This window comes from Mixophyes fleayi, chromosome 12, assembly GCF_038048845.1.
Source record: "Mixophyes fleayi isolate aMixFle1 chromosome 12, aMixFle1.hap1, whole genome shotgun sequence".
Taxonomy (NCBI): Eukaryota; Metazoa; Chordata; class Amphibia; order Anura; family Limnodynastidae; genus Mixophyes; species Mixophyes fleayi.
In genome coordinates, this window is record NC_134413.1 from 43250502 (window position 1) to 43538859 (window position 288358).

General features: G+C 42.7%; 3 protein-coding genes across 6 annotated transcripts; 2 read left to right on the forward strand and 1 right to left on the reverse strand.

Annotated features, from left to right (window-relative positions):
- Window positions 1-66267: 66267 nt before the first annotated feature.
- On the reverse strand, window positions 66268-134754 carry GANC (glucosidase alpha, neutral C). 2 transcript variants are annotated; one of them, XM_075192589.1, is made up of 25 exons: window positions 134684-134754; window positions 131929-132055; window positions 129644-129700; window positions 129022-129130; window positions 107825-107952; window positions 105612-105794; window positions 104638-104683; window positions 102272-102329; window positions 102098-102191; window positions 98915-99095; window positions 96681-96834; window positions 96376-96611; window positions 95765-95891; window positions 95031-95110; window positions 92691-92834; window positions 89889-89985; window positions 79002-79103; window positions 78642-78885; window positions 78163-78227; window positions 72042-72118; window positions 71806-71880; window positions 71518-71631; window positions 69614-69726; window positions 68531-68634; window positions 66268-66511 (listed from the first exon to the last, which is right to left on the reverse strand). In XM_075192589.1, the coding sequence occupies exons 2-25, from the start codon at window positions 131985-131987 to the stop codon at window positions 66402-66404; spliced, it is 2757 nt and encodes a 918-aa protein (XP_075048690.1). In that variant the 5' UTR covers window positions 131988-132055; window positions 134684-134754; the 3' UTR covers window positions 66268-66401. The 2 variants fall into 2 exon arrangements, with proteins under 2 accessions (XP_075048690.1, XP_075048691.1); XM_075192590.1 differs by lacking the exon at window positions 134684-134754 and adding an exon at window positions 134595-134683.
- Window positions 134724-203498, forward strand: TMEM87A (transmembrane protein 87A). 3 transcript variants are annotated; one of them, XM_075192591.1, is made up of 20 exons: window positions 134724-134877; window positions 139636-139696; window positions 142522-142610; window positions 148382-148504; window positions 155143-155193; window positions 155317-155361; window positions 166195-166357; window positions 167181-167242; window positions 167643-167826; window positions 168053-168152; window positions 168409-168502; window positions 172072-172154; window positions 179543-179640; window positions 180786-180844; window positions 181152-181255; window positions 190093-190166; window positions 190325-190386; window positions 192178-192230; window positions 200237-200267; window positions 201863-203498. In XM_075192591.1, exons 1-20 carry the CDS (start codon window positions 134761-134763, stop codon window positions 201902-201904), a joined length of 1695 nt encoding a protein of 564 aa, XP_075048692.1. In that variant the 5' UTR covers window positions 134724-134760; the 3' UTR covers window positions 201905-203498. The 3 variants fall into 3 exon arrangements, with proteins under 3 accessions (XP_075048692.1, XP_075048693.1, XP_075048694.1); XM_075192592.1 differs by lacking the exon at window positions 172072-172154 and adding an exon at window positions 172771-172839 and having other exon boundaries at window positions 179532-179640; XM_075192593.1 differs by lacking the exon at window positions 134724-134877 and having other exon boundaries at window positions 139636-139718.
- A 20702-nt stretch (window positions 203499-224200) lies between these two features.
- On the forward strand, window positions 224201-275721 carry VPS39 (VPS39 subunit of HOPS complex). The gene is made up of 25 exons (XM_075192667.1): window positions 224201-224471; window positions 227631-227696; window positions 227867-227931; window positions 228025-228067; window positions 229271-229365; window positions 230106-230204; window positions 237613-237705; window positions 237895-238078; window positions 240632-240752; window positions 246807-246927; window positions 247037-247166; window positions 251708-251850; window positions 253165-253308; window positions 257804-257945; window positions 258295-258381; window positions 259401-259474; window positions 264473-264571; window positions 265673-265772; window positions 267093-267245; window positions 268008-268110; window positions 268520-268565; window positions 269185-269334; window positions 272193-272327; window positions 272665-272756; window positions 273788-275721. Exons 1-25 carry the CDS (start codon window positions 224399-224401, stop codon window positions 273861-273863), a joined length of 2634 nt encoding a protein of 877 aa, XP_075048768.1. The 5' UTR covers window positions 224201-224398; the 3' UTR covers window positions 273864-275721.
- The last annotated feature ends 12637 nt before the right edge of the window (window positions 275722-288358 follow it).

The window sequence follows — 288358 nt, forward strand, 5'->3', positions numbered from 1 at the left end:
TGTTAATTCACTGACAGGTTCTAACACTGGTGGGGAAGTCCGAAATTTTGGTGACTATCTCGTTTAGTAAGATTTGGTCCGACTACAAGGACAGCTGGGAGATATGTCCCACTTTACACTGTACTACTTGTGATGGCAGAGCTGCGTGCAAATAACAGTAGTGCACACAGTATTGCCTGTGTATTTGTCTAATATGATAACCATGTTATATAATAGGGGCCCCCTGTCTTAAATACCTCGTGCCCCCGAGCGTTAATCCAGCTCTGGTCATGCCCTTTTTGGCGGCTCTGCTGCGCGACAGCACACAGTTTCTTTCCTACTGGACCTGAGGTGGGCCTGTGTACTTTACATGCCAGGGCTGATTTTTAGTCCCAGTCCGGCCTACTTAACCACTTTTAAAGCCTGAGAAATCCCGGAGCGGAGCTCATGTGAGAAGAAACGTGGTGACATCATAACATCACCAAGACCCCGCCACTGTTATGAATTGCCAAAATTCACTGGGGCATTATATTTTCAAGCAGCTGATACCATGTATAATATGGGATTAACTAAGGACAGGCTTATTTCTTTTCAAATTCATACATTCAGTTTGTTCTTGAGTACAGACAGAAATGGCTAAACACAAAAGATTCTTAAAAAATTATATTGCCTACCTGCATTTTAAGCTGTGCTTTGGTTGATTATGGTAGCTGTACATTGCTGAAACATGTGCAGGCATTGAAAGTATTGCAGTTCACCAGTTTGGGACACAGAAGTTAAACTGCGAAAATATATATTTATCCATTCAATATGCAGGATATGTTTCATCAGTGAAAAACAATACTGCTTGAATGTTGATTTTTAGCAGACATTGATGTGCCTAATGGAGTGATGTGCCTGGCATGGTGGCGAGAGGCTTGGGGTTGTTATACAGGATGGTGCATATAACAACCTAACAATCCTTTTATAATCACCACTAGGGCACTTACACTTTTAACGTAGTATGCCCTGAAATTATGTTTAAAATGGCCTCAAATTGCTATTGCACAAGCACTGGCAGAAAGCTGCTTTTGATGCAAATAATGCCTGTTGTATAAGTGATTCATCCCCACTTCAGACTAACTTGCATATTCAGCAAATTTGAAACATAATGCAAACATTTATAGCTCTATTTAGGTTCACACAGGGCAATGGTCAGATCACTATTTGTAGTCTCTTGTTTAAAGTATACATGTGGCTTGTATCATATAATACCACGAGAGAATAAAGAATGAGAATCAGAGACCACATATATGGTATCATTAATTTTGATAACCTAATGAAAGCTCCAGTGAGAAAACACATTATAAATGAGTATAGAGTATAGGCCATAGTGAATGTATTGGGATAAACCTATAGGCCAAATTCTTGAATAGGTGTGACGGAATGTGAGGAGTTGAATCCACAAGATTATAAACATAACCAGAAATGTTAGTTTATTATAACATAATACAGTGAAGAAACTTCTGTAATGCAGGATATAAGCTATATGTACGTTGTAGTTGTAAACAGCAGTATACAGTAGATCTTGTGGATACAGACACAGCTTGTATTAGATATATAGTCTCAGTGAGCATTATATACTGCACAGCTGTGTTGTACATCTATTAGGTATAGAGCAGACACTTGGGCACTTTACACTGCACATCTGTGCAGGTTCCGTTATTGCCCCCTGTCAGATAGTTCTATGCAGCTTACCTTATTACCACCCAGCCGAGTCCGGCACCTCCATGCAGTTCTGTTGCCTATATAGCATATATCATCATCATTTATTTATATAGCGCCAACATATTCCGTAGCGCTTTACAATTGGGGACAAACATAGTAGACTAATAAACAAACTGGGTAAAACAGATAAAGAGGTGAGAAGGCCCTGCTCGCAAGCTTACAATCTATTGGACAATGGGAGTTTGACACATGAGGTTAAGTCTACATTTGTAGTCGGCCCAGCCAGACTGCAAAGGTAAAAGTGACTCATAAGCTAAATGATCCTGTCACACAACAATGTTGGTCAAGGGGTAGTTGTATAACAGGTGGTAATAGGGTAATGTAGTAAGGTTAAGAGGGTGGTTGAGGAATATTATAAGCTTGTCTGAAGAGGTGGGTTTTCAGAGAACGCTTGTAGACTAGAGGAGAGTCTTATTGTGCGAGGGATAGAATTCCATAGAGTGGGTGCAGCCCGGAAAAAGTCCTGTAATCGGGAATGGGAGGATGTAATGAGTGTGGATGAGAGACGCAGATCTTGTGCAGAACGGAGTTGCCGAGTTGGGAGATATTTTGTGACAAGAGAGGAGATGTATGTTGGTGCAGCTTTGTTGATGGCCTTGCATTCGGTAGAAAACAGGCAACCAGTGTAGAGACATACAGAGTGATTCAACAGAGGAATAACGATTTGCAAGGAAAATCAATCTTTCCGCAGCGTGCAAAATAGATTGTAGGGTTGGCTGAGTTCACACTAGCAGTAACAGCTCTGACCAGCTTTCAGACAACTATATGTAAGCAGTTACAAGTCCCTTTCAACTTGTAATGGCCACCTAGCCCATCTGGGTTGGCCCCCTGTTCATCTGTTAAATATTCAATATCGACGAACTGTTTGCAAGGAACCCACATTCAACATGAATAAATCAGCGAGCAGAGGTCGCAGGGGCGCAACTGGAGAGGTCACACAACATTTCTCCCGTCAGGACAAAGCATCTCCTCCCGTTCGCCACAGGGGGCTCATAGCGCTCAAGATTCTCCAAATACTACAACTCCTTCCACTAAGGCGGACTTTGCTGAATTACGTAACTTAATTGTGGATCGTACCAATGCTTTCTCCACCGATCTTCAAAAGGCCATTGGAGATCTTAAGGCAGAGATGGTCATAATCTCCAAAAGGACTTCGGTCCTCGAAAACAAGATTGAGTCATCTATCAAATTTCAAAACGACCGTCTCAAGACTTAGATTTCCTTTTAAAAGAAAACGACTTTTTCAGAGACAAGTTGGAGGACGTGGAGAACAGGAAACGTCGCAACAACCTGAGACTGCGCAACATCCCTGAATCAGTCGAGCCCCTTTGGATCCCACATTATCCAACCATCCAATGCAGATAGAACGGGTGCATAGAGCCTTGAGACCTCATCCGAAGGACACTGAACCCCCCCCCCCCGCCATGTGATTCTGCGTATTCTTTCCTTCAAGACTAAGGAACTTATATCTAACGCAGTTAGGAATTCTTCCTACACTCTCTCCGAGGGCTACCGTATCCAAGTGTTCCAAGATTTGGCCACATAAACGATAGCCAAAAGGCGGGACCTCAGAGAAACTACACGTATTCTCAGAGAAAACGGATACAAATATCGCTGGGGATTCCCTTTCCGCCTGATAATTGACGTGGAAGGCCGTCATGAGTCAATTCATACCCCAAGTGAAGGGAAGGACTTGATTCATAGGCTTAACCTGTTCGTCCTGACAGGATGGTTGGGGGAGATTCTCAGAGTTCATCAGGACGACAGCCCCCATGATCTGTATTCCTGATTATTCCATTTAGGAGGATCTAAATGTTCATAATTTTTTCGTTGCTTCTCTTCCCTCTCCAAATGTTTACATTTTACTTTGCTCTGTTTACAAATTGTTTAAATGTTGATTTCTTCGTGTTGATTTTTTCGACTGCACCATTATCAGGTGCAGCTGTTCCTGGGTGCCAGTTATGTTGATATTTATTTGCACTGTTTTATATACAGATTTACGGGGGACTCTTTATGTCCTCCTAGCCACGCACCCTCTCACATTGGGATTTATATATTTATTATATTGAGGTTCAAAAGTCATAAGCATTCCCACACTTTGTGCTGCGAGATAAATTATTGTGTAGGTGTACCTCGCCTAATTGTTTATTTTCTCTGGTTCTTAGGCACTGACCCAGTAGGTTTCCCCTCTTCCAGTGAGGTCCGAACCTACGTCTTTTCCCCTTCTTACTATATCTTCTCATTCTCCACTTCTTTGTCTTTCCTATCTTTTCTTTTTCAACTTTTCTCTCCCCTCACTTTTCTCTTCTGGGCATTACAGCCCGATAGCTTGCATACCTATACCAGGTGTTTTTCTTCAGAACATTAGATATGTCTCTCGCAACGCTCTCTCTTAATGTTAAAGGGTTAAACACTCCACAAAAATGTTCTATGTTACTTCACACAATGCATAAACTTAAAAGAGATGTAATCTTTTTGCAGGAAACTCATTTTAAAGCTGGTGGCCATCCCTCCTTGTCCTCAAGTAGATACTCCACGGCCTACTACTCCTCTCATCCTACAAAAAAAAATGGAGTCGCCATTCTTCTCCATAATTCTGTTCCATTTGTCACGTCAACAGTCAAGGACGTTCCTGAAGGCCGGTTTCTCATTCTGACGGGAAAGATTGGGCATTTCGATATAACCTTCGCCAACATATACACTCCTAATGCATGTCAGACAGCCTTTTTCAAACACTTTTTCTCGGAATTACACCACTTTCGAAAAGGTCTGCTCTTATTAGGAGGGGATTTTAACACTGTTATGTCCCCTCTTATAGACAGATCAATCTCCAGACACTCCTCCCCTCCTTCATCACACACAAAAAATTTGCAACAACTCGTGACTGAGGCCGGTCTCTTTGATATTTGGCGAGCGTTGTATCCTACTTCTAGGGACTATACGTTTTACTCATTTCCTCACCAATCCTATTCTCGGATAGATATGTTTATGGGGTGTTCAAACATATTTAAGCACATTAAAAAAGACTGATATTGTCCCTAACACCTGGTCTGATCACTCCATATTAACACTTTCGGTAGACCTTCTTCAGAACCCCCGGGGCAGAACTTCGTGGAAGTTAAATGAGACCCTCCTCAAACTCCCTGGTTTTAAAGATCTCATAGTCGACTCCATCACAAATTATATTGAGAATAATTCCAGTTTGAAGGTCCCGACCCCCACAATCTGGGAAGCCCATAAAGCGGTTATTCGAGGTTACATTATACAATTTGCTTCTTGTAAAAAAAAAAAAACGCAATGAGACCCTTAACAAACTATCTCTTCAACTTAATGAGTTAGAATTGGCACATAAGTAGTCTACCTCTCCTTTATTAATCCAAAAGATTAGAGGAGAAATCCAATCGATTCTTGTAGAAAAAACAACGTCAGCTAAGATGGCTTAACCAAACTTTTTATGAGAAGGGAAACAAGGCCGATACACTATTACCCAAAAGACTAAGGGCTAGATTTACTAAGCTGTGGGTTTGAAAAAGTGGGGATGTTGCCTATAGCAACCAATCAGATTCTAGCTGTCATTTTTTAGAAGGTACTAAATAAACGAAAGCTAGAATCTGATTGGTTGCTATAGGCAACATCCCCACTTTTTCAAACCCGCAGCTTAGTAAATCTAGCCCTCAGAGTTAAGCGAGCTTCCCAAATGATCACTACAATCAGAAATAAAAACGGGAATCTGTCCTACTACCCCAGGGTCATTAATGACACTTTTCACAGCTACTATGAAAAGTTGTATAACCTTCATAAGGATCAGACTACCCCGGTAGCTCCCTCTCAAGAGATTAATTCCTATTTAGACAAATGCTTCCTGCCCACACTAACGTCCCATCAGGCCTCAACCCTTAATGAAGACATTACAGTCGAGGAGGTGACTTATGCATTGAAAACTCAGAAAAAATCTAAAGCCCCTGGCCCTGACGGATTCATGATGTCATATTATAAAACGTTTTATAAAGAGTTGGTGCCTCACATAACTCCTCTATTCAACAGTATACAGTCGGGAGGTAAATTTCATGATTAATCCACTCGCTCTTCCATAGTGGTGATCCCCAAGCCAAAAAAGGACCCTACATGTTGTTCTAGCTATCGTCCTATTAGTGGGCAGCACAGTGGCCTAGTGGTTAGCACTTCTGCCTCATAGCACTGGGGTTCATGAGTTCAATTCCCAACCATGGCCTTATCTGTGTGGAGTTTGTATGTTCTCCCTGTGTTTGCATGGGTTTCCTCCAGGTGCTCCAGTTTCCTCCCACACTCCAAAAAACATACTGGTAGGTAAATTGGCTGCTACGAAAATTGACCCTAGTCTCTCCTTCTCTGTCTGTCTCCCTCTCTGTCTGTCTTTGTGTGAGTGTGTGTCTATAGTAGGGAATTTAGACTGTAAGCTCCAATGGGGCAGGGACTGATGTGAATGAGTTCTCTGTACAGCGCTGCGGAATTAGTGGCACTATATAAGTAAATGATGATGATGATGATTAATTAATGCTGACATCAAACTTTTCTCTAAAATATTGTCAAATCGTTTAGACGCATATATGCCAGCTTTAGTTTCTCTTTCCTACCACTGGGGGACACTGCGACACATTGGGGATATAGTAGTGGGTATGGGAGTTCAGGCACTAAAACTTTATGGTTTTTACTTCCCTCCTCTACTATGCCCCTCCTCTCCTGGAGAACTCAGTCTTTTTTTAGTGCCTTAGGAATCAGGTCATTAGGGTATAGGCTCCTGCCTTTACCCTGTTTAGTTAGATTTGTACATGGTTTTTATTTTTTCTTATCAGGGTGCCCGCGGGGATCGATCCCAAGACCCAGAGGGAGTGAACAGTCCTGGACTTCCTTCACTCTGATCCCCGCGCAAGGTAAGAAGTGGCTGTGCCCTATATCTTCCTTGCACCCTCTTGCCAGCAGTTCCACCCCCTAGACACGAGCTTAAAGATTTAGTATTTTTGGCAGCCATTAGGGCTTTAGGTGCCCATAGAGATATATACTTGAGGCACTGTATATTTAGGTCGCGCGGAGGAGATAAGGGATCCATCTCTCCCCGCCGACGGACTGGCCGGCAAGCACCCCTCCTCCTTCCCCCCCCTCCCCGGGGACAACGAGCAGCGGGGAATGTGAAGCGCTTCGCCCCTTTATATAGAGAGGCGCTGATGTGAGGAGGGGAAAGCGCACACGCTGCCTGGGCATTTAATTCTGCGTGGTGTGTGGTAGTCTCCGACATCCATACCTTTAGTATAGGCTGATCGGAGTAGCGCTGAGGAGAGGATATTTTTTTCTCTCTATCGGTGGGCGGACCCAGAGAAGGGATTCCCGCCTCCATCTTCAGTCCCTGCAGCGCGGAGGCGCCATTTTGGGCTCAGACACTGAGCTGCAGGCTAAAGTTTCTCTCCTCTGCTGTACCTCTCTGCTATGTGGTATCGTTTTTTGACAAAAAATATACCTGTATTTGATTATCACTAATGTTTATTAAGCATTCACTGGCAAACTGTTTATATTGGCAAAGAGGTTAATAGAGTATTATTACAAATTGTAACCTGGTATATAGATCTGGTGTACAAGTCTTGTAATACTGTCTGGGGTCTTCTGTTGGACATATTAGTGGTGTTATATATTCTGTAACACAGTATATATATATATATATATATATATATATATATATATATAAGTTTTTATTTTTTATTATTGCAATAATGTCTGACAAGGGACCCTCTGGAGCAGGGGTAGGCAACCTGCGGCTCTCCAGGTGTTGTGAAACTACAAGTCCCAGCATGCTTTGCCAGTAGATAACCAGCAGAGAGGTGGCAAGGCATGCTGGGATTTGTAGTTTCACAACACCTGGAGAGCCACAGGTTCCCTACCCCTGCTCTGGAGTGTCTGTGATGTATTTTATTTGTGCCAAATGTAGAGCTAAGCTTCCGGCTGGACAGCATGATAAAAATGCCCTTTGTCCAGCATGCGAGACCACAGCACTCGAGCGTCCTGCCCCGGTACAGACACCGGCAGTCATGGAAGAGCCGCTCTGGGTGAAATCCTTTGCCGCTACTATGGAAAGGTTTACCGATGTGATGTTGAAAGCCGCTGAGATACGTGAACACACTGCAGTGAACACACAGGTAGCCAGCATAGCTCATTCATCAGAGCAGCGGGCCGCACGTATAGAGGCCTCACAGGGCATCCCTATGGACAGTGCAGGCACATCATCCCAGGGTTCTGTAACTTAGAGTGAGGAACGTCTGCTTGCAGTCTCCCTCGGGTCCAAACGGGTCATAAGGGATGAGATTCGGGTGCGTTCTCTAGCCTCTGATCATTCCTCGGATGAGGAAGGGGATTTAGAGCTGGAGGAAGACTCATTTAGTATGGCTTCGGCCTCGGCCAGTAATGTGGACAGCCTTATCCTAGGTATTAGACATACCTTAGGGTTTCCAGAGCCTGAGCCTTTGGCTTCTTCAGGTTTTTCCATTTTTAAAAGGTCTAAGTCTCAGTTGGCATCCTTTCCTACCTCTCCTCAGATGGTGGGAATGGTAACGGCCGCCTGGGTAAGACCAGGTAAACAGTTTGTGATGACAGCTAGATTCAAGAGTCTTTATCCTCTTCCAGTGGAAGACTCAATTAAATGGGAGGCGTCTCTTAGGGTGGACCTACCTATTGCCCGTTTATCCTCATCCCCTCAACCATCCCTACACAAGAGCGGGTGTCTTTGAGAGATCCTACGCATAAAAAGTGCGACCACGTTCTGCATATTCAGCTTCGGGTAGCTTGTTTAGGCCTATGATGTCTATCGCTTGCGCAAATAAAGCAGTTCAGATGTGGGCGGAGCAGTTAGTTGAGGCCATTCAAAATAACACTCCGCGGGCAGACCTCCTTTCCCTAGCTCAGCATATTCAGGAGAGTTCGGATTATGTGGGTCAGGCCTCCATGGATGCACTAGCTGTGAATGCCAGAATGGGCGGTTTAATTATTGCATCACGACGTTCCTTATAGTTACGTTCGTGGACCATGGACGCTGAGTCCAAAAGGTCGTTAGAGGTTTTGCCTTTTCATGGATTCACTCTGTTCGGTGTGGAGTTGGAGAAGGTAATTGAGGCGGCCACCGGGGGAAAAAGTAATGTTCTCCCCATGGGTTCCCGCACACCTCGACAGGCTCAGTTTCGTTCCTTTTGCCCCTTCTCCCGAGCCCAGAGTGGAACTTCCAGGAGCCAGCATCCAGCCCCTAGAGGAGGGAGCAGTAGAGGCAGGGGTGTTGCCAGGAGAGGAGCTTCATGCCCTAGCAATAAGCCCTCGGCATGACTTCCACGCCCCCACTCAAGTATTGGGGGTGGGGGCACGACTGCTTCGCTTCTGGCGTCAGTGGTGGTCAGCCACGACGGACGCTTGGAAGCCGGGGGTTGTGTCAAGAGGATACATTATAGACCTACACCATCCTCCCCCACCCAGGTTCCTCTCATCTCCGGTGCCTGCTTGCCCTCTCAGACATCAGGCTCTTCTGCAGGCGGTAATAAAGCTTCAGGAGTCGGGCGTTATTGTTCTGATGCAGGAAAGAGGTCAGGGGTTTTACTCCACTCTTTTCCTGGTACCCAAACCAGACGGAACTTTTCGTCCTATATTGAACCTAAAGTCCCTAAACAAACAGGTAATTGCCCAGCGGTTCAAGATGGAGTCACTCAGGACAGTCATCGCGGGCATGGAACAGGGAGAATTCCTGGCTTCCATCGACATAAAGGATGCGTATCTCTATGTCCCGATATGGAGTCGCCATCATCACCTGCTTCGTTTTGCGTCAGCTCCTCGAGTATTCACCAAGATCATGGCGAGCATGTTAAGACAGAAGGGAATCACTGTAGTTCCCTATCTAGATGATCTCCTGCTGAAGGCTCCGTCAGCGGAAATATTGTCTCGTCAGGTGCAGACCACGATGGAGTTTTTGGAAGCCCATGGGTGGATCCTAAATGTTCCAAAATCCTCCCTCATCCCAGCTCAGCTCATGCGCTTTCTGGGGTTAATGTTCGACACAGTGTCACAGAGAGTATTTCTACCTCAGGACAAGATCAGCGCCCTCCAGCGCAAAACCAGGAATCTGTTGGCTCGTCCTCAGGTGTCCATGCTCAGCTGCATGAAGCTGCTGGGGACTATGGTGTCCGTGTACGAGGCGGTCCCATTCGTTCAGTTCCATTCCTGTTGTCTCCAGCTGGAGATCCTTCGGAAGTGGTCGGGGTCTCACGATCAGCTAGACAGGCAGATCATCCGCCTGTCGAGACCGACTCGTCTTTCTCTGACGTGTTGGTTGACCACGTAAAATCTGGACAAGGGTCATTCCCTCCAATCGAGCCTCTGGACCTTATTTACCACAGACGCAAGTCTGTTAGGCTGGGGGGGAGTCACGGGATCCTTAAGGTTTCAGGGTCTCGGTCTCTCCAGGAAGCTGTTCTGCCAATCAATGTATTGGAGCTCAGGGCAGTTCTCAGGACCTTGATGGAGGCTCAGAGGTTCCTTGTAGGGAAGCCTCTTTAGATTCAATCGACACGGCCGTGGCATACATAAACCATCAAGGAGGAACTCGCAGCTCGAGGGCCATGCAGGAAACAGCCAGGATCATGTTATGTGCAGAGAGCCATGTACCTCGGATTTCGGCGTATACATTCCAGGCGTAGAAAATTGGGAAGTCGATTTTCTCAGCAGACAAAAAGTTCATCCAGGCGAATGGTCCCTGTGCAAGGAGACCTTTGCTCTCCTGGTTCAATGCTGGGGAATGCCGGAAATAGACCTCGTGGCTTCCAGGCTGAATCATCAGGTTCCCCTGTACTGTGCCAGATCCCGCAACCCTCTGGCTCACACCTCTGACGCCATGGTCATTCCATGGCTGTTCAGACTCGTGTATCTGTTTCCACCAATTCCATTGCTGTCTCTGGTCCGGAAGAAACTAAAGATAGAGTGGGTTCCCGCCATCTTAGTAGCCCCTCATTGGCCTCGCAGGGCGTGGTACTCGGACATTCTAAAAATGTTCACGGGTCCGCCGTTTCGTCTGCCCTTGTGTCCAGACCTTCTGGTTCAGGGCCCCCATCTTTGCCACGATTTAAATCGGCTAGCTTTGACGGCGTGGCGATTGAATCGTTAGTCCTTAAGGCAAAGGGGTTCTCGTCTCGGGTCGTTAACACCATGATCAGAGCTAGAAAGTCATCTTCCTCCGCCATATATCACAGAGTCTGGAAATTATACAGTCTCTGGTGCGAGTCGCGGGGAGTCCATACGTCCAGGTTTAGCCTGCCCAGGTTGTTGGATTTCTTGCAGGAGGTTCTTGATAAAGGACTCTGTTTGGGTTCCCTTAAAGTACAGGTGTCAGCGCTCTCGATTTATTTTCAGAGAAAGCTGGCGTCTCTCAGTGAGGTCCAGATTTTCTTGCAGGGGGTTCTTCATATTCAGCCACCGTTTACTCATCCGGTGGAACCCTAGGACCTAAATTTGGTGCTCAGGGCTCTTTGCCTTCCGCCATTTTAGCCTCTTCAGACGGCAGAGTTACACTATCTAACTTGGAAGACGGTTTTTCTCTTAGCTATTTCATCTGCTAGGAGAGTGTCGGAGCTGGCAGCTCTTCTCCTTTCCATGTGTTCCACGAGGACAGGGCGGTGCTTCGCACAAAACCCTCCTTTGTTCCAAAGGTCGTCTCTAGGTTCCATTTGAATCCGGAGATTGTAGTTCCGGCATTCCAGCCTGGTTCGCCTTCCCCTTTCATGTTTTCTGAGTCCTTGGATTATGACTTACATTTGCTGGATGTAGTTCGGGCTCTCCGGTATTATGTAGACCGTATAGCTTCGGTTCGCAAGACAAAGGATTTTTTTGTCTTGTATAGTGCAAAAAGCGCGCCTGGCCAGCGTCTAAACAGGCTATTGCGCGGTGGATCACTTCTACCATCAGTCTGGCATATGTCCGAGCATCTAAGCCTATTCCTCATTTTCTGAGAGCGCACTCTACCAGGGCGGTTGGTGCTTCTTAGGCGGCGCGTCATGGTGGTTCAGCTGAACAGCTTTGCAAAGCGGCCACTTGGTCATCTGTTCATATCTTTGCTAAGTTCTACAGATTACAAGCGTTCGCGTCCTCAGATGCGAGTTGTGGCTGAAAAGTGTTTCGCGCAGCAGTTCCAGAGCATTCCCTCCCTTAGGGGCAGCTTTGGAATGTCCCCAATGTGTCAGTGTCCCCCAGTAGTAGGAAAGAGAAAGGAAGATTTTTACTCACCGTAAAATCAATTTCTCTTGCTCCACTGGGGGACACTGCGCTCCCTCCCTTGCTCTGTAAATAGTTTGTTATGTGAATGTTTATGCCTCTATCCTTTTCGCTTTTAGGGCTTCTTCTTATAGTACACTTGGTTAGTCAAAACTGAGTTCTCCAGGAGAGGAGGGGCATAGTAGAGGAGGGGAGTAAAAACCATAAAGTTTTAGTGCCTGAACTTCCATACCCACTACTATACCCCCAATGTGTCGCAGTGTCCCCTAGGGAACAAGAGAAATTGATTTTACAGTGAGTAAAAATCTTATTTTTTCCTGACCAGGTGGGTTTTGTCCCTTCTAGACAGGCCTTAGACAACACCAGATGCACAATAGACAATAACCCATGTCAACCAGAACAAGATTCCATCAGTTGTTCTGGCTTTAGACGCTGAAAAGGCCTTCGACAGGCTCTCATGGCCTTTCATGTTCTGAACTCTTAGTCACTTTGGATTGAATGGGGCTTTTTTATCGGCCATTCAGGCTTTATATCATCGTCCCTCCTCATCTGTATTGACAAATGGCTTACTGTCCCGGGCTTTCTCTTTAGGTAACGGCACAAGACAGGGTTGCCCTTTTTCTCCTTTACTATATGCCTTGAGCATCGAACCATTGGCGGCCGCCATCAGACAAAACCCAGATATCACAGGAATTCGAATTGGTCCCCGTCATTTTAAAATATCGTTGTTTGCTGACGACGATCTGTTAATGCTTTCCAACCCCCTAATCTCGCTTCCAAATTCGTTTAAGGAACTTAAAGAGTATGGTTCTATGTCAGGATATAAGATAAACAACTCTAAGTCGGAGGCTCTTTCACTACAAGTTTCCAGCGTAACTAAAACCGCACTTGAATCCTCGTTTAGATTCCAATGGCGCCCCAAGGCGTTATGTTACTTGGGAGTTCAGATCACAAAAGAATTTAGTCAGTTTCATGCCAACTATACGCCTCTTTTTGAATCCATAAAAAGAGATCTTATAAAGTGGGCTTTTTATCTCCTGGTTCGGTAGGATTAGTGTCATAAAAATGAATGTTTTAACTCAAATTTTGTACTTGTTTCAAACGCTGCCCATACCAGTCCCAGGCACTTTTCCAGTTAACCTGCAATCAATTTGTGGTAGATTAATTTGGCAAGAGAAAAAGTCGAGACTCAAGCGTTCATGTTTAGCTAAGGCTACTCACTCGGGAGGATATGGGCTTCCGCTTTTTGATCGCTATTATCATGCAGTTAACCTTAGTCATGTAATTTCCTGGCAGTCTGCCCCGGGGACCAAGAGGTGGGTTGACCTGGAGAACGCACTCCAGATCATATTTTGAATGCACTCCCTTGGCTCCCTCGAAGTCAGAGACCGGCCTCAGTCTATGCTCACCCCTCTATTCAGTTCACTCTTAACATATGGGACAAACTGCATAGAAAGTGGCAGCTTACCTCGTTCCCCTCCCCTCTCACCCCGCTGTGGCATCACCCAGACTTCCCGGCAGGGAACCACAAGGCGTTTGCGCGTCCTTGGCAGGAGGCGGGTATCACTCAGTTTACTCACATACTAGGAGAATACGCTCCCCAGACTTTCTCAGATTTGAGAGAAAAAAAGGGTCTTCCCTCGTCCTTGCACTTTGCGTATTTCCAAATACGAGGTTTTATACAATCTCTTTGTAGGACATCCAAATTACGTTCGCCCACACCATTTGAGAGGAGTTGTATGGTCCATACTGGAGCCCCCGGACTGATATCTCTGATATACCATGCCTTCCTGAATCCAGGGTCTGATCTCGTTGAACCGTTCGAGACTGCCTGGGAGCGAAACACTGGCAAAACCTTGGGACAGGAGAGATGGACCCAGCTCAGACTTAGGATCGCTAAGATATCCATCAACAAGGGAAAACACATTCAAAGTGTACACAAGATGGTACCTAGTGCCTACGACACTACACATAATCTACCCAGGCACCTCTGATCTTTGTTGGAGGGGATGTGGGGAAGTTGGATCATTCTTTCACATTTGGTGGACGTGTCCTAGCATCTCTAATGTTTGGTCCCAGGTTGCTGACCTTATCACAAAAGTACTAGAGATTGAGGTGTTGCCAGACCCTCTGGTTATGCTGCTGTGTTCTCGGGTCAGTTCCCTTAACAAACATGGAGATAAGCTTGTGCAGCATATTTGTGCAGCAACCTGCTTGCAAATAGCTAAGGAGCGGAAATCCCTTTCCCCTCCAAGTCTCCACAGCATAGTCTCCCAGGTCTGGTATATGGCCTCAATGAAATACATTACTAGTCTTCTCCATGACAAAATACCAAACTTTCATAAGGTGTGGGACTTCTGGTATTCTTTCCACCAGACATCAATGCCCGCCACTCAGTAAATTGCATTTTCTATTCATTTCTCAGTACAGGCTTTGTCTCCTCCCGAGGGGTTGATGGATTAGCTACATCCCCTTTGGAAGGCTCATGTCGAGTTGCCCCTCTTTTCCTTTCCCCTCTTAACTTTTTTCTCTCTTTTATCTTTCTTCCCCCCTATCTCTCCCCTCTCTCCTTTTTCTTTTCAATAAAAATTAGGAAAAACACAACAACATAGGGTTTCCTAATAACAGGATTCTCTAAGGCTTACAGATGGATCACATTTTTTTTTTAAGCTATTTCTTGGGTCTAATTTCAGTGAACATCAATATAATCAGCAATATTCTTTCAAGGTTAGATCTCTTCTATTCCCTCATAAGGTTGGCGGAAGGCCCACTAATCCAAATCTTACTTATAGGTAGGGCATATTGTTTGCTGTGTTAGACGACTTTTTGGGCCCCTACTCTGTATATTTTTTCTGATCTGTTTTGTATATAGTATCCCTGTATTCCCATTACGGATTGTTTGTAACTCATGTTGTTGCTGAAAATAAAGAGTTTAAAAAAAAAATAGATTGCAGGGGTTTGAGTCTGTTTTTGGGAAGGCCAGTAAGGAGGGAATTGCAATAGTCAATATGGGAGATAAGTGCATGAACTAAGTTTTTTGCCGTGTCTTGTGTGAGATATGTGCGAATTCTGGAAATGTTTTTTAGATGTATGTAACATGATTTAGATATAGAGTCACTGTGGGGAACAAAGGATAGGTGTGAGTCAAGGATTACACCTAGGCAGCGAGCTTGTGGGGTGGGATTTATGGTCATGTTATCAACAGAGATAGAAACGTCAGGTATGCCCTTGTTGGTGGGTGGGAATATTATTAACTTTGTTTTAGAAAGATTAAGTTTGAGTTGGTGGGAGGACATCCAAGATGAAATGGCAGAAAGACAGTCAGTTACACGGGACAACACAGATTTCGAGAGATCAGGAGAGGATAGATAAATTTGGGTATCTTCCGCATAGAAATGATACTGAAATCCAAAGGAATTATTAGATTTCCAAGAGAAGCGGTATAGATAGAGAACAGCAGAGGACCTAGCACTGAGCCTTGCGGTACTCCAACTGATAAAGGAAACAGAGCAGAGGTGGCCCCAGAGAAATTAACAGTGAAAGAGCGATTAGAAAGGTAGGATGAGAACCAGGATAGAACAGTATCTTGAAGCCCTAGGGATTGCAGCGCTTGTATGAGAAGAGAGTGGTCAACGGTGTCAAATGCAGCCGAGAGATCCAGGAGAATTAGGAGAGAGTAATGACGTTTAGTTTTAGCAGTTATCAGATCATTGACAACCTTAGTCAACGCAGTCTCTGTGGAGTGTTGAGAACAAAAGCCAGACTGAAGAGGATCCAACAGGTTGTTTGCGGAAAGGAAGCGTGTGAGGCAAGTGTAGGCAAGTCTCTCTAGAAGCTTGGAGGGGCACAGCAGCTGAGAGATGGGACGGTAATTTGAGAGAGAGTTTGGGTCTGGATCTTGTTTTTTTAGAATAGGAGTAATCACTGCATGCTTGTATAGTGATATAGATATATTCCCTGCAAGCACACACTAAGCTTGTTAATCAAATGTATTAACAAATCACACACTCATTCAAAGGGTAAACTTGATCGAGCTATATTCTTCTTAACAGGCTAATGGATTTGTTATAGCATCAAGGACGCAACTTACTAAATTTATAGATTTAATATACAAAGGTACACGACATTCAGATATAAAAAGAACAAATAAACAATTGATATAACATACACAAGCAAAACAGTTTAAATTAAGGTTACATTCAGAGTATAACTTACACGAGTTGTATAATCTGTGCCATGGGAAATTGGCTAGGAAGATGGACATCTTATCTATGTGGATTGATATTCCCAAAAGACTGACAATTTGCCACTTCCCTACACAGGTTTTTGAAACAAAATGAAATGAGACGGTCTTCACAGGGGCAGTGTTAAATGCTAATAGGGGGGAAGGGATGTCCCCTGGGTGTCACTATACAGTCAAGTCCGTAAATAGTGGGACATCGACACAATTCTCATATTTTGGGCTCTATACACCACCACAATGGATTTGAAATGAAACTAAGAAGATGTGCTTTAACTGCAGACTTTCAGCTTTAATTTGATATTTACATCCAAATCAGGTGAACGGTGTAGGAATTACAACGGTTTCTATATGTGCCTCCCACTTTTTAAGGGACCAAAAGTAATGGGACCATCAACTCAAAAGCTATTTCATGGACATGTGTGGGCTATTTCCTCATTATTTCGTCATCAATTAAGCAGGTAAAAGGTCTGGACTTGATTCTAGGTGTGATATTTGCATTTGGAAGCTGTTGCTGTCGACTCTCAAGATGAGATCCAAAGACCTGACACTATCAGTGAAGCAAGCCATCATTAGGCTTAAAAATCAAAACAAACCCATCAGAGAGATAGCAAAAACATTAGGTGTGGCCAAATCAACTGTTTGGAACATTCTTAAAAAGAAAGAACGCACCGGAGAGCTTAGCAACACCAAATGACCCGGAAGACCACGGAAAACAACTGTGGTGGATTACAGAAGAATTTTTTCCCTGGTGAAGAAAAACCCCTTCACAACAGTTGGCCAAATCAAGAACACTCTCCAGGAGGTAGGTGTATATGTGTCAAAGTCAACAATCAAGAAAAGACTTCACAAGAGTGAATATAGAGGGTTCACCACAAGATGTAAGTCATTTGTGAGCCACAAAAGCAGGAAGACCAGATTAGAGTTTGCCAAACAACCTCTGAAAAAACGCCATTACAGTTCTGGAACAACATCCTATGGTCAGATGAGACAAAGATCAACTTGTACCAGAGTGATGGGAAGAGAAGAGTATGGAGAAGGAAAGGAACTGCTCATGATCCAAAACATACCACCTCATCAGTGAAGCATGGTGCTGGTAGTGTCATGAGCATGTATGGCTGCCAATGGAACTGGTTCCCTTGTTGTCACGATTTGCACTCTGCAGCTGCTGTCTGCAGTGACTCTATTGGATTTGGTATGCTTTCCACTTGTAGTGCCACTGCCCACCAAAGGGGCCACTGTGCTACTTGATTATTCTCCTTGATCACTGGGAGTGGTTTCAGCTGCATGAGGCCTATTTATACCTGCCTGCTTCAAACAGTCTGGGCCAGATCATCAGGTCATTCTGAGGAGCATTCCCTGTGCTCAGCTTCTATCTGCTATCTGGACTCCTGATTATTTCTTCGTTGAAATCCACTATTTGCTGTTACCTGTGTCCTGGACTCCTGCATATTTCTACTGTCACGATTTGCACTCTGCAGCTGCTGTCTGCAGTGACTCTATTGGATTTGGTATGCTTTCCACTTGTAGTACCACTGCCCACCAAAGGGGCCACTGTGCTACTTGATTATTCTCCTTGATCACTGGGAGTGGTTTCAGCTGCATGAGGCCTATTTATACCTGCCTGCTTCAAACAGTCTGGGCCAGATCATCAGGTCATTCTGAGGAGCATTCCCTGTGCTCAGCTTCTATCTGCTCTCTGGGCTCCTGATTATTTCTTCGTTGAAATCCACTATTTGCTGTTACCTGTGTCCTGGACTCCTGCATCTTCAACCATTATACCTGGTACTTGTAGTTCTACGCTGCCTGTTGAAATCCACTATTTTCTGTTACCTGTGTCCTGGACTCCTGCATATTTCTTCGTTGAAATCTACTATTTGCTGTTACCTGTGTCCTGGACTCCTGCATCTTTAACCATTATACCTGGTACTTGTAGTTCTATGCTGCCTGTTGAAATCTACTATTGCAGTTACCTGTTTCTCATCTGCACTTTGAACTGTCTCATGAGTTACCTTGTCATCTCTGTTTATTAATAAACTCATTATAACCACTTATCTCCTCTCCATGGTCATACCTGGGAAATCCTGACAGTATGATCTGGCCATAAAACCAAGCCTGCTGCTGCACGGCTTTCATCTCTTTTGGAAAGGATTTCCAGGGAAGTGACCTACTCCGTTTTCAACAGGCAGCATAGAACTACAAGTACCAGGTATAATGGTTAAAGATGCAGGAGTCCAGGACACAGGTAACAGCAAATAGTGGATTTCAACAGGCAGCGTAGAACTACAAGTACCAGGTATAATGGTTGAAGATGCAGGAGTCCAGGACACAGGTAACAGCAAATAGTAGATTTCAACGAAGAAATATGCAGGAGTCCAGGACACAGGTAACAGCAAATAGTGGATTTCAACAGGCAGCGTAGAACTACAAGTACCAGGTATAATGGTTGAAGATGCAGGAGTCCAGGACACAGGTAACAGCAAATAGTAGATTTCAACGAAGAAATAATCAGGAGTCCAGATAGCAGATAGAAGCTGAGCACAGGGAATGCTCCTCAGAATGACCTGATGATCTGGCCCAGACTGTTTGAAGCAGGCAGGTATAAATAGGCCTCATGCAGCTGAAACCACTCCCAGTGATCAAGGAGAATAATCAAGTAGCACAGTGGCCCCTTTGGTGGGCAGTGGTACTACAAGTGGAAAGCATACCAAATCCAATAGAGTCACTGCAGACAGCAGCTGCAGAGTGCAAATCGTGACACTTGTATTTATTGATGATGTGACTGCTGACCAAAGCAGCAGGATGAATTCTGAAGTGTTTCGGGCAATATTATCTGCTCATATTCAGTCAAATGCTTCAAAACTCATTGGACGGCGCTTCACAGTGCAGATGGACAATGATCCGAAGCATACTGCAAAAGCAACCAAAGAGTTTTTTAAGGCTAACAAGTAGAATGTTATGCAATGGCCAAGTCAATCATCTGACCTGAATCCGATTGTGCATGCATTTCACTTGATGAAAACAAAACTGAAGGGAAAATGCCCCAAGAACAAGCAGGAACTGAAGACATTTGCAGTAGAGGCCTGGCAGAGCATCACCAAGGATGAAACCCAGCGTCTGGTGATGTCTATGCCTTCCAGACTTCAGGCTGTAATCGACTGCAAAGGATTTGCAACAAAGTATTAAAAAGTGAAAGTTTGATGTAGGATTGTTTAGTTTGTCCCATTACTTTTGGTCCTTAAAAAGTGGGAGGCACATATAGAAACCGTTGTAATTCCTATACTGTTCACCTGATTTGGATGTAAATTCCCTCAAATTAAAGCTGAAAGTCTGCAGTTAAAGCACATCTTGTTTGTTTCATTTCAAATCCATTGTGGTGGTATATAGAGTCCAAAATATGAGAATTGTGTCGATGTCCCAATATTTATCGACTTGACTGTAATATGCTCATAAATATTACAAAAAGTTTGACCTTTGGTAATTCTTCACAGCTATATCCCAGAGACATAACTCCTCCTTCAATAAACCAGTCATAATTTCCTGCACATTTAAGCCCAAACCTGAGGGAATTATGACAATATGACATACCTTTCCTACAGACATGTGATTATAGCTGTTCCCGGATACCGCCAGCACATGTCATTTACAACCCTGGTGTGATTTCTGCTGCTCAGTATGGAGTGCCACCCAGATTTCCCAAAATATGAACTATGAGGACATTTTCCTTTGAAGCTCATATTTTTAAATACCTGTACAGGCCTTCAAATGCTGTCTTTGGCTGCAAAGATGTCCAGCTGTGACCGGCCCCACAAAGTCTATTCAGGTGTCCAAAAAACTAACTTATGTCAGGATATAGCTCACAGCAGGGGCTCTTTGAAGCTGCTATGTTCTAACATGGGGATGTGCAGAGCCACTGAATACAACAGACTTTCTGACTTCACATTTTACACCTTAGTAGCTCAATTTATCAATGGATTCATTTGAGATAGCATATTTATACTACAGTTATGATTTAGGCCTTATTTCCCACAATTATGTGATGGGTTAACCCTCATAAATAACTGTAAGTTCTCTATGTTCACGACACAAGGTATCAGCTATTATGGGTCAGAATTTCTGATATGAGTGAGATGACTTCTATGTGCACTTCATACAAGCAGTCACCAGAGCTATGTTAAGGCTTTGGGGCCCGGGGCACATAGGACGAGGCAGTGGCGGATCCAGGGGGGAGGGAGGCGATCGGGCCATTCACCACCCCCCCAGCAGCAGTGGCAACTCACCATACTGATGTTCCCGGCGGCTGACAGACAGGCAAAGAATCCTGTCTGATTGTGTTTTAACACAATCAGTGCAGCCACGCTGCATTATCTGCTTACCTGTCAGCCGCCAGGAACATCAGTATGGTGAGCTGCCGCTGGAAGCCCCATGATTCTATTAGGATAAAAGGGGACAGGGCACAAATCATCCCCCCCCCCCCAAAAAAAAAATTCTAGGTCTGCCCCTAGATGGGGGGGACTATTGTGTAAAATTATGGTCACAGTGTCATCATTCAGAAGAGACTAAAACTATGTTATTGTTACCCTCATATTTCTCTCATTCCCATTACATGACTCTCTCATTGCAGCCTCCTCCGTATCGCTCTCATTGCAGCCCCCTCTGTGTTGCTTACATTGCATACCCCTCCATATCTCTCCCATTGCAGCCAACTCCATGTCTCTGACATTGCAGCTCCCCACCCCCGTGGGTCACTCATTGGCCCCTCTGTGTTTCTCTTGTTGCTGCCCCGTCCCTATAGCTGGGCGCAAATTCTCATCCTTGCAGCCACCCCCCCCATAGGTTTCATTGCACCGCCCCCATAGGTTTCATTGCAGCCCCCCCCATCCACCATAAGTCTAATACAGACCCCCTCCTCCCCCATAGGTCTCTTTAATGTTGTATCAGTTTCTTTCTTTCACCTTCCAGCATTAGGAAATGAAATTGTAAATCATTAACCATAGCTTTAAAATGTATAGATGTAGTACCTTTGCTTTAAATTAAGTAATGCAAAAAGATTGCTGTGATTTCTTATAATTAAGCCCCATGCTAATGAGTTAAGCAGTACACTCTAGCATGTAAGCTCTCACAAGCAAGACCTATCTCCTATTTCCTTGTGTTTTCCTTCCTTCCATTGCACTTCTAGGCGTGTCTCCCCAGCCCTATTTCTCGAGCCCATGCTCCTGTGCACAAACCTACTTCACGCGGAAGCTACTTATGATTTATGCTCACTGTCTTGTCAATTTATGGATATGCAATTCTATGTTTTCTGTTTATACTCTGTTAATTCATTATTGACTGGTCATTGTATAATTTTGTATTGTGTAATTAACTATTATTGAAAGCTGTCTGTGCATTGTGTAATACTTTTAAATGTGTACTCTCGTCACCCCCTATATATGGCCCTGCAGATCATTGCAAGCAGGCAGTTAGATAGTTATATTAATAGAATCTTTTAATGTTACAAATTACATAATCAAGCCACACCCACATCATTGAACAGTCAGTGTCCTATGCCTTGCTCCACCTACTTGATGATGAAAATGGTGTCATCAAGTGATGCTCACCACTTGATTTCATACCACACGTTCCATAGGACACGTATGTAAATTAGGCAAATATGTTATAAGGCAGACGTGTCTTGTGGCCCAGAAATAAACAAAAAATAAATAAATCTTGTCTGGTGCACTCCTCCCCTCCTCCCTTTGCACTGAATTTTGGGTGTGATGATGTCACCATTTGAAGTGAGGAGCAGTCAAAAAGGTGCCATGAGAAGAAGAAAAGAAAACAGAAGAGAAGAAAGAAGCCAATAAAAAGGTAAGTGAAGGGGAGAAAAAGCAGCATGGAGGGCGCAGTGTGAAATGGGAGAGAGGTAAAGAGTAGCAAAAGCAGCATGGAGGACACAGTGTGTGAGACAGGGAAAACATAAAGGGGAGCAAAAGCAGCATGGAGGGCACAGTGTAAAGCAGTAGAAACAGATGAAGGCAAGCAAAGGCAGCATGGAGGATGCAGTGTGAAGCAGTAGAAACAGGTGAAGGGAAGCAAAGGCAGCATGGAGGGTGCAGTGTGAAGCAGTAGAAACAGATGAAGGGAAGCAAAGGCAGCATGGAGGGTGCAGTGTGAAGCAGTAGAAACAGGTGAAGGGAAGCAAAGGCAGCATGGAGGGCACAGTGTGAAGCAGTAGAAACAGGTGAAGGGAAGCAAAGGCAGCATGGAGGGTGCAGTGTGAAGCAGTAGAAACAGGTGAAGGGAAGCAAAGGCAGCATGGAGGGTGCAGTGTGAAGCAGTAGAAACAGGTGAAGGGAAGCAAAGGCAGCATGGAGGGTGCAGTGTGAAGCAGTAGAAACAGGTGAAGGGAAGCAAAAGCAGCATGGGGGGTGCAGTGTCAAGCATCATGAAGAAAACATTAAACTTTATTTTTGCTTTTTCTTAATAATAAACCTTACAAAATTGTATATGAAACTTTTTCTTTTTCTTGCAGCCCACATAATCTTAGACTTTGATTATTTGGCCCAATTGGGGTTTTTAGTTTTACATGCCTGTTATAAGGTGACACATGTTCCAGTGGTTGTTTTCACTAACCTCTGTCATATTGTTAAATTATGTACTTTGGTATTGTGTACTGCACTTTCCAATATAATCATATAAAAGCTCAAAGTTAGAGATAACGGGTTATAAATCAAAACTTTTCTAATCAATTGGATATGAAATAAATGCTGGCAACAATGTAAGAAATCAATTAAGTGTTCTAATGGGAAGTATTACAACACATGTACTGTTGTATTTTTTTTCTGTGCATGTGCATTTAAACAAAAGCTTGAAATGACTACATATCCTTGGGATAGCACAGTGAATCAGGGGCTTCATCATTATCATGCAGAATCACACAGAAAATCTCACATAATCACTCTTTTAAAAATGATAATGGTTATAGAATCGTATCAGTGCTTATCCTTTACACTGCATATCTCTGTGTATCTAGCAAACTGAAAACATGAGATTAGTTCATATTTTGAACAAAACATTTAAGCCTGCATCCCAGGGTCAGCTGGTACCATATACAATATGGACATACCGAGCACAGGCTTATTGCCATGCAGCTGGTACCATATATAATATGGGATATACCGAGCGCAGGCTTGTTTTTTCTCTGGTTTTGTTTCAAAATATTGCTTTATTGTCATAGCAGCTGTCTATCAGGCCTATTTAAAGCAATTTGGGTGTGGCTCACAAGCCAACCCTTGCTAGATGTAAACCCCTATATCTGGGAAATGAGTACATCTAATTTGAACTGCATTTTAATGGTGTTTAAAGCATATAGGTCAGTGTAAGACCTGCATATAATGAAGTGCCCTTGATGCTGGGAGGCAGGCTTAAATGTTTTGATCAAAATATGAACTAATACCTCATATTTTTAATTTGCTAGATACACACAGGTATGCAGTTTAAAGGATAAGCGCTGACAACTGTCTTTTTGTTTTGTATACATATATGGGCATTTATATTGCCACGCAGCTGGTACCATATACAATATGGAACATACTGAGCGCGGGCTTATTGCCATGCAGCTGGTACCAAATACAATATGGAACATACCGAGCGCGGGCTTATTGCCATGCAGCTTGTACCATATATAATATGAGATATGTTGAGCGCGGGTTTGTTTATTCTATAGAATCTTATCACACTAAAGTAGCTCTGAAGGATTACTCAGAGAACTGCTAGGAGATAGTCCGAGTCCACAAATTAAGCTAATTCCAGTGCCAGCACTGTGAATACAGTAAATGAAATTACATGAATGGTAGTGGGGCTTACATTAACAGAGTGACGCTAAAAATTTAGTACTGATTATATTGTAACATAATGCCGCTCAGAGACTACACAGAATTGTGTCATAGAAGTGACATAGAAATCATATCAATCAGAGTAATCTTTCAATGAACAGCTAGACAGGTGACAGAAGGCAGTGTAGATTTATGAATTAAATGCTGCGAGTATCTGAGCTGTGACTAGATCAATCATTTATCACTGAACTGATTATATAAAATCATATTTCTAACAGTGTAGACATTATTATTACGCCATGATAAAACAAATGGCCAGTGAATCATAATGGTAACAAAATGTTCTATTTCAAGAACACTAATCAAAGCATCGAAGAATGCACAGACATGCTGAGGATCTAGTACTAATGTATGAATTAATAAATATAAACCAGCAGGCCAATTGGGCTAATACTACATTCTGTATCCATTTGCTGAACAGACAGCTAGATTAATGATGCAGTTTGCAAGCGCACACTTAGGCGGGGTTTTCAGTTGCTCGGAAATCCCCCCTTCCGTCCATTACTCATTTATTTGTTGCTGGCAACAAATTTGATGATGATGACTATTTCATTTAATAGTGGGTCATAGTAATGAGTAGTAATTTAAGGTAGTGTAGTGGCATTATTTTATTAATGCTAGGGTGTTTTTGGGACTATTTAATGTGGGGCTGAGTTTAGGGAGAAGTAGGGCTATTTATTAATTGTGAAGACCAATTATTTAATATTGGGACAATTTGGGGGTAAATATGTTTCATTATTGAATGGGAATACTAATTATTTAATATTGGGGCTTTTTTTGGGGGGGGGGGGGGTGTAGTTACTAAATGTGAGTACCATTCATTTAATCTCAGGGAATATTGGGTTAAGTAGGCCTCTTTATTTAATTTGAATGCTGTTCATTTAATGTTGGTGCTACTTATGGGGAATTAGGTCTAATTATTAAATGTGATTGCAATTCATTTAATGTCGGAGCTGGTAGGCAGCGGCGGATTGGGTCACCGGGGGACCGGGCTATCCCGTGGTAGGCCCTGACCCTGATCACTCCCCTTTTTGTTGGTGGGGGGAGCTGGAAACTTAAAAAAACTTAAAAAAAAGAATACTGACGTGACTGCGGCGCTCAGGGCCGCCATCAGGGGGGTACTGTTGTACCGGGCCTGGGCTCACCAGGGGGCCGGTATAACAGCTTAGCACAGACTTACCTGGGGCCCGCTGCTGGTCTCCGCTATTCTGTCTTCAGCCTGGCTGTCACCGTGACAGCCAGGCACCAGGATCCGATCGCAGGGGTGGAGGATTCATTCCCCCTGCGATTATGTGCTCTGCCTGTGACAGCCAGGCTGAAGACAGAATAGCAGAGACCAGCGGCGGGCCCCAGGTAAGTATGTGTTGCTCATGGGGGGGGGGCGCTCATGGGGGGGGGCCCGCTCATGGGGGAGGGCCAAGGTGGCACGGGGGCCCGTACTGGGCCCGATTTTTTCTGAAGGCGGCCCTGGCGGCGCTCACCGACTCCTCTCATTCATTTGCACTGAATGTCGGGCGTGATGTCATCACGCCCGACATTCAGGACTTAAAAAATGAGCATATAGCTTAAAATAAGCTCATCAATCCATTATAACATAGTTCACACAAGTTTATAAGACCCACAATTTGTCTATATCCGAGTCCCATGTCCCAGATCTGCCAGGTCACAACCTAGTCTGATCAGATCTGTCTCCTTTCAACAAGATCACAGCCATTTCTTGACAGGCTGCACTCTTTGATCACCATAAAAGGGGTTTTGGTGTGTGTGTGTGTTATGTGTTAGGAACCCCTCCAGCCGGCACAACACAACCCGGAGTCTACTCTGCCAGTCAGGTGTTCACTGGAGCCCCTGATGGTGGGGACAGACTGGGCTGCAGACTGACAGAGGGTCGTGAAGTGTGTACCGGCTGGGGAGAACCCAGGCAAGAAGAGTCAGGTCCACGCAGAGGTCAAAGGCCGGCAGCAGGTAACAGTGATGATGAACAAGCTGAGGTCAGAGGTCACAGGCAAAGTAGCAGAACGGGTAAACAAGCCAAGGATCAGGGTCACAGGAAACACAAGCGAAGTCCAATACGAAGCCAAGAGTCATACACGGGAAGTCAAACGTAGATACAGGATACAGGAACTGGAACAAGCAGGTCAGCAGACTGGAGCACAGAAGCTATAACCGGCAATGAGGCAGCAGACCTCATTGCCTTAAATACAACCCACAACCAATCAGAACCTGCCCCTAGACAAGGCCACACTTGTAGGCTAATTGCCAGCACCTAGCAAGACCAATCAGGGCTTAGCCCTGAAATCCACACCTGCAGGCTAATGCCTGCTAATTCAGCCACAGGCTAAATCTGCCTGATTGTCCCTAGAGCGCATGCGCGCCTGGCTGCCAGGACACGGCGCTGAGGAAGCGTCCGACCGTTGCCTTGGCAACGGTCGGGAGTTGGAAGGAAATGACGTCCCGGTTGTCATGGTGACGGCCGGGACGTTGGGACCGACAGGAAGCGAGCCGCGGCGGCTGTGAGTACCGCCGCGGCTCGTGACAGTACCCCCCCCTTGAGGAGGGGTTAAGGAACCCCGACATCCCGGTTTCCTTGGAAATTTTTTAAAGAACTCCTTCAACTGTTTAGGAGCTTAGAGTTGTCTCCGTGGGATCCAAGACCGTTCTTCTAACCCACGATTCCTCCACTGCACTAGGAAGTGCACCTGACCTTGCACTTTTTTGGAATCCAAGATCTTCTGAACAACGTATCTTGGTGATCTGTTTGATTTTCTCTCAGGCAAATTTGAAGACTGGATTTGAGTAGGATATAATACCGGCTTCAACAGAGAACAGTGAAATGTGTTGGGTATTCTCAACGAGCCCGGAATTCTTAACCTAAATGCAACAGAATTAACCTGCTTGATGATAAGGAACGGGCCGATGAACTTGGGACCCAACTTTTTGCAAGGCTGTCTGAGTTTAATGTTTTTTGTAGACAGCCACACTCTCTGGCCTACCTTGAAGGAGCAGATGGTACGGTGGCGATCCGAAAAATTTTTTGCGACAACTGAAGCCTGTTTCAGAGATGCCTGTACTTTCCTCCAGATAACTCTGAGATCTCTTGCAGTGGAACGGATCTCCTGGACACCAACTGGGTTAAGCGAATACAGGGAGTTAGATCTGGGGTGAAAACCATAATTGCAGAAAAACGGAGAAGTTTTAGTAGATGAATGACAGGAATTGTTACAGGCAAATTCCGCCCAGGGTAACAAGGAAGACCAATTATCATGGAACTCTGACGTGTAGCATCGCAAAAACTTTTCCAAGGACTGGTTAACTCTTTCGGTCTGCCCATTAGACTGAGGGTGATATGCGGATGATAAACTAACCTTGATTCCGAGAAGGGTACAGAAAGATCTCCAGAATTGCGCTATGAACTGAGAACCCCGATCGGAAACTATGTCAGTAGGGAGTCCATGGAGCCGGAAAATATGTTGAATGAATAAGACGGCCAAATCCCGAGCTATAGGCAGTCTGGGTAAGGGAACGAAATGGGACATCTTGCTGAACCGGTCTACCACGACCCAAATGGTATTGTGTCCTGCAGAAGGTGGTAGATCCACTATAAAGTCCATGGACAAGTGGGTCCATGGTTTTGCAGGTGGTGCCAAAGGAACTAACTGGCCTATTGGGCGGATCCTAGGAACTTTGTTTCTGGCACAAACCTCACATGAGAGGACATGACTCCTGACGTCAGCAGACATAGATGGCCACCAGACTGTATGGGAAAGGATTTCTAACGTCTTGAAAATTCCAGGATGCCCTGCAACCCTACTGTTATGCGCCTCTGCAATAACCGCCTTCCTTAGATGGACTGGAACAAAGAGACGTCGCTCCGGAGTAGTATCAGGGGCTAATTTCTGGAATCTCTGAAGTGTGATACTCAGATCTTGGGTCAACCCGGCATGGATTACAGAAGGAGGAATAATCGGCTCTGGGATAGTGACTGGAATGTGGTGTGCCGAGAAACTTCTGGAAAGGACATCTGCCCGGACATTTTTGGAGCCTGGTCGGTAGGTGATCAGGAAGTTAAACCGGGTAAAAAATAACGCCCACCGGGCCTGTCTGGGATTTAAACGTTTGGCTGACTGTATATATTGTAAATTCTTGTGATCGGTAATGACAGAGATCTGATGTGAAGCACCCTCCAACCAATGCCGCCACTCCTCGAAGGCCCATTTGATTGCCAATAGTTCTCTATTACCGACATCATAGTTGGCCTCCGCTGAAGAGAACTGACGGGAGAAATAAGCACATGGGTGCAGACGATTAGTATGAGGATCCTTCTGCGATAGGATGGCACCGGCACCGATGTCAGAGGCGTCGACCTCAAGAATAAATGTCCTAGCTGGATCCGGATGTCTAAGGACCTGAGCGGAGACAAAGGCCTTTTTCAGGCTTTCGAATGAGGCTGCTGCTTGGGACAACCAATTAGTTGGATCCATTCCTTTACGGGTCAGAGCGACAATGGGAGCCACAATGTCGGCAAAGTTGTGAATGAATCTCCTATAATAATTGGAGAAGCCCAGGAACCTCTGCACCGCCTTAAGATTGTTGGGTTGCACCCAATCCAAAATAGCCTGGACCTTAGCTGGATCCATGGAGAATCCCTCAGAAGAGATTACATAGCCTAAAAAGGATACCCTCTGTACCTCGAACTCACACTTTTCCAGCTTAGCGTACAGGTGGTTCTCTCGTAATTTCTGTAGAACTTGTTTGACGTGAGTCTGATGGGCGGGCAAAGATCTGGAATAGATGAGGATATCATCTAAATAGACGACCACGAAACAACCAAGGAATTCCCGAAGAACTTCATTGATCAAGTCCTGGAACACTGCAGGTGCATTGCTAAGGCCAAACGGCATGACCAGATACTCGTAGTGGCCAGAGTGCGAATTGAATGCCGTCTTCCACTCATCTCCTTCTTTGATACGGATGAGATTATATGCTCCGCGAAGGTCGATTTTAGTGAAGACAGTAGCCCCTCTTAGCTGATCAAACAATACCGAGATGAGCGGAAGGGGATAGGTGTTCTTGACTGTGATATGATTCAATCCCCGGTAGTCAATACAAGGTCTTAACCCTCCGTCTTTTTTTGATACAAAGAAGCATCCTGCTCCTACGGGAGACTTAGATGGCCTGATGAAGCCTCTCTCCAGGTTTTCGTCGATATACTCCTGCATGGATTTTGTTTCTGGAGCAGAAAGGGAATACAAACGCCCCTTAGGTAACTTGGAACCAGGAATAAGTTCGATGGCACAGTCAAAGTCACGATGTGGCGGTAAGGTATCAGCAGCCTTCTTGGAGAACACGTCCCAGAATTCATGATACTGTGAGGGAAGCCGCTCCGGAATAGGCTGAATCATACGCAGAGACAGTGACAAACAAGACTGTGTACAATAAGTACTCCACTTGACAATCTCTCCTTTTACCCAGTCTATGACAGGGTTATGACAGGAAAGCCATGGGTGGCCCAAGATCATAGGAACCGACGAACAATCGATCAGGAAGAAGGTGATTGACTCAGAATAGAGAGCTCCGATCTTGAACTGTAGTGGCGGGGTCTCCCAGGAAATCTTGCCACCAGGCAACGGACCTCCGTCTAAGCCACAGACAGTAATGGCAGAGTTGAGTTTTACCATCGGAATTCCGGCAGAGCGGGCAAACCCAATATCAAGGAAGTTGCCTGCAGCTCCGCTATCAATGAAGGCCGACAGGTCCACAGAGCGAGCCCGGAAGGTGAGCTGTGCAGGGATTATTACAGCATTTTTCGGGGAGATAATTTGCAGACCTAGGTGAACTTTCCCCTCATTCCCTAGGCATGGTCTTTTCCCGACTTATTTGGGCAAGAACGGGAGAAGTGGCCTTTTATGCCACAGTATAGACATAGACCTTGAGAACGTCTCCTGTCTCTCTCTTCAGAAGAGAGACGATATGCTCCTAATTGCATAGGCTCCTCACCATCCTGGGAAACAGGAACGAAGGCGGATGGAGGTGATGATGTTTCCTTTTCAGTTTTCCGCTCCTTATATCTCCTGTCAATTTTAATGGAGAGGTGCATCAGATCCTCCAGAGAACTAGGAGACGAGTATTGCACCAAAGAATCTTTAATCTGTTCAGATAGGCCGAGACGGAACTGACTTCGTAAAGGCAGGGTCGTTCCATCCACTATCAGATGACCATCTATGGAATTCAGCGCAGTATTCTTCTGCCGACCGTCGGCCTTGTTTCAAGGACCGTAGATGAGCTTCCGCGGAGGCCACTCGATCCGGGTCATCATACAGTAGACCCAGTGCCTCGAAGAAGGAGTCTACGGACTGCATGGCCGGACTGGTCTGCGGCAAAGAAAACGCCCAGGACTGGGGGTCACCCTGTAGAAGGGAAATAATAATCCCAACTCTTTGCTGCTCTGAACCGGAGGAGCGGGGTCTCATCCGAAAATAGAGCTTGCAGCTCTCCCTGAAGTTCCGAAACAGGGTTCTATTTCCGGAGAACCGATCTGGTAAGTTCATTTTGGGTTCACAGATGGGACCTGGAGTCGGTTATGAAGCTTTTGTGGCTTCTTGAACAGACATACGCTCAGCCAATCCCTGCATCATCTGATACAAGGACTCAACGTGGCCTGCTAGGGTTTGTGCCGGAGACGGTGTGGATCCACTTGTATCCATTCTAACCTTGTCTCCGTGAGTGGGCCGGTTATAATGTTAGGAACCCCTCCAGCCGGCACAACACAACCCGGAGTCTACTCTGCCAGTCAGGTGTTCACTGGAGCCCCTGATGGTGGGGACAGACTGGGCTGCAGACTGACAGAGGGTCGTGAAGTGTGTACCGGCTGGGGAGAACCCAGGCAAGAAGAGTCAGGTCCACGCAGAGGTCAAAGGCCGGCAGCAGGTAACAGTAATGATGAACAAGCTGAGGTCAGAGGTCACAGGCAAAGTAGCAGAACGGGTAAACAAGCCAAGGATCAGGGTCACAGGAAACACAAGCGAAGTCCAATACGAAGCCAAGAGTCATACACGGGAAGTCAAACGTAGATACAGGATACAGGAACTGGAACAAGCAGGTCAGCAGACTGGAGCACAGAAGCTATAACCGGCAATGAGGCAGCAGACCTCATTGCCTTAAATACAACCCACAACCAATCAGAACCTGCCCCTAGACAAGGCCACACTTGTAGGCTAATTGCCAGCACCTAGCAAGACCAATCAGGGCTTAGCCCTGAAATCCACACCTGCAGGCTAATGCCTGCTAATTCAGCCACAGGCTAAATCTGCCTGATTGTCCCTAGAGCGCATGCGCGCCTGGCTGCCAGGACATGGCGCTGAGGAAGCGTCTGACCGTTGCCTTGGCAACGGTCGGGAGTTGGAAGGAAATGACGTCCCGGTCGTCATGGTGACGGCCGGGACGTTGGGACCGACAGGAAGCGAGCCGCGGCGGCTGTGAGTACCGCCGCAGCTCGTGACATTATGAATGCACTATGTAATATGAATAGTTGCGCCTATTCTCCCACAAATCCCCTGGAGATTTCAGAATGTAAGAAGTTAAACAGCAGGCAAATCTTAATCTAGTTGGGTGGGGACGTACTGTGATGATTTAAATAGGGTCACCATTATATATAGATTATTATAAAATTGGCGTTTTAAATAATGATGACAAATCGCCGAGAAAAAGCAGTTTTAAATAACTGCTGATTGATATATTTACCCCCAGGGCTCTTTGGCAGGGCCATCTTAACAACATTATGGGCCCCCGTGCAAAGCAGTGCACCGGGGCCCCTAGATCTAGATATAGATATAGATATATAGATGTATACAGACACAGATATAGATATATAGAGATAGATAGATGTACTTGCTCAGTGACCCTTGTAGGTTTTTTTTTCAGGTTTTTTTACTTTTGCAGGATTATTTATTCTCATTAAGAGCCGTGCCTATGGGGCCCCCTTGCCCGTGGGGCCCCCGGGCAGCTGCCCATCGTGCCCAATGGAAAAGATGGCCCTGCTCTTTGGTAATGGCCACTTCTAGCATTGAGTTTAAGAACTCTATCCAAAAAGAGGTTGTTATGTGCATATTGTCGCTAACCAATAACGATTGTCGAACCTCGATTTGTGTTTCCAACGCACAAAGATTTATTCGCAAATAGTAGAATAATATGCTCAAGCGAAGTGATAATAAATACAGCCGTTATTTATCGCAGGCGCTCTGGATCCAGTGTGCAGCATTCAATCCTGAAGTCTGGGTACAAGATGTCTGAACACTAGATGTGAAGCTGCTGCTTATATACACACAAAAATACAGTAACACAATGAAGATGGTATAGCTTGCATCTATTGGTCCAGGTCTCAGGAAGGTCCAAGGGGTTGTCAATCATTGGCTAGTTCATCCTAAGGAATCCAAAGGAGGGGGTCACCTCTCCAGGGGGTATGCTCGGCTCTTCCCGCCAAGATTCCTTAGTCTTAAGTAGTTCATAATTCCCTATCATTCATAACTTGTGTATGCACTCTGCGATTCCCTCGCAGAGTGAACCAAACAGTAGGATATGTAAAGAGGTTTATTATGATACCACTCATGATATGATTCCTTCAACAAGTTCCGTGTATTTCACTAATATGCATGTAACTCTAATATAACATATAAATACTACTATATTTCGACATAACTGACTATGTGTTGCAACTACCATTAATGTGTACTATTTTATAAGTATGCGTGTTTGTGCGAATGTATGGTAAAAGACCAATTATTGTTGCTGCCACGTGTAGTGGATGCGTACGCCCTTTCACGCCGTAGCGTGCCCTTGTACGTCGATGCGTACTGTACGCATCTTTTCAGACAAAGACAACCAATTTTGCTCGACTTTAATTGAAGTGACTTTATCCAATTTGCTGACTTCGACAACTCCACCCTTTGATAGTGTAATAAACTATCACCCAATCACCGTTTCAAGTTCAGGATTATACAATACTTCTTCACAGACCATGATCTCGGTATCTGGTACCACCCTTTCAGTCTCTTTCTCAGTGTTACTCCTATGAGACCATTTTCCACACTTCAACACAGTAGGAACACATTTGACAACTAAACCAATTGCTAAGATGACACCCAGTATAAGGAGAAGGAGCTTACCTACATTAGCAACCATTTCCTGTACCCACTCCCCCAGACCGGAGAACCATTTCACAGGGTTCAACCACGAGAACCAACCCGCCACCTTTTCCCCGACCTCATATAACGAAGAATTATGGCTCTTTCGAAATTCCCATTTCAGCTGCAAAATTTCATCCATCTTCCGGTCTATAACCTCTTTAGGGTCATCCGTAATATTAGTAATGTACGTGCAACATTTGACAGCGAACTGGGTGGCCAGTGTCACACAGTACCCACCAGTAATAGAGGTGAGATAATTTAGTACCAGTCTATGTTGCACCAACTCCTTCTTGTACGCTTGTAGCTCCCTTCCAGTATACCTGAAAGTGTCATCATACATCTCGGTGATATTATCTATTAATTTAGCTAGGTCTTGGATATATTTAAAGTTTCATGTTCCCCGAGCAGTCCTGGTGAGGTCTAGAGCAACCATAACTTGAAAACCAGCAGTTTCACTAATCAATTTTGTAGCTATGGGTTCCTCACCAGGAATCATATTTCTCTTGCCACGGTGTTCATACTGTGTGTGTATGTATGGTGGTGATGTAGTCTTGTGAATACCAACCATTTCTTCATGAGTAATAGTCATGATTTCAGGAACCAGTTTAGCTAAGAAACACAAGCCCTTGGAACTTGGAGTCACGCAGGAATAAGCTTTCCTCCCACAAACAAAATACACATCATCAGGGAGAACATAAGGAACAGTATGCCCATATCACACAGAGTTTTGATAAAACTACCCATGCCTAGTGTCTCCATTTGCTCTAGACACGTGTCGGCATTAATGACATTTTTACATTTATCTGTAGAGACTTTTCCAATGGATACCTTCTTATGTTTGGTTATACGCCTTAATTTGTGACTTCCATCAACATTCCTGCCTAATAGTGACCTTGTGAGTCTCCCTCTAAAATGAGTGTGGCGAGCCATTGTCTGATCTGATAGGTCAGCCTCCCAATTCTCCAGGCGCTTTGCATGAGATATATTTAGGCACAGCAAAGATCTGCCTATGGAGTATTGTCGAAGCGTCAGACTAGGGGACCTAGTGTTATTGTACCTCCCATCTATGGGCCTCCCACCCCTCAATTCGAGTACTTCAGATATGTTTAGAGGGAATGGCACTAGTCCTATATTATGCTGCCCTTGCGGCACGTGAGAGCACACCCAACACTCGGTTTGGTTTAGTACCTTACCCACCAGGGAGCAATAATCCTCCAAAGGATGCCCGCCTATATTCATAGTACTGGGGGACTGGCATCGTTGGATGCATCTCTCTTCAACTAAAGAGTCGCAGAACTTGCAGATACAATACTCATCAGACAATAGCCCCTCACACTGCCTCCGAGTTCCTGAGCTAGCAGACCTTTTCATAACCCCCGGACCAAGTTTGATAATGGGCTGCTCTGAGTATCCTAATAACTTTTCTTCTGCCTCCATTTCATCCGTATCACTCCCAGAACTCTCCTCCGTCCTCCATCCTCCTTCACAAAAATAGAATGTCCTAAAAAAAATAAAAACAAGGAAAATCCTGGAACAAAAGAAAAAGAAAAACCGCCACTCCATAGCTGGAAAGATAGTTCTGGGGCAACGTCTCTGGTTCAGGTGTCTCGACTGCAGGCTTTAGGTCTCCCGGAACAGGCTCACAAGTGACAGATCTATGTCGTTGGTCTTAGCTTTATCTTGCACTTTCTCCGGATTATGGACTCTCCTGCAGTGGGTGGAATGGACCCAAGTGTCTCTCTCTGCAACCTTCAGTGATGTAGTACTGGTCAGCAGCACTTGGTACGGGCCTTCCCAACGGTCTGTTAAACAATCTGAACGTAAGAAATTGCGGATCATAACATAGTCTCCAGGTTCAACATCATGACAGTTCGTTTCTGGCATACCAGGTGACAGCATTTTTAGTTTTTGTTGTTGTTGTTTTAGCTGTCTACTCATTCTTATAAGATATTGTACAGTCACTTCATTATTACACTTCAAGTCGTCTTGTGGACTCACGATCAAATGAGGCTGTCGTCCGAACAGTATCTCAAAGGGGGACAGATTAAGAGGAGGTCTAGGAGTGGTTCGAATGCTATGGAGGACCAATGGCAAAGCCTCAGGCCATGCCAACCCAGTTTCAGCCATTATCTTACCAAGCTTGTTCTTTATAGTACCGTTTACTCTCTCCACCTTACCACTGGCTTGTGGTCGGTAAGGGGTGTGAAGTCTGCTACCGATTCCCATGAGTTTACACATGTTTTGGAAGATATCACCAGTAAAATGGGTACCCCTATCACTTTCAATGATTTTAGGGATACCGAACCTACACACAAAGTCTTTTTTCTTTGCAGTGAACACAGCAGTATTAGTGGCTGTCGGATATGCTTCTACCCAACCGGAAAACACATCAATACACACTAACACATACTTTAGATTCCTGCACGGTGGTAATTTGATATAGTCAATTTGTATTACCTGAAAAGGTCCGTCTGTAGGAGGGATGTGGGATGGCTCAGTTGGAATAGTTTTCCCAACATTTTTCCTCAAACAAGTAAGACATGACATTGCTTTCTTACTAGCCTGAGAGGAAAATCCGGGAGCACACCAGTATGCTCTCACCAGTTTGCACATACCTTCTTTACCCAGGTGAGTCAGGCCGTGTGCTGCTTCAGCCAAGCTTGGATAGTATGTTCGGGGAGCTACAGGCTTATCTTGTCCATCCCTCCAGAGTCCTGAGGACTCTTGACCACATCCCTTCGCCTTCCAGACCGCCTTTTCCTGCAGGGAACACAAATCTTGCATTTCAATTAATTTCTGCATGTCTAATGTCTGAAAAACCATCATAGTCTCGGTCGATACAGTCATAGGTTGCCCTGCTGCCCATTTAGCAGCTTCGTCTGCCCTGTTGTTGCCCAATGACACTGGGTCTTCTTCAAAGGTATGGGCTTTGCACTTTATGACGGCTACTGTTCTGGGTAACTGTATCGCTGTCAGAAGTCCTTTTATGTGTTGTGAGTGTGCCACTGGTGTACCTGCTGCTGTCGTAAAGTTTCTAAGACGCCAAAGAGCCCCAAAATTGTGCACTACCCCAAAGGCGTACCTAGAGTCAGTATATATATTGACTGATTTGCCCTCTGCCAATTCACACGCTCTCTTTAGTGCTACTAGTTCCGCCACCTGGGCTGAGTGAGGTGGACCAAGGGGTTCAGCTTCTACCACATCCTGATCGTCTACAACAGCGTAACCAGTACATAGCTCTACCGTCTCTGTCTGTCTATGACAACTTCCGTCTGTATAAAACGTAAAATCTACATTTTCTAAGGGGGTGTCACGTATGTCGGGCCTTGCAGTGAAGGTCTGATTCAGGTGTTCCATACAGTCATGCGTGTCAGTATTCTTGCCTAACTCATCATCAACCAGGGTCTCCTCACCTCCCACCCTTTGTGTCTCTAGAGACACATACGGAAGGTATGTAGCTGGATTTAAGGTGCTACATCGTTTGATTGTGATGTTTGAGGGTGCCATCAGGTCTAGTTCCCACTTTGTGAATCTAGCTGAAGAAACATGTCTGGTTTGGGCTGAATTTAACAGAGCTGATACAGCATGGGGTGTATAGATAGTTGAATTATGTCCTAATACTACGTCCTCGCTCTTACTTACCAGAAGAGCCGTTGCTGCTACACTTCTGAGACATGTTGGGAGTGATCTTGCCACATTGTCTAATTGTGCACTGTAGTATGCTACCGGTCTGCTAGCGTCACCATGTTTCTGTGCGAGGACACCTGCTGCACAACCATCAGCTTCTGTACAGAATAGCTCAAAAGGCTTTTCATAATCAGGTATTCCCAATGCAGGTGCTCTAGTCAGACTGTCTTTAAGATTAAAGAACGCTTGCTCTGACTCTTCTGTGTGTACAACACGTTCTGGTTTTGAGGAAGAGACTAGCTCCTACAATGGTAATGCCAGAATAGAAAAACATGGGATCCAGGATCTACAGTATCCACACATCCCCAAGAAAGTACGAATCTGCTTCTGGCTCTGCGGCAGAGTCATGTGTTGTATGGCCTCAATCCTGTCGGTTGTCAGGTGTCTTGGCCCCTTAGTGAGGCAGTGTCCTAAGTATTTGACCTTAGTCTGACATGGCTGTAATTTATCCTTTGCCACCTTGTGCCCTGTTTGTGAAAGATAAAGCAACAACAATTTAGTATCATGTAAACATGACATAAAAGAATCAGAGCACAACAACAAATCATCCAAATATTGAATTAGAACAGACCCATTGTGGGGTTGAAAGGATTGCAAACAGTCATGTAAGGCTTGGGAGAAAATACTGGGGCTGTCAATGAACCCCTGGGGTAGTCTGGTCCATGTGTATTGCACTCCCCTGTAGGAGAATGCAAAAAGGTATTGGCAGTCAGGGTGATGAGGGACTGAGAAGAAAGCAGAACATAGATCAATGACAGTAAAATGACTGGCAGACGGTGGAATCTGCATGAGGATGACAGCTGGATTCGGCACTACGGGGAATTGGCTCTCAACAACTTTATTAATTCCCCTTAAGTCCTGGACTAATCTATAGCCCCTCCCCCCACTCTTCTTCACAGGGAAAATGGGACTATTTGCTGTACTGGCTGTACGAATTAAAATCCCTTGTTGTAACAGCCTCTCAATAACAGGATATACCCCTAGTTCCACCTCCGGTTTTAATGGATACTGTGGGATTTTTGGAGCTATCCTACCACTTTTTAGATTGACCATGACAGGGGCTACATTTGCCATCAGTCCAGTGTCCTGTCCATCTCTGGTCCATAGTGAACCTGGTATTTCCAGCAACATCCCCTTTACTTGAGATGGACTTTGTTCTATAACAGGAGAGTGTAACATTAACCTTTGAGAAGTGTCCAATATATCCTGTACCTCATGTGCGACCTTCTCGAGTATATCTAGGAACACACCATCTGAAGTACAATATATGACACATCCCATTTTACATAGCAAGTCTCTCCCTAGCAAGTTAGTAGGAGCCGCTGCAGCCAAGAGAAACGAATGCTTAGTATGCAGAGGCCCGATAGTAACTTCAGCGGGTTTAGTTAGAGGATAATGTAACACTTTTCCCGTTACCCCCATAGCTGGAATAGTTTTACTGGTCACCTGTAGATTGAAAGGAGAGGTTATCACAGATCGGGCCGCCCCTGTATCTACAAGAAAAGTTTCTTTCCTACCAGCTATGTCAACTATCATTGTTGGTTCTTCACTCTGACTCTCAGTTAACCTCACTGGCTGTAGACTACAGGTATAACCTGACCCCTAGCGCTGACTATTGATTTCCTGCGCAGCATTTGCTGCTGTAATAAGCGCGGGTAGATGTGAGTCTTCTAGTCTATGTGAATCCCTCTTTGGAGGATATCTATGTGACCCACCCCTCTGTGTATTGAGTCTTTCCTTTTTACAATCTCTCATGTAATGTCCTTCCTCTTTACAGTTGAAACACCTGATCACTTTAGGTTTCTTGTTATATGGGTTGTATGCTGGTGGTCGTGTATGCATCCCCTCTAGAGCCTGTATACTCACCATCATTAACCTATCACTTTTCTCTTCCTTCTTCCTAAAAAGGTTTTGGTCATGCTCCACAGCAGACTCCCTGAGGGAATCTACTGTGATGCCTCTCCAATTAGGTAATGTGGTTTGTACTCTGGTTTTTAAATTTTCTCTAAGGCCATCCATTAATACTCCTACAGCTACTTCCCTATGATGTGGGTCCTCCCCTATGTTGGATATCCCAGTGAACCGTGTTATCGCTGCTATAGCTCTAATGAAGTAATCTGCTGCTGTTTCACTATCCTTTTGCTTAATGGTGAAAATCTTACTCCAATTTACTACTACTGGAAAATAGATGGCTAAGTGTTTGACAATTTGTTCTATATTCTTTTGGTTAATCTCATCAGTCAAGGTGTCATCTTCCTCCAACAAACAATCTTCAATAAATTTTTGTATGTTAGTATTGGGAGGAAGACACGCCCTCAACACTACACGCCAATCCTTATTGGTTGGTTCGTGGGCATTTCCTAAGTCTTTAACAAATTTCTGACATTTAGCTAACTCCTTTCTAGGATCTGGGAATTCAGTCATAATGGAACGTAATTCTGATCTAGTCCAGGGACAATGCATTGTAACATTTCTTAAAGGAACTACACCATCCTTGTCCGGTTTCCCATTGGGAACTGATATTGTGCAGACTGGGTACGCACCCTCTGGTTGACTGACTTCAGGGGACACTACAGGATTTGCTGGTTCAAGATTTAGAACGCTTTCACTCCTAGTGATCACGCTACTCTCACCTATCTCAGTCATTTTCTCATACTTGCGCTGAGTCCTTGCAGTCCTTCCCCGGCGCACTGTACGCTCTTTACTGAGTAAGGAGTCTACAGCGTAACGGGGGAGGATCGCATTTAAAGTGCTCAGCAGCATTGATCGCGGCGCGGGCGCCCCAGACCGATCAATACTGCTGCTGAGCACTTTCAAGGGCCCACTGGATGCCCAGGGCCCCTGGGCTGTAGCCCAGTTAGCCCTAGGGTTAATCCGGCCCTGGTCAAGTCCATAAATATTGGGACATCGTCACAATTCTAATATTTTGGGCTCTATACAACACCACAATGGATTTGAAATGAAACTAACAAGATGTGCTTTAACTGCAGACTTTCAGCTTTAATTTGAGGGTATTTACATCCAAATCAGGTGAACAGTGTAGGAAGTACAACGGTTTCTATATGTGCCTCCCACTTTTTAAGTGACCAAAAGTAATGGGACGATCGACTCAAAACCTATTTCATGGACATGTGTGGGCTATTCCCTCGTTACTTCATCATGAATTAAGCAGTTAAAAGGTCTGGTGTTGATTCTAGGTGTGACATTTGCATTTGGAATCTGTTGCTGTCGACTCTCAATATGAGATCCAAAGAGCTGTCACTATCAGTGAAGCAAGCCATCATTAGACTAAAAAATCTAGTTCTCTGACAGAGAGCCCGGCGAGTCATAACAGATAAGACAATGTGCAGGAAACAAACTAATGACCCCAGCACTGGAAAGCAGAGATGCTACACACTAAGCCACCGTGCAGAGCCAGTGTTGGTTGCAGTGCTTTTGTTTAGAAGATGGGGACATAATATACAAGCAGGAGATGATGAAAATAAGGTTGCAAGTTTCTAATTGCATTTCCAAAAACCAACTGGGGCCCTCAATCAACAAGACCCCCCCTACAAAAGGTAGTCCATACGTAGTAATATCATAGACATAAGGTGCCCTGGGAGCCTGAATCATTAAGGAAGGTATATGCCAAATGGCAAACCAAATTAACACCTTCACAAAACCATCTGGCATTGAAGGGGGAATTAAATGCTAAATTTGAAATTTGAAAAAAAACATAGTGTACATCAACTTAGAATGTCAGAGTAAACCCACAAAAACATGGAAGAGAACATACAAAGTACCGACTCGGCTGTGCTTTGACTCTCCTGTGTTGATATCCCGTGTACCAGACCTGATTCTGTTACTAACTATTCTACTATTTACACACCAGTTTCAGTCAACTATCTCCTGGACCCTGGTAAAGTCGTGGTCCCAGGCATGGCTCCGGCGTGATCTGCAGCTCCTCTGCTCATCCTAACCTTATACGGAGACACAGCCCCTGCAGCATCTCTGCACTCAGATTTCAACAATCTTCCTCTGGCTCGGACTCAACCTTGCCATAGGTACTTTTGACTGTTTACATATATCACCGTGTGCCTGTAATTGTAGTTACCCCTGGCAACCGCCTAGGAAATGTTTTCCTCCAATCTCCGGACTCTCACCGATACTGTGGGTTGCAGTTACCCCTGGCAACTGCCTAAGAACTGTTACCCCTAAATCTCCGGACTCTCACCGGTACTGTGGTTTGCTGTACTGGCTGGAGGGGTTCCTAACATTATTACCGGCCAAAAGCTCATACCCAGACCGTACCTAGGAAAATATAATGGATCCTGGACATCAGTCAACGGCCCAGTTCTTTAATATCCAGAACCCAAATTTTACTCAATCCCTACAGGAACTTTCCATTCGGGTCACTACCCAGGAGGGCATCACCCGAAATCCCTGTATCCTCAGGGACGTTCCTGTAGAACCTCAACTTGCCAGACCGCTTCTCAGGAGACCATAAGATATTCCGGAACTTCAAGGAGTGCTGCAAGTTGTACTTTAAACTTAGACTTACCTCTAAGATTCAACGCGTGGGGCAGCACGGTGGCTAAGTGGTTAGCACTTCTGCCTCACAGCACTGGGGTCATGAGTTCAATTCCAGACCATGGCCTTATCTGTGTGGAGTTTGTATGTTCTCCCTGTGTTTGCGTGGGTTTCCTCTGGGTGCTCTGGTTTCCTCCCACACTCCAAAAACATACTAGTAGGTTAATTGGCTGCTATCAAAATTAACCCTATTCTCTCTCTCCCTTACTGTCTGTCTGTGTGTATAAGTTAGGAAATTTAGACTGTAAGCTCCAATGGGGCAAGGACTGATGTGAATGGGTTATCTGTACAGCGCTGTGGAATCAGTGGTGCTATATAAATAAATGGTGATGATGATGATGATTGTTATATCCCTTCTCCAGGGAGATCCGCAGTCCTGGGCCTTCAGCCTCAAACCAGAGCATTCCTGTCTTACTTCAGTGGATTTGTTTCTTTAGGCTCTGGGACTTTTGTACGATGACCCTGACCGAGTGACATCAGCAGAAGCACACCTACGGTCATTAAGACAAGGGGCTCGGTCGGCTGAGATTTATTGTGCTGAATTTCGTCGGTGATCTACTGACACGTTGTGAACGATCCGGCACTCAGACACCAGTTTCGGTTAGGCCTGTCAGACCCTCTCAAGGACTCACTTGTCCATTATCCTGTCCCAGAGACTCTTGAGGACTTCATGAGGGTGGCCATCAGGATCGACCGACGCTTAAGAGAAAGACGTATGGAGAAGGTTTGCGGGTTCTCCGCTTCCTCAGATATATTTTGTCCCAGAACTCCAAATCTAACGGAACCTATGCAAAATGGTACTCTTCGTTTGTCTCACTAGGAAAGATCTAGAAAATAGAGGCCGGGTCTCTGTATTTATTGTGGTCTCAAAGGACACTTTATTCAGACCTGCCCAAGCAAGTCGAGAAAAGATCGGGCCTAAACAAGACAGAAGAGTTGCGTTTAGGTATCCAGCTGGTCTCTTTACAGAATTCTCTATTAGTTCCTGCTAGTCTGACATTTCAGAATAAAAGTATCCCACTCAAGGCTTTTCTGGACAGCAGTGCAGCAGGTAACTTCCTCGACATTGATGTCACTAAACAGTTCCACATTCCGTTGCTTGAGATGGAGAATGTCATCACCGCCTGTGGGCTAGATGGAAACCCTCTGGCGGGAGCTCTTATCCGATTCCACACTCCTCTACTCTCTCTAACTATTGGAGCTCTTCATACGGAGCTGATATCGTTTTATTTGATTAGTTGTGCATCTGTCCCATTAGTATTTGGGACACCCGTGGTTATCTACTCATAACCCTGCTATCAGAGCCGGATTAACAATAGGTCTAAAGGGGACCCACCAGCATTCATCAGATTGGGGGCATCCCCGCCGACCGGCTCCGACTGTCACCTGTTCAAGGAGAATGGCAGGCTGTCACTGTAGTACTTACGCAGCGCGCAGTAATCTCCTTACTGAGGAGATCTCGTCAGAGTGAGACTATCAGAGTCTCACTCTCACGAGATCTCCTCAGTAAGGAGATTACAGCGCGGCACGGAAGCACTACAGGGAGTGGAACAATGGAAGGAGGTAAGCTCACGGGGGGGGGGGGGGGCATCATGGGGGGGCGGGCCCGATCCTGTACCCTTAGCCCGGGGGCCTCCCTTCACTTAATCCAGCCCTGCCTGCTATAGACTGGAGGCAAGGGGAGATTCTTCTTGGAGTTCATCATGTTCTGCCTCTTGTCTCTCCCTTCCTCTACGTCTTACTCAGCCTGTGGATTCTCTTCTGCCCACCTTCCTAAGTGAATTTTCTGATGTCTTCTCCAAAAAAAAAGCAGATTCTCTACCTCCATATCGTTCCTACGATTGTGGTATTGACCTCTTGCCTGAAGCTACGTTACCTAAAAGTAGACTCTACTCTTTGTCCCCAGTGCAAACTAAAACCATGGATTTATGCATTACGGAGAATTTACAAAAAGACTTTATTGGGCCACCCAAGTCACCCTTGAGAGTTAGACTCTGTTTTGTGGCCAAAAAGGATGGTACCCTGTGGTCATGCATAGATTACAGAGGGTTAAATGCCATTACTATCAAGAACTTGTACCCACTCCCATTAATTTCTGGGTTATTATATCAAGTACGAGAAGCCCAGATATTTTCCAAAATCAACTTAAGAGGTGCTTATAACTTGATTCGTATACGTCCTGGAGACGAATGGAAAACAACTTTTAATACTCTTGCTGGTCGCTATGAGTATTGTGTCATGCCTTTCGAGCTTTGTAATGCCCCAGCAGTCTTCTAAGACCTTATTAATGACGTGCTCTGAGAATTCCTGGGAAAGTTTGTGGTCGTCTACCTGGATGACATCCTTGTGCATTCCTCTTCCCGTGAAGAGCACATTATCTACATCAAGAAGGTTCTCCAGAGATTGCGAGAAAATCAACTCTTTGCAAAACGAAATAAGTGTGAATTCTGTGTCACAAAGATCGCCTTCCTGGGTTATGTTATCTCTCCCTCTGGCTTCGCTATGGATCCCAGTAAGGTGCAAGCTGTTTTAGAGTGGGTTCAACCTTCAAGTTTAAAGGCAGTCCAACGCTTTCTAGGTTTTGCGAACTATTATAGGCAGTTTATTAATTCTTTCTCCATCATCGTGGCTCCTATCACCGCTCTTACACGGAAAGGAGCAGATCCAAAAAATTGGACCTCTCAAGCAATCAAAGCTTTTGAAACCTTAAAACATGCCTTTTCCTCAGCTCCTCTTCTTTGTCATCCTGATCCGAAGCTACCATTCTTTCTTGAGGTGGACGACTCTGATATTGGGGTTGGCGCCGTGCTCTCTCAGGTTACGACGGACGATAATAGACTTCATCCGTATGCCCATCTTTCCCGAAAATTCTCCCAGGCTGAGATCAACCACGACATGGGCAATCGTGAGTTGTTAGCCATCAAGTGGGCATTCGATGACTCTAGACACTGGCTCGAGGATTCCACCCACCGGATCACTGTATACACAGACCACAAAAACCTCCTTTACATCCAATCCGCTAAAAGACTGAATTCCATGCAAGCCCGATGGGCCCTGTTCTTCACCCGATTCCAATTTCTGATCACGTATAGACCAGTCTCAAAAAATCAGGTTCCAAGTTCTGATACACCTAACCCTAGATCTCCTGCCCATCATCTCAGGGCAATCTGGAGAAAGGTCCATTCTGCTCTTCACGCTGCTTGAAGTTGGAGATCGAGTTTGGTTAGCTACTAAAAACATCAAATTAAGACAGCCATCTTGTAAATTCTGGCCCCCGGTACATCGGGCCATTGAAGATCATCAAAAAAATCAATCAAGTAGCTTTTCAATTGGAGTTGGCCAAATCCTTGAGGATTCCATCAACATTTCATTGTTCACTGTTCAAACCAGTTATATTTTCCTCCAGGTTCTCACCCCGAGTCCAGACCAAACCTCCCCTGTTTATGATCGAAGGAGAACCTGAGTTCGAAATAGAGAAAATCCTGAACTCTAAGCTTAGGAGTGGTCAGCTCCATTTCCTGGTCCACTGGAAAGGTTTTGGTCCAGAAGAAAGATCCTGGTTTCCTAGTGATGATATCCATGCGGACAGGCTCAAGTTTGACTTTTTTAAAGAGTTTCCCAAGAAACCAGGTTTTAGGGGTTTCCTAACCCCTCGTCGGGGGGGGGGGAGGGTACTGTTATGACTCGTCGGGCTCTCTGTCAGAGTAAGCTATATAGATAGATAGGTAGATAGATAGCTAGTTAGGGATAGGTAGGTAGTTAGTTAGCCACATTGGGTGTTTAGATAGGTAGATAGTTCTTATATAGATTAGTTTAGGTAGATTAGACAGGCAGATACATTAGTTAGATAGATTAGATAGGTCTTAGATAGGGTCAGTTAGGTCTGTTCTCTGTCAGAAGCTGCCCTCAATCATGATGTCATTTCTTATGTATTGCCTCACCTGGCCAGCCTATTTCTCTTACTCCACCCACCTGGCTCCTCATTATCACTGGCAGCCTATTGGTTCTGCTCTCCTTAAATAGCCGGTTAATCCTCTGCAGGATTGCTGGTAATACGGTTACCATATTGTTCTGCTCCCTTGTGTTATCCCTGTTACCTGTTCCTGTTGTTTCCTGCTGGCTTAGTGTATCTCTGTGTACCAGACGGCTTCCGTTCCTGTCTACTCTTCATTGGATTTCCCTGTGTACCGACTCTGCTCTGCTTTGACTCTTCTCCTGTGTTGATATCCCGTGTACCAGACCTGATTCTGTTCCTGACTATTCTACTATCTACTCACCAGTTCCAGTCTGCTATCTCCTGGACCCTGGTAAAGTCGTGCACCCAGGCATGGCTCCGGCGTGATCTTCAGCTCCTCTGCTCATCCTAACCTTATACGGAGACGCAGACACTGCAGCATCTCTGCACTCAGATTTCTACAATCTTCCTCTGGCTCCGGACTCAACCTTGCCACAGGTACTTTTGACTGTTTACATATATCACTGTGTGCCTGTAATTGTAGTTACCCTTGGCAACCGCCTAAGAACTGTTTTCCTCAATCTCCGGTCTCTCACCGGTACTGTGGGTTGTAGTTACCCCTAGAAACTGCCTAAGAACTGTTACCCCTAAATCTCCGGACTCTCACCATTACGGTGGATTGTAGTTACTCTTGGCAACTGCCTACATTCAGTTTCATAATCTTTATTCGTCACTGCAAGTTCCGTTCCTTTCCGGACAAGCACCGGTACAGAAGTTGCTGTGAAGCAGGGGACTTCTCTATCAGCTGTTCCTTTATTTATTCCAGTGGCCACGAGTGATATGTCAGTCTTGACACCATCCACTCGGTGTCTCACCTGACTTCCTCATGCACTTCCTACTCTAAGGCCTCGGTAACTCTATTCCTGGGTCCTCCCCAGCCAGTGCACATCTCACGACCCTGTGTCTGTCTGCAGTCAAGTCTGTCCCCACCACTAGGGGCAACAGTGAACACCAGACTTTCGGAGCAGACTCCGGGTTTTGCTGTACTGACTGGAGGGGTTCCTAACAAGTATGGAGTGATGATGATGTACACACTGATGAGACTGAGGATGATGACAATATAAATTGCAGGTGCTAGGATTTAGTTGAGAGAAGGAAGCTAGCTGATGCTGGAATGCTTATTAATATTTGGGTAAAATGACATGTTGACAATTTTATGTTTTTCTACAGTAAAGTTTCACCTTTATTTATACATTTTTGTTTTTGACATTTATGTTACAGAGACTTCTGTAATGGTGGTTTTCTGTGGGGTTGAATTAATATTGTGTTAGGATGATGTACACACTGATGAGGGAGAGGATGAGGCAGAAGATGATGACAACATCTTGCCACTGCAGAGTTCATTGACAGCACTGTTACCTTAGCTGCCTTAAGCCCATTGTTACCTTGATATGTGGGGGGCTCAAACAAATCAAGCACTTCAGCCACAAAAGTGGCACTCCTTGTCTCTGAAGTGCTTGGTTTGTTAAAGTGTGCATATCCTTTCTAAAGCTGGGTACACACTACAGAAATTTCGACCAATTTTTTATGCAGAGCAATTTTACATGCGATCGATGGTCCGATCGCTCGGTTCATGGACTACATACACACTAGCCTTGTGTAGGAGGAGAAAGCGAAGAGCGGACGTCCCGTTAGCGACTTTTTACAGCCATGTTGTCGTGAACAATAATTTAAATTTCGTACACACTGCAGCGACATTTGCGGGAAATGTACGAGATACCAAAGACATTAGCATAAAGTGGCAGAGCTTTAGCTATAGTTAACTCCCTTAATTTCTATGAAATAGAAGTTTAGTAATATACATTAAATTTAGAAAAACATTTAACTGCTAAAGTGGAATTCAGTGAATATTCCCTAATAATAAAAACCCCTTCGTATGTAATGGAATGCTCCATTCTCGGCGTGCATCATCACTGATTGGTCCACAGCAGAAACAAACGCCCATGTCTGTGTGTATAAATGACAGAGGAACCTGTTTGGCGCAGAGGAGCGTCAGAAGATGGCGAGTGAGAAAGTGACAGTGGGGGTTGCAAGTGAGGAGAAGATGTCAGTGGGGGTTGCGGGTGAGGAGAAGGTGTCAGTGGGGGTTGCAGCTATGGAGACGGAGATAGAGTCAGAGATGGTGCTGGAAGGGCCAAAAAATGTTGGAAAAGTTAAGGTGGGGAATGGAGATACTCGAGAAGAGGAAAGAGCAAATCCAATGAGCCCAAGAGAGGTGAAGATGATGGTCAAAGTACTGGACCAGTATGACAACATCATTAAAAAAGGTCAGTAGCACGTGTAGTGTACCTGTAGTGTAGATGTAGTGTCACATAAAGCAATGTAAAATGCTAATTTATAACCATTTTTATGTCAGAACGAAGATTTAACGGTGAGAAGGCCAGTTTAGATACCACTAATGTTAGCAAACAAGGAAAAATTGAACAAGAAAAATATACTAAAGTTCTACACAAAGGTATTTCAGTGAACATGTGCAGACATGTAAATGCTTTGGTCACATACCTGTACCGTTATAATAACCAAAATGGCGCCTGTTTTCCAGAATGCTCGGAGGTTATTATTGCGATTTCGCCACAGGGACCAAAATATAAATATAAACTGATCTCGAGCAGTGTGAAAGGTGAGAAAATTAGAGTATTTATGTCGTAGAATATAAATTACAGATATAGAAGTTAAATGATAAACATTTTTTATTTCCTTGTTTCGTAGATAAAGAAATCAAAGGGAATAGAAACGACATCAAGACCTGTTCTCCCACAAACCAGTAACACCTTTAAAAATACCTTAAAAATAATACTCTGCAGTAATCAGCTCTCTGATTAGTATGGGCGCGCTCACTTCTCATGCGGATCTTTCTGACAGCTGTGTGTGTTAACATTTTTGTAACTTTTTCTTGCAATAAAAATGTTGCTTGAACACTGTGTGGTTTATTCTGGGTAATTCACAATTATAAGTTAATAAAGGTTAATATAGCTTTAATAGGTTATAAAGGTATAAGTGTATAAAGAGTAAATATGAATACATTGCCATCATAGACGCAAAGGGTAATAACACACGTGCTTTACACAAGTGTAATGGTCTGCAGCCAGACAGGTGCAATATACATTGATACAAAACACAGTGATGTGCGGAGTCTGCACCACGTGGGACTGGGATTGACATAAAAATTTACATACACACGCCCCCCAGGTCGAGAAAGTATCGGAGTATTGTTGTGGATCTGTCGGAAGTTTATACACACTGCACAGCGGAAACGAGATTGGAACGAAAATATTAAACGGTACGACCAACCAAATGAGGCGAGAATCGTCCATTTGGGCAGACTTTCGACCATCGTGTCACTGCACACACTGACCCGAATTTTGAACGAGCGATCGTATGTCGGCTGTTTGAGCCGATTATTGGACGAAAACAGTGTAGTGTGTACCCAGCTTTACATCCATTATAAGGATGGCTGGGAGGGTCCCAAGGACAATTTCATCTTGCACCACTTTTCCTTTCAGCTACCGCTGTCTGCCAATGTTACCTACATGTGCTATAAGTGCTGAAGTTTGTTTTCAATCATCCTTTCAATTGCTTCTCTCTTGTACGTGTGACCACATACTTTATTTTTCACTGTGTTCACCATCTCCAACTGTGTTATAGGAGTGCTCTGAGTGACGGCGATCTCCTCATCTTCATCTTCCAAATGTTCATCTGCAGGGGCCGATGACACACCCATTTTTTTTCTCAGGTCTCTTAGCTGTTCTTTAAACTGGACATATTTATCATCCTGCCTCAGGGCCTCCTCTGTATTATTCTTCTGAAGCGCAGTGTATCTCTTGTGTACAAGCTCTCTAAAATCTGGGATGTCATGCATTGGGTCATGTTTTAATTTAAGTACGGTCTCCTCAACTGCATCTATATATTGGTTTAAATCTCTGTTCAATGCAGCATATTCCAAGATAACAGATTCCATGTTACCCACATGTTCCGTTTCTGTTAGGCTGCTGGACCTGATCACCAACCCACAGAACTAGATGACGGAGATGTTCGCCTATAGCAGCCGCCTTTCCCTTAGAGCTTGACGCGCTCACCGGTACTCGGATGCCCCCAGGACTTAGCTCCAAGTGTAGTGTGGGTTGGTAATGCAGGACCACAGTGGCGGGCCAGGAGACTGGTAGAAGGCAGTGGGTAGTCAAGACGACAGCCAAGGTCAAAGGTCACAGGAAAGTCGGATAATCGATAAACACGCCAGAGGTCGGGGTCACAGGCACAGTAGCAAAGTCCAAAGTACAGGCAAGAAGTGTCAGGGCCAGGAGCAAAACAGGCAGAGTCCAAAACAATCCAAGCAGGGGTCATACACAGGAGGTCAGACAGAGTATCCACAGGATAGGGCAAGTGAACAGGAGGCTGTAGACCTCACTGCCCTAAATACTCCAGTCAGCCAATCAGAGCCTAGCTCTGATATTACACACAGGCCCCTACTAGTTAATTAAATAAACCTTAATAGCCTCCAGGCTATTAGCTAGCTTTGCGCACGCGCCCGGCTGTCCTTTGTTGCCGGGATGCGGCGCTACAGTGCAAAGCGTCCATCTGTTGCCTTGGCAATGGTCGGGTAGTAGGCGGAAACGGCGTCCCGGTTGTCAAGGTTTGGCCGGAACGCCAGGGGGCACAGGAAGCTGGCCGCAGCGGCTGTAAGTACCGCCGCGGCTCGTGAAAGTACCCCCACCACTTGAGGAGGGGTTAAGGAACCCCGACACCCAGGTTTCTTAGGGAATTTTTTGAAGAACTGTTTCAGATGTCTTGTAACATAAAGTTGTCTTTGCGGAACCCAGGAGCGCTCTTCCAAACCGCGATTCCTCCACTGTACTAGGAAGTGCACCTGACCCTGCACCTTCTTAGGATCGAGAATCTTCTGAATGATATATTTTTGAGTTTTTTTCCGATTCTGTACAAGCGAACATGGAGGCTGAGATTGATTTGGGCATAGCACAGGTTTAGAATCGGGTGGGGGGGGCTCTCGTTGGTGAGCTTACCTTGGACGTCTGCGCTTGTCAGGGGTTTAATAGGGATTGGTGCTGCCGTTACGGATTCTTCGGATGTTCCGTTTGCCGATCTCTTTGTTTCTCTTTTTTGCACCGTACAAAAAATCTCCAGGAACGAAGGATTAAACAGGACAACTAAGAAAAAACCAGAGCCCGCAGTGGAACACAGTCTGCGCTCCACCAAAACCGGAAGTCCGGTACAAGCGACTTCCAGAGGAAAAGAAAACATCCCCGCCTAACCCACAGCCAGAACACCGCTCGGGAAACGCTACAGAAACCCGTTGACTGCAGCGCCCAAACCACAGGACAGTAAGACCGCCTGACAGCTATCAAATGCTCTTATAAGAGCTTCCCAAGCAAAAGCCAAACACCCGTAACACATATTCTACCACCCCCACTGACCACCACACATAGTCATCACAATGCCTGTTTAAATCTAACATCACATCACAGTACACAAATAGAGGCAATCACACAACACACTGCCTCTTATTAACAGCTCTAGCCATATAAGACCTCTCTAAAACCCCTCATTCACATATAATCACACCTTTCACAGGAGGTACTTAACCCCCACAATATACAGTGCCAATAGGGCCTACAACAGGGCTTCTAGACGCACACCGGCAGAAGAGCTATAAACCAATAGAAGCCCCGAAAGTATTTTGATAAGTACCAGCCCTATCTGTGTTCTCTCCACACACGCAATCCCCACCCCCCCTACATATTCTTTTTTCGCCCTCTCTCCCTCCCCCCCCCCTTCTATCTCTCCTTTTCTCTCCCCTCCCCTTTATCTACCCACAGGTTGCGCCACGGCAAAACCAAAAATAGCACAGGTTTAAGCAGAGAGCAATGGAATGTGTTGGGGATCCTCAATGAACCGGGAATTTTCAATCTGAAAGCTACAGAATTGATCTGCTTGGAAGGGACCAATGAATTTAGGCCCCAGTTTCCTGCAAGGCTGTCTGAGCCCAATATTGCTTGTAGAAAGCCACACTTTCTGGCCCACTTTGAGGGAGCAAGTGGTATGGTGGCGATCGGAAAATATTTTTTGCAAAAAATGAGGCTCGTCTTAAAGAGGACTGCACTTTTTTCCAGACGACTTTAAGATCAGCGGCTGTGGAACGAATCTCCGGAATACCAGCGGATTTGAGTGAATACAAGGAGTTGGACCTCGGATGAAAACCAAATTTACAGTAGAACGGGGAGGTTTGAGTATATGAATGACATGAATTGTTGTAGGCAAACTCGGCCCAGGGTAACAAAGAGGACGAGTTGTCGTGAAATTCTGAAGTATAACATCGTAAGAACTGTTCTAAGGACTGGTTAACCCTTTCAGCTTGCTTATTGGACTGAGGGTGCTATGCAGACGAAAGACTGATCTTGATTTTGAAGGGTACAGAAAGATTTCCAGAATTGTGCTATGAATTGAGACCCACGATCAGAAACAATATCAATAGGAAGCCCATGTAGACGGAATATATGCTGGATGAACAGGATAGCCAAATCTCGAGCACTAGGAAGCCTGGTTAGTGGTATGAAGTGTGACATCTTCGTGAACCGGTCTACCATGACCCATATGGTGTAGTGTCCTGCAGAGAGAGGCAGATCGACTATAAAGTCCATGGACAAGTGTGTCCAGGGTTTTGCAGGAATGAGCAATGGAACCAACTGGCCTACAGGACGATTCCTGGGAATTTTGTTCCTGGCACAACCCTAGCAAGAGAGGACATAACTCCTGACGTCAGCAGGTAATGATGGCCATCCTACCGAATGGGAGAGGATTTCCGAGGTTTTCTGAATTCCAGGATGTCCAGCAGTCTTACTAATATGTGCTTCTGCAAGAACTGCCTTCCTTAAATGAACTGGAACAAATAAACATCCCTCCGGGGTATTATCAGGAGCTAATCTTTGAAACCTTTGAAGTGTGATGCTCAGGTCTTGGGTTAGCCCAGCATGGATTATGGAAGAGGAAATGATAGGCTCAGGATTTGTAACTGGAACATGGTGTGCCAAGAAGCTTCTGGACAGAGCATCTGCTCGGATATTTTTAGAACCTGGTCGGTAGGTGATCACAAAATTGAAACGGGTGAAGAATAGTGACCAACTGGCCTGTCTGGGGTTCAGACGTTTGGCTGACTGTATGTATTGTAAGTTCTTATGATCTGTAATAACGGAGATTTGATGTGTAGCACCCTCCAGCCAATGTCGCCACTCCTCAAATGTCCATTTAATTGCCAATAGTTCTCTATTGCCCACATCGTAGTTGGCTTCTGCTGAAGAGAACTTACGGGAGAAGTAGGCACATGGGTGTAGGTGGTGACTATGAGGGTCCTTCTGAGATAAGACAGTGCCAGCACCAACGTCAGAGGCATCGACCTCAAGAACAAATGGTTTTTTAGGATCCGGGTGTCTAAGGACCTGAGCGGATACAAAGAGTTTCTTCAAGCTTTCAAAGGCGGTTACTGCTTGGGGCGACCAGTTAGTTGGATCCATTCCTTTGCGGGTCAGGGCAACAATAGGAGCCACAATGTCAGCAAAGCCACTATCACACGCCAGCACACCCGACACCTGGCAGACTTACCTGGCTCCGGCGCTCCGCTCCGTCCTGGGCGCCGCCATCTTGGATTCGGGTCTGCGCATGCGCAGACCTGACAGCTTCTTAAAAACTTTTACTCTCCTCTGATTGGTGGATTCTAATGGCGCTTAGTTTAAAAGGCACTTCCTCCTTACCTACAGTGCCTGTTCTTTGAGTCACCTCCTGGTGATAGAAGTGGCTTCCTGTTAGCTTCCAGCTATTCTCTTCCATCCTAGTCTGCAGAGCTGACGCTCATCTCTGGACATCGTCTCTACATTTGACTACAGAGCTGACGCTCATTCTACTGAACTTTTTACCACATAGTGGTCTGCAGAGCTAACAGCTCATTCTACTGGACTCTCCGCCACATAGTGGTCTGCAGAGCTGACGCTCATTTCCGGACATCGTCCCTACATTTGACTACAGAGCTGACGCTCATTCTACTGAACTTTTTACCACATAGTGGTCTGCAGAGCTAACAGCTCATTCTACTGGACTCTCCGCCACATAGTGGTCTGCAGAGCTGACGCTCATTTCCGGACATCGTCCCTACGTTTGTCTACAGAGCTAACGCTCATTCTACTGAACCTTTTACCACATAGTGGTCTGCAGAGCTAACGCTCATTCTACTGGACTCTCCGCCACATAGTGGCCTGCAGAGCTGACGCTCATCTACGACATCGTCCCTACGTTTGTCTACAGAGCTGATGCTCATTCTACTGAACTTAACACCACATAGTGGTCTGCAGAGTTACACCGAACTGCATCATCTTCTTTGCCTTTACTTATTATAATTACCACTCTTACTACGGTACATCTGCTGAGTCTCTTCGTAGGAACCGTGACAGCCACGAATGAACCTTCTATAATAATTGGCAAAGCCCAGGAACCTCTGCACCGCCTTGAGATTATTCGGTTGCACCCAATCCAGGATAGCTTGGACCTTGGTTGGATCCATGAAGAATCTTTCAGAAGAGATTACATAACCCAGGAAGGATAATTTCTGCATCACAAACTCACACTTTTCTAATTTAGCGTAAAGGTGGTGTTAACGTAACTTCTGTAGAACCTGTTTGACGTGACCCCGATGTGTAGATAATGATTTAGAATATATGAGGATATCGTCTAAATAGACAACCACAAAATAATCCAGGAACTCCCGAAGAACTTCATTAATCAGATCTTGGAACACTGCAGGTGCATTGCTAAGACCAAACGGCATGACCAGATACTCATAGTGGCCAGAATGTGTATTGAACGCCGTCTTCCAAATCATCTCCTTCTTTGATACGGATGAGGTTATATGCTCCACGAAGATCGATTTTAGTGAAGACTGTAGCACCTCTTAATTGATCGAATAATACGGAGATGAGAGGAAGGGGATAGGTGTTTTTGACTGTAATGAGATTCAGTCCTCGATAATCAATACAGGGTCTTAGTCCTCCATCTTTTTTGGATACGAAGAAGCATCCAGCTCCTACTGGAGATTTAGATGGCCTGATGAAACCTTTCTCTAAGTTTTCGTCAATATATTCCTGCATGGATTTGGTCTCCGGACCGCAAAGAGAGTACAAGCGTCCCTTGGGTAATTTGGAACCAGGAATAAGCTTGATAGCACAGTGAAGTCACGGTGAGGTGGTAAGGTGTCAGCAGCCTTTTTGGAGAACACATCCCAGAACTCATGATATTGTGAGGGAAGCTGCTCAGGAATTGACTGAATGATTTGCAGAGGCATAGTTAAGCAAGACTGTGCACAATAAGAGCTCCACTGGATAATTTCTCCATTCACCCAATCCACAACAGGGTTATGACGGGAAAGCCAAGGATGGCCCAGAATCAACAGAATCGATGGACAGTCAATCAGGAAGAGGGTCATGGATTCTGAATGGAGAGCTCCTATGTTCAATTGTAGTAGCGGAGTCTCCCAGATAATCTTGCTTCCAGGCAATGGACTCCCATCTAAGCCACAGACTGTAATGGCAGATTTGAGCTTCAGAGTCGGAATCCCAGCAGAGAGGGCAAACCCGATGTCGAGGAAGTTGCCTGCAGCTCCATTGTCAATGAAGGCAGAGAGGGCCACAGAACTGGCACCAAAAGTGACTTGTGCGGGAATCAGAACAGCATACTTTGGGGAAACCATCTGCAGACCTAGGTGGACCTTCCCCTCGTTCCCTAGGCATGCTCTTTTCCTGGTTTGTTAGGACAAGAGCGGGAGAAGTGGCTCTTAGTACCACAATAGAGACATAGGCCTTGTGACCGTCTTCTGTCTCTTTCCTCAGGAGAGAGGCGATACGCCCCTAACTGCATAGGCTCCTCAACATCCATAGGAACGGGAATAAATGCAGACAAAAAGGAAGATGCCTCTTTCTCTGTCTTCCTCTCCTTAATTCTCCTGTCAATTTTAATGGCGAGTTGCATAAGGTTCTCTAATGAGGTGGGAGAAGGGTACTGCACAAGTGAATCTTTAATCTGTTCTGACAGTCCTAGGCAAAACTGGCTGCGTAACGCTGGATAATTCCATTCACTGTCAGGTGACCATCTGCGGAATTCAGCGCAGTATTCTTCTGCCGACCGCCGGCCTTAAGGCCCATAGATGAGCCTCAGCGGAGGCCACTCGATCCGGGTCATCGTATAGCAGACCTAATGCATCAAAGAAGGCTTCTACCGACTGCAAGGTAGGAATCGTCTGAGGCAGGGGGAAGGCCAAAGACTGTGGTTCACCCTGAAGGAGGGAGATGATAATCCCGACTCTCTGTTGTTCTGAACCAGAAGACCGAAGGTCTCAGCCGAAAGTAGAGCTTGCAGCTCTCCTTAAAGTTCCGGAACAAGGCTCTATTTCCGGAGAACCTGTCTGGCAGATTCAACTTGGGTTCACAGGTGGGACCTGAAGCAGCTTATGAGGTCCTTGAAGCCTCTTCTTGAGCAGACAAATGCTGGGACAATCCCTAAACCATCTGTGACAGCGTCTGAATTTGGCCAGCCAAAACTTGAGCTGGAGACAAATTGGTTCCACTTTCATTCATTCCGTATTCTGTCTCCGGAAATTCAGTAAGGCCGGTTATAATGTTAGGCTGCTGGACCTGATCACCAACCCACAGAGCTAGATGACGGAGATCTTCGCCTATAGCAGCCGCCTTTCCCTTAGAGCTTGACGCGCTCACCGGTACTCGGATGTCCCCAGGACTTAGCTCCAAGTGTAGTGTGGGTTGGTAATGCAGGACCACAGCAGCGGGCCAGGAGACTGGTAGAAGGCAGCAGGTAGTCAAGACAAGGTCAAAGGTCACAGGCAAGCAAGGTAATCGATAAACACGCCAGAGGTCGGGGTCACAGGCACAGTAGCAAAGTCCAAAGTACAGGCAAGAAGTGTCAGGGTCACAAGCAAAACAGGCAGAGTCCAAAACAATCCAAGCAGGGGTCATACACAGGAGGTCAGATAGAATATCCACAGGATAGGGCAAGTGAACAGGACAGCAGGACTGGGATAGATACGCTATAACCGGCAGTGAAGCTGTAGACGTCACTGCCCTAAATACTCCAGTCAGCCAATCAGAGCCTAGCTAATTAAATAGACTAGTTAATTAAATAAACCTTAATAGTCTCCAGGCTATTAGCTAGGTTTGCGCACGCGCCCGGCTGTCCTCTGTTGCCGGGACGCGGCGCTACAGTGCAAAGCGTCCGGCCGTTGTCTTGGCAACGGTCGGGTAGTAGGCGGAAATTACGTCCCGGTCGTCAAGGTAACAGCCGGGACGCCAGGGGGCACAGGAAGCGGGCCGCAGCGCTGTGAGTACCGCCGTGGCTCGTGACAGTGTCATAGTATGTCTAAAGCAGATGGAATGCCACTCCAGTTGTGATATCCATTCCTGTATCTATATAAGTTTGGCAGTTCTTCAGGGATGAGAGGGAGGTATCCATAGAGGAGAAGGAGATTAAAGATGCAGCACATGCAGACAAGCAGAGTTAATTGACAGCACTGTTGGACTTAAGGCAGCTAAGCGATTGGTAGCTTGATTTGTGGGGGCCTAGACAAACCAAGCACTTCAGCCACAAAAGTGGCACTCCTTGTCGCCGGAGTGCTTGCTTTGTTGAAATGTACAATTCCTTTTCAATATCTTACATAAGGGTGGGTGGGAGGGCCCAAGGACAATTCCAACTTGCACCACTTTTCTTTTCTGCCACTGCTGTGTGGAAATATTTCCTAGATGTGCTATGAACTGCCATGTATTTGTTTTGTTGCTCTGTCGCTTAGCATCCAGTCAGGTCGCTGCAGTCTTTGGCCGCAAGTGGATGAAAATAATATTGTGACCTGTGAGGTGGTCAAATGGAAATGGAAATGACTGGAAATTAGTGTTATTGAAGTTAATAATAATGTAAAAACAAAAAAAAGAGCAACATTTTTTGTGATTTTAGCATATTTTAGCTATTTTTCTAAAAAATACAGATCCAAAACCAAAACACGTGGGTCAGTGCTCTCTATTCAAATAAAATGCCATTTTTAAAAATGTGTTTTATTTAGTAATTTATTATATATTCATAAAATGGAGGAAGGGTCTTAGGGGTAGATTTAGCAAACCTCCTAAAAAGGAAAAGTGTAGATGTTGCCCATAGCAACCAATCAGATTTGACCATCATTTCCTAGAGTGTACTAGATAAATGATAGCTAGAATCTGATTGGTTGCTATGAGCAACACCTCTACTTTTAATTTTTAGAAGGCTTGATAAATGTACTCCATGGTAACCCATTTCCATTATCCTAGGACCACTGAGATGACAACGTTGCCAAATTCCATATTTTTTACATTTTATTTTAATTGTAACCATAGCCCAGGGGTGCCGGAAAGAGCCCAAGCACAGTTCACCACTGGGCTGACAGCCTTTGCAAATGGGAGAACTCTTTTTGCATGCCGACCCCATATAAACTCCAGTCCCATACTGACTAGGCTGTGTTGGCTCACATTATCATAGAAGGGCCACATGCTGGCAGTCTGGGGCTGGTTTCAACATTAACAGCCGGTCTCCAAGTCTGATTCTCCCTGTTTTAGTGGAAACCCACTCAGGCTTTATAGTGATGGTGCTGGCTATGGATTTTTTTTTTGAGGTGGGGGGGGGGAGCACCACATTCAAAAAAATATGTATATATATTTTGTTAATCTAAGACAGAGCAACAAGTCATTCACATGTAAATTTGAACCAGCTTATGGACACACAAAAGATACTTGCAAATCTAAATAGAAAGCATATCTAAGAGGTATACGCCCAGACCTGCCGCTCCAAGGCTAAGGGCCTGGAATTGCAGGATATGTATACCATTAAATATGGGCACAAGCTTTATCACACGCACAGAGCCGCAGAACTCAATTTAGATTGCGTACAAATAGACTTCCATACAATAGTAAATAAGGGATAAAAGGAATCACAGGCGCAGCAATAGCGCCGAAGAGGAATAAGGGAGGATGGTCGCTAGGCAGTCCAATGCAAGTGACATGAAGAAAGGGGGATGCAGACAATGAAGTCCGTCCTATTTTGTTACAGCTGAGCAGTGCAGGTAGCCACTCAGGGAAAGGAGGGGGCAGGGGGCGAGACAAGAGGCAGGACAAGGTGAGAGTAGTTAAAGGAGAGGGGGAAGGAAGCTTATTATACATAGTTTTTCAGTTTCACGCCCCATTTTTCCAGATGGAACTGGAAAAGGTAATATATTTTATTAGCCTTGCACGCCGCTTGTCTGCCAAGTTTGGAAGTGTTTAATAAAGCTGTGACCGAAATAATTTTGCCAAATACTTGTCTCAGAGTCTTACTTTATTAGCTCACTGCATGGGACGCCGGTTAGTCGACCTATATCCCTTATAAGAGCAAATCATTTAATTTATTAGTTACGTTTCCTTGCTTTCTTTGTACAGCATGCTGCACTTTGTCCTACAGTTGAATTACAGTCTGACAGACCGTATCATGTACAACATGTTCCACTAAAGTCCATTATTTCCTTTATTTGCAGGTCTTCTGACCTGTCTGTTCCTTTTTGTTGCATAACATGAAGCAACAAAAATTGCTAGTGCAACCTACCTTCAACACAAGCATATTGATAAGGAAGTCCTTTGTGTGTACACAGTAATGCACTGTTGAACCCTCTGGTGTTTATTGTCCACAGGCTTACTGTACTGCCTTTTGCTCAGCAGAAAAGAAAAACCTGTTAATTTTCTGTCACTGAAAAGCAAAATTATAATAAACAGTTACAGAAGGAAGCCAAATAATTAGGTATCTATTTATCATGTCATACCTTATTATGTGGGCAGAATACACAAAACAGTGCAAAGTAAATTTAGACTGCAGGAGGTGGGTTTAGTAACAATGCTACAGTATTTCCTTGTACTGGAAAGATGGTGCTCGGAAAGGGTGTGGTTGAACCTTCTGGTTCATAGAGTTTAAATCCCATTCATCAAGTTACAGGCTGTCAGTATTACAGAACTTCTCAGCTTACATACACAAAGGGACGGTTACAAAAACTATGCAGCCAGGAAACTTGAGGCATGTTTCTGTAAAACATTTACAACAAATGTTGCACAACTTCTATTAATTTGCTGTCTAAAAACCTAACTACTTTGGTATAACTCCTTACTGTCATAGTTAAGTCTGTGCTTTATTTTGTACCATAAAATTACTTAATCAAGTGACAATTTCTAAGAATGTGTAACATACATATACATAGTGAATTATTTAAACACAGGGGGCCTGATTCATTAAGGATCTTAACTTAAGAAACTTCTTATTTCAGTCTCCTGGACAAAACCATGTTACAATGCAAGGGGTGCAAGTTAGTATTCTGTTTTGCACATAAGTTAAATACATGAGTAACCTGGAGCGTGGTTACATACACTGCTATGGTGTACTGAGAGTAGAGTGAGTAACCCGGAGCGTGGTTACATACACTGCTGTGGTGTACTGAGAGTAGATTGAGTAACCCGGAGCGTGGTTACATAAACTGCTGTGGTGTACTGAGAGTAGAGTGAGTAACTTGGAGTGTGGTTACATACACTGCTATGGTGTACTGAGAGTAGAGTGTGTAACCTGGAGCGTGGTTACATACACTGCTATGGTGTACTGATAGTAGAATGAGTAACCTGGAGCGTGGTTACATACACTGCTATGGTGTACTGATAGTAGAATGAGTAACCTGGAGCGTGGTTACATACACTGTTATGGTGTACTGATAGTAGAATGAGCAACCTGGAGCGTAGTTACATACACTGCTGTGGTGTACTGAGAGTAGAGTGAGTAACCTGGAGCGTGGTTACATACACTGTTATGGTGTACTGAGAGTAGAATGAGTAACCTGGAGTTTGGTTACATACACTGCTATGGTGTACTGATAGTAGAGTGAGTAACCTGGAGCGTGGTTACATACACTGCTATGGTGTACTGAGAGTAGAGTGAGTAACCTGGAGCGTGGTTACATACACTGCTATGGTGTACTGAGAGTAGAGTGAGTAACCTGGAGTGTGGTTACATACACTGCTATGGTGTACTGAGAGTAGAGTGAGTAACCTGGAGCGTGGTTACATACACTGCTATGGTGTACTGAGAGTAGAGTGAGTAACTTGGAGTGTGGTTACATACACTGCTATGGTGTACTGAGAGTAGAGTGAGTAACTTGGAGTGTGGTTACATACACTGCTATGGTGTACTGATAGTAGAGTGAGTAACCTGGAGCGTGGTTACATACACTGCTATGGTGTACTGAGAGTAGAGTGAGTAACCTGGAGCGTGGTTACATACACTGCTATTGTGTACTGAGAGTAGAGTGAGTAACTTGGAGCGTGGTTACATACACTGCTATGGTGTACTGAGAGTAGAGTGAGTAACCTGGAGTGTGGTTACATACACTGCTATGGTGTACTGATAGTAGAATGAGTAACCTGGAGCGTGGTTACATACACTGCTATGGTGTACTGATAGTAGAATGAGTAACCTGGAGCGTGGTTACATACACTGCTGTGGTGTACTGAGAGTAGAGTGAGTAACCTGGAGCGTGGTTACATACACTGCTGTGGTGTACTGATAGTAGAATGAGTAACCTGGAGCGTGGTTTCATACACTGCTATGGTGTACTGAGAGTAGAATGAGTAACCTGGAGCGTGGTTTCATACACTGCTATGGTGTACTGAGAGTAGAATGAGTAACCTGGAGTGTGGTTACATACACTGCTGTGGTGTACTGAGAGTAGAGTGAGTAACCTGGAGCGTGGTTACATACACTGCTGTGGTGTACTGATAGTAGAATGAGTAACCTGGAGCGTGGTTACATACACTGCTGTGGTGTACTGATAGTAGAATGAGTAACCTGGAGCGTGGTTACATACACTGCTGTGGTGTACTGAGAGTAGAATGAGTAACCTGGAGTGTGGTTACATACACTGCTGTGGTGTACTGAGAGTAGAATGAGTAACCTGGAGTGTGGTTACATACACTAGTATGGTGCACACATCATATTCACAGTGTATTGAGAATACAATGTAAAACTACAAGGCTAAGGTTGATAACACACAGGAGTATTTCCACCTGGACAGGGTCAACAGACCTCCAAGTTAACATTGGTACAAAATGTATTCCGCAAAACACCAGTAAATTGTTTACATAATTTTAATTAAAGCAATAAAAAAAGGATCTGACTACCTTAACTAAGAACGTGTACAATCTACAATTTAGTGCAGTGTCCTTAACTAGGGATGCATACTGGGGGTGTGAGTTGTCACACCTAATTTTTAACAGAAAATAATTTAACATCTAGATTTGTAGATCATAAAAAGTAGTTAAAATCGGTGTCCAAAAAGATTGATGCAAGGTGGCAGTGACCCCACTGATTATTTTTGCAATGAATTTATGTTTTCCTGATATACAAAACTAAACATATGTTTTAAGCAGGTGCAAGGAAATAGTTTGAAAATCAAAGGGGTGCTGACCCACTGGTTTAGTATGACTGTGAGGTCCTGTGACAATATTAGTAAACTAGTTGCTATTGACATAGTCTGTGTTGTCATACTGCCACCAGCTGTAATTGTACACTGTGTGTTTGTTCAGGTGTAGGTGGCTAGAACTCTACAATATCAAAAGATATACTAAATGGATACAGTTAATGATACAAAAGTGAAACATTCAGTGCAATAGGTCAAGTATACGAAATTAATGAATAATTCCAGACTTCTATTTACATTATTGAGTTAGTTTGATGATTTAACATTTTACAGCCCTCAGACTCGTTTACATGAATGGTATGGACAATCAGTGCCGTAACTAGCCATTTTAGTGCCCTGGGCGAGACAGGGAACCGGCGCCCCCCATCTAAGTGGAGTGTCAATTGTCGGGTGGGTGTGGTCAACCTACTGTGGGGGCGTGGCTAGCACTTTACAAGTTCTAGACCGCACTGAAACCCCCTCCCTCTCCATTATTCTTGGTCTGGCTTTGTAAGGATCTTTATGTAATAAGCCTCCATAGAATCAAAGTACTTTAAATGCAGCTATCACATGCTAGCTGTATAAAAAAATTAATTGGTTATTGAAATAAAACTCACTGAAACAAATTAAAACATAAATGTAATGGTACCATCTGTATCACACTGCCCCTTCATCCCACCGTGCCATGGAGCCATCTCTATCATTGTGCCCCCTTGTCACCATCACACTAAATATAATATATATATATATATATATAACACAAAACAAATGGGAGGGGGCGCCAAATAGTATAATACTGTATATAAAAATAGAGAAAGGTGTACCAAAAGTCAGAATCTTAACCACTAAATAGGTATAGACACTCAGATAATAATAGTGGATCAACAGGAAGAAGGAAATGAGGAACCACTCTAGAACACCAGCGCCGTGCCAATATAATATGCGTACCAGATAAAAGATCTTTAAAGCTTATCTGTAGGTATAACCGGTATCTTCACCAATCAAGTTGAGCCTTATTACCCCATGGGAATAGCAGATGCTTCATACAATGTTGAAAGGTTCCGGAACTGGCACTTCATATATACTCAGTAGTATTCAGGATAATGGAGAGGAAGAAACTCACATAGTGTAATGCTGTATAGCAATACATTTATTACATAAATAATGTGGATGTGCACTTACATAAAGAATATATATATATACACACACACATACAATATAAAGAGCCTCCTAGTGTCCGCCATACCTTACAGAGAGCATTCCTGTGACCGCCATACCTTACAGAGAGCATTCCTGTGACCACCATACTATACAGAGAGGATTCCTATGATCACCATACAATACAGAGAGCATTCCTATGACCACCATACTATACAGAGAGGATTCCTATGATCACCATACAATACAGAGAGCATTCCTATGACCACCATACTATACAGAGAGCATTCTTGTGACTGCAATACAGATAAATACCTCACCTGAAATTAATAGACCCCACCATTAAATTAAAAAGCCCCATCAATAAATTAAATTGACCCACCAGCACCCCACAAATAAACTAGTACCCATTAAATAATTAGCCCCGCCTAAACGTCACCATTAAATTAATAGCCTACCTCCCACCCATGTACTAAGACACCCAACCTCCCTACCCTCATATCACACATTATATTAATACATACCCCCCTTCCCTCACACATTATGGCAGCATACCCCCCCATCCCTCATAAAGCATAGCAGCATCCCCCCCCTCCATAATAGCAAGATGCAGCACACATTCCTCCCCTCCCTAATAGCAGCACACATTCCCCCCCTCCCTAATAGCAGCACACATTCCCCCCTCCCTAATAGCAGCATACATCCCCTCCCCCCCTCCATAATTGCAGCTTACATTCCCCCCCTGCCTCCCTCCATAATTTCAGCTTACATTCCCCCCCTTGCCTCCATCCATAATTGCAGCTTACATTCCCCCCTCCCCTTGCCTCCATCCATAATTGCAGCTTACATTCCCCCCCTTGCCTCCATCCATAATTGCAGCTTACATCCCCCCCTCCCCTCCATAATTACAGCTTACATCTCCTCCATAATTGCAGCTTACATCCGCCTTCCCCTGCTTTGAAACTTACCTCCTGTCCAGCTGTCGCTGCCTGGCTCCTCTCTGCTTCTCTGCTGCCTAGCAACGTCATGACATCAGACGCTGAGGCAGAGGGCAGAGTTCAGAAGGGGGTGGAGCCGGGTGCCGGCCGCCATCTTGGATGCGCCGGGCGGCCGGCAGTCTGAATCTGAGGTCTGTTTAATTTTATTTTTTTTCTTTTCACTCCTCACACAGAAGTCGGTGCGGGCGGCCACTGCGCCCCCTTGGGACTGCGCCCGGGGCGGCACCGGCCTCGTTACGGCTCTGTGGACAATGTCTCATAAAACGAGACACCTCTAGAGGAATGACTGCGCTTAGCATTTCAAACATTTTAGAGGCCTATTCCTTAAAGTGGCAGAACAAAGAAGGTGATGCAACGAAACCAAAATTTGATGTGTCACATACCTAGCAAGTGTGGAAATATGAGGTGGTTATTGCTAAAAATGTATCAATTCTGTGATAGAATACATGAAAATACAACTAAATAAGGAACTTATGGATTGAATGTAAACGTCAAATTTTAAAATAACTATAACTATATGTTTCTTATTAATGCTATTGTTTTGAAACTGACTTTCTGGAGGTTAAAAAAAAGAAATGTAAAACCAATACAGAAAATAGTACGTTTCACCAGCATTTAACTTTTGACACATTTTGTTTTTTTTAAAATCCATCATTTTGAAAAGCACTATATCTGTATCTGTACCTATATCTGTGTATTTGTGGATATTACAGGATTTTGCTTCAGTATTTTAGCTATATCTTTCTTTCTAAGAGCTCGTATAAGACCATACAGACATAGGTTACAAGTATTTGCTCTTTTCAAATAAGTTGAACATTTGGATTATAATATGTTCTGGAGCAAATATGATAAAAAGTCAATATACTGTAACTGTGTAGTAGTTTGCTAAACTAATATCAATTAAAATGTTAAAATTATGTTTCTGTGCTTTTGTTAATAATGTGAGCATTTTTATAGGGGCAAACAAACTGTACTCAAAGCAATAACATTGCATCAAACTTTATGCTCATATTTAAAAAGAATAGATATAGCCTGGTTGCTTTTAAAGAGGGACCCATTAAAGGTAATTTACAAGCTGCAAAACTATGGTATAAATACTATTTTGTGATGTCACAAGCCTGCGTTCTAAGTTTCCTTGGGAAGCGTCTGGATCTGTGGGTCAATATGGCGGCATTTGCAAGGATGTAGATCTGTGATGGGAGGCGCTGGGCAGGTTGAGGGAGTTTATGAAGGTTCATTTACAAAGTGTTCCCTGCTTTATGGGCACGAACTCAACCTTTTCCTCCTCACAAAAGGGCTTGAACTCTCCACCATTTCTAGGTGCAATTTGACCCATGTAACTCAAACACAAGAAAGAGATGCATGTAATAAAGACCACTCTGAGGACTCCTCACTCTCATTATAAATATAAGCCATAAATGAATACAAAGTAAAATGATCAGTGTTTTAGAAAAAAAAGATAAAAGTTTATATTAATAAGGGGGTGGTCTTTGAGTGGTAGCAGGATGTGACACGTTTACTGTTCCCATACTGCATCTTTCAGGTGTATCTGGCTTTTACATGGAGGTTTCTAAAGACTGTGAAGCGAATGTGATGGAAAAGTATGTACACAGATATGTATTGCGGGTTGGCAAATTTTGCGGTTTGTAAATGAATCTTATTGACTTCAGTCAATAAGTGCACCTTATCCATTATCCCGCTCCCCAGACATGGGCATAGTAGACTCCTTCCTTGGCTGATGCAAAGGTTCCTCCACAAACGCTGCCATCTTGCTCCATAAACCAATGCACTTTGGCAGAAACCTTGGTGCGTTTGCCCAAATCGAGGCACTCTGCACTATCAAAGAAGAATTTAAGCTGCACCACAGCCATTTTGCCCTTTGTAAAAGAGACCAACTATCTCTTATCATTGGTTAGATGCACTACCCAGCAGGCAATATATTTAATAAAATAGAAAATAAAGACCACATCTGCACACTTATCCATTTTTGGAGAGGAGATATTATGCATCTAATTAAAAAATAATCTGCATTAAATCACATATATAAAAGCTGAAATCTGTTAAAAAGCCCTGTCAAGTTAAAAGCAGCAACATCTCTGGAATCTCAGAGTAAAATATCACGCTATGTGGATCTCCCAGTCTGAACAGACTCCCAGGGAAAGGTTCTCCAGGCATAGGAAACACAGTCCTTTGTTGTAGCTGAAGTTCACTTTTCTTCTCTCTCCTCCTACATTGGAATATATAACAATATTTAAAAGATCATTCTCCATGTACACAAAATTGTAGTACTTTTTCTTTTAAAGTAAGACAAATTGCCTTAAGAGTAGAACATTTGGTTATCAGTTATGTATGATTGCATAACGTAGAAGTATATCATTTAATAGGACATCACATGTCGGTCTATATAGATTAACACACAAAACCTCACTGGGCAGCGCATTGTATGACACAGCATTACAAAATAATATTGAACTGCATCTTGCCTAAGATAGTAGTATAAAATATCACAGTATTTTACAGGGCAGAAGTTGGCATCCCAATTTAGGGTAAAATAGCATAGGGAACCTTGCAATGGTGGGCCTAGTCACTGAACCTCTGCCTTCATGGTAATAGTTTGCTGCCCTTGCTTTTTTTCTTATTTATATATATATATATGTATTTTATTGGTCTTGTAATTTGCTGCATAGACCAAGGTTACAATACTGTTGGAATGTACCATAAAAAAACCTGATGAATGTATGGCCTTGGTATTGGTGCTATAAATTGAGTCTGAAAACTGTAAATAATTAAAAAATGAAAAAATTCCAAATGTGAAATTATAGCATATATTTACAATAGAATTGGAATCATTTATGAAAACTGGTGCAAAGGTACAGTTACTGAACTGTTCCAAAAACAAGCTGTATCTGTTAGAAGCAATAAGGTAACTGCAAACAATGTTCTGTAGCCAATAGCAACCAATCTAATTCTGTAAGTACAGTTTAGAAAACAAAGGTACATGTCTGACTGTTTTCCATGAGCTACATAACCATTTTTTGCACCAACAAGTGGACAAGTTTGTATAAATGTCCACAATGTGTCCTGGGATGCACCAGCTTCTTTTCTGCAGAAGTCGTTTTGTAAGATTATTTTATTATCATATTGGTTATATAGTGATGTAGAAGTAATGACTGCATCAGGCGCGGGCTGGGAGAGGGATGGCCGGAGGGCACACAGGCGGCCACATCGTATGACAGGGGATGCCGCCTGTGCGCTGACACGGCCGCATCTGATGTCATCGGATGCGGCCGCGGGGGGGAAACTATGTTTTCTGCATCTGGGGGGTGGCCGGCAGGCCTACCCCCCGGCCCTAATAGCCGTCTGACCCAGCGGCCTGGGGGGCCGTTGCCCCCCGGGCCAGCCCGCCCCTGGACTGCATCCATATTTTAGTATTCAGCTAAATCATTTAAAAATAACTTCTACTCAATCCAAATCTAAATGTACAAACTTCCTAGGCCACTGTAGGAAGACAATATCAGATACCTCCACACTTGGACAACTAAACACCCTAACTGGAAATGTAAGAGAAGGTAACAAGAAAACCCAGAAATAACATGTAAATAAATACAGAAAAGGCTGTTTCAAACTAACTGGAAGCGTAAAGCAGTATCTATGACACATGAGTCAGGCGTATTACTGAATAACACCAGAAGGTACAGGGCCTGGGCTACCATTAGGTGCCCTAAAGTAGTCTCCTACAGCATTTCAGGAGGCACTTAAACAATAAATGAGGGGAAAGGGGTTATTAATTTAGAACTCCTGCCACTCCCAGGTTAAAAAGCAGGGAGTAAGGAGAAGACCGGTCACCCCCTTAAGGGAAAACTCTTCAGCACAACACTTATCCAAGTGAAATAAAAATCCTACAATGTCTAAAAAAAACTACACTACACATAGGGGTAAATCTCTCCGGTTCTCCATCTCCCTGGCAGGACAAACAAAACTAAGGGCATTGCCTTGCCTCCCAATAGTGAAGGAACAGACATTTGAGTCGTCTGAATTGACATAGGGATATATGAAGAAATAAAATATATATAATGTAGGATTAAAGACAGCGATGCAACAAAGCCCATATGAAAACGTCACACAGATTCTACCGGAGTGTCCGGTAAAAACAATTTACATTGGGCGGAACTAGAAGCAGTCAATCTATACCTCCATGATACCAGGAATATATATTCAACATATAACAGAAATGTATAGTTCTTACCAGTGCTATGTACAGTGACTTCAGTTGGGGATCTCTTTATACCCATTACATGAACTTTTTCCAGGATGGAATCCACTGGGTAACGACCTAGATTGTCTGCAGATCTAATGTGACAAACATGGAACAGAATTAAATCTCTATCTCACAAACATCTTTCAGTTATTCTGCAAGCTTTTCAATAATCAGTACAGTGTTGTTGCTATTGGTAGTCCATTAGTTACTGATCATTTAAGTATACTGATAATTCTCAATGATCTTGTCATAAACAGGACTATGCAAGTGCAAGAGAACATCAGCTATGCATCAGCAGAGAAAGGATGTATTCATTGTGAGGCTATGAAATTCCCTACCAAAAAAGCGATCATTGTCATGGTACACCAACGGGGTTTAAAAATTGAATTGGATGCACTACTTGTAAGAAACCATAACATTAGCTATAATTAGTAAACAGAGTTAACTTAATACTTGTTTAAGGGGATTAATATGACTCCCAAACCTGTGCTAGATTCATTTTTTACAACGGAACCACTTACTCTTATCTGTAACCACTGCCTGAATGGAGGAAGTCTGGGAGACTGTGCTCCTGATCGATCGAGATTTTGCTTTAGTGTGGTGAAGATCTTCCCTAAATGCTCTAATGACAGATGTCTCTATATAAGTTGTGAGTGTGAAGATATGCACTTCATCTATAGCAACTGTTTCTTTTCCTGCATCCTGCTTCCTCCATACGGTCTATCTACAGATTCTACACATGTGTCTTGTGTGATGCGGAGATCTCCAGAAATGGTTTGATTCAGAGAATGGTGCAGTGGATGTCTGTTTGATTTTGTGATTCTATTGACTTTGTATATATTATTTAGCAATGTACCTGCTTATTACAGAGATATTGTGTTTTTGTTTCAGGAGCTGCAGTGATCCTAAGTTTATACTCCACATCTGGAGAACATTTGCAATAGGGTAAGCGGTTCTGTATTGAAAAAGAATGCTGACACTGCAGGGAATTTTCTCACCTGCATCGCTTTGAGCTTTTAGTTTTAACGATTTGAAAAGCAGCATCCCATCATATTTTGCGGTTTCTCTTACCTTGAGTATAAGACGTTTCTAGCAAAGGTGAATCTTCTGTAGCTAAACATGTGCTCATGAAGGTACTTTAAGGAGTGCCCATCGTCTATGTAGAGCTCCCCTACAGCTGATCCCTACAAATAAAGGTATTCTCAATTTAGAGATCATCCTGTGGGGGGAACAAAGCCATATTCCTGTGTGGTTCCGAAGAAATGGCAGAAATAATAAATACATTACAAACCAGAAATATACTTGAATAGATTAGATTTTCTGAATGCAACATATCAAACAATTTCACTTTGCAAACACATAGCACTAAATAAAAGGCCAAACAAACATAAGTGGATACAAGATGATGTAGGCCAGAGACACACACTGGGGGACATGTAGCGTTGGATGCATTTGCTCCCTGAAAATAAAACAGGAAAAAATGCATTTACATATATATGTTCAAAGCGTGGCTGCCTGTACATTACTAGTATGTGCTTCAGGTGTGTATCAAGAGTAACAAGTGTGTATCAAGAGTAACAAGTGTGTATACTTTCCCCCACAATAGCGTAGAGAAAATGTAGGAACAGCAGAGAGATAATATAGAGATGAGGCGTGACAGTATTAGTAGTCAATGTGAAAGTCTCGTTACCCTCTTTGTACACAATAATATAATAATGTAATTAGAATAGACAGCTGTGACTTCATATAATCGAGCAGCCACACTAATAAATTGACTCCTCAGCTAGAAGGGTCAATTTGCAAACATCCAATGTGAAGTGGTTATATAGTGCTGCTGATCCCCATCAGCATCATTGCGTCTTGTTGTACCGATCCTCCAGCACCTGCAAGACATACGCCTCCACACAAGTGTACAGGCATCTACTTGAGGCGCAATTATCTGAATACAATCTTAATGTACTCGGCATAAGCTTGCCTGATGTTCCCTGCCCTGTTCTGTCTCTCCAAGCATTAGGAAATGTAAATGTAAGACACAAACAAATCTGCAAAAGCACATATGTGTACACATTTTTGGGACACATGCACAGTACAGAAATACATATTTTACTCAAATAAAACTCTACATGAGCACCGTAGTGGGGAATCTATTAAAATAATATATGCTTTACTTTTATTCTAGAGTGAAAGAAAACTGAACCAGACTTTGTATTGAGTTATTATTGTGCCACTCAATAGTTACGGTTGTCTATGTGCTATAGCTGTGTTTGCAATTACCATACTTTGCTCTAATTGGAAAGCGGTATGATAGCTCTCACTCATAATAGTAAATTCACAAATTTTCTTTGCACACCACTGACTAAATAATTGTTTTAGAACATGTTTTCCTATCCATTTTAAAAGCAAATGAGGCAAGACTGTATGATGTTTACATACTGCCTGTAGATATTTCTTATAAGACAGAACATCGCGTTGCTAGTATGTACAAATATGCTCAGCTGCAGATCAGAAGAAAACATGCTAAAGAGTGTTTGCATTAGAATTACTTCTGCGTAATGGACAATCTTTTAAAACTAATTCAAAGAACACATCTGAACAGGTGCATGTAAAGCTGTCATGCCATGTATTGTCTAGGATACCTTTGTGCACTACAATACTTGTAATTACATGTTTACTGAACTTTGTTGTAAAGTAATGTATTTGCACGAAACTTAACACATTTTAATTTACTTATGAAGCATCCAACATGTAGAAAATTCAGTTGGTCAATAGTGAAAGATAGAAACCTATCCCAAGACAAATACAGATCCAGGGACAAAACTTTAGAATGTAGAAGTTGCAATTACCTGAACAAATTCTAGAGATTTTAGCTATGTCTCTGCCACTTATGTGTATAAGCAGCTTTGATTGATTTTCAAATAGCAGCAGTTATTGACTGCCAAAAATCAAGTATATCTGTTGGTACAAAAAGAGTTTACCTTATTATCCAGTGCTACTTGTAGCCTGTATGGAGAACCATCCATCCAGCCTGTGGACTTGCCAGTTACTGAGTGAAGAGAGATAATGGAGCCACCGCGCTGATACACTGGAATCTGCATGAACAAAATATAATTAATTATGTTCACTGCCTACTATGCTGTAGTATGGAAACTGTGATTGTGCCAGGATTATTATATGTTTTACACCTGTATATCACTTAGTGTGAACATGTAATACAGAAAATATTTGAAAAGGGTAAATGTCATGCAAATGTCAGCCACACTCACCTCTTCCAAAGTAACATCCACTTTTTGTCTCTGGGACCCCTTAACACGCTTATATTTTCGATAGTTGTACCAGTACTAGAGAAACAGTGAGTTGGATTAAAATATCCTAGTAACCTCTGTGTAGGTAAATCTGATACACGTAACCTAGTTTTCTATGTACAGGAAACCTTGATAGACAATTGAATAAACAGTTTTAGTTTATAAATCAGTTTAAATGGTTATATTTATTACTATACCTCTCCTGGGCCAGGAAAGAACACGTCAATGGAAGTGACGCCAGGGTCTAACACTGGGGCAACCAGCAAAGCATTTCCTAGAAACCAAAAAACATTAGCGTATGTGCCATGTATTCAAATGAAAAAGGATTCCGTCATTGCTGTAGTACCAGATGCATAAAATATTTTTTTTTTATGGTAATTAATCATTTTAAAATAATGAGTGGGACTGATGACATTTTCTGGTAATCCAATGGTAAACAAAATAAAAACTCCAATAGATGACTAAACACTTACTCTGATGGAACAACAATGTGAGTGACAGGCAAGCCAAGTGACCAATAGGAGATGCTTTTCTCTGATTGGGTACAGCGTTAGAAAGCCGCTCTGATTAGTTATTTGCATATAGGCTCCACATAAACATTGAATTTTTTTTGCAGCCCAATCCCCCTAACTATGTCAGCCAGTGCTGCATGGTTCCCGGTTGTAGTGGAACTAGCCCAGCCTGAATAGCCTGGTGCTGGTTATGACAGAACCTCCACCCTGTTTATCCCTTGTATTAGCTGTACCCAGCCCAGGCTATGAATGCTGGTGCTTGTTTCACAGGGCTACTCTGTGCAATTTATTTACTTTATGTTTAATACACATTTAAAACACCAGTCCTCATCATCACATTGATAAGTGGTGTATCCAGTGTGCGGTCACCTCAAGATGCACTGTTAGGTGCATTCTAACACACTATTCTGGGATGCAACAAGACAGGTAAGAGCGCAATTTTGCAGTCCGATTTTTATGTGCATATTAGCAAAATTGCACCCAACTGTAAAAGAGGCTCTTAGTGTTGGCTGATTGGGAGTATGAATATTTTCTATGTACAGATTGGGTTATAAAAAGTAGTAGAGCAATACCCTCAATAATTCATAATCCTTCAATCAGAAGAGGTTAAAAGGAGTACTGTGTCTGTACTTGGACCTTTCTTATTTAATATTTTATTAGTGACACTATCACTGCTGTTAAAGGTAAAGTATGTTTTTTTTGTTTTAGACGACACAAAATATGTACAAAGTAGACACATCTGTGGGGTAGTAGACAGGTGTAGACTCCTCCAACAGTGGTGGTAGAGGCTAATACATACTTGGGATAGACATAAGGTGATCCATAAATCTGAAAAAACTAAGGAACAAATAGGGATTTTAACAATAAAAATGTGCAGACTAGATGGTCTGTGTGGTTCTTTTCGGTCATCATGGTCTATGTTTCTATAATCTAGAGTAGGATATTCAGACATCTCTGGCACTGTGTGAAATATTAGGCTGGATGGTGAAAGGAATTTTATGGGAGGTTGTGGTGGAGTTCAAGTACAATTGTGTTTTCTTATGAAACTGCAAATCAGTTTGTAGGTATTTTAATTAAGCTAAATCACTGTGTTATCTAAAATATATATTTTGGGCCTTATGGCATTTTGTCCCCAGATGGACTCAGAGAAAAGGATTTATCGTAAGTATAAAAAGCCTCCTTTCTCTTTCATCTTATCTGGGGAACACCACTACTACGGGGACGTTCTAAAGCAGCCCCCTAAGGAAGGGACTGCTCTGATAGCCCAGCACACAAAACACTGTGCCAAAACTGGCATCCGAGGGCGCAAAAACCTTAACCTTAGTAAAGGTATGGACAGAAGATCAGGTGGCTTCTCCGCAAAGCTGATCTGCTCAAACTCCATTTCGTGCAGCCCAAGAAGTACCCACTGAACAGGTGGAATGGGCGGCAATATGGCTAGGCAGAGGCCGATCTGTCGTCACATAGGACTGCCTAGTTGTGGATGCGATCCACCTGGCGATGGTCTGCTTAGTAGCCGGCCGTCTCCTCTTATAAGTCTGCAATAGCACAGAGGGGGAATCTGGCTTGCAAATATCCAAAGTTGGGTTAACACGAATAACATCCAAAGATTCCTTGGAATGTAAGCCCAAAGTCCTACACCTGGAAATCCGGAACTACCATCTCCTGATTCAGACCTTAGTTGAAAAGAAGGAACAATCCGCAGAACAGCGAGCGGCAAGAAAAGGCTCCAAGTTCTGACACTCTACATGCAGATGCTATGGTCAAGAGAAAAGTCCCCTTCCACGTGAGCAACCTGAACTTGACCGTGCTCAATGATTCAAAGGGTGCACTCTGAAACATAGTTAGCACCAAGTTCAGATCCCAGGGAGCTATGGGCGGAACGTAAGGAGGCTGGATATGCAAGACTCGCTGAAGAATTTTCTGAAGCACTTTTTTTCTGGATATAGACAGAAAGCGCTGAAACATGGACTCTTAGACAGCTGAGTCTAAGACCCGCAGACAAATCATCTTGGAGAAAGACCAAGAGACTAGAAAATCAAAAAGCCCCAGTGTGGCAAGAGCGACGCTCGCACCACCTAATGTAGATACACCACACTTGGTGATAAATGCGGGCAAAAGCCGGCTTCCTAGGTTGCAACATACCGTCCACTACTCTGGTGGATAAACCTTTTTCCCACCAAAGACTGGCTTCAATAGACACGCCGTAAAAGCCAACCGATGAAGGTCCTGCTCACTTGCCAGTCGCAGAATGTCTGCAAACCAGATCCGATGTGGACAATGTGGAACCACCAGGATCACAGGTAGTCTCCTTGTTTCACTCATCTGAGTTCTCGGGCCAGCACTGGAATGGGAGGAACAAATATCCTCGCTGGAAGTCACAGAGCAGGGTCATTACGTCCACTGCTACCGCCAGAGGATCCCTGGTTCTCGCGCAGAACCTGTCCACTTGACTGTTGTGAGGAGAAGCTATCAAGTCGATGTTGGGAGGACCCCACCTCCGGGCCAGCGACTGAAAAACTTCTGGATGTAGTGACCACTCGCCAGGCAGCATCTCATGTCTGCTCAGGTAGTTGGCCTCCCAGTTTTCCACCTAGGGAATGAACACTTCTGATATGTCCGGAACAAACTTTTCCGACCCAAGCCAGAATCTGAGCTGCCACTTGCATGCCTCCCACACTTCTGATAAATTCCTGACGATTTACATACGCCACGGCCGTGGCATTGTCAGACTGGAGTTGTACCGAATTACCCTGCAGAACCTGCTGTGCCTCCTGTAGAGCTTGCAATATGACCTTCAATTCCAAGACATTTATCGAAAGTGCGGTTACCCGAGGTGACCAGGTCCCCTAAAGACGCAAGTGTAACACCACGGCACCCCAACCAAGGTGACCTGTGTCCATTATCACAGTGGTCCAAGACAATGTAGGAAAAGAACTGCCCATGGACAGAAGATCCTTCATCAGCCACCAGCGAAGCAACAGATGGGATTCCTGAGACAACTGGATTATCTGGGAATCTAAGTGAATGGTAGAGCCCATCCATTTTTTCGACTGGTTAGAGGTACCAGTGATCAGGTCAGATGTTGAAATCAGAAGATATATTTCAGTGTACAAGTAAGTGCATTTTATACAGATTTAAACACAGGCTATTTTTAGAATCAGGATGTAACCCCGTTTACCAAAACGTAGATTTACATGCATTGCAAAGCTAACGATATTTACACTTGTCTGTGATATCTTACAAATCCAGTGAGGTCTTGCATCTTGTCTTTAGACACAGTAAATCTAGTAACAAGGTCTTAATTAACCCTTCCTGCCTTCAAAAGGGCTCACATATCATCATCACCATTTATTTATATAGCGCCACTAATTCCGCAGCGCTGTACAGAAAACTCACATCAGTCCCTGCCCCATTGGAGCTTACAGTCTAAATTCCCCAACATACACACACACACACACACACACACAGATTAGGGTCAATTTGTTAGCAGCCAATTAACCTACTAGTATGTTTTTTGGAATGTGGGAGGAAACCGGAGCACTCGGAGGAAACCCACGCAAAGAACAAACAAACTCCTCACAGATAAGGCCATGGTCGGGAATTGAACTCATGTCCCCAGTGCGGTGAGGCAGAAGTGCTAACCACTAAGCCACCGTGCTGCCCACATATCAAAAGATCCAATCCACATGAATCCTCTCTTTAGACTAGCAGGATACGCATTCCCAAAGACAGGTACAACAAAGCATTTTCTTGCACCAAGATATGCAAAAGGCTTTCAAAACAAAGACTTATTGTATCAGGTATACATCAGAAATAAAGTATTTGCTTTTCAAAGGTTAAAACAGAAAAACCAAATTTTCTACCCTGGTCTCAGAAATAAAGATTTCCTATCTCACAATATACACAATATAAAAAATAAGTGCACGTGCAATTATATAAATAAGCGCCCTGCGCTATGTCCTTTAAGTAAATTTATACCAAAAGTTATTTATCAGTGATCCAGTCACATTAACCTTAAGATACAGTATGTGTGTGACCTGTATATAAAGTTGATAAACCCCTGTAATCTAGCAGCACATACATCTCTAAAATATTATATACATGGCTGTGAAAAAACAAAAAAAACAGTCTTTTTGGATGAGAAATGTACTTAGCCCTCCTGGATGGCCCTCTAAGCAGCGTGAGGAGAGGTCTGTGTGCAGCATGGAGAATGTACAGCTTGCCTCTGTAGCTGATAACAAGCAGCTGACATTTTCCCGCACTTTTCAGAGACGCACCAAGTCGCCACTTTCTTTAGGGGTGTCCTCTCTTTATGCTGCTGCTTGTTCCTCCATTATCCATTATAGCATGCTTCTCTTATTATCAAGCAGCCTAACGGTCTCTCTGGCTCTAGCAGATGCACTGGCTTCTATATATAAGCCTGCAGAGCCCTTTAGCCCATCCGTGACAGTGTGCAGTCCAAGTCTCCCTCTCTCATTATCAGGGAACTTGGTACCATCCTAAAAATGGTGGCGTGCATGGAGATTGCGGCGCTCTATGCTGACTAGTACCACTGGTCACCCTCCTGTCACTTTTTATAGTGATCTATATAGCAGACCCGTCCGTGCTCTGGCAATGCAGCAGCCGAGGTTCTGTGAGGAAATGTGTTTTCAACACAGCCTCAGTAACAAGCAGCTGCTGCAACTGTAACTAATCTTAAGTAAAATAAATGAAAAAAAAGGTATTTCTCTAAATCTGTAAGAAAAATGCTGCTTTCCAACTCCTTGGGCACTTGAATTACACTGAGGATGTAGGGGATTGCAGAGGGGAGTCTGTCTGTAGGTTAAAAAAATAAGTAACTGTTTGAGTGTCAACTCCTAGCTCCCCTAATACAACCCATGGCAGCAGTGTCCCCCAAATAGGATGAATGAGAAATATACATTTACAATCTTATAGGTCGCTATGGGTTATGCAGATTTGACAACATTGCAAATCTGCATGGTGTGCCTTATGGTTGTATACTGTGTGTGTAATTTCTGGCTGCCTGTTAAAGTGCATGGCTCAAGAGGCTCTCAAGGGTGGAATTGAATCTAGCTCTGATTACCAGTAGGATAGGCTATTGGTACAAGTTTGATGGATCAAGGGTGGGTATTAATGGATGGCAAACATAGTTCATGCACACTGGTCCACTGATGTCTATATCCTTTGTGAGTTACATGATTTTTCCAATGAAGACAGTGAATTTTGGATCAACGTGGTTAATAAAAACATGTATATGACCAATTTATGTAATATTTGTTAAATCAGATTAGAAGCACTAATTGGACCGTATGTGATTTGGCTGATAAGTCTGAGGAACTGGATCCCTCTATTTTGGTCACATACAAGAGTGATCAACTTGCACAAAGATCCTGATGCTCGTTGATCATATTTATATGGGCAGCTTTATATTAATTACATCTTAAAGCAGGAATACAGATAATCCACTAATGTTCTTTTACCACTTTAGTTGCTGACAAATACATACATTTACCTATCACTTCTTCACTGTCCTCTTCTGGTGGATAAAATACATGCTGAAAATGCTATCCAAAGACAGTCATTTACTGTAGTTTCAATTCTATGACTAACTGTCATATTCCCATTATGTCCTCACACTGATTTAGCCCTTTATATTTATCAATTTTGTTAAAAATCACACATTTTAATGCCAATACATTTTATATCACTTGGCAGCAATGTCGACTGGTCTGTGCTTGTGGATTAAAATTACTTTAGCTCCATGCCATTGAGTATAAATGTCATTATCTGTCTGTGAACTCACCTAGCATGTACTGATTTTCCACTTCAAAGGCATCTGGACACTTGGGAAATTCAACCCATAATGGTCTGTTTGTAATACAAAAACAGCAAAAAAAATAACCTTACCATGGGCTTGACTTCTAGACAAATGGTTAAACTTTAGCTTTTAAAAATCTAAAATCAAAATAAGTCCCAGAGCCTTTAGAACCAATGTACTGAAAGCTGGCAGTTTCATGATCACAAAAGTTTCTCACGAGCAAAGTCTGCATGCTTCTGTCAATAGATGAGGTGTTCAAACTCATATATAAATTTATGTAATATTTACACTTACGCAGAAGTACAAAATAATGAATATAAAAGGAATTACACAGCTTTAACATACAATGAATTTAACAAATGCTTAGTTGTATGTTATCTGCTCTAACATCCATCTCTTTAATGTACCATTATGTATAGGCAAAAGGTTCTCTTTTAAGTAATAGGATTGAAACTTTTCCTTACCTCATAACTGGCTCCGCAAACAGGTGCGTCCTGTAGAAGAGCATGTACCAGTATGGAAGCAGAGTATAGCGTTCCTCTATCGCTCGCCTTATTAATCGACAGTTGTCATCTCCAAATAGCCATGGCTCTCGTCGCTTTGTGTCTTGCATAGCATGACCTCGAAAAAAAGGTTGGAAGGAACCGGCTTGGTACCAGCGAACAATCAGCTCAGGATCTGGGTCTCCAACAAAACCGCCAACATCAGCTGGTTAATAACAAGGGAAAGATAAATCTTAGCTACTCCATTGTGGAAACTGTCTGACCCAGAATCGTTTGTTCTGTTTGCATGAAAAGAGGACAATAAAGAGCAGCGTCCTTTACCTCCACAGAAGGATATCCCGGTCACACTTAGAGTAAGTAACATCGGCACAGAGATTTTCAGATACCCCCACTCTGCTTTATTATCGCCAGTCCATACTGCACCTAGAGTGAAAGGATATATTTACCTTTCCAATATAATCTGGTTAAGCATTATGTATAATATTACAGATTGTATGGTCACAAATTATAATCTTACAATTTAATTGCATGTAATAAGTACCATCTTCCTTGTGCTTTTGTAACTTAGAATAGCTCTCAGTCTACTACAAGCATCTGTTAGTTCTGCAAAAAAAAGGACACATCTCAATGATATCCTGCAGCCTACAGGTAAATCCTGAAATTCTGTAGCTATGATCTATGAGAATACAAGAAGTGACTACTATAAAGATCAGTAGCCAAAATCTAAATCAAAACCAGAAAACTAATTGCATGTAAGTTTCCAATAATAAAGATATTCAACATATATTTTGTAATTGTTGAGATGTTTATTTTTTCTGACCAATATGCTCCATGGTTTGAACACAAATGATCAGAAATCTTACAACTAGAGCTGCATAAAAAACCGTGTAGATTGGTTCCTTTCTTCCTCCTTTCCTAATAACTTAAAGTCTACTGTAACATCATCTAAAAGCTAATATTTGCCCAACATACCTCTCCACTCCCCCCAACTAGCAGAACTATGAGGATTTTATGCCAGGGACTATTGTAGTTCCGAAACATTGACCTCTCTGTGTGTCTCTGCCCTACCAGCAGCAACAGTGTTAGAAACTGGCGACTACAACGACATGGCGATTCTGAAAACTTCTACCCTTTCATTGAATGCTCCTAGACCCAGAGTTCCATTCTTTCAGTCCTTTTGTCCCGCAGGAAAAGCTAGAAGACAGGCCATCTCTAGGGTCCAACCTTCAGGACCCAGAGGAAACCAGCAGAAAAGGAAGCAATCCTGGGCAGCCAGGTGCCCAGGTTTCAAGCATGCTGATAAACAAATGACTTGAAAGGCTGGACGCCCACCTGGGGGCTCCGATGGTGGGCGCCCGCCTGCCCCTGTACCAGGAACGGTGGTTTGATTCAACATCGGAAGCTTGGGTCAGAGGCATTTTCTGAAGAGGATATGTGATAGATCTCAATTGGTATCGCCCGCAGAGGTTTTTTACCACGAGTCCACCAGGAGAAATCACAAAAAGAATGGCACTCATAGAGGCCATTCATACTCTCCTGTCTGCCAGAGTTGTCTCCCCAGTACCACAAAAGGAAAGACAAAGGAGTTTATACTCCAATTTTTTCTTGGTCCAGAATCTGGTCAGGTCCTTCAAGCTAATCCTAAACTTAAAAACTTTGACAGTCCATTTACAGGTGGACAAGTTCAAAATGGAATTGCTGAAATTGCTCTAATGAGCAATATGGAGCAGGGGAAGTTCATAGTGTTCATGGACATCACAGAAGCCAACCTCCACATATCGATCTGGGAGGGACACGAGTGTCTACTCAGGTTCGCTGTTCAGTCTCAGCATTTCCAGTTCAGGGCTCTACCTTTCGGATTATCAACTGTCCCGAGAGTCTTCACCAAACTCATTGCTGTTATAGTGGCCTTTTGCGGACCAAGGGGGATGGTGGTGGCGTATCTGAACCACCTGGGAGGCACCTGGAGCCCCCAGTCTATGAGGGAGATGGCTTGAGTCATGAGATGGACCGAAAGAAAGTCAGTTCATAATGGCCATGGTCATCCCCGCAGTAGACAACTGGGAGGCGTACACCTCCACGGGAATGCTTATTTCACCTGGAGGTGTTTCAACAGCATGTGTATAGGTGGATCGGATGAGGATGGGTCTAAAGATCCTGGAGCGTTGTTTGTAGATGCCACGGTTGTTCCTTTGAACTTCTCTCTCATTTACTTCTTCCCCTAGGTTGTCATGCTCCTGAAGTCCTAAAGAAGATCAAGTGAGAAGGAATCCATGCAATTCTCGTGGCCCCAGACTGGCCAAGGAGGTCTTGGAACTCTGACCTGATATCGGCATGCTGGAAGAGCCATTGTGACCAAATCTCTCAAGGGCCAGTCCTGCACCGACATTTAGCACAGCTAGCTTTAACATGGTGGCAGAGAGCTTGGTGAAAACTATACTGAGGGGCAAAAATCCAATCTACGCCAGGAACTATCATATTAGGAGCAGAAAAAATTCCCTACATCTGCCTTTAGACTGTCTCCTCCCCTATCCTTTCTACAATGGGGCTTGGATCAGGACCTAAGGCTCAGTTCCTTAAAGGTCCAGGTGTTGGCCTTCTCTATGTTCTTCCAGAGGAAGCTGGCATTATTACCTGAGGTTCAAACATTTATTCAGGGAGTTCTGCATGTACAGCCTCTCTCCATCAGTGGTTCTGTGGGACCTAAATCTAGTGCTCATGGTGTTACACCATATGCCTATTGAGCCCTTGCAGTTAGTGGATTTAAAATATTGGTCCTGCGAGACTGCTTTCCTCCTGGCAATCTCTACGGCTCTCAGGGTTTCAGAATTGGGGGTCTTATTTTTCAAGTCTTCTTCCAAGTGTTCTAGGAGGATCAGGCAGTTCACATGACTAAGCCTTCGTTTCAGCCAAAGGTTGTTTCCAGGTTCCATCTGAACAAGGAAATTGTGGTTCCAATGTTTTTTTTTTTTTATCAGGATAGGTGTGATGGAAGGGATAGCTCATTGGAAGGGATGGACCCAGTACAAAGTTTGTTACCAGGAACAGAGCACTTGGTAATGCTGACAGGAACAGAGAACTTGGTAATGCTGACAGGAACAGAGCACTTGGTAATGCTGACAGGAACAGAGCACTTGGAAATGCTGACAGGAACAAGGATAGTTACTGCTCAACTAGAGTGACCTGATGATCTGGCAAATACTGTTTGGAGCAGGCAGGTTTATATAGGCCAGAAGCAGGTGAAACAACTCCCAGCAATAATGAGTCAGGGAAAAATAGTCCAAGTAGCACAGTGGAGCCTTTGGTGGGCAGTGGTACTACAGGTAGGATATAATATAAACAAAAGATCCAACAAAGTCCCTGAAGACAGGAGCTGCAGAATGCAAGTCGTGACAGGTATGATGCGCAGAAGAGAGGCCTGCCTCCAAACAATCTGTCTCCAGTTGGATTAAGTCTGTAAATCCATCAAGTTTACACTAGCGCGGGTCAACTGTTCAGAGAGGCAATATTACATGCAATCAGTATTGTCACGGGCACTAGGAGTCTTTACCCAGGGATCACCAGGTGATAGGCTTACCAGAGCAGTATAGGTGGTAATATGGTACTCTGGTAGCAGGGTGATCACGGAACAGGAAATAGCAGATGATGAGATGCTCAGGAAAGTCTATGACTAGCAGCACTGGCCATATGGAGGTAATAATACACGAGGAACTGTATGGACAAAGGACACGTGAAGGTAGTCAGTGGTCTGCGGTAGCAAGTTGTACCACTGCTATAGTGAGGAGGAATGTCCAACAGAAACGAGGAGGTGATGAGTGTCAGCGGTCTGCGGATAGCAAGTTGTACCGCTGTCAGAGTGAAGGAATGGAATACAAGTGGAGGTATCCGGGGAGTCAGTGGTCTGCGTTAGCAAGTTGTACCACTGCTATGTGAGAGGATACTGGAACAGGTGAAACTGTAAACAGGAGTCAGTGGTCTGCCACTAGCAAGTTGTACCACTGAATATATATGTGAGGAGGTGCACGGGGAGAGACTGCAACACAATATATACACGGGCACCTTGACTTTGATCCACAGTAATATGCACAATATAAATGTATAAATGACTGAACAACACTGCCAATATAGAAAGTCTCTTGAAGTAATCCGGCATGAGATAACACAGTCAATGATGGCAGTAGAGTCAGCAGATAGTACACTCCAGAGGAGAACCAACACAGTCAATGATGGCAATAGACTCAGCGGATAGTACACTCCAGAGGAGAACCAACACAGTCCAGCAAGGTATGCAATACACAGCACAGTCAATGGGAAGTATGCATACCGTGGTTCAGGAGAAGGCAGTCAGACAGGAGTGCAGAGATACCTGAAGGGCAGGAGGCCAGCAGGATACAAGTCCCTGGATGGGTGAAGCGGGGGTCTAGCAGGTGCAGCGCACAGGTAGGTAGACCAGCAGGGAACACAGGAAGGCGTGGAGAGCGGATCAGCAGTAGATGGATGAGTAGCGCTGAGAAATAACAGCAGCGGGTCTCTGCGGGAACACGGAGGTAACCAATAGCAACCAGCAGGTGCAGTAACGATGGGACACCGGAGCAGAGTTGAACTGGAACAGTTGATCACGGAGAGTAGCGGGTAGCAATAGTGGCAGCAGACTCAAGGAAACACGGTAGAGTTGACAAGGACTGAAGACTGAAGCGCACAGAGGCAGCGGATAGGAATCAGCTAGCAGTCACGATGATACAGTAGATGGTAGAAGTGGTATGGGAACCACAGTAGTAGAAGTGGTTTGGAAACCACAGAGGTAGAAGTGGTTTGGAAACCACAGGAATCAGCTGGGCTGAATAAACAAGGAAACACAGGAACACCTTCAGAGACTCATGGGGAATGAGACTCCAAGATCAGGCAACGTGGTGTTGACCACAGGTGCTTAATATAGGGAGGTTGCCTGATCTGCCAATTTAGTTAAAGGAACATACACTGGAGGTATGGAAAGGGCTGCGCATGCGCAGTCCCTCAGGATGGAGGACGGCCACGGTTCCTAAATGTCCGGGAAGAAGCACTCACAGTCCGGTGAGTGACAGTACCCCCCCTTTTAAAGGTGGGCACAGAACGCCTGGAACCGGGCTTGTCCGGATTTTTGGAATAAAACTTCTTCAGAAGGGCAGGAGCATTAAGATCTTCAGCTTTGATCCATGAACGCTCTTCAGGACCAAAGCCCTTCCAATGAACGAGGAAACGGAGGACTCCTCGCGAAATTTTTGCATCCAATACCTCAGTAATCTCGAAATCCTCCTCCTGATGAACTTGAACTCGCTGCGGTGCTGAGGGAGGAGTCGAGAAACGGTTGATGATGAGAGGTTTGAGCAAGGACACATGGAAGGCATTGGAAATCCGAAGATTCTTAGGAAGAAGAAGTTTAACACATACTGGATTGATAACTTGAATGATCCTATATGGACCAATAAAACGAGGGGCGAATTTCATAGATGGAACCTTCAAACGAATATTTTTGGTGGATAACCAGACACGATCTCCAATTTTTAGTGGTGGAATAGCCCGCCTCTTCTTATCTGCGAAAGACTTATATTTGTTAGATGTCTTCTTTAAACAGGTTTTGACCTGAGACCAAATATTTTTGAAGGTCTGACAAGCAGTCTCCACAGCAGGAACTTGGGTGGGCGGGAGGGCAGGAAATTCCGGAAAAGACGGATGGTGACCGTAGACCACAAAGAATGGAGTTTTGGATGATGACTCATGGTACATGTTGTTATGGGCGAATTCAGCCCAAGGAAGCAATTCTACCCAGTTGTCTTGGTTGGCTGAAGAGAACATCCTAATAAAGGTCTCAAGATCTTGATTGACTCGTTCCGTTTGTCCGTTAGATTGCGGATGGTAAGAAGATGAGAGTGCTAATCGTATGCCCAAGGTTTTACAAAGGGCCCGCCAGAATCTGGAAACGAATTGTACTCCTCTATCCGACACAATCTCAGACGGACATCCATGGATACGGAAGATTTCTTTAATGAAATGTTCAGCCAGAGTAGACGAGGAAGGTAAACCGGACAGAGGGACGAAATGGGCCATCTTCGAAAATCTGTCTACCACTACCCAAATAGTATTGTGATTCTTACTTGGTGGCAAATCAGTAACGAAATCCATACTAATATGGGTCCAAGGCTTGGACGGAATGGGTAGTGGTCGCAGCAACCCTGCTGGAGTTCTGCGGGAGGATTTGAACTGAGAACATAAATCACAGGAAGCAACAAACTCTTTGACGTCTCTCCTCATTGAAGGCCACCAGTAACTACGAGAGAGAATCTCAAAGGTCTTGTGTTCACCGGCGTGTCCAGAAAAACGAGAGGCATGGAACCACGAAAGGATTTTCCTCCTCAGAGTAGGAGGCACAAGGGTCTTCCCAAATGGTAGCATTTTGGTGGATGAAGCAGCCAGAGAAATACATTTGGGGTCTAGAATAGCATGGTTGGGAACCTCTTCTACATCAGAGGACGTCACAAAAGCTCGAGATAGAGCGTCAGCTTTCTTGTTCTTAGCAGCTGGTTTGAAGGTTATAATTAATTCAAAACGGGAAAAGAAAAGAGACCATCTTGCTTGACGAGGGTTCAAGCATTGAGCAGATTGCAAATATGACAAGTTCTTATGATCCGTGAAGATCGTCACCGGATGGCGAGCTCCTTCCAACAAGTATCTCCATTCCTCTAATGCAGCTTTGATGGCCAGCAACTCCTTGTCCCCGATAGTATAGTTTTTCTCTGCGGGCAGAAGACCCCGAGAGTAGAAGGCACAAGGATGTAATTTTTGTTGCTCCGAGCGTTGGGAGAGAATAGCTCCTAAGCCCACATTAGAGGCATCTACTTCTAGGAAGAAGGGGAGTGTCACATCAGGTTGTCGCAGAATGGGAGCAGACGAGAAGGACTCTTTGAGGATTTGAAAGGCTTGGAGAGCCTCAGATGACCATTGCTTAGTATTAGCCCCTTTCCGAGTTAGGGCCACAATGGGAGATGCAATGGATGAAAAGTCTTGAATGAAGCGTCTATAGTAATTGGCAAAACCTAAAAAACGCTGGATGGCACGAAGAGTAGTTGGCTGAGGCCAATGTAGTACAGCATTTACTTTGTCTGGATCCATCTTCAGGCCAACTCCGGAAACTATATACCCCAAGAATGGAATCTGGGGTAACTCGAATGAACATTTTTCCAATTTACAGAACAACGAGTTTTTCCGTAGTCTGGAGAGGACTTCTGCCACATGTTGGTGATGAGAAGGCAGGTCCTGTGAGAAGATCAATATGTCGTCCAGGTAGACAACGACACATACATATAATAAGTCCCGAAAGATCTCATTGATGAAACCCTGGAAAACCGCGGGGGCATTACACAGCCCGAAGGGCATTACTAAATATTCGTAATGCCCATCTCTGGTGTTAAACGCGGTCTTCCATTCGTCACCGGAACGGATTCTAATTAAATTGTAGGCACCACGAAGATCCAACTTAGTAAATATCCGAGCTCCCTTGATGCGATCAAATAGCTCAGTGATCAGCGGAATGGGATACCGATTCTTGATAGTAATGGCGTTGAGTCCACGAAAATCTATACAAGGGCGTAATGATCCATCCTTCTTTTTGACGAAGAAGAACCCGGCTCCAGCGGGAGAGGTGGAAGGTCGAATGAACCCACGCTGGAGATTCTCCTGTATGTACTCAGATGTGGCTTGAGTTTCAGGTAACGAGAGAGGATAGACCCGACCCCTGGGAGGAGTCTTGCCAGGTAGAAGGTCGATCGGACAATCCCAAGAACGATGAGGAGGAAGACGTTCAGACTGAGCTTTATCAAACACATCGGCAAATGAAGCATACTGAGGAGGGAGTCCCGGGGAGGAAGATGAGATGGAAGATTGCTGTACTTTAAGAGGAATAACTTGAGAGAGACAACGATGGTGACATTCAGACCCCCAAGACGTAACTTGAGGGGTGCGCCAGTCAATCTGGGGAGAGTGACATTGAAGCCATGGAAGGCCTAAGACAATCGGACTTGTCGTAACTGGAAGAATTAAAAACGAAATTTCTTCATGGTGTAGTACACCAATCTGAAGGGTTACTGGAGACGTACTCTGGGTGATGAGACCATTGATGAGACGTGATCCATCTATAGCCGTCACAGTAATGGGTGTTTTTAAAGTGATCACTGGTAGAGACCATTGATTCACTAGTGATTTAGAAATGAAATTTCCTGCTGCTCCGGAATCAATCAATGCCTGTGACTCAAAGGATTTGGTAGCAAAGGAAATCGTAACATCGAAAGCGCAGACTTTAGATTTCATAGACAATGGAGAGGACTCCAGGGACCCTAACTTCACCTCTCCAGAACTAGTTAGGGCCTGGCATTTCCCGATCTCTTAGGGCAAGAGCTGAGCATATGCGTGGAATCAGCACAATAGATACAGAGTCTATTCTTTACTCTTCGTTTCCTCTCCTCTGAAGATAATTTGGAACGTCCTATCTCCATGGGAATCACAGAGGATGGAGCTGGACGAAATTGAGGGTTTGAACGAAGAGGTGCTTTGACAGCCGTTGTTTTCTCAGACTCTCTTTCACGAAATCTCATATCTACACGATGGCAAAGAGAGATCAAATCTTCTAGTGACGAAGGAAGCTCTTGGGTAGTCAGTGCATCTTTAATTTTATCGGAGAGCCCCTGCCAGAAGGCGGCAACTAATGCTTCAGTGTTCCACTGAAGTTCAGAGGCTAAGATCCTAAATTGAATGACATACTGTCCTACTGTATGGGAGCCTTGTCGCAAACGAAGAATGCTGGAAGCAGCGGAGGTCACACGACCTGGTTCATCGAACACACTTCGGAACGTGGAAATGAATTTGGCACTATCTTGTAGAATTGGATCGTTTCTCTCCCACAGAGGGGAGGCCCAAGCCAGGGCTTGTCCAGAAAACAATGAGATAAGATAGGCCACTCTGGAACGATGGGTAGAAAAATTTTGAGGTTGGAGTTCAAAATGGACTGAACATTGGTTAAGGAAACCTCTACAAGTTTTGGGGTCCCCGTCATATTTTGACGGAGTAGGCAGGTGAAGCGTAGGAGCTGTAGACACCTGGGATGGCACTGGGGAAACGGAGGAAAGCACAGGAGCTTCAATATTAGCTGTAACAGTCTGTCCAGATGTTCCTTGGGAGGTTAATGATTGGTAACATTGAAGTAACAGCTGTTGGCGAGCATCCTGTTGCTCCACACGGCTGACCAGATGCTGCAGCATCTCTTTAGCAGTAGGTTCCGTATCTGGGTCTGTCATGGCCTGATCTTACTGTCACGGGCACTAGGAGTCTTTACCCAGGGATCACCAGGTGATAGGCTTACCAGAGCAGTATAGGTGGTAATATGGTACTCTGGTAGCAGGGTGATCACGGAACAGGAAATAGCAGATGATGAGATGCTCAGGAAAGTCTATGACTAGCAGCACTGGCCATATGGAGGTAATAATACACGAGGAACTGTATGGACAAAGGACACGTGAAGGTAGTCAGTGGTCTGCGGTAGCAAGTTGTACCACTGCTATAGTGAGGAGGAATGTCCAACAGAAACGAGGAGGTGATGAGTGTCAGCGGTCTGCGGATAGCAAGTTGTACCGCTGTCAGAGTGAAGGAATGGAATACAAGTGGAGGTATCCGGGGAGTCAGTGGTCTGCGTTAGCAAGTTGTACCACTGCTATGTGAGAGGATACTGGAACAGGTGAAACTGTAAACAGGAGTCAGTGGTCTGCCACTAGCAAGTTGTACCACTGAATATATATGTGAGGAGGTGCACGGGGAGAGACTGCAACACAATATATACACGGGCACCTTGACTTTGATCCACAGTAATATGCACAATATAAATGTATAAATGACTGAACAACACTGCCAATATAGAAAGTCTCTTGAAGTAATCCGGCATGAGATAACACAGTCAATGATGGCAGTAGAGTCAGCAGATAGTACACTCCAGAGGAGAACCAACACAGTCAATGATGGCAATAGACTCAGCGGATAGTACACTCCAGAGGAGAACCAACACAGTCCAGCAAGGTATGCAATACACAGCACAGTCAATGGGAAGTATGCATACCGTGGTTCAGGAGAAGGCAGTCAGACAGGAGTGCAGAGATACCTGAAGGGCAGGAGGCCAGCAGGATACAAGTCCCTGGATGGGTGAAGCGGGGGTCTAGCAGGTGCAGCGCACAGGTAGGTAGACCAGCAGGGAACACAGGAAGGCGTGGAGAGCGGATCAGCAGTAGATGGATGAGTAGCGCTGAGAAATAACAGCAGCGGGTCTCTGCGGGAACACGGAGGTAACCAATAGCAACCAGCAGGTGCAGTAACGATGGGACACCGGAGCAGAGTTGAACTGGAACAGTTGATCACGGAGAGTAGCGGGTAGCAATAGTGGCAGCAGACTCAAGGAAACACGGTAGAGTTGACAAGGACTGAAGACTGAAGCGCACAGAGGCAGCGGATAGGAATCAGCTAGCAGTCACGATGATACAGTAGATGGTAGAAGTGGTATGGGAACCACAGTAGTAGAAGTGGTTTGGAAACCACAGAGGTAGAAGTGGTTTGGAAACCACAGGAATCAGCTGGGCTGAATAAACAAGGAAACACAGGAACACCTTCAGAGACTCATGGGGAATGAGACTCCAAGATCAGGCAACGTGGTGTTGACCACAGGTGCTTAATATAGGGAGGTTGCCTGATCTGCCAATTTAGTTAAAGGAACATACACTGGAGGTATGGAAAGGGCTGCGCATGCGCAGTCCCTCAGGATGGAGGACGGCCACGGTTCCTAAATGTCCGGGAAGAAGCACTCACAGTCCGGTGAGTGACAAGTATATGGTAAAGAATGTACAAAAGAAAGACAAAATATTGTCCCTCATGGATTAGGAGAAAATGATTTCACGTAAATACCAAAAATCCCATTTTCTCTGGCAGGGGTAGATTTCAGTAAGGGTGTATTTAAATTGATTTAAAAAGATTAGGTTTACTGATCTTTTAATCCCCCCCCTTCAGCTGGTTCTTAACTATACCTATTCATGTACAGTTATGGGGCCAGTCTTTTAATATATGAAACTCTAGATGTCCTTTACTGAAATTTAAATGTCTATGTAATAGATGTTATTTTGATTAGGAAATCATGAAAATCACCGTAACGCTGAGATCCAGCAAAGAAAGACCTTGTCAGGACAAACGGTCTCTCTTTACCTCCTGACCGTCGAATTAGGCCCTCTGAAGTGGACATTTGCTGAGAAAGAAGGAAAATACAACAGTTAGTAAAACAACTTCTTTAGGAAGATTTTAAGCCAAGTACGCAGACATGTAAAATATTCTGTGCTGAGTGTACTCCAAGACAAAGGTCCAACAAGTAATTATCACTTGCACAAGATATATGTATAACAATACAAATATGTTAGTTATAGACATATCAATTCAAATGTTTTAATTTATTTTGAACAATACAAATACGTTTTTTCAATGTATTTCTAACAATACAAATATGTTTTTGTTACGGGGAACAAGCAATGCTGTAATTATAAAAATGTATACACTAAACAACATAATCTCTGTCACACGCCGGTCCCATAGTTAGGTGCCGGCGCTGTGACTTTCCCTTTAAGAACCATGATTCTGCTTGCTTCTGCCTCAGAGACATTACTTTCACAGGTGTTCCTGGCTACTGTGATTTGGACCTCCTCCTGAACCTCATTGGTCCTGGAGCACTATATTAACTTCCCATGGTTATGGGCTCATTGCCTGTTATTCGTGTTACTCTGGCTGCATTTGGATCTGGCTGTATACCTCTCCTTCCGTGTGTCCTTTACCTGCTCACTGGACTGAACTCCTTACTGCTGTTCACCTGCGAGCTGCAAACTCCTTACTGCTGTTCACCTGCAAGCTCCTCACTGCTGTTCACCTGCAAGCTGGAACTCCTCTCCGCTATTCATCTGTACGCTGAACGAATATCGTGAGTTGTTGCTAAACCTGTGCCTTATCTATTGGTTCACCTTTACGTCTGGCTGGCTAAGATAGCTGTAAGAGCTACTATCAAGTTACTTGTCACCTGTAGTTCCACGTCTGACACGGGTTATCCTTACTCTGCTGTTACCTGTTTACTGGACTGTTATTGTGAACTACTTGTTGTGCCGGTGGCTAGTACTTGGGCTCAAGCTATGTGTCTCTGTTCATTTGCTTCATACTACAGCGAACTTACCATTGCAGTTCCATTGTTCTGGCCAGAACCATAACAGCCTGTTGTATGTTAACTACACATTTCATTTATTACATGTTCATAGCGCCGAGGTATCTTTATAATTCTATCAGCCCAAAATAGGGATAGGGGTTCCCTACTCTCCTCTGGCAGCTCCACTCATAACAGAAGTGTTGCACTAATGTTTATCTATTCCTCAGTGTACAGGCGGATGCACACATTTTCCCTCTGCAAAAGAAGTCGAATCCTCTGGCTTTTTATCTGTGGTGGCACCTTCCAGTTGCACTTTTTGCAGAAAATCTCATTTGGTATAAAACATATGGACATTGCAACATGTGGACACTGCCAGTATAAACATGCACACTCTACTACTAAGACAAATATGGATACTGCGGATATAAGAAACATGTCAGTGTTGCTCATATCAGATGTGGACACCGCTGGCATTAAACTTGTGGGAAGCCATTGGGCGCTGCCTACGAACGGGTTCCCTGCTGAAGAACACTCCCACTACTCTCCTTATCCTCTAAACTGGACAGATCAAATATGGAGAGCCTCCTGACTAGCACCATTTCCGTTATCCCAGAGAACCAATGAGTGCTTATGCCCGGAGGAGCTAAGAAGAGGACACAGGTGATCGTACGTGCCTTATCTTTTCTTCATAATTAAAACTTGCCTTCGCATTGACTGAAAATTAAGCACTGTATGGTGGATACATCACTTTGCCTTTTTTACAATCTGACTGGTTTCAAACACAAACAAGCTTGGTTTGAAATCTCCGTTTTCAGGATACAAAGAATGGAGTATCCGCACCATAACAAACAGAAGGGGACTCATTTCCACTACATTGTAACTGAGAAATGGGATTCATATACCAGCACTTTCTTCATTATTATCCTGGGCACAAATATAAGACTGCAGTACTTCTATACCACCTTTTTACTTTACTTTACTTTTTATGGAACATATCAAAGTTTTTCCTATGATTATACATCACATATGCTTATCATATCTAGTTTGTCTTATAAACAGGAGGGTCTTGTAGAATCTACTGTTATGATTTATCTGTGTGTCTGCATACAGTATATTAAAGGGGTTCATTTGATATGTATCATTTCTTTTATACATCATTGTGCTTTTGAAAGATTTGACCTTAATTAGATGCTTCGGGTTTTTATTTTCTGATACTTGTTACTTTTTATTTAGCAACCCCTTTTAACAATCTATTTCATATCAGTTCAATAGCATTGTTCTAACTTGCGTGTTGCAACTGGGGATTTTCTATTTCATATAAGGGACCCCTCTGTTTCCCCTTTGACTGCAGGTACTAATTATCACTGTTGTTCATTGAGCTAATAAATATGGCTTGATTTATATATATATATATATATATATATATATATATATATATATATATATATATATATATATATATATATATATATATATTTACACTTTTTGAGAGGTTTTTATGTGTTTGGAAAAACTATTAGGTAGAACAAACTCCAGTAACTAAGTATTGTATTTCAGCTGTCACCTTTCAAAATATACTGAGACCAAACATTTCTGTTACCTAGAGATTTAAACCGCTGTGCAAAAGTCACTATGACTTTTGCACTGCCCCAAAGTGATGCAAGATAGTGAGGACACTAACCGCCTTAAGAGCATCTATAGATGACAATTGTCAGCACAGAGATGTGACTAAAAGGATGCTGGATAGCTTTAGTCAATCATTCATCTACCTGGTAGAACCCATAAAGATTATGAACATCCCTGTGTTTCCATCCCTGGTGATGCACTGCATGCTTGGGCATGGTTCCTTCAGGCGATTTAAACACTGCGGGCTCATTCATATCGTTCCAAACAAATAAGATATCTGTGGAGTTCTGTAAGAGAAAGTGGAGAATTATCAAGATGTCCATGACCATAAGCAGTGCTGGGAGGAGGGCAGCAGCTGCCTTGTGTGAAATAAGCAGAGGAGGATCAGCAGTAAACTCATGCTTTTAATGTCAGATCTAAACTTAACAGCTGTAAACAGGGAATATCAGCTGCTTTTCAGCATCATTTAATATTAAATTTGTGATTACAAGAAGATAGCATAACTGTGCACCATGTAACTGCATTGTATGTATGAGGCAGAAGCAAATGGGCTCAGTTTTGTAACGGTACTGACCGACCATTTTAATGGAGGGATACAGCTACTTACAGTATAGAATCAGGAGAAAGAATTGGATCAACAGTGCTTTTTGGTCTAAAGGTGTACAGCAGAAAGTCTAATTAGAGGTTACTGCAATTTTCTTTTACATAGTTTAATGTAACAGACACATAGGGCCTGAGTCATTCATGAGAGCAAAGCATAAAAAAGGAGTAACTTTGCACCTGGGCAAAACCATTGCATTGGAGGGAGGCAAATTTAAAATGTGGGGACAGATTTATAGTTGGGGTAGGACATGTCCTAGATCATCTTTAAATTCCAGTGTAAAAATAAAGCTATCAAGTATTTGTGGCTACATGATAAAAACAGCCAGTATTTAACTTATATGCAATATAATAAACTAATTTGCACCCCTTGCATTGTAACATGTTTTGTCCAGGATAAAATGTACTCATTTTTTCTGCTTTCCTTAAATACTCAGGCCCATGGAGGATTTTTTTTCTTCAAATTAATAGGGTGGGTGCTATACAATTTAAATTTGCTTACATTGGGCCAAATGATGCTTTTACAGGGATGGGGGTGCTAAACCCTTTGCCTCATATAGTGTCTTTCTAACTAGAACATGGTGCAATAAAGGTTGCTTTTGTTCATTTCAGGTGATCTTACACTACACCAGTGAGTATTTAACAAAAACATTGTAGATAGATAAGTAAGACCTTGGGGGTGTTTTAAAATAAAAAATGTAAAATAGAAAATTGTCCCCAAGAGGCAGACATATCCTTTAATGCCTTCTAAACTACAAGCAACTTATAAACAGACATTCTGAAGAGCACATACCTGTGAACGCATGTACATTGTGTAGAGCACTTACCTGTGAACAGATGTACATAGACAGCCATGAAAGATGGCAGCAGCGCTTTCTTGAGTGCGGCACCATCACTGGACCCCCATATGCACAATATTACATTATATCACACTTATAGTGTTTATTTTGCCGATCTATACAATGCCATTCTTGTGATGAAGTCACTGGATTAGTGCCGAATGGCAGAGGGATATGTCTCAAGCTTTCTACCTTGTGTACACTGAAATCCCAGGACAATGTGTATTTGTGTAAGCTGCTTGTTGAAGGACTGTAGGCCTGATTGAAAAGCTGGTAATCCAGAGCTGCACCTCAGTGGTGCTGGTAAAAGGCAGCAGCTCAGTCAGTCTCTCACTGCCTGGGGATGGAGACTCTATGAAAGAAATGCATGATAGCTGCCTGCAAGTGTACTGCGCTGAAACTGATTATAATTTATTTTAGTTTGTTAGTCAGAAGTGACCAATGTGTAGTTAGAGCCGGATGGCAAGGTGTTTATTTTGGAGTTTTTTTTGTTTTTGCTTAGAGAATAAAACTGGCTGAGGCCAGTTGCAAGAAACCTTTGGACTTCTATAAACACCAGCTACCCCAGGATAGGGTATTTATATTTACGCTGCTATATAAAACTAGGTGCGGCTACTTGTACCAAGGCACTGGACTGGTGTGCTATTACTTAGATGTTGCCGCTTACCCGGGAGATGGCACACCTAACCCACATATAAACCTAAAATATTTAAACATGTTTGGGGTAAATGAATGGGGTTGTTTGTGAAGGGAACCTTTGTCGAAGTCCTAAAAAACTATTAATCCTAGAGATGTTCTTATGATAGTTCAGTGTTACTATTGTTGACCACAAATGCCTGTGGGCAGTGAAACCACAAGACATTCCGTTGCCCTTTCCACACCACACATTCAGTAATATAGGCGATTAATAAAAATTGACCGTAGACCTACTAATTACAAGTTGTTACATAGTAATATTTATTTCTTAAATGTTACAGCTGAAGTATTCTCCTAGCCTGGCTGCATCAAGAGAGTCATTTTCATGAACACATTTTAGACACTCACTTTGTATTTATCAAGTGAAAATTGAGAAGAGTACCATTCTCGAGCATCAGGGTTTGTAAAGTCCAGATAGTTGGAGACACCTGGGAAAAGAGATGGCAAGTTAATGTGACATGCCTAAAGCTATGCAGTCTCTGGAGATTGCACAATTGCATCTCAAGTCTCAATAATATAGGCCAGGTTTAGAGTTGCACGTTAATGTATTTGTGTGATTTAAAGGTGCTCCTTGGTGCAAAATTGCTGCACTGCCCAATTTTGTACCTACATAAATGGAATACAAGTTTTGGAGTTGATGATTATTGTTGAATCTCTGTTTCTATATGATAGATTCAAGGTTGGGCATATTGTAAAATACATGTAACAAAATACAGACATAGAAATGCAAGTGGGCAGAAGTACCTTCTCTTGTACAAATGGGGCATCTCTAGGTTCACATCTAAATCAGGCCCTATGTATGCTGGGGTTTAGAAAAACTGATAAACTGAATGGGAAGAATATAGAAAGTAGAAAGAAGATGTGATGTGGATTCATCTAATGGGATTACGTGTCTTGGAATGGTCACCAAGCAACTTGTACAGGGCAAAATATTCCCAGGTCAGACACCCAAACAAACGGTTAAGTTGTGCTATGCTGTATAATGTGTAAGTACGGACAAAGTATTATCAGCCTTGCAACATTATAACATTGTTATATAACAACTGTTGTATCTGATTTACTGCAATTAATTCACAACATACCTGGCCAGCAGCTGCCCTCATAGTCTCGTCCATTCCTGTCCTTCACAAAGTATTCCTTTTCTTTGGCTTCGGTGTACAAGATATAGTTTGGATCAACTTTAATATGAGGGTCTGAGATGACAACCAGCTGAGTTTGAAAGAAATATACTGTCACATGAACTGTATATGGTAAAGGAGGTATAAAAGCAAGCAAAGTTGAACCAGGAATAAAAACATATAGGAATTTATTATGGTAAGGAATTAACTATACTAATTACCTCCCCTTGGATATCAGAAAAGCTTTGTTTTCCTAGAATTTGATTTATTTATAAGCTCCTCTTGTTTTTAATGTAAAGTGTCACTGACTTATGCTGTCTGCACACCTTACAATATCACTCCGTGTGGCCACAAACAAACTGCAATACCAGTCAGTTATCCTATCACTATAGTTGAGATCATTATGGAGTACAGCAGAAGATAGCTGCTTTAGACCTGTGTGTTTGGCCATCTCCACCGCCAGAAGTGCTTTGGCTGCTCTATTCCAAGGTGTGGGTGGTTTGGGCGCCCAGGTGTTTGACCATCCCTTACGCTTATATCAAATGAATACCGACAGTGCTTAACCTCCAGCTTACCTTGCGTCTTTTCTCCCGCAATTTCTCTTGCATCTTGACAGGATTAGGAAATCTTTCCTGGTCCCAGGTAAAATATCTCTTTCCATCTGTGTGCTCAATGTCTAACCAGATGACATCATAGGGGATATTGTGTTCATCGAAACCTGAATCCACAGCTTCAACATCTGCCTCGTCTTCATAGTTCCAGCGACACTGGTGATAACCCAGTGAAAATCGTGGAGGGAAGGTCTGGCTACCTGTTAGGAATTGTATTGTAGGATTCAGAATGAATTAATCAATAGAACACTTATATTAAGTCTACTCACCTGTCAGTTGTACATATTGTTTAAATACATCCAGAGGTGTAGGTCCCAGTAACAAGAAGACATCCACTATCCCACTCTCTGACATCCATCTGACGTCCACGTTGGGTACTGCTCTTAGTTTCCGTATATCAGGAGCAGCTGTTCGCAAATGAGACTGAGGAAAGACATCTTATTGGAGGCCACGTATATTTCTATAAAAAGTTAATTGCCTATAGAACCTAAACCTAGCTTCTTCAAGCTAAATTTTCTACATTTTCAAAGAAAGGAGAACCAGAAAGTACATATTGTTGCAAAGTAACTTACTGTTGGGCGTTCCTCTTAAAGTGGCACTACCACCTACATAAAATATTTTACCAACTTACTTTTCCTGGGCATCTGCCGCTTCTGCAATATAGAATCGGCAACTTAATTTAGTTCATCCCCTTTAAGTTGCAGTGGAGTGGATGTGGGGATGGACGTTCTGTGTGGAAGGACCAATCAAAAGCTGCAATATCTTAAGTAGTCATCCCTTTTATGCCCACTGTAAGAGGCACAGAGGGCTACTGCTAAGGAGTGCATGTTTAGTAAAATCTTTAATGTATAGCTTTAAATTCTGCAGTACTTGCATTAAAGGGGGCAACAGAGTTAAATGTCCATTCAAAATGATACCCTAGTGCAGAAATGGGCAAACAGTAAATTGCGACCTACCAGTATATCACGAACACTTGTTCGGTAGATCGCGGTATTAGTTGTCAAGGTGAATTATCCCCCCGATCAACCCCCCACGGCCTTTATTTTCTCCTTTTCTTTGATGCACCTTGGTATGTGAGTGAGGATACTAGATAATTACATGTAATTTGAGCTTGTTTTTGATGTTACATTGAAACTGTCTATTGATGTGCGTGTTGCTATGATATTTGGGGTGCACATCGCTACGCTGGAACTGTATCTTGCTTTCTCGGTATGTTTGTAACCCATACATACTACAGGTAAAGCAGGTACATGTTAAAAATTACTGGACAGAGGCAATCTTAGAGTCAGTGGCCTTATGGGATATAGGATGTGGTGAGAAAAGGGTGTGTGCCCAGCTTATATTTTCTGTTGGTAGATCGCAAAAAAAATTCTGTTCTTACAGTAGATCACTGGGTCCAAACATCTCGACCACCCTGCCCTAACGTGTAATTGTATGTTCTTTTGCTCAGTGCTTTTCTATGCAGCACGAATGACAGGTGACTGATCACACTCAGAGTGACAATCTATTCCCAATTGCTACTCTCTTGGGTCTGATCAAGTTGTCTAACAGCTACGACACGCATCAATTTGGCTCCTGATCACAATATAATAACATCTACCCTGTGTTATTTTTTATAGTAAACTGTGCTCAAGAAATGCAAATGCTGCTTCTCAAAATCACAGGTGATCACGATTGGTGCAAGGTTGGACATCTCCACTAAAGTGTCCATAGCTGCTCAGTGGGTACCATCAGTCTTGTGAGTATACCACAAGACTACCTACCTTATCCCCCTTCTTTCCCCTTCCCTGCCTCCGTCCCTCTACTCTCCCTCTCTCCCCTGCGTTTCTCCGTCTGTCCACCCCTCCCCTTAGATTGTACGTTCCTCTGAGCAGGGCCATCTCTCCTCCTATTTCCACCACTTCTAACTCTGCTCTCCAGCTACTTTGCCCTCCTCCTCGAGGGCCCTCCTCCCCCCTCTGGGGGTCTCCCTGTCTTCCGCGCCCTCTTTTTGGGCCCCGTCATTTGCGGATACTCCCCCCACCCTCACTAGCTGTGCATTGAGCTTACTGAGTTACTGTGCTTTATGTTTACTGTACTGTGCTGTCTCATCTTGTATTGTAATTCGTTTTTGTCCCTGTACGGCGCCACGGACACCTTGTGGCGCCCTATAAATAAAAATTAATAATAATAATAATAATAATATTTATTATTATATGCTATTTTATTATTCATGTTCACCTTTTTGGTGAAACATAAGCAATATCTTGCTTGACAACATGCCATTTCAACTGTTCTGGGACTTTATAATAATGTATACTAACACTATATATACTGTTAATGAAATGTTATCTATTTTGTACTTTGATATCAAATCGCACTTTGCAAATAATTACAAAATCAAAGAGAAAGAATATCAATATAGTAATTATTTCAAACCAGGACTGATATAGTATTTACAGGATTTGACTGCATACAAAATAATGATACTGTTTTCATTATTGGGAGCCAATGTTATACCTACCTGTAAGTCTGCTTTTGAGTGGATTTCTACTAATGTATCTGATGCATTTAGCCAGAAAATACCACAAGTGTGCAATGGTTTGTGTGCTAGCAGTAGGGGCACAGATCCGTATATGCCCATTTTATCATAGATTGGGTACCCAAACACATCCAAATTGTAGAGTCGGTATGCTTCATTTTCCCTGGTAGTGAGAAGGCAAACGGAGATTACTTTGGCTTCAGGTTTTTGTACCAATGACGACTTCTGGTATAGTAGTGAAAAGTAGCAAAAGCTAAAAGATATATACCTCCACTTGTTGCAGGAAGCTGCAATATAAAATCACCCATTAACTAAATGCTAAAGTTAATGCTACCCATTAACTAAAATCTGTGGCTTGTTTACTATTCTAGGGAAGGGCAAACATTATGTGTATTTGAAATGCATTTGTCTATGTGTATATTATATATCTATTTGAAGAACACACTATCTCAGGATTTCTATGACACAAGTAGAAGGGGGGATTCCAGCGCATCTTATAAAATTCACCGAGGCTTATTTTCAAATTATTCACAAACAATTCCAATCTGACACTTGCTTTCACTGTCTAACTTGTAGTAGACGTACAAAAGCAAATTTTGTCACTGGTTGCTGTGGTTTAGTTAAAAAGCCTAGCAATGACTATTTTAAAATTCAGAATGTATCCATGTTTATAGTTAGTGTAGGACTGGCCAGAAGGGGAAGAATTTGGCGTGAGTCAGTAAGCTTCACATGTATTGCATTATGTGGAACCAACATACCTTAGTTTTAATACACAGCCTGAAGTACCTATGATAGCATAGCATTAATAATGTATTTGGAGAGTGCAGAGGATCCAATGTCTTTTTGTCTACACAATGTGGTAACACCCCTCTTGCACCCCAGCTTTAAGTGTTGCTAGTAATTGGTACCTCCAGATCTGAGGCATCGCTGCGGGGTACCCACAGATATTTTGTAAGTTCTAACCCACACCTTAGAAATAGCTTCACTAGGTAGCCACTGACTATACAGAAAACCGAGTCAGGAATCATGGTCAAAATAGATGAGCCAATGTCAGGGCAGACAGAATTGGTTCAAAAATACAGTCATGGCCAAAGGTTTTGAGAATGACACAAATATTATTTTTCACAAAGTTTGCTGCCTCAGTTTTTATGATGGCAATTTGCATATACTCCACAATGTCATGAAGAGTAACCGGATGAATTGCAATTAATTTCAAAGTCCCTCTTTGCCATGAACTTTATCCCAAAAAGAACATTTCCATTGCATTTCAGTCCTGCCACAAAAGGACCAGCTGACATCAGGTCGGTGATTCTCTTGTTAGCACAGGTGAGAATGTTGACGAGGACAAGGCTGGAGATCACTCTGTTATGCTGATTGAGTTAGAATAACAGACTGGAAGCTTTAAAAGGAGAGTGGTGCTTGAAATCATTGTTCTTCCTCTGTTAACCATGGTTAGCTGCAAGGAAACATGTGCAGTCATCATTGTTTTGCACAAAAAGGGCTTCACAGGCAAGGGTATTGCTGCTAGTAAGATTGCACCTAAATTAACCATTTATTAGATCATGAAGAACTTCAAGGAAAGAGGTTCAATAGTTGTGAAGAAGGGCGCCCAAGAATGTCCAGGAAGCACCAGGACCATCTTCTAAAGTTGATTCAGCTGCAGGATCGGGGCACCACCAGTGCAGAGGTTGCTCAGGAATGGCAGCAGGCAGTTGTGGGTGCATCTGCATGCACAGTGAGGCGAAGAATTTTGGAGGATGGCCTAGTGTCAAGGCCAGCAATGAAGCCACTTCTCTCCAGGAAAACCATCAGGGACAGACTGATATTCTGCAAAAGGTACAGGGATTGGACTACTGAGGACTGGGGTAAAGTCATTTTCTCTGATGAATCACCTTTCAGATTGTTTGGGGCATCTGAAAAAAACGTTTGTCCGGAGAAGGAAAGGTGAGCGCTACCATCAGTCCTGTGTCATGCCAACAGTAAAGAATCCTGAGACCATTCATGTGTGCGGTTGCTTTTCAGCCAAGGAAGTGGACTCACTCACAATTTTGCCTAAGAACACAGCCATGAATAAAGAATGGTACCAAGACATCCTCCAAAAGCAACTTTTCCCAACCATCCAAGAACAGTTTGGTGAGGAACAATGCCTTTTCCAGCATGATAAAGCACATTGCCATAAGGCAAAAGGGATAACTAAGTGGCTTTGGGATCAAAACATCGAAATTTTGGGTCCATGGCCAGGAAACTCCCCAGACCTTAATCCCATTGAGAACTTGTGGTCAATCCATAAGAGGTGGATGGGCAAACAAAAAACCACAAATTCTGACAAACTCCAAGCATTGATTAGGCAAGAATGGGCGGCCATCAGTCAGCATGTGGTCCAGAAGTTGATTGAAGACCTCTGCAATTCACCCTGGCAAGCTGTCAAAGAGAAGGGTCAACCCTGCAAAATGTTGACTCTGTGCATAAACTTAATGTAATTGCCAATAAAAGCCTTTGACACTTATGATATACTGAAGTAAAATTACAAGCATTTCATAGCAACATTTGACAAAAAGGTCTAAAAACACTGAAGCAGCAGAGTTTGTGAAAACAAATACTTGTGTCATTCTCAAAACTTTTGGTCATGATTGTATATAATAAGCAAGGGGCAGGAACACAAGCAAATTATTGGAGTCAAGAACAAGTCTGTATAAAAACGTCAGACAAAATAATTAAATACAACAAACGCTAATGTAACCTGCTGTTCATGCAGCAGCCAATATTGTGAGTTGGTTTAAACAGAGAGCACCCAGAGTCAGGCACCTGAACACATGCTTGCTCATCACAGGGAGCACATAAATGGGATTATCCATATAATAAGCTCCTAATAAAAGGTCCATGCATAAATGCTGATGTCTGGGAGCTCTCGGGAAGGAAGAGAAATGGGGACACTACTCCACAGACAGCTGGAAAGCAAGGCTTGTTCTAGTTTACTGTAGCGGAGTATACTAATGATATACTAGATTTGGTTATATCTGAGTATCATATAGCCCATGGTGGGAATAACAGCGCATGATTACTGAGGTATAAAAATTGCACAGTGGACACGAGGAATTCTTGTTGGTCGAAAAATGGATGCAGTGGGAGAGGCTTTAGACAGCCTACTGGAAGAAACTAACTTACCCTGTAGTTTTGAGCTGGTGTGTATCTGCATGTTCTGGCAATCCGTAAACATATTCAAACCCATGCAAGGTAAAATCCAGCCCCACAGAGAGACCTGTGCAGAAATAACATAAAATAACTATACTACTAACAACAGTGGTAGAATCAAATAGCCAATATAAAACTTTGAATTACCATTTAAATTAATGTCCAGATCATTTTCAAACTCTTCTTTCCAGAGTCCAAACACATCCTGTTGAAAAAGATAAACGGGGCATGTCATAAGAGAACAAAAGAGAATAACACTATGCCAACAACCATTGGACTATAATGTAGTAGTTATCTCTTAGTAAAAAGAAAGAGTACACTAAAGATGGGTACATGCTACAGGTTTTTCACCCAATTATCGTGCCAATCACATGATATACAACCATTAGGTCTGATTTTGCATCAGTGCGTACACTCCCACGATCATGTTTTATCGTACCAAAACGCATTTCATTTCATTTTATAACTGGACTAAAAATCTCTATAAACAATGGAACGATGACGGGCAAATTCTGCAGTGTGTTTGCACTCACAACCAGCAGTGTAGGCAGATCTCCATAGAGTCTACAGAGTCATAGAGGTATATTTACTAAACTGCGGGTTTGGAAAGGTGAAGATATTGCCAATATAGCAACCAATCAGATTCTAGCTGTCATTTGTAGAATGTACTAAATAAATGATACCTAGAATCTGATTGGTTGCCTATAGGCAACATCTCAACTTTTTCAAAACCGCAGTCTAGTAAATATACCCCATGATATTTTAAGCCGATGGTTATGACAGATGAAGAGCACAGATCTGAAGGTAAAATCGTGTAAGTGTGCACGCACAAATCGGCATGCTGATCGAGACTTTCAGTCTTTGGTAAAATCGTTAAAGTTATAGCATCTGTACAAATTTTCTGTAGTGTGTACCCAGCTTGAGACTAGGTAAGTCATTACACCTTAAATAAGGTAAATCATAGGAATAGATTTTAAAAGTAACACGGCCTGCGCACTATTACCGATATTACGATAATAGTGCTCATAATTACAGTTAATACAGTAATTGCAACGCCGGCATTTTGCTCGCTCGTGGCTCAAATCTATGTTAAAATTACCGTATTAACGGTAATACACTTAGTGCTGCGTTATTCTAGGGGAAACTGAATTCCTCGCTAAGATTCTACATTCCCCAACTAATCTGAACTGTATAAACCAGCTCAGGTTTATGGAGTGTTATATCATTTTAACCTTGACACGGTCTATATGGGTGGAAACATACAGACATTACTTTATAATCCATGTTAAAACAATGTGAACACATCCCCAAAAACTGTAATGTTTCACCAAACCCTGTCATGTCACAAACAAGAATAAATTAAGCTGATCTTCTCTATATTGTACATAAATCTTAGGGAGGAACGCTTTACCGAATTAAAAAAATGCCTAATCAACAAATTTGACCAGAAACTAATTTCATTAATATTTATTTCGGTGACTAAGTAAACCAAAGCTAGGACGTGGAACATTGCAGTCCTCGATTTCTCAGAAATGATGTTTCCACTGGACTGTGGTAAATTAAAAATTATGAATATCTTTAAAAAAACTCATGATAAATTGAAAAATTATATAGAAACCTTGGATTGCCTGTGTACTACTAAGGCCACTCCATTCTGGATGACATAGAACATCTCCATCCTGTTTCTCTGCCTTCCTTGGTCTCTTTTCTGGCCTAACACTCTTATTTAATTCTCTCAAAGGTGAAGGGTTCCAGAAAGTGGCATTGCTATTGTGAATACCCAGGTACCTGGGAAATCCCCACCCAGAGCAGTTGTTTGTTCTGGGACTTCTTGTTTTATACGCTATTACTTTTTATTGGTCTTCTATTTCTTACTAGTGTTCCCAAATTTTTGTTTCTTTGACTGTAACTCACCATCAGTAAGACTTCCCTTTATTCCATAAAAACACAACACCTTACTTTTATCAATGGGTAACAAATTGATCAACAGTTTTGACACATAAATAAACTTCCAACATTTTTTACGCTATTACCGATATTACAGTAACAGTGCGCATAATTACAGTTAATATGGTGATTTCAACGCCAACTTTTTGCCCGTGGCTCCATGAGCCATAAGCAGAAACCTGTGTTAAAATGAATGTATTAACGGAAATACACTTAGTGCGGTGCTATTCTGGGGGGAATTGAATTCCCCCTATATATCTATAGTATATCTGTGCTATATGAAGAATACAAGTTGATTCTCTGTAATCCAGCAACACTAGAATTTTACTGAACATAGATCAGAGATTTGGGACAAATGCGATACAATGCAGTAATTACAGCATGGTATGCTCCTGCTGAATTGGAAATATCTGGATTACAGAGTGTAGGTTTAGGGAAACCTGTGTTACAGAGATAACTACACATGAAATTGCAAGATACAAATTGGATGGTTAAGAGAAAAGAAACTTATATTTTTTTTTAGATATTTACGTAGAAGTGTGAAAAGGGGTTAACCCATTATGTACCTCAGAAGAATGATGTGGAACTTCAGTATCTTTTTCTCCCAGCTCACTATAATAAACAAATAAAGATGAAAACAAAACTACAGCTGACAGAGTCAATATTAAGATCTCAATCCCCAATAAATGCAATATAGAGTGTGCAGGTTAGCTAAGAAATTAACGGAGATGAACGTACAAGTCTGGCAGAATGCCCTCTGCTCAGAAGCGGTATTATATTTAGCTGAACCCAGAGTTGTATGAACTGTAAACCCCCAAGGTGGAATGGTAATGGTTCATTCAGAACATGTCTATCTGTTTTACCTAAACCTAATAGCAGCATTTGTGCATAATGTTCACATAGGGCCTTGTTTCAAGCTAGCGAATCCAACTAAAGGATACAAATTTGAACCTGGACAAACAATGTCGTGATGCAAAATAGTATAAATGTAATTTTTCTTTGCATGCAGGGAAAATATTGTCTGCCTTTGCATGGAGTGCACAAATACTGGGCAGCTTTATTCTAACACTGTGATTTAGAGATAGGATTCACCTCCTGTCCAACTCTAAATCTGTCTGCACATTTTAAATTTTAATCCCCCTCCCCAGCACCACAGTGTGATTTTGCCAAGGTATAAAACTGTACCTTCTAGATGAATTTACTCCTAACTCTATTTCTTTACATGATTCACTCTCATACAGGCTTTTCATCAGAGGCTAACCCATAGCCCTGCTACAACATATATAAATACACTGCATTTAGAGAGACAGTACCAACTGGTACAACAACAATACATTAAATACACAAAAAAACTTCACATAAAGTATATATCATAATAAATATGTCATAAAGATGTACTGTACATAATTATATGTTATAGCATGACAAGTAAGAAAACATCTACTGTTTAAATCAAATAGTGATATAGAAAAGGGGATATTAAGAGGTGGTATACCACTGATTATAGTGTATAAATATAAATGCATGGTAGGATTCTTACCTCCTTGGTGGTGGTGAGGGTAGATGGTCAAAATATAACAGTCCCTGGGAATTTACACCGATCAGTGCCTTGCCCTCCTGAGTTATCAAAATAGAGAATGGCTGGGCAGTGATGTGCACTTTACTTGAAGCACTTGGGCATTCCAGAACCACGCTGCCTGTCTCTTGCTGGGAGATATTCAGCCTTGCGGGGAAAAACAAAACATAAAAAAAATAAATTTGTTTACAAATTCCTTGTTTTGAAAGTTATCAGAATGCATGGAATCATTGGTAAAATATCAATTCTATAAGTACCCAAAGTCCCAGAAGACAGCACACCAATGTTCACACTAGATGCTACAGCTAAATCATGGTCGATGAACTTCCCTTTTAACATTTCTCGGTATAATGGAACCACAAACCAAAGGCTTTTTTATATATATATATATATATATATATAAATATATCTGAATATTGAAGTGTGGTGGCATACAGTGGTATGTCACAAAGGCACTACGAGCCACTGTTCACAACTTGGAGATCCAATTGGCCGTGGTGTTCCTGAGAACACTTCTATGGGGTGCGAGCAAAAATCACGAGTTGTTTCACTAAACAAATATTTATGAAGTGTCCCTCTGGCTGTTCTGAAGAAACTTAGGGGCTGAGTCATTAAGGAGAGCAAAGCATAAAAAAAGGAATAACTTTGTACATGGGCAAAACCATGTTGCATTGAAGGGGGAGGAAAATTTCAAATGTGGGGACAGATGTATAGTTGGGGTAGGGCATGTCCTAGATCAACTATAAATTTCAGCGTGAAAACTATCTGTGTGCTACATGAAAAAACAGCCAGTATTTAACTTATGTGCAAAATAATAAACTAATTTGCACCCCTTGTATTGTAACATTTTCCACTTTGCTCTCCTTAATGACTCGGGCCCTACAGGTTTTGGGTCCCTAGTAGTAAATTAAATATATAGTAGTGCTCCCTATATCTAAATGATAAATGAATCATGCCCCCTTTATAAATAATGAACAGTGCCTCCTTAGTATAAAAAACACTTTGAATAGTACCCCCATTATATAAACAACCAATAGTGCTCTCTTTAGATAAATAAAAGAATAATTGTGCCCCCTTAGGATAGAATTAACAGTTTTGAATTCAATATTGGGTGCATATTAAATACTTACCTGAAATCTTTTTCTTTTCTTGTTTCGACATAATCAATATGGTGCATACAAAATCCCTATGGATGTAATGGACAGCTCACGAGAAGCACCCGATGCAAATTAGTAAATCTCTTGTGAGCCTGCATACTTAATATTGGGCAGCCAATAAGGAGCAGTCTCTTACACCACTCAGCCAAACACAGATAACAAACACACCGTCCCTGAGTGGCTGTCTGGCCAGTGGTACCAGGAGGGATCTAGTGTTACTCAGCATTGGGCCAGATTGTTAGTTCAGACCCCCACACAAGACCAGGCCCAATGCTGAGTAGCACTGGACTTGTCTAAAACATAAGGGCTCCTAGGTTGTAATCTTGTTTTGTCTTATTTTTTTCATGCTCTTACAGGCAAAATAGCTCAAACAGCACAAGGTTTCAGTTATTGTTTTTTTTTAACTAAAAAGTGGCAGCTTGCCATACAGACTCTTAATACATGGGATAGTTTGTATACCTCCCATTTCTAAAAATTAAGACGGTGTTTTTAAACCTTGCTGTTTGAAATAATGCAGTTTGAAAACAGCACATGAAAGCACAAAAAAACCTGCGGTTTGATCAAACCTCATGTTAGTATATACTTTGCACATTTGTACTCAAACAATTCCTAAAATGCAATCAACAGTAGTCATACATGAAAAACATTCCAACTGCAATGGCAGCTTCGTTGCTAAAATCTAAAGGAGAAGAGCTGAGAAGATTGATGGTTACAATGGGTGGAATAGATTGATATTATGCAATTAACAAGAAATGTACAGAGACGGTCAGTGGTTAAATTGGCATGTTTCATCTGTACATTTGTCATTAAGACAAAGGCCTAATGTGACTTATTACAAAATCAACCCTGTTGAAAGAACTGTGACAAAGCACAATAGAGATTAGGCAATATGCTACCTGACAACATATGAACCCATTTTAAAGTAACATGTTAACAATTAAATACAAATTGTTTTGAGAGGCGAGTATGAAAATACATATATCTTGATCTATTTGGAAGAAACAGAAAAATAAATCTTACCATTCAGTGGTTGGTTCCTTCACCAAAACATCAGGCACCTCAAATCTGTGTTTTAAAGGCAAAACATCATTGATTTTCAATCTTAAGATTTTGCCCTCAATTGCGATGACCTGTACCTGCAGCGTAACCTGAATAAGAGCATGATTTCCAGATGAGTGGATTTAGGTTTTGAGTGAATAAACAAGTTATTGCAAACAGTCACTAAGAAAACTTTGAAGACGGTTCTATGACTGAAATAGTTTATATACTCAAAGTCCATTTTTATAGAAATATATCAAGTTATTTGGCCAGAAAGAAAATGACATTAACCTCTCAATGACCCATGGTACTTTGCAGGTCCTTGACCAAACGATAAGATACTTGCTAGTCCAGCGTCTTCTTGACTCTCCGAGCTTTGCACATGCACTGGTGTTTGGGCGCACACTTGAGGCTTAAGTAACATGTTCCTGTGTAAGTTCACACCAACCATCACTTAGGGATCTCTTATAGGTTTCTGTTTCCTAACGTGTGTGTGTGTTTACATTTTTATTTTTTTCATCTTTCTTATTTTTTATTAGATCATGGTAAGCCAGAATATACATTGGGTGACGCATATATTTTGATTTTTATACCACCTGTTTGTATGTTCTAACTGGAGCTGACATATCAGCTCGTGATTCAGTTAGAACAATCAGGTAATTTAATTTCTTTTTCTATACATAGAGCTAATCTGGGTGTTCTTAGACCCATTATTACTGCAGCAGCTGGATCATGTAAGAAACCAGAGCTTCACAGATGTGAAAATACCTTATGTTCCATGTAACACACCGCGTTCCAGTAAAAGTCACACAGCTGTAACTGTGCAACCTGGTTCATTTCTACCTACTGGAAAAACACAGTAACTAGGAATAAGGCCAGATCTGAAGGAAAAACACTGGGCTGAAAAGATTGTGACTCTGCACACCCCATAGAGATCTATAGACACTGCCGGTCAAGAGTGCATACACACCGCAGAATTGGAACGACACCGTTGAACAACATTTTTAGCCCAGTTTAAAAATCAAATCAAACGAGGGGCGTGGCATGGAGTTGGACGCATGGCGCATGCTCTCCTGCATCTACCCTGCATTTATCCATGTCTTCCCACACTACATTTGTTTGTGCTTGCCCAGTGGGTATCCTGACACATACATATGCCATCCTGCCTTTCCTGAACACAGATCGAGCTACCTGTCTGCGGCAAACTGACTGCCGGCTGTTCTTGATTGCTGTGTGACACTCTAAAGAGCAGCCTATCTCCTGCTACCATCTCTAGTTCCCGATGTTGATACCTGGTCTGTACCTGACAGTCACTACTTCCCTCAAGGTCAATTGCTGCGCTCCGGCTGTACTGTGGAGGACGTGCCCTGCCAGCTCCGTCGGTGCCCGGGTTTACTGTCTGGCGCGAAGCAACAATCTTCTTTTGCGCTTGGAGGAAGGAGTCGGACTATCCTGTGGGCCAGTTAAGCAGTGCAACTGGTGAGTGTCCACGCTGCTCCGCTCACTCCGCCCTGGCCCCCTCTCTTACCTCTGGAGACCGGTTTCTGCTTCGGCGGCACCTCTGCAGGCGTATGTCCTACCCCCCCATCCCCATCCTCCGTGTGACAGGCTGTTTGGGATGTGGGTGCCTGCCTCCCCTGCTGATCATAGGGTGACTGCTGCTGTTTACATTCATCACTATTGCAGTCCCATACTAAGTGCTAGCGGCTCCCCTCCCTCCATGCCTGTCTGTCAGGTGTGGGCGCTGATGTGACAGGCTGCTGAAATAAACTTATTGACTGTTGGCCCTGCGGTCACCACCCCCCTCTTGGGTGTCTGTATTGGTGTGGAGCTGCTGCCCTTCTCTCTCATCAGAGGGCCTGGCATTCTGGTGCAGCACTGAACAGTATCGGTTAGACTGTTTGGGGATCCCCTCCATTGTCTATATTGTAAGCTCCCCTGGAACGTGGGTAGGGAGCTGTGCTGCCATCTGGTGGTGCTGTGAAGTACTGCAACACTTGTTCCCCACATATATTTGCATTATCTACAATCTCCTACCTGACTGCCCTCTTCCATCTGGGACACTCAGTGGCTGCTTCTTGAGTGAGGCTTGCTAGTGCTTTCGAGACTCCTTTTGCTTCCGGCTGTAGTTGGATCCCCTTCCTATTTACCAGTGTTTCTTTGGCAGGTATGGGCAAACCCAATGGGGCCGCTGCTGCGAAACTTGAAAAATATGCACGTGGATCTTTTGGGTCTGGGTCGGGGGAGGCTACTGGTGCTAAAAAACCTCCAGTGCCGCCTATTGACTCCCCCCTGCTGTCTGTGGATGACTCTACTTCTACTCATGAAGGGGGCACTTACGTCGTAATAACCTGCACTGCATAGGTCTGCCTGAGAGAGCAGAAGGCTCTAACCCTGAAAACTTCAGGGTTGGTGGCTGTATTTGGTAAGGAGGTCTTTATCACTCAATTTGCGGTTAAACGTGCTCACCACCTTCCTCCACAACCTCTGCAACCTTTATAGCTAGGATGCTCCATTATAAAGACGGAGATACTGTACGCTGCCTGGCTCGGACTAAGGGCCCATTTAAACATGAAAATCACCCAGACTCTGTCTTGCCTGACTTTGCACATGACGTTCAAAAGAACAGAGCACAATTTATTCCAGTGAAGTGGAGGCTTTGGGATCTACAACTCTGTTACTTTATGTTGTTTCCCGCACAACTGCAGGTGGTCGCGGATGGCCGCATGCACTTCTTTCCCAGGCTTGGGGAGGCGATGGACTGGCTAGATGGTAGGCCTAGGGATGCACCACTGGAAAGATGAAAACCCTTAGTCGATGCTTTGATCCATCCCTAAAGACTGTGCTTGGACTCCAAGCTAAACCGTAATGTTTACTGATATTATGACTTTAAGGATCACTATTTTCAAACATGTTTATTTTGTAGTGTGTGGAGGTTTAAATACTGTAGGGAGAGCTCTGTGTTACAAGTTAGTGGTATATGGCTCTCAATTAGATAAGTATTGGGTTATTTTTAGGGATCAAGTGTACCAAAAGATTTTCTTAGGTATACGGCGTGGGGGAGGGGGGAGGGTTAAAGGTTAGGTTATTAGACGTAGTTGCCGTTATTCTGATAACTGTTATATTAAGTTTTATTTCACATTCTGCAATGTTGGATACATTGTTTCCATTTCATGCATTGTATTGTTCTCTCTGGGTTTTCTTCTCTCACGATGTGTATTCCTGTGGTGCAATTTCCATGTTGTTTTTACTTTGACCCTTGTGCTTCTTTGGGGGTCCAAAAGGTGGATGCTTGACATTTACCCTGTCTTAAGTGATGGGTGAGGGGAGGGGGCTTTCCTGGAATGTAAAGGGTCTTAATGACAGAGTCAAAAGATCCATAGTGCTGGCTCAGACAAACAAATACAACCCTGATATAGCATGCCTGGTGGAGACTCAGTTGGTAGGAGGCTGAGTAATGGCTCTTAAAAAATCCTGGGTAGGAAGGGCCTACCATGCTGTGCATACGCCTCAATCACGGGGGTTGTCGATTCCAGTGAGAAAAACTTTACGGTTTGAGCTAGGACGAGTCCAGTTAGAGCCCTATGGATGTTATGTCTTTATCTTTGCCCTGATAGATAACTCCTCCATTATTGTCCTGGAAGCCTATGTCACCCACCTTTCAAGGTCCTCAAAAAGGCTTCTAAGTTTATAAGTTTATAGTAGTGTCCCCACATGCTCCAGTAGTGTGCATGGGGGACTTTAATATGGTTATGAATTTCGGCCTTGATCGTGGCGGGAAACAACCTCGGGGGTTAGGAGGGGTCTCTCTCCATTTGTCAAACTAGTGGCGGATATGGGGCTGGTTGATGTCTGGAGGGCTTATTTTCCTACACAGCAATATTTCTCCTTTCACGCTCTCACTCATAACTTCTCTTGCATTGACCTGGCTCTGGTCTCACATAGTCTGGTCCGCCTCGTCACATAGGTCGGTTACCTCCCTAGGGGTATATCTGATCACTCCCCTATGCTGCTTGTCAATGCCCTCACCCCGAACACTGGCATTAAATTCAGGAAGCTTAACCCATTTCGGCTCACCCTTATGGGGGTGGGTAGTGACCTAGTGGCGGATTGGCCTCCTGTCCGTTGGGATGTCCTTAAGGCCTTCCTCAGGGACACCCTGATTAAACTAGGGATGTGCACCGGCGATTTTTGAGGTCTCGTGTTTTGTGTTTTGGATCCGGATTTTCATTATTTTTGGGGTTCGGATTTGTCTCGCAAAACACTTGACGAAAGGTCTCAGTTCGGATTTAAGGTTTTGGATTCGGATTTTTTTTGAAAAAAACATAAAAAGTTTAAAAATCAAGTTTTTGGGCTTATTTTCACTACTACGCTATTATTAACCTCAATAACATTCAATAACAAGCATTTCCACTAATTTACAGTGTATTCTGAACACCTCAAAATATAGTTATTAGTCCAAAACGTTGCAACGAGGTATCTTTCTGGACTGCGTTGAGGAGTGGGTCACCACAATATATATAATAAGAAAACCATCAACTTGTATGATTCGCAGCAATAAATGTACCTGGACTGCGTAGAGGAGTGGGTCACCACAATATATATAATAAGAAAACCATCAACTTGTATGATTCGCAGCAATAAATGTACCTGGACTGCGTAGAGGAGTGGGTCACCACAATATATATAATAAGAAAACCATCAACTTGTATGATTCGCACCAATAAATGTACCTGGACTGCGTAGAGGAGTGGGTCACCACAATATATATTAAAAACCCTGAACTTGTATGATTCGCACCAATAAATGTACCTGGACTGCGTAGAGGAGTGGGTCACCACAATATATATTAAAAACCCTGAACTTGTATGATTCGCACCAATAAATGTACCTGGACTGCGTAGAGGAGTGGGTCACCACAATATATATTAAAAACCCTGAACTTGTATGATTCGCAGCAATAAATGTATCTGGACTGCGTAGAGGAGTGGGTCACCACAATATATATAATCAGAAAACCATCAACTTGTATGATTCGCAGCAATAAATGTACCTGGACTGCGTAGAGGAGTGGGTCACCACAATATATATAATAAGAAAACCATCAACTTGTATGATTCGCACCAATAAATGTACCTGGACTGCGTAGAGGAGTGGGTCACCACAATATATATTAAAAACCCTGAACTTGTATGATTCGCACCAATAAATGTACCTGGACTGCGTAGAGGAGTGGGTCACCACAATATATATTAAAAACCCTGAACTTGTATGATTCGCACCAATAAATGTACCTGGACTGCGTAGAGGAGTGGGTCACCACAATATTATTAAAAAACCCTACACAGGTCTGAATTCCACCCAAAAAGTTTATGGACTGCGTAGTGTAGTGTTCCCCACAATATTATTTAAAATTTTTGCAGCAACAGTCAACGTTGTTTAATATCTGATACACCTCTATCTGGACTGCATAGTGGACTGGCCCCGGTACCCAATTTGGTACCGGGGCCACAATACCTCCTCCAAACATGGTAGAGACCATTCGTCATTGAGATCCCATCAAGTATGTTAAAGACAACCAGGGTCGAAGTGTTATTGGTTGACTTTGTAAACCAAAAAACTGTCCCTGTTGCACATAGTCGTGCAATGAAGACTGACTTTTTCATTTAAAGGCACCATCTTTCAAGTGTAGTGTTTGTAAGTCTAAGTCATATTATACTTTTGGTAAAATTGGTTTATTTTGTTCCTCTTTATGGTAACTACTAATAGAATTAAAGTATTAAATAGAAGCGGCAGTTCCTCTTTATGGGAATTAGTAATAGAATTAAAGTATTAAATAGAATTAAAGTATTAAATAGAGTGGTATAGAGTTGTAGTGTGGTATAGATAGAGTGGTCCCCACAATATAATAATAAAACCCTCAACTGGTCTGAATTCCACCAAACAAGTATCTGGACTGCGTAGTGGGGTGGCCCCGCTACCCAATTTGATACCGGGGCCACAATAAAATAAATACACCCTCAACTGGTCTGAATTCCACCAAACAAGTATCTGGACTGCGTAGTGGGGTGGCCCCGGTACCCAATTTGATACCGGGGCCACAATAAAATAAATACACCCTCAACTGGTCTGAATTCCACCAAACAAGTATCTGGACTGCGTAGTGGGGTGGCCCCGGTACCCAATTTGATACCGGGGCCACAATAAAATAAATACACCCTCAACTGGTCTGAATTCCACCAAACAAGTATCTGGACTGCGTAGTGGGGTGGCCCGGTACCCAATTTGATACCGGGGCCACAATACCTCCTCCAATTTCCAAGTGTAGTGTTTATAACATCTTAACACTACACTAATTCTAGCACGTCAAAACCTCTTGTTTTAAATAATGACAGGGCATTTAACTTTTGATTTAATTTATTGAATTTGTTGGCATTTTCTTTTACTTTTTGAACATGGCAAACGACTGTTGAATGGTCACATAATGCCAAAAAAAAAGTTGCAAGATGGAATTGTCCTTGGGCCCTCCCACCAACCCTTATGTTGTTTAAATAGGACATGCACACTTTAACAAACCAATCATTTCAGCGACAGGGCCTACCAAACAACTGTGGCTGAAATGATTGGTTTGTTTGGGCCCCCACACCAATAAAACAATTCATCTCTCCCTGTACAAACTAAACAGGCTCTACTGAGGAAAGATGTCGACCTCATCCTCAACCTCTGATTCCTCTCCCCCTACAGTGTGTACTTCCTCCTCCTCACACATTATCAATTCGTCCCCGCTGGACTCCACAACCACAGTCCCTCTGTACTGTCTGGAGGGCAGTGCTGTACTTCATTGAGGAATTGATTATTCATTTTTATAAACATCATTTTTTCAACGTTGTGAGGAAGCAACCTCCTTCGCCGCTCACTGACCAGGTTCCCCGCTGCACTAAAAACTCTTTCCGAGTACACACTGGAGGGGGGACAACTCAGTTAAAAAATAGAGCCAGTTTGTACAGGGGCTTCCAAACTGCCTTTTGGAGTTCTACCACGTCACTACCTCTAGTTAATTTAGATTGCAAGGCTTGTAAATATAAATACTTTGAAGATAAAAAAAGCAGGCTGCACAGACTGTGCAGCTAGAAAGTGAAATTAAATGGACCACGTTACTTTGGTGGCTATCTATGCCCCCCGCCCTACACTTGTAGTTGAATATAAATAAAGCAGCCTGCATAGACTGTAGAACTAGAAATTCAAATATACAAAGAAATGGACAAAGGCAGTTTGGTATCTGTCTGCATCAGATCCCCTCTCCACTAGGAGTAAAACAGAAAACTTTTCAGCCGTTATATAATCTAGAATATAAATAGAAATTGAGAAAGGCAATTTGGTATCTGTCTGCATCATAATCATCAACATCCTCCTCAGCGCCAGCTACATCAATATCCTCCTCCCAGTGTACAACATTCACACCTTCATTAGCCAAATCTGTAACTGGACTGTGGGTGATCCTTCCAGCATATGCAGAGGGCGTGCTGCAAATGCTGGATGGAGTCACCTCTTCCCGTACAGTGATGGGAAGGTCAGGGTTCACAACCAACAACACCCTTGGACTCGCCTTGGGGATTTGTGATGTCATCTGTTTAGAAGGCAGAGTTCTTTGCTGTTTTGTTGTTGTTGCTGACAGCATAACTCTCTTAAATTTTTTGTAGTGTGGGGGAGGAGGGCTTAGATCCTTGGGTGAAGCTGGACCACTAGTCATGAACACGGGCCAGGGCCTAAGCCGTTCCTTGCCACTACGTGTCGTAAATGGCATATTGCCAACTTTACGTTTCTCCTCAGATGATTTTAAGTTTCTCTTTTTGCTATTTTTTGAGAACTTGGGCTTTTTAGATTTTACATGCCCTGTACTAGGAGATTAGGCATCGGGCTTGCCAGACGACGTTGATGGCATTTCATCGTCTATGTCATGACTAGTGGCAGCAGCTTCAGCATTAGGAGGAAGTGGGTCTTGATCTTTCCCTACTTTATCCTCCAAATTTTGGTTTTCCATTATATGTAGCACAAGAGAGCGTACCCCTAAGCCACACACACTCGGCAAAGCCTTTAAAAATTATATGCGGCACAGGAGAGTAGCACTGGACTTATACTGCTGAATCAGTGAACTTTGTAATAGCAGTACCACTGGACTTATACACTGCTGAATCAGTGAACTTTCTAATAGCAGTACCACTGGACTTTTACTGCTGAATGTGTGAACTTGGTAATATTGCAGTACCAATGGGCTTATATACTGCTGGATTGGCTTTGCAAATTTGGTTATAATTATTTTTTTTTAAAAAATTTTATTTAAATTTTTTTTATAACTTTTTTTTTATTTTTTAAAAACTTGGGAATAATGGGGAAATAACTATGCCCTTAGAAGCACAGAGCACAGGACACAGCACCACTGGACTGAACAGGACCCAGCGCAGGACCCAGCAGCACTACTGAACTCAGCAGGACAGAGCACAGGACACAGCACCACTGGACTGATACTGCAGAATGTGTGAACTTTGTAATATTGCAGAACCACTGGACTTTTACTGCTGAATGTGTGAACTTGGTAATATTGCAGTACCAATGGGCTTATACTGCAGGATTGGTTGTGCAAATTTTGTTGTAATTAAAAAAAAATTTAATTATTTTTTTGTATTTTTTTTAAATAACTTTTTTTTATTTTTGTAAACACTTTGGAATATTGGGGAAATAACTATGCCCTTAGAAGCACAGAGCACAGGACACAGCACCACTGGACTGAACAGGACACAGCACAGGACCCAGCAGCACCACTGACCTCAGAAGGACAGAGCACAGGACACAGCACCACTGGACTGAGCACAGCACAGCACAGCACAGAACTTAACTGAACAGCACAGAACTTAACTGAACAGCACGAGATATAGCAGGACAGAGGACCACCTAACACACCCTCCCTCTACACTGATCAATGCCCGAGTGAAGATGGCGGCGACTAGCGGGGAATTTATAGGATCCGAGTATCGCGAGATCCGACAACGGGATTATGAGTCAGAGCCTCAGTTTCAGATTTGAATTTGGCGCCAATACCCGGATCTGTCTCGGATCCGACTCGGATCGGCAACGTTCGGGTGGGCTCGGATTTCATAAATCCGAGTGCGCTCATCTCTAGATTAAATGAGTCGAGGGTCGCAATAGGTACTCTAGAGAGGAGAAATTTAGGTTAGAGCAGGCTTGCAGAGATCTCAAACAGACTTACCTTTCTACTCGAGGGTTGGAGGATCGAGTGCATAGCTCCATGCTCAAAAATCTTGGGCTGCTCATTTGTTAGATAAAGCCAACCGCCGGCTGCTCTTCTACAGGCACACTGTATATGCACAGGGGGACAAGAATGGTAGGCTGATGGCATATTTGGCGAGGACAGAACTGCAAAACACCACGGTATCAGCCATGACCAATTGCTCGGGTGTCATTCATTTTCAGACAAAGCAGATTCCGGATGTTTAAGGGGCTTACTACTGTGATTTCACCTCCAGGATGAACTACACCATGCAGCAATTGCATGACCATCTGACCCACATACATCTCCCTAAGCTCTCCTTGCTTGAGGTGGATTGCCTGGAGACTTCTATTACTGTAGAGGAGCTAGAGGCCGCAATTGTAGCTTTTCCCTGTAATAAAGCCCTGGGCGTTGATGGTCTTCCCATAGAGCTGTACAAAAAATTTGATAACTTCTTTGTCCTCGCACTTCTGGATAGATGTAATGAGTTTTTTGAAGAGGCTGTTTTACTATCGTCCATGTCAGAGGCGTTGATAGCGGTCATACCTAAACCGGGTAAGGACCCAGTGCTCCATGATTCATACAGACCTATTTCGCTTCTGCCAACGGACATCAAAATCCTAGCTAAATTGCTGGCTGTGCGCCTGAATAATAATCTCCTCGTTGATCCACCCAGACCAGATAGGATTTATGCCTGGAAAATCTACAGCTATTAATTTGAGAATGCCGTTTACCCATCTTCAGTAGTTACAGATCTGACTTACCCGACTACTATCTCTTGTACCTTGCTATACAGCTCAGTAAAAGACCGTGACCTGCACCTCTCCCGCAGCAAAACCCATACTTCCTTGCGGGGTCTTCCCGGAGAAGACCAGGGGGAGCATTAGACTCCGCACCTTCTACTTGAGCTGCGCCAACATTAGCAAGTACTCCTCATATCAGAATTGTGACACCGTGGTTGTGTCCTTGGATGCAGCAAACGCATTTCGACTCTGTGGACTGAGAATATCTTTGGGAAGTAATGAGACGATTTGGATTTGGTCCCAGGTTCCTGTTCTGGGTTCAGTTGCTGTACTCGGTGCCAAAGGCCCTACTTAGTGTTAATGGCCACATTACCTCGCCTTTTGCATTGGGAATGAGCATGATACAGGTGTGTCCTCTGTCCACGGTTCTGTTTGCCCTTGCTATTGAACTCCTTGCATGTCTCCTTCGAGCAGACAGGGTTGTCGAAGTCGTATAATTGGATGAACGAAAGTATATTGGTTAATATTGTTTTGCCATGCGATTGCGATTCGTACGCCACGTAACACGGATCCGTACGCCACCTAACACAGCGCGTGGTGCGATCGCACGGTAAAATACGCACGTACACACTCGCATTACAACATTTAGTTATTTATATAATTCATATTCATGCTAGTCCGTTACACTGTAATTTATGAGCAGATAGTATTTGGTTTATTATTAGTTTACATAATATGATTATATGTACACTTCAGTGATATTTAAGGTTCAGCTTATAGGAAAGGTGTCATGTCTAATATCATATTAATCCCCTTTACATCAGCAGCTGTTCAGTGCATTCGGCGAAGAGATCGCACATTGCATACTCTAGTTATTGATGTTAGGGAATAAACTTTTAATATGATATTAACTGTCAAATGCTAATGGACTGATTGTAATTGGAGTTTGGCGGGAAGAACAGAGCAGTTTAGCGGGAAGAACAGAGCTCATCCCCTGGAGAGACCCCCACCTTGGATTCCTTAGATTGAATCAGCCTATGATGTGTAACCCCCTGGACCCTCCTGATGCCTGGACCAATAGAAGCAAGCTATACCACCTGCATTGTTTCACTGTATCTCTGTTTGCATATAAGCAGTAGCTCTCATGTAGTGTTCAGTCTACTCTCATCACAGTATTCAAGGGTGAATTACTGTGCACTGGTGCCCGTGGTTAGCGCAGCGGTATGTATTTATCTTTTGGTATTGACTGTACTGTACTGTATTATATTACAATCATGTATTGAATTGTTAACTTGTTACATCTGCTAAAATAAATCACTTTGTGCATTAGAAACACAATACAATCGCTTGGGCAATGCTTATTTGAAAACGATACAATTACTTTAATAGGGTTGACAGAACACGCTTTATGCCAACAACATACACCTGTTTCTGAGACACTCGAGTAACTCCTTGGTGAAGTTGCTGCTGCTGGTGGAGGAGTTTGGTGGACTCTCTGGCCTGCAGATTAACTGCTCGAAGTCCTATTAAAGTAATTTTATCGTTTTCAAATAAGCATTGCCCAATCAATTGTATGTGTTTCCAAAGCACAAAGTGATTTATTTTAGCAGATGTAAAATAGTCAACAATTCAATACATTATTATATTATGATACAGTACAGTACAGCACAGCCAATACCAAAAGATACATACATACCACTGCTATCGCATGCGCTCGCTGCGCTAACCACGGGACCCGATGGACAGTATATCTGCTTAGAATACTGTGTCAGAGTTGACTGAGAGCCATGGGGAGTGCTGCGATGATTATATACAGTACAGTGTTACACAGTGAACAATAGAGATGACGTAGATTGTTTCTATAGGTCCAGACGTTGGGTGGGTCCAGGGTAAACAGGTCATAGGCTGATTCAATCTAAGGAATCCAAAGGTGGGGGTCGTCTCTCCAGGGGGTCTGCTCCTTTCATAGCCAGCATCATACAAAGGTTTATTCCCTAATATCAATAACTAAAGTATGCAATGTGCGATCTCTTCGCCGACTGCACCGGACAGCTGCTGATGAATAGGGGATCAATATGATATCAGGCATGACACCTTTCCTATAACCTAAACCTTTAATAACACTAAAATGTACATATAATCAGATTATATAAACTAATAATAAACCAAATACTATCTGCTCATAAATTACAGTGTAACGGAACCAATATGAATATGAATTATATAGATAACTAAATGTTGTAATGCGAGTGTGTGCGTATTTTACCGTGCGATCGCACCACGCCACGTGTTACGTGGCGTACGGATCGCAATCGCTCGGCTAAACAATATTAAACCAATATACTTTCGTTCATCCAATTATACGACTTCGACAGTCCCATATTTTACCCTTTAACAGGGTTCTCCCTGTGGCCCCTGCTAATTCCTAATCCTTACATTGGACCCTAAAATTTAAATATTTAGGAATTTGGATTACAAACTCGCTGATTACATATCACTTAACATTGACCCGGTTATTGGTTATTTCAGGCCAATATATCAACCTGCACGAGACTCCCCTTGTCTATGTTGGGCAGAATTAACTTAATTAAAATGGTCCTTCAACCCGAATTTCTATACCTGCTCCACCATTCTCCGATGAATCTCCCAAAGTGGCTATTTTCCAATTTCAATAAATACCTGTCCTCTCTGGTCTGGGGAGAGAAACGGGTGAGAATTAAGATGGCCTCTTTGTGTCGGTCTCGAGCCTTGGGAGGGCTGACCGTCACGGAATTTAGAGCTTATCACATTGCCGCACAGCTAGCGCACCTGCAAATAAGGATTGGGGATGCCCCGACAGCTGACCTGGGAGATGAATTGGGTTTGACAGGGTCCCCATTCAGGCCTTGCTGGGGACCCGACCCTCTAGGATGGTTCCACCGCTGCTTAAGCAGGCGGTGATGATCTGGAATCTAATGCAAGGGACAATGGACAGCATAGGTGTAGACCCGGACACTGCAATATGGAATAACTTTTCCCTTTCTGAACTGTTTAAGCTGAGACAGTTTCCCTGCTAGTATACTCTGGGTATAACGTCTCTTGGCCAACTGCTCACTTCTCAGACAGGTATGCTCAGCTAAAAGCATATCAATATTATATGCTAATGTCCTTTCTCTCCTTGTTTATGATGACCTGGGCGGACTGCAGCTGGGGTGGAAAGTGGATCTAGGTCCCCTGTGTGACGATGACTGGAAATATATGTTGGACAGTGCTAGGGAGGCAACGTCTTGCACCAGATACAGACAGGTGCAGCTGTATATTCTGCACGGCATATACTACTCCCCACAGAGGCTGCTAGGAATTATTCTGTATGTCCGAAATGTAGGAACTCTCCAGCTACCTTTTAGCACCTGCTTTGGAGTTGTGCTGTGGTTTGAAGCTTTCTGGGTGGTGGTGGTGGGTATACATGACACTGGTATCACTGTTCCAATGATGTACCTCAAGACGTGTGTGTTTGGACTGGGTCTGGACCTTTTGTTGGGTAAGAGTGCAAATCTGTCATGGTCACTAGGAGTCTCGACCTAGAATTTAACAGAATATACTTCTACTCACCAGAGCGGCTGGTCTTCTCCAAGAACTCCCGCAAGGAAGTATGGGATTAAGTGGCTTCCACTGTGCAGGTCGCGGCCCTCTGGAGAGTATGGTAAACTGACGGATACAGCTATACACGATGGGAGCAGGGACCTCCTTAGGCTGAGTAGAAGGAGCAACACTAGGAGAGTAGAAAGTCTCTGGGTAGTAGGAGCAGTACTGACACAGTGAGTATAGAATGTAATGACCAATAGTAGCGGAGAATAAGTAGTTCAAGAGTAAATAGTATGCGGATGAACTGTGGCCGATAGATGCATCACTAACGTGGAGTAAGACTTGTTCAGGCTGCCAATGCAATACAAGGTAGCGGAGTAGTCTGCGGCTGACAGTTATTACCACTGATGCGGAGTAAAGACTTAGTCCAGACTGCAGTTAAGATACAAGGTAGCGTGGAACGATCTGCGGCTGACAGGTATTACCACTGGCGTGGAGTAGAGACTTGTCCAGAGCAGGCAGGAACCACGAACAGGAGCAATGAACTCCTTGGTTACCTCAGAGGAATGAGGACCGAGAACAGGCAAAGGTAGTAGGGCAGCAGGTGTCTTAAATAGTGAGAAGTGATTAATCATCCAATAAGGAGAGGGACAAGGTTTTATCAGTCCTTAGGTCTGCACATGCGCAGATCCCTGGTCAAGATGGCGGATGGCTGCGGCGCAACACAGGCGCCAGCAGAGCAGAGAGAGACCTAGCTCTTGAATCAGAGGAACCAGCGATCTGGTGAGTGACAAAATCGATATGTTGGAACTGAGAAGGAAAAAAGACCGCACTAGGTTGTCCAATATACTTCCACTCTAATCACTGCACTAATTAGGCTGGGATAATAGTAACTATCCACTTGTGGGAAGGGTGCACCTGATCATAATTATTGAAAACCACAAATAGAAAGCAAAAGAAACCAGAAATGATCATATGGGGCACTCAAATGGACCAAAAATGTCTGAAAATTACTGTTAAATATATCTTTATTAAATAAACTTGACATAAAAATTCTAATAGCGAAATATTAAAAAGTGTAGATGAAATGCAATTAAGGAAAATATAAACTGCTAAAATAGACAATGAAAATTGTCAAGCCGCGTCACTGCTTTGAATCATATTAATACCATATATTTGGTCATGAGTACGTGTCCTAACTAAATCAATGTAATTATTTGGATTGAAAACCTCGTATACTAGGGATATACCTTCTTTTAATTATCCACTATGATGGACCCTTTCACTGAGGGATTCTGAATACTCTTTGTGAGCTATAGAAATAATAAATGCTGTTTATTCATGATACATAAGCAGCATATAACTCATGCATTTACACATCTGCTAATCGATGTGATATTAAATCAAGGTGATCATATGAGCATGTGAAGGTCTTTATGCAGCAGAAGTGTATCATCCTCAAATGGTCCCATTCATAAAGAGGGATCAGATTAATATTGAGTATTATTACTTTAAATTAACTTGAGGGAAACACTGTTTTAGCTGTACACATTCGCACAGGCAACATAAGAATCAATAAGCAGACATGAGATCAGTCTGCCAACCTCATTTGCATGTGTTAATACACAGATGGATTCTGGGTAAAATGTAAAAGACGTTATTCAGAGCTATTTTAAGCCCTTAGTGACAAAGTGTGACTAATTTTGATCATTTAATTATGAGCCACATTGAGACTTTCAGGTCTTGTGGATAGACTACCCAAAAATTGGCATAAATATAACTATCGCTAGTTTAGCCCTCCATATTCATTTGCATATGTTCAGTCCCCTTATCATGAGCATGATTATTTGCAATGGGCACAGTGAGTTATAAGTTTCTCACTGAAATAACAACGTGATAAATGGAGAGCTATATATTCTTAACGAAGATGGTGTATTAGGGCTAGTGGGTTAGAAGTCTAAGAACGAGCTACGAGGATTTGCTGGTCACAGTATTAAATAAATAGTTTGTAGAAACACTAGCAGTGAACGCGGCGTCCGCCGACGCGCGTTTCGCTAGTAGCTTTATCAAGGCAAGCCGAGCGTTAGGCTTGATTGGCTATTTAAAGGGGAGATCCCTCCCCCTATACTGACATCATTCCTAGTAACGCTGTGGCAACACTACGGTAACCATGGTTACTAGTTCAACCCGGATATCATGTCTTAATGTGGTAAGGATATCAGTGTGAACTGAATTACGTAAAAGGATTAAGCCCGCTTGGACACTAAATCACACAAAGGGATTAAGCATGCTTGGGCACATTCATAATTACCTTAATAAGAAGGAATATAAGTGGCGCTGGAAATAGATGGAAGAGATTGATAACTAATTGATAACCATGGGGAGTTGGGTCTATGATATAGCCAAGGTATGTAAGCACATTTACCATTGCAAAATAAGAAAGTAAAGTTGATCAATTTATGATATATAAAAAATAATAATCAATAACAAATAAATTGCAATATAAAAATAACCAAAACATTACACCAACATTAGAGGTGGAGTAATGGCTGATTAAGTAAATAATAACACTAGACCAATATATACTATGATACATTATAGCTAAAATTAATTAAATCTGAGATGCCAAGTCCTAAGATGAATGTAAATAAATAATGACATCACTTTTGGACATAATTAAGGTGTACAGTGGAATGTATTTGCCATGTATTGTGAAAAAATACGTATAATAATTGCTGAAACAGCAAATGACCTAGATATGTGAAAAAAATATATATATATTAAGGCATAGTCAGTTATTGCTGACATTGTAATGCCAGAAAAAGTTTTGTGTTGGTGAGCCAAAAAAAGGCTGGGTAATGAAACTGTGAATTAACTGTATATTCATACATTATAGTGAAAACCATAATAATCTAAATGTAAGACGGTCTTAATGGCCGATAGTTAAGGTGAAATAAAATACCAAAATAAATAACTTGGTGAACAAAAAGTGCCACAACAGTGATGAGATAGAGAATTACAATTGTATTAATGTCAATAAACCATAAATGAGACAATGGTAAATTGTGAGAAACTCCTCCATATAATTTGGTATACTTGATTACAGTGCCAATATGTGTACCAATAATATATCCTCACATTGTGACATATCCCCAAAAGGGGAATTATATCACAAAATAGGTTTTTTATAAAAAGGCTGAATAACTGTTGTTATCATTCATACCATTTGGGGCTAAGCAGCCCATTAGGAAAATCTGTTTTGTCTCCCTTCGTAACAATTCTGTATGAATGTCCCCCCCTCTCAATCCTAGACTCACTTGTTCCATGGCAAATGCCCTTAGAGCCTTATGGTCACTATTATGGAATTTCAAAAAAATGTTTGGCCACTACTGAAAGTTGTCTCAGGTGGGCTCTATCATGCGCAGCTCTTTTACTATTTCCTATGTGTTCCAAGACCCTTTTCTTAAAGGGTCTACTGGTCATTCCCACATATTTCATATTGCAGGGACATGAAAGGCAATATACAACATTTATGGAATTGCAATTTAGGAATTTAGAGATTCTATAAGTCCTTGCGAACTTATCCTTATACTCCTTGATCTGGATCATATTAGGACACGCCTTACAAGTACCACATCTGAAAAAACCATTTGGAATATTAGATATCTTTTTACCAGGTGTTAGGTAACTTTGTACTAAATGATCTCTAAGATTTTTTGATCGTCTCCATGTTATAGAGATTCTATCCTCTAAAACTTGTTTGAGATCTTCATCTAGTTGTAGAATGTGCCAGTGTTTTTGTAAAATCTGTGTGATGGCTCTCCATTCCGAACAAAAGGTTCCTACTAGTCTTAATTTGACGTTCTTCTGGTCCACCCCTATTTTATCAATATTTGGGTGAATTAGAGAATCTCTATTGAGCTTGGAAACATTATTTTCAGCTGTTCGTATGATGTTATTACTATATCCTCTTCTCCTAAGCCTGCATTTCAATTCCTCCGATCTCTGTTTATAAGTTATAATCGATATGTTACCAACCTCCTTGCACTGGCCAAAGTCATCATTGCCAGAACATGGATGGCACGGGAAGGGAAATTTTTTTCCCATCTGGATAGACCTTGTTAATGAGGCAGTGGGCCATAAGCGGATTACGTACCTGTCCCACAACACTGTGCCAAAATACTTTAAATTCTGGTCCAGGTGGGCAAAATTGTGGCTCGCAATTAGGGAGCTGGCAGCTGACTTTGACCCCGATTGAGAGTTCTTCATGCTTATGTTGTACAGGGGACCTCTACATCCACATACTTACATTTTTGCCTCTGGGCCTCTCATGGTGTATCATTTACACCATGAGAGGCCCAGAGACACCATCGTTTCCTTATTCCTTTGCTATCCTGGAATGGGATGGAGCTGAAGTATATAGGATCAGAGAGTCAGCTTCATGCACCAGAATAGAGTTATTATTATAGAAGACGGTTTAATACAACTCATGTCACACTGTTTTAGATTGAGAACATTTTTAGTTTAGGAATGTTTTTCTTATTTGTATTGTTTTGTTTTTGTTTTTCCTTGTGTTTTCAAAATACTCAATAAAAATATTTGATTTAAAAAAAATAAAAATCAAACAATATGATGTCCTTTAGAGCGATAATCGTTCATCGCTGCAGCATACACACTAATGCGATTTTATCTTTTGATTGGCCCCATAATCAGCTGAAAACCCTGTAGTGTGTAACCTGCCTAACAACTGCACATTCTGTACCCTATTCAAATCTACATTTAAATCAATTAATTTCTCAACCAACTAGAAACAATTTAAATTTCTACAGTCATTTACTCCTAGACTGAATCCTATTATACTGCCCTAGCCAAATGCATAGTCCTGGTATTTTGTCTGCCATTTTGAGCGACTATGCAATAGTGGTTTGTGTACTTAAAATCAAACTTTTAAAATCCAAAAATTCTAGAAAATTCAAAAACTTCAACCTCCAATATTTCCTTAATGGCATTACCAACTGTCCGTGGTATTGAACGAATTTGATATGACTTTAAAGGGGAGATTCAATTTAGTGCAATAGTCCACAGAGGCTGAAATCTCCTCTTTTTTTCCCCCGCACACCATAGAAGTGAGAGGAAGAATTAGCCAAGATTCCTTACAGTAATATCCGGATATCGCGGCCAATTGAATCACTGATTTAGAAGTGTTCCAGTGGAAGTTCCTCTTCCTATATGTCACCCCTGCTCCAAAAGCGTGGCGCTCACTTTCCCAGGGTTTTTCTTTATTCTAACGTAATCCTACGGATATAAAGATGCTTGTGGAACATATCTAAACTAAGAGGTGCTATTGATTATCCTATTAACTAGACACATACAAAATACATGCACTAGGCAAACCAGAGCAGCAGGAGTTCAATACTAACCTGACCATTTTTATCAAAACACTTCAAATCCTGCACAATTCTGGAAGGTCATAAATCATTAGTTGAGCCCTCCAGGCGCCTAGTAGTGTCATGAAGCATGCAAAACTGCTAGTCATCCGTATCCTTAAAAGTGGTGACAATAAGTACTAACTCAAACTACAGATTTATCCTTATACTACCTGTTATCTTCAAAGTCATGGAAAAAATGTGTTCCTTTCCAGCTCAACAATTTCTACAAAACTACAAATTTCTTCAGTCCGCTTCATTCTGGCTTCTATCCAATCACATCACAGTAACATCCCTATTAAAAATCTGCAATAAAATTCAATGTGGTATGGATCATGGACAGTTATATGATGCAAAGACATAGACCTATCTTTTGCAAAAGACTTTTGATACTGTAGATTACACTCTATTGCTAAGCAAGGTTATGTGCAAAGGTATAGCAACTCATGCACTAAATTGGTTTCACTTCTACTTATTAGGTATATCACCCTATGGAGAAGGTTACTGCAAAACGCAGTGTAGCAATATTTAATGTGATCTAGACGGACAGAAAGGACACCAGAGAGGGTGTTATAGCGCAAGGGGTAAGTGAAAAGGCTGCAACAGGACACTAGTGAGAGTGTCAGATATTGCTGAAAACCTGCATGTGCGGGGGACCCTCTGGTCATTTATACCCACACCAGAGAGCTAGTCAGGGCAGAGGAAAGTGCAAGTGAGGAAGTGCATTACCCATCTACGCACCCCAGAAACAGACACACAGTCACTGGGGGTTACAAATAATTCAAAATACACTGCTTTTGAACATTAATACAACACTATCCCTGTTATTTAGGACAAATGCTAAGTTTGCAAAGTGTCTATTACCAGAGGTACAGATAACAGCATATTTCAACTCTAATCTAACAACAATACCCAAATCATCCAAATTATATTCTAATGACCTGTTCTATAAAAACAAATGACCAGAAAGTTCATCACATAACATATGTTAATACCATACTATGGGAATGCATCTCAAACTCACATTAGCAAACAAGATACATTCTACAACACAATCTACCATTTTGTATTGCAATTAATCTGCAGTACCCACCACTGCAACATGCTTCACTGAATGTCCTTGGAATTCAAAGTCAAACCAATACAATTATCTGTCCAGACTTCTAACTGCTGCAGCACATAGCACTTATCACCTTAGATTGACTTCCAGTAACTAAAATAAAAAATGGGGATATGCTTGCTCTGTAAAGGGTAACTGTTCCTTTATTTTTTGTTTGTATTTTTCTAATTTAAACATTGGTAGGAAATGAATTATAACAAAAATAATAATGTTGCAGGACTTTTCCCAGATTTGAAAAATTTGTTATTAAGCCTGCTTACTGAACTTACCATTTACTAATGTGCCATTGCTTTTGTGTCTGTTCTACAGATCCTTTATCTGCTCCTGAAACCCTCTTGCCAAGCTTATGGAGGAGTGGTGATCCTCTCACAATACTAAAACTTGGGGATGTGAACTAGTGGTAAGAGAAGGATTTAACAAAATTTGGGTCTCTAGATAAAAGGACCTGAACTTGACAAATCATTTGTTCATGCTTAATATCAGTAAATAAGGCTTGATAACCAACAGTTCTTAAGCAAAATAAGCAGTGATGCTTACCCTGAATACATATTCACAATACAGGTGTTGGAACGTAATACAAACAATCCCTTTATTAGGGATAAATTAGCAAACATCTGGATCAAAATATAGCCACTGAAAATCAGACTGGATTCACACTTTTGCTTTGCAATGTCCCATCACAACAGAAACCACATTACTGCCTGAGATAAATTATATCAGGCACTGGGAATGTTTATCACACCAGCATAGCGTAGAAGCAATGTGTTCAACTCGCACACATACTTATAGGATAAGTGCAGGTGTTAAATTGTAAGTAAGCGACTAAGCTATCAGAACACCATACAAGCAATGAAGGTGTGATATGTTTTAAAGAGCCTGGTGCCCAGTTTTATCAATAGGGCATAAAAGTCAAATATTCTGTGGGATTGATATTTAACATATAGTGGGATCATATGCAATAAAATCCCAGTTCATTAAAATAATATCCACAGTATGCAAATAACTGGCTTTTATTTCGTGCCATGATTTCACACACTGACCTTAGTTTCCTGATGAATGATGTTGAATGTGACAATGCCTTTCTCTACTTTCAGTGTGCTCAACTGAGCCAAGTATGGTGACTGATCTGGGCGAAAGAGTTTCTGTCTTCTGTATGAAAAGGTGGAAAAATGTTACTTATTAAAGGCTACAGATGTTGCATTACTGGGTTTGTAAAGGTCTGAAAAATTGCTGTTCCCTGGCTCTTTAATCTCTCTAGATCACTTTAGCATCATCATATTCACAGGTTTGCTGTACTTCTGAAATGTGTGAAGTAATAGGTAACTTACGTTAAGTAGACATTCTAGTTATAAATCAGGTATATTGGGCAGCACGGTGGCTAAGTGGTTAGCACTTCTGCCTTAGAGCACTGGGGTCATGAGTTCAATTTAAATCATGGCCTTATCTGTGAGGAGTTTGCATGTTCTCCCCGTGTATGCATGGGTTTCCTCCGGGTGCTCCGGCTTCCTCCCACACTCCAAAAAATACTGGTAGGTTAATTGGCTGCTAACAAATTGACCTTAATCTATCTGTCTGTGTGTGTATTAGGGAATTTAGACTGTAAGCCCCAGTTATCACTGCACAAACAAAATTAAAACCTGAATCAATTTTATTAGAGTTTACCTGTAAAATCCAATCTGGCTGCATGTCTTAAATTTATTCTTGTCCTCAAGAAATACACTGGAAAGAAAATCAATATGTTTGTGTTTTTAATATGCAATGATTTACAAATTATACAGTTCAATATCCTGTTGATACTCACTTGAAAACATATTGCCATTAATGTCACTCCAAGAGGCCAAATACACTCACATTAAAGCAACAGCACTGTAATGAAGATTTCCCCACACATATATCATACTTGCCAACTCAACCAGAAAGTTCGGGAGAATCCTGAAGTCCATTTCTCTCTCACCAGGCCCCACCTCTGCTGCACAAGAACGCCATTCACAGTAACATGCAGCGTTGAATCAAATCTCCTCATCATGGTCCCATCAATGCGATGTCACAAATCGCACCATTGCACAACAGGACGGCGGGCCGTATTGATGCAAAACATGCCACAACCCCGCACTTACACTTTTGATTTCCCTAAGTGGAGGTCCAAAAAGTAGGTCTTTTATGTAAACTCTAAACATTCGCAACAAACGGCATAGGGATAGATCTGTCTATCAATTCTACCAATTAAACTTCCACATTATTCTGGGGTTTAGTTGTATACTGTGTAAACTGCGAGAGGGGAATCATTACAGTGACTGCCTCAGCATTTGCCAAGCAAACCAAAGCGTGAGTAATTAAATGCTAACTCCAACCTGATCCTCTCTCCTCCTTAGATGGGCCCTGTTCAGAATTGGAATGCCCCTAAAACTATACATTTCTTATTCATGCAGTTCTCTAGAAGACTGGAAAAGCTATATACAAGATAGATATATGGCTCTACATATCAGGCTGTATCTGTAGGGTTCTGGTTGAATAGAAATAACGGGCATACAAGGGCAGTTTGTATGTCACTGGCCTCACACCCTTAAGAGAGGATTAATCCCTTATATTCTTATTTTGTGAGGCAATGCTAGTTTATTGTAGGGGCAATACCTTTTGTTTTCAAAGTTACCTCTGCACAACTGACTTCTTGTTTTTTTTTAGTCTATTAAGGCTCACAGACATGCGCCTCTTTCTGAAATGTCCAATAACAAGGAACAATAGCTTGCATAGCAAATGTAAATGGAGAGCCAAACATACTATGTTCAAATATGTTATTATACAGTTATTCTTTATAGTACATGTTCACAAAATACACTTTTATATGATGTAAACGGTTATGTACACCATTAGTGTATTGAGGTACACAACAAATGTGCTTTTCTCTGAGATGAGTGATAATAGAGAATTAGAGTGTGCAGTCAGTAACAGTAAATTAAAATAGAATGCCAAACATACCAATTTCTGTCAAGGTATGGCAACTTTTACAAATATGTGTGTGATAAGGAGTTATTTTGTATACGAAAATATGTATTTTACATTTAATAGCTCTTGAAATGCAAACTGGAGTTGACCCAGTATAAAAGTTATTGCAAGATTACAAACTCTCATGAGCAGAGTCCAGTTCAGCCTTTGTATTATCATGTAGAAATATGTTATTGTACAGAGTTATACATTATGGTGTCAACTCTTATTGCTATACTTTCTACAGCTTTGCTACTGCCCTTCCTATCTGCAGGACAGTGAATTAACCAAGATACAAGATTGTGTTGTAAGTGCAACACAATGACCTCCACAGTAATAGTGAGGCAGCATGGTGGATTAGTGGTTAGCACCTCTGCCTCACACCACAGGGGTTATGAGTTTGATTCCCGACTATGGCCTTACGTGTGTGGAGTTTGTATGTTCTCCCCGTGTTTGCGTGGATTTCCTCCGGGCGCTCCGGTTTCCTCCCACAATCCAAAAACATACTGGTAGGTTAATTGGTTGCTTTCAAATTGACCCGTCTGTGTGTGTGTGTTAGGGAATTTAGACTGTTTGCTCTATTGGAGCAGGGACTGATGTGAGTGTGTTCTCTGCACAGCGCTGCGGAATTAGTGGTGCTATATAAAGAAATGATGTTGATGATGATAGTACACACAGAAACTGGACAGAAAAGGCTGAATGTCTATATAAATGTATTATATTATTGAAATACCAACATGGTATGTATAATATCAAATCTGTTATTTTACATTGGTATATATATCTGTTCCAGAAATTGGAAACTTACATAAATATGCAGAATATGCAGAATAATTCAGCGGTACCGCCAACAAAAGGAACGAAGGTGAAATACAAGAGAGACAAACATAGCAAAATGAAACAACCCTTTGGAGTTATGCTTTTGTTTTTTAAAGTACTCAACCCTTTTATCCCACTTGCCTTACCCCGCAAGAGGATCATTCGATTCGGAGCCCTGTGGGGCTGCTGATTCCTGGGAGCTCATGTGTCTTCAGTCAGGTGTCTCCTTTTCTTGGCTATTTGTCCTTTATTTTGCCTTCACGGATGTAAAACCTAGTGCAATATTATAACAAATCAACCGTTCCGCAATTACATATATACCCTGAATATTATATTGAATAAATCCTTATTATGAATTTTATATATGCCTTCCTGCAGTGTAATAATATAGGATTATGTTCATAGTTCAAATATGTTTTTGAGCATATATTTATTGGTAATGACAAATTGCTCCCCTTTTACAGAGGTTCTATTCCTCCCCTCTGTTACTGGAATGTAGCCACAGCTCCTGAAGCGCTGGCAGCCTAAGGAGCAGATCCATCTGCGTTGCCAGACCACCGTGGGGTGTCAAGTGAATGCAGCTCTTAAACTAAATGGTAATGGCTCCTGTACATTCAGGAGCCACATTGGCAGTGTACATAATGAGTGGATAAATGAATTCCCTAACAAGATCTCTCTTCCACTCCTCTCTCACTGTCAGCGCTAGAAATGAGTGGTACATGGGGGAGATGTACCCAACTAGCTGTGTTTGTACAATGACAGCCATTTCCATTCCGCAAAGGACTTGCATTTTGCACTAGCTTAGAAACGGTGTCTATGGATCTCATCCAATACTTTTAATGGGACACATTTTACGCCTCCATTTTGCACTTTGGTGGAGAAGTAAGTTTCCCAGGCGCACCTCAAGCAATGTAATAAAAAGCGTAACGCACACAAAATTGACACCTATAATAAAGACAGTCTTGATATCCCCTCGCATGTTAAATTTAAGTCCTAAAAAGGTCACAATCAAGCTGTATTTTAGGAGAAAACTAAAAAGTTTATTTTGCTGAAAAGGGATCTTATAAAGTAGTAGGAGGTTGGACTTTGATAATTGCTCATCTTCTCTGCATACCTAACCAAAGTTATATTACCAGTGTGCACAGGGGCAGACCTTGAATTTTTTTTTTTGAGTGGGGGGGAGCTTTGCATTGACACGCCCTCCTTCACTCTGATTGGTTGGTCCCAGCTGGTCCCGCACCTTTCCCCCAATTATCAGACCTCTCCACCTCAATTTAATGGAATGAAGATTGCTTGCTGGGGGGGGGGAGGTGATTGACCCAATCAGCCCACTCGGGATCCGCCAGTGAGTGTGCACCTTGTTGTGTGCTGGATTGGCCATACCTTTCACAGGTGGAAAGCAAAGGTGTTTTTGTGGTGTACATAAAAGTCCACTTTCTAAACTGCCTCCATTGTATGCAGGCAACAGGTCTATTTTAAGGTTACAGACAACAAATAGAAACCCAAAAGCCATAATTCTTCACAAAACAGTAAAAACCTTCATAAGGCATATTTTTCATATAAGGTTGGGAACTTTCAACTTGGGTAATGTACTCCTAGTACATGCATTAGAAAACAATTTATCACTTGGTATGTTCCTGTGTCATGTGTAATTTGTGTCAAATTGTATCTCCTAATAAAGTTAATTGGTGTGATTTGTCACAAAATGAAGTGTGAGTCAACAGAGATGCACCAAATAGTGACACACTCAGACTGTTTTAAACCAAAGTGATAGTCTAGTCAATCACAAGTGTAGCTAGCTCCATATGACTTAATATATTACAGATTATGAAACATAGCAGATTTATAGCAGGTTAGACTATGAAAGTAAAAAATGTAAAGTTAATCATTATTCTAGCACCACAGGTGGTGTTTTTCATGCTGTTCATGGAATTGTAAAAATATGCAATACTAAACTTCCTGATTGCCAGTAAGAGCCTCATTGGTTGCTATAGGTTACTGCTAATTTCCATTTTATTTTAACTTAGTAACCTGCTACTTGCTCGGCTCTCTATCCTAAGCGGCTTCTACTCTGTCAACCTAATCTCTCCTTCTGCTCATCTTCTCCCAAACTACTGCTCGATACAAGTCATTGTCATCTCAACAATTGCCACAGAATGATCTCCTGAAGCCAGCTGCTCAGTGTTCATTCCTGTTTTATGTTATGAAACAGCAGATGAGCCCAAAGAAAGGAGAGAAATTCTGAACCAGTGACCAGAAGATGAAGCAGGGAGGCTGGGTATCAAGATGAGATAACAATTTTCCCTCTGTAGCGGTTTGGCACATAAAAATATGTTTGTGTACAGGAGTGACCAGTCGGTTGGTAATATGGAATTGGGATAGCAGAATATAGGGGAGACATGTATTCATATAGGAAGCCTTGGGGATGCGTCTTCAGAACATACTGAACCATTAAGAATGTAAACTATGCAATAAGTTGCAAAACTTGATTTTATACCCATTATAAAAAACAATTACATGGTGGCTTCATTGTTGCTATTTTCCTATAGTGATTATACACAGTGGTCACAACTTCTCATTTACTATCTTTATACATATGAAAACCTAATGATGTAGTTATTTTTAAAAGCTAAACGTTGTGTGCTGTCTGTGCTCCATATGATCTTGCAAATAAATTGCAGATAGATCAAGTAGTCCTGGTCTTCAGCTCTTCTCCTAAAGGAGGAGTGCCCCTTTAAACCCCATATGGATTCTTAGGGTGGATGGGCATTAATTCAGACGCTGCTATTAAATTAATTACTGAGTCACTTACACTAGACATTACATAGTGGCCGCCAGCTCTCCTGTAAGTATGTGGAATATATCACATGCACGATTAGCGCTGTCATGGTATTTGTTTACCTTCTCTCTGGTATCCGGTCGCTTGATGGTGATGTTACAGGAAGTGACATGACAGACTCCGGGTGCTGTGACTGGTGATGGCGACTTCAGGCTGCTGGAGCTTCTTGTTTCTGCTTCTGACAGCTGTTTCGTACTTTCATGTCAGCCAAGCCGAAAACGCGGAGCCTTCAGTATGGAGGGTCCCGCTGTCCCTGGTGAGTGAGCCTGGGCAGTGCCACACTTCTAGGTGGTGTGTAATGTATAGCTATAGTTATTCAGTATATTGATATGGTTATATAGGTATAGTTATACAGTATATAGTTAGGGTGTAGGTATATAGATATGGTTATATAGGTATAGTTATACAGTATATAGTTAGGGTGTAGGTATATAGATATGGTTATATAGGTATAGTTATTCAGTATATTGATATGGTTATATAGGTATAGTTATACAGTATATAGTTAGGGTGTAGGTATATAGATATGGTTATATAGGTATAGTTATACAGTATATAGTTAGGGTGTAGGTATATAGATATGGTTATATAGGTATAGTTATACAGTATATAGTTAGGGTGTAGGTATATAGATATGGTTATATAGGTATAGTTATACAGTTTATAGATATGGTTATATAGGTATAGTTATACAGTATATAGTTAGGGTGTAGATATATAGATATGGTTATATAGGTATAGTTACAGTGTACATTTTTTACTTGCCAGGTGATCTGAATCTATATGAAGATCAGCTGCTTGAACTGGTCTCTCAAGATATGTTAATGAAGTGTGTTGTTAGACTTGCTATACTGTGTATTATTTAATTACAAGGCGGAGGTGACCAGGGATTTTTCTTTGTGACAGTTCGGAAGCTTTGTTGTATGGAACCAAACCATATTTGTGAATGGCACTAACATAAGCATTTTCTGCATTTTACTCTTTATTTTGATGTTTTAAGTAATGTTACTTTGTCACCTGTAAATAGAATTGTGCATTAAGGCAAGACTTGACAAATCCTAGGAACCATGGAGCCAACGTGGTACATTATTTTGTGCCCCCCTGAGTAAGGGTTTTTTCTTTGTTTCATATGTCTCTGATGCATTTCCCTTGTTGTTTTATTTTATACTTGTATCACTTCATATCACATTATATGGAAACACTGATCCCAAATGAATGATAATCAGATAATAGGAATTATACATTATAAAACACTGAGTACAGGGGTTAATTACGGATACTCTTTTAATAAAATAAAGTCCACAGAAACTGCTCTGACTAAATTCACTAATGTTCTGCTGTTTACCAAATCTAAAGGCAACTATTCCCTACTCATTCACTTGGACCTATCTGCAGTCTTCAACACAGTTGATCATCCTCTTCTGCTGCACACCCTACGCATCATTGGCCTTTGACACTGTCCTCTTATGGTTCACCTCTTATTTCTAACCGCTCTTTCTGTGTTTCAATCTCGGGCTCCTTCTTTCCATCTTCTCAAATTCCCGTAGCAGTCTCTCAGGGCTCCATCCTCGGCCTTCTGCTCTTTGTGGTGTACAAACTGGGTGAATTTATCAGTTCCTTCGGTCTCCAATAGTCTTCCTTCCCTAAAAACTATCCTCCCCTCCCACCCTCTCCATCACTATTGGCAATGTCAGCACTCCCCTCTCCCCCAAGTTTGATGTTTGGGTGTCATTCTTGACTCCTCCTGCTCCAATCCATCACCCAATCCTGCCCCTTGCATCTCCACAATATAGCTTGTATCAGATCCTTCCTTTCCATTGATGCCACAAAAACTGTCATCCATTCTCTGATTTGCTAATATGGAGCACTGCGCTCCGTCTCACATCTTGGTAGTGGCGTCTCCTGTGACTTGGTGTACATAGGAAGTGGGGCAGCCTCCAGATGTCCGCATTGCTCTACAGAGCATGCACAGACAGGAAATTAGGCTCTCAGTTTTGGTCCTTCCAGTGACAGTTGAACTGTAAAGACGTTGTTTTGTGTAAATATATAGTGACCAGCGGCACAAAAAATATATATGAGCAACCTGTTCTCTGAAATTGCCCACAATATAAGCTTACCATCTGCATATATGAATGTACTATAATAGAGTTAAGTACATTAACTGCATAAGCTTGTCATACTGCCTGTTTATTGCAGTAGTATCAACTGTGAGCAACTGTATATGTGTATATTATCTGTTACAAGTTCTGAAATAAAACCAAAAATTGATTAAGTCTAAAAGCTTCTTGTGGTTTAACATCTACCACCAACACCGCTGACACCTATTACATATAACAAGTGCACTGATAATAGATTTCTGCCAATATGATCATCTCCCACCTTGATTACTGCAACCTCCTCCTTACTGGCCTCCCCCGCACCTGTCTCGCTCCTCTTCAGTCTCCATACTTAATGCTGCAGCCAGACCAATCTTTCTCTTGCCGGTCCACATCTGCCTGCCCTCTCTGTTAAGCACTGCACTGGCTCCCCCTCCATTACAGACTCCTCTCAAGCACCTTACCCTAACCTACAAAGCCCTATCTAACTCCGCTTCTAATGTCTCCAACCTCATCTCCATTCATACTCCTTCTTGCCCTCTATGGTCAGCCAACGACCACCGCCTCACTTCACTATCTGGTTACTACGTCTTACTCCCACATTCAAGATTTCTCCTGCGCTGCCTCCCTTTTCTGGGATGATCTCCCTTGTTCTATAAGGCTATCCTCTAGCCTGCATAGCTTCAAATGATCCATTAAAAGCCACCTGTTCAGGAAAGCCTTCCCTTCCTCTGTCTAACCTCTTTCCCTCCTCATGTTCCTTCTTCACTATCTTAGTATACCTCACCCTCATACTTCCTCTGCTCCTCTTACTACCTGCACCTGTTCATGTCTCCCTTCAGACTTCTAGTCCCCTCGCCCTGACTGCCCACTTTGTTCCTCTCAATCTTCCCCTTAGATTGTAAACTCCTGTGACCAGAGCCCGCTAATCCTCATTTCCTCATCCTCCCTCCTATTTCCTCTGCCTCACTTTTGCACCTCTACACTAACGACCTGCCCTTAATTCTCCTTGTCTCCGTTGTATTTGCATCTCCATTACTGCTCTGATCCTTTTTATTCCTCCCACACTGCTGGGCACAGTTTCAGCTTTCGTTAGTTCACTTCCCACTTCTCCTCCTTCCCTAGTGTTCTAGAATTCATTTATACCTCTTTGCTCCAATCACCTGTTCTCAGGTGAGTTGTTTTTCGTTGCACTATGCTTTTGTACTGCCCTGTATGCCATTTCTGTATTGTCCATGCTCTATGTACAGCACTGCGGACCCTTTGTGGTGCCATATATACATAATAAAAATATTTAAACCTAAAAGCATACATACTCTAATATAGCCAAACTGTATCTCCATATAGCTGAACATCTAAAAAACCTCATTACTTATCTCATATCATATATCTTATAACTAGAACAACTATGTTAAAAAGATTACTCCACTAGTTACACAATCATATGTAGTGAATGAAACTATCACACAGTCCAATATAGCAAACCCAAATAAATTATATGATTATTCTGTGACTTCCGATGACTTGTGATGCACAATCAAGTAAATAGTGCTATTAAGCAGATGTTCTATATTTTGTGGCGGCGCATGAAACAAACCTGCTTATTATTTTCCCGTTCTCCCGTGGTATTAGATGTATTTAGATATTCAACAAATGTGTGTGTATGTAGTATGTATATATATATATATATATATATATATATATATATATATATATATACATACACACACACACACACACACACACACACACACACACACGTTAACCCGTGCATGATACTCATGCATTCTAGTTTTTCCACACACACTAAGAATTTAGTAGGTCAGTGTATAACTCTGCCCAGCAGGTGGCGCTGCAGCTTGGTTTTATTTTTTCCACACACAGACAGACTAACACACGCCACTAGACATTTATATTATAGATATCTTTGTCTCATCTGTCCATAGGATGTTGTTCCAGAACTGTAATGGCTTTTTTAGATGTTGTTTGCCAAACTCTAGTCTGGTCTTCCTGTTTTTGTGGCTCACAAATGGTTTACATCTTGTGGTGAACCCTCTATATTCACTGTTGTGAAGTCAACTCTTGATTGTTGACTTTGACACATATACACCTACCTCCTGGAGAGTGTTCTTGATTTGGCCAACTGTTGTGAAGGGGTTTTTCTTCACCAGGGAAAAAATTCTTCTGTCATCCACCACAGTTGTTTTCCGTTGTCTTCCGGGTCTTTTGGTGTTGCTGAGCTCTCCGGTGCATTCTTTCTTTTTAAGAATGTTCCAAACAGTTGATTTGGCCACACCTAATGTTTTTGCTATCTCTCTGATGGGTTTGTTTTGATTTTTCAGCCTAATGATGGCTTGCTTCACTGATAGTGACAGCTCTTTGGCTCTCATATTGAGAGTCGACAACAACAGATTCCAAATGCAAATGTCACACCTAGAATCAACTCCAGACCTTTTACCTATTTAATTGATGATGAAATAACGAGGGAATAGCCCACACATGTCCATGAAATAGCTTTGGAGTGGATTGTCCCATTACTTTTGGTCCCTTAGAAAGTGGGAGGCAAATATAGAAACCGTTGTAATTCCTACACTGTTCACCTGATTTGGATGTAAATTCCCTCAAATTAAAGCTGAAAGTCTGCAGTTAAAGCACATCTTGTTTGTTTCATTTCAAATCTATTGTGGTGGTGTATAGAGCCCAAAATATAAGAATTGTGTCGATGTCCCAATATTTATGGACCTGACTGTGTCTGTGTGTGTGTGTGTATATATATATATATATATATATATGTATATATATATATATATATATATATATATATATATATATATATATATATATATATATATATATATATATATATATTCTATATCTCTGTGTGATTTTTATTTTAATGCCTGATTATTTTTTTTTAGAATGGGACGTACTTCACCTTTGGGAAGATTCTGTTTCGACACTCCACCATCTACATCAACTGTAAGAACTAAATTCCCTTGAAGTGAGGATCTCTGTATGTGCTGGGACAGTAATAACTACCAACTGAATTATTTTATATACCCAGTGTTGTTGTCTGGTGCCATATACTATGTTTTATAACAGGAAGTCTATGGTTATATCCTGATATATAAGATATATTTAACCAATGTACTTGAAGGTAAACTGCCTCTTCTCCAAGCACAAATTGCACTTGCCAAGCAAGTTTTTTTCCTGTTTATTTTACTTGCTCACATCCTCTCATGCTGGTGGTTTTTTATAGGAGGAAAAGTGCAGAACTTTGTGAATAGGAGAAATGTGTAAATTTAAATATGGAGTACTGTGCCTGCTTTGTAAAATATGTATTCTCTTCCTGGAGATGGTAGACCATACTAATACTGACATTGATACTCCGTGTGTGAGATGAGTAATGTCAAGCAAGCATTATTTTCATGGTTCTGTTAGTTTGGTTTCTCTCTTTACTGTAGATGGACAGAGACAGTAGGTTATATTCCACCCTCAAGAAGGCAGGGTGCAATTTAAAAAAAAAACAAAAAAAAAAAACTCCCCTCTCCCTTATTTCCCTGTTTCTATCCAGTATTTTCAGAGCCCTGTGTAAGAGGTGGGCAATAGGTTTTGTCTTTCCTTCAATTTATTTTTTTTCTGTAAATTTGTGGGTAGCCTCAATTGTCCCCTGGAGTGGGTGAGGAGATAGTTTTCAATGCCGCTATCCCACAACCATTCTTTAGCTTGAATTCCCAGTGTCATCGTGCCATTGTCCTGTGATACAGTGTCAATGTGCCTCTGTTCTGGTAACCACAGAAACTCAAGATCAAATCCTGGGACCCCTCTTGGGGACCTAATGTGATTGTTTAAACTATTTATTTGCAAGAAGCATTGTGACTTTCTGTGACAATTTATTAATGTTCTGTTTGTGTTCTTGAAGAATTCACATGTCAGCATTGTTGTTTTTTTTATAATGCCCTATTTATTCAGGGAATTATTTGAAGGAAAGCTGTCCTTTTTCCTATCTTTTACTCTTCAGGAGGACAAGGCAGTCCTTCTGCTGGTGCCTTCCTTTCAACCTAAGGTGGTTTCTGGGTTCCACTTCAGGTGTTGGTGGGTTGATCTTTGTAACACTGCCTCAAAACTGTGGTCATACACCAAGGGGGACTCTCAAAGAGGGTGGTGCTTCACTCACTTGATTTAGTTAATTGTTTGGGGATGTACCTTTCCAGGAACAAGCAGCTTCACCACCGGGAAGGGCCATGGGAGAGCAATACTTTATGTCTCCTCAGTCAATTTCTCATGGGATCTGGATGGCTTTTTGGTGGGTCTACTCTGTGTTCTTATGTCCTTCAGGCTTACAATGCACCATTTGTGGTGGTTGGCTCCTCCAGGGCGGTGCAACATGGAGCTTTCATGTACTAGGTTTCGAGAGCTGTTGCCTGGTCATCACTGTCAGGCTGACTTTGGCGGGATGTTTTTTCAGACAACTGTTAATATTTAAGCTGTTACTATTTATTCCTCCGCTCTTATTGAGAGGGTTTTACACATCCCACCATCTGTGTTTCCCTTACTGCAGATGGAGAAAACGGCTTCTGACCTCATTCAGATTGGTCTCTATGGTTGGTTACTGGTAATCTGGGGAGTAGCAGCTGCTTATACTGAAGTGGAATCCACCATGATAAAATGTTTCCATAGCCCAGAGAAACTGTCTATTCCTCTGAATAAACCTCCTGTGTAGCTGTTCAACTCGAGCAGGAAAACAGCTGTGGAGCAGCATGAGGGTTGTAGGGCATGGAGGCTGAGATAGTATATGAACTATAACCCACCATCTGTGTACCCCTACAAAATCAGGGGAGAAAAGAATTTAACATTAAACGCAAAAATCCCATAGTCTCTGGGTGACCTTTGTTCTCTTAAGTGTTTTCTCTTATTCACAAGCATTCATTTCTCAGTCCAAATTAACTGTTTTATTTAACACTTGCAGAAAAATAAGAATTTTCTAGAAATAAGCAGTATTTTCTCCTTTAAAGTAGATCATGCGTATAAAATTCCCCTCTGCCCTTTATGGTGATGTTAAAGAGGTTAACTATCAGACTATAAGGGGCATATTCAATTCTCGGCGGAAACGGCGAAAATCTCGCGGTCCGTTATTACGGTAATCGTGCGCGGAAAAACAGTTAATACAGTAATTAACTCACTGGATTTCAGCTCGCAGCTCCCTGAGCCGCGAGCTAAAATCCAGCTATCTATTACCGTATTAATGGTAGTAATTTTTCCACTGTGCGGAAAAAAAAGAATTGAATATGCCCCTAAATGTTTAAAAAAGTAATGTAATGACTGTGATGGACAGTAGCATGTCATGTGTTAGAGGGTAGTATATTACTTAATGTGTATGTCTGTGTTACAACATTCTTAGAACAGATGTTTAAAGGTTATATGCACAAAAGGGATATAATACCCATTATATACATTGTCAATAAGTATCATTCTGAGGGAGAGAACAATAACTTGCTTATCAGTCAGCGGTGTATGGGAGGTGAGGAAAAAAAGGCAGTAAAACTTATGCAGGTCATGGCTCCAGCAGGGAGAGAAAGAAATGAACATTGTTACCCCATGTTTTCTGGTTAAAGCCTGCAGGAATGAACTCGTAAGTCTGTCTGTCTAAGTAGATTTAATGAAAAACAAAATGTTTGGTTCTCTTTTAATGACCATTCATTGAATGAAATTACATGACCCTTCAGAAAAGCTGAACCCATCATGTGAATGTAATTGTTATTTGTCATCTCTCTTATCTCCTGTTTTATTTTATCTCATCATAGTTGAAGGCAGCCAGAAGCCCTGCAGTAATTTTAACATCACTTGGTACCTGCACCATTGTAACTGCTACAATGAAGTTTCTGGGTTTAAGGTGAGTTCCCCACTATGTCACTCATTTAGCAGATCACTAGTCTCATTTGGAAATTCAAGGAACATTTATTTTGAACCGTCAATGCAAGTAAAAGCGTGTTGCACTGGTTTCTGAAAATATTGTCATTGCTCATCTGGGAGCGCTGACAGAGCTAGACACGGCTTTTACTGACAACTGGTGGATCTGGAGAGGGTGCCATTAATTCATTGGATTATCACCGCACTCAGTGTTTAAAGTTGATTCTGTTTCCTTGCTTGAATAAATCCTGTGATGGCAGTCCAGTGCCGCATCTCTTCTGACTGCTTGCTCTATTAGCTCAAAGAAAGCTGGATTTACTAACTGCAGCTCTATTATATTCATATATATTGAGAATTTCTTTTTCATCCTATCTGGAGGACACTGCTACCATGGGGATGTGTGAGGGGAGTGGAGTCTGGCACTTAACTAGTTAACTTGTTAATGTATCATGCTGACAAACCCCTCCCCTCTGAAACCCCCCAGTAGCCTCTTCAGTTTTAGTTCAGTGCCTAAGGGAGCTGGGCTCACTTATGCTAGGTAGTATATTTTTTTAGTTTAAAATACTTTATTTAACTTTTTTAATTTTTTATTTTCTTCTCTACAGAAGTGTGATCTGTCCTATCACACAGAGTGCTATATGGTAGAGGGGCGCTGTATCCAACAGATAAATATTGGATCAATAATAATGTGATCACTAATACATTTGTATAAACTTTATTGATAAGCAATCAATCTCCTTGTATAAACAATACACATCTAAGGGACAATGCTGACTACACGCCCACACTGAAAACACGGTTAAACATAAAACAATTAAAATGAAGCAATATGAATGGCACAGTATAAATGGCCTCTAGCATACAGTGGCAGCAAAAGATTACAATGGTAGCTATCATTCACACTGTGGTCCGGACCACACCATTGAGGCCAAAAAAGCAGATAATACTGTATATCATAGTGCTTTACATAAAAAAAAATAGGGTATATAAACACTCCCGGACTGTGTCGGGGATAAATTAACAGAGTTAACTCCTAGCTGTTAGAGAAACTTCTCGCCCATACATAAGTGCATATGGAGGCTCTTAAATGCCTAATAATTAGAGCACTAACAATTATGCTGACAAAGCCAGTTAAAGTCCTGAATCGGTAAGTGCACACAGGTATATACGCTAATTCCCAGTTGAAAATACGATTGAACAAACAAGTTGAACCACCGATGGGATTATAGATCTCAGTTTATCGTGATCCTGTTAGCGTATTATTGTTAATGAACCTTATTCAATGCAATTGATGAATCCTGACCAAGAAAAGAATAGAGCTACAGATCAAAATCTCTTTAAAAAAAAGTTAGGAGACGGGCGATCCGCTTTCCTCCATCAGTGGAGCTGAAATAAATCGCAAAAGCACCTTGGAAACAACCTGATTGAAGGTTCGTTATTCCTCTAAGGTACTGGCTCTATACCCCTTACAGGAAGATGACCTAAACTGTTGGGAACAGGTCCCAAGAGTTGATACGCCAGTGGCATGTTTAGCTCGCTACATCACACTCCCTGTTCCAGGGACAGTCAGCCTGCAAGATCCCAGTGACCGTAAGATAGAGGCTTTCTTAAAGTCCATCTATATTACAGCACATACTTCATTTAGACCCGTGTTTTCATCAGCATGGGTTGCCATGGCTATGGAAACATGGGCTGACCAGTTGGCAACGAGTCTGCAAGATTCAGATTTGCTTCCCCTTGCCCGACATCTCAAGGAGGCTTCAGGATACTTATGAGGCTGCCCAAAAGCAGCCTCCATCTCCTCCTCTGTCTCTGCAACGGCACTCGCGGTCAGGAGGACCCTATGGCTGAGGTCCTGGGATGCAGGCACCTAATCAAAGAAATCTCTGGAATCTATCCCTTATTCAGGTGGAATACTATACGGGCCTGAATTAGACCGCATAATTTGCCAAGCCACAGGAGGCAAAATTACCTTCCTCCAGGTCAATGTCCCAAAGTCTAGGGCACCAAGGTTTGACTCATTTAGATAGCCCTTTCGGGGGGGGGGGGCTCATCTGGTTGGGGCCAGACACATAGGTCCAGACCATCTGGCACCAGAGGACACTCACACAGAGGTAGGTCTTCATCCTCTATGAACCTGCCTTCTCCCAAGCTCTGATAAGCAGGTAGTTTGAAGGTCCCCCCACCCCCCTTCTCGCGGCGGCAGGAATGGGGAGACATCTGCTTCTGTTCAAAGTGGGCAGAGTCCTCGGAGGACAGTTGGATTTGCGGGATAATGATGAGAGGATACATAATAGAGCCGTCGGATTTTCAAAACCAACTTACCATGCAACCCACAAAGAAGACAGGTAATGCTCCTCTGTGTGGCCTCTCTTCTTTCCAATGGAGTCATCCACAAAGTCTCAGAACACCAAAAAAGACGGGTTCTACTCTAACCTCTTTTTGGTCCGAAAACCAGATGGCTCTTTCCGCTGTATTCTGAACCTAAAACAGTTGAACCTGCAGGCGGACAAATTTCGAATGGGAATCCCTCAGGTCGGTTATCAATTGACTGGAAAGAAACCAGTTCATGGCGTCAATAGACATCAAATATGCCTATCTCCATGTACCTATCTGGAAGGCACATGAGGCCCTCCTCAGATTCACAGTGGGACCTTCTCACTACCAGTTCAGAGCTCTCCCATTTGGCCTACCAAAAATAATGGCAGTAATGGCGGCTTGTCTTCATTCCAGAGGAGTACAAGTTGTGCCCTACCTGAACAATTTATTAATTAAAGCTGCCTCTGCTCACCTGCTAGACAAACATCTGCAGCTCACCATCAGGATCCTGGAGATGCACGGGTGGCTCATAAATCGGTCCAAATCCCAGTTAACTCCTTGCCAGGTATTCCTTGCAGAGGACAAATCCTGATCCTTTGCGAGATGCTACAACATGAGTTCTGACCTGCCGCAGACTTTCGTTTCTTTTATGTATGTGCATTCTAGGAAAGATGGTGTCGACCTTCGAGACTCTTCCTTATGGTCGACTTCACTCTCGATGCTTCCAATAGGACCTCTTAAAGAAGTGGTCAGGATCCCATCAAAAATTAGAACGCCAATTGATACGCTTCTGTCCAGAGGCGAGACAATCCCTCAGATGGTGGATGGTCCAGGACAATCTGGTAGTCGGCAGGTCCTTTGTCCCATGGTCCTGGATCTTAGTAACCACAGATGCCAGCCTTCGGGGATGGGGGGCTGTGGTCCTTCATTTACGACTTCAGGGACTCTGGTCCGTCAGGGGAGACCTCTCTCCCCATCAACTTACTGGAACTGAAAGCCTTGCTAATGGCCTTACAGGGCGCCCAGACCATCCTTTACCGCCGCCCGGTTCATTTGCAGTCAAACAACACCACGGCAGTGTTGCCTCCTGCACTCCTGGTGCCCCCCCTGTCCACAGACAGGGGGGCACCAGGAGTACAGGAGTAATGGAGGTGGCTGCTCAGATCTTGACCTGGGCCTAAAACCACATTCCCTCCATCTACGCAGTATTTATTCCAGGCATCTAGAACTGGGAAGCAGACTATCTAAGCCGGCATGCAATTAGGATACCCATTCCATCCCATTTCCATGATTCCCTGCGTCCTTCGAAGAGTCAAGCAGGGCTGCCTCCCAGTTATACTGGTGGCCTCAGCTTGGCCGCGGATAGTCTGGTAAGCAGAAATCCTGTTGATGGCGGTAAGTCCAGGTCTTCGGTTACCACTTCGGGAAGACCTTCTTCTACAAGGACCATTCCAACATCAAGACTTACCTTGGCTGAATTTGATGACATGGTTGTTGAAGCCAACTTTTGGACGTCTAAAGGGTTTTCTCCAAGAGTAGTGGACACCCTCGGCTTCTTTCCGCCTCTCAAGGGTTCTTGCTTTTCTCCAGGATGGCCTGGATGGGTGCATTCGCCTAGGTTCATTAAAAATGCAGATCTCTGCCCTTTTGGTGTTTTTTTATGTTTGCCTGGCTGACATTCCAGACGTCGGGACCTTACTGCAGGGAGTCTTGCATATCCAATCTCCATATATTCCGCCCACGGCAACCTGGGACCTTAACCTGGTCTTTAATATGCTTCAAGGACCTTTGTTTAAACTGCTACATACTGCGGAATTACGGTTCTTAACATGTAAGGTTGGGTTCCTACTAGCTATTGCGTCAGCTCATAGAGTTTCCGAGCTGGGTGCTCTCTCATGTCGCGAACAATATGTCGTCTTTCACGATGATAGGGTGTTTCTCAGAGCAGTTCCTACTTTCCTGCCAAAAGTGGTTTCCAGTTTTCATGTTAACCAAGAAATAGTGGTGCCAGTGTTCACAAGGGACCTACAGTCTTCAGGAACATGCTCTTTGGAGTTTCTGGATGTGGTCAGAGCTCTCTGAATCTATGTCCATAGGACATCAAAGATTCGCAGCACTGATTCCTTATTTATTTTATTGGACTCCTCAAAATGAGGCTGGTCTGCCTACAAGCAATCAATTGCTAGATGGCTTACGGTGACTATTAAGCAGGCTTTTATCAATGCTAACCGACCTGTGCCAGATAGTATTTTTGCCCATTGTAACCATTCTGTGGGGGCGTCTTAGGCTGCGTGAAATGGGGCCTCAGTTGACGAGTTATACAGAGCAGCCACTTGGTCTTCGGTCCATAGTTTTGCAAATACATTGAATTAATACAATTTTGTGTCGGCTGATGCCAGTTTTGGCCGTGGTGCGCTACGTGCTTGGATATCGGCGCGGTGCCTCCCTTAAGGGGTCTGCTTTAGAACGTCCTCATGGTAGCAGTGTCCCCCAGATAGGATGAAAGAGGATTTTTATACTTACAATAAATACGTTTCTCTGATTCCGTCTGGGGGACACTGCGTTCCCTCCCGTCTGCTCTTTTGCTGTGTGGTCTCTGGTTGGTTGACTCCCCTTCCTTGGGGCTTTATACTTAAACTAAAGAGGCTACAGGGGTTTGTCAGCATTATACATTAACAAGTTAATTAGTTAAGTGCCAAATTCCACTCCCCTCACACAGGGAGTGTCCCCCAGATGGAATCAGAGAAACGGATTTATCAGAAGTATAAAAAATCCTCTTTTTAGTGCAGGCAAAAGAGGAGGCCCTGCACACTAATCAGCATATCCCTAGTTAAGAATAGAAATCTTCCACACATGAACTGGCTATAAAACAGAAGTTTATAGTGACATAACGATGATAAATTTACAATTTTGATTTTTAATTCAGTATAGTCTGGTTCAGTAAGGTTAAAATAATAACTTCACATAAAGCTTAATACATAAACTCTGATAGCTGTCTGAGTAATGGATCACCAATGTAGAATCTCGGTACAAGGTGTCCTTTAAAAACTTAACAGTGATCAAAGGCTATTTTAAATGTAATGGCACACAGTCATTGTTGCAACAAATTAAGCTTTTTTTTTCCTTAATTTTCTAGATGATTGTGTTGATCTATGTGCTTCATGTATGTCGCTCTGCTTCCTCTTCCTTAAAGTTTGCATAAGAAACCAGCACTTCTCTGTTGATTGATTGTAATTGTGTGAGTGTTACACCAGGTTTTCTTTTCCACATAGTTTGTATGTTTTGCAGACAGTGATATTTGTCCATTCACAGTGAAGTTGTTGGCAGACTTATGTATGGAAATTTAATTGTGAGAAACTAACTATAGATTAGAACATTCAGCTGTTGTTTTATTACTCTACATACGTTGAAGCAGAACTGTCTGTTGTTTTGCAGGAAGAACATGTAATGAATTATCTCACTGCCACTCCTACAAAACCGGTGCGCACTGGCTGGACAGGCTCTTACATCAGAAACTCAAATGTGGTGCACTACTGTGAAAGTTCCACCAAACCTCAGGTACATGCCTTTGAAAATTTAGTCATGTGGGAAAACACGGAAGCTTAAAATTCAGTATTTTGCAGGCTCAGATCTAGACAAATATCAGCTTTTTAAGAGCAGAAGTACTTGAAGAACAAATATTTGCCTAGACTTGAGCCTGCTAATTACTGTATTTGTAGAGAGTGCTTTACTTTCTTTCCTTTTCCTTGATCATAATCTTTGAGTGTGATGTGACATTTCACAAATAAGTCTCACTATTGTTTAAATCAGGGGTGCACAACCTTTCTTTGAGGGCCATATTGGGGTATTGTAGTAATTGGAAGGGGTTGCAATAAAACTTAACTTGCTTAGAAAGGGAACAAACATAGAATGCTCCCAGGCAGAGAAATTAAGTCTCACAAAATGATTATTTTTCGCTCTTTCACAGACCAAGTTCTTCAGTATAGTGACAACGCAGCAGATTCATTCTGATTTGTCAGATTGACAAATGGCCGGGTCTGGCTGAGGCTATAGGGGTGGTGACTGGAAGAGTTCTATTACCGTCCCGGGCCTCTTGCATTTATCCTGCTTACAGTGGGTTGTAAAATAATAAAAAAAAAGGACTTGTAGGGCTTACGTGGCTCGCAGTCTGCAGATTGTGCGTCAGTGGTTTTAATAATACTTCACTTTTACTGTACCTGTAATGTGCCATACTTCTACTCTTTGTTTCTCCATCATCCTAATGGGGGACACTGGAACCTGGGATATAGAGTGCGAAAGTTGGAGCATTCCGCACAGTCAAATGACCCTTACTCTCCATTGATGCCACCAAAACTCTCATCCATTCTCTGAACATCTCCCGCCTTCATTACTGCAACCTCCTCTTTACTGGCCTCCCCTGCAGCCGTCTTGCTCCTCTTCAGTACATAATCAATTATGCAGCCCGTCTAATCTTCCTTTCCCGTCGGTCCACATCTGCCTCCCGTCTCTGTCAAGCGCTGCACTGGATCCCCCTCCATTAGAGTCCTCTCAAGCACCTTACTCTAACCTACAAAGCCCTCTCTAACTCCACTGCTCCTTACATCTCCAACCTCATCTTTGTTCATTGTCCTTCTTGCCCTCTGTGGTCATCCAACGATCGCTGCCTTACCTAAAAAAAAAATTCCATGTCTCACTCCCGCATTCAAGATTTCTCCTTCACTGCCGCCCTTCTCTGGAATGATCTCCCTCGTTCTATAAATATATCCTCTAGCCTGCATAGCTTCAAACGATCCAAGGAAAGCCTACCCTTCCTCTGTTTAACCTCTCCCTTGCCCCTGTCACGGTATCAAATAACCTACTTATTGGTATTTGCGTTGCTAAAAGGGAGGCGTGAAGTCTAAACATGACCCTGGTCTTCGCCATGGACCCCCGCAAGGGTTTTTTAGTTAACTGCAGAGACACGCAGGTCGCAGACCTCCAAGTTAGCCACCAGTGAAGTAATAGGTGAAATAGCATAGTCAAGTAATCCGAGGTCAGTCCGTGCTGGTAGCGAGGTACAATAGGATCAGACAGAAGAGTAGTCAGGAAGCCAGAGGTCAAACCAGGAAAGCAGTAAACACCATAGGGAGATCCACAAGAAAAATCAGGGAAAGCCAAGTCAGAAGCCAATGAGTCAGTCTGGATGCTGGGAAGCACAAGAAAACGCTGGAGCAGAAGAGACATAAAGACCTTGATACTCGGGCACCAGAGTCTCCCGTAAATAGATGCAGCAGTGATCCCATTGGTGACAGTGGATGGCCAGCGAGCAGCTGACCGACAAACAGCATCCCGCTGCCTAGCAACGGAGACGCGCACCACCGCGCATGCAGCCGAAAGTGGAAGGACGTCATCCGTTCCGATGCTAGGCAAGTCCGTCCCTGGCATCGAGTGGATGTGTGGGGACGGCACCTGACAGCCCTCCTCTTCCTCTCCACATGTTCCGTCTTCACTATCGTAGCATAATTTTATTATATTATATTGTACTATCGTAGCATATCTCACCCTTATTCTTCCTCTGCTCCTCTTACTGCCTGCTCCTGTTAATGTCTCCCTTCAGACTTCTAGTCACCTCGCCCTGACTCCTCACTTTGTGTTTCCTGTCAGTCTTTCCCTTCCCTTTAGATTGTAAACTCCCGCGACCAGGGCCCTCTAGTCATCGTGTCCTTCTCCTACTACTCTTTCCTCCGCTTTCGGCTCCTCAGCCTCACTTTGCACCTCTACACTAGCCCCTGCCCTGTTCTCCTCCTCTACCCTTGATTTTGCATTTCTATCACTGCTCTGATCCTGTTAGTCCTCCCTCACTACAGGTACTGGGGATGTTCCTGTTAGCTTGCAGGCGGGTGTCTATTCACTTGGGCTTGTCTGTTTCTGGAAAGTTAGTGTCGCCTTTTAACTGATGAAACTTTCACAGTTTAATTCAGTAGTGTTCTCTACATGGAACAAGTTCCAAATGCTCTTGACCAGACATACTTTTAGTCTGTCGAAAGAGACATAAGTCTCGCTCTGCTGGTGGCTGAAGAGTGGCAACCTCAACAAGGGTTGCTCGTTTCTCATCTGGAACTGGAAGTTATTGACCATAGATAGCAGTATCAGATGTTGAGGGCCTGTGGTGCTCCAACAGCAGTTTCAGGATGCCTAGACTCGGAAGGAATCCAAACTTCGGATCTTTCCAGTCAGCATTTCTCCAAACTCTACTCACAGGCCAACAGTTTCTGCACAGAAGTGTCATAAAGGTATAATTCAACAATACCATGATGGTGGCCTACATAAATCACTGGGTGGGGCATTAGGAGTGCCATAGTCATGATGTAGTCTGTCAAAATATTTTTTGGGTGGATCAGTACGTTCCAGCTATTTCAACGGTCTCCATCTCATGCATAACTGGGCGGCCGACTTCATCAGCATGCAGATCTTTTATCCCGTGGAGTGGTCTCTTCACCTGGAGATAATACAGCGCGAAGGTGCGGTCAGCCAACATCGACATGGTGGCATATTGGTTCAGCTACAAGGTGGAGAACTTCTCCAGAACTAGAAATCCACAGGAGTATCTGGTTGATGCCATGCAGGTTTCATGGACCTTCTATCTCATTTACCTGTTCCCACCGGTACCCATGCTCTTGCGGGTACTTAAAAGGTAGAGAGAGGCTGATCCATTCATCCTTATTGCACCGAATTGGCCAAGGAGGTTGTGGTACTTCAACATCCTGAGCATGACAGAGGGTCCAGCATGGTGCTTGCCGCTACAACCATACCTGTTAAGTCAGGATGCCTTCCTCCACCAGAGTTTACCTCAGCTGGCTTTACTGGCCTGGCTGTTGAAACCACAGTTCTTAAGGCTAAAGGATTTTCTGACCGGGTGATTCAAACTATGATAAAGACTTGTAAGCCTGTGTCGGCCAAAGAATACCACAGGGTCTGGACAATCTATGTCTCCTGGTGTGAATGAAAGCAGTATCCGACCTTTTCTTTCCTTTTTGGACTAGTTACTCTATTCATCGATAGTCCAGGTTCCAACCCTTTTACTTTTATCTCAGCGAAAATCTGGCTCTGCTATCTGAGGTGCAGAACTTCTTACTGGGAGTGATGCATGTGCAGCCTCCATAATCCGTCTCCCTAGTGTCTCCATGGGATTTTAATCTTGCAGCACCCTCTTTTTGAGCCACTCCATTCAATGGACTTGAAATGTATTACGTGGAAGACAGTTTTCCTGTTTGCCCTCTCTCTTGCTACAACAATTTTGTAGCTCATGGCTTTGTCGTATAGTTCTTCACTCCTCCATCTTCCATGAGGATAGTGCTGTGCTTAAAACTAAGCCATACTTTCAGCCCAAGGTGATTTCACTGTGCCATCTGAATCTGGAAATTGTTATTCCCGTTCTCTTCAATTTCTGGATGTGGATAGAACCAAGGAGTTGCGCAGGACGGATGACCTGTTGGTCCTCTAAAATGTTCACTAGAGAGGCTGGCCAGCCTCTAAACACACCATTGCCAGGTGGGTTACTTCTGTAATTGGCCAGGCTTATGTTGGGGCAGGACAACCTGTTCCTATGAATGTCACTGTGCATTCCACTAGATCAGTGATGGCTAACCTTTTCGGCTTGGTGTGTCAAAAATCAGAAAAAAGTGTAGCCTTCCTCGGGTCGCGTGTCACTTAAAAAAATATATATATATATAATTTAATAAAAATATAAATATAAAACAACACTACATAAGATTGCTTGTGGCCAGTATCTGCTTTCACCCTGTAGCCCAATGACCAATGACAAATTTTATATATATATATATATATATATATATATATATATATATATATATATATATATATATATATATATATATATATATATATATATATATATATATATATATATATATATATATATAGATATATATATATATATATAGATATATATATTTTATCATTGGGCTACAGGGTGAAAGCAGATACTGGCCACCAGCAATGTTATGTAGTGTTTTTATTAATAGACAAAAGACTCCATTTCTGGTGAGCCTGCAGGGTATGCAGAGCTGTGTGATTATATATAAATATTGTATTATAGGATAAAAAAAAACTTTTTTAATCCTATAATACAATATTTATATATAATCACACAGCTCTGCATACCCTGCAGGCTCACCAGAAATGGAGTCTTTTGTCTACAAATAAGAACACTACATAACATTGCTGTTGGCCAGTATCTGAGGCTATTTTACTATTAAATATTATAAATAGCTTTTACAAGCCCTACCTTGCTCCAGGGAAGCGCGCCATTGAAGTAATGGCAGGAGATATACACAAGGGAGGAGCTGCTGCGACCGCGCGTGCGCAGCAGCTCCATTTCGCCGACGGGGAAATGTACAGCAGCCGCGGCGCTGTCAAAGAAGCGTCCGCGGCTGCTGTACAGAAAAAATATTTGGTATGTTTAAAACAGGCAGTTTGACTGAATCGCCTGGCGTGTCAGTCAAACTGCCTCCGCGTGTCACGAGTGACACGCGTGTCAAAGGTTAGCCATCACGGCACTAGATGAATGGGTGTCTATTGGGAGGTGTGGCACAGTGCCTCCACTGAACAGCTGTACCAGGCGGCCACCTGGTCTTTGGTGCACACCCTCACAAGATTTTACAGGTTTAATACTTTTGCGTCCAAAGATGACAGTTTTGGACATAAGGTGCTCTGCACCGTGTATTCTTTGTATACCCTCCAAATGGCGCAGCCAAATTGGTCCAGTGTCCCCCATTAGGAGGATGCATAATTGTCTTTTTGTACTTAAAAATCCTTTTATTTGAATCCAATAAAGGATACTGGACGCCCCCCCTTTGTGCTCTTTTGTTCCTATTCTGGTTCTCTGTCCATGTTAGGATTCTGTTTCTCCCCTCTCTTGTCCTGTACTGCTGTTCTGTCCTTTGGGGCTATGTGAGAAAAGTACTGAGGTTCAAAGGCAGCTGCATGAAAATTTAAAAATATGATGCTAATTAGACAAACCACTTCTACAAACACTTTTATTTCACAAATAGGATTGGTCACTTATATATGGGCTTAAGCATTAATGTTGAACAAAATGCAGACATATTTATATTGCAGTACAGTAACAGACTAGGGATACAAATCGTATGGTACATTTTAGGGGCCTTAACCTGCTAGCGTTTGTGAAACTGCAAACATCATGTAAATGCTATGTATTTGCTCATACATCTGATAAGAATTTTCTGTGTGGTTAACATCCAGTTGATGTGCGCTTGAAGCATTTATCTGTGTTTGAAAATGCTTATTTATTAGCAAGCGGAACCAAGCTTTTACCAATCATATTAGTAGGCCGTTCATTTCAATGGGGTTTTCACGTGTGCGCTACATGTAGAAGCCTCTTTGAGATGAATGAGAAAGAACTGTTATTGATGTTTTTGTTTTGTTTTGGGGGTTTTTAAAAAAAAATAAAAATAAAGGAAACACACTAAAGAAAAACCCAAGGTAGGTTCCCCCATCTCAGGGGCATATTCAATTCTTGACGGAAACGCCGAAAATCTCGCGGTCCGCGCACGATTACTGTTATTACGGTAATCGTGCGCGGAAAAACAGTTAATACAGTAATTTACTCGCTGGATTTCAGCTCGCAGCTCCCTGAGCCGCGAGCTGAAATCCAGCTAACTATTACCGTATTAACGGTAATAGTTTTTCCGCTGCGCTCTAGCTCCCGGATTTCAATGCAGCTGCTTCAGGGTTTGCGAACCTGACTGTTTTATGTACAGAAAACACTTATGTTTTTATTGCTTTAGTTTCTATCATATTAACCACATGTCAAAAAGGTTTGATATTATGTGTTTTTAGATATGTTCATATAGACCCAATGTTGAAATAAAAATTTTAAAAAAAGCAAAGCTGTATTTTTAAAACTGGACAAAAAAGGGAAGACACAAGAGCACAAGTATACAGTCTGTGTGCATAATTACTTCCATAATCTGGCAGCATTATCGACTGTTCTTGGCTCTGTTTCTCCCGCCCCACCTCTTCCCGGGGAGATAAAGTAAAGGATGAGTGATATGAGGGGGTGGGAACGCTCATGGGCTCTTTATGTAATTTATTACAAAAAATAATTTTGTGTACTACAACAACTAGACTTTCAATAACTTGCAATAACCATTATTTTTCATTTTCTTTTCCAGATACATTGCAAGGAAAGCCTTCCAATAATAATAGATGACAACCCTTCTGAGGTATGTCACCACAATTCTCTGGACTTGTTTCTGTCATCACTTAGTTTCTCTTAAGCATACTTAAATATTTCTGTATATATCACACATTACTGTCGTATACAATTATTGTTTTGCTTTTTGCAGAAGAGAGAAAGTGTGGCCAATGCAACAGTGTGTCCTGCTAAACCGGTAAGAAGCAATATGTGTCGCTACCTTACTGTACATTATCGTTTCAATCATTTAATTTGATGTCTTTGTTATTCCTACCTCAACTAAGTTTACATGGGGACAACTTGTTCTTTGTCTTAGGGATTTGTGGTTGAATGCCTTGTGGTTATTATTTCCTATCTCAGGAAGTGTGTTGTATTGGCAGCTCTTTTTTTTTTTTTCCAGCGGTGTGGGGGACGCAGACATTGGGTTGTGTTTTTGAAACCTAGAGGGCAGGACAAAAAACGTACTTGGTGTGTCATACACAACCCTCCTGCTCCTCCTCAGTTGAGCTTGCACTCAATTTTGTCACCTGCTCAGTGGATCTGTTCTGCGATGTTTGTACCGATTCCATCTGGGCTAACTGTGCACTTGACCAGGGTGGTTGGTTTCTGCTGGGCAGTGCGTCACAGGGACTCAGCACACCAGGCCCACATGATTGTCCTAGCATCCTTCTCAGAGTTCTTCAACATGGAGGGTTGTAGCAAAGAGGAGAAGTCCGTTATTTTCCCCTCTATTCTGCTTTCTTTTAGTGAAATATAACCCAGTGTCTGTGCCGCTCCAACAGCCTCAGAGAAAACGGTTTGTTGGCAAGCATTAAAAATCACACTTTTTCTCAGCTGGTGCCTCACTGTCTAGTTGCAGGCAGGCTGTTTCATTTCACGTCTCCTCTCAAGCTTACAAAATGCTGTTGATGTCACAAGTTCTTGTGGTCATAAGTATGACATGCATTGAAATCGCATCACTTTAAGCAGAGAGGCGATGAGCAAAACAGGAACCTTTTTAACTCTGAAAGCCTCTGGTATTCAAAGTCAGTCCAGACGATTATGAACGAAACCATCTGTTCAGTTCTCAGAGCTTAGTTATTGTGGCGGGGCTATCCCCCTGCACAATACCCTGCACAGTCTGGGGTGCAGGGTATTCTAGATAATACTGTAAGTACTGTGTATAATGTGTTTAAAAATGCTTTAATATGTTTTGTAGTTAAAAACTATTACAAATTATTATGCATGGTAGTCCTGTGTGGCTACAGCGGATCCTGGCGGTGTTTGGGCTGCCTTTCTAACTCCTGAGTGCTGAGAATGTTCTGTGCAGGGTTCACAGGAAGCCTGCAGGAGTGAGAAAATGAAAGGGACCGGCAGCATTCGGGGTGGTGCAACCCAATTCCCCATGTTTGCCCCAGGGAGCAGTAGAGCCAGACCCCATTTCTGTAGCGTTGGTGGGATTTTAAGTTCTAACAGTGCACTGCCCCTGGCATCACATCTGTTCTGCTCTGGTTGCAACAGCAATACTGCTGCTCAAAGGATTGCCTAGTTTCCTTTTAGAGCCAAACTGTCTCTAGGAAGGCAGTACCCAGTACTGGAAGATTTCAAAAAAAAATCATCACCCCAGAATAAGTGGAGACAGGGATGAGGGAGTGGGGGGTGAGAATTCGCTATCTAGGAGCCAGGAAGCACTGGTAAGAATGATCGGTAACAGCAGGTTATCAACTATGATAAAACTTTACATTTTTCTCCGAAAGTACTGTTCAGTTTAGCCTCCTATATGGATTATCTTAATAAAGAAATTGGGGAACTCTCAATTTCAGATTGCAATTTTGTGTGTGAAATTTTTTATTACATTGCTTGGAGCATGCTTAGATACAAGCTTCTAAGGCAACATGGTGACACAAAACATGGAAGTATAGAACAAGACTTGGGGCTAGATTTACTAAGCTGCGGGTTTGCAAAAGTGGGGATGTTGCCAATAGCAACCAATCAGATTCTAGCTATCATTTTGTAGAAGGTACTTAATAAATGAAAGCTAGAATCTGATTGGTTGCTATAGGCAACATCCCCACTTTTTCAAACCCGCAGCTTAGTAAATCTGGCCCTTGATCTCCACTAGCTCTGAGCTGATGGAAAATTCAAGTCCTTTTGCGGAGTAGAAATGGAATATCCTTCAATAAGCACCTTCTCTACTCCTTTCTCGCTGCAATAGACTGCTCCACAAAATGTAATCGCATTTCTGCACTGAAATAGTCATGGCTAAAAGTTTTGAGAATGGCAAAAGTATTGGATTTCAGAAAGTTTGCTGCTTCAGTGTTTTTAGACCTTTTTGTCAGATGTTGCTATGGTATACTGAAGTAAAATTACAAGCATTTCATAAGTGTCAAAGGCTTTTATTAACAATTACATTAAATTTATGCAAAGAGTCAATATTTGCAGTGTTGACCCATTTTTTTTGAAGACCTCTGCAGTTCGCCCTGGCATGCTGTCAATTAACTTCTGGGCCACATACTGCCTGATGGCCGCCCATTCTTCCCTAATCAATGCTTGGAGTTTGTTAGAATTTGTGGGTTTTTGTTTGTCCACCCACCTCTTCAGGATTGACCACAAGTTCTCAATGGGATTAAGGTCTGGGGAGTTTAGTTGCTATGGACTCAAAATTTCGATGTTTTGCTCCGCAAGCCACTTAGTTATCACATTTGCCTTGTGGAAAGGTGCTCCATTATGCTGGAAAAGGCATTGTTCGTCACCAAACTGTTCTTGGATGGTTGGGAGAAGTTGCTCTTGGAAGATGTTTTAGTACCATTCCTTATTCATGGCTGTGTTCTTAGGCAAAATTGTGAGTGAGTCCACTCCCTTGGCTGAGATGCAACTCCACACATGAATGGTCTCCGGATGCTTTACAGTTGGCATGACACAGGACTGATGGTAGCGCTCAACTTTCTTTCTCCGGACAAGCGTTTTTCCAGATACCCCAAAGCAATCTGAAAGGTGATTCATCAGAGAAAATGACTTTACTCCAGTCCTCAGCAGTCCAGTCCCTATACCTTTTGCAGAATATCAGTTTGTCCCTGATGTTTTTCCTGGAGAGAAGTGGCTTCTTTGCTGGCCTTCTTGACACCAGTCCATCCTCAAAAAGTCTTTGCCTCACTGTGCGTGCAGATGCAATCACATTTGCCTGCTACCGTCCCTGATCAAGCTCTGCACTGGTGGTGCCCCGATCCCGCAGCTGAATCAACTTTAGGAGATGGTCCTGGCACTTTACTGGATGTCTTGAAGCCTTCTTCACAACTATTGAACCTCTCTCCTTGAACTACTTGATGATCCGATAAATGGTTGATTTAGGTGCAATCCTACTAGTGGCAATATCCTTGCCTGTGAAGCCCTTTTTGTGCACAGCAATGATGACTGCACATGTTTCCTTGCAGTAGCCATGGTTAACAGAGGAAGAACGATTTCAAGCACCACTCTCCTTTTAAAGCTTCCATTCTGTTATTCTACCTCAATCAGCATAACAGATTGATCTCCAGCCTTGTCCTCATCAACACTCTCACCTGTATTATCGAGTGAATCACTGACCTGATGTCAGTTGGTCCATTTGTGGCAGGACTGAAATGCAGTCGAAATGTTGTTTTTGGGATAAAGTTCATTGTCATGGCAAAGTGGGATATTGAAAATAATTGCAATTCATCTGATCACTGATTACCCCTTTAGTTCATTAGGGGAGTCTCGTATTTTTTTTTATTTTTTTTTATAAACTCGATTTTAATTTTTTTTTTTATTAAGTTTTGCAAGGATTTCAGTAGGGGTACAAAAAAAAGAGGGTGAGGGAAAGACATTATGATGGGGGAAGGGAAGGAGGTGTGCATAGTGGGTAAGGAACACAACAGTAGATCATAAAAAAGCAACACCTGAAAGCACGGAGATACTATACGTCTAGAGATTAACAATTGCACGTTGACACAGCAACCCTCAGAGATTAGTATAAATTAAATCGGGGCACCTTGGCAATACGACATTTATATTCACAATGAGGCGATATTAATAATCTGTTGTGGAGCCCGAGGAGGAGCTCCAGCACCCTTAGTTATATAGACCTGCCACCTACGCCACTTCACTAGTGGAGAGGCTGCCGCCATAGAATAAGGGACCCCTAAAGTTTCCATTTAAAGCTTAAGTTCACTTTTGATATAATCTTTGTCAGTGGGGAAGGTAAAGGTTGCTTATAAGCTTGGGTTATAGCTGCCCTGGTAGCTATAAAGACGTGCTCCATCACTTATCTGTCTCATTGTGGAGTAGAGGGTGGATAGTGGTGCAGAAGTGCCAACTCCGGGGTGGGAAGCACGGGGTGCAGCTCCACAGGGCTGTAGGCCTGGAGAGGGCCAGAAAATGAGTAAAATATCCTATTTTCCTGAGCAGGTACACCAACAGGACGGTGACACAGAGGGCCACATCTTGTGCATTTTCTCAGGGGTGATATATATAGCCTGTTAATAAGCTTGACAAGTCTTTCTGTGTGGTTGAGACATTTAGAGGGGAATCTCTTTTTAACTTCATTAGTATTTTATAGTTTTTAAAATTTAAAGGGTACAGAAAGTAAAAAGGGGGGGGAAGAAAAGGACAAAAACAAGAAAAGGGAAGGGGGGTACATAGTGGGAAGGAACGCCGCGTACAGTACAGTATCTATAATACACTCAAGATAGAAAGTCAAAAATCCTGTAAGCCACTTATTCACCAAAAAAGAAAATATCCATGATCTAACTTAAAGGGAGCTATGGAGACCCCTTAGGAGATTCATTAAGCGAGGATAGGTGGGGAGGCGAAATAGTTTGGTTGAGCCGGAGGCGCTCCTTCACCTTCTGTAATATACTCGTGCCAGCTAAACCATCTCGTTAATGGGGATGAAGGGGAAGTAGAATACGGCATACCCACAGTCTCCATTTCAAAGCTAAACTGTACTTTGGCCACTTCCTCCTTTATTGAAGGCAAAAGAGGAGATTTCCAGTTGTGTGCTAAAGAAGCCGTTGCAGCTATCAAAATATTGCCAAATACATATTTGGCATGGAGTGGGAACTGCGGGGGAAAGTGATGTAACAACGCAACTTCAGGGGCAGGACTTAGAGTCTGAGCAGTGACTTTATTAGCTAGCTCAAAAACTTGCACCTAGAACGTCTGTATGATAATGCATGTATTCTGGAATTGTACTATGTCCCCTGGAATACCACATTGTCTCCAATAAAGTTTCGACTGAGCTGGCCACATTTTATGGAGACGGGTCGGAGTGAGATACAACCTGTTGATTAATTTTAACATCATTTCTATATGATTCATACATTTAGACATTCGAAATGAAGTAACAAAAATGGTTTCCCATTGCTTACTAGTTAGGACAATGCAAAGGTCACCTTCCCATTGCAACTGAATCTTGTTCTTAATTTCTGACGGGAGTGGGAAAAGGTAGCAATACCAAAAGGTGATACCGGCCCTATTGGTTCCTTTTGTCAACTTCATATGGATCAGGGCTGGAGGAGGGGACATGTCTGTGGAGGGCTGTGAACCAGTGTCTAAGCTGTAAGTATTTATAGATTTCTCGGGTCAGGAGAGGAGGTTTTTAAACACTTCTGAATTTGTGCGTTTTGATGTTTTCTCATGATTCGACAGTCCAGTGGGCATTTTAGCCTGTGGGTGCTTTTGGCCAAGTGTATGCAGTGGACATGTAGTCATCCACACCACCCAACTTTAACTAAATTTTATAGAGCGGTTTCTTTTCCTCTGTAAGCAAGGTCTTTGGGAAATTTACTTTCTCTGTTCTCCTATTGGGTGGCCCCGGACATTGGGGATATTCAGGGTAGTATAGGAGTGAGGGCACTTTAAATTTTAAAATCTCAAGTGTAGCTACTCCCCTTCTTCCTCTTACACTTAAACCCCACCCCCCCTCCCTGCTGGAGCACTAATCCTTTTTTTTCCAAAGTGCCCTTAGAGCGGGGGACTTTTATAGCAGCTCTGTTTTTTAATTTTTTTTTTACTTTTTATCATTAAATCCCCCCATCTCCACGATTTTGGCGTTTGTAGTTTGTAACACTGCCCCGTGTGGACAGAGCCGGCCGGGTGGTAAGAAGCTGCAAGTAGAGGAAGTAAAAAGGATCGCATAGCACGGACGGCTGTGCGATGCAGGAGCAGAGGTGCAGAGTTGTGCCTCCGATGCCGCATCTCCGTTCCCAATGTGGGATGTCTCCGGGGGGATCCTTTCACTGCCACCACAGGTAGTGAGCAGGAGTCCTGTGCAGTAACTGTGAAACAATTACTGCACCACCGTGCATCGGAGAGCAGCAAAGGTATATGAGCTCTCCCCCAGCATAGTACTGGGAAATAGAAAATGTATGCACAAGTCGCGGTGAGGCTCCAGGCTAGGCCAGCTTTATTAATGTGAAAATAAAAAAGTGTGTTTAGTTAGCCTGGGGTCAGGTCAGGCAGGAGTTAGTATGACCGTAATCCTTGCTAGGTATTATTTTGGTGAAAGGGGCTGTACTTTGGGACAGCTGACATTTTTTTTGCTGTGCCTGGGGGAGGTTTTTTTTTTCCTTCATAAGGTGAGCCTTAGACCCTCTTTCTTGGCATGCTCTTTCACAGTGACTGAAGCATAGCAGAAGTAGTAGACCTGTTTCAAGCCCTCCTCTCCCCTTCCATACCAACTGGTATCGTGAGTAAGGGGTGGTTTATGAGTGATATTAACTCTGTTACCGGGCCTAGGTCTGTTATACAGGTTCACTTTTCTTTAGCTTGTTAAGTGTTCTCTTCTCTGCCTTTTCTACTATGTCTGATATGGACAGTTCTACCAGAGCTAAGACTGTGAAAATGACTTCAGTAAAAATTTTACATATTGTAAATGCAATGTTAAATTACCTCCTGGGGCAGTCAGGCGCAGATATCCTGTGTTTGGCCTGCCAGACGGTGGTTTGGTTTATGTGTGTGCCTGAGGGCCCGAGTTCTGATGTGGTGGAGCCTGCCTGGGATAAATCTTTAGACAGTGCTATTGCTGAGATTGCTCAGCTCACCTGTGCTCATGAGAGGAGTCCTTCCCAAATCCCCTCAGGCTCAGGGGTGGGGATAGGGGAGGATTCAGGCCTAGCCAGGGGCTAGTGTGTACCATGAAGGCAGTCCAGGAGGAGCCTTTATGGGCAAGAAGTTTGGCAACATCTGGGCAGGGTTTAGCTAGAGCTTCATCCTCCCTAGAAAGGATGTTAGATCCTTCTATACCTCTGGCCCCTCACAAGCGTAGAGGTTTGGTTCCCCAGCGGGAATTGAGATCAGATTCTGATGATTTCTACTTAGAAGAGGATGAAATTGTTGGTGGTTCTGGGGATGATACTTCTTACTTTTGAAGAAGATCCTTTTACCCAACAGGAAGTTGATGAATGAATTAGTTCATCAACTCCCTGTTGGGTAAATGCGACTGTCGGGTAAATGGTATTGGACAACCAGAATGCAAAGGTTCCGGATAGGATGGGAACATCGTTGTTTAAGAGGAAGGCTACGAAAAGAGTGTTTTTTCCTTCTTTTCCCCAGCTTGAGGATTTGCAGGTGAGGTATGGACCACACCAGACCGTGAGTTTCAGGTGTCCCGTAATCTGCAGAACTGTTATCTGTTCCCATTAGAGGATACAGTTAAGTGGGAGGTACCACCTAAGGTGGATGTCTCTGTAGCAAGGTTGTCTAAGGCAACAACCATTCCAGATGCTGCAAACATTAAAAATGGTTCTGACCTTAAGCTAGAATGCATGCTTAGATCTATTTTTGTGTTGACAGGGACCTCTGTGAGACCCATTGTAACCTCTGCGTGGGTTAACAAGGCAGTAGAGAGGTGGTCAGAACAGCTTTCAAAAGGCCTGAAAGCTGGTAGGCCTGGATCTGAATTGTTGCCTTTACTTGAATAAATTCACGGGGCCACAAAATATTTGGGGGAACCAGCCCTAGATGCTGGATTGATTGCTAGAATTTCAGCTTTACCAATTTCGTCTCGTCGCACTATTTGTCTCAAAGCGTGGCAAGCTGATACTAAGTCCAAGCATACTCTAGAGTCTATTACTTTCTCTGGAGATGTGTTATTTGGTCCTGAGCTAGATAAGATTATCAGCCAGGCCTCAGAGGGAAAAATTATTTTTCTTCCTGTGACTACCTGAAGATCTAGATCACCCACATTTCGCTCCTTTCGATTCTCAGGAATTTCCATCCTGAAAGTCTAGGGGCCAGTCCCCACGCAGGCAGATTGCGGGTGTGAGGTCGGGCCCCAAGGGGAAATTTGCAGAGGGGGAGACAAGGCTGGGGGCTCACTGGCTAGACTCCCTGACGAATTCTCTGCATGACGGGCATTTTGCTCACACATTATATAAATAAAATGACAATAGTAGCGCTCCACTAAAGTATGCAGCCTGTCACATGTAATGGAGAGTCCACTCTCTCCACAAAACAATAACAAGTAGATAATAAAAACACACATGAACAATAAGCGCACACCTTTTTACATATGATGATACCAATCTCTTAGATGAGGTAATATTGTTGTTCTATGAACAGGGTGATGCTTGTTATCCCTTTTGTTTCCCAAAAAGGATCTGAAATCCAGGCTCATAGAAAAAATAGAGAAATGGACACAAATAGTGCAATATGTTTCAAGAGCATATAGTACATAAAAGTCCAAATGTTCTCGTATAGAGATATCAGTAACACCTCGTGATGACAAACGGAAAATGTATCAAAAAACACTCCTGTGTTCAAGCACCATCAAAGCCCCCAAAGGGTATATGTTTACAGGACTTCAATAAGTGTAAAGCGTTGATATGAATCATCCATAGATGTCTGTATCAAAATCACTCTCCATTCCGAGATACATGTAGTGAAGAGAAAATAAACAAATGCTGGTGCATTATCCCAAACTTCGGGTTTATTACATGTAAAGTATCAATAAACAGAGACCCGCTGATAAAACAGAGTAAAAAGTAATAACATCTTCAATCGGGTAAATGGTAATGAATAAACTCGTACCAGATGAAACAAGGATATTCGCATATCATACAGAGACACAAGTTGATACTACTGATGTTCCGGACCCGCTTGTATCGACAAACCTACGCGTTTTGACTCAACACCGGAGTCTTTTTCAAGGATACCTTTAGAGTCCCACGGGTAGATTCTACATTTAAAAAAATCCAAACTAGTTCCAGCGGATGGTGTTTTTGGGCCTATGTTTCGATACCCTAAAACGAAGGGTCTTCTTGCAGGCGGACAAGATTTTGTCCTTTAAAACATTGTAAGGTCTCTGTTGACTCACAGACAGACGTCCATTCTTTTCTGCATGAGAGTACTCGGAAAAATGGTTTAGACGTCCAAAGTGATTTCATTTGCCCGATTTCATTCCAGACTGTTTCAATTGGAGCTGCTCTCTAGGGGAAACAAGTCCCACCTTTGTCTGTCTAGTCAGGTCAAATGCCTTTCTCAGAAGGTGAATCACTTGCTCCTTTGGTGGCTGATGAGGGAGAACCAGTTTGCCATAAGGGAATGGCCTCTGCTGACTACTGACGCCAGCCTCCGAGGTTGGGGGCGGTCATCGGTCAGGATCATTTTCATGGTCTTTTGACTCTGGAGGCGTCAAGACTTACTGTGAATGGACTAGCATTGTGAGCAGTATTTGGAGTGCTAATCAGCGTGGAACATTTGCTGCAAGGAACATCTGTAAAAATTCAATCAGACAATGCCACAGTGGTGGCATTCCTCAACCACCAAGGAGGGACAAGGAGTTATTCCGCCATGTGAGAGACAAACAGGATATTTGGATGGGCAAAAACGAATGTTCAGACCATCATGGCAGTCTTCATTCCAGGAGTAGCCAACTGGTAGAGAGACTTCCTCAGCACGCAGATGGTTCACCTTGGAGAATGGTCTCTTCACCCAGAGGTCTTTCACCAGATTGTGAGCAGGTGGCATTGGCCAATTATCGACATGGTGGCCTCACGATTCAACCTCAAAGTGGAGCGTGTTTTGTTCAAGGGCAAGAGACCCAAGGACAGTTTTAGTAGACGAAGGGGAGGAGCTACATGTAAAAGGTTTTTGAAAATTAAAGTGGCCTTGTTGCTATACTACTCTGAATACCCCCAATGTCTGGTGTCCCCCAATGGAGTACTTGAAAAGCGTTAAACGTAAGTATTAAATCTAGTTTGGTTTATTTAAGGCTTTTTCTTTTACTTTTCAGTTTTGTGCATAAACATCAATGCTGATTGATGGCCGAGGAGAAGGGATTTTGTTCACTGTCTGTCTGTTAAATAATTTTCTCTTAAGTTGGCTATAACAACGTTTCACTTTTTAAAGTATATGATTGGTTTTCTATAGATTAGACATATTTTCAATTATGGCACTATTCAACCACTTAAGTTTTACCATCCTGATTGTATTATCAATCAGTTCAGACATCTACATGTGATTGTGTTGAATCTATGATCATCCACACGTTTTGATTTTCTTACAATGCAATTATTGGATTTTGATGTCTGTCATTTCTGGTTGTCAGTATGTTTTCTCGATGCTTTTACTGTAAGTCAAGTTGCCTTGTCAGATACTGGGAAGGGGGTAACACTGATAAGGGAGGTAGTCTAACCCAAACAATCATGTATGGCATTAGGCTTGTAGTAGAGAACTTAATGATAAGTGAAGATAACCTATTTTCATTAGACACTTGCTCCACATTACTGCACAAACAGTGCCTACATTTATTTGTAAAATGTTTTATTTTGAATTGAACAAATGTGAGAAAATGTCAGGACAAAGAGAAATGGCTGTCACTAATACATTGTAATATATAGCTGCAAAAGCATTATTCATAAAATTTATATTAATTGTAAACATGATGTTTCTATGGTATGTTTAGGATAAATGTTAAGCAAGTCTGAAGATCGATTGTCTGATAACATCAGCAATATATATGGATATTATGTTTAGAAAAGAGGCAAATTTTTATCTGGTGTGTGTGCAAACTCTTCATACTCTACTCAACCAGGAGGTGAATGCAGCGGTAACGACATGGCAAGATGGACCATACATCCTTATTATATATGTAGGATTTTCAGCGCCGCCAACTCAAGACCCTGGCACCAACAGAAAGAGTGAACAACCCGCAGGTCCAACTATACCAGCAAGTGCTAATGAAATGTCCTTAACTAGTAAGTCCTCTTCTATGGACACTCTTTACAGTTGAATGAGCATAAAGAAAAGTGATTCCTGAAGGGCTTGGTAATGCATTCCCATCCATCATTCTACCCAGTATCTAATAAAAGTTGCCAGTCTTTCTTTCTAGCACTGTGGAGAATGGTGGAGGGCTTCAGAATTTAGTAGTGGGGGGTTGCAACAGCTTGGGATGAGGTGTGTGCAATTTGAGGTCCCTGTGGTAACTTTAACATTAAATTTTGTTTTCTCCTTTTTTTTTATCCTATACAATATAACTTGAGTGATAATAGGCATATGGGTACCAAACTGGCATTTTAAGCAGAATTGTACTCCTAAAATAGAGTTGTGCAGTTAAGATTACATGCCAGTAATTCACTAATTTATGGTTTATGTAATAGGCTTTTTAAAATGCCACCCGTTACATGACCTTAGCAACTATATGTTATTGTACTAGTATCTCCTACAGTTTTCTGTTGTACTTTTCTTTTCTATTGGGGGCATATTCAAAACTGCAGTAAATACCACAGCTAGGAAATAATTCTTTATTGAATTGAACAGTTTGCCTCTTGGGAGGTTTGTTTGGGGTGCATATTATGGGGTGGATTTTAGGAGTTTATACCAGGGCAAGATGGGTACAGGAGAAGGAGCAATTTATTAATCTGATTTTGGATAGATTCAAACAAAAATATGTAATTTAAGGACCAGTCAAATTGTACAGTTCTGTAAGATGCATTGAAGAAAGCCTACATTTAGTACAGGAAGAGAAATTTTACTTGTAAACTAAATTCTAAAAAAAAAATGTACACTATGTTCTTACAGTGAAAGTTGAAGTTAAAGGCCCTTATGAATACCTATCGCCTGCTGATTACCCACGTATGATTGTGAGTATAGCCCGCGGAAGGCTTGTGGTTAGTCACTGTTGTCTTTGCAGTTTATTTGAATGTAAATTATTTATTGCAGTTATTTTGTTACTTTAACATGGCAATTAAAATATAGCACTGTGACATCTTATGGTACTGCACAGGATGTGGGTTGTCTACTTTGCTTCAACATAGATGATGCAGACAGAAGCCTCTCCTTGTGTTCATTCTATACAGACCTAAATATTGTCAGAGGCCATGGGGTCAACATTTGAAGACCTCTTTCTTCTGGCACACCCCTAAGTGGTAGCTTTGTTGGCATAAATTTGTGATCCTAGTTATGACCTGGGTTTTTACAATGAGTAGAAGTGCAGATTGTAACCATTATAACACACTTATTGATGAATCTCTTTTGTTGCAGTTCTTCATGGTGATGTGCATTGTGTACGTTTTATTTGGGGTCCTCTGGCTGGCATGGTCAGCATGTTATTGGAAGGACCTCCTGAGGATCCAGTTCTGGGTGGGAGCTGTAATCCTGTTGGGCATGCTGGAAAAAGCTGTATTCTATGCAGAGTTTCAGAACATTCGCTACCATGGACAACCCGGTAGGGTGCACACTATTAGACTTATACACAAATGTTTTAAGACACAAGTGGTATGGGACTTAGCTTTCTTATGTTACAAAGCAATTCACATAATTCTAAATGCCTGAATACATTATAATATGAAAACTTAATAGTATGTTTGTTTAAAAATATAATCACGTGTTTACTGAGCTAAAACTACATTAAAGCAACATTACTATAATACTTCTGCTCTTGTATCTGACAGTGCAAGGAGCGGTAATCCTGGGAGAGCTGTTGTCGGCAGTGAAGAGATCCTTGGCACGTATACTTGTTATTATTGTCAGCCTGGGATATGGCATAGTCAAGTGAGTGACTACACATCCTCTTTCATCTCCTTCATTGGGTATACTAACAGTGTGCTCATCCATGTCATTTGAAGTCTAGTTTGGTAGCCTATTTAGTTCTATACTACTTTTGCTTTTCTAAATTTCCTATACTGCAAGATGGCACCCCAAATCACTGTTTTTTTTTTATCAATTGGTTCTTAACGCTATTAATGAAATTGTTCAAATAGTTACATGTTATTTATCCCCTGTCACCCTCTCCCCCCAATCTCTATAGACCCCGTCTTGGTGCAACACTGCATAAGGTTATCATGGCTGGAGCCCTCTATCTCCTGTTCTCTGGCATGGAAGGTGTTCTGCGTGTCACAGGAGTAAGTACACTGAGCCACAGTGGTAAGACAGGGATATTGCGTGCTTACTGGTATTTTCTTTTCACCAACATTTCTGCCTTATGTTTTAGAGCAAAACAAGCATCATTAAAAAAAAAAAAAATATTTGAATATGTTTGGAGCACCGAGGCAAAAATGTGCATATTCAGAATCCTTGCTGACTGTTTTTACCACTGACCTTCTGTTTCCTCTGCAGTCCATGCTCTCTGTGGAACAAGCAGTGACATTCCTTTCATGCAACTAAAATTTGACACAAACATAAGAAGCCCCCTTTAATCATGTGGGGATGCTCCTTAAATATGTCTTACAGTACAATCAGGCTTGTACCACACTTTCCCTTACTGCCCTACCTCTCAGTGCCATGTGAGGGTTATTTTTTAGGAGTCACCAGTGGAAGCCGCACAAAACAAAGACTGAATCTCCTCCTCTTCTCAAAAATAAGGTCCTCCCTTCAGGAATTACGTTTTAATTCTATCCTCTAGCTGGCAGCACTCTGTTCCCTAGTGTAGTATGGGATACTTACTGCTACACCACCAGGTTCGAGAGGTTTAAGGGAAATTTCGTTGGGACTACTGGAGCCTCATCTATAGCTCACGATCGAAGGATGATTTCTGTGCCCCACTTTACATTGGAGGGGTGGGCATGTCACCTAAGTCTTTGATATGGGGTCATTCTGCCTCCCCTCTTAGTCCTGGGAGTCCTGAGGTGAATTGAAAGTGGTCCTCCCTCTACCTTCCCACTATGAGAATGATCGTTCGTTTCCCATCCTAGCATGCAATATTTCAGATAGCTTTCAACCTTGCCACAAAGCAAAGAACTAAATTCCAGGTCGTTACTAGTCTTTATTTCTTTGTTATTTACTTGTCATTTATTTAGTCTAGGTTCGGCTGATCCCCAGTCTAGGCCTTCTTTCTGGCCTGGAGTTTTGAGACAATTGGGCGGTCTTATCACATACTTTCTGTGGCCCCAATTTTATTTGATCAGTGCAGGTCTCTGCACTTCCAGTAGCTCTCACTCTGCTCATATTCCCTTGTCATGTAGTTTACCCTGAGCACACTCCAACATTTAGAACCCAAACCACTAGCACAGGACTAGGCTACATTTTATCAGCATCTAGCTTCTGATCTGTTAGTTCTTATGTCTGCATTGTGGCTGCTGGCTGTGTCCTTTTTCCATCAATGTCCTGCTTTCAGTTTCTGGCAAACAGTCTGTAGGATAAAACAGATTGTGGCAGGAGCTCCAGAGAAGCCAAAAGAAAGAGAGAGCTTTTGCAGGACTGTCTCTTTATGAATTGAGAGAGCCCTTTACTTGCTACGCCTGCCTTAAAACCAATGCTAGTTCTGCCACAGAAATACTTGTCCTTTCTCCAACTGCTTCATCTTCTCACAAGCAGCACCTCCACCAGCGATGACTACAGATGGCTCTGCAGATCATAGAGAAGTCCAACTCGTCCTGTGAGTAGGGTGGTTCAAGACTGCCTCACTGGAAACCTTGGCCGGTCAAAGGGTAAGCGTCTCAGATGTGTTAGTCATTGGATTCTCTCTCTCTCTTTTGAGGATTTACGATCAGACAATTAAATCATCGCTCCCACACCAGACTATACCAACATGGACTCTGAGTTAATCTTTTACTCTGCATCTGATTCTGTCTCTGACATACCTAATACTGTCACCCTGTCTACCAAGATAAGTGACCACACATAATTTGAGTTCCAAATAAGTTAAAGCCTACTGTGGACTAATCCTTGCCAATGTCTGGGTCCAACTTCCTCCCCCGCACATGATTCTGGTATTGTTTTTAATTTATAATAGTAGCAATTCAGTGGTGCTGGGAGGGTCATCCATCACTGGTGGCTCAGAGCAGCTGCATCAGAGGTGCATTTGGAAGGTACTTTGGGCTAGAGATTTAAAGATACGTTGCCCAGCCATAGTGGAGCCAAAGTGGAAAGGGGGTTGAGCCATCATCCTGGCAGTGCTTGGAGAAAAGGAGAAACCACACACCCTTGCTGCAAAGTACAGTGTTAAAATTGAGAACATATTCGAGGATGATTCATGTGTAAAATAACTGAATCAACCTGGATTGGATAAAGATGGGGCTGGAATATTTTCTGCCAACGTGTGTAAAAACTGTGTATGAAGGGTGAAAATGCCCCATGTATGGTTTGGTCCCCTGCCTTAAAATGGCTGTTGTGTGTAACCTCTCTTTTAAGAGCTATTGATGAGCAATAAACATCACTTCTTAAAGATCATGCTCTGTTCCTGCAAGATGCCTATACCTGCTGTATTTCTGGGACCTACAGATTAGAGTTTAAACTCTGATCCATCTCCTGTGTGTCCTGTATGGAACTCAGCATCCTGATTCAACACCCTGCATGCTGCCCAATAGTCCAGACTGAAAGTATGTAGTCATTAAGATCCAGCCACAGTTACCATCTAAGAGGTACTGTAGCAGCTACACACATCACCCCGAAGCAAGTGGTTTTTGGTGCCATTGAAGGAGCCTGGTGGTGGCATCCAGGGGGAAGACGCTTGACACTCAATCGTTGAGTGTTTTGTGGCTAGTAGCACCAATAGGAGTGGTCAGTACTAGCCGGTTATTGATAGTAAATGGGAACCCCAAGAGAAATGTGTAAACAACCACCCAAAGGGGTGGTAAAGTAACCCTTATCTGTCATAGTGTCCCTCACTGTAGAACCCTAATGAGCTGATTGTGAATAGGGTCCTCGAGTACTTTTTCTTCCACCTGTTTTGGGGCTTTTTTTCCCCCAGGACTACTTTGGCACATCCCCACATGTGGCACTAAGTAACAGGTAGGACCTTAAGAGAAAAAGGATATTTAAATCTCTTTCATGTAGGCCATACTGTTAGTGCATTAAGTCCTACCCTTGTCATTTGAATAGAAAATTGTGCTTGTCTCTATCCACTTTGACTTTTCTACATCCTCTAACTGTCTCCAACTCTACATCTCTGCTAAACATAAAACTGTCTTTCTGAGGGTTGGTTGCATATAGAGAACAAGAGAAGCATCAGTCTTTGTTTTGTCACTCAGGTAACACTAAAATGATATGTAATCTAATATAAAACCATTTATTAAAAAAAGATGTAGTTGATTAGTTTCTTCTTCAAATTACCAATCTTTGACTGACCAGGTATCAAACTTTCTTTAATAATCTACCTTCTCATCTGCTTACCAAGTACATCTTCTAGGAGGATATACAGAACCAAGTAGCCTGCAAATTTACAGTTATCAAATAAATTTGTGCAAAATAATACATGTTAATTAATAATGTTTCTCAATCCTCTCCGTACCCATTAATTCAACTGGTTAAGAGGAGCACATACAATTTTAATTATCTTAAATTCTGTTGTGCTGTTTATGTATTTATCTGTGTTTATTATGTTGTTTGATTGTCGCAGTTTTCCTATTATATTTCAGCCTGTTGTATGTGCAGCATGCTTGGTCATGATACAGTCTGATCACCACTAACATCTGCTCATCACCTAGGCTGTGACATTAATACATTATGCTCTCTCTGCCTCTTTCTGGTCTAGCATTACTTCAGTACCGTGGCATTGATCGCAAATTTGTGCCTTTCATTAATTGATGCCTGCATTCTCTTTTGGATATCCTTTTAGTTGTTTGTACTCATTAATCTGGATTGGTATTCCCGCTCATCCATTTCAGCTTCCATTAATTTGCCTCTCTGCTGTTTGACTGACCAGCAGGCCACTGCTTTTTGGGAGACTAATTTGCAAACAATAGCAATGTTTTTATTACCAGCATTATCTGTACAAATGGCAGTGATACCATCGCTGCCTGTTGTTTCTGAGGCTTTGCTGGCTGTACATTATATCACTTGTGCATTTTCAATGCATGAATTTTCTAATTCAATCTCTTATGCATATGTATATATGTTGTCTGTACAGTGTGATACGTGTACGTACGTGTGTGTATGTATGTATGTATGTGTGTGTATGTATATATATATATATATATATATATATATATATATATATATATACACACACATTTTATGGATGTTTATAGAAAAATGTTCTAATTTGTTTCTTTTTCATGGGCATTAGTATTGCCTCTGTTACAGTGGTGGTGTTTCCATTTATTTAATTGTACCTTCAATGTTGTTGCTATATTGTGGGTTTATATTCCAACCTTGGGACAGTATGGTGCAGTGTAGAATGTTCTTATCTGTCAATTCTCTCATGTATATTTGTGCTCCATTCCTGGTTTAGGCGCAGTCTGATCTTGCCTCACTGGCTTTCATTCCTCTGGCTTTTCTTGACACTGCTTTATGCTGGTGGATATCCTTCCTTGGCAACTTTTGGTGTTTCCACCCATGTTACTTACTTTTGAGGTCATTTTCTTACATTTTAATTTGCCTGATATGAAGTTCAGAGCTGCACACTGTTTTCTTTCTTTCTTTTTTTTTTTTTTTTTTTTTTTTTTAATGCTCAGCTTTTGTTTTCTATATTTTTATTTGTGAAGAAGAATCATCAAATTGGTGAGTGCAGCAGGGTTTTTGTTCAGTTATATTTCTTTAATGTTTTTGTTTATTTAATTCCCATGATAGATTGCAGCATTTGAGGCCGGCTGTATACTGTAGTGTGCCTCAGTGAATACCAATAACAATTTATATTGTTTGGTGACTTTTAGATGCATGCTACTAGAGAGTATGTCTGATTATGTAATATTCCTAGTCCAAAAATAGCGGAGTTGTCCTTAATGTCACCCCTAAGGAAAATGGTTTATAAAAATACAGTAAGTTGAAAGTGGAGGTAAATTGTTCTTAATTGTCCCTACCACAAACTTACTAACCATAAAAGATCATTTTAGTCAATTAACCACTCACATTATTTCTCTAATTTAGCACATAAAGCTGCAAAGCCCTGCAGATTAGCAATAATCGGTGCTTCATTATTCCAAAATCATCATTGTTGGTACTTTAAAATGGAAATTGGGATTTGTGTTCATGTTTAAAACTTATGGTGACAACAGATTTCGACGGACATTTTGCCACGTTGTTTTATAATAAGAAAATGGCAAAAAAGATTCACAAAAGGGTGAAATTTATATAAAGCCTGTATCTTGTGTGACTGTCTATATTGCTTATTATTGTGACACTTTTCCCATTCAGAATATGTCTGACATGGGGAAAGGCACCCCATGCAAAATATTTTACTTGTTCAAAGTGTAAAGTTAAGTTACAAATTGGACAACAGGACCCGGGGGCGCTTTGCATTAATTGTGACGTGGGGGCACAGCTTACACAGGCCCATATTCATGTACAACCACTACCTGAGGAACTGGCTTGGGCATTTTCTCTGGCGCAATCGGTTGCTACATTGGTCCAGCTGCTTACCAAGCCTGCAGGGCTACCAGCAGTTACAGCAGTTCTCCCCTCCGCTTCAGTAGAAACTGCCCCCCTGTGACAGTCAGGAGTGACCGCTGAGACAGCTGAATTGGGACCGGCTGGTCCATCATTCTCTCTCCCTATCCCAGGCCCTCCTTCTGGAGAACCGGCTTTGTCCGCATCCTTGGTCAGAGGCCTAGATCGGTTAAACTGTTTCTTGGACTCGCCAAGACCTATACTGCCTAGAAATAAACTAATCCAGTCCGCAAATCTTCTGTCCCTCTCTGATTTTGACAGATCATCAGAAGAGGCGGGTGAGCCCATTCTTGACTCTGATTCTGCACAGGTCACGGATCTGAAAGAATCCCTCAGATATCAAGGCATTGACGATCGGGTATAGTGCGCCAAGCTCTGGATCTTATGGATTTGGATGAACCCAGAATATTAGGTTAAGGGCTTTTCAGAAAAATGATGAGACGCGCAATTAGTTTTTCCACCGTCAGTGGAGCTAACCAAAATCACGGAAACAGCCGGACCAGTAGATTACTGTTCCACAGAGATTCTTTGCCCTGTACCCATTACAGGAAAAGGATCTGGCCTGTTGAGATCAGATCCCAAAGATTGATACTCCGGTGGCACGCTTAGCTCTCCACACTACACTTTCGGTGCCAGGAACAGCTGTCCTGCAGGATGCCACCGACCGTAAAGTAGAGGGATTTTTAAAATCCATCTACTGACAAACTAATAATATGGAGCAAAAATCCATCTATGTAGCGGCAGGCACCTCCTTCAGTCCCATATTTTCATCTGCATATTTTCTAAAGCTATGGAAGCATGGCCTGACCAGTTGCCAGAGGGACTTCAAGACTCAGACTTGCTCCCCGTTGCCCTGCACCTAAAGGAAGCATCAGGAGACCTATACGAGGCTGCCCAAAACGCAGCCTCCATTTCTTCCTTCGGTATCTGCATCGGCTGTGGCAGCTAGAAGGACCCTATGGCTGAGGTCCTGGGACGCAGATACAGAATCTAAGAAATCGCTGGAAACATTGCCTTTTTCAGGCGCAGTGTTATTTGGTCCTAAATTGGACAATGTTATTTTTCAGGCCACCAGCGGCAAAACTATTTTCCTTACAGTAAATGTACCAAAAGAACCTAGATTTGGTTCATTTCGGTAGACCTTTTGGGGGGCTTCTTCGCCAGTGGCCAGGCGAATAGAAGCAGTCCGACAGGGGACACTCTCACAAAGGTAGGTCCTCCTCCTCTACGAGGCGTCCTTCACCCAAGCTTCTGGCAGCTTGACTGTCATCTACCCCTCCTCACATCAGCAGGAGTGAGGGGACGATTGTGTCTGTTCAAGGAAAAGGGGACGGCATCCTTTGAGGACCATTAGATTTGCGGGATCATGACGAGGGGGGTACATGATAGACCTGTCAGGCCCAGCCCCTCATCGGTTCTTTGCAACCACACTTCCCTGCGACCCAGAAACACAGGCGATGAGGCTCTGTGTCGCCTCTATACTTTATGCCGGAGTCATCTGCCCGGTGAAGGGGAACCAGAAAGGACAAAGTTTCTACTCCAACCTTTTACTGATCACGAAGCCGGATGGCTCAATCTGACCTATTCTAAATTTAAAAATGTTACACCTACACCTGCGGGTGCACAGGTTTCGCATGGAATCCCTCAGATCTGTAATAAATGGATTAGAAGCAGATACATTTTTGTCATCAATAGATATCAGAGACGCCTATCTTCCTGTCCCCATTTGGGAGGGACATCAGTCTCTTCTTAGATTTATAGTGGGATTGGTTCACTACCAATTTCGGGCACTCCCCTCCGGCATCTCCACAGCTCCAAGGATGTTCACAAAAATCGTGTCTGTAATGGCAGCATGTCTTCGTTCAGAGGGGTAAAAATAATACCCTATCTGGACGACCTCCTTATCAAAGGCACATCAGCTCATCTGTTGCAACAGCACCGGGCACATACCATCAAGGTCCTGGAGAACCATGGCTGGTTAATAAACCTGCACAAACCACAATTGATCCTCTGCCAGCGGATGACCTTTCTGGGGCTCACCATAGACACCAGAAAACAAAAAGTATTTCTCCAGGCGGACAAGACCCGATCATTGCAGAACATGGTTACATGAGTTCTGGCCTGTTGCAGACCATCCATCCACCTATGCATGCAACTCCTAGGGAAAATGGTGCCAACCTTTAGGACAATTCCTTAAGGTAGATTTCATTCCCGCTTCTTCCAGTGGGACCTCTTAACAAAGTGGTCGAGCTCTCATCTGCATTTGGAACGTTAGCTAAACCATGTGCAATCCAACAACGCCATGGTGGTGGCTTATGTCAACAGACAGGGCGGAAGCAATGATGGTGGCAGCACAAATCTTTGCCTGGGCGGAACATCACGTTCCCTCAATCTCAGCAGTGGTCATCCCAGGCATCCAAAACTGGGAGGCAGACTGTCTAAACTGACATGCTGTAATGCCGGGAGAGTCTTCTCTCCATCTGGAGGTCTTCTAGTCGCTGGTCTTAAAATAGGGTCTCCCGTACCCGGACCTCATGGCGTCAAGGCACAATCAGCGGGTACCCAGATTCTGCGCAAGGGCAAGGGACACACTGGCGGTGGCCGTCGACATCATGACAATGTCTTGGGACTTGCATTTGGGGTATCTGTTCCCCCCCCAATACCCACGATTCACCACGTTCTCAGATGAGTCAGTCAAGGGGGACTCCCAGTAATGCTGGTGGCTCCCGCCTGGTCGCCTTAAGTTTCCAGAAATTATATGGAATACTTTGATGTGGTCAGGGCTCTCCAAATTTATGTATGGAGGACCTCCCACATTCACCGCATGGATTCCTTATTTAATTTGTTCGATTCCTAAAAAAAGAGGATGGCCAGCCTCAAAGCAGTCCATTGCTAGATGGATAACTTCAACCATTAAGCAGGCTTATGTCAGTGCTAACCGACCTGTGCCATTTCGAATTGCTGCCCTTTCCACCCGCTCAGTGGGAGCGTCTTGGGCAGCGAGAAATGGGGCTTCAGTGGACCAGCTTTGCAGAGTAGCCATCTGGTCCTCAGTCCATACTTTCACCAAATTCCATGTCTTTGCATCCATGGACACCAGTTTTGTCCACAGCTGGCCTGTCGGAGCGATCCCTCCCTTAGGGGTGCTACTATAGAATATCTCCATGGTAGTAGTGTCCCCCAGAGAGAAGGAAAGAGGATTTTTATACTTACGATAAATCCGATTCTCTGATTCCATCTGGGGGACACTGCTTCCCCTCCCTTCCTTCTGCTGTATGGTCTTTGATTGTTTGGCCTACCTTCCTTTGGGCTTTATAATTAAACTGAAGAGGCTACAGGGGGTTTCAGAGGGGAAGGGATCTGTCAGCATTGAAACATTTAACTAGTTAAGTACCAACTCCACACTCCCTCATACAACCCCATGGTAACAGTGTCCCCCAGATGGAATCAGAGAAACGGATTTATGGTAAGTATAAAAATCTTTTTATTTCTGAAGATATTTACTGCAGCTATTTATTTATTTGGCACTTTTTTACCTAAGAACTCCCTTTTTTTTAAAAAAAAATTCTGGGACCAATTCCTGTAAAAGTGCAAAATGGGCAGCTGTGGTCCGGGGTAACATATCTGCCAAAACTGTTTTGCTGATGAGATGTTTCATGAGTGTAAATAAAAATGAAAAGTTCCATATTTATTTATTTTTTGGGGGGGCAGGGTTAGCGTAAACTTTTAAGTCCACACTGGAGGGCTGTTCAGTAGCCTGTTGTGCTGCCCACATATGGGCAAATTAGGTCATTTTGTGCAATCACCAGTTGACAATGTGGATACACATGTACAGGTACAAATTATATAGCTTTTTAATCATTCAGCACTCAGGACATATAACCATATTATAAAGTCTATTGGTGCTACCTATCTTCTGGTCAGCCAATGGTATCAAATGCAGACTAGGTTTTTATATGTCCAATCAAATTTTTCATTGTTTTGATTGCACAAAGCGGGCTCCCTCACTTTACATCTGCAGCAGTTTGGGTGAAGACAACGAAGATAGTGAGCTAAGTGTACCCGTGTATGGGCAGGATAAGCCTGACCACTATTCATTTATATGGTACAGTTGTTAAAATAGCATGAGAATAAATACAATTGTTAACCAACCAGGGCGTGTGTGTGTGTGTGTTCCTGATTGATCAGTTGATCTGGTCAATCTCGCAGCAGTTTACCAAAACCCCTTCATGACTATGTGCCGCTGTCTGCCCAGCAAGTTGGAGGATTTCGCTAGCAGTTCAACATAGCTGTTTATAGATATCCCTTCTGCTAGTCCAACAAGGGTTTATTAAACATAATCTACAGTATATTTCATTTAAGTTATATGATTATCTTCTTTAAAAACTACCAAAAACATATTCTACTATCATCAATATAATTGTTAGGCGCTCACTGACTTCTGATAATATAATATATTTCTACGTGTTGGTTAGTGTTCAGGAACGTAGATGCCGACGGCTTAAAAGAGTACAATTTATTGCTAAAAAATCAGTATCGTCCTAAAATAAGCGTGACCATATCAATAAATAAACAAAGTAAATATTACCGCATAAAACACATATCATATAATATGAGGCTCATATAATAGAAATATTGCACATTAACGATAAAACAATTGTAAACGGTGAAAAGGGAAATAATATCTATGGTAAAGGTGGTGACCTCCAACCATCTATGTTGATGTTATTGTGATCAATGCCTATATGGCAGTTATAAAGAATGTCCATCCAATTGGATGTAGTCCTTGAACTCAGAGAGTAAAATATGCAGCGTTGTGTCCTTATTGCAATACAGTCTGTCAAACGCTACATCACAATCAAGGGTATAACTCCACAATCCGGGGTGTAACTTGTACTTGTATCAGATATCCAATTCTATGAAGCAATATGGAAAGTAATACTTGCTGTTGTTACCGATGGTGTTCACATAGAAGTGTAGTGCTGCGCGGCAATGCTGGAAGTGGCTGTGTGTCAGCTTGAAGCCAGCGTGCGCTTCAAGCAGACCCTCTGACACGCAGCTGTAGTCCAAGGACTACATCCAATTGGATGGACATTCTTTAGATTTGCCATATAGGCATTTATCACAATAACATCAACAAAGATTGGTTGGATGTCACCACCTTCCCAATAGATATTATTTTCCTTTTCACCGTTTACAATTGTTTTATCGTTAATGTGCAATATTTCTATTATATGAGCCTCATATTATATGATATGTGTTTTATGCGGTAATATTTACTTTATTTGTTTATTGATTGATATGGTCATGCTTATTTTAGGACAATATTAATTTGTATAGCAATAAATTGTATTCTTTTAAACCGTGGGCACCTACGTTTATGTACACTAACCAACACGTAGAAATATGTTATATTATCAGAAGTCGATGAGCGCCTAACAATTATATTGTTGACTTTTACTATAAGGAAGGGAAACCCTTAGTTAGTGCAGCTCTTGCAACCATTAGGACGAGCGCGCTATTCCATCTTATTTTATTGTTATTCTACTATCATGAATGTTCCTTTTATGAATCCATCTTCATACTTTTTCCTTAACCTACTGGCACATCTTCATAAGCCTGACACAGACTATGAAACTGTTGACACTACGAAGGAACGTGGTCAAGCTGTCTCTCTACAGACATTTTACAAACACTCTTATCTTGGCTGTAGTAGGTATGTATGTTTCTCTGGTATATTACATCCATTTCATAGAGAGGATGTGTACATCTTGGCAGTATTAAATTGTCTAACGTTATTGTAAAAGCCCTGGTTGGAATTGAACCCATGACCCCAGTGCTAACCGGTGTACCGCCATTCTATATCTGAGACTCCACCCTTGTCCAGCATGTGTCAGCTGGTGGCCAAAACAACTTTTTTTTTTTATCATAAATCTATTTTTTTTTCAAAATAATAATATAGCATGTGGGTACTCTTAGCAAGAAATAGTAAATATATTTAATTTATTTTTCATGATTAATCTCTCATGCAATGGGGTTGAATATGTTTTATAGGCACCAGATATTTCCAGCCTAAGAGTTTTAGAAGCTGCTATCCCAGCCAACTGTTTGTGGCCCATAAATAGCTACCTTCATGTTAGAAATGCCTCACTCTTCTGATTTTAGCAAGTGAACAAAAAAAGCTACCATAAAGTAAAAAAAGTAATGCGGGGTTTGTAATCTAAGTTAGCTTGCCTACCTCAATCACATCCATTGTCTCTGAGTAGGATCTACAATGAGAATTTGCAAATATGGTTTATTTACAGCAGACCTGATAGTGAGATCAGACATTTCCATGACAATGGGAATCTTTCCTTTTGACCACATTTTATAAAATGCAAAGAGTAAAATGCTCTCGTTAATATTGTGGCTGAAGTAGAATAGGATATCTAAGTCTGCTATCAGTTGTCATAGACTTCTAAGTTGCTTTCAACTAACCCCCCTATTCCTACCTACCTTCTAGTCCAACATTATACCCTTACTCTTAAATTTGTGTCACTGTTTTCTGAATAATACAATGCGAATTCAAATGTGTGAGATGAGTTATGGCATTGGCAGATACATGTATGTGAGTTTACAGAAGTTCTGAAAGCAAGACCAAGCATACTTATTTCACAGGATTCTCAAACTTTAGAAAAAGTTTCTGATAATTTGTGTTATGGGGGGAACTTGATAGACTGGAGAAAGCAGACTGGAAAGATTAGATTACAGAATAGGTGTGGGTTTTATAGGTTCGCCAGCAGTAGCAAGCGCAAGCTAATTATTCACTTATTTTAACTCAACATTTATAATAACATTGCAATTGTGTTTATTTTTTTGTAGCATCAATTATATTTATTATTTGGACCACAATGAAGTTCCGCCTTGTAGATTGTCAGTTGGTAAGTTTTCTTCATCTGTATTATTAACCTTAAGGAGTGTGGTTATCTATATATTAATCCCAAAGAGCTTAATGAGTTCTCTAGCTGTTTTGGACACCTACCCTATAATTAAGTTTTATGAAATAAACTACTATCCAATGATGCCTAATGCTGTCTTTGCACTAATCTCCGTTTGCAGAATCCCAATTATATGGTGCTTCACTATAATGTGCTATATGTGAACACACAATGTAGTGGCGTTAAACACTGGTGATGTGGATGGCTAACTTCAAGAGCATTTAATGTTACCAGTTTATTTGTTTGACAGGATTGGCAAGAACTGTGGGTAGACGATGCTATCTGGCGACTGCTCTTCTCCATGATCCTGTTTGTCATCATGGTTCTTTGGAGACCGTCTGCTAATAATCAAAGGTACGTGGTAAAATGACATTCCAGTCCTTCACTATTATAGGATGCAGTAAGAGAACAAGGAGGACAGAGAGATCATATTGTGCACACTTGCTGCCACAGACCCAGTATCCAAGGAAGATGATTTCCTGTATACGCAGTGAATGGTGTAGTGCGGTTAAGGTTGGCTGTGTGCTGCAGGTGAAAGGGGTACATTCTCTAAAATAGAAATGGTTCCTATATATTTCAGTTGCAGTTAAACCTGTTATTTATTTGCATAAAATATATTTGTCTTTAACACAGGGTTAAAATGTAAATGTGATCTTCCTCTACTAGAACCACTTCTCGAGATGTTCACTTATAGCATCCTGCTTTCTGAGGAACTTGATATTTTTCACAGTAAAATTAGATTTATAGGTGATTTTTGTGGAAATATATACAGTCAATTGTGCAGAAACATTGGCCCATCTTGTTACCAGGTGATGGTTTCAAGAGAATATTGTTGAATCAAGTACATCTCGGTTGGAGACTTGCAGCAAATTTATCAGAACAGATAAAAGGATCATACAGTTGTGGTAATTTGGTAATTGTAAAGCTTGTTATCACATGGTTAAGACTGTTGCGGTCAATGATGGATATGGATCCAGACAAACATATGATAAATCAATTTATTGATTGAAACACAAAAGGTGTAATCTCTGTTCTGAAATGTCCCTTTGATAAGATCTATGTTGAGATGACTAGCAGAATTTTAGGACGATGTATTTTGGAGCAATCAGTAATGCACAGTTGGATAAAGACAAATTTAAACAACTTATCTCAGTCGCTAGACATTTCATTTGCGAGCATGGGGGAAATCCATGGATGTTCACTGTTTTAGGAATAAAACAAGTTAAATTAGGAATAAAAGAGGGGGGGGGGGATTATTTATCCATGGAATTACTACAAAAAGTAACTGGATGGATTTTTTGTTTTTATTGAATTCTCTCATACCCCAAGGTCTTAATGAAAATACCAGCTATGCTAGTTTTCTTGGCTGAATTGAAATGTCTTTATATAAATTTATATGACTGTTTAATTTACCTTGATAATGATCCATTGTGGTCGATGCTTGTGCTCTAGCTTTTTTGTGGGGGTATCTGGCTGATAGGGCCACTCTAATGGGATAAAACATTGATACATGGGAATTAAGACAAGTGAATAACTAGTGTGTTTGTAATGAGGAGTTTCTTAAACAAAAATATATTGCGGATGTTGCGATTGTATAGAGCGGCGGTTCCCAAAGTGTGCGCCGCGGCTCCCAGGGGTGCGGCGGCCCGGTCACTGGGGTGCCGCGGGCCAGCCATAGAAAAAAAGAAAGAACACAAAAACGTACCAATCCGCGCGGCTCCGGGACCCAGCATCCACCTCTCTCCCGCAGCTGTCACTGAGTATTGACGTCAATAATCCTATTGCAGCATTGTCCAGCCTATTACGAATCTAATGACCAGAGTCTGTGAGCGGCGTCCGCGTGTATTGCTCAGTTCTTTTAAATAATTCCTCTGGTAATTAATACTTTAGATAGCCTCACAACAATGGACTATACTAGATAGCAAAAGTGATCAAACTCGCTCACAGACTCTGGTCATTAGATTCGTAATAGGCTGGACAACGCTGCAATAGGATTAACAAAGTGACTTAACTTGCTCACAGACTCTGTTCATTAGATTTGTTACAGGCTGAATAACGCTGTAAAAGGATTAACAACCCTCTACAAAATCTACTAATAGCTCACGCCCATAAGGGGAATAAATATATTTATGTTACAAGGCTCGCTTTGAAGTTCTCAAGTCCAATACATTTAGAAATATGTGTATTGGAGCGATACAAGAGGGGTCAATCACGCTGCAATGAGGAACAGTTTTTGTGTAACTAGCAGGATCCCTGTCATGTACAGCAAGAACAATATACTTACATCACCTAGAATTCAATAACTGTTATACTTAGTGAATATCAGGAGTTATAGCCCTATATGATTATTGTATCCTTTAGAAGGGTCTTTTTGATATTTTACCTATATATGTTCCTAGATAATATGGAATCACCGGTAATAGTTTGTCTCTAGAGATTCATAGCCTATAGTCAGCACGCTCTTGACAGTGAGCCCTGTACCACTCACAGACGCCTCTTACAAGATCCGCAGTTGGTTGAATGATGCTATGGTAGCTGTAATGGGATCAACAACCTCTACGGAATCTATTTACAACTTATGCCCATAAGGGGAATAAAATAATCATAAATTATAAGGTCCTCTTTGAAGTATTTAAGCTCATTATATTTAGAACCATATGCATCGGAATTGGTAGGAGGGGCCAATTACGCCTGCATTTAGGATAAATGTCAAATTAGCATGATTTCCGGCATGTATAGTGAGATTAATACACTGACATCACTTAAGGGTTTATCAAAACAATCCCTAGTGAATGAAAGGAGTTTTAGCGCCTTTTAATATCCGCATCTGTTAGAGGGTATATTTAATATTCTAACTATTACACGCTCAAAGTCATACTGGAAAGTTGATGACAATATCAATAGATTATCTTTGGAAATTTACAGCTTATAAATAGTGCTGTTTTCCTAATGTGCAGTGATACATGTTTCATCCTATTACTATGAACCCAATGGGTCTGATTGAAGGCTAATGATATTAACCAGAAGGAAATCAATTATCATAATTAATTATAGCTAACCATTATAAGACATTTGTCTAATATATGTATAAGTAAACTAATCTGAGCAATATCGCGGTTAGACAAAGAATCTATTTCTCTTTCATCCAGTCTGGGGGACACTGCTTACCATGGGTTGTGGAGGGGAGCTCGGGGAGTTGGCACCCAGCTAGTTAACTTTAGCACTGCTGACAGACCCCTCCCCTCTACAATCACCCTGCCTCTTCCTCTTCCTGTCAGTTTTTTTTAGGTGCCCATGGAGTTGGGCAGTGTTTTAGTACTGCATGTAATTTTTATTTTTATTTTTATTTATTTTTCAGATTTATTAGTCTTTTTTTCATTAAAAAACCTTTTCTTTAGGTGGCAGACCTGGGAGTGTGTTCTATTATAGAGAACACACTCCCAGAATAGCAGCGCAGGCACTACTCTGTCAGATGAGAGCCAGAGGTGCCTGAATACAGAGTGACAAGCGGTCTCTCCGGACCACTGTCACTCTTGGAGCCTCCCCGATATACCCGGCGCTGCCTCTGCAAGGCATGGAGTGCCGGTTATCGGAGTCAAGAAAATGCCGGTGGCCATCTTGGATCTGCGGAGGAGCGAGGAGAACAGAAGGGGGCCATACCAAGATCCCCCCCCTCATACATAGGAGGGGGCATCGGGGTGAAAAACCGCTGCGGAGACCTCAACTCTTTGAGGTCTCCACTACTCTGCCGCATACCACTTTTTTCTGTTAAAAGGGAACAAAAAAAAAAAACTAAAACAGAGACAGCATTATCGGAGGGGGGGGGGAGCTAAGACATAGAGCTCCCCTGCTCTCCATGAAGAATTGTACTAGCCCGGTCTTCTGGTGCCAAGGAGAAGCCCAGTAAAAGGACACAGATCAGAGGGAGCAGGCACCAGGACACTGCTGTTGGACTTCTCCCCTGTTTGGCCTGTGGGCTAAGTATCTGATTTATTTAAGCACATATTACTGTATTTGCTCTGACTGCAAAGGGGGCTAGTAGGGGTTATATTGTAGTTCTCCTACTTGCCAAAAAAATATTACATTGTTGTTTAACAGAATACAAGTACAACTTTTATGTCAGATTAGTTGATTACTTGTTTTTTTTCTCACTGTCTCTCTTTCTCTAACAATTTCAATTTAAGTCTGTGTGTTTGGTGTGCCTTCCTTTGTAAAGATGACAGATAAAGGAAAGGGCCCTATGGCAAAGTATTTACATGTTCAAGATGTAAGGTTAAATTACCATGTGGGCAGAAGGACCCGTTTGCGCTCTGCTCTGACTGCGAAGGAGGGGTCCCCCCCCTGCGCAAACCCAGCATATTCCAGCCCCACTGACAGAGGAACCGGCCTGGGTGGCCTCCCTGACAGTCGGTTTCCTCTTTAGCACAAATTATCTCACAATCTACTCAGTTGCTATCTAGTGTGGCAGCCTCTGCGGCTAATAATGCTAGTACACCTTTGGGCCTCCCTGCTACCACAGGTTCTATTGGAACGTCTATACCAGGACCTTCCTCTTTGCTTACAGACGAGCCCCCTGTTCCCACAGAACCGGCATGGTCCGCAGCATTTATAAAAGGTTTGGACAAACTAAACCAGTTACTTGAATCCCCAGACATCCCGCCTGCTAAAAGGAAGTGGCTTCGATCCGTTAATCCTTTTATGGTCCTTTCAGATTCTGAGGGGTTTTCAGAGGAGGACGGGGAAATAAATTCTGATCCTGACCAGGAAGAGAACACTAAAAGCCAATTTATTGATGATTTGGTTTTAGCGGTGAGACAAGCGTTGGACCTCCCAGAACCGGAGGATCCTAGTCTTAGAGACAGAAGTCTTTTTAAAAAGGCCAAAAGGAAGGCTATCCATTTTCCCCCTTCTGTAGAACTCAGAGATATTGCAGAGGGAGCCTGGAAACAGCCTGATAAAAGGTTCTCTGTTCCCAGGAGGTTCTTTTCCCCGTATCCATTGCAGGAGGAGGATGTGGCTCGCTGGGAGGGAATCCCTAAAGTGGATATTCCAGTAGCCCGTTTGGCCCGACACACTTTACTACCAGTCCCAGGTTCAGCAACTCTGCAGGATGCCACTGATCGCAGAGCGGAATCTCAGCTAAAATCTATATTTGTGGCAGAGGGTTCTTCCTTTAGACCCACATTTGCTTCAGCTTGGGTTGCTAGAGCCATGGAAGCATGGGCAGACCAACTGGCAGAGGCTTCACAGGACTCTGATTTACTTCCCCTGGCTTTACATTTGAAAGAGGCATTGGTGTACCTTTATGAGGCGGCCCAGAACACAGCGTCTGTGTCCTCCTCTATTCAGGCTGCATTTATTTCAGCAAGAAGAACGTTATGGCTGAAATCCTGGAAGGGAGATTCGGAATCAAAAAAAGTCCGTTGAAACCATTCCCTTTTCAGCAGCAGGTTTGTTCGGCCCGGAATTGGATACTATGATTTCCCAGGCAACAGGGGGCAAAAGAACGTCTTTGACGGTATTCTCAAGTAGGGGCCGGGGCCCTCGGTTCAGCTCCTTTCGTCAGCCCTTTAGGTGGACCTCCTTGCCTAGAGGACAGTCCTTTAGAGGTAGACAACCAAATGCTCGAGGCTCCTCTGTCAGGGGTAGATCCCTTGTTTGCAGCTAGGCGCCAGGCCTCCAAGACCCAGGAGAAGCCTGCGTCCTGACGACCACTCTACTCGGCCGGAGGTGGCGCCAGTGGGGGGACGTCTGTCTTTGTTTCAAGAACAGTGGGCAGCGTCATCCCAAGACCCTTGGATTCGGGGCATTATATCAAGGGGGTACATGATAGACCTGCTGGGTCCGGTACCACATTGTTTCTTTGTAACCCCGCTACCCTAAAATCCAACAAGAAGACGGGCAATACAGGCCTGTGTCGCCTCTCTTCTTTCGCAAAGAGTCATTTGCAGGGTCCCAGACAACCAGAAAAGGAAGGGATTTTATTCAAATCTTTTTCTGGTCAAGAAGCCGGACGGGTCCTTTCGACCCATTTTAAACCTAAAAAGCCTCAATGTGTACTTACGAGTGGACAAATTTCGTACGGAGTCCCTGAGGTCGGTGATAAACGGCCTAGAGAAGGATCGGTTTATGGCGTCCTTAGACATAAAGGATGCATACCGCCACGTTCCCATTTGGAGAAATCATCAGTCTCTTCTGAGGTTCACTATGGGGAACTCCCACTATCAGTTTGGGGCTCTTCCCTTCGGCCTCTCCACAGCTCCCAGGGTCTTCACGAAGATCATGTCGGTGGTGGCAGCGTGTCTTCACCTAAAAGGAGTTCAGGTCGTTCCTTATTTGGACGATCTACTCATCAAATTCTCCTCAGAGATTTGCTTACGTCAGCACTTATCACTCACCATAGCGGTTCTCGAGAGCCATGGGTGGCACATAAACTTAAAGAAAACCCAGGTGGTTCCGTGCCAACGCATAGTCTTCCTAGGACTCATCATGGATACCAGTCAGCAGAAGGTGTTCCTGCCTACGGAGAAGATCAGTTCAATCCGAACTATAACATCTCAGGTCTTGTCCTCTCCCAATCCCTCAATTCATTTGTGCATGCGGCTGCTTGGGAAGATGGTGGCCTCATTCGAAACGATTTCCTTCGGTCGGGCTCATTCTCGGTGCTTCCAGTGGGATCTGTTAACAAAATGGTCAGGATCCCACCTACGTTTGGATCTCCAGAGGATCTCGCTGTCTCCGGGGGCGAGAGAATCGCTCCAGTGCTGGCTGAATCAGGATCACATGTCGGTGGGCAGGTCTTTCGTTCCATGGTCATGGATCACAGCCACAACAGACGCCAACCTGAGAGGTTGGGGGGTGGTAATCCTGCACCTCCGGCTCCAGGGACTTTGGTCTGTTCAGGAATCAGCCTTCTCAATCAACACGTTGGAGCTGAAGGCAATTCTTTTAGCTCTTCAGGGGGCCCAGTCCCTCCTTCGGGGCCACCCAGTCAGAGTTCAGTCCGACAATGCCACGGCTGTGGCATATGTCAACAGACAGGGAGGGACCAGGAGTGCAGCTGCAATGCGAATTGCAGCTCAGATTTTTGCTTGGGCAGAACAGTATGTTCCAGCAATCTCGGCAGTGTTCATTCCGGGAATAAAGAATTGGGAGGCCGATTACCTAAGTCTAAATCCAATGATGCCGGTGGAGTGGTCACTCCACCAGGAAGTATTTCAGTCTCTAGTTCAGAGGTGGGGTCTTCCGGATATAGATCTCATGGCCTCAAGACACAACAAAAAAGTTCACAGGTTTTGCGCAAGGGCAAGAGATCCCGTAGCGGTAGCGGTGGACGTAATGACCATGTCATGGGAATTCAGGTTGGGATACCTGTTTCCCCCGATTCCCATGCTTCCTCGCGTGCTCAGGCGAGTGAGGCAAGGCGGGCTTCCGGTAATTCTAATAGCTCCCTCATGGCCGCGTCGAGTGTGGTACGCGGACATAATCTCCATGGCGGAAGGACAAGGATATCATCTTCCGTCACGAGACGACCTTCTTCAAGGTCCCTTTCGTCACTAGAATTTACCTCAGCTCAGTTTAACGGCATGGCTGTTGAAGCCAGCCTCTGGAGAGCAAGGGGTTTTTCCCCCAGTGTTGCTGCGAGCTCGAAAGCCGGTTTCGGCTCGCATCTATCATCGTATTTGGCAAACCTATATCAGATAGTGCGAAAATATGTCCTGTCACTCGCCTTCTTTTCGTCTCCCTCGCTTATTGGCCTTTCTTCAGGATGGGCTGGAAGCAGGGCTCCGTTTAGGTTCCTTAAGAGTTCAGGTATCAGCACTTTCAGTTTTCTTTCACCTACGTTCCCGCCTACAGCACCATGGGATCTTAACCTGGTACTGGATATGCTTAAAGGGCCTCCTTTTGAGCCATTACTTACGGCAGATTTTAGGTGTTTTACCTGGAAGGTCGTCTTTCTTTTAGCAATTGCATCTGCACGTAGGGTTTCTGAATTGGGAGCTCTGTCTTGCCGGGAACCATATCTGTTTTTTCACGAGGACAGAGCGGTATTAAGAACCCTCCCTTCTTTCGTTCCAAAAGTAGTTTCGGCTTTCCATTTGAACCAGGAAATTGTAGTTCCGGTCTTTTCATTTACTTCCCATTCTGATCAACAGTCTATGGAAAAGTTAGATGTGGTTAGGGCTCTCCGCATTTATGTCAAAAGAACTTCTCAGATTAGACGTACAGATTCTCTGTTTGTTCTTTATGATTCTCTGTGCCAGAGAGACTGACGGCCCATTCCACCAGATCGGTAGGGGCGTCATGGGCAGCGAGAAATGGGGCTTCTGCAGACCAGCTTTGCAGGGCAGCCACCTGGTCTTCTCTCCACACATTTACCAAATTCTATCAATTTAATGTATTCGCATCCGCGGAGGCAAATTTCGCTCGTAGTGCTCTACAAGCGGGGTTTTCAGAGCGGTCCCACCCTAAGGGTGCTGCTTTAGAACGTCCACATGGTAAGCAGTGTCCCCCAGACTGGATAAAAGAGAAAAGAGGATTTATGTACTTACGTTAAATCCGTTTCTCTGATTCCGTCTGGGGGACACTGCGATCCCTCCCTGCTTTTCCTCTGTATGCTCTTGGTTGATTGACCTTTCTCCTTGGGGCTTTTTAATTAACTGACAGGAAGAGGAAGAGGCAGGGGGATTGTAGAGGGGAGGGGTCTGTCAGCAGTGCTAAAGTTAACTAGCTGGGTGCCAACTCCCCGAGCTCCCCTCCACAACTCATGGTAAGCAGTGTCCCCCAGACGGAATCGGAGAAACGGATTTAATGTAAGTACATAAATCCTCTTTTTATCAGTTTATTTTCATTTTATGTTTCAATTCAACATGCACCTTTTATATTTCGCTATTAGAATATTTTAATGATGTAATTCAATAAAGATTAATTTTATAGGATACAATTATTCTTCAGAAAATAACTCTAGTCTTGTAGTAAGTTTAACTTCTTGTTAAGTTGGAAGAACAACCCCCAATAAGAATTAGACAGACATTAGAATTAGCCTATCAGACACAACTATCTTAAGTGTATTTAAAGTTATTCTTTGCACAAACAGGTTGCTCACAATTACATATCCATTATTTACTGTAATAATGTAGGTTATGTTCTTACCTGTATCCATCATTAGCAAACATGTGTTTTTCTTATAGATTTGCTTTCTCTCCACTCATTGAGGAAGATGAAGATGATGAGCAGAAAGAACCAATGTTAAAAGAGAGCTTTGGTATGAAATCTCTTACCCTATTGCAGGGTCACTGAAATAGTCACATACATACATGACTTTTTGCCCCAAATACCACCTAAGGGGGTTTATAATAAAAAGATAATTTTAAATAATTTTATATATATATATATATATATTTTTTTTTTTGTTTTCTTCAGAGGGAATGAAGATGAGAAGTTCAAAACCAGAAACTAATGGAAATACTAAAGCCACCAAAGCTGTGAGTGTACATTGTTATATAGTCAGTTTGAAGCAAGACTCCTGTCCATCAAGTTCAACCTTTTCATAAATTCTAATTGTGTTGATCCAAAATGAAGCAAAAAAAAAAATCTATGTGACAATTACCTAGTTAGTGTTGCAGGGGAAAAAATTTCCTGTCTGACCTCAGAAAATCTTATAAATTCCCTCACACAGTTACTCCCATAATATTGTCTATTAATTATAGCTACATATATCATTACTTGTACGAAAGGCATCCAATCCATCTTATGTAGTAAGGAATTCCCCTGCTTAACCTCCTTTACACTAAAGAACCCCTTCCTGGTCTTATGGTTAAGCTGTCTTTCTTCCATTGGCTGTTGTATCTTCTGTATAGACTTATATTTATACATATTAGGTGTCTTTGTTTCCAATGAAAAAAAAACAACTTTCTAACCTCTTTATAATTTAGCCCTTCCATCCTTTTATAAATAAGGTTGCCTGCCTCTTAACTCTCTCAAGTAAGAGACTGTTGTGTGGATCAGCATTTTGCAGTATCCAAATTTTACTATATATACATAATGTGTAGCAAAAATAAAAAAATTTATTGCAGTACAGTGTCAGCCAGAAAAATCTTATGTGATGTTGAATACTTTCATGTCAAAAATCACAAAAGTATTATAGGAGTGATACCTTTATTGACAAACCAAAATAAACTTTTATATTTGCTAGATTTCAGAACCATGCTAGAAGTGGTCCAATTTTTTGTTTTCTTTATAAATATTGTGGTATCCATCTCGTGGCACTGATCCAGTTGTGAGGGAGCCCATAAATGTAAGAAATCACAGTCCATCAATTACTGAACTTAGTTTCTGTTAGCACCCATGGCTAGATGGCCTATGCGCCAGGTGCTTTATTTCTTATTATCTTGTTTAGGTATATAAAAATATAGCAAAAAAAAAAAAAACCAACCTTGCTACTTGTTACCCTAATTTTGGCAGATGAGCATAATCAATTTACCAAATATATATAAAAAGATTCTTATTAGTAAAGATCAACATTCCAAAATGAATAAAACAATTCTTATACATCAACTCGATGTACACATATAATCACATATGTACGGTTATGTATGTGTATTACATCTGGAGTAAATGTAATTCTATCAGAAATATAACTTTATATGTTTATAAACTGTTACAACAATTCGTGAGAAAAAGTGTTTATTTTTCAAGCTATATCTCTTTAAACAAATCAAACATCCTAAGCTGGTATAAATATCTGGATCCTATTGATGTTCTAGTTCTTTGTAAATTATCTTTTAGTAAGTTTTAGGGGTACATCATATTCACACTGTCACCCTGTACAGGTGTTCTGTAATGATTAAGATTAAATAGTCCGTAATACACAAACAGATATTTTCTCTCCCTCTCTCTCGCTCTCTGTAGTTAGTACAGTAGCCCACCTCATTTAGTTAATTCTTTTACCACGTGCAAAAAAAATTGCATTTGTCTATAAAATCTTTAGAGAAGTTTGAACAATAAGGGTGATGCCACATGGGCGCTTTGAATGCTATTGCTTTTTTAACTACAATTTTTTGCTTCTCATCTGTTTGAGAACTGTGGGAGCTTTTCTAGCTAGTCTGGTACCAGCATTCAAACTGTGACACAACCCTACAACAGCAGAAAAATGAGTAATACTATTTGCAAATAATCTTATAAATTGGGAAATAAGGATTAAAATTAGTATACCAAAATAAATGCAATGGTCTTAGATGTGTATTCTATTCAATGATGTGTGGTGTCTTTTTCAGGAGGAGGATTTGAAGTGGGTAGAAGAGAACATCCCTTCTTCTGTTACTGATGTGTGAGTATATCCACCTTGTTAGGGAAAGTGGATAGCATTGATGTTTGTGCTTATTGCAGACAGAGAAAATCTGTAATTCGAGTACTGCATATTAGTAGTTTTGTGCGCTTTTCATGGAAAGGTGCATGTTGACTGGTAATCCTTGGCTGTTGAGATGGCAGCATAGAATTAATTAATTACCGGTGCACATGTATACATCGGAATTGCATAGAGCTACCAACTTCACCAACAGATTGGTTGCTTGTGGAAAGGAGGTACTTGATGTTCCCAGAAAGTGGAAGATGAAGTGTCAGGCAAAAGTAGATATTTTAGAGTGGTTTAAGCAACCTCAAGGGTAATTTATATGAAAGAACTGCTAAGAACATCCACAAAAATATATGGATAAAAGCACAAAAGAGGAGCGCTAATAGTGTAGCAGTTAAAAATAGTGGATGTGGCTATATATATTAAATGTGCAAACTTTAAAATTGGTGATCAAGAAGCGTAGCTGGATGTACCTCTTGGGTCCTAGTCTGCAGCGTTCCCAAGGTATGAATTACTAGAGACAGAGGGTAAGAATTGGCCAGCGAAATTGATAGTTTAGTATTTCAGCATAATAAGAGCATTGATATTGTTTAAACGGTATATTTTAATATAGCTAATCAAGAACTTATATGTACATCGATGCGGATAATGATCCTTCTTCAAACTGTATTCTTCAAAGCACATTATGCTAAGTTCCTGCTAATAACCTGAAAGCCTTGGTGCCAGACAAAGCAGGGGAGGTATAGGAGGAATACTATGATGTTACAGTAGCCTGGATGAATCGTCATCATCAACATTTACTGCATAGCGCCAGTGCTTTACAATTGGGGACAAACACAGTAGTAAAACAATACTGGGTAATACAGACAGAGAGAGGTAAGACGGTATGAATGATCCTGAGTTACGATATTATGAATTAGGATTTATTTATTGGAGTGGGAAAATAATTATCATAGTTTTACTTTTAAATGTCTTCAGTTCTGATACTTTCCTATAACTTTTACATACATATTTGTGAATGCTATTGGTGGCTCTTTCATAGTACACAATTTAAATTTTGGGTTTAGTGGTGGCTCAAATAATATGTAATTTCCACCTTTTTAAATGCCACCATTTTGCAATATACAGCTCTGTAAAAGTACAGTAGAAATTAGGTTTTGTATTGAAATGTACCTATTGTTTTTATGGGGAAGTGTATGAACTTGTAAGCCAAGATGGCATTTTCTGAAGGTCAGATCAGTGTTGATCCCTGCACTGCGGAGGCTAGGCACATGAATGTGCCTACTTGTGGGGGGAGGCTAGGCGCATGAATGTGCCTACTTGTGGGGGAGGCTAGGCGCATGAATGTGCCTACTTGTGGGGGAGGCTAGGCGCATGAATGTGCCTACTTGTGGGGGAGGCTAGGCGCATGAATGTGCCTACTTGTGGGGGAGGCTAGGCGCATGAATGTGCCTACTTGTGGGGGGAGGCTAGGCGCATGAATGTGCCTACTTGTGGGGGAGGCTAGGCGCATGAATGTGCCTACTTGTGGGGGAGGCTAGGCGCATGAATGTGCCTACTTGTGGGGGAGGCTAATTATGCCCCAAGATTATTTAAATGAGGTCATGGGGTGGAGAAGCACAATTAAGGTAATTGGAAGGGTGGTACAAATGTTTCCTCCCTGCTAAAGCCTGGACTTTTATGGGTATTATTTTTTAATTTTTCCTACTAGTTTAAACTCAAATTAAAATGGCCATATAAATGGGCAGAATTTTTTTATTCTTTAACCTCTTTGCCGCTAAGCTTTTCTCACCCCTGTGCTGCACTTTTTGTTTGGTCACATTTCATCATCAAAATCAGTCATTTTTATGCAGTACCGACACAATTTATAGCTTGTAACTATCCTCTTTCAAAAGAGGGGCCTGCATAGTTTCTTGGAGCTAGGATGGGGGAGATCCTGGACACCATCCACCCATCCAATGACTCTTCAAATTTTGTGTAGCGTAGTATGCCCATCTATTAGCCGGTGATCACCATACAATAACTTCTTACACCCTACACTACAGAAAGCGTGAAGTCCATGGTGGTGGTGGGGGGTTATAATGCCCGGTTCTTTCTACCCCATTCAAGCTTCAATAAACTCCTGGGTGATTTCATTTTATGTGATTAGTTGTCCATTTGTTGTCTACATATTTTATGCATTTTATTGAAGAAATTGCAAATTAGCTTAAAAAAAAATAATAATGATTTTCAAGTGCAGATTTTTTTTTATAAAAGCCTATGTGTAGAATCCTGCTTTTTGTCGTTTTGGAAAGGCGGATTGATGCCAAACCAAGGACCAGTATTTCTGCGTGGTGCTTTTAGTTCACTTTTTTGCCATATTAATTTGAAAACAAACAAGTTGGGCCATTTTCGGTAGATTTATTTTTTTCTGCCGTGACAGGAGGTAACGGTAAACTAATGGTATTTATCTTTCATCCTATCTGGGGGACACTGCTACCATGGGTTGTGAGAGTGGAGGTGGAGTTGGCACTTAACAGTTTAACTTTGTTAATGTATCAAAGTTGAAAAACCCATCCCCTCTGCAACCCCCTGTAGCCTCTTCAGTCTTAGTTAAGTACCCAAGGGAGTTGGGCTTACTTTAAATGACAGGAAGGAATTATTCCTTTTTCTACTAAATTTTAACTTAAAGTTTTGTAGCAGTGTGCTCTGTTAGCTATACAGAGCACACTTATTCAGAGAGTGAGAGCCGGACAGCACTCATTAACATTGGAAGTTTTTTCTCTTTTATTCTTTTAAAAACTACTCAGTGCTGACAAGCGGCTTATAGCCATTGCCACGATGATTCAAGACCGTTATTCCAGTGCTGCCAGAAACGGCAAAGAGCACCGGTAATCGGAACGCCGGGGGCCACCATATTGGAATATATCCAGTCCCCTCCTCAGCAAAGGAGGGGGGGCACTTGTTCCACCAGGAATCTGCTATTAGTGACAGCTGCATAATATAAATGTAGCAGATTGCAGACCTCTCCTGCTCCATAAGACATCTTGGCCTTATTGGAGGGCTAAGTACCACTTTTCTTATATCTTTATATCATAGATAGGGGTATATTAAAATTAAAGTTGTTGTTGCAATAGCATTTTTAATAAAATGCAGAATACTAATTGTATAACACATAGTCTTAGCAAGGGATATTAACTTTTGACTCTGTCATAGACTAGTTAGTATCTCTATGTTTGCTTGTGAGTGATTGCCTGTATTTCATTCTTTTATTGTTATACTGATCCCTTAAAAAAAAATGTCTGATAAGGGAAAGGCAACTCGGTCAAAATATTATACCTGTTCCAAGTGTAAAGAGAAGTTACCAATTGGACTACAGGACCCGGGGGAGCTTTGTGCTGACTGCAGGGGGGGCACCCTGACCGTGCAGGCTCATGTCGGCGTACCACCACTAGTGGACACGCCAGCATGGGCAAATGCCCTGACACAGGGGGTTGAGACTTTGGTTAAGCTGCTATTTAAACCGACAGAGATTCCAGCGGTTGCAGCAGTTCTCCCCTCTACCTCAGTAGCAATTGACCAACTCATAACAGGCAGGTCTACGGGGACTGCCGAGTCCACAGACTTGGGACAGGCTGGGGCTCTGTCTGTCCTCACCTCACAAGACCCTCCTACAGGAGAACCGGCTTGGTCGGCTTCCCTAGTTAGAGGACTTGATAGGTTAAATCGGTTCTTGGATGCACCAAGACCCTTACCCCAAAAATAAGCGACACAGATCCGCTAGCCCCCGTCTGACCCTCTCTGATTCGGAGGAATTGTCAGAAGAGGAGGGTGAACTGATAGAAGACTCTGATTCTACACAGGTCATAGACCCAGAAGAGTCTTCCAGATATCAAGTTATTGATGACCTTTTGGTAGCAGTTTGTCAGACATTAGGTATTCTGGATCTAGAAGAGACTAGAACATCAGATCAAAGTCTCTTCAAAAAAGCTAGGAAATGTGCGATCTGCTTTCCTCCATCAGTAGAACTGAAGGAAATAGCGGAGAATCCCGGAAACAACCAGATAGGAAATTTACTGTTCCGCAAAGGTATCTGACTTTATATCCATTACAGGAGGAGGACCTCAACTGTGGGGAACAGGTTCCAAGGGTTGATTGACCGGTGGCGCATTCTGGGGGGTGTTATTCGGCCCCGAACTGGACAGCATCATTTGCCAGGCCACAGGAGGCAAAAGCAGCTTCCTCCCAGTAAATGTCCCAAAACCTAGGACACCGAGGTTTGGTTCATTTAGACAGTCTTTTCTTGGTGGCTCCGCTGGCCAGGGCCGGACACATAGACCGAGAACTTCAGCCTCTAGAGGACAATCGTATAGAGGTAGGTCTTCCTCCTCCACGAAACGTCCATTTCTCACGCTTCCACAAAAACAGTCAGTTTGACAGTCTCCCTCCCCTCCTCGAGGCTGCGGGAGTGGAGATTAGTGGGCAGCGTCCTCAGAAGACCGTTGGATTCGGGAGATCGTGAAGAAAGGATACATGATAGACCTATCTGGTCCGGCGCCTCATGGGTTCTTCGCAACCAGCTTACCCCGCGACCCTCGAAAGAAAGAGGTGATGCTTAAATGTGTTGTCTCTCTTCTTTCCGCTGGGGTCATCTGCCAGGTTCCAAAGGACAAAAAAGTCAGGGGTTCTACTCCAATCTCTTTTTGGTCCAAAAGCCGGTTGGCTTGTTCTGACCTGTTCTAAATCTAAAGTAGTTAAACCGGCACCTACGGGTGGTCAGGTTTTGAATGGAATCGCTCAGGTCAGTCATCAATGGACTGGAACCAGATCAATTCATGGCATCTATAAACCTCAAGGATGCCTACCTTCACATACCTTTCTGGAAGGCTCATCAGGCCCTTCTCATATTCTGAGTGGGACCGTCTCACTACCAATTCAAAGCTCTCCCATTTGGCCTTTTGACAGCTCCAAGAGTGTTTACAAAAATAATGGCAGTAATGGCAGCCTTTCTTCATTCCAGAGGAGTGCAAATAGTGCCCTATCTGGATGATCTGCTTATAAAAGCCTTCTCAGCTCTCCTACTGAATCAACACCTGGTCCTCACTATCGGGACCCTGGAGACGCATGGATGGCTCATAAATCAAGAAAAGTCCAATTTATTCCGTGCAGAAAATGACCTTTCTGGGACTAATCATGGACACAAACAAACAAAAGGTTTTCCTTCCGGAGGATAAATCTCAATCCCTGAGGAACCTGACTGCTCGAGTTATGGCCTGCAGCAGACCGTCAGTCCACTTGTGCACGCTTCTATTAGGAAAGATGGTATCTACTTTCGAGACGGCTTCCAATGGGACCTCTTGAGGAAGTGATCAGGATCCAATCTGAGATTAGAGGAACAACTGATACAATTGTCACCAGAGGCGAAGGCTTCCCTCAGATGGTGGACGTTGCTAGTAGTCGGCAGGTCCTTTGCCCCATGGTCCTGGATCTTAGTAATCCTAGACGCCAGCCTGACAGGATGGGGGGCTGGGGTACTTAAGTTACTGGTCCAGGGACTCTGGACCGCTCGGGATGCTTTCCTTCCCATTCACAATCTGGAGCTAAAAGCCATGCTAGTGGCCTTAAACAGCTCCCAGTCAATACTTCACAGACACCCAGTCCATCTGCTGTCCGACAATGTGACGGCAATGTCTTATGTCAACAGACGGGGCACCGGGAGCGTGGGAGCAATGAGGGTGGCTGCTCAGATCTTGACCTGGGTAGAGAACCACGTTCCCGTTATATCAGTAATTTTTATCCCAGGAATCCAAAACTGAGAAGCTGACTTTCTCAGCCGGCATGCGATATTGCCGGGCGAGTGATCTTCCAGTCTCTGGTCCTACGATGGGGGATCCCGGACCTGGACTTAATGGCATCGCGTCACAACAGGAAGATACCTCAGTTTTGCTCTGGAGCAGGAGACCTCTTAGCGATGGCCATCAACGTAATGACAATGCCATGGGACTTCAGGTTGGCATACCTGTTTCCTTCCATTCCTATGATTCCCAGAGTCCTTCAACGAGTGAAGCAAGGGGGACTCCCAGTCATACTAGTGGCTCCCGCTTGGCCAAGTCGAGTTTGTTGGGCAGAAATTCTGGGGCTAGAGGTAGGTCCGGGTCTGAAATTACCTGTTCAAGAAGACCTTCTTTAGCAAGGACCATTCACACATCAGGAATTGCCTCGGCTCAATTTAACGGCATGGCTGTTGAGGCCAACCTGTGGAGGTCCAGAGGGTTCTCTCCACGAGTAGTGAACACCCTCCTACGGGCTATAAAAAAAGTTTTGGCTCGTATGTACAACTGCATCTGGCAAACCTACATCGGATGGTGTGAGAGCCGAGCATGCCACATGGCTGCCTTTCGTCTTCCATGTTTTTTTGCTTTTCTTCAGGATGGCTTGGATGCGGGCCTTCGTCTAGGTTCACTGAACGTACAGATATCGGCCCTTTCGGTATATTTTTACCTGTGCGTGGCAGACATTCTGGATGTTAAGAACTTCTTGCAAGGAGTCCTACATATCTAGCCTCCATATGTTCCTCCAACAGCCCCCTGGGATCTTAACCTGGTGTTTAATATGCTTCAAGGGCCTTCTTTACACACTGCAGAATTAAGGTTCTGGACTATGAAAGTGGTATTTCTACTAGCTATTGCATCGGCTCGTAGGGTTACCGAATTGGATGTCGTGAACCATGTCTTCTCTGTCACAGTGATAGGGCAGTTCTTAGAACAGTTCCCGCTTTCCTACCAAAGGTGGTGTCTAGTTGTCATGTGAACCAAGAAATAGTGGTTCCGGTATTTAAGGGTGGCCCACAGTCTTAAGGTATAGGTTCCATGGAGTTCCTGGATGTGGTCAGGGCTCTAAGAGTTTATATCAGGAGGACATCAAAGATTCGCCGCACGGATTCTTTATTTGTTTTGGTTGACTCCTCTAAACGAGGATGGCCGGCCTCTAAGCAATCGATTGCTAGGTGGTTTACTTCTACTATTAAGCAGGCTTATATCAGTGCTAACAGACCTGTGCCCAGATCGTATTGTAGCCTATTCTACCTGTTCAGTGGTGACGTCCTGGGCTGCACGAAATTGGGCCTCAGCTGACCAGTTGTGCAGAGCAGCCACGTGGTCCCCGGTCCATACTTTTACCAAATTTTATCAATTCAATGTATTTGCGTCAGCAGGCGCTGCTTTTGGCAGTAGTGCTCTATGTGCCGGGCTGTCAGAGAGGTCCCTAGATTAGGGTGGCTACTTTAGAACGTCCCTCTGGTGGTAGCAGTGTCCCCCAGATAGGATGAAAGAGAAAAGAGGATTTTTATACTTACGATAAATTTGTTTCTCTGATTCCATCTGGGGGACACTGTGTTCCCTCCCTTCTGCTGTGTGTTCTCTGGTTGGTTGAGTCCCCTTCCTTGTGGCTTTATACTTGGACTAAAGAGACTACAGGGGGTTGCAGAGGGGAAGGGTTTGTTAACCTGTTAAGTGCCAACTCCACCTCCACTCCCACAACCCATGATAGCAGTGTTTCCCCAGATGGAATCGGAGAAACGGATTTATCGTACGTATAAAAATCCTCTTTCTGAATGTTCAGTCTATTTAAAAACAAGGTATAATTTGTGTGGGTATTGTATAAACAAGTAACGTATATTGATGTTTGAATGTGAGCAGCCCAAAAAGTACCAAAATAGGCTCGGTACAAGGGTGAGAAAAGGCTCAACAGCGAAGTGGTTAATAGACTTAGCAGTTTGAAAAACTTGTGTAATTTGCTAAAAAAAAAAAATGGGAATTTACATCACTGTTTAGAAAAATTGTTGTTAAGTAGACTTGTTCTCTGAGGGCAGTGCGTAACAATGAGATGTGGGTATGCACCCATGAATGTACTAGACAGGCACTTGGCCGCAAATCGATAAACTTTGCACTTTTTTTTTACTTTTTTTTTTTTATAAATAACCTTTAACTTTTCATATCTTGCAGGGCTCTCCCAGCATTATTGGATTCAGACGAGGTCAGTATCTTTCTTTCTGGCTTGTAAAACAGAACTTATGACAGTCATGTGCTCAGCTGAGTCACCCAGCAGTCCTTCACAAATATTATACAAAGGCAGAAACCAGATATGATCACATATTAACCTAAAGGGGCGATACAGCCAACAGAAGTGCATCATATATAATTATTATATTGACAACCTTTTTACAGCTATAATTATTTTAATTAATGACCTCCTTAAAAGACTGTTTTTTGAGATGCAGAGTAAGGAGCATTTGACAGTTTATCATGAGATTATGTTCTGCAGATGTATTTGCAAATGACTGTTAGCTTTTTTTTTTTTTTTGTATTGTACATCTTGAATTTATGATGATATAAAATGTACAACTTCTGGTAAAAAAAGAAAAATTAACTGACTGGTAAAAAATTAGCCCTTGAAATAAAATGTTGCAGTCCTCCATACAGTCTTTGTGCATTTGACTTTAACACATTTTGGGCCAGAGTCCTTAGGAAAAGTAAGGAAAAACAAGGAGCAAATTGGATCCTGGACAAACCATGTTACAATACAAGAGGAGCAAATCAATTTATTATTTTACATACAAGTTAAATACTGGTTGTTTTTTATGTAGCACATAAATACTCAATAGCTTTATTTTTACACTGAAATTTAAAGTTGATCTAGGACATGCCCTACCTCAACTATAAGTCTGTCCTCACATTTTCAATTTATCTGCCCCTCCAATGCAACATAGTTTCGCCAAGGTGCAAAGTTACTCCCTTTTTTTTTTTTTTTTTGTTTTGCTCGCCTTAATGACTCTGGCCCTTTGAGATGTGAATGGGGGTAAATGATCCCTATGCCACCCCTCAGTATGCATTTTGTTGTTCATGTATTCACTGTGGGGTGAACACACCGTATGCCATACCGCTCTCATGGCATGTGTGGAAAAGCTTAGTGAGGTCAGGAAGTAACATTACGTTAACACTTGGTATAATAAACTGAAGAAAATGATCTAATGGGGGAAGTGATAGAGTAGTGCTGCTATATTCTGTGACAGAACCAGTCTTTGGAATGTGCATCCTGTTCTTAAGTGTTTTAATAATGTGTGGTATTTGTGAAAGTACACAACTATAAGCTTGATGATGATGATTTTTAATGTATGACATTTACAAACATTGTCTTTCCTTCACTATGCTCAGTACACAGCACATAAGAAGTATACTGGAATTGTTATTGCTAGTTAAGATACTAGGAGGCTCAATGGGTAGAGAAAATGTGCCTATTGGATTGTTCTGTGTAAAAGGGGTGCAGCTAATGAATGGAACTTAGGCAAAAAAACAACAACCTTTGGCACTCTAACGACTTAATGAAATCAAATAATCAAATGCTATGCAAAATAAAATCTAGTATCCTAAAGCTGGAGAGCAGTGCAGACATTTACTTTTGCAAAAAGTAGGTCAATCCAATGTCGAATGCAGATAGTATGTTTCCTCCAGTGACTTTATTTCAGAGTTTTAAACTAAATGCCATTAGCATTTTGGACAATTAATTAAAGAAAGTCACTTATTTTCAAACAGCTTTTTAATTATTAAAACTTATTTTTCCCCGTTTGATAGGAGAGAATGATCACGCATTTTGAAAGATCCAAGATGGAGTAATGAAGTGGATTATAAGATCGACATAGCAGACTGGATGCACGAAGTGAAGAGGGCAGTGCAGAGTACTGAATATTTCAGATCCATTGCCCATTTTTTTGAATGGAGAAGGACCAGCATTGATTACTAAGATTTCCCTTGGAATTGACCCCCTTACCTTGCAAAGCCTGATCAGTTTTTAAGGGTTAAAGAACTTGCCTCAACTTATAATATTATCCTCCAGTGCAGGAAAGTTGTTGTTGTTTGAAAGTTAAAGCGTTTTTAACCTATGTTCTAATATCCGGTTTCCACCCAAAAAAATGGCATCAAACTCAACTGTGGACAATAATACTTTGTTTTCTTCTGGTGAGCCACCAGGTTATGATGAATCCTGCACTTTAATTTCACATGTATAATTTAATTTAAAAAAATAATCAACAAGAGACATGCAATGCTGTTTCTGCATTTAGGTGGTTGGCTGATTTAGGGTGAAAGTTATGTGGGATACTAGTATATACATGTGTGTGTTATTCTGGGACATTTGTTTACAAAACTAATGCTTACATTTTTAGTTCTAAGTTGCATTGTTTTCTTTCGTATCAAACATAAGAATTCTTTATAGGCTGTTAATTACAACCTGCATTTATCTTTCTGGCAAAGTCATCAGCACTGGTTTAGTTTTGAAACAAAATTGAGATGGGAAATATTAGATACAGTAATTTAAAGCTGCCTTACTACCTTATAAAGGGTAATATTGCAGACCGCTGGGCTCTGGGTGGGGGTAGGGGGCGAGCGGGCTGCATTACCACCTTTTCATTTTTAAAGTAGGTGGTAATGCATCTTTAAGAGCTTGTGTGTGACATTAGACTGACATAACACTGGCTGGCCCTATTGAAGAGAAGTAGACTATCAAAAAAAGAAGCAAAGTTCACCGTTTTATTTACAAAAGACACAAATGAGTGTCATAAAAGATAATTTCAGTCATCACAGTAAATATTGGGCTTCAGAAAATAAGCCTCTGACATAGACTGCTGTATATTAAAAGAAAGCACAGCTTTGAATAATGGCCTCTTATACATGGCACTCCACTGAATTGTGAGTGCTGTATAAACTGGTGATTGTATCTGGAAGTAGAGAAAGCAAACAATGGGGCGGATTCAAATTTCTGAGAGGTTCCATCACAATGTGCTGATGCGCTCATTTCCAGGTACTATGGTGCCTGGAACATGGTTGATTTTCCTGCGCACCTCTATGGCGCACATTGCCACAGAGTGCCTTCACGGTCAATTGCAGAGGCACTTCGCTGGAAACATCGCCGAGAATTGAATTCCCCCAGTATGAGTAAAGAGCAAAATATCACCAGTACTATGAAAGGTTAGCAGTTAACATTGTGTCTACATGCAGGTCATACACTGGACTTCATAAGCAGTTTTCAGTCCGATTATAACTTTCATTTCTAAAGTATGATGGGTTTTACAGACAGTAAGACTGAATATAGAGCAAATCTTGTACACACACAACCTGAACCTTTGTCATTTGCCGTTTGATTGACATGTTTGTGCTTTCTAAGTAAGATGTTTTTGTCTTTTTTTATAAATATAAAATAACCTAAAAAATGTTCCTTTTTACAGACTTATTTCTATTAACTCCCTCTCTTCGTTTTTAGTTGGTTTTTAATAAGATAACCAATTTAATTCTGAAAAAGTACCAAAGTTAAAATAAATCTTTGCTTAGCATTTTTCCTATGAATTACAGAAGACAATTTAAAAAAAATGGCAATTTTTAATGAATATTGGTGTTTCGTGGCCATCTAAGCGGTTTACGAGAAAGTTCAGTAGGCGATAAGAGACAGTCAAAATGCAGGAATTTATCAAATTGCCTCCTGTTCTCTCTAGATGCCGTGGCAGCTTTAGTGTACAGTAGTGAAAGGGAAGTTTTGATAGCAGCAGCTGCTATCAAAACTTTCTATCCCAGGTAATTGAGCACACAATATACCCACTGCTACAAGCCAAACTAGGCCAGAGGGACAAGGTTTGGGCTGTGGGCATATAAAGTAAAGGGCCAAGCAGGGAAATTCAAAGAAGCTATCCTGTCTATATGCAGGCATCATTTACCGAGGCCTAATAGTGACACATTGCTAATTGGAGCACTAGCCAGTGGCCTGTCACTCAGCTGAAAACGCTATCAGTTACGACATCTGTTCGGGGGTGTTTCATTTTTCTCTTAAAATCTATAAATGTTTTAGGATTTTGCAGGTCCCCATTATTGATTACCTAAATATTTCTATTTGACATTTAAATATTTTTATGTACAGAGCCACTCTACTCATCTGGGGTGTTTTGTGCCAGACTGTATCAAAGAATAATAATGAACAACCCACTAATGCCTGCAAGAGAACAATACAGCATACCTGCAAACCCGACTGCTTTTCACAATGAGATAGTATTGTTTCTTCATTTTACAGTAATTTTCCAATTATTTTGGTTGAATTTGTTGACTTAGAAAACATGTAATTTCTTCTGCTTTTTGTACTTGCTTTCTAACTGCAATCACCTGGAGTTAAAGTATCCTCTCACTGTAAAAAGGAGTCTGGTTGGCTGGTATAATTAAATTTCCTTCATTCTGTCTAATGCTCAGGCAGTTTCTTTTGCAATCAGGAAATGTCATGGTATCATGTGATGCAAAGCAACATGTATCTCATTAAATGCAAATAAGTTAATCTGTAGCTGTTTTATAAAAACCCGGAAACTTTCCATTGGCAAATTGAAACGCACGAGTTTCCCTCATGTCTACAATTTACTATATAAAATCAATTGCATGGGACCAAGAGACCAGGGTTTCTTAACTCTGGGACCCAATTACCACCCACTGGTTAAATGTTGAGTATTTTCCTCTGTGGGAATAGGTGGGAAAACTGACAAATTATGTATATTATATTTGAGGAATGAAGATGCAAAGACTTCTGCTTACTGGATGGGCATTTTTATATCCTAAATAATTTGTAGATCAAACCAGAGCATAATCATGAGTTTCAGCATGCCCTGGAGAACGAGGGAGGAGTAGGTATAGCTTAGAACCTTGAAAAAAAAATGGTGGAAAGCTGTACAACACAATGGGGTACATGTAAGAATAAAAATCACAAATGGTGTTTCAGCTTTTTTTAATTACATTTTTACTGTTATCCACATTGCCTTGTGAGAAATGTGCAACATTTAGGCATTCTTCAAACCTGGAAAATGAAGGAAGCTTGTTTAAAAAAAATAATAATAATACTTATCACCAATGTAAACTGGACAATAAGGGCGTTGTAATAAAGTATTGCTATACATATATAATTTTCCAACAGTTTATCTTCACTGTTTCTGTTATTAAGAGTTGTATAGGTAAATAGGCTATTTAACAGCTGGAGAGTAACATCTTATAGTATTTGTAATTTAATAAATTAGTGTTTGTTTGTTTTTTATATATACTTTCACTACTAATGGGTAGTAAAACTAGAGACTTTTCTGACATTTCCCCAACTTATTTGGCAAACTATTGATTCCCCATACATACAGACTGATGAAAAATAATGTATGAGGCCCAGATCAGTTATTTTCTGTAAATTGCTTTTCCCCACTGACTAGTAAGTGGTTTCATAACTCCATTTATTTTACCTGATACAGCAAATATTATGAACTGGAATAAAAAGAGCATAAGAGTTAAGACAACAAAACACATTGACAACGTATTGCATTAAAGTATAGCATACACATTACTCTTCATGCATAAATTATTGTTTTGACAATCATTAATGTTATTAGACAGGTCTCCATAAAATACAGTAATACACCAGTGTACCTTCAACGGGGCCCACTTCTGGCCCCCGTTGCTGCCTTCACCTGGGCGCTAATTGCCCTTACCCTCTTCTTGCCCCTTCTCTCATTCCCAGTCCCCCGTCTCTCACCATGCAGCCCTGCTCCTTTCCTATACCCATCCTCTCCCCTAGCCCCTTTCTCTCGCCCAACTCTCACTGCCCCACCCCTCACCCTCCCCCTCGCTTCATCAACCCTGATAATCTCATCCGCATCTCCCCTCTTCCTTCCCTCCCTCCCTCCCTCCCTCCCTTTCTCTTGTGCCCTCTGGAACTCCAGGTCCATCTGCAACAAACTTTCCTCCATCCATGACCTCTTCATCTCCAACTCTATTAATCTTCTTGCCATCACTGAAACCTGGCTTACTTCTTCTGATACCGTTTCACCCGCCGCTCTCTCCTACGGGGACCTCTCCTTCACCCACTCCACCAGACCAGACGAGCGTCCAGGAGGCAAAGTGGGCCTCCTCCTATCCCCTAACTGCACTTTTCGTGTCATTCCTACTTTACCTTCCCTCTCCTTCTCCTCATTTGAAGTAAACTCTATCCGTCTCTTCTCCCCCATCCACCTCCGTGTCTCCATCATCTACCGTCCCCCAGGCCCCTCCTCCCTTTTCCTTGACAACTTCGCTGCCCGGCTCCCCCACTACCTTTCCTCTGACCTTCCCTCCATCATACTTGGCGACTTTAATATCCCTATTGACAACTGTTCTGACCCCGACACCATTAAACTTCTCTCTTTTTCCTCCTCCCTAGGCCTTACTCAGTGGACTTCTTCCCCCACCCACTGTCTTGGTCACTCCCTTGACCTTGTCTTCTCTCATCTCTGTGATCTCTCCGACTTCTCCAACTCTCCCTTCTCACTATCTGACCACCACCTCCTCTCCTTCACTCTGTCCTCCTCCCCTGCTCCTGCCTCGCCCAAAGCCACCCTCACTAGACGTAACCTGGCCGCTATTGACCCCACCTCCTTCTCCTCTCTCGAAACTCTCCTTTCACCCCTTCCCTCCCTGGCCTGTCCTGACCAGGCCTCCTGTCTCTACAATCACTCCCTCACCACTGCCCTGGACGCTGTTGCCCCGGCCTCTTCTATCCGCCAACGCCGCATTATTCCCCAACCCTGGCACTCAAAACTCACCCGCTTCCTCCAAAGATGCTCTCGCACTGCTGAACGCCTCTGGAGGAAATCTTGCTCCCTGGCTGACTTCCTCCACTTTAAATTCATACTCTCTTTCTCCTCTGCCCCCTCCTTCGCTAAACAATCCTTCTTTAAGTCCCTCATTTCTTCTCAGTCCTCCAATCCCCGCCGCCTCTTTGCCACCTTCAACTCCCTCCTCTCCCCATCCTCCCCCTCCTTCCCTCTCCACTTCTGACTTCGCCACATACTTCTCTTCCAAAATTGAGGCCATCAGACTGAACATTTCCTCCTCCCCTTTTCCCGCCACCCTCATCGCTTCACCTTCCTCCATCAACCAACTCTGGTGCTCCTTCAGCCCTACAACCGGTGAAGAAGTTCGCTCCCTTATTCTTTCCTCTCCACCCTCTACCTTCCCTCTCGATCCCATCCCCTCCCACCTCCTTCGCTCTCTCTCTCCAACGGCCTGCTCTTACCTAGCACACCTTTTCAACATATCACTATCCTCTGGTGTAGTACCCTCCTCTTTTAAACACGCTCTTATCTCTCCTATCCTAAAAAAAAACCAATCTTGACCCCACCTCTCTTGCTAATTATCGCCCTATCTCTCTTCTCCCCTATGCCTTCAAATTACTTGAGCGGATTGTCTGCAGCCGCCTAACCAGGCACCTCGCGGACAATTCCCTCCTTGACCCTCTCCAATCTGGCTACTGCCCCCTCCATTCTACTGAAACTGCCCTGGCCAAGGTTACTAATGATCTCCTATCAGCCAAATCCAAGGGTCACTTCTCCGTACTCCTCCTTGACCTCTCTGCAGCCTTTGACACCGTGGACCACCCCCTCCTGCTGCAAACTCTTCTCTTTCTCGGCCTCTCTGGTTCTGTCCATGCCTGGTTCGCCTCATACCTCGCTAATCGCTCCTTCTCTGTATCCACATCTGGTTCTTCCTCCTCCCCCTACCCTCTCCCCGTAGGAGTCCCGCAGGTCTCTGTTCTTGGTCCTCTACTCTTTTCGTCTACACTTCCTCCCTTGGTGCTCTCATCTCCTTCGGTCTTCAGTATCACCTTTTATGCTGACGACAGTCAACTCTATATGTCCTCTCCTGATCTTTCCTCCACCCTCGCTCGGGTATCCGACTGCCTCTCCGCCATCTCCTCCTGGATGTCTGAGCGCTTTCTCAAAATCAATATCTCTAAAACTGAACTCATTGTCTTTCCTCCGCCCAGACTCCCATCCCACCATGACCTCTATTGTCGTCAACAACACCACCATCTCCTCTGTCACCCAACTTCGCTGCCTGGGTGTCACCCTCTAATCCTCTCTTTTGCCCCCCACATTCATTCCCTTGCCCAAGCCTGTCGCTTCCAACTATGCAACATCGCCCGCATCCGTCCTTTTCTCTCTCAGGATGCCACCAAAACTATCATCCACGCACTCATCATCTCCCGCCTCCATTATTGTAACCTCATCCTCACTGGCCTCCCCCACTCCCGTCTCTCCCCCCTGTGCTCTATACTCAGTGCGGCCGCAAGACTCATCTTCCTCACGCCACTCCTCCTCCTCTGCCTTGCCTTACACTGGCTCCCCTTTCCCTACAGAATTCTTTTCAAACTCCTCACCACCACTTACAAGGCTCTCTCCAACTCTACTGCCCCTTATATCTCTAACCTCCTCTCCATTCACACTCCTGCCCGCTACCTGCGCTCAGCCAACGACCGCTGCCTCTTCTTCACTCTGATCACCTCTTTCCACTCCAGAATCGAAGACTTTTCCCGTGCAGCCCCCCTTCTCTGGAACGACCTGCCTCGTTCCATCCGTCTCTCTCCTACTCTGTGCTCCTTCAAACGTGCACTCAAAACTCACCTCTTCCTCAAAGCCTACCAACCATCTACTTAACCCCCATCTCCTCCCTTTAGCTCGTTCTCCCTTCTCTCCTCTTGCCTCAACTGGCTCCTCTTGTGCCTGGTCTGTTTACCCTCCCTTAGGATGTAAGCTCGTATGAGCAGGGCCCCCTCCCCTCCTGTCTCCATACCTGTTCTTCCGCTCCGTCTTTACTGCATATGACTGGCCGGAGTTTCTGAAGTATTGGTACTTTTTGTTCATTGTTCTGTATGGTTTCACCCTGTATAGTCTTCTGTTAGTACTGTTTGCGGCACTGCGGATACCTTGTGGCGCCTAACAAATAAATGATAATAATTGAGAAACATGATTTCTTGTTCAAGTAACAGAGAGGACATTTCTAGATCTTTTTGGAAATTATTGTTTTCATCTTTCAGCACAGTAATGATACTTTGATAACAGTGGCGTATATGATTGTAACTTGGGGGAGGGTTAAATATCTAAGTATAGATTTTACATCTAATGTGTACAGTATCAAGAATAACTATCCCTGGTTCTCCTGGTCTCTCCATTAAATTCTCCATAAGCTCTACACGAAGATGAAACTTTTACATGACAAGGTGGATGAAGATGTGAGGCTTGCCCTAAATGACATGATGGAGGGTTTGGGCAGTGGCAGGGCAGACTTAAATCTGTCGCTAGCAGTGACAGCATATATTTGTAACCTAACGATAAATTGTGAAATGTCCCATCTGTGCTCATAATAAACTGATCACAATTAAATAAATAATGATAATGTCCAGTTGCAGGTAATAAGCGAGGGTAGGAGAGAGATAAAGTAAGGGTAGGAAAGAGATAAAGAGAGGGTAGGAGAGAGATAGAGGGGTCTATTTATCAAGCATTCCCCCTGTGTTAAACCCAACAGTTTTCGGGGGTTTACCGTGAAATCACTATGTATTATTGAAGCATCGCAGCAGATATCTCAGATATCTCAGATATCTAGCCCCCTGAACCAGCCTTCCACCTGGGTACACCTCTACAGCATTTCTGCTGTCTCTTACCCTGATCATCTGCGATGCCTCCGTTCCCAGCTCCTCTGATCCTGACGCCGTCCGCTGCTACTTTCTCCGCCTGAAGTTCTTCTTGTGTTCTCCGCTGTTCTGCTCTGAGGACCCTGATGCCGACCGCTGCTGATCTCCACGTGTGGCGCTGACTCCGGCTCCACGTGCTGCTCAGTCTTCCTGATGCTGTCTTCGGTCACCGGCCTCCTCGCTGCCACGTCTGGTCTCCGACCTCCACGCCACCATCCCTTACCAACGGTGTGCTGCTCTTTCTCCTCCGCCTGCACTGGTCCCACTGCTGTCTCCGACTGCCCCGGTCCGGACGCCTGCTGCTCCAGCTCCAGCCCCTGATCATGCTCCTCTAGCTGCCCTTGTAGCTGCCCTCCACGCGGCACTGCTCCGGTCCTGATGCTCTCTCCTGATGCTCTCTCCTGCTGCCGAACTGAAGCCTCTCAACGCTGCCTTACTCTCCACAACCATCTCACCGTCTCCCCGGGCCTGTGACTCTGCCTCACCGCCTCAGCGTGGCTCTTGTCCTCACCGTGACTCTCCTGATTCTCTGGTCTCCCTGGACTTTCCTGCCTTGGACCCTGTACCTCCCTGGACTTTCCTGCCCTGCACCCGGTACCGGCTCTCTGCAGCCCTACATCATTTTCGCCACCTTGTTTTCATTTCTAACTTACCTTAAGCTTATTTTATCCTTAGTTTAACCTTATTTTACTGCAATTTATTTTATTGTATTGTACTGTATTTTATATTATTCTATCTTAATTATTGTATTTTATTTGCATTTTTAACTTTCTCCATTTTATTTTAATTCTTTACGGCACTTTATATTGCTTCTGCAACCGCCTTTTGTTCTTGCTCCATTCCGTTGTCTCTTACAGTCTTATCTTTGTCTTTGTCCTACTTTGTTCTGTCAATCCCTAATCTAATTTAGCTTAATCTAACTGGTTTAATTTTACTAAGTCTTTGTTTTACTTTACTCCGTCTATCCTTAATCTAACTAAGCCTCTTATCTGCTCTGGTCCATTTCTGTCTCCCTTTGCTGCCCTCACCTCTGTGTTAATTACCCTTGCCCCTTCTATTATTCCCCGTCCATCCCTGTCCCTCACCATGCCACCCCGCTCCTTTCCTATACCCATCCTCTCCCCCAGCCCCCTTCTCTCGCCCATCTCTCGCTGCCCCACCCCTCACCCTCCCCCTCGCTCCATCAACCCTGATAATCTCATCCGCATCTCCCCTCTTCCCTCCCTCCCCTTCTCATGTGCCCTCTGGAACTCCAGGTCCATCCGTAACAAACTGGCCTCCATCCATGACCTCTTCATCTCCAACTCTCTAAATCTTCTTGCCATCACTGAAACCTGGCTTACTTTTTCTGATACTGCCTCACCTGCCACCCTCTCCTATGGGGGCCTCTCCTTCACCCACTCCACCAGACCGGATGAGCGTCCAGGAGGTGGAGTGGGTCTCCTCCTTTCCCCCAACTGCACTTTTCGGGTCATTCCCACTTTACCTTCCCTCTCCTTCTCTTCCTTTGAAGTACACTCCATCCGGCTCTTCTCCCCCATCCACCTCCGTGTCTCCGTCATCTACCGTCCCCCAGGCCCCTCCTCCCTTTTCCTTGACAACTTCGCTTCATGGCTCCCCCACTACCTTTCCTCTGACCTTCCCTCCATCATACTTGGTGACTTTAATATTCCTATTGACAACAGTTCTGACCCCGACACCATCAAACTTCTCGCCCTCTCCTCCTCCCTAGGCCTCACTCAGTGGACCTCTTCCCCCACCCACTGTCTTGGTCACTCCCTTGACCTTGTCTTCTCTCATCTCTGTGATCTCTCTGACTTCTCCAACTCTCCCTTCCCACTCTCTGACCACCATCTCTCCTTCACTCTGTCCTCCTTCCCTGCTCCTGCCTCGCCCAAAGCCACCCACACCAGGCGCAACCTTAATGCTATTGACCATACCTCCTTGTCCTCCTCTCTTGAAACTCTCCTATCACCCCTTCCCTCCCTGGTCTGTCCTGACCAGGCGTCCTGCCTCTACAATCTCTCCCTCTCTACTGCCCTGGACGCTGTCGCCCTGGCCTCTACTGTCAGCAGACGCCGCATTATTCCCCAGCCCTGGCACTCGAAACTCACCCGCTTCCTCCAAAAGTGCTCTCGCACTGCTGAACGCCTCTGGAGGAAATCTCGTTCTCTGGCCGACTTCCTTCACTTTAAATTCATCCTCTCTTCTTTCTGCTCCGCCCTCTCCCTCGCCAAACAATCCTTCTTTAAGTCCCTCATTTCTTCTCAGTCCTCCAATCCCCGCCGCCTCTTTGCCACCTACAACTCCCTACTCTCCCCCCCACCCCCTTCTGTCCCATCTTCCCTGTCCGCTTCTGACTTTGCCACCTTTTTCTCTTCCAAAATTGAGGCCATCAGACTGAACATCTCCTCCCCTTCTCCCGCCTCCCATTTCGCTTCACCTCCCACCAACACCCAACTGGTGCTCCTTCAGCCCTACAACAGGTGAAGAAGTTCATTCTCTCATTCTTTCCCCTCCACCCTCTACCTGCCCTCTCGATCCCATCCCCTCTCACCTTTGCTCTCTTTCTCCCACTGCCTGCTCTTACCTCGCACACCTTTTCAACCTATCACTCTCCTCTGGTGTAGTACCCCTCTCATTTAAACATGCTCTCATCTCTCCTATCCTCAAGAAACCCAATCTCGACCCCACATCTCTTGCCAACTATCGCCCTATCTCTCTTCTCCCCTATGCCTCTAAAATACTTGAGCGAATTGTCTGCAGCCGCCTAACCAGGCACCTCTCGGACAATTCCCTCCTTGACCCTCTCCAATCCGGCTACCGCCTCCTCCACTCTACCGAAACTGCCCTGGCCAAGGTTACTAATGATCTCCTATCAGCCAAATCCAAGGTTCATTTCTCCCTACTCATCCTCCTTGACCTTTCCGCAGCCTTTGACACCGTGGATCACCCCCTCCTGCTGCAAACTCTTCTCTCTCTCTGCCTCTCTGGTTCTGTCCACGCCTGGTTCACCTCATACCTCGCTAACCGCTCCTTCTCTGTATCCATGTCTGGTTCTTCCTCCTCCCCCTACCCTCACTGTAGGAGTCCCACAGGGCTCTGTTCTCGGCCCTCTACTCTTTTCGGTGCTCTCATCTCCTCCTTTGGCCTTCAGTATCACCTTTATGCTGATGACATTCAACTTTACATCTCTTCACATGATCTTTCCTCCACCCTCCTCGTTCAGGTATCTGACTGCCTCTCCGCCATCTCCTCCTGGATGTCGGAGCGCTTTCTCAAAATCAACATTTCCAAAACTGAACTCATTGTCTTTCCTCCTCCCAGCCTCCCATCCCACCATGACCTCTCCATTGTCGTTAACAACACCACCATCTCCTCTGTCACCCAACTCCGCTGCTTGGGTGTCACCCTTGACTCCTCTCTCTCTTTTGCCCCCCACATTCATTCTCTTGCCAAAGCCTGTCGCTTCCAACTATGCAACATCGCCCGCATCCATCCCTTTCTCTCTCAGGAGGCCACCAAAACCATCATACACGCACTCATCATCTCCCGCCTGTATTACTGCAACCTCCTCCTCACTGGCCTCCCCCACTCCCGTCTCTCCCTCCTCCACTCTATACTCAATGCGGCCGCAAGACTCATCTACCTCTCACACCGCTCCTCCTCTGCCTCCCCTCTCTGCCTTGCCCTACACTGGCTCCCCTTCCCCTACAGAATTCTTTTCAAACTCCTCACCACCACTTACAAGGCTCTCTCCCACTCTACTGCCCCTTATATCTCTAACCTCTTCTCCATTCACACTCCCACCCGCTCCCTGTGCTCGACCAATGACCGCCGCCTCTCCTCCACTCTGATCACCTCTTCCCATTCCAGAATCCAGGACTTTTCCCGTGCACCCCCCCTTCACTGGAATGACCTCCCTCGCTCCATCCGCCTCTCTCCTACTGTGTGCTTCTTCAAACGTGCACTCAAAACTCGCCTCTTCCTCAAAGCCTACCAACCATCCACTTAACCCCCATCTCCTCCACTCATTCTCCCCTCTCTCCCATTCCCTCAACTGGCTCCTCTTGTGCCTGGTCTGTTTAACCCTCCCTTAGGATGTAAGCTCGCTTGAGCAGGGCTCTCTTCCCTCCTGTCTCCTTACCCGTTCTTCTGCTCCGTGTCTATTGCATCTGCCTGCCTGGAGTTTCTGAAGTTTTGTTTATTGTTCTGTACTGTTATACCCTGTATAGTCTACTGTTTGTACTATGTGCGGCGCTGCGGAAACCTTGTGGCGCCTAACAAATAAATGATGATGATAATAATAATAATATGAACACTTCTAGATTCAATATTCTAATTTGGATACACTGATTTGCAAATTAATCCTCTATATAAATGCATGTATTAATATGAAAATGGTAACAACCAGATGGAATCTAGTACCAATATATATCGCAGACAATGCAAAGGATTAATGTCCCGAATAAATTATGTAATGATTACAAAAAATAAAATAGTATATAAAAACTGAAACCTAGAAGTGTTCATAAAGGCTTATTACCTGCAATTGGACATTATCATTATTTAATTATGATCAGTTTATTTACATTTGTAACCTAATGTATGTGTAATACCTGTTAATGTGAATATATTGTATTTTTATCCTCCTTCCTCCATCTTTTTGTGGGTGTCAATTGGACAGTATCATCTTCAATATTTGTAGTTCCTGCCTGTTGTGACCCAGGTTTGGTTATCTATGTACTTGGCACAATGGCTAGACTGGCCCCCAGTGGCCTTCATATTGCAGACAAAACTACACTTCTTGACAATGCTGCGCATATTCTCACCAATGCTAGAGTATCCTTGTTGGTAAACTGAGGGGGAGGGGGGAATCCTTGTCTGGTCTGTCCTTACAGAAATAAGGAACTGCCTGGATAACATAAAATTCAAAACAAATGAATAACGGTTCCCATTTTGAATGAGTAGTTCTACTGGACACACTTATTGGGGTCGAGCCATGAAGTGATATGGCTAGCCATCTATTTTTGATGACCTTAGTGTAGTCCTTTTCCCACACGATAATTGTTTTACTAACCTTAATCTACCTCTCCCATCCACTGCATCTCATTTTATTTCTTCTACTGTATTTAGTATATCTTTATAAACTGAAGAGCTGCATTAGTGTTTTTTGTTATATCTGATTTGCATACAATTGAAGTAATGTTATGTGCCACCATGCTGCCAATGTTGGTAAGGATAGTGGTTAGCATTTCTGCCTCACAACGATGGAGTCATGAGTTATATTCCCAACCAGGGCCTTCTCTGCATGGTGTTTGTATATTCTCCCTGTGTTTGAATGGGTCTCCTTCCACACTCAAATAACAGACAAAAAAAAAAACAAAACAGATACTTTAGTTGGCTGCTAGCACAATTAACCCTAATCTGTAGGAGGGAATTTAGACTAAGCTTCAATGGGGCAGGTGATGTGAATAACAAATATTCTCTGTAATATGTGTATATTCTATGTAATTGTTGATGCGATATAAGCTAATAATAATGTTAGGGAGAGAAGGCACTTGTAGAAAGTACACCGCAGTATGCTGGCTACTATTGTAGTAACTTGTGCTAAAGTAATTGTGCCTATATTCTAAGACACATTCTTTTATTATTATTAATTTTTATTTATAGGGCGCCACTAGGTGTCCGTGGCACCGTACAGGGACAAATGAAATTACAATACGAGGAGACAGTACAGTAAACAATAAGCACAGTAAATCAGTGAGCTCAAAGCACAGCTGGAGAGGGGAAGGTCCGCCAACAACGGAGCCCAAGAGGGAGGGCACGGGTGACAGGGAGACCACCAGGGGGGAGAGGAGGGAGCGAGAGGGGACGGAGGGAGGGAAGAGGGGAAGAGGGTCCTCAAGGGAGAAGGCTAGGTAGCTGGAGAACAGAGTTAAAAGTGGTGAAGACAGGAGGAGAGATGACCCTGCTCAAAGGAGCATACAATCTAAGGGGTGGGGGAGAGAGGAAGAGAAGGAGGAACGGAGGATAAGGGAAGGGGAAGTGGCAGAAGAAAAGGTAGGAAGTTAAGTGGGAGACTGGAAGGCTTTAAGAAAAAAGGTGGGTATTTAAAGCCCATTTGAAACTGGACAGATTAGGGGAAGTGCGGATGGATGGAGGGAGGGAGGTTGCTCCAGTCTTGGATACGCGCGTGGGAGGAGGTGATCAGGGGAGAAGAGAGGCGACGGTCATTGGCGGATCGGAGAGGGTGGGAAGGAGCATGAATAGAGAGGAGGGTGGAGATGTAGGGTGCTGTGGAGTTGGCGAGGGCCCTGTATGTAAGAGTGAGGAGCTTGAACAGGATTCTGTAGGGTAAGGGGAGCCAGTGAAGGGATTGGTAGAGGGGGGGGGAACAGAAGAGGAGCAGTGAGAAGGGAAGATAAGCCTAGCGGCTGCGTTAAGTACATTCTTAAAGTTAATGTAAAATCAACAACACTTCCGTTAGTTTAATTACATACTTACATTTGCAATACATATTACAAATGTGATCAAGTTTTTTTAAAGTGTATAAATTGTGCTAAAACTTGAAGTTGTCTTGTTTGCAAACCAAATACGTGTGTACATATATGTAAACGCTTCTCGACTGCATCTTATTCCGTTTATAATGCATAGTTACTGAGATGCATGTAAGTTTTCATCTGTGTTAACGTGGTTCAGACGCAATGAAATGGAACACAAATCATTAAAAAATGAACTGCAACACATGTAAAAACTCAAATACGTAAGGTCTCCGTCGCAGAAATGAGTTCTGTTTCTTATAACAAATTGTGCTTAACATAGCCTTACCCTGCCATACTCCGACCCTCATGTACACATGTAAAACCACCCTCTAACCCCAAGCTCCTGCCACTGGTAACAATTGGGTCACTCAGACGAGGCTGAAGTTAGCTTCTTATTCGGCCAGCTTCATATTCGTTTCTAATTCATGCTCCAGCTTCTTGTTCAGAAAAGCTTTTTTTTTTTAAAGTATTAAATTAATTTGGATCACTGATTTCACGTCAAATTAACACTACAGTGGGTTCCTTATACAAAATACATTACTATTTTGCCTGACCCAACAAGGTTATGGGCATGAAATCAGGGGGCAAAGTGGGCACAGATAGCATTTTGAGCATTTTGAATAAGTAGCTGCAGATTTGCAGGGGTTGATGTTTTTATTAAAAAATTGCAACAAAAATAAATCCAGTATCACTTTGTCCAAGATAAAATAGACTATATACATTATCCAAAGGGTAAAAAGGACCAATATGAGCAAAAACTTCACATACCCAATTCTACTACAATCCCATCTCAAAACAACTAAACACCACTTCACAAATATAAAAAGACAAAAAAGCACAAAACAAAAACTTTCCACGAGAGAAACATGCCAACCCTTAGCACAACACTTTTCATTACCACAACCCCGCCAGCAATCTATAATACCACCCTCACATCCTTTACGGTCAGGTAATGAAAGCAAACCTTACTAGAAAAAAGGGTTTCCACAAAATCCAATAGTGATAAAACAGGATAGATAGCCAAGAATGGAGAGACTGCCAGGTGTTAGCTACCGCTTAGGGAGGTCTCAGCCCCCGCCAAAGTGTACCCCAGCTCGCAGCATCCATCCAGCCCCTCTCCATGTCCCTTATTTTCGAAACCTCATGCAGAATACTATCCACCACCTCACTATAGGGAAGGATTTTGCCCCTAATGGACACTAAACACCGTGCGCTCCATGTGTAAAACCTAACAACTACGCTAACTAAAAAACGAGTGCTTAAATCAAAATCCCCACACCTTTTCAGCGCTCCATACACCCACTCAGGGTAACTAAGCCTCGAAAGACAGGGAAGGCATAAGGCGTGGGACACTCCCTTGTAAACAATTATATTAAAAGGACACTGAAGCAAGAAGTGGTCCATTGTCTGTTTTTGCCTCATCCACCTCAATCTGCCATTTCCTTGTCACCTTTAAACCCTGAATCACATAGGCCAGGAGGTATCCATGCGTAACTCAGGAGAAAAATAAAAAAATGAAAAAAATAAATAAATAAATCGGGACCCCCTTCCAACCATGCATTGAGAAAGGGGTGCACCCACACACGAAAGCCAGCTACCCACCGAGAGGGAGACTCCAAAAAGAGACTCCCGAGATGAAGCTTCAAGAAGTACTAAAGAACAGCATGTCAGGATTTCCCAGGTATGACCACGGAGAGGAGATAAGTGGTTATAATGAGTTTATTAACAAACACAGATGACAAGGTAACTCACGAGACAGTTCAAGGTGCAGATGAGAAACAACAGGTAACTGTAATAGTAGATTTCAACAGGCAGCGTGGAACTATAAATACCAGGTATAATGGTTGAAGATGCAGGAGTCCAGTAGCAGGTAACAGCAGTAGAGAATACAATGAAGTAATTTGCAGGAGTCCAGATAGCAGATAACAGCTGACAACTTGGTAATGCAGACTGGAGCTGACAACTTGGTAATGCTCATAGGAGTGACCTGATGATCTGGCCTAGACCATATGACGCAGGCAGGTTAATATAGGCCTCATGCAGGTGACACAACTCTCAGTAATCAAGGAGAATGATCAACGTAGCACAGTGGCCCCTTTGGTGGGCAGTGGTACTACAAATAGAATACATAATGAATCCAATAAAGTCACTGCAGACAGCAGCTGCAGAGTGCAAGTCGTGACACAACACTGGGTTTACCATTCCCAGGCCACCTTCATCCTTCGGTTTGTAGGTCACATTCCTCTTGATGAAGTTCAAGTTGTTCCCCCATAACAACTGAAAGAACAAGGAACTGACCTTGACCCTTAATGATTCTGACAACAGACATATGTAACTGACGTACAAAAAAATTGGGATCAAGTAAGTCTTGATCAAATCAATCCGTTCTCTGTAGGGCAGCTTCCACTTCTTCCAGTTATCCACCTTAAAGGCGGCATCTGCCAGTTTCAATTCCCAATTTCGCTGGGCATAATCACCCGAACCAAATAGAATGCCTAAGATTTTAACCTCTTGACTGGCCTGAGGGAGCGCATCCGGATAGACAAACTGCTGTCCTACCTCCCCTAACCAGAGAACTTGACTCTTTTCTTGGCTTATCTCTGAGCCCGAAGCCATAGAATATTCGCAGATTAGATTTTCAATGCCACGCGCCTCGGCCATGTCTGACAAGACGACTGTGACATCATCAGCGTAGGCCGCTACCTTCAAGGGAACATCCACAGCCACTCCTTTCACTGCACCGTTCTAAATCCTCCTGATAAAAGGATCAATCGCAAATACATAGAGGAGAGGGCTCAAGGGACATCCTTGGCTGACTCCAGATGACACCGCAAAAGTAGGACCCACCCAACTATTTACAAGAGGGAAGCTCTCGGCCTGCCTATAAATGGTACGTAGCCAATCAACCAACCTCACTGGCAGACCATACCTCTCAAGAAGTGCCCACAGATATTCATGATTGACACAAACGCCTTAGATTGATCCAGCGCCAGAAGGTACTTACCCCACTTCTCAGCCCTGCACCGCTCCACGGCCTCCCGAACGCCAAGAACAGCATTAAAGATGCGTCGACCCTTCACCGTACAGTGCTGAGAAATGGAAAGCAACAGGCCTGATACTTCCATAATCCTGTTAAAAATGACCGTTGCCAGAATCTTTCTATCAGAATTGACAAGAGCGATGGGGCGCCAATTCTTAATCCTGGATGGGTCTTTCCCCTTGGATAGCAAAATAAGGGCGGACTGCCTCATGGAGGGAGGGAGTAACTCTCTACCCAAGCTCTCGTTAAAAAACGCCACTAGGTGCGGGGCCAGGAGGTCCACAAAGGCTTTATAAAACTCGGAAGTTAAACCATCCAGGCCTGGGATTTCTTATTTGATAAACTATCAATCGCCCTCCTGACCTCGTCCATCGTTATCTCAGAATCCAAGGGATAAACAGAAGCCTGATGGCCACCAAGCCCAGACACCCCCCTCAGAAACCGTTCCATCTTCTTTCTGATAAGTACCTTCCCAGACAAAAAGCCAGAGTAGAAGGAGTGCATGACTGACAAGTTACCTCCTTGGTCTTTCCGGAGGACCCCTCTGTCATCGCGCAGTTCCCTCACCTCCTTCGTATCAACCGAACTCTTACAGTTAAGGTAGGGATCCAGAGAGTGGTACTTACCGTAGTCCCTTTCCAAAACCAAAGAGGCATAACAGTCATACTGGCACTCTTATCTGGGATTTTACCCGGGAGATTTCCCCACTATCTCCACCCACAGAAATCAGGAAATTGAGCTTCCGTCTCAAGGCATGGCAGACGTTCTTTTTTAGCCAATTCCTCTGAACTACCAGTTCCCTAAAGAACCTCCGAGTTCTTCCTTTGAATTCCTCCCACCACTTTGGCCTAGCCCAACCTGTGTCCAAAAGTGTTTCTTGGGTTTCAAGGAAGTCCCTAAGGGATTGTCTAACCTCCTCATCATCCAGAAGGCTGGAGTTCAGACGCCACAGGCCTCTGCCTTTCTGAGGGGTGAGAACGTGATCCGAGAACTCTACCGCCATAAACTTTGGAGTTGATGTGACAGAGCTCCCTTTAACAAAAACCTATCTATTCTTGACCTACTTCTACCTCTAAAAAGGTGAACCCCGTGAGGTCTGGAGAGTGACGAATATGCATATCTCCCAGCCCAGCCTGACTTACCATATTAACTAATAAACCTGCATCATAGCCCAGCGATGTCCACGAGCCTTCCCTATCCTCTGGCCTAACAATGTTGTTAAAATCACCCCCGAAGACAATCTGCTGGCCCGTAAAAAGGTAAGGTTTAATTTCCCTGAAAAGGCATTTGCTGCCCCGTTGGGTCAGTGGACCTTTAATATTTATGAACCTCAGGACCTGCCCCCTTATGGAAACATCCATAACCATACATCTGCCCATGCTTATTTCTATAATCCGCTGAATGGTTACCATGTCAGTAAAAAGGACTGCCACTCCACTGTACGGCTCGGCCGCAAGAGACCAATAGGAGGGCCTGCACTCTCATTTGCATTTGTGGAGATCCGTGAGGCGCCCAACCCTAGTCTCTTGCAAAATCAAAAAATCAACCTCAAGCATGTTGAAAAAATCAAGGGCCAAATAACGAGCTCGATCAGAACGCACAGATGCCACATTAATGGTAGCAAACTGTATGGGTTGGGGAGCCATCATTAAAGATTATACATAGTAACATAGTTGATGAGGTTGAAAAAAGACACCAGTCCATCAAGTTCAACCTATTTTGGATCTCGTGCGATCCTGCACTTATATTTGAAATTAATCCAGAGTAAGCAACCGCCAATCTGTTTCAATTGTGAAAATCCCCCCAGACTCAATATTGCAGTCCTTTTTTTCACTCTATATCCACTACTATCCTTCATTTTAAAGTAACGGTCGTATCCCTGGATACACCTTTCCGCTAAAAGTTTGTCTAACCCTTTCTTAAACATATCTATTGAATCTGCCATCACAACCTTCCCTGGCAATGAATTCCATATCTTGACTGCCCTTACTGTAAAGAACCCCTTCCTTTGCTGGTTGTGAAATTTCCTCTCCTCTAACCTTAGGGGATGACCACGTGTCCTGTGTATGGTCCTTGGGGTAAAAAGTTTCCATGAAAGCTCTCTGTATTGAATGCTGTCGAATCTATATCAGATTGTTCACCTGTAAGTGTCAGATTATCAGTTATGAGCTCATCAGCTGGAGAGAATTAAATACACTGCATGGTTTGAGTGTACAAATAAACTCTGCTTTATTAGTTACAAGTTCCTATCTATGTAGCAAAAATCACGTATTGCAGAAAACTACGCCCCAAAAGGTTTTAACCACTCATGCTCCCTTCACACAGATGTTAGTATATTCTCTCATTATCCACACTAGAACTCCCCAGGAGGGGGGCTGGCTTATCTCCTGTCTGGTATGTTCAAGGTTATAAGCTTAGCCTTGCAACTAATGAATTACTCCTACAAAACAGGTGCATCTAATTGAATTTAAGCTATAACAGAACAAAATGGCTATAACGCAACAAGATGGCGTCAGCTTAGCAAAATCACATTTCTCACCCCTAATGTATTTGTACATAGTAATCATATCTCCCCTTAGACGCCTCTTTTCTAAAGTAAACATGCCTAAACTGGCTAACCTTTCCTCATAACTTAATGACTCCATATCCTTTATCAATTTTGTCGCCCTTCTCTGAACCCTTTCTAGTTCCAAATTATCTTTTTTATAGAGTGGTGCCCAGAACTGTACTGCATATTCAAGATGAGGTCTTACCAACGATTTATACAGTGGCAAAATTACACTGTCTTCCCTTGCATCTATGCCCCTTTTTATGCATGCCAATACTTAGTTTGCCCTTGTAGCTGCTGCTTGACATTGAGCACTATTGCCAAGTCTACTGTCTACGAGCACTCCCAAATCCTTTTCCATTATAGATTCTCCTAAATTAATTCCATTTAATTTATAGATCGCGTTCTTGTTTTTGATCCCTGAATGCATAACCTTACATTTATCTGTGTTAAACCTCATATTCCATTTGGCCGCCCAAGGCATGGGCATTACCTTCATTACCTCTCAGCATTATATTACCTAACACCTATAAGGCCTTTGACCCTATCCCAGGATCCTGCATACCATCACTTCTGGCCAAAGACTCTTCTGACCGAACCACACCGTCAATCCCAGGAATTGTCCCCCCCCGGGTCCCCCCCTTCTGAATATATTTCCTCCCCCTCCCCCCCTGGTTCCAATCCCACCCACCTCCCTCCTATCCTGCTCCCTATCCACTTGATTATTTCCACCTGAACTACGAACTACCTCAAACATGGTGTCAGTATCCTCAGAAACCTTTGTAGGCTCCCCACCTACTTGAATTACAGACTTGAGCGGAAATTTTACACCCACAATATTGATCTCCCCACAATTCTCACCCCCTGCTACACCACCTGTTCCAATCTCAGCACCCACCACCTTTTGAACAAAGGGTTCAGCCTGCCTAACCCTAACCCCAACCTTTTCCCTAGTTCTCTGCACTTTGGGCCTCAGGACCATCTCTGCACCAGCAGTACACACAATTTCCCAACGCCATTTAACCCTTGAAAATCTGCAGCTACTTATTCAAAATGCTCAAAATGCTATCTGTGCCCACTTTGCCACCTGATTGCATGCCCAAAACAGCGTTGGGCCAGGCAAAAGACAGATGTTTTATATGTAACTGACCACCCTGTGTCGATTCCCACTGTCAAATTGCTGGCCCAACGGCATTTAACCCTTGCAAATCTGCAGATACTTATTCAAAATGCTCAAAATATTATCTGTGCCCACTTTGCCACCTGATTGCATGCCCAAAACAGCATTGGGCCAGGCAAAAGAGAGATGTTTTATATGTAACTGACCACCCTGTGTCGATTCCCACTGTCAAATTGCTGGCCCAACGGCATTTAACCCTTGCAAATCTGCAGATACTTATTCAAAATGCTCAAAATACTATCTGTGCCCACTTTGCCACCTGATTGCATGCCCAAAACAGCATTGGGCCAGGCAAAAGACAGATGTTTTATATGTAACTGACCACCCTGTGTCGATTCCCACTGTCACTGTCAAATTGCTGGCCCAACGGCATTTAACACTTGCAAATCTGCAGCTACTTATTCAAAATGCTATCTGTGCCCACTTTGCCACCTGATTGCATGCCCAAAACAGCTTTGGGCCAGGCAAAAGACAGACGTTTTATATGTAACTGACCACCCTGTGTTGATTCCCACTGTCAAATTGCTGGCCCAACGGCATTTAACCCTTGAAAATCTGCAGCTACTTATTCAAAATGATAAAATATGGTGACTTTGCCCACTTTGCCCCCTGATTTCATGCCCATAACCATGTTGGATGAGGCGATATACTAATACATTTTGTATAAGGGACCCCCTGTAGTGTTAATTTGATGTGAAATCAGTGATCGAAATTGATTTAATCCTTTAAAAAGAAGCTTTTCTGAACAAGAAGCTGGAGCATGAATTAGAAACGAATAAGAAGCTGGCCGAATAAGAAGCTAACTTCAGCCTCGTGTCACTCAGCCATATGTGTACACTACTGTACACCTTTTCCTCTCTTGGTTGCTTTAACCCCCTTTAACTGTGGACAGATCATACTTATGGTCGCTTCTTTGAAGCATTTTTACATTGGACGCATAACCTAAAAACTGGATTGATTTTAACTGTCTTACTGGACTTTAGATTTCCACGATCCCTATTCCTTCATTTACTGTATACACATGTACTGTGCTTCTGAATGATAATTCGATGATGAGAATAAACTTCAGTCCGGACAGGCAAGGCCTCCCCATAGAGGCGTTCAGGCAGCACTAGGGAGGGGCCTAGTATCAGGAAGAAGCAGAAGCAGTTTGGTGTTTACCGGTGTAAGGCCTGCACAGCCGGTTACCGTGTTCTAGTAACGTCTACACTTAACGTCACACACGTCCTTGGCGCTGGCGGTGTAGGAAAGCCCGGGGTTTGGCGGGGCTGGAAGGCCGCTGCAGTCATGCACGACGCCTTTGAACAGGTACTGATCCTGGAGAAACTGCCGCTGCAAATAGAGTGTCTAGCAGCCTGGGGTAAGTGTTGGGGGCTGGTGAGACTGTACATGACCTAATACATAGCAGTAGTTGTGGGATTTCCATGCACAGTTTGTCATGCTAAAAACGTCTTGTAATATCATGCATCAAAGGCCCAGTTGCCTAAATGTCTGAGTAAATTGCCATTTCATGAGCGTTATATGTGTATTATAAATATATATATAATTTCATTAACATCGGAGTTCACTGTGGTCTGGTCAATCAATGCAACATAATAGATGAGCCCCGTTTTGTCTGCATACACTCACTTGTAATTAAAGGTGTCTCTTATTAGAAATACATTATCATTTAGTGATCTCATCAATGCTTAGGTGACATTCCCAGTATTTGCTGCTGTAACGTTTGTTTCTAAATGGTCATGAATGGTACACAATAAAGTGATTTCAATGCTGTAGAGGTAGTGGGTGATAAGGGGGAGGGCTGGCAAATTTTAGCTGGAGGGGGGAAGACTCAACTCGGCAGCCTATTAGGAACATTCTAAAAGAAAAAAAAATGCAGATGACCCAGCCCAAAGTAGCCCACTATGAACTGGCACCAGGGTGACAAATTTCCCCCTCTACCCCTGTATTTGGTACATTTGTGAATGCATTTGTCTCCCAGCAAAATTGGGAAATACTGATCCCTAGAAAATAATTTAGCCTTGCCTTAATTTTTGTACTGTTTGAGCAAGGAATTTTAGTGTGTAAGTTTGTGTTTTAACCTAAGTTTTGTTACATATAGTCTAAATGTAAAGCTTGTAATATTCACGCAGACAATAATATGCCGTAATTTACTAATATGAAGCACACGTTTTCTTTTTCCCAGTCTATGTTCCCCTTGCATGTTTTGAATAGAAGGATTTTCAAACATTACTGAATATGTAAACAGTACAACAGATAATAGTGCCTGGTTGTTTTGATTTTCAGTAAAGGCATCCAGACAAATTAGAAACTTAAAAGAGCTTCGCTATATTCTCCTCCCAATGTTTGGTGTCCCTTTTTTTTATGTAACTGGCAGCTTCTCTTCATTACACCCCATACGAAATTTCCAATATGCTGGTACTGCCTTATCTTTCCTTAGTTTTCAGAAAGCTGGGTAATCATGGAGTTTAGCATTGTAAACTCTGTGGGGCACATTTATCGACCACCGCATAAAATGAAAAATAGTTTTCAATCCTTATTGCATTGATAAGGCTTGAACTATTTGTCATATTTATGAAAAAAGCAACACAGGAACAGCAGTTCTGAAAAACTGCTGTTCCTGTGAAGTGTAAGATATACTTTCCACTGTCTCTTCACTTCCGAAGAAGTATACGATCCACGAGGGTCCTCTTCTCACTCCAGTGCGCATGCGCCGACTGAATCTCAGGCATGCGCACAAACATCTCTGCACTATACAGTTGCAGAGAGAAAGCGGTGAGTGACAGGGAGGGATCATGTGATCCCTCCATACATGTGCTGTCCAGCTCTGCTCTTTGGAGCAGAGCTGACAGCACTGAATCTTTTCAATTATGATAATCTGGCGTACATAACATGCTAAAAAAAAAGCTATTTTTCTTTTTTTTTTTTATCAAACTTTAGTAAAGAGCGATACTGGGCAGTGCCCATACACTGTTATGGGGACTGCTCCGTAAAACAAAGAGCTATGCAAAGCAGCAGATATCTATGATATCTGCTGCGATACAGTGATAGTAAATAAGAATTTTGAGGTTAAGGATTTAACACATTTTTTACTTACATAAATAGGCCCCTGTATGAGTGCTGTCATGCTGTTTATAGCTTGAAATCTCATAATTAGTCAGTCATTTTCCTTCCCTTCCATTGAAACAACTCGCCTCTCACAACCACCCGCTGAACTACTAAGTACTACAGTTCGGGGCATATACAATTGTTTGATTTTCTCGCAGCGTTAAAAGTATTACCGTTATTACGGTAATACTAAGCCGAATTTCGGAGCTGCGAGCTGAAATCCAGCGTGAAAGGTACCGTAATAATGGTAATTACGCGCACTATTACCGTAATGACAGTAATAGTGCGCACGCCGCGTTACTTCTCCGTGTAACACCAACAATTGAATATGCCCCTTCAAGTCAAAAGCCTCTGTCCTCGTCTTCCTGACCAAAAGAAATGCCATTCCTAATGCACTGCCAGCTGCTACTGGGCTGGCTTCTCTCCTGTGCCTCTCTGCAGAGTTCCTCTCTATGGGCATCTGCTTCTATCTGTTCTCTCCTCCTGTCACTCAAATATCACTAAAATTTGAAGCAGTTGTAGTGTCCAGGTGATAGGAGGCGAAGATGCAGTTTGGTACAGAGTTGAGGGGGGAGTCAGTATCAAGAGAACACAGAGTGGCAACTTGCAGTTGTTTGGGCCAAGAGAACTCTGAGGGGCAATATATAAGGTAAGTAGTTCAGTAGAAGTATGGGAAGGAGAAGTATGTGTTAGTGTATTTGTTTTATCCAGAGGAGACAGAGCATGATGTCTAGTCTGTATTTGTCATCTGCATGATTACCAAACACAGTGTTTGTGATGCATTCTAATCTGGTCCCTGTATGCATTCATATCTATGAAAGTTGGCTTCACATTTCACGTCATTGAAATTAATTGAGAAATCAAACTCCCTGTTAACAGTAATGTGTGCTTTTTAAATTGGTAGACAGTGGTCACAATTTCCATTATAATAACTATTTGTTTAAAACGTGTAATATAGCACCCACCAGCTTTAGAGTGCTAAATATGACAATCTCCAGTATGCATAGGCTATCACTACTGAACTGATGTAAGTCAATATCTGTTTTACTCCAATACATATTATAACATCAAGGTTTAAAATAATATCTTAATTTTTTACCTATTCTTCATTCAGATAGTTTATTCTGTATTCTAATAAGTCTCTAATGTAAATAAAATTAGCAGCTGAAATGTCCACTCTCATAGATACTGTTGCGTGCATTCAATAATAGTGTCATCTTTTCTAGGTTAGATCTGTCCCAAGTTTTTCAGAGCAGGTCTCGTTCACATATTGCTTTTACATGCTTATCCATGAGCCTATAAATATAGAGACTACAGTAATAAAGTGACCCCCCCCCCCCTTGCCCCCTGATATCTGTTGTTGAATGAAAAGTAATAAATAAATGGTAATACTGATATGTTCCCTTTTCAGAGGAGTGGCTTCTTGTTGGGACTAAACAAGGCCATTTACTGCTGTACAAAGTCAAAAAAGAGCAAGGTGAGTAAAGAGGTGAAAACCGTACTTTTTAAGATCATATGTTAAAGTTGTAACAGTATCTCCAGATCATGAAGTTTATTTCCAAAGATCATTTTGGCAAAAGAATGGATTGGGTTTATATTATATATATATTTTTGTTTTTAAATAAAAACAAACCCTTTCTCACTTAGGTTGTAACCAGTTTGAGGTGACACTAGAGAAATCCAACAAGAACTTTGCTAAGAAGATTCAGCAGGTAAGAGATGAGATATTTCAGGTTTTGTTTCAGTTACTTGCTAATTTCTGTGTTCTTATTTACCCACTAGTCTCCTTTTACATTTTATTTTAGATTCATGTTGTTCCTCAGTTTAAGATCCTTGTCAGTTTGCTTGGTAAGTGGTTGTTTTTTTTTGTTTTATTTATATATATGTTTTCTTGTCTATACAATGTGGGCAACCCCCTCTTGCACCCCAGTCTGTACATGGTGAGTGCAGAGGACCTATGTCTGTTTTTGTTTATACAATGTAAGTCCCATGACTCTTGCACCCTATTCTTTACATTAATTAATTCCAACTTGTGTCAGGTGAGTCCCAGGTCTCCCATGGCTGCTAGTGCTAGGGAAAGACTTGCCTTTAACAGCTGTGTGCAGGTAAGCCTTAAGCCCAGATAAAATAGCATAGCATTTGATCATGTTAGGACTGACCAGAATGGGAAGACTTTGGCGTGAGTTGGTCAGCTTAAACATATATTGCAATATGTGGAACTAACATTCCCTGTTTTTAATATAGAACAGTACTTGATATAGCATTAATTATGTGTCTGGAGAGTGCAGAGTATCCCTGTTTTTATATATATATATATATATATCACACACACACGTTAACCGTGCATGATACTCATGCATTCTAGTCAAATCAAGCTACTTAAGGTGTTAAAAGGGCTCTTGTCATGCATTTGGGCCTAGCCCAGGCCTCCTCAGGGGAAGAGCGTTACTTCCCGACGTAAGCGCCCTTTTTTATCGTGGTTTTGTCCACATGTCACCACCTCATCATTCTTCTCCATCACCTCTTCCTTCATCTCCACATCCTTAATCTCTATCGTCTTACTGTTCTAAAACCTCTCGATACACAACGTTTCTGCTAAACACATTATCGCTGTGCTCAATCAGTCTTCCTTGAAGGGCAGTATTCATAACCTGCACTTTCACATCACTGCTTCTCCGTACTCGTAAAAATGCAACATACAATTGTCCATGACCAAACACAGGCTCTGGTAAATAAATACCCACACGGTCAAGAGTTTGAGCCCTCAACTGGTAAATTTAGCCTTTACTACCCCTCCCACAGGGGGAAGGGGGGATGATGGAAGTTAACTGACTTCACTATTATAATTTTTTTTTGTCAAATAATGTCAGTAAACCAAATTTCAGGTCAATTGCATGAGCCCTTTCTGAGAAAATAGTTTTTTACACACACACACTAACACACGCCGCTAGGCTTATATATATTAGATATGTTGCTGAACCATTTCTGGTTAGGTACATTTTTTTGGTGACGGGATTCTGAAATGTTTTATTTTTATTTCTCTTGAATTAGATAACAATGTGTGTGTCCATGACTTGCTCACCTTCCAGCTCATGACCACCATATCGAAGGCTAAGGGGGCCTCTCTGCTGTCTTGTGATCTCCAGGTGAGACACAATTGTTAGTTTTTAAACATTTTTATACTAAAAACTAAGTCTTAGAATGTCCTCTTATTTTATTTATTTTTTATCTTTGTCCACCCCCACCCCTTCCCCACACATTTTCAATCTTGTTGAAACAATTCCCAAAATATTCTGCACAGAATACATAAACCGTTTAATACTGTTGTTTATCAGGGAATGGTTGATATTAGTGACCAAAGACTTCACAATATGTCAAGTGGACATGTAGTATTACAAATGTGGAAAAGGATGAGATGTCATTTCCCAAAGACAAAATATGTTAGCTGATCAACAGACTTGTGGAACTCTCACTTTAATATTCACCACTTTATAGTGAGACTTGTAGGATCACGAAATCTAACCACCTACCCATAAATGTATCTCCTTTGCAATTTGTTTTAAGCTCTACTTCTTGTTGGCCCTTTATTTGCAACACCTTATAATCTTTCCAATTGAACTGCACTACAAAATACATATATAATACTCTGTAGCAGTGAATGGTTCACTATAACAGTCAGTAGGTATGAAGTATGGTTACAAATCTGCCCCTACATCCCCATAACCACAGACTTTATTTCAGTAATCAATCAGTTATTCTAAACTTTGCACATATAACTGGAAATGTTATGAGCAGTTCTTGAATTTAAAGCATTGTCATGTTTTAATAGTGCCTTTAGACTAGTAGAAATTTATGTATAATTTTTTAGCACTTGTGTTTCTTGCAGCATGCTAAATCTGGAGAGGACACACTAAAGATGTGTGTGGCTGTCCGTAGAAAATTGCAACTGTATTTCTGGAAGGACCGTTCGTTTCATGAACTCCAGGTGATTTTAGCCACAGAACACAGAGATCAGTTATTCCTTGTCCATTATCTTTTGTCAGTTAAAAAGAAAATCAAAAAAACATAATTTAAAACTGCTGCATAAAAGAATTTTATAGTAGCAAATGCATGCTACAAAATAATTTATCTGTCAATCATGGAGGACATTGCAGATTGTGGGGTATAGAGCGTGGTCGCCGGAGCTTGGCGCTTTCAAATTTAGTTCTGAAATGAGACTCCTCCCCCTCTATACCCCATAGGCTACATTCTAACCCCAGTTTTTGTTAGGCCCCAGTTCCTGCGGACATTTATGGCAGCCCTGTACTTTTATTATGTTTTACCAGCGCTGTTTTTATTTTATTTCTATTGTCTGGCCACAAACATTTGTTCCTGTGAGGCCATTCCGCAGCTGTTGCTGGGGATGCTTAGACTGGGCTGCAGAGGTGCCACGAGTGGCTTCTCCTTTTGTTGGCAGCCGCCTTCTTTGTGGGATTGCTTCCCGGGGGACCCGGCTATTACTGCAGCAGGTAGTGCCCGGGGTCCCAAAGCCTCTAGCGCAATCTGTCCAGGACCGGCATCGAACTGCACACCGGATGTGTGTCACCATCGGTACATAGATCCCCACTCTTCTGGATCAGGTTAGGAGACTTGGTTCCAGCACCCTGACACCGGGATTGGGTATCTCCTCTTTTATAGTTATTTAATATGGGTGCCCAGGGGTCAGGTTGGGGGATTGCCCTGCTTGGCATCTCTCAGTAGGCACTGGATGGCTAAGCGGGCTTCCTTTTGGATGGTGGCCATCCTAGTCCTGGGCCATGGGGGGGAGGTGAGATCACTGTGGCACCTCCTCCCTGGTGGGTCTTCTTAGCTAGGCAAGTCCACCAGAACAGAGACCGCAGCCATTTTGGGAGCAGTCTCATGCAGCAGTACTTTGCCTGTCAGTGGTGAGGTATTGGGGTATTTGTTGTCTGGGGGGGGGGGGGGGGTTTCCTTATATTGGCCTGTCTATACAGTTCCACATGTTTATGGATTGTGCAACTGTGGTCTTTCCTCTGTTTTCTTCCATTGATTTTTGTTATGTCTGGGAAGTGGCATTTGTACAGGGCTAAGCTTGGAGGTGGAACATTAACAAAGACTGTCATGACATGTTGTCTCAGAGGTCCAGCAGCTGTGCTCGCCTGTGAATGCGCCTGCTGAATCCGTGGAGCCAGCTTGGGCCATTTCTCTGTCACAGGCAGTTTCTCAGCCTACAGAGCCTAGAGAGCAGGGAGAGGATCCCCTCTCTCTACCCCTTCTGTGATGGTCTCTGGAGCGCAATTTTTTCACCTGAGCCGACCTCCTTTGAACCTTCAGGATCGGTCCTTTCTGCACCTGACCAGCTTATATGGACTCAGGACCTGGCCAGGTCAGTGCAGGGGTTAGTTCAGGTATCTTCTACTTTTGAGAGAATTCTGAAATCCTCTGTATAATTGGAGGACCTGTTTAATGAGGCATTGGGGTAGACCTGACCATAAATTTCAGGTCTCCCGCAGACTGAAGGTCCTTTATTCTCTCCCTAGTGGGTATATTCAGTAGGTAAGTGGGGGCATCCCCCCAAAGACTGGATTTCCATACTCCACACAATTCCTATTCCTAATGTTGCTACCTTAAGAGACAGCGCTGATAGAAAAATAAAAGCCCATCCTTAAGACTGTTTACACAGTGGCAGGGACTTCCTTTTAGACCCAGATTGGCTTCTGTCTGGGTCAATAAGGTCATAGAAAGGTGGGCAGAACAGTTGGCAGAGGGTTTGATATACACATATCAGATATGCTCCACTAAGGTGAGCAAATCTGATATCTGTGAGGCTTCTGTTTATCTTGAAGACATGGGACCCATTGGGGCTAGGTTTTCAGCCTCTGCTGTTGCAGCATGCCGTGCCCTGTGACAATTCAAGAGATCTCTGGAATCCCTTCCATACACCATTGAATTCCTATTTGGATCATACATAGATAAAATTATTGTTCATGCCACAGGGCGAAAGAGTTCCTCCTTTTTTTTTTCTCTTTCTCTTTCTTTTTTTTCTTTTTTTTATTTCCAGTTAGACCCAAGCGACCTGGGTTTTGGTCCCTTCGTCCATATAGGAAGGCTAGAGGTCAGCCCTAAATAGCTCAGACTTGTACCACTAGGGGCAAGATGCAGAGAGGTAGGCAGTCCTGGACATCAATCGTCTAGTGTCTAGGCCAGTGGTTCCCAAACGTTTTCAGTTCACGTCACCCTTAGTCTACATCATTTTTTCAAGACACCCCTCCAAAATAATTACCGAGCAGTACCGTCTTATAAGTAGTTGGGTCAAAATAACGTAATAAGTATTTAGGTCAAGACAGAAATACTTAGTAAGTTGTTTGCAAAAATAATACAGGGTCATTCCATGTCTGTTCAACCAGGGTTGTCCACCACCCATCTCAGATTTCTACTAAAAAAAATTTAGTTTAAGAGAGGATGTCAAAAAAACTATTTCTGGCAAATAACTTGACTGTCTTATAATTGGTTGATTAAATATAGATTTTTCAATTTATTAAATGATTTACTAATTGCGGCTTCTTTATCCAGTTTATTTGAAGCATTGCGGGTGTTAAATAAAGAATCGACACAAAATTTGGACCCTTAAGGTAACTTTCTCCTGAATTCAAAAATCCAAACCAAATTACTTTATCTGCCTCATGTTTTGCGTTATGGCAAAACGCACGTTTTTCAAATAGAATTAAAAACGCTAGGTTCAATTGACATTAGGGATCCCATTTTTTGGGAGGTGTTAGGTATACATTACTACCACAAACAAAAATCAGCAGGGGTACTCTGTTTCATAGTGGAGAAAAAAAATAATGAAGTTGATTGAACCTAGCGTTTTTAATTCTATTCGAAAAACATGCGTTTTTGCTGTAACGCAAAACATGATAAAGTAGATTGTTTTTTTGTATTCGGGATGAAGAGTTAGGGGTCCAAATTTTGTGGTGATTCCTTAATAAACATCTGTGATACTTCAAATAAACTGGATAAAGAAGCCGCAATTAGTAAATTTATTTAATAAATTGAAAAATCAATATTTAATCAACTAATTGTCAGACAGTTGAGATATTTGGGAGAAATAGTCGTTTTGACATCCTCTCCACTAAAAAATTTTTAAAATAAGAGATGGGTGGTATGACCCTACACATAAATCCAAGGGAAAAGAATATTTTTATATATATTTTTTTTCAATGATATTTCTGTCAAAGAATAATTTACAGCTAATATTAGGAATAAGATCAAAGCAAAATAAAACATGTACAAAAATCATCACTCTGTGCCCCTCCTTCATCCACGCACTCTGTGCCCCTCCTTCATCCACGCACTCTGTGCCCCTCCTTCATCCACGCACTCTGTGCCCCTCCTTCATCCACGCACTCTGTGCCCCTCCTTCATCCACGCACTCTGTGCCCCTCCTTCATCCACGCACTCTGTGCCCCTCCTTCATCCACGCACTCTGTGCCCCTCCTTCATCCACGCACTCTGTGCCCCTCCTTCATCCACGCACTCTGTGCCCCTCCATTGCTGTTCACCATTTCACCTCCCTTTTCTTTACTTATCATACTTGGCCTTCTTTCTTCTATTTCTTCTGTCTTCTCTTCTGTCTTCTTACCAATCCGGCGGCACCCAGGGCCCAGCATCCTCATCTCCCCGCTGCTTCTCACTGAATATGTCGGATGTGATGACGTCACGCCTGACATTCAGTGAGAAGCGAGGAGGATGCTGGGTCCCAGGTGCCGCCGGATTGGTAATTTTATTCTCTCCTTTTCTTCCTGGCCATGGCACTCATGTGACAGCACAGCGGCACCCCTGGGAGCCGCGGCACACACTTTGGGAACCGCTTGTCTAAGCCCTCTGACAAACTATCAGCATGACAGGCAATTTGTTCCTGTTTTGGGAGCTTGTCTGCTTTTTTGTGTTTTTATTTCTGGTACAAGTGGTTTTGTTCCACTACAGATGCATGTGTAAGAGGCATTATCAGGTGGGAATACATAAGATCTCCAGGCATCCCCTCCCTGGTGCTGCTTCTCTACGGGTCTCCCAGGAAGCAGGCAAATGACTAGCAGTATAAGAAGCAATTCAGTCCCTTATTTCGTCTAGAATCTTGCCTATTTCCCACCACCACCTTTATTAGCCATTAACGTTATTTATTTAGCTGTGTTTATTCTTTACTCCTGACGATAAAACAGCTGCATCCCAAAACATATTCATGGGTTAGGCCTGATAGCAGGTTTCAGGCATCTTGCCGCGTACAGATCCTCTTTGCCATGTCTGTGCAAGACAGTGGATAAAGGTAGATGTTCCTATAGCTCGACAGTCCAAAACCACCGCTATGCCTCTAACGCTGATACCCTTAAGGATAGCACAGATCGGAAGATTGAGCTCTACGTGTAGTCAATCTTCTAGACAGCAGGAGTCTCCCTAATACCCAATTTAGCTTCGCTTGGGTCAATAAGGAGGTGGAAAGGTTGTCGAAGCAGCTCGCTGAGGGCATGCTAATCTGCGCGATTCTAAGCAACAACTTCATATCCGTGAGACCTCTGTATACCTGGAGCTATAGATTTTTGACTGGTGGGAGAAGGGATATTTGCTTCAGTAGTATTTGCAGACCCGGATCTTTGCTTTTCAAGGGGGAGGATTTGTTTGGCCCCGAGCAGCACAAGGTATCTCCCTGGTCATAAGGGGGAAGAGTCCTTTTTTCCTGCAAATGCCCTAGTTTTCACTCCTTTCACCCCAGGCAATGCAAGGAGCCATTCCTTCCAGGACAGATAGTTCGATGGCTAGGTGAGAGAGCTTGTGTCGTGGGGGTACATTATAGATCTTATGCGGTCTCCCCTACGACTGTTCTTTCACACTGGTCTACCTGGAGACTAATCCTTAATGTCAATGAATGTCCACCTATGAGTGGACAAGTTCAAGATAGAGTCGTGGAGATTTGTAATCAGCAGCATGGAGCTGGGGATGTTTAATGTGCATGGACATCTAGGACTCCTACCTACACAATCCAGTCTGGGTGGGGAACACCAGTGCCTTCCAAGGTTTTCTGTACAGTCCAAGCACTTCCAATTTTGGACATTACCCTTCAGCCTGTTTCTAGAATCATGGCAGTCATGGTAGCCTTGTTGATATCCAGCGGGGGTGACGATCATCTTTTACTTGGAGAACTTTGCTTTGGGTTCATGTCCAAGAGACAATCCAAACATTGGAATCAACTACAAAAAATCCAACCTGATTTCTTCCCAGCGAATAATTTTCTATTTTTGAGGCTGCTTTTCAACACCTGCCTACAGAGGATTTTCCTACCATAGGGCAAGGATCCTCTTCTTCAGGTACTGGGTGCTCTCCTTTTAGCTCAAAGACTGTTGTCTTTGCACTTCTACATGAAGATGTTAGGCAAGAAGGACTTCACATTCAAAGCTGTATAGTTTGCAAGGTTCCATTTAAGGAAGTTCCAAATCGAACTCATGTTGAAGTGGAACAAGCCTCACTTGCAGCTGACCATTGAGTGCATCAGACACTGTGCCAGTTGTTCCTAAAAAAAATAAACAAACAGTCAATATAGTTTTCAGGCACCCGATTAAGCGTACTGAAACTTCGGGCGATCTTCAACTGCCTGGTAAGAGCTCAACTGGTCCTGCGATAAATGTCTAGTCCGACAATGCCACACCTGTGGTATATCTAAATAACCACAGAGGCACCAGGAGTGCCCAGGCTTTGAAGGAGACCAGTTGGATCCTGCATTAGTTGAACACAACATGGTGGTGTTTTAAGGGAATTGGGAAACAGACTTTCTCAGCAAGCAAGCCTTTCATCCCGGATGTCATGTTGACCCCCTGGAATTATCCCCCCTCATTTACCTGTTACCTCCAATTGCAGTGCTACAGAGGGTTCTAATTAAGGTAAAAAGAGGGGTGATCCTGATGGCTCAGGACTGACGGAAGAGGTCCTGATGTACAGATCTTCTCTGCATGGCAGATGCTCCACTATGCAGTCTTCCTCTAAGGTCAGATCTTCTAAGCCTTTGTCCAGTCCTGCACCAGAGTTTACCTCGACTGGCTTTAACAGTGTGGCTGAGGCCATGATCCTAAAAGCCAAGGTGGTTTATGGTTCAGACTATGCTGAGGGGTAGGAAGCTAGTTTCGGCCAGGAATTTTCATAGTGTCTGGAATACCTACTTTTCCAGTTGCAAGCGCAGGGGGTTTCCTACTTTTTTCTTTCAGCTGGCTCCTTTTCCTGCAGGATGGGGTCTTGAGGCTTAGCTCTCTGAAATTCTAGGTCTCTGCTTTATCAATTTTTCTTCCAAAGAAAACTGGTGCTTTTTATCAGAGGTGCAAACCTTCCTACAGGGAGTGCAGCATATGCAACCTCCATACACTACTCTGGTGACTTCCTGGTATTTAAACCAGGGGAGGTAAATATTAATCTGTGCATTCTGCAAGTTGCCGATATTAAGCGACTTTGCAGGCAAAACTTGCCTATAAAGACATTGCCATTTTAAATCTGCCCCGCAAAGTCACCGAATGTCAGCAACTTGCAGAATGCGCAGATTGATACATTTTTCCCCTGGTTTTTAATGTTTTGCAGCACCCTCCCTTTTAAGCCTTTAGATTCTGTGGATCTTAAGTTCTTGACCTGGAAGCCTTCTTTGCTACTAGTTATTTCTGCAGCTATGAGAGTTTCGGAGCTGGTGGCTTTGTCCAGTAAGTCTTTCTTGCTTGTTTTCCATGAGGAAATGGCTGTTCTTTGAACTATCTTTTAGCCTTTTTTCCAACCCAAGATTGTTTTCAAGTTCCACCTGAACCAATACATTGTGATTCTGGTCTTGCGTCAAGGTAGATCCCAAAATGAAAGATCCTCTCAACTCCTTAAGGCCCTGACCACATCCAAAGATTAAGTCAATAGGACTCAGGAGGACCACCTGGTTCTCGTTGATGCCCAGTAGAGAGCCTGGCCATCATCTAGGCTGACCATTGCCAGGTGGTTACGTTTGTAATTCCCCATTCTTGCTTCGCTACTTGACAGCCAGTCCCAGCTAAATCTGTGGTTGTCTTTTTAATTTGTTCAATACTCTTTTGGGCCCGTTATTAAAAGAACCTGTAGAAGTAGTTAAATTTTTTTAAAAAAAACACTGTCTAGAGCAGCCAGTAGGAGTATAGAGTGAGAGGCGCCTGAACTTTTGCCAGTAAATTTAAAGTGCCTAACTCGTATCATCGCACTCCGTGTCAAACAAATCTGTTTTTACATGAACTACACCCATGAGTTCAACTGCCGTTTTGATGAGCAAAAAAAAAAATATTTTAAATCAATGTATTTTCTTTTATTGCCAACAGCATAATTTTAAACTTTTAATTTTAAACTTGCAGGGTGACTTCAGTGTTCCTGATGTCCCTAAATCTATGGCGTGGTGTGAAAACTCTATCTGTGTTGGATTCAAGAGAGACTATTATTTGATCAGAGTAAGTTACAATGTGTCTGCATTTATTAAAAAAATATTAAATTATACATTGGATACCCTTAACAAGAAGTAATGAAGGGGAGAGTGAATGTTTGTTTAATCTATAGATTGTGTGTTGGCATCTTTCTCATAGGTTAGTTGGTTGTAGTGTGTAACTAACTGTAGTTCTAATCTTTTGTCCCTCCTACAGGTGGATGGGAAAGGCTCTATTAAGGAACTGTTTCCCACAGGTAAACAGTTAGAGCCACTTGCGGTGCCACTGGGTGATGGAAAGGTGGCTGTGGGACAAGATGACTTGACTGTGGTGCTGAATGAAGAAGGGACCTGCACACCAAAGTGTGCACTAAACTGGACTGATATTCCCATGGCCATGGGTGAGCTTATTTGGACTTCCTCCTGTAAAACATGGCTGCTCCAGACATTCTCCCCATGTAGGAGCTGCAGAGTATTGGACTGCAATAGATAATGTTAAATAACTACTAGTACATCTTACCACAAAATACAAACCTAAGGGTAATGTTGTACTGGCACTTTGTGTGCTGGCATATGTCTTGTAACAATGCTAATTTGTTTTTGGTGCAGATTCCACATTATACTAGGGTCTTTATTGAAGACCATAACATACAGTTGTATGCAAAAGTTTGGGCACACCTGGTTAAATTGAATGTTTCACTGAATCACAGCGAAAAAATAAGTCAAAACAATCTGCAGCGTACAAATTTAAATTTAGAAAAGAAATAGTTACTAATAAAATATGCAGCAAGATTTCAATTAACACACTGATTCATTCATACTCTTTCAAGGCCTTAATTAAAAAAACAACTGTATTGCCACTATAGGCATTAAATGAAGCCAGGTGAAGACAAGTTCAGAGTTTAATTTCTAACATCTCAAAATGTTGAACCTACACACAACTATTATGGACTCCTCTAAATAGCTGAATGAGGACTTTTCTAGAGGTAATTGACTGTTAGAAAGCAGGGAAAGGTTATAAAAAGATATGAAAACACTTCAGTTTGGAGTTTCTACTATTAGATGCATCTAACGAATGCAAAAAAAAAAAAAATATTTGAAAGATATTGACCACAACCGTAAAAGATGAATTTGGAGAAAGGTGAAGCGTTTAAAGAAAAAGTACACCTTGCGTACCATTATGCATGTAGGTCGGTCCGTTATAATTTGTGGTTGTATGGCAGACGGTGGCACAGATAGTATTGTGCAAGTGGGAGCAATAATGGATTCAACTAACTATCAACAAATCCTTGAAGCTAACATTGCAGTCTGTTAAAAAAACAAAGCAAAACTCCATTGAAGCCATTTACAGCCATTTAGAAGTAACCTGGACATAATTGGTATTACGGTCGGCCCTCGGGAGTATAAGATTGCGCTTTGTCAACGACATTCTATTGACTCAAACAAACACCGTAATTTCTCTTCCTGATCAGATTAATGAACTTCACTGTTTTGGGGATGAGTCAAATTTTAAATTCTATTTTGGAAAGACCAAAGTTTTCGATTTAAATTTGTCGCACCAAGTTAAGATGCAGATCATGCTAAATTTTCAATTTTGGTCTCAAAAGTAACAAGCTTAAATACTTAGGCATTTCATTAAGTAGACCATACAATAAGCTGTACATGACGAATTCTCTGGCACTTTTCAAGGACTTAGCGACTGGTTATCTAAAATGGAATGTGCTGTACATTTCTTGGTCTGGACATGCCAACACAGTCCAGATGAACATGCTGCCTAGACTATTTTGTGTTTCAGGATTTTTCCATCTAGCCTCCAATGAAGGATTACATGGGAGCAAGATATGGTGGAAGACCCTAGACCTGGAACAGTGTGTTAGTATTAGGGCTGATGTACCTTTGTCCTCTGTGTGCGCACGTACAAAAAAATGCCAGTACCTAAGATGGTACCTTGTCCCTAAAAGCCTAGAATATTACCAGAATCCTTTAACCTCTGCTAGATGCCCTGCATTCATGAGTGCACCCTGTCCCATATTTGATGGGAGTGTCGGGCGATTTTTTCTTTTTGACTCTTATTTGGACTGGGCTGTACCCCAATTGCCATACCCCTTCTCCCCCATATTTTTGCTGAAATCGCAAAAAAAAAGGTTTTTGTTTTTTTCTAAAAACCGTGACGGTGAACAGAGGTTGAATATTTTCAGCAAAATAATGATTCAAAGCATACCTCAAAATCAACCATGCAGTCCTTTGGAGGGATGAAAGATTAAGGTTTTAGAATGTCTGTCACAGTCCCCCGATTAGAATATTATTGAAAATCTGTGAGGAGATCTCAAGCGTGCAGTGCCTTCACTGCACGCTTTCTAAGCTAGGCGAGTTCTGCAAGGAAGAGTGTGAGAACATTCCTAAAATAAGAAAAGACAGACTAGTAGGTAGCTACAAGTAGTGACTGACATAGTGCCCAAACTTCAGCACCTGCAGCATTTATATTTTTCTAGGAATCTATTAAATTTAGCAAAAAAGTAGTTTATGTGCACAAATATCTCCTGTTCAAGTTTGTACCCTATTCACTTGCAATTTGTCTAGGGGTCCCTAAACCTTTGAATATATCTTTGTATTGCACGTGACATTTAGCCTACAATTATTCACTACATCACCTACTGAAGCGTTGGAACAAGTATTCAATCTTAAGTAAACTCTATTGCATGAAATTTGAGGTCTTGATTGGCATAACCAACATTGTTGGTAAAGTTGCTCATGTCTCCTCTGTCAGGTCCCATTATAGCTCCAGCCATTTATTGTTAACTTTTTTTTTTATTTTACAGACTACATTTGTATTTGTCTTTTACATTCTATCATTAAAATCTAATTGCATCTTGGTAAGCTGTGTAAGAGATTTATATACTGCATTTGCTGCTTTGCACTGAGGTGTAATAACAATTTATGTGTCTACATAACAGAGCACCAGCCTCCCTATATCATTGCTGTTTTGCCGCGGTATGTGGAAGTGCGGACCTTTGAACCTCGCCTGCTCGTGCAAAGTATTGAGCTTCAGCGACCTCGTTTTATTACATCTGCAGGGTGAGCCATTTACCTAAACTCGAAAATCTGCTTCATGGTGTAAATAACTAAATCAGTTGAAAGAAAAAATGCCAGTTGGGGAAAATAAGGATTTAATTGAGATTTGTAAACAAACTTGATGATAAATGGCACAATTAATAGTGTCTATGTTTAGAAGTTAAATGTATACTGAACGCTGCAACGTTGCTATGTAATAGAATACATGGAATAAAGATTAGGTTCAAGTGCATACTTTGATCAAGATGTAAATGCCCTTACTTTGACAAAATGACCATATTAATGGTAAAATCCTGTTAATATGCTGCACAAATTTAAAAATGCCTTTGGGTGGGGTACTGGGCCAACATTAAGGCAGTTACACCCCTCAAAATAATTAATTTAAATATTCACTGAAAAGCTCTTATTCCAGATATTGTATTCTATTAAACATTTGCTGACATCCAATAGATTTCACCCTATTGTGAGGTTATACTAAAATGTCTCCAAAACTGGAAGTAGTAACCGCATGTATGAGAGAGAGGGGATCAGGGAAGGTAAGTAAAATGTTTTCATGCTTAAAGATGTATAGAAATATATTTCTTAATGTGTTTGCAATGTTCTTTGTGTCTTAAAGTGTTCTCCTCCACCTTTGCTTGTATTTCATCTACGTGCAGGGCTGAACATTATCACAATAGGCTCACTAAATGATCTTGGAATAATATATTATTTTCACCTTATATTATTCAGGCACATAATCCCATTTTCTCTTTCATCCAGTCTGGGGGACACTGCTTACCATGGGTTGTGGAGGGGAGCACGGGAGTTGGCACCTAGCTAGTTAATCTTTAGCACTGCTGACAGCCCCCTCCCCTCTACAATCCTTCCGCCTCTTCCTCCTCAGTTTTTTTAGGTGCCCATGGAGTTGGGCTGTGTTTTTAGTTACTGCATTATTTTATTTATTTTTTCTATTACTTAGACCTTTTTTCCTTAGGAAACCTTGGTGGCAGACCTGGGAGTGTGTTCTATTATAGAGAACACACTCCCAGAGTAGCAGCGCAGGCACTACTCTGTCAGATGAGAGCCAGAGGCTCTCACTGGCAGAGAAAATAGGGTGCCTAGATACAGAGTGACAAGTGGTCTATCCGGACCGCTGTCACTCTGGGAGCCTCCCCGATAACCGGCGCTGACACTGCAGGCATAGAGCGCCGTTTATCGGAGATAACTAATGCCGGCGGCCATCTTGTATCCGAGGAGGACTGAAGGGGGCAATACGAATATCCCCCCTCATACATAGGATGGGGCATCGGGGTGCAAACCGCTGCAAAGACCTCAACCTTTGAGGTCTCCACTACTCTGCCACATACCAATTGTTTTCTAAAAAAACGGAGCAGCTGTAATAAAGAGAGACCGCATTATAGGAGGGGGGGGGAGCTAAGACATAGAGCTCCCCTGCTCTCCAGGAAAAATTAGACTAGCCCGGTCTTCTGGTGCCAAGGAGAAGCCCGGGAAAAGGACACAGAGCAGAGGGAGCAGGCACCAGGACACTGCTGTTGGACTTCTCCCCTGTTTGGCCTGTGGGCTAAGTATCTGATTTATTTAAACAATATTATTGTATTTGCTCTGACTGCAAAGCGGGCTTTTAGGGGTTATATTGTAGTTCTCCTACTTGCCAATATATTATATTGTTGTTTAACAAAATACAAGTACAACTTTTATGTCAGATTAGTTGATTACTTGTTTTTTTCACTCTGTCTCTCAGCTAAATCTAACAATTTAAGTCTGTGTGTTTGGTGTGCCTTACTTTGTAAAAATGACAGATAAAGGAAAGGGCCCTATGGCAAAGTATTTTACATGTTCAAGATGTAAGGTTAAGTTACCTTGTGGGCAGAAGGACCCGTTGGCGCTCTGCTCTGTCTGCGAAACAGGGGTGTCGTCCCCCCCTGCGCAAACCCAGCATATTTCAGCCCCACTGACGGAGGAGCCGGCCTAGGTGGCCTCCCTGACAGTCGGTTTCCTCTTTAGCACAGATGATCTCACAATCTACTCAGTTGCTATCTAGTGTGGCAGACCCGTTGGCTAATAATGCTAGTACACCATTGGGCCTCCCTGCTACCACAGGTTCTATTGGAACGTCTATACCAGGACCTTCCTCATTGCTTATGGACCAGGCCCCTGTTCCTACAGAACCGGCATGGTCCGCAGCATTCATAAAGGGTTTGGACAAACTAAACCAGTTACTTGAATCCCCAAACATCCCGCCTGCTAAAAGGAAGCGCCCTAGATCCGCTAATCCCCTTATGGTCCTTTCAGACTCAGAGGGGTTTTCAGAGGAGGAGGCGGAAATAAATTCTGACCCTGACCAGGTTCAACCTTTGGATCAGGAAGAGAACACTAAAAGCCAATTTATTGATGATTTGGTTTTAGTGGTGAGACAAGCGTTGGACCTCCCAGAACCGGAGGATCCTAGTCTTATAGACAGAAGTCTCTTTAAGAAGGCCAAAAGAAAGGCTATTCGTTTTCCCCCTTCTGTAGATATTGCAGAGGGAGCCTGGAAACAGCCTGATAGAAGGTTCTCTGTTACCAGGAGGTTCTCTTCCCTGTATCCATTGCAGGAGGAAGACGTGGCTCGCTGGGAGGGTATTCCTAAAGTGGATATTCCAGTAGGCCGTTTGGCCAGACACACTTTACTACCAGTCTTGGGTTCAGCAACTCTGCATGATGCCACTGATCGCAGAGTGGAATCCCAGCTAAAATCTATATTTGTGGCAGCGGGTTCTTCCTTTAGACCCACATTTGCTTCAGCTTGGGTTGCTAGAGCCATGGAAGCATGGGCAGACCAACTGGCAGAGGCTTCACAGGACTCTTTATTTACTTCCCCAGGCTTTACATTTGAAAGAGGCATCGGGGTACCTTTATGAGGCGGCCCAGAACACAGCATCTTTGTCCTCCTCTATTCAGGCTGCATCTATTTCGGCAAGACGTTGTGGCTGAAATCCTGGGAAGGAGATTCGGAATCCAAAAAAGTCAGTTGAAACCATTCCCTTTTCAGCAGCAGGTTTGTTCGGCCCGGAATTGGATACTATGATTTCCCAGGCAACAGGGGGCAAAAGCACTTCTTTGCCTGTATTCTCAAGTAGGAGCCGGACCCCAAGGTTCAGCTCCTTTCGTCAGCCCTTTAGGGGGACCTCCTTGCCTAGAGGACAGTCATTTAGAGGTAGACAACCTAATGCTCGAGGCTCCTCTGTCAGGGGTAGATCCTCGTTTGCAGCTAGGCGCCAGGCCTCCAAGACCCAGGAGAAGCCTGCGTCCTGACGACCACTCTACTCGGCCGGAGGTGGCGCCAGTGGGGGGACGTCTGCTTTGTTTCAGGAACAATGGGCAGCGTCATCCCAAGACTCTTGGATTTGGGGCATTATATCAAGGGGGTACATGATAGACCTGCTGGGTCTGGCACCACATCGTTGCTTTGTTACCCCGCTACCCCGAGATCCAACAAGAAGACAGGCAATACAGGACTGTGTCGCCTCTCTTTTTTTCGCAAAGAGTCATCTGCAGGGTCCCAGACAACCAGAAGGGACAGGGGTTTTATTCAAATCTGTTTCTGGTCAAGAAGCCGGACGGGTCCTTTCGACCCATTTTAAAGAGCCTCAATGTGCACTTACTTGTGGACAGATTTCGGATGGAATCCCTGAGGTCGGTAATAAACGGCTTAGAGAAGGATCAGTTTATGGCTTCCATAGACATAAAGGACGCATACCTCCACGTTCCCATTTGGAGCGACCATCAGTCCCTCCTAAGATTCACAGTGGGGGCCTCCCACTATCAGTTTCGGGCTCTTCCCTTCGGCCTCTCCACAGCTCCCAGGGTCTTCACGAAGATCATGTTAGTGATGGCAGCGTGTCTTCACCTAAAGAGACTTCAGGTAGTGCCTTATTTGGACGACCTGCTCATCAAATCCTCCTCAGAGATTTGCTTACGTCAGCACTTATCCCTCACCTTGGCGGTTCTTGAGAGCCATGGGTGGCTGATAAACTTAAAGAAATCCCAGGTGGTTCCTTGTCAACGCATGGTTTTCCTAGGGCTCATCATGGACACCAGTCAGCAAAAGGTGTTCCTACCTGCGGAGAAGATCAGTTCAATTCGGAGTATAACATCTCAGGTCTTGTCTTCTCCTAGCCCCTCGATTCTCTTGTGCATGCGGCTGCTGGGAAAGATGGTGGCCTCTTTCGAGGCCATGCCCTTCGGTCGAGCTCATTCTCGGTGCTTCCAGTGGAATCTGTTGACAAAATGGTCAGGATCCCACCTACGTTTGTATCTCCAGAGGATCTCATTGTCTCCGGGGGCGAGAGAATCGCTCAAGTGGTGGCTGAATCAGGATCACATGGCGATGGGCAGGTCTTTCGTTCCATTTTCATGGATCATAGCCACAACAGACGCCAAACTGAGAGGTTGGGGGGCGGTAGTCCTGCACCTCCGGCTCCAGGGGCTCTGGTCGGTTCAGGAGTCAACCTTATCAATCAACACGTTAGAGTTGAAGGCAATTCTTTTAGCTCTCCGGGGGGCCCAGACTCTTCTTCAGGGCCACCCAGTCAGAGTTCAGTCCGACAATGCCACGGCTGTGGCATATGTCAACAGACAGGGAGGAACCAGGAGTACATTTGCAAATGTATGTTTAAGCCATCCGCCACGCCAAGCAAATGTGTGCAACAAATACTTTTGCATTTTTATCTACAGTAGAAATGGCAGAACTGTTGCTGGCTATAGTAGTGTGCTAGGGGAAAAAATGTTGTGTGTATGTTCCTTGCAGGATAACCCCACCCTTTCAAGCACCTGTTATGGCCTATAAATTGATTTGAGCAGCTTCCACTTTTGTACTTTTTTTCAGGGAGTCTTACATATTCAGCCTCCTTACGTTCCGCCTACAGCACCATGGGATTTTAACCTGGTACTGGATATGCTTAAAGGGCCTCCTTTTGAGCCATTACTTACGGCAGATTTTAGGTGTCTTACCTGGAAGGTCGTTTTTCTTTCAGCTATTGCATCTGCTCGTAGGGTTTCAGAATTAGGTGCTCTGTCTTGCTTGGAACCATATCTGGTTTTCCACGAGGACAGAGCGGTGTTAAGAACCCTCCCTTCCTTCGTTCCAAAAGTAGTTTCGGCTTTACATCTGAACCAAGAAATTGTAGTTCCGGTCTTTTCATCTACTTCCCATTCTGATCAACAGTCTATGGAAAAGTTAGATGTGGTTAGGGCACTCCGCATTTATGTCAAAAGAACTTCTCAGATTAGACGTACAGATTCTCTGTTTGTTCTTTATGATTTTAATAAAAGAGGCTGGCCAGCCTCAAAACAGTCCATTGCAAGATGGATTACGGCAACCATTAAGCAAGCTTACATAAAGGCTAACCGTCCTGTGCCAGAGAGACTTACGGCCCATTCCAGCAGATCGGTAGGGGCGTCATGGGCCGCGAGAAATGGGGCTTCTGCAGACCAGCTTTGCAGGACAGCCACCTGGTCCTCTGTCCACACCTTTACAAAATTTTATCTGTTTAATGTATTTGCATCTGCGGATGCAAATTTCGCTCGTAGTGCTCTACGAGCGGGGCTTTCAGAGTGGTCCCACCCTTACGGGGCTGCTTTAGAACGTCCCCATGGTAAGCAGTGTCCCCCAGTCTGGATGAAAGAGCAAAGAGGATTTATGTACTTACGGTACGTTAAATCGGTTTCTCTGATTCCGTCTGGGGGACACTGCGATCCCTCCCTTCTGCTTTTCCTCTGTGTGCTCTTGTTTGATTGACCTTTTCTCCTTGGGCTTTTTAGTTAACTGAACAGGAAGAGGCAGGGGGATTGTAGAGGGGAGGGGTCTGTCAGCAGTGCTAAACTTAACTAGCTAGGTGCCAACTCCCGGGCTCCCCTCTACAACCCATGGTAAGCAGTGTCCCCCAGACGGAATCAGAGAAACGGATTTAACGTAAGTACATAAATCCTCTTTTATAGCCGTCTCTAAAGTGCTATAAAATATACAAAATATTGTTTTTGTTTTTCTTTTAACTCTATTTCCTTTCTTTTACTTAGACCAAATATTGTATATGTAGCCAGTAATCATTTTGTCTGGAGGTTGGTTCCTGTTTCCATTGCAACCCAGATACAGCAATTACTTCAGGACAAGCAGTTTGAACTTGCACTTCAGCTGGCAGTGAGTAATGGGTGGATGTGTGTGACCGATTTTAGAGTGTGTATGTATGTGATATATATATATATATATATATTATATATTTTCTGTTCTAATCACTTTAATGTTACAGAGGATGAAAGAGGATGCCGATGGCGAGAAGAGACAACAGATTCACCATATTCAGAACCTGTACGCCTTCAACCTATTTTGCCAAAAACGTTTTGATGAGTCCATGCAAGTGTTTGCTAAGCTTGGCACTGGTAAGCTGGCATCCAGCACACTGTGTTGATTCCTGAGAAATGGAGGGTCATGAATAAACTGTTTTAACGCTTGAATGAGATTACTTAGATTGGACAAAAAACAGTGTTGGCCGTGAGTGGATGCTGAAAGTCCATGATAGAGGTAGCCATTGCTGCTTATCTATTGTGAGTAATTTGTATGTATTTCTCAGTCATCCAATCTGCGGGACACTGCTACCATGGGGTTGTATGAGGGTTCATGGACTTGGCACTTAAATAGGTAAATAACTGGTGCTGGCTCTTCTCCTCTGCAACTCCTGTTAGCCTCAGTTTAATTTAAGTGCCCAAGGAGTTGGGCTGTTTGATTGTGCTGTTGCTTTTTTGGATTAAATAGTATGTTTCTTTATTTTTAGTTTTCTATACCTGGAGTATAGTGTAGACCAATACAGGTGCTCTGTGCTAACTGTTATCTGTTAGGTCAGTGCTCCGTACGGGCGGACGAAGACTTTTTTTTTTTTTTTCTCTACTGCCCACACACAGGCTTTAGACTTGTTCTTAGGGTGACAGCTGTCCCTGCCGCTACTCCGGGATCGGCGCTGTTGTCGGGCAGAGAGCGGGCAGTCAGGAGGAGGCTGGACATGTTGGGAGATACCATGATCCCCGCTAAGGCAGAGGGGGAACCTGGATCCCCGGTCGCAGGACCAGTACACGGCAGTGCCTAACTTGGTCAGACTGCAAAAGCACTAGGCACATCTCTAAAATTGTCTCTGGACCGCAAGCGGATGATACGGAAGGTGTGTACTCTACTGCAGTCGACTTTCAGTAAGAACCTTGGCAGGAGGAGGCAGTGGAGGCTTTCTACCTACTAGGTGGTATGTCCCAGGAGCGCAAAATCTCCCGTTGAGTGTAGAGGATGAAGGAGGTTCCTCAAGTGGCTCTGTGAGGAGAAATAAGTGCGCTGTTGCTGACTCCTTCTTTCCTTACCCTGGGATCCAGCTAAGTGTCTTTCTCTTAGTTGCTAAGCTGTTTAATGTAAGTTTAAATATCTTTAGAGGGGCTAGCCGGCCTGGTAGTAAATTTGAGCTTACTCTCAGGTTTATTTTACTTGTTTTAAAAAGAAAAAAAAACATTTATGTTATACAGTAGAAAGAGAGTGAAGGAAATAAGTAAGAGATACTTATTTAACTACGGGGGCGTGGTTTTTGAGGTTGAGATCCTATCGAAACCCCATTCCTGTTACCTACCCACCCTGTGTGTGTTTGTGTGGAATGCTTGCTGCTATATTTGGTGTATTCCTTTTCCGCTTGTTATGTCCGCTAAGGGTAAATCTGCCAGTGTCAAAGTTTGTCTGTTCAAAATGTTCTGCAAATCTTCTGGTGGGACAGACCCGGGAGGCAGAAGCACAGACAGTCCCTGTACACTCTGCCGAGGGTTCCACTATTTCAGCAGAGGGGGTTACTAACCCAGCTTCAACGATTAATATCAGGGCGACACCCCCAGGTTTTTTTCCCTGTCCCCTCATGCTACCAAGGGGAGCTGGCTTGGTCATCTTCCTTGGGGAGAAGACTAGACCATTTAAATCGCTTCCTGGATTCCCCTGGGCTACTTTCCCCCAGGGCCAAGCGGGCTAAATTATCCCATGCTCTGTTTTCGGCCTTGGGCTTAGAGGGGTCCTCCAAGGAAGAAGGGGAGCTAGTAGAGGATTCTGAATCCATCCAGTGGGGTGACTGGGAGGGCAATGCCAGAAATCAAGGTGTACAGGACCTGGTGTTAGCTGTACGTCAGGCCTTGGACTTGGTGGAATCGGAGCAGCAGAGCGGCTCAGTTTAGGGTCTTTTTAAATAGAAAAAGCCGAAGACTGTGTGTTTTCCTTCCTCTTCAGAGCTGTCAGAGATTGCGGAGTCCACATCGAATGGCCGGACCGGAAATTCTCTCTTCCTAGTAAGTTCCTTCAGCTTTATCCACTGCAGGAACAGTATGCCTTGCGCTGGGAGCAGATTCCTGAGGTGGATATAACGGTGGCTAGGTTAGCCCGTCATACCATGTTGCAGGTTCCCAGCTCGGCGGCCTTATAGGACCACACAGATAGAAAGACTGAGAGTTTCCTTAAGAGTAAGTTTTCAGCAGCGGGCTCTTTATTTCAGCTCATGTTCTCATTTGCGTGGGTATCCAGAGCCATGGAAACCTGGGCTGACCAGTTGGCAGCAGGTTTGCAGGATTCTGATCTTCCTTTAGCACTCCATTTGAAGGAAGCCTCAGGCTATCTTTATGAAGCTGCCCAGAATGCGGCTCTGGTGGCTTCTCCTATTTCTGCCACTGCTGGAGTCCAAGAAGTTGCTGGAGGCTTTACCTTACTCTGGGTTGGTTTTATTTGGTCCAGAACTTGACACTATGATTTCCCAGTCCACTGGCAGAAAGAGTAATTTTCTGCCCGTGAATGCTCCTAGGGCCAGACCACCCAGGTTCAGTTCCTTTCGGCAGTCCTTTCAGGGCCACACCCATGGCAGGGGTCAGTCGTAGTCGAGAGGTGGACCTCTTTCATACAGAGGACAGTCTCGCAGGGGTAGGGGTTGCTTTCCCAACTTCCGAGATCCTGGACAAGTCCCTGGCATGTCGGTAGCATCCCTCTCCTCCAAGGAAGAAGGGGTGCTAGTAGAGGATTCTGAATCCATCCAGTGGGGTGACTGGGAGGGCGGGCAATGCCAGAAACCAAGGTGTACAGGACCTGGTGTTAGCTGTACGTCAGGCCTTGGACTTGGTGGAATCGGAGCAGCAGAGCGGCTCAGTTTAGGGTCTTTTTAAATAGAAAAAGCCGAAGACTGTGTGTTTTCCTTCCTCTTCAGAGCTGTCAGAGATTGCGGAGTCCACATCGAATGGCCGGACCGGAAATTCTCACTTCCTAGCAAGAGGCCGTCTGCAACTCTTCAGAGACCTTTGGGCGGTGTCTTCACGAGACAGCTGGATCTTGGGGATCATATCTGGAGAATATACGTGATAGATCTTTTGGGTCCGGCTCCCAAACGGTTGTTCTTCGATCCCCTGAAACAATGGGCCTTGACTCGGATCGTCGATTCTCTTCTTTCAGCAGGAGTTGTTTGCCAGATTCCCAGAAGGGTCGCTGATTTTATTCAAATCTATTCCTGGTTCCAAAACAGGATGGGTCATTTCGGTAAATCTTACACCTCAAGGGACTCAACCAGCATTTGCAGGTGGACAAGTTCCGGATGGAACACAGGGTGTCAAAGCTCGAGGCTTTATCCTGTAGGGCTCCCTACCTGATTTTTCATGAAGACAGGGCAGTCTTGAGGACGGTGCCTTCTTTTCTACTAAAAAGTGTCAGGTTTTGACGTGAACCAGGATATAGTGGTTCCTGCTTTTTGTGAAGGCTTTGTTGGATGTTGTGCAGGCTTTACGCACTTATGTGGATAGGACCTCCTGCTTATCGCAAAACGGACTCTTTGTTTTGTATGACTCCCATAAGAGGGGTTGGCCGGCATCCAAGCAAACCATTGCCCGTTGGATTACATCTACAATTCAGCAAGCTTATGTGAGTTCTAGCAAGCCGGCGCCAGGGAGGCTCACTGCTCACTCCATGCGTTCGGTGGGGGCGTCTTGGACTTCTCGTCACTTTGCCTCGGCGGATCAGCTGTGCAAGGCTGCTACCAGGTCCTCTGTTCACACCTTCACCAGATCTTACCAATTTAATGTTTTTGCTTTGGATACTAGCTTTGACCGCAGTGTTTTGCGCGGACGGGTTCCCGAGCACTCCCTCCCTTAGGGGCTACTTCAAAAGGTCCCCATGGTAGCAGTGTCCCCCAAATTTGGATGACTGAGAAAAGGGGATTTTGGTACTTATGTCAAATCTTTCTCTGAATCCATCTGGGGGACACTGCTTTACCTCCCTTTTGCTCTTCTGTTGATGTTTGTTTGTTTCCTTCCTGGGGGTTTTGTATTATACTGAGGCTAGCAGGGGTTGCAGACAGTAGGAGCCAGCAGCAGTTAGTTAACTATTTAAGTGCCAACTCCATGCACCCTCATACAACGGCATAGTAGCAGTGTCCCCCAGATAGATTCAGAGGAAGAGTTTCTCTGGCCACACTGCTTTCCTGCTAACTAAGCTTCAGTTTGCTTCCTGAACACTGTAACGTTTGTCTGTCTGGGAGTGAAAGCAGGGGATCAAAATAAGTGGTTACCTGTAAATTGGTTGCTCTTGATGTTCCTGTCGAGCTTCTTAAATCATTGGGGCAAAATTGTAACTTTTTTTTTTTTTTTTTCCTCCATGCAGGAAAAAAATCAGCAAGCCATTAAGGTGGCTTTGCTCAAAATTTATGGATTTGTAAGGTCAAGCAGGTATTCTGTCATTTTGTTTGCCGTTTGGTCTCCAAGGCACTGATCCTTTGAAGCATATGGCTAATACATAATTTAATTTTACTTTAATTTATTAAACAATCATGATAAAAATAAACCTTTTTAAGCTTAAATAAAGATAGGTTTTGAATTTATGTTTAAACTTTGATCAGGATATGTAATTTTATTTTTGTTTTTTTGCCTGCTTTTCACAGATCCTACCCATGTTATCGGGATGTACCCGGATTTGCTGCCTTCTGACTATAAAAAACAACTTCAGTATCCTAATCCAGTACCTTTGTTATCAGGAGCAGAATTGGAAAAAGCTAATCTAGCCCTTATAGATTACCTGACCCAGGTGAGAAGGCTGGTTCATCACAGCCACTAGAACACTCAATTGCAGGGTTAACCTTGTAAGATCTAGAACAATCCTATGAAATCATGGTTCTCTTCTGCACAATGTCACTTTTTCACTTTTATGTAACTATAATGTATAGGTTATGTTTATTGACTTCAGACAGACCATAATTTTTTTCTTCAGAGCATTTTCTACTTAAACACTTACTTGTAACCAGGAATAGCCCCATAACTAGATTCATATCCTCTCTGCACTTCAATTTGTACAGAAATTGCTTTTCACCGTTCTAGTTTTGTTTGATAGCTGATCTTTGAATTTCTTCTATGGTTCTATAACCTGAGTGTGTTTTCTTTTCACTATTTTAAACCATTTACTTGTCGAATACGCTTGTCCAAGCAGCATTTTTATCATATACATCATTCATCATTATCATACACATTCGTATATAGTTCAGTTTAGCTGCATCTTAAAAATACTATAAGTTGAACTCCAGCTCTTTCAAAATCAATAAAACATTGCATTCTAAGATTACTATTGCAAATATGTATGTATGTTGTATCTCATTTTTTTTTTATTCAAATATGATGCCTTTAATATGCAGTAAATCACTAAAAGCATAGATATACATATAAACCGTAGCTTAAACCAATTCATGAAACCGATAGTTAGGAAGGTAAGATCTGGTGCGACATCGTTTTTTACTCTGGTGAAGCTTAAATAAAAAAACATCAGTTCAGCATTTACATTTGTTACAGTTGGACTCATTAAACTATCTAATACCACCTTCATACTGCCGCCCCGGCAATATCCCGGGTAGTTAACCCGGGATATTGCCGGGACACAGGGCAGTAAAGATAACAAGATTCCCGGGTCGGGCGGGTTCATACTGCACCTGCCCGACCCGGGTTTTAGAAAAAAAAAAGTGTTTAAAAAAGATTTTAATTATAAAAAAAATACATAAGAAATGTTTACTTAACTTATTTTCAGCCAGCGGTGTCTCCGATGCGTTGCAGGCTGTCAGGGGGACCTCTGGGTACTAAAATGACGTAATTTCTAGTCCATTGGTTAATACGTCCAGCTCAGTTTTAAAATGTTTGTCCATGTCTCAAATTTTTCTTCATTGTTACGTATTTGTCAAGCCTCTTTTTCACACCTCCCCATTTCGATTGCTAGCCTGAAAATAGGGATGCAAGACTATGCTAATCAAAGCTGACAGCTGCTATATATATATATATAGATAGATAGATAGATAGATATATAATATAATTTATTTATTTATTTTGTGTCTTATTCTTACTGTTGATGAACTGACAGAAAAGAAGTCACTTGGTAAAGAAGCTGAATGATACGGATTACCACTCTACAACTTCCCCTCTCATGGAAGGGACCCCGACCATCAAGTCTAAGAAGAAACTTCTGCAAATTATAGACACCACTCTGCTCAAGTGTTACCTGCATGTAAGTCTCTTCTAACTAAACTCTATACTTCAATAACGCTCTGTCCTCTGTATACTCAGCAGTAGTCCGAGACTGTGCACATGTTTCTGAAAGTCATTTGTGTCTTGAAAATAACCATTTTCTTAAACTATTTAATCATAGTTTTGTGTTTTCTGCTATGCAGCTTTTGTAAATGGATGAAGCTGTAGATATCTATGCTTGAACCCATGATTATTAGTTTACAGACATGCTCTTGTGTCTGATAGTCTGTCAATAAGGTATCTTTATTCTTCCTTCTTTTTTTTTCTTTTCTTCTATCTTGTTAAGCCATACCCTTAATAATTAGGCTGTATTACTTTTCTACTAATGTTTAACTTGTGCAGCCACTAGTGCCACAAATTGCCTTACCCAGAGCTCTACGGGGTGCACACTTACTCTGTGCTCGGTAGAAAATCTAAAGAGGCACAAAATACTAACGTGTAAATGTTGCACTAAAGTCAAGGCAAATACTGCTTTTGATCCACTCTTTCACTAAGTTACATTTTCTTTTTTTTTTTTTTTTTTTTCTTCTTATTTCCTTAAATATGACTCAACTCAGGTTAATTTTTGACCCATGAGAGTGAGGGGACATCATGGCCGTCTTGATTACGTATCACTTTGTTTTGAATCATTCCATTTTTTATTTACTCTGAGAATAGTGCGCCTAGAAATGCAAAGTGCAAACAGGAGGTGCAAAACGTGTCTCATTAAAACTATAGAATGAGATTCAATCTTTGCTAATTCAAAATTTTTGAGAATGGCCAAGTGCCCTTCCGCAAAGCCTCTAAAATGCACCCTCTCTACCCCTTTATCATATTTTAATTGTCCATCTTCAAAGTATGAAATGTTTTGTTTTTCACTAGTTCACAAATAGCAAGCAACTCCTTTCCTCTGCCTAACTCCTAACGGCTAATGCAATTGTCTGCTCCTCTACAAATGATGTATGTCCTCATGCTCATCAAGCCCATGTCCTCATGCTCATCAAGCCCATGTCCTCATGCTCATCAAGCCCATGTCCTCATGCTCATCAAGCCCATGTGCTTTGGCAGAGATCTATTGACAGCTGCACAAATCAAGTTGCATAGCTCCACTAAAGAGGATTTTGTACTGCACCTCCACCACTTTGCACTATGGAAATGGGTTGGGTACTACTTTCAGGTGCTGTAACTCCCAAAGTGTTACAGCGACATCTTTACCCCGAATGCTTCTTTTCATCTACAAATTATTAATTCCGATAGTTTTAAAAAACTTGTAGTAAACACGATTGCTTAAACAGCCCGACAGCCCATAATGATGCGCCTGTGTACGCCGACGGTAATGTTAGTACAGTTGAGTTAAAGCTGCAGTCTGTTGAATGTTAGCAAGGCTTACATAATGTAGCCTTAAGAAATTCTATAACTTCACCCTTAACTGTACTAGTATTACTGTCGGCGTACACAGGCGCATCATTATGGGCTGTCGGGCTGTTTAATCAATCGAGTTTACTACAAGTAAGTTTTTCTTAAACTATCAGAATTCATACTTTGTAGGTGAAAGAAGCATTCGTGGTAAAGATGTCGCTGTAACTCTTGTTGGGAGTTACAGCATCGGAAATGTCGGTACCACCGATGAAAATGTAGTCTAGTGTAGGGTTTCTTGGGAATTATATGTACATAAGCATTGAGTATAAATTGAAGACCCACCATGAGAAGACTCTTGTGACCATCATGGAATGGTGGTGCAGAATAGGAGTAATTTGCCTATAATTTTACTATAATGCTATCTTGCTAGACAATGCACATTTTAATATTAAAAACATGAAACAAAAACTAAAATGCTTTCCTTTGTTCCTAGACCCTATATAGGTCTTGTATAATGTACCCTTGTTTGGCCTGTCTACACTCAGGAAAGCTGGTACTTCACATTATAGTGTAAGCACCAGTCATCACTAATTGTGAAGAATCGTGGAAAAAAAAAGAAAGGAATTATATATTTCTCTTTTCTACCATTGGGGGACACTGCGAGACATTGGGGGGTGGGGGTATATTAGGTGAGACTAGGAATTAGGCCCTTAGACTTATCCTATTTCCTCCCCTACTATGCCCCTCCTCTATTGTAGCCTCAGTTTTGTCTAACCAAGCATATGAGAAAGTGGAGTTTTCCTTTTTTCTTTTTTTTTTTTTTTTGGTAATAAAATTCACACCACAGAAGTATTTAAAGAGCAAGGGAGGGTGCACAGTGTCCCCCATTGGAGTAAAAGAAATGAATTTTACGATGAGTAAAAATCCTATTTTTTATTTCTTACCATTGGGGGACACTGCGAGACATTGGGGACATACCAAAGCTGGCTCTAAGGGAGGGAATGCTCTGGAACGGCTGCACGCAACACTCTGCATCCAAAACTCGCATCCGCGGATGCAAATCCCTGCAGCCTGTAGAATTGTGAAAAGGTGTGGACAGATAATCATGTTGCCGTTCTACATAGCTGCTCCGCCAAAGCCCCATGGTGGGCCGCCCAAGCTACGCCGACAGCTCCGGTTGAATGAGCCTTTAACGCTGCTGGAACGGGCTGAGACGCCCGGACATAAGCCAGATAAATAGTGGACCTTATCCAGTGGGCAAGAGACTGCTTAGAGGCCGGCCAGCCTCGCTTTTGCGCATTGTAAAGAACAAAAAGATAATTTGTTCTGCGTACAGAGGCCATGCGGTCAACATAAAGATGTGAATGAGTTCTCTGTACAGCGCTGCGGAATTAGTGGCGCTATATAAATAACTGATGATGATAAAGACGAAGAGCCCGAACGACGGCCAGCAACAGAAACTCGTCACTGGAAGAAGAGGACAGCGGGCGGAAAACCGGGTCCACGATTTCCTGATTTAAGTGGAACCTAAACGGCATAATCGGAACAAAGGAAGGCTTGGTGCGAAGACCCACTCTATCCTCGTGGAAAATGAAGAAAGGAGAATTGCAGCAGAGCGCTGCTAATTCGGAGACTCTACAAGCTGACGAGATAGCCAAAAGAAACACCGTTTTCCAAGTGAGATGGCGTAAATCAACTGACTCCAGAGGTTCAAATGGGGGTCTGGGTAATCGCTTTAAGCACCATATTGAGGTCTCAAGGTTCCACTGGGTAAACAAGTTTCATGCAGTTAACGAGAGGGGGACCTCTGTCCTCCTTTAAAAGGGTACTGGTTTTGAGCAAGAGAATGAGGATCTTGTTCTCCGGCAAGTATACTCTCTGCGTCACTGTATCGAACAAGAGGCCCAGGAATCGCATTCGCTATTGCGGAATGAGAGAAGACTTGGGTTAATTTAAAACGCACCCATGTGCTTCCAGAAACTGCATTGCGATCTGGGTGTACCGGGATAAAAGCCGTTGTCATCGCCTTCAGCAGAAGATCGTCCAAATAGGGAACTATCGTTATTCCCCTCTGACGCAGGAGCCCCGCTATGATCTTGGTGAATACTCGGGGGGTGGTGGCTAGGCTGAAAGGTAGGGCCTTGAACTGAAAATGGGAGTTCCCTACTGCGAAGTAGAGGAGAAAATGCTGTCCCTTCCATATCGGAACATGTAGGTAGGCATCCTTGATGTCTATGGAGGTCAGGAACTCTCCCTGTTCCTTTCCAGCAATGACAGTCCAAAGGGACTCCATCCGGAACCTTTGAGTTTTTACCTGCTGATGAGACTCTGCAGGTTTAAAATTGGACGAAATGATCTGTCCTGTTTTGGCATCAGGAAGAGGCTGGAGTAAAACCCCTGACCTTTTTCTTGCATTGGGACAGGAACAATAACCTTGGCTACTAGCAAATTATGGATTGCCTCCTGAAGTGCTCTGCACCTGAGAGGACAAAGGGGTGTTGCCGTGGTGAAGAACCTCCGTTGTGGGAACTGGGCTAGGTCTATGACACAGCCCCGAGACACAATTTCTTGTGTCCAAAAGTCTGTGGTGCCTAACCCCTATTCCCACCTACTATACCCTCCTAATGTCCCGCAGTGTCCTCCAATGGAGTAAGAGAAATCGATTTTACAGTGAGTAAAAGTCTTTTTTTCAGTTTATAGTATATATGCCTATACAATAAAACATTTTTTCTCATCCACTGCCTTGGAAAGTATTCTGCAATTTTTAAAGCTTAATGATTAGCTATGGAGGGGGAAGGGGCAATAGATCTCTTCCACAGAGCCCAGGGTCTTCTCCGTGCAGCAGTATTTCCCCAAGCTTGGCGGGAAATCCCCCTGTTTGGCCGGCATTTTAAGTAGGTAGCAAATATTGTGGTAGTGCAGCTTTTCGTTTGTTAGTGTGCAGTTTATTCTAACTTTACTAAATACAATTGTGTACGCTAAAAAGATGTCTTGTGATATGGGAATATTGTCAAAACATAATTTTCCTGGTCATGAAGTGGTCAATGAATCTGATGTGATGTGTAGAATTAACCTGTCTATTGGGAGTCCAACTGACAATTTGTTTATAGAGGACTAACATGACACTTCTGTATTAGACTAATGTGGCTCTGGTAGCACCTCTTCTGCGGCTAGAGAACAATCACTGCCATGTGGAGGAGAGTGAACATGTGCTGAAAAAGGCGCACAAGTACAGTGAGCTCATCATCCTCTATGAGAAGAAGGGGCTTCATGAAAAAGGTAAGATGATGATTGATTGTGCCATGAATAAGACTGCTAGTGTGACACATAGTGGGGGATTCCAATGCAGCGCGAGGTGCTGCTGCGCACACTGTGATTATAGGGGAGTGAACAAAAATGAGTAGAGATTTCTCTACAATAATGAGATGTGAGTAGCGATTTCAACCTGAAACGCGTTGCAGAGTGTATCCGTGTGAGGCTTTTATAGGACCTCGCACTGAATTGAAATACTCCATAATAGTCTATCCTTCTAAACAGATTCTTGCAGTGTGTTTTGTTGTCTTTATATAAGTGACTCCGCTGAGGATTATACATACTATGTATTGGAATGTTTTGGTTTCTCCTACAGCTCTGGTAGTACTGGTTGATCAGTCAAAGAAAGCCAATTCCCCATTGAAAGGCCATGAGAGGACAGTCCAGTACCTACAACGTTTAGGTGAGTTGCAAGGTTTTTGCTGTATGAAATGGCATTGCCAGGATTTTAAATTTGCTGGAACTCTAACCTGCACCTAACAGAATTATTTCAAGTGTGCTTTTAAATAAGAGTGACAAAAGGTTAGGTATTCATCAGTATTTAAAACAAAAAAAAAATAGTGTATAGTAGTACGTGCCTGTCTTGAATAAAAATCGGTGATCTATACTTTCTACAGCACTTTGCTATGTTCAGAAGGGTGAGTTTTTAAAAAGAAAAAAAAAGTGTGGGCAAATCGCTCTTGCGGGACACTTACAATGCCTACTTCAGCTGATCAAGCAGTATGTTTGATCTCACTGATTGTATAAACTTAGAATCTGATTGATCTTTATTTTTTATCATTAAAGCAGTTCTGTTCCTAAATAGTCGAAAAGATATTGACTTCCATAACAGATGGTCAATCTTATCATATCCATCATCAAACAGACACGTGAAGATCTTGGGGCAGTAGGCTTTTAACTTCTAGAGTATCTAACTTCGCTGAATAAATGCATCGCCAGGTTTAATTGTAACTGGCCAAGTGACAACTAAGTTCAAGTCCTACTTCGGCAAGATCTACACTGAGTTGCTTAACAAATAATAGTCATAAGAAGGATAAATAATAATGATGGATTCCCCCTGCATTTAAAACTGACATTTCTTGCCAAATTACTGCAACAAACTCATAAAGTTGCAAGGCCATCTCTGTATTTTTATTAGAAGCATAATAACCCTTAGGGGTATCTTTTTAAAAAAAAGTGCTACTCTGAGAGTTAAATCGTATCTAGAGACAGTTAGTTATTAACTACCTTAAAAAAACTATATCCATGACCACCATATTTGTAATCCCTTCACAAAGGTGGAGCAGTGTTGCTGTGTAAAGCTCTCTAAATGTTTTTAGGGTGCCACCTTTTATTTCCACGAAGACAGTATTGTGAAACATATTACAGTGCTTTGTTTTTTCTTGTTCTCATAAGAAAACATTGCATTTCTCATTTCTACAGGAGCTGAAAAAATTTCTCTGATATTTGAATACTGCGTATGGGTGCTCAGGGATTATCCTGAAGATGGATTAAAGGTAATTAATTTTCTGTTCAGAAGGAATCTCTTTAGTATTAAGAAAACTTGCATAAAGAACTCCGCAATCAGGGACTGGCTGGGCTTGACCGCAGGGGGAGGCATTTGCCTGCCTCAGGCCGGTCCCATAGTGGGCTACCTTGGTTCAAGTCACTGGGTTACCTGCATTTGTTTTTCCTTTAAAATGTTCTTAATAGGCTGCTGAGCAGAGTCTCTCTCCCCCTGGCTATTGCCAGCCAGCCCCTGTCACCAACTAGGTATATAAAAGGCACTTGCATGCAGAATTAAAAGACAATTTTTTTTTTAGTTGTTAACCTAGTTGGGCTGGTCCCATGCTGAACACCGGCAGTGTTTGAGATGCCAGCGCTCTTTGCCCTGTAATGCAGAAATGAGACTGACTCAAATCATGACCCAGTTCCCTCTCCGTGGAGCAAAGTTTCTCCACTCCAATGCAGTGTACAGTACTATTTTCTTCACGTGTAGTAAGAAAACACAGATGACTGATATGTTTCTACACTAGGAGCCAGGGCACCAGAAAAAGTACAGACTCCTCCCTATAATACCCACATGGGGTATTTTTGCCCTTTTATATACAGTTTAAAATTCACAGGTTGGGAGGAGGTAATCCACTCCCCCTCTTAACCTCTTTAACCAACAGAGGTCGGTTCACTTATCTTACACATGAATCAGCCTGGACTGTGTTCACTTTTATTTTTACATTGTACTCCATGGTAGAGGGTGTTCCCTCAACCCCTTCTCCACCATAGCTCCACAAAGTCTGGGTTTGGAGTTAAATGTTTAAATCTCCCTCCCAAAGTACCTTCTAGAAGCCCTGGGGTCTAGCACTCCCATCAAACTGAAACCTGCTCATGAGTTATAGTAGCCAGGCCCCAGGACAGCATAGGTCTGGTTTCTGATGCCTTCAGGACCCAGGAAAAATGAATCGCTTGGATTAATATGAATCCAGGAGGCAGAGTTAGAATCTCTTCCAGTGGTGCTGCTCTGCAGCTACTGTCTGGGGCTGAAGTACGGTGCCTAATAGTGGACCACCAGGGCTTGAGGGGTATGCTGGCAGCAAAGCACTGGCGGCTTAGCACCCGATTCATTTCCAATTTTTACTATGTCAGAAGGGTTAGTGGTTTTTATTTTAAATATGTAGTTTCTATTTTTCACATTGCATTATTGCATACATTTTTACATTACAAAAAGAGCGCTGGTCCAACAGTATTTAAATAAAAAGTTGTCCTGCAGCACATGGGAAGCTAGCCACAAAGGGATAACCACATGTGTGACCAGCTTTACTATGTCACTAAGTTACGTTATAGTTGTCAATGTTTGTTATATGACGTTCATTAATATTTTGTTTCTTATAAATGAAATGCATTATTTCTTTCCTACCATTGGGGACACTGTGGAACATTGGGGTGTAGTAAGTGGGACTAGCGGTTTAGGCACTTACACTTGTTTAATCCACACACTCCTCCCCTACTATGCCCCTCCTCTCCTGCAGATAGCTTAGTTTTTGATAAGTGCCTAGGAGATTAGTCACTTTAGTATAGGCTCCTGCCTATACTTTAATTAGATTTCGGTTTTTATTTTACTTTCCTGTACAGGTGCAGCGCAGGGATCGAACTTACGACACAGAGGAGTGAATAGCCTGTCGGCTTCCTTCATTCTGGGTCTCTGCGGAGAAGGGAGCAGCAGCTTGAGCTCACTCACCCCGCGCACCATTTTGCTGGCAGCCTGTCTTTCCCCTAGAGTAATGAGCAATAGGGGGACATAATGTAAGTCTGCTATTGAGGCAGCATTTATTTAAGAGGCACCATGTTTTGTGCACGTTATAGGACGGCCATACAAACGGCAGCAGACATGTTTTGCTAGTCGGGTTGGAGGGAAGCTGTATTAGCCTCTCCTCCTGACCCTACGGTCATGCCGGCATGTCCCCCCTCCCCCCTAAACAACGAGCAGCGGGACAGACAGCGTAGCAATCGTACGCTATTGGCAAACGCAGTCTGGGCGCAATAGATTCTGCGGTCGGTGCATATAAAGCCGACAGCCATACATAGTATGCGCTGTCCGGCGATTCATGGAGGCGGCCATGATAGGGGCTGGACTGAGGGCGGAACTTCTACCCCCTTCTTCTCAGCTTCCTGGCATGGACGTCGACCATTTTTGGAGACTGGACACGTAGACATCATGTTGCATGTTGTTTCCTACCCTGCCTCACCTCAGCTGGTACTTCTGTGTTGTTTACTCGTTTGATATTTGAATCTGTTTAATCTGTGCTTAAATATAGACCAGGGTAGCTAAGAATTACCTAGTATAGAGACTTGGTACTTTCCTAATATACAGAGTGCTTATAGATAAAATACAGACATATATATATATTTTATATAAGTTGAATTTGTGGGGGGAGTTTTAGATTGTGTCTTTGTGATCCTATATTACAATGTGTCTGAAAAGGGGACTTCCAAGGGTAAGGGAGCCGCTGGACTTCCAAGGGTACGTCCATGTTGTATTATACATGTGCCAAATATAATTCTAAATTATCTTTTGAACAGCCAAACCAAGATGCTTTTTTTACGGTTTGCGACGCTAAGATCCAGGAGCGCCGTGCTCCAACTGAAGCGTCAGCAGCTCTTGATGAACCAATCTGGGCTAGATCTGGTCATGCCAGTCATGCCTGAACTCAGTAAGGCGATGTTACGGTCCACAGAGGTACGTGAAGCTTCCGTTACTCACACTTCTACAAACACTCAGACTGTGAAGATGTGCCTGCAATAGCCTGAGTCCACTCAGAGATCGGAGGGTTTGCTTACCATCTCTCACAGGGGTAGACAAATTATTTCCGATAGGGTTATTGGCAGGATCAGGATTTGGACCATTCCTCAGCAGAGGATGGTGAATTGGTTCTCAATTACAGGAGGATGATACAGTTCGCTCTGTAGACTCTGCATCCACTCACAATGTGGATAACCTCATTTTAGGCATTACACACACCTTTAGGCTTTGCAAAACCAGAGCCTACGGCCCCATCCGAGTTTGCTTGGTTTAGGAAAACTAGGTTGCAGCTAGCCTGTTTTCCACCATCCCTGCAGTTGATGGACATAGTATCTGACTCCTGGCAGAAGCCAAATAAACAATTTATGATGCTGGGCAGATTTAAATCTCTTTACCTCTCCCGGCAGAGGTGTCAGTTGAATGGGAGGCTGTTCCAACTGTGGACATCCCTGTAGCTTGTCTGTCCTCCTCTTCGGCTATCCCCATACAGGAGCGGGTTTCCCAGAGGGACCCCACTAAAAAAGTGTGACCAGGCCCTCCGCTCAGCTTATGTAGCTGCAGACAGTTTTAGACCCAATATGACTATAGCATGGGCTAATAAGGACATTCAGCAATGGTCAGAGTAGTTAGTGAGCGGTATCCAGGATGACGTTCAAGGATCAGAACTTCTTTCTTAGCGGAACATATCCAGGAAAGCTCAGATTATGTGGGTCAGGCAGCCATGGATGCGCTGTCTGTTTTACTCAAGCTTTTTGTCCCTCATTATTGCGGCCCGCTGCACCTTATGGTTACGCTTTTGGGCAGTGGATGCTGACTCAAAGCGAACATTAGAAGGTTTGCCTTTTGAAGGTATTACTCTGTTTGGGTCGGAATTAGAGAAGATTATCCAGGTGGCCAAGGAGGTAAGAGTATCTCTTATCATTAGCTGGTGGTTAGTATCTTGATCAGGGCCAGAAAGAAATCTTCCGCCATATATCATCGTGTCTGGAAGGCATACATCCTTTGGTGTGAATCCCATGGTTTTCACACATCCCGGTTTAGCCTTCCTAGGCTGCTATCCTTATTTTGCAGGCCGGCCTGGATAAGGGACTCTGCCCAAAAAAAAAAATGTCCCTTACAAGTACAGGTCTCGACACTTTCAATTTATTTTCAGCGCAAACTAGCAGGCTTCAGGGATGTTCACACATTTCTTCAGGGGGTTCTTCATGTTCAGCCCCCCTTTGTTCATCCTGTTGAGAGATGGGGTCTTAATTTGGTCCTCAATGCACTTAACCCTTGATCCCATTTGAACCACTGGATTCGGTCAATTTATGTCCTCTCATTTGGAAGACTGTTCTTTCTAGCTATCGCCTCTGCTCATAGGGTTTCGGAATTGTGGGCACTAGGCTGCACTCCACTATTCTTGATTTTCCATCACGATGGAGCGGTGCTTCGCAGCAAACCTTTTTTTGTACCGAAAGGTGATGTCCAGGTTCCACTTAAATCTGGAGATTGTGGTCCCAGCTTTTCATCCTTCTTCTTCCTCTTCAGATGACACATTTACTGGATGTGGTTCAACTATTGTCTGTAAGACTAAGGATCTCTTTGTCTTTTATGTTGCTCTTAAGTGAGGCTGGCCAGCTTCCAAGCAGTCTCTTGCCAGCTGGATCACTTCCACCATTCGGCTGGCTTATGTATGGCCCTCTCGGCCTGTACCGGTGACTTTGAGAGCTCACTCTACCAGAGCTGTTGGCGTTTCTTGGGCAGAACATGGTGCTTCGGTGAAGCAGTTGGGTAGGGCGGCTACGTGTTCGTCTGTCCACACCTTTTCCAAAATTTTAAAGGTTGCAGGGCTGTGCATCTACTGATGCAAGCTTTGGGCGCAGGGTATTGCGCGCAGCTGTTCCAGAATAATCCCTCCCTTAGAGGCAGCTTTGGTATGTCCCCAATGTCTCGCAGTGTCCCCCAATGGTAGGAAAGAGAAAATAGGATTTTTACTCACCGTAAAATCTGGATCTCTGACTTCATAGGGGGATACTGTGCACCCTCCCTTTGCTCTGTAAATAGTTATGTTCCGTTATGGATATTAGGTCTACTTTTGCCCTGTTGGTGGCATATTAGGGGAGGAGTGTGTCGATTAAATAAGTGTAAGTGCCTAAACGCCAGATTTTACGGTGACCAAAAATCCTATTTTATTAGTCGATTCAGTAACACTTTTTTTTTTTCTATTTCTGAACAGATATTCACAGAAGACCTCACAGAAGTTGAATGTCTACCCCGAGACCTTATATTAAAATTTTTATTGGAAAACTTCAGACACCTAGCAATACCATATTTGGTGAGGGGGAAAAAATGGTTCTTTTTTTTTTTTTTTGACTCAACATGCGGCTAAAAGGGTTGTATGAAAGGACTGATTATGCTTTATGGAAGCAAGTCACATTTCCATAGCTCTTGTACTTTTTTTCTTTGTTTCCTTTTCCTGTATGTTTGTACATCTTTACTCTTGCCACTCTAAAATGTAAACTCCCAAAATTATTTGCAAATAAAGATGGTAAAGTGCATCTTGTATAATTATAATACATATCTGCATTTAGATTCATACTGGCTTTCCACTTCCCATTACTCCAAATAACACAAATAAGAAGCAATTGTCTCCCTTGCTGGTTTTTTTCTTTTCTTTGTTTTTTTGTTTTTTTTTATCTGTACCTGTTATGTTGATTAAAAAGCCTGACCCTGTTAATGCAGTGTGCTCTTCCATATGTGAGCATTGCACTACTGGAAACTGTCAGTCAGCGGTGGACTCTGTGTAGGGAGCCCAGAAATCAGTGATAGTAGGATGGCCCAGTGATCCCAAGGCCTCTGCCAGGCTCTTCCTCTTTTGATTGTTTGCTGTTAGGAAGAATAGTTGCACAGAGGCCTGTTAACAACTACCAGACAGTCCCCAGTGCTCCGATATCTTAATCATATCAAGCTCTAGAAGCTGCTTATATAGTGAACTCTGGCAGCCAATCTGAGTCAATGAGCTTTCTGTCTGCCACAGCTAATAGATTGAAGCACCAGTTCTGCTACATGTTAACGACCGGTCAAGGATCAAGCTCTTCCACCTAGTAATAAGTAAGCGGCAGCTGGACTGGCAACCTGTGTGAGTGCATAAATGGTGGGGAATAGGTCTGCCTTTGACTAGCTTACCAGATTTGAGGGTCCCTTTTGTATACTAGGCTATCAGACTAGAAGCCTAGTATATACTAGCCATCAGGTTGATGTACTGTTTTATAGATTAGTTACTGTATACAAGCCAAAAAAGGACTTTGTATTATAATCACTAAAATAAGGCAAGGGACTGGCGGAGGCTCTGTCATGTTAGAGTTTTCTGCGTGTGTCCATGCTGCCAGATTTTAAACTTGGTTTGTGTGACTGAGTGTTCTTTGCAATTTTCCAGGAACATATCGTCTTCACATGGGAAGATCGGGGCCCTGAATTTCATAACTGTCTGATCAAGCTGTTCTGTGAGAAGGTGCAGACTCTGATGCAAGCTATAGGTACTTGACTGAGTGGGTGGAGTTGTTATAAATGACACAAAAATATACTACATTCTCAATACATTGTCTATGTACAAGTAAATATGTTTTGACAATTTGCACTTTGTGCAGGTTAAACAGCTTTAAGAAACATTAAAATGTGAGCAATTACTAGCATTTCAAAAAGGGTCATTCTAAAGACAACAGGAGACCTTTCTGAAAACTGGTATACAGAAAGAAATTTGGTGTTGATGTGACCGAGTGGTGGTGGTATGGATAATAGTTATTTACACGGTGTTACTTAATATAGAAGAGCTTGTCCGGAGATGGTCCTCTTGTTTGGTATACAATGTTTCTGTTCGGTGAAATTCTCCTGGAGTAACTTTCTACTGTGGTGGAAGATGATGGGAGATCACAGAATGTGAGTGATGTTTTGGGCCTCACATTGGTATTGGTGGTAGAAAAGGTGGTGATGCTTAAGTTGTTTTGCTTGTTCTTGCTTTTGGTGTTTATAGCCCTTTTGCTTTTATAGCTCTTTTGCCTGCTGATTCTCCCTTTGTCTGTTGATAACTGCTTTTATTTACTGTACTGTTGTGTTAAAGTAGGAGTGTGACGTCTCTCTTTCCGTCATCTCTACCTAATTGGAACTTGTGCTCTTCAAACAGCAATTGAGTTTCAGTTGAGATGGTAGTGTTAATGTTGTGACCTGTATATGCTGCCTTACCAGTGAGGAAAGTGGTGACTGTATATATAGTGGCACAATGTAACTGGTACGATGTATGCAGGCTGGGGAGTGTGGGTGTAATATCAGCAAGGGGGGGCTACACGTAAACCTCTGCATTCTATCCAAAAGTGCTTCCCAGATGCTGAAGCGAAGTGTGACTCGAGCCAAGCGTGAAAGCTTAGTGGGTCCCTAGTGTGACTGTGTGGCTAGGTGGAGCTGGGCACAGCTGCTCAACTGATCCTGAAGTGTTCTTTGCTGTGAGACTTCCATTGTGTTTCATCCGCACTGGTAGAGTTCGTTAGGGTTGTAGCTCCTCTACAAGGAATACACGGGCTAAACATTTTATTTATATATTCCATTAATACGAGCGATATTCTTGTGCATTAATTAAAACAGATCAATATGATCAAACATGTGAAAACTTTTTTTTTTTTTATTCTTCGAAGAAACACATAACTGATCATGTAATTGGTACATCTTATAACAATAAGACAATTAATACAATAAATACAACACTGTTAGCTTGGTGCACTTAGTGAGTCTTTCTTATATTCATATAGGCAGTGTATATATTTAGTACATGTTGACCTTTTTGGCTTTGTATCTGCCCTAACTAGGTCCGGCCAGTAATGAACAGTGGGTCAGTTGTCCAGTTCCTGCCGGCTCTGAAAAGGGGGAGCTGGGAATATTCCGCACAAAACTGCTAAGTTTCCTTGAGATCTCAGACTGTTATCAGCCGGAACGACTGATCAGTGATTTCCCATTTGATGGTAAGTTGTGGCCTGTATATTTTACAATTTTTATTTTCAGAACCAAGCATAGTTTTCTGTTCATTTATCTTCTTTCGCTCAACAAGTTTAAAACTATGTATGGCCACTACACATAAAATACTCCAAGACTAGAGTTAATGTTAATTAATTCACTTTCACAATCAGGCTCTCCACTACCCTACAAAGCTTTATGTGGGCAATTAAAACCCATTTCATCATCGAAGCCTATCGGCTCTCCTCCTAACTCGTAACCTCCTAACCTTGTCTCGCCCTCTGTTTCACCCCCATATTCTTCTGTCCCTCCCTTTTAGATTATTAACTCTCATGAACCAGGCCCTTTTCCATCATGTCTTCCACAATCGTTACCTCCAGGATGTCCGTGCCTTTCCTCAATTCAAACATTCTAATCCTGTTTGCTGCGCCCACTTTTTTGAGTACAAATTCAACTAGTGCTGTCTTACTCACTTTTATTTCCCCCTCTCCCCATGCCTCATGTTTTAGGTAAGAAATTATCCCCCTCCTACCTCCTTAGTGCTGGTTATGCTAATCCTAGACCAGAATATTGTTCTGTCTATATTTTAGTGCTTTGGCTACATTATCATATAGGTTTTTTGCCTTTATTGTTTTGTCCTGTTTTTCTATTTTATGTCTTACTGTATACTCTGTACCACGCTGCAGACCCCTTGTGGCGCCTAGTAAATAAAATATAGTTATTATCTTTCATCTTCTAATAGACTTTCTTTTGTTGGAACTCTTGTGTAGGTCTGCTGGAGGAGCGAGCCCTCCTGTTGGGCCGGATGGGCAAGCATGAGCAAGCTTTATTCATTTATGTTCATATCCTGAAAGACACAAGCATGGCAGAGCAGTGAGTACACTGACCTGTGTATCGGTGTTTGACAATTGCAGAGCAGACATGGGGCAATATTTGTAATATTAAATGGCTGTATAAAATGAGTCTCCACAGCTACAATTATTAAACTCCTCTTAGGTGGCTTTTTTTTTTTTCTGTTTGACACCTTCCCTGTTTAGGACAAGTGAGTCTCAGGTGTGTGAAACTCTCTATTGTTTCCGATGTAGAATTGTGTTGGGGGGAAGGGGGGCAGAAGTAGTTTTTCAATGTTTTCTCATGGTCCGAGGTTAGACAAATCTGGCAACAAGCCCAAGAATTATTAAGGCAAAGGTGTTAAAATTGTGGTGTAGTCCATGTTATGTCATTTTGAAATTTTAACGCTATATTTATTTTTACCCATTGCTTATCTTCTCTTTTCCCCCAGGTACTGCCACAAGCACTATGACCATACCAAGGATGGTAATAAAGACGTAAGTATCCCTTTTTTAAAGATCACTCACCAATGGAGATGGTGTTTTTTTTTCCCATACTAAATTGCATAAACTGCGCTGATGTTTTTATTGACAATAGGACAGTTTTCAATCATAATACATAAGGTAACGACTGAAGCTCTTTAACTGCAATGATTGGCAAAGATCTAACATACAAGTTTCTTTCCACACGGAGGTATTTTAAGCCTGGCGATATCTGCGGATAGTGCTGCAGGGAACCTGGTGAGGTAACACTTGGTTCAGATTAATTTCAAGGGAAAGCCATTGTTGCCAGCTATCCTTAGCAGAGGACACAAGGGTTGATGATTCTATAATAGAAAAACAAAACATCAAACCTCATTTCAAAGACGCCCCATAAATATTTTTATAAGGGTGGAAATATCCTATAAATGCAAGCTAAAACCAACAGGCGCTCATGCCTAATGTGAATAATTATAGAATGTGCAACAAAACTAAGTGCATCTTGGATCCATTTCAGAATTTGTGCTAAGAGACTACAAAATGGACAGTTATGGAACATGGTTTTTATAATGATACAATGGTTCATTTTCCCAGATTTTTGACTGTCAGAATGCATAATTTTCTGTCTGTATTACAGGTCTATTTGTCACTCATCAGGATGTACCTCTCTCCACCTGATGCTCACTGTCTGGGCCCCATTAAGTTTAAGTTGGATGAGCCAAGACCAAACATTGCTGCCGTATTGGCACTTTTGGAGCAGCATCATGGAAAATTGAACACCACGAAGGTAAAAAAAAAAAAAAAAAATGCCAGATACATACAACTGCATGGGTTTCCCTGTTTTTTTTTTTATCCTCGCAAACAAAAACATAAGAGACACTCACAATAATAGGAGTTTTGGGGATTTTGTGTGTTTTTTGTTTCTATTGTCAAGTCTACATATTCTTGGGCGTGTGATGCCAAAGGCCACTTTCTATCTGCCTAACCACATGTACAAGCCCTGATGTGTTTGTGGCATAATTGTGAAAAAATGTCCTCGAGTGGAATACCTTAATAAAAATGGAGATTAGAAGAATTCTAACTTTTGTTAATTCGTCAAGTGGATTTTGCTCCAGTCAGATTGCAATGAAAAAGGTGCTTAGTTGGGCTATGTGATCCAGTTATATATCAATGTTTTTTGGGATCAGAGGGTTGCTTGAGGTGTACCAATCTGATCATAGGGAGGTTGAGTGTGTTTTTGTTTTGTTTTGTTTTTTTTTAATTTGATAAGCTTGCCTGAAGAGGTGGTTTTCTAGGGAACGCTTGAAGTTTTGAAAACTAGGGAAAGGTGGTCTGGCGCAAGGGAGGGAATTCCACAAAATGGGTGCAGCCCAAAAGTGTCGTGTGACTGGGAATGGGGAGCAGGTAACGAGAGTGGATGAGACGCGCGGATCTTGGGAAGAAGAGAGAAGGCAAGTTTGGAGATCTTTTCATAAAAGTGAAGAGATGTATGTTGGTGCACTGTTGTTAATGGCTCTGTATGTTAGTACAAGTATTTTATATTGGATTCAGGCATCCTATGTAGGGACTGACACAGAGCAGCAGTAGTAGGACCTTGTGGTATTCCAACTCTGATATAGGATCCAGAGAAACAAACACTGAAAGCAGAGCAATTTTAGAAGTAGGAGAAGAACCTGGATAGGACAGTGTCCTGAAGACCTAGTGGATGTAGCCTTTGTATGAGAAGTAGTCAAATGCAGCAGAGACATCAAAGAGCATTCGAAGCAAATGGGTACTTTTGCAGTGATCAAACCATTGATCACCTTTGTCAGCAAAGTCCCTGTGGAGTGTTGGAAACTAAAGTCTGACTGAAGAATGTCCAATAGGTTGTGTAAGGCGAGTGTAAGCAAGCCTCTCAAGAAGGTGGGAGGGGAATGGGAGTAAGATGGGACAGTAATCTGAGAGTTTTGACCAGAATTTGTTTTAGTATTCATTTTCTAGTGAGTAGTGATGTTTCACTCCCATTGACTGTTTATTGACACCTGAAAATGAATGCAGCACCTTTAGAGTTAAGTGCAGTGGTAATAGGAAAGTTTCTCCTGTCTCACTTCTGAATCTATTCATTGTTCTGTGAACAATGATATTATTTTTAATTTTGCCTGCTGGAAAATGTAGATTTCATTTAATATTGGTAATGCCATCCATGAGCATTATTTATATTAACTTTTGGCGTGGGCTATTTTGTACACCTGGGACCACCTTCCAATGTATGCAGCATAAGGAATTCTTCAATCAGAATTTTTATTCACAGCAAACCACATCACGAATGAGAATACAGCTCATATGTTCATCAGATACAAATCTAAGATTTTCTCGTCAACTGATGATACACTAGTATATTTATATATTTGTAACATGCATTTTTTTTATGCAAAAAGCAATAGAATTACTATAAATAGAGTAGCATAGCAACAATTAGGTAAGCATTGCATTATCCTAGCACCAAACCACGAAGACTATAATTGTCAGCCACTCTAAACTTTTAATCCCCTATTTAATGTTTTCAGATCAAATCCCTATCTTAAAATTTCTTATCTATGTTCGGTAGTAGATAAGTCTTCTAGCAGGTTGTACATATTTTGCATAACTCCATGACCAATCTTGTGGAAGCCACACCAAACCTTTTGTGCCAAAGGTGGTCTTCCATTTTCGTTTTTAACCAGAAGATAAGTGTTCTTCAATTCTGATGACTCTTTGCAACTTCTGGATGTGGTCCAGGCTCTCAAATGCTATGTGGACTTGTAGGGTTTGGTTCACAAGACCAATAAACTTTTCATTCTGTATGATTCACACAAGTGTGTTTGGCAAGCGTCTTGGCATACTATTGTCCATTGGATATCTTCCACTATTTGTTAGGTCTACATTGAGGCTTCCAGGCCTGTGCCTGTTGGTTTAAATGCTCATCCAACAAGGACGATTGGTGATTCTTGGGCAGCTCGTCATGGTGCTCCTGCCAAGCAGCGGTGCCAGGCTGCTACATGGTCTTTTGTATGGTTCATATTCTTAACTATATTTCATCAGGCCACCCTGAGAACTAGGGTGGTGCATAGTGTATATTTTTGCAGGAGCACAATGAACAAGCTCCTACCAGTACATTGAGTGTTCACACACTCCTTAATACTTTTGAACATTTTATGCAGGAATATTAGAAATCTTATGAACAGGTAGTCTAGATGATTTTAATAGAATGGGTACAGTACCAAAACTACAACACAATAGCTGTGTATAGGGTAAATATTCACTTTAGGTCCGTAACACACGTATATTTGCAGACCACAGCACAGAAGGCACTTTTTATGATTTTAAACATTGTAAAATCGTAATAAACAAGTACAATGTACTGCCGCCACCTAGTAAACTATGACTCCTCCCAACAATGATTAGAATGATAAAGAACACATATGTTGCTCTACTATGATTAATGCATCCCAGCTATAAAGTTATCAGTGTGTGATTTTTAGAATAGCCCCTCCATTGTTGAGAATGGAAAATTTGGTAACCATTCTGCATAAGGATATAGCAGTTTATTTCAAATTGTGTAAAATAAAAATATGCATTCAGAAATGTCTGTAGTAAGTTGGTATGTTATATTTTGATTGCCTACAGGCCATAGACCTCCTACCAGTAAACACACAGATCAAAGATATCCAGATCTTCCTGGAGAAAGTGCTGGAGGAGAACGCTCAGAGGAAACGGTTTAACCAAGTTCTGAAGAATCTTCTGCATGCTGAGTTCTTGCGGGTAGGTCTTCAATAAAGCCTGGAAAAGCATGAATTTGGACATACAATAACTAAAATAAGTTGGGGATTTTAGTAGACCAAATATCTTTAGCAAATGTAGTTATCTGCAGTCTGGAGTTGAAACTGAAGGAATTTTATACACATGTAAAAAGATTTTACTTTTGCAGTTTTTACTCTGTTAATGAGTTCCATATGCGATTTAGAGAGATATACTATGGGAAGAACATGCTTTAGGTCTTTTGAAGCACCTAAAAGTTGCCTTATCATGTAACCTAAAGTTTTTAACTGTATGGTTTAAACATAAATTCTGTGCAAGCTAATTTTAACATCTTATGCAGGTACAGGAGGAAAGGATTTCTCATCAGCAGGTCAAGTGCGTCATCACAGAGGAGAAGATTTGCAGTGTGTGTAAGAAAAAGATTGGAAACAGGTGTGTCTGGTCCCACTAATATGCTGCACTCAAACACAGTTACACATATTGTCCTCAGGTCCTTCCTCCGATTCCTATAAACGTGCAGTTTCTCCACATCACATGCTTATTAGTGACCGAGTCATTATATAATATCCATGTGCTTGTTTTTACTTCTGTGAGGAGATCTGATGAACAATTACTGTTGAGGGTGTCTGACCTCCAGGAGAAGGATAAATGCCTTAGAGGGTGGTGTTTTGGGAAGTACCATTCTCGGTAATTGGCTTGTATGGGAAATAATGCAGCTGTAATGTGACTTTATTATTTAGAAGCTGTGTTTTCCTGCAGTTTAGTCTTTAGAAGTATTTCCTCTCCTTAATTCTTGTAGTGAAGTCAGCTTTGTGATGGTTTATTTGTGTTGACTATAACTGGGCACAGTTAATACTTGGCGTGACGTTCTCATGTTGGTAATACCAAATAGCTTTTATTAGTTCAAATAAATGTTCCAGTCCAAAAGGGTATGCCAATCGGGATGTGTAGCAGTGAGCAAAATTTCATGCTAATAGTTTTGCAATAATATAATCAAGTTCTGCCTGTGCTTCGTCATTACATACTGTATTTTATAAATTCAAATTTTGCTGAATCTATAGTCTATGAATAAAGCTGGGACAATGGGCAATTTATATTGCAGGGTGAGATCGTTGATGTAGAACTGGAATGCTTGGCTTCTTGTGAAACATGGCAAATGTGGAAAAGTGCAAATATTCACCAGCTAATAAAGGGCACAAAAACTCCTCCTCTTAGTCTTAACTTCCCCAGCTGAGCAGTGTCTGTGGCTCTTGTGGAACTACAGCCAGAGAGGCAGAGACTGTCAGGATATGCTGACCAAGCTGTATAGGAGCAAGTCAATCCAGTTGTTGCGTATCTTGAGTGATAACGTTTTTAGGTATCAAAGTGTCATTACACCGTTTCTCAAGTGAATAGAGCAGTTACAACCTGTTGTCATGTCTACTGTATTTCTTACTACTTTTTTTTTTCCCCCCCATGTGCAGTGCTTTTGCTCGGTATCCCAGTGGTGTGGTTGTCCATTATTTCTGTGCAAAGGATGTCAGCTCTGTAGAATCCTGAAGACGTCTGCATGATTAATGTTAATTAACGCATAATGTGGATTCTACAGAGACGCTAAGGAACTGTCACTCTGGAGTGGGATTCTGAACTGTTAGTCATGCCATCACACTGCAGACTTTTAAAAGAAATCTTAAACTTTGTGTCATGCAGCCAGACTTTTTGCCATAATATCTTAGGTACTGATGAGTTCTATGACAAATATGTGTTCTATTAACTACAAGTGTCCTGAGGTTAGAAGAATTTGCACAGTGAAAAAGTTGGCAGCAATTGAGAAGTTCTGCACACCTTGTTTGTTTTTGTTTTTTTTAGATATCTGCTAAAAGGAAGACTGTTCGTTAAAGAAAAGGTCATTTTTACATGTTGTACAGACTTGTTGATGTATGTATATAAATCTTTATAAATAGGTGGGGTACGTTACTATCCTGCAGTCTGTGTATAATATTCTGATAGTTCATCTACAATGCTATTCATAAATGAAGTATTCAAAATGAATGTAGAGATACAAAAGGCACACGATTACAGCAGTAGTTATTGGAATCACCTACTGCAATAAAAATAATGAACTATTAAATTACAATATGAAACCTTTTTATTTATTATGTTAGGGAAAGTTACCATTGAAACTTTGTGAATACACAAAGTTTTTCTGTTACCTTTACCAATATAGTTTTCTATTACACAAAACACTTAAAGTGAAAAAAGTTATCATTACTTGTACTGTAAGTTAGCTGGTGGAAATTACACTTTCTGTTAAAGAACCACTAAATGAAATGCACATCAGGTAACACTTAACATACACTTTTTATATTGGAATGGTTAAAACAACCTTCAAAACTATCCCAAGACAACTGAGCTATATTATTAATACTTAATAAAATTATAGATTTTAACCTAAGAAAATGAATAAAATAAAAAAGTGAAAACTAACAAAAAATGTAAGCAAGTGCTTACACGGAAGTGACCCATCTCCTAAGGCACTGAGGTCTGAGCTGGAGATGAGGGGCATAGTAGGGGAGGAGTGTGAGGAACAAACAAGTTAAGTGCCTAAACTCCTTGTCCCACTTACTATACCCAAATGTTTCGCAGTGTCCCCCAATGGAGTAAGAGAAATTGATTTTACGGTGAGTAAAAATCTTCTTTTTAACAGCTTACTGTAGAATACCAAAAGATTAAAATGTGAGTCACATTTTTTTTAAAAAAATATTAGACCATATCAATAATTTAAAATGACATTAAAATATTTGTGTTGCAGACATAAGGTTTCACCAGTCTTTACATGTAAGCACCCTTGTAATGCTGCAATACTGCATGGTCTAGTTGCAGCTAATTTGAGGCCAGGGCATCTTGGGAATTGTAGTCCAACATCATATAAAATTACTTATCTAGTCCAAAAGACATTGGATTTTAATTTACAATTATTGAAGCAGAATGTGTTAGAATTTGTCAGCTATCTCCAATAATAATCTAATACTAATAAACCTTTTTGTGCAATTTCATTAATCCCGAGCACATATTTTTGTTAAATGACTACTGCCACAATAGCAGATCACACAGTACAATGAAACATGACATGTGACAATCCTTAATTCCCTTTTGCACCTACTCTATCTGCCCAAGAAGATTTGTTAAACAAGTTGGGAAGCTTCTAAATGAAGAATCTGAAATATGAAGGAAAACTGGAAGAAAAGAATTCTTATTGAAAACATTCTTGTATTACGTGCCTGTTTTTTTTTCTTTGACTTTAATAGTAAATATATTAAATACTGTATTTGCATTTTTTCACATGTATAAAAGTTTGCATTAACAATGGTGCCTAGAACACAAGCGGTTGCATTTGTAATAAAGTGCAATTCATCTAGTTGTATTTGTTTTTTCTTTCCTCACAAACTCAGAAAGGGTGACTCGTCCTCCTTAAAACTATTACTCCCGGCTGGGCCTGTAACCAGTTTACTCTCGTTTCTGACACCTAGAGTGCCCTTCTTTACTGTACACTTTCCATGTACCCTGCTTTGGAAAGTAAAAGGAACAATACCCAGACTTTTACTAAAGTGCTGTGCACAATTTATGGGACCCCTTCTTTTCTTTTTCTTTTCTTTTTTTTTTTTTTTTCTGCAGAACTTTTGTGGCATCTTATCCATGATTATTATATAAATATTAATGTTTTATTTTTTATACTAATCAGTACAATGTACAGGTACACTATAGCATTGAGTCTACCAATGTCTGAAATAGTGCAGGAAGAATGCAGCACCATTATTCTACAAGAAAGAAGTAACTCAACTGACATTTCACTCTGTACTATTACATTAAGTATTGAACTTGTCTTCTAAGGAAATGCTGCACCCAATTCTTGATAGGCAAATGCAACCTACAATATTAAAGTACTGTAATAGGGAAAAAAAAAACACCTTCCACAATTGAAATCAATAGTGCTTCTAATAGGTCCCTAATATTCTGTAGTCCATATTATATATTGACTGTGTAATAGGGTGCTGCTCCCTTGGTAGTATTGTCACAGGAAATCAGTGCTCCACTGTCCCACTATAATAGTTCTTTTTTCCTTTTCCCAATATCAAAGAACAACCAGACCTCTTCACTATTGAAACAAGCAGCCAGGGCTCTAGTGTTCTCTAGTTTGGTGCCATATGTGCACTCGTCAGTTTGTTGAGAACATGGTGAAAGATGATTCATCTGATCATATTGCCTTCCTCCACTGCTTGGTGGCCCCTTCTGCACCACTGAACTTGCAAATATGCACTGTTATGAATGGTTTATGAACTTCAACCCGCTGATGATTTCCTGGTCTGTGGAGTTCTAGTCTGACTGTTTTTTAAAAAAAATAAAATAAAAAAAATATTGGGGACGTGGCTTAACACCCATGCTGGATGGTCGCATGTTGGAGCAGTTCTCCCTATATAGTTGAATTAACCAGAGATTTTGGGGAACGCCTAGCCCGGAGCCAGCACATTCAAAGTGTGAAGACCGAGGGGACTGTTGCCACGATCCGGGGAGCCTTGAAATTCCTGGAGTAGTGTACGGGACCCCTGCGTTCTCCCCATGCTGCTGTGTCCTAGCGGTCCGGGGCATTGTGACTCCTGCAGGAGTAGCCACTCATAACACAGCTAGATCTCTATATTGAGGACGATTTAGAACGGGCCCCTCTGGTCAGTGTGGCTCCTGGTGTCTGGCCACTCCCCTTATGTAGCTGCGGGCGGCTGTGTGGGGGTCACGCCGGGACCTGTGATTCTTGTGAGGAGGAAGTGAGCCTTTGCCGGCCAACACCTACCTGTATGGTTTCTGAGAATCGGGTGGTGTAACTTGTCAGGGGAGTTTTTTCTATCCTAGCGATATCGGAACTCATGACCACCATCACTCACCTTATTTTTCAGCTTCATCTTTCCAGCAAGAAAATCTCCTGGTGGTCCCGGTAGGGGGTGCTAGCAAGACAATATGACCATCCGACAACAGTTATGCTGGGGAATCTGTCGCCCTGAATTCCCTGTGGGGCTTCCTGTGAACCAAGGCTAAGAATGCTCCGGTCTCGGCACCGAAGGATACCCTCTTTAGGGTTCACTTCTTCCGAATTAAAGAACAGATTCTGATAGCCTCACTACCCTCATCTGCATCCAGTGGGCAACTAGGTGACCTACAGCAATTCCCAGATATCTCGGCGGTTACTTGGGCCAAGCGCAGGTCGTTCTTCCAGATAACGTCAGCCTTGAGATCGGCCAACATCCAATACCACTGGGGGTTCCCGACTAAGATTCTTGTCCCTAGAAACGGATCACTTGTGGTAATTTCGTCACCGGATAAAGGTCGACTACTATTGAAGGATTGGGGCATATAACCATCAGATCCACCTGCTCGCACCAAGATTAGTCAGATTCCCAAAGAATGGACAACAACTACTTGAGTCTTTTCTTAGACATTGGCTTGCCAAGAAATGCCGTTTTACATACTTTCCATCCATTGAATCAAGTGTGGCTGATATACCCTTTTAATATGGTCATATTAAGTGCCTCAATTTAAAAATTCTATTTTTTGGCACTTGCCCACTATTCACTTCCACCTCCATCTTCTGAGGAAACGCTGAGGTTGAGTCAGCAACTGTTAAAATTTATAAATTTGGGTCCAATACTCAGTGGTTACTGTTGTTACTGACTGTTTAGTTTCTCATGTTTTCATGGTGTTTTGGTTGATCTCAATTTAACTTGATTTGTTACTTGTCTTCCTTTTTATCTGATTCCTAAGTATGGCGCCAAAATTCTTGGTGCATAGTTTTCATTGTGCTAATGACCTGTTGGTCGCCTTAAGGCCATACTTGATAGTCTTCCATTTATTTCCTGGTTGGAGGGTTTAGGTTGGAGCAATCAAGGGCTGGGTGCACGTTCCCCACTGACTTATTCTCTTCCACTTTCTTTTCTTCAATTAGTGGTAAAAGTATTCGTTCCTTTCAGTTTTTTATGTTTGCGTGTTTCACCCTTTCCTTTTGTGTCTTTCCTCTTGTTTCTTGTCCTGTCAGACTGTTTGGGGACAGAAGCCGCCGAGATTGGAAACCTGGGTAAGCTGTCATACTCACTTGAATATCTTTAGAAAATGCTTAAATTTTTCTCCATTAATGCGAAAGGCCTAAATTCCCCTAATAAAAGGAGGATTGCTCTTAAAAGTTTTGCATCCTAGGGTGCAGATATTGTAGCTCTCCAGGAGACCCATTTATCAAGCCACTCCCAGCCACAGTTTCACAACTCTAGTTATCCTACTTGCTATGCTGCTTCAGGCCCATTTAAGAGAAATGGTATTGCTATACTGATTGGTGTTAAATGCTCCTTTTAAATTGGAGAAACAGATTTCAGACAAAAATGGTAGATACCTAATTCTTGTGGGGAAAATTGGTCGGCAGTTTATTACCTTGGTTTTCCTGTATGCCCCAAATACGCGGCAGCTCCCATTCCTTAGGAAGCTTTGCCAAGCTGTTCATAAAGTTAAACGCTGGATGTTACTATGTATGGGTGATTACAATGTAGCCCCAGATTCGAGGGTAGACCGTTCATCTAGTCTCTCCAACCAATCTCTGTCTGCATTTAATGCTGTTTCTATGGGCTTTTACCAAGTGTTGGCAGAATATGATCTGTATGATGTGTGGCGTGTGTACCATTCAGGGGAAAGAGATTACATGTACTTTTCACATTTGCATAATTCATATTCAAGAATTGATATGGTATTATCTGACAAATGGTCCCTACAAAGTATTAAAAAAATTGAGATGCTTCCCATTACGTGGTCAGATCATGCCCCTCTGGTGTGTCATTTGGAATCTATTGCTGAAGACCGCCTGCTTAGATCCTGGAGACTGGCCGAATATATATTGACTAATGCTGAGGATGATCAGATAGTGCCAGAAGCCTTAGATTCCTACTTAGAAACTAACAAACCTGGGGATACCACAATATCTACCCTTTGGTGCGCCCTTAAGGCTGTCATGAGAGGTGCAGCGACAATTAGGAAAATGCAAGCAGAGGTATTGACCTCTTATAAGTCACAACTGGCATCTCTAGAAGCTCTCCACAAGTGTAATCCTCAGGACATTAAGGCTAAAACTGAAATATGAACCTGCACAGGAAAATTAATGAAATCTCACTACTTCAAATCAATAATGCTATAGCTAAGATAAATCAGAGGTTTTATACTTTAGGTAAGAGAGCTAGCAAATTGTTGGCTCGTAAATTATGCGTGAAGAATGCCATTAACAGGATCAAATCTATACGCAATTCTCAGGGTACATATATCTCTAACCCCACCTTATAGTGAACAGGTTTGCATCTTACTATGAAGAGCTGTATAACATTAAGACTGATGCATTGAGTCTATTAATGAGTTCCTCGCCTCCATCTCGCTCCTTTCTTTATCCCCTGAAGATGCTGAGGCTTTGAGCTCAGACTGGACAGAGGAAGAGGTTAAAGTGGCCACAAAGACTATGAAGCGTGGGAAGGCTCCGGGCCCTGATGGCTTCACACTGGATTTCTATTCCTCCTTCCAGCCCGAACTAACTTCGATTCTTACCAATCTATTTATTTCAGCCACAAAACATACGTTCCTGCCAGCAGAAATGCTTGAGGCACAAGTAATAACAATACCAGAAACTGGAAAGTATCCCTCTCATTGTCACAACTATAAGCCCATAGCCCTTCTCAACTCCGATCTTAAAATATTTGCTAGAATGATTGCCAATCGGTTAAATCCTGTCTTACCGCAGCTAAACCACTTAGATCAGGTGGGTTTTGTGCCTGGAAGAGAGACCAGAAAATACGAGGAGAGTTCTGAACATTATAGAGACCCACTCAGCTAGTTCTGTGGCCCTATTATTATTATCATTAGACACAGAGAAAGCTTTTGATAGAATCCACTGGAAATATATGACTGCTGTCCTTACTAAATTTGGCTTCGGAGGCCCTTTTCTACAATCTATAGCTACTATGTACACAACACAACCCCCTTGGCCAGGGTCTTCAGCAATGGGTTCCTAGCCTCTGTCTTCCCGATTACTAATGGTACCAGGCAAGGCTGCCCTCTCTCCCCTTTGATCTTCACGTTGGCTATAGAACCCCTGGCAGCTAAGATCAGATTGGCTGAAGATGTGGAAGCTTTTCACTGATGATGTACTTTTATTTATCACAAATCCTCTGTCTTCCATACCCGTTATATCTTGAATCCTGCAGGAATATTCAGAAGTATCCCATTATAAGCTAAATACTGCTAAAACTGCCATCTCGCAGGACATTCTGAAGTCTTAAATCTCTTTATAAATTTCAATGGTGTTCTCTCCACATGACATGTCTAGTCATACGAATACCTGCGGACCCCAATCTAGTGATTGAGTGTAATTACTAGCCATTTTTGGGACAGTTTGCTAAGTCATAGGTAAACTTTGAGATATCTTGGCTGGGTAGAGTGGCAGCGCTAAAGATGATGTTACTCCCAAAGATCCTGTATTTGTTTCACTCCATCTCCTATATAGTACCTATGACCTTCCTCAAAAAGTTTTACACTATTGCATTTAACTACATTTGGAATAATAGGAGGCCTAGGCTCTCTAGAGAGCGAATGTTTAGATCTAAAATAAGAGGTGGCTTAGGTCTTCAATATAGGAGCTGCTATCAACAGGCAGCTATCCTAATTTAGCTAAGGGATTGGCAGGTTTTTCCCTCACTAAAAAATAATGGGTGACCATTGAACAACATAGTTCTTCTCCTTTCCTACTAGCAGACCTTTTATGGCTGGACAAACCTAGTAGACCTAATCCAGTATCTACGCTCAGAAGTGTCAGAGATTAACTCACAGCTTGGGATAAGATGATGACTCTCCTATCAGAGTACCATCTATCCTCCTCTAGTCTCTCAACAATTGCTTTGTCACATCTGATCCCAGATCTCCGCCTTGACCTTTGGTATAAGCAGGGTGCTAGGTGAATACAGGATCTTGGAAGGAGGGTCACTCCCTCCCTTCTCCCAGCTCCAAGATAAGTTTGGACATCCCGGCCCGAGACTTCTATAAATATCTTCAAGTCAGACACTGGATACAATCTCGCCCTTCACATCCCCTGGTGCTGAGGCAGGCTCCCCCCGGTATCCAGTTGTCCATCTCCCCAGCTTCCCATGAAGGCGGCATCTCTACATGGTATCGATTACTCTGGGCTCCTATTGACAGTCGTGATTTGCCAATTCAAACTGTCTGGGAATCTGAGTTAGATACTACTATTCTAGCTGATGTATGGGATAAAATTTTCCCAAAAATATATAAGATGCCAAAGTGTATTAATCACTCGGAAATGTTGATCAAAGTTGTCCATAAGTTGTATCTCGCCCCGAATAAACTTCATAAAATCTGGCCTTCAGAATCCAAAAATTTCTGGAGGGGCTGCGGTGAAAATAGTACGCTCACGCACATCTTCTGGACATGTCCTAAACTCCAACCACTGTGGGTTGAAATCTTTCTTTTCATTTCAAAGGTATCTAAACTTAACATTTTAACATTTCCCCTTCCCCAGCTTGTTTGATCTTTATATCATGTTTGCTGATTTGTAGCCTGTAACCACTGCTATGCTTGTTTCAAGTTTTTCCAAAATAAATCCAAAAACCTTTTAAGATAAATAAATATATATATATATATATATATATATATATATTTATTATTAAACTGACAGCTCACTCCAGATTGAAATTTACATTTCTCATTCATCCAAGATTTAGTTAATTTTGGCAGCCCTTCCGAGGGGGGCCCCTCCGGGAGGGGTCAAACTGCTTGGGAACAGGGGTCACTCTCATAGAGGTAGGTCTTCCTACGCTGCAAGACGATCCCTCTCCCAAGCTATCAGAGAAGCCAACAGCCTGACTGTCGTCCACCCCTTCTCACGGCTGCGGGAGTGGGAGGACGTCTGCTTCTGTTCAGGACCAGTGAATGGCTGGATTTGTGGCATAAGGACAAGGGGCTACATACAGCACCTCGTTGGTTCTTTTCAACCAACCTGCCCTGGGATCCAGAAAGAAGACAGGCGATGCTTCATTGTGTCGCCTCTCTTCTTTTAGCCGGAGTCATTGCTCCGGTTCCTGGCAACCAGAGAGGACCTCTTTCTGGTACCAAAGCTGGATGGCTCTTTTCGACCCATTCTAAAGTTAAAGATGCTAAATTTTCACCTGCGGGTGGACAGGTTTCGCATGGAGTCCCTCCGATCGGCCAATACTTAGCGTTGATAGACATCAAAGACACCTATCTGCACGTCCCCATCTGGGAGGGACACCAGGCACTGCTTCACTTTACGGTAAGTGCTTGACACTAACAATTCAAGGCGCTACCCTTCGGCCCCTCATTTATGCCAAGGGTGTTTACAAAATTAATGTTGATCATGGCAGCCTGTCTTCACTCCATGGGAGTGAGAATAGTTCCATTCCTAGACGACTTGCTCATCAAGGCTTCCTCAGCCCATCTGCTACTTCAGCACCTGGCTCTTACCATCAGCACCCTGGAGCACCAAGGCTGTATAATCAATCGTCACAAATCCCAGTTGGTTTCCTGCCAAAGGATGACCTTCCTGGAGCTCATAATGGATACCAGTGTACAAAAAGTGTTCCTTCCAGAGGACAAGATCAAATCAGTTCAGGACACAACATCACGAGTTCTGACCTGCAATAGACCATCAATGCACCTCCTAGGCAAGATGGTGGTCACCTTTGAGACTCTTCCCTATGGGCGGTTTCATTCTTACTGCTTTCAGTGGGAACTCTTAAAAAAGTGGTCAGGATCCCACTTGCTCTTGGACCGCCAATTAATCCGGTTATCCCCGGTGGCGTGGGTGTCTCTTCGGTGGTGGATGGTCCAGGAACACCTGTAGATAGGCAGGTCCTTCGCCCAGTGTTCTTGGATCATAGTGACCACAGATGCCAGCGTGAAGGTGTGGGGAGCTGTAATCCTCCATCTCTGGCCTCCCCAGATTCAGCTCAAGAGCCAGGGACCCGTTGGTGGTGGCCATCGACGTCATGACAGTGCCCTGGAGCTTCGGGTTGAGGTACTTGTTCACCCCCATTCCGATGTTTTCCCATGTCCTCAGGTGGGTCAAGTAGGGACATCTTCCAGTAATTCTGGTGGTAATTCTCCAGCTTGACCTCGTCAGGTCTGGTATGCAGACATTCTGTCAATGGTGGTGGGTCAGGGTTTTCGACTACCTCTTCGAGACGACCTCTTGCTTCAAGGACTATTCCGACATCAGGACCTGCCTCAGCTGGCTTTAATGACGTGGTTGTCGAAGCCAGCCTTTGGCAGTCAAGAGGACCTCCCCAAGTGTGGTAGACACTCTGTCGACAAAAAAATACTACCACATTTGGCGCTCATATATTAGGTGATGTTAAAGGAGGCCCTGTCACACTGCTTACTTCCACTTCCCTCGTTTTTTTTGCTTTCCTCCAGGATGGTTTGGAGGCAGGACTACATTTAGCTTCCTTAAAGGTCCAGGTCTCGGCTCTCTCTGTATTCTTCTATATTCGACTTGCAGATATGCCAGGTATACAGACTTTTTTGCAAGATGTTCTGCATATACAACCTCCATATGTTCCACCCACTTCACCTTGGAATCTAAACTTGGTACTCAATATGCTGCAAAGGCCACCTTTTGAACCCTTGCAGTCGGCAATTTTTTGGTTTCTATCTAGCAAGGAAGCATTCCTGTTAGCTATTGCATCAGCTCGCAGAGTGTGAGATTTAGGGGCTCTTTCATGTAGGAAACCCTTTCTGGTATTTCATGATGATCGGGCGGTGCTCTGTACGGTCCCTTCCTTCCTACCAAAGGTGGTTTCCAGATTTCACATAAACCAGGAAATAGTAGTTTCAGTGTTCCAGGAGGGGGCGTCTTCTTCTGGAACTAACTCTATGGAGTTCCTGGATGTGGTCAGAGCCCTCCGAATTTATGTCAAGACAACCAATATTCGAAGGACCGATTTATTATTTGTTTTGTTCAATTCCAATAAAAGGAGATGGCCAGCTTCAAAACAGACTATTGCCAGATGGTTTACCTCAACCATTAGGCAAGCATATGTCAAATAGACCTGTGCCAGAGAGGATTCTTGCCCATTCCACCTGGAAGCTTCTTGGGCGGCGAGGAATGGTGCCTCAGCGGACCAGCTTTGTAGAGCAGCCACCAAGCTGGCAGACAAGCAGCATAATGCCCATTCTCTGCATTTCTGGAACAAGTGGTTCAATTCTACCACGACTCCTGAATCGGAGGAATCAAGTCAAGGGGGTACATCATACAACTCATGAGGCTCTGCACCAGGGCGGTTCTTCACCATGGGTCTTCCTGGAGATCCAGTAAAACCTTGGGCCTTGCAGAAAGACATCCGCACCCTGTCTTCTTCCAGCATAGTGATCCCTGTTCCAGAAAATGATTGGAGTAAATCCACAAACCAAAAATGGTCCTTCAGGCATGTCCACAACTTTAAAATCTCTGAATTTGCACCTAAGGGTATTCAAATTCAAGATGTAATCACTCCAGTTTATAATAAACAGCCAAGAATGTGGGGACATCAAGCATACCTACCGACATCTTCTGATCTAAGAGAGGCATCAGTGCCTCCTCAGGTTTGCTGTAAAGTCCCTGCAATTCCAATTCCAGGCCCTACCCTTCAGTCTATCCACAGCTCCGAAGGGTCTTTACCAATATCAAGTCATGGAAGCCCTACTGAGATCCAGGGGGGTGACTATCATCACCTACCTGAACACCTATTCATTAAGGTGGCTTCTCCAACGCTGCTTCAGACCCATGTCCGAGAGACAACACGGACCTTGGAAATGTACAGTTGGATAATCCATTTTAAATAATCCAACCTAATTCCTTCCCAGCAGATTGCCTGCTTGAGGCAGCTGTTCAACGCTCGCCTTTACAGACAAGATCCTCTCCTTACAGAGACTGGTTAAGTCCTTCCTGGCTCGAAGATTGATGTCTGTGCACTTCTGTATGAGGGTTTTAGGATAGATGGACTCCACCTTTTGAGGCGATAGAATTCAAAAGGTTCCAGTACAACCTAATCTCGAAGTGGAGCCAGTTTCACTTGCAACTAACCACTTGGTGCATGAGACTACCTGGATCGCTGGTTGTTTCCTTGGTGGTTGAAGAGCGACCACCTCAATAGGGGTCGTCCATGCTCCAAATGGGATTGGACCTTGATAACCACAGACACCAGCCTCAGAGGCTGGGGGAGGAAGGTCACCCTTCACTACCGATTTCAGGGACTGAATATACTAGAACTCAGGCTGATTTTCAACACCCTAGTCAGCGCTCAGCCCATCTTGGGTAGAGGGGTGGTAAAGGTCCTGTCCAACAACGACACAGGTGTGGCATATCTGAATAACCAGGGAAGGCAACAAGAGTGCCCAGTCTATGAAGTAGATTGTCATTTATATGCAGACTTCAGTCTGCCATATCTCCTACATTTTTCTTCTGTCTTTTAGCAGACTTCAGAGAGATTATATGTTGTAGTATATGAGGGACAGAGTTCTCTTTAGATACACTAGTGTTCTATTAATAAGCGACAATTTTTATGCTATTTATCACTTATTCCTAAATGCAACAAGGCATAGATAGATAGATAGATCAGACTTCATACTATTCCTTGTTACAAATATAAAATATTTATTTTTTGTAATAATGACAATATGTATTCCCACAAATTGAAAGATAATTATATGCATATATTCCTGACTTTATTAACAGTCATATAAGCAATAGCAATTTAGCCATTTTGTACATTTTTACACTACAGTCATCTGGAAACAAATAGTAATGATAATGATCTTATGGTTTCTAAAAAAGAGATGGTTTCTTTAGGATTGGTAAGATGATTGCCTATTTAAAGGAGGATGGCAATGTGCCAGTGGAAAAAGACAGACTGAAGAGGTGAGCTAGAGGTGGGCATTCAGTGAGTGGAGAGGGAGCAGAGAAGCTGGGAGGGAATGGGGTTCAGAGGGCAGGTTGTAAGGCGAGATCTCACTGTGTATATTACATAAGAAACTGCAAAAACATTTTTTTTTTTTTTTTTTAAAACTCTTTATTTTTGACAGCATTGCAGATATAACAACAACAGTAACAAACTGGATAGGAGGGAGGGAAGGATGAAGAGCAAGAAACAGCGCAATACATCACATTATCCAAGTACGCATTAATCTTAAGCAATATCGTGATGTAAATCTAATTCTCCCTCTCCCCCTATACTCTGCAATCCTTTTTTATTTTATTTTTTATTTATTGTAATATTTAACATTACTATTTATTTGCTCTCTAGAGGAAGGGATGAAGGAGAAAAGAAAAGAGAAAGGAAATAGCGGGGAAGGGGAAGAAGAGCCTTAGTAAGTTCCACAGAGGGGGAGCGTCCAGCGCGTCCTCTCCTCAAAGTACAAAGGATTATAGGGGAGAAACGGCTGGAAGAATTGGGGGTGGGTTGGCGTTCCCCCTCAAATTGGGCTATGAATTTATTAGCGACATGAGTAGACCATATCACTTAGGGAGGAGATGATTGTCGTACATGGGCCTAAATGGCCGGAGTGTGAAGGTGATGTGTGTTACTGGGTGGCAGGCATAGGGGACTGGTGAAAGGTGTACCAAGGATCCCATATCTTATGAAATTTTGAGATTTTTTTGTGGAGAAGGCTTGTAATGTACTCCATTGAGACTATATACCAAATTCGGGAGGTTATGCTCTGGAGGCTCGGGGGGGGGCGGGGTGGTGGACTTGTAGTCCTTTGCTATTTGTAGGCGTGTTGCTGCACATATGTTTTGTACTAGTTTATTACTATGTTTGTTGAGAGATTTATTCCTAGAGCATAGCAGCATGACCATTGGGTCTGGAGTAACCTCAATCTCCAGAATTCTAGAAATGTAGTCAGCAATCTGGATCCATAAATTAGAAATGAGTCGACAAGTCCACCATATGTGATAAAAAGACCCCACCCCTCCACATGCCCTCCAACAGAGATCTGACGTACCTGGGTAAATTTTGTGGAGTCTCGTGGGCACTAAGTACCATCTTGTGTAGACCTTGAATGTGTTCTCTTTAATCAAAGTTTTGATGGATATCTTGGAGATTCCAGTTCTGGGCCAAGACCATCCCTCCTTGTCTATGGTTTTTCCGATATCACGTTCCCAGGGGATCTCAAACGATTCCGTGGGACTACTTTCATGCTTAAGGTAAACATGATAGACCAGGGATATCAACCCACGAGCTCCAACTTGGTTGATACAGCACCTCTCAAAAGGTGTAGGACAGCGCAATTGAGATGATCTACAGTTGGATTGTATAAAACCTCTAATTTGGATATAGCCAAAGTATAAGGACGAAGGTAGTCTCAATTTCTCGCTAAGATCCGCAAAAGATTGGGGGGCATATTCCCCTAGAATGTGAGTAAATTGAGTAATCCCTGCTTTTTGCCCTGGTGAGGCATATGATTTGATGTTGCCGGCCGGGATTTCTGGGTTGTGCCAGAGCGGAGTGAGAGGGGAGGGGTACGATGTGAGTTTCCATCTCTTGTGTAGTTTGTCCCATATGTCTAGTGTAAACTGTATGGTGGGATGAGAGTAAACTGAGGCCGGCCTCTGACTACGGGGGAGCCAGGGCAGTGAGCTAAGAGTGTGATCAGGTGTGAGAGCGTTCTCGAGGTCAACCCATCTCTTGATCCCCGGGTGCGACTGCTACGCTATAACATGGCTGAGGTTGACCGCCTGGTAATATTGCTCGAAAAGCGGGAGTCCGCATCCTCCTGATCGTGAATGTTTGGCTAGACAGGATCTTTTTAGTCTTGAATTTTTCCCCTGCCAAATTAATCTACCACATATTAGCTGAAGATTTGCTAGATATGTTCCCGGGACTGGTATGGGCAAAGTCTGAAACAAATATAGTACTCATGGTAAAATGTTCATCTTTATTACGTTGATCCTACCAAACCAGGAAATAAATAGC

What these genes read in the sequence shown, in the direction of transcription:
- TMEM87A (XM_075192591.1), top strand. Translation starts at nt 134,761, where the DNA reads ATGGCGACTTCAGGCTGCTGGAGCTTCTTGTTTCTGCTTCTGACAGCT. An exon ending in CAGTGTGTCCTGCTAAACCG is followed by an intron (nt 155,362 to 166,194) that starts GTAAGAAGCAAT and finishes CTACTCAACCAG; the next exon opens with GAGGTGAATGCAGCGGTAAC. An exon ending in CATTATTGGATTCAGACGAG is followed by an intron (nt 200,268 to 201,862) that starts GTCAGTATCTTT and finishes CCCGTTTGATAG; the next exon opens with GAGAGAATGATCACGCATTT.
- GANC (XM_075192589.1), bottom strand. Translation starts at nt 131,987, where the DNA reads ATGAGCTCCCAGGAATCAGCAGCCCCACAGGGCTCCGAATCGAATGAT. An exon ending in TCGAATGATCCTCTTGCGGG is followed by an intron (nt 129,701 to 131,928) that starts GTAAGGCAAGTG and finishes TTTTCTTTCCAG; the next exon opens with TGTATTTCTTGAGGACAAGA. An exon ending in TCATTCATCAGGAAACTAAG is followed by an intron (nt 107,953 to 129,021) that starts GTCAGTGTGTGA and finishes GCTCTTATTCAG; the next exon opens with GTTACGCTGCAGGTACAGGT.
- VPS39 (XM_075192667.1), top strand. Translation starts at nt 224,399, where the DNA reads ATGCACGACGCCTTTGAACAGGTACTGATCCTGGAGAAACTGCCGCTG. An exon ending in TGATATTCCCATGGCCATGG is followed by an intron (nt 238,079 to 240,631) that starts GTGAGCTTATTT and finishes TCTACATAACAG; the next exon opens with AGCACCAGCCTCCCTATATC. An exon ending in GACTCTGATGCAAGCTATAG is followed by an intron (nt 265,773 to 267,092) that starts GTACTTGACTGA and finishes TGCCCTAACTAG; the next exon opens with GTCCGGCCAGTAATGAACAG.